At 44.4% G+C, this 288,358-nt stretch overlaps 2 protein-coding genes and 1 pseudogene across 3 annotated transcripts; 1 reads left to right on the top strand and 2 right to left on the bottom strand.

Annotated features, from left to right (window-relative positions):
* Positions 1-78,727: 78,727 nt before the first annotated feature.
* Positions 78,728-251,971, bottom strand: WDR93 (WD repeat domain 93). 2 transcript variants are annotated; one of them, XM_077473983.1, is made up of 16 exons: positions 251,735-251,971; positions 242,882-243,220; positions 235,096-235,297; positions 231,258-231,322; positions 227,592-227,670; positions 213,278-213,387; positions 189,589-189,670; positions 176,290-176,473; positions 151,164-151,231; positions 148,403-148,489; positions 115,582-115,716; positions 115,289-115,484; positions 105,243-105,303; positions 101,367-101,523; positions 92,758-92,920; positions 78,728-79,199 (listed from the first exon to the last, which is right to left on the bottom strand). In XM_077473983.1, the coding sequence occupies exons 2-16, from the start codon at positions 243,143-243,145 to the stop codon at positions 79,097-79,099; spliced, it is 1,956 nt and encodes a 651-aa protein (XP_077330109.1). In that variant the 5' UTR covers positions 243,146-243,220; positions 251,735-251,971; the 3' UTR covers positions 78,728-79,096. The 2 variants fall into 2 exon arrangements, with proteins under 2 accessions (XP_077330109.1, XP_077330110.1); XM_077473984.1 differs by having other exon boundaries at positions 242,882-243,161.
* LOC143964676 (U2 spliceosomal RNA) lies at positions 118,036-118,125 on the bottom strand (annotated as a pseudogene).
* A 38-nt stretch (positions 251,972-252,009) lies between the features above and the next one.
* PEX11A (peroxisomal biogenesis factor 11 alpha) lies at positions 252,010-277,569 on the top strand. Its single transcript, XM_077473985.1, has 4 exons — positions 252,010-252,281; positions 262,927-263,017; positions 263,220-263,335; positions 273,573-277,569. The coding sequence occupies exons 1-4, from the start codon at positions 252,158-252,160 to the stop codon at positions 274,139-274,141; spliced, it is 900 nt and encodes a 299-aa protein (XP_077330111.1). The 5' UTR covers positions 252,010-252,157; the 3' UTR covers positions 274,142-277,569.
* The last annotated feature ends 10,789 nt before the right edge of the window (positions 277,570-288,358 follow it).

Genomic DNA, 288,358 nt, shown 5'->3' with positions numbered 1-288,358 from the left:
TGCGTTCACAGGCAGATCAGTGGCTAACACTGCTCAATTTGACAGTTGGTAAAGTGGTGTGTGACAACGGTGCCAATCTGCTTAGCGCATTGAAACAGGGCAAAATCACGCACGTGCCATGCATGGCACACGTCTTAAACTTGGTCGTGCAGCGATTCCTTGTCAAATACCCTGGGGTCCAGGACATCTTGCGGCAGGCAAGGAAAATCTCGGCCCATTTCAGAAGATCTTACACGGCCATGGCTCGCCTTGCTGACATTCAGCGGCGACACAATCTGCCGGTCAGACGTCTTATTTGCGATTGCCCGACGCGATGGAACTCAACCTTCTATATGCTTGATAGGCTGCTCCAGCAGAAACGTGCAGTTAACGTCTACATGTATGAACTCTGCGTCAGAACCGGTTCTGGGGAGCTGGGTTTTTTTTCAACACGACAGTGGCTGCTCATGCGCGAAGCATGCAGACTTCTGCGCCCATTTGAGGATATCACCAAACTGGTCAGTCACAGCCATGGCGCCATCAGTGACATGGTACCTTATGCCTTCTTTATGGAGCGTGCATTGCGTCGTGTCATTGATCAAGCTGTGGAGGAGCAGGAGCGGGAAGATGAGGAAGTCGCAATGCTGGATGAATTCCCACGGGGGGCTACTCTATCTGAGACAAGTCAACAACAGGAGTCTGAAGAGGAGTCAGAGTAGGATGGTGCCAGGGCGGATGAGGAGGAGCAAGAAGAGCATGCTTTAAACCTTTCTGGGATCCCTGTTGTGCGTGGATGGGGAGAGGAGAATGAAGAGGACGACATTATTCTGGATGATGAGCAGGAGCCAGGCCACCACACCGCTTCCACTTTAGTGCAAATGGGGGCCTTCATACCCCAGTGTTTTAATAGGGACCCCCGTATAAAAAGCATAAGGGTCAAGGACCAGTACTGGGTGGCAACGTACTTAGACCCCCGGTACAAACACAAAATGGCAGAAATGTTACCGCCGTCACAGAGGGCTGGCAGAATGGAGCACTTCCAGGCCTTGCTTCGAGAAATGCTGCATTCTGCCTTTGCGTGCGCTGGCAGAGGAGCAATTCCCACTCCCAGAGAAGGAGTTGCGGGTACCAATCCAACAGCGCCTGCAAGAAGAGGCCGGTTTGAAGATGTGTTGGTGACTTCGGATATGAGGTCATTCTTTCAGCCGACCCATCGACAGGTGTCATCCGGATCCAGCATCAGGGAACGCCTAGACCGTCAGGTGTCCGACTACATCGGGTTAACGGCCGATGTGGATGCTCTGAGGAGTGATGAACCCCTGGACTATTGGGTGGGCAGGCTTGAGCTCTGGCCAGAGCTTGCCCAATTTGCAATCGAACTGTTGGCTTGCCCCTCATCCAGTGTCCTGTCCAAAAGGACGTTCAGCACAGCAGGGGGGATCGTGACCGATAAGCGTACTCGCCTAGCTCACGACAGTGTTAACTACCTCACATTTCTAAAAATGAATGAGGCATGGATCTCGGAGGAATTCAACACATGTGACCAGTAGACCATGTATATGTCTATAAACAATTTTTTTAATCGAGCACAGAGACCTTCTTTCTTCATTTGGCTCACTTCCTTGTCCAAAAAAAAACCTGTACTACTATATGCCCGTTAGGGATGAGCTTCGTGTTCGAGTCGAATGTACGTTCGACTCGAACATTGGCTGTTCGTCCGTTCGGCGAAATCCGAACACTTGGTCCGTTCGCGTCAAAATTCGCATGGCGCTCACGGCCCACAATGCACTGCAATGGCGCAGTGCATTGCTGGCTCATGATTGGCCAAGCATGCACTGTGACCCCGCATGCTTGGCCAATCGCAGCGCCAGCAGCGAGGAGAGCCATGATTGGCCACAGGCAGGATGCCTGTGGCCAATCGTAGCTCAGGCTGTGTAGTGCACGCCCCACACTATATAAGGCCGCCATTGAGGCGGCCTCGTGTAGTGTGTTAGCATCTGAAGCAGTGGGTGTTCTGTGTACCTTCAACACAGTACACACCGATTGTTTTTGGCTGATTTCCTATCTTGCTGTTGTGTAGTGGTTATTGTCTGTGCCCTGACCGCAGTATACACCACTATATTCACTATTCACTTCACTATATTTATATATCTTTAATAATAGAGCTTGCAGTCAGTAGTGTTAGGAGATAGTGCGTGCTGTCTGCGTGCTCTGTACCCAGTACATACCGCTATATCCACCTACATAGCTGTTCTCTATTTGAGCCCACTTGCCATCTGCAGGAGTTATTGGAAGTTGTGTGTGCCTCCAGCACAGCACAGTATACATCTGTATATACCCCTTTATCTCTGCTGTTTTCTGGTTATTGTCTGCGTGCCCTGACCGCAGTATACACCGCGATATTCACCTCACCTATATAGCTAGTGATCTATCTTTAATAATAGAGCTTGCAGTCAGTAGTGTTAGGAGCTTGTGCGTGCTGTCTGCGTGCTCTGTACCCAGTACATACCGCTATAATCCACCTACATAGCTGTTCTCTATTTGAGCCCACTTGCCATCTGCAGGAGTTATTGGAAGTTGTGTGTGCCTCCAGCACAGCACAGTATACATCTGTATATACCCCTTTATCTCTGCTGTTTTCTGGTTATTGTCTGCGTGCCCTGACCGCAGTATACACCGCGATATTCACCTAACCTATATAGCTAGTGATCTATCTTTAATAATAGAGCTTGCAGTCAGTAGTGTTAGGAGATAGTGCGTGCTGTCTGCGTGCTCTGTACCCAGTACATACCGCTATAATCCACCTACATAGCTGTTCTCTATTTGGGCCCAATTGCCATCTGCAGGAGTTATTGGAAGTTGTGTGTGCCTCCAGCACAGCACAGTATACATCTGTATATACCCCTTTATCTCTGGTGTTCTATAAAAAAGGCATCTGCAGGAGTTAGTGGGTGTTGTGTGCCTCCAGCACAATATAAACTACCCAACTGCTGTTTTACCCGACTCCCTTCAGGCCATTACCATGTCTGGAAGGCCAGCAAGGAGAGGCAGACAGGCACGAGCCGATAAAAGAGGGCAAGCAGGCTCTGTGTCTAGAGACAACAGTGCTGGTCGTGGACGCGGTGCATTGTCATCAGCACGTGGCCATGGGACATGCTTGTCCTTCTTTTCGGCAGCTGGACATGTTGAACCGCAACATGCCAACGACTTGGTAGAGTGGAGGACCAAGCCCTCTTCATCCTCCTCATCCTCTCTCACCCAGTCTCAGGGTAGTAGCAAAGCAGCTGCCAACGCATCATCTTCCCTCCTCTCAATGTGATCAACAGTGACTCCTTCCCTAGACCCACCACGTCCTCCTGAGGAGTCTCCTGAACTCTTTGAGCACAGTGTTGGGTACATGCTCCAGGAGGATGCCCAGTGTTTTGTGGGCTCTGATGATGACACTCAGCTAGAGGAAGGCAGTAGCGTGAGCGCAGAGAGAGGGGATGCTCAAGAAGGACAGCAATCTGGCAGTCATGTTCCACAAGCTGCAGCATACTGCCAGGTTTGCTACAGCGATGAAGAGGGAGGGGATGATGAGGGCACTGACTCCACGTGGGTGCCTGGAAGGAGGGAGGAGGAGGAGGAGGAGGAGGCACATGTCCAACGAGGCAGGATGCCCTCCGGGGGCCAGCTTAGGGGCAGCACACCGACTGAATCACACCGCAGAGCTCCGCCTGTGCAGAGCGCTGCCTCTGCGCTTTATTCTAAAAGTTCTTTGGTGTGGGCCTTTTTTGAGACGAGTGCATCAGATCGCACCGCTGCTATTTGCAACATATGTCTCAAGCGTATCTCACGTGGCCAAAACATCAGCCGCTTGGGCACCACATGCTTGACCAGACATATGTTGACCTGCCATGCAGCTCGTTGGCAAGCGTACCTCAAAGACCCACACCAAAGAACAAAGCGGACCTCTCCTTGCTCCTCATCAGCTGGCATCTCCAACCCCACTAGACCTTCAGTCCTCTCTGAAACCTGCTCTGAGAGGAATGAAGGTGTAGAATTAGGTGTGTCACAGCCAAGTGCTTCCGGGAACTCTGCTAGTGGTACACCCACGTCCGATTATAGCAGGCAAATGTCCCTGCCCCAGCTGCTGGACCGGCGGAAGAAGTTTACTCCCAGCCATCCACATGCCCAGCGGTTGAAAGCTAGCTTGGCTAAATTGCTAGCACTTCAACTGCTGCCTTTTCAGTTGGTAGACTCGGCCCCCTTCCGTGAGTTTGTACAATGTGCGGTTCCTCAGTGGCAAGTCCCCAAACGCCACTTTTTCTCACGGAAGGCGATTCCGGCTCTCTACCGGCATGTGGAAGGCAATGTCCTTGCCTCGCTGGACAGGGCGGTCAGCGGTAAGGTGCATATTACCGCTGACTCATGGTCCAGCAGGCATGGACAGGGACGTTACCTGTCTTTCACGGCCCATTGGGTCACTCTTCTGGTTGCTGGGAAGGATGCAGGACAAGATGCAGTAGTGTTGGAGGTTGTTCCGCTACCACGCCTCCAAAATGCTACTATTGGTTGTGACACACCTCTCTCCTCCACCCCCTCCTCTTCTTCTTCCTCCATGGCCTCTTCCAGTGCTCTGTCCTCAGAACCAGCGGTGCTCCGTAGGCGTTCCAGGGGCTACGCAAGTACGCAGGCAAAACGATGCCATGCCGTGCTTGCGCTGGTTTGTTTGGGGGACAGGAGCCACACTGGGGCGGATGTTTTGTCAGCTCTGCAGGGGCAGGCCGAGAGGTGGTTGATGCCACGCCAGCTTAAGCCAAGAATGGTGGTTTGCGACAATGGCACCAACCTCCTCTCCGCCCTCCGACAGGGACAACTGACCCATGTGCCCTGTGTAGCTCACGTCCTTAACCTGGTGGTGCAGCGGTTCTTGGGCAGGTACCCCGGCTTACAGGATGTCCTGAAGCAGGCCAGGAAAGTCTGTGTGCATTTCCGCCGATCATTTAATGCCTGTGCTTGGCTGGCTGAGCTCCAAAAGGAGTTGAACCTGCCCAAGAACCGCCTTATATGTGACATGCCCACCAGATGGAACTCAACATTGGCCATGCTGCAGCGGCTGCACACGCAGCAGAGGGCCATCAATGAGTACCTGTGCGACTACGGCACCAGGACAGGGTCAGGGGAGCTTGGTTTTTTCTCACCACGCCAGTGGGGCATGATCAGGGATGCATGCACTGTCCTGTCACCGTTTGAGGAGGCCACAAGGATGGTGAGCAGTGACAGTGCATGCATCAGTGACACTGTACCTCTTGTCCACCTCTTGGAGCATACGCTGCATGGAATAATGGACAGGGCACTTGAGGCAGAACAGAGGCAGGAAGAGGAGAACTTCCTTGCCTCTCAAGGCCCCCTTTATCCAGACAGTGTTCCTGCTGTGCCACCCATCACACAGGAAGAGGATGAGGAGGAGGAAGAGGAGGAGGAGGATGATTGTGTCAGAATGGAGGTGGAGGCTGGCACTCAGCATCAGCAGCAGCAGCAGCAGCAGCAGTCTTGTAGGGATGATTTACAGTCCCAAGAAACACGTGGACTTGTACGTGGCTGGGAGGAGGTAGCTGCGGATCATGTTGTCCTTAGTGACCCAGAGGACTCCGGACCGAATGCCTCAGCTAACCTACGCTGCATGGCCTCCCTGATCCTGCAAAGCCTGCGGAAGGATCCTCGTATTCTTCGGATCAAGGAGAGGGACCATTACTGGCTGACCACTCTCCTTGATCCACGGTACAAGGGTAAGGTTGCCGACCTTATCTTGAAATCGCAGAGGGAGCAGAGGATGAGACATCTCCGGGAGGCCTTGCAGAAAGGTCTGTGCAACGCGTTCCCAGAGACTGGGAGGTTACAAACTCCTGGTCCTGGACAACGTGTTGCTGAGGCATCGGTCAGAAGGAGCGGTGGAGAAGGTGGCCGTCTGACTGATGCTTTCAGACAATTTTTTAGTCCGCAGCCCCAAGGTATGATTGGTTCCAGCACCCATCGCCAGCGTCTGATTTACATGGTGCAGGAATACCTAGGGGCAAGGTCAGACTTGGACACCTTTCCCACCGAAATTCCTCTGGCTTACTGGGTCTTGAGGATGGATCACTGGCCAGAGCTTGCACAGTATGCAATTGAGCTACTGGCCTGTCCTGCATCCAGCGTTCTTTCAGAACGCACCTTCAGTGCTGCTGGTGGCTTTGTTACCGATCACAGGGTGATCAACTGACCTTCATCAAGATGAATCAGTCTTGGATCACCCACAGCTACCAAGCACCTGAAGCTGATGTAACCGAATAATTTTTTTGGAAATACCACATCCCTTCAAGACTGCCTATGCTGATGCTGAGTGACTGTCCTGTTATGTTGATTGTCTATCCTCTTCCTCCTCCGCTGATATGTTGGAAGAACATTTTTGGTTCTGGGTGATGCCAGCAGCCCAATTTTTCTGCCCCTGTTTAACAGGGGCGTTTAATTACAATTTTTGATGCAATGCTTTGCAGCAGGGTTAATTCCTGCAATAAAACTAGAGTATATGGCAGAGGTTGCAGTGTGGTGGCACCAGCACCAGTGCCTAAGGCCCAATTTTTCTGCCCCTGTTTAACAGGGGCGTTTAAGTACAATTTTTGATGCAATGCTTTGCAGCAGGGCTAATTCCTGCAATAAAACTAGAGTATATGGCAGAGGTTGCAGTGTGGTGGCACCAGCACCAGTGCCTAAGGCCCAATTTTTCTGCCCCTGTTTAACAGGGACATGTAATTACAATTCTTGATATAATATTTCACAGGAGGGCCCGTTCCTGTGCCCACCCAGAGTAACGGTGAGGACTTATAGTGTTGTGGCACCAGCACCACAACCACCAAAGGTCAATTTTTCTACCACTGTTCAACAATGGCATGTAATTACAATTCTTGATATAATCGTTCACAGCAGGGCGCTCCAGCGCCCACCAAGAGTCACTTTGAGGGCTTACAATGTTGTGGCAAAACCAATACCTTGTTCCGCCATTTCTGCAGAGCATATAGGGCAGGCCCCTACTTTCAAACATCCAACTTACAAACATCTCCTACTTGCAAACGCAAGGAGACAGCAGCAAGTGAGATGAAAAAAGATGGACGACAAAACAAATTATACAGGGGTGATAACCCTTCCCTATGTTTTCCAAAAAGCTTAAAAATAGTTTTTTTGACTGGAGCTACACTTTAAAATTGTACCAGTTGAAAATTACAAACAGATTCAACTTAACACAACAAACCTACACAGTCCCTGTCTTGTTTGCACCGCCTGTATACTGCTGTTCTGAGTATATAGGGCCTGGGGGCCACACGCATTTCCTTTTTTTAATATGGGTACAGGGTTCCCCTTAATATGCGTACAAGACCCAAATAGGCTGGTAATGGGCAGGGAGGGCTACCCATGCCATTTTTCTGAATGATTTTCAACCATATTGCAGAAACCAGATATAACATTAAAACCGCAAGCAGTTTTAAATGGTGTTATTTCCGTTTAATGTCATTTTGTGCAGGGACTGGTCTAAACACGGGAAACACGTGGCACTTCACAGGCATACTACAGACACCCCCCAGGCACCATATTTTTTTTTAAAAAACAAGTTTATTGGGCAATGGTACAGGTTACAGGGAAAGAAAAAGGAAAGAATAAACAATCAATCAATGGTACATTCAGCGGTCAACAGCAAAAAACATCTAAATGCCGTATTAGCACAACAAGATATCCAGAGCATAGCTATATAAACAAAGTCAGATATACAGACATCAATATTGGAGTTGCAAAGTTCATTGAACTAAATAGCAGAAGGTGAAACATGATAGCACATAAGATCTAATCAAACCCAACCCTGACATGGACTCAGCTCCCACAAGTATCCGGGTCATTAAGCCAGCGATCCCAAATCTTATTAAATTTGCCAGGGCACCCCCTGTGTGTGTAGATAACTTTTTTCAGCGGTAAATTAGAGTTAACCTCAGCCACCCATGCCCCGAATGTCGGAGTCTCAGGCCGCATCCACAACCTGGCAATCAGTTTCCTCGCACTGAACAATGTTTCTTGGGTAAAGGTCGCATCGGAGGGTGCCTCCGGGGCGCCCAGCTCCAGGCCTAACAAACAAGCCTTAGGATCCATCAGAAGGGGGGAGCCCATTTGATCGTGCAGAAACCGTACCACCTGTAACCAGAAGGCCTGAATATCGGGGCAGGACCACAGTAGATGGTAAAAGGAGCACGGGAGGCTCCCACATCGCGGACACCCCGGCCCCAGGGAGGGCCTGTATCTACAGATCCGGGCCGGCGTAAGATATGACTTATGGAGGATATATAATTGAGTTAACCTATCTGGCACCCTAGGGGACACTCTCTTAACTGTAGTCATGATCTCCTCCCACTCCTCCCCCGAGATCGGGCCCACATCCTCCTCCCATCGGTATCTCGTATTCTCCGTAATTGCAGCTACCGATCTTCTTCTAAGGGAGTTGTATAGGGTCGAAATTAATTTTGTGGGCTCCTCTCCCACTATAACACCCACTACCGATAATTCCTGTGGATCCGGGAATCCCTCCCCGAATTGAGCCCGAAGGGCATGGGATAATTGTGCATAACGAAATAGCATATAGGCGGGGAGCTCAAACTCTCTTTGCAGCGCCTGGAAACCACGCACCCCTCGTGGGGAGACGACCTGGTATAGGTACATCACTCCCCGGGAGGCCCAGAGGTCCGCTCCCGGCAGCCCCCTGAGCTCCTTCAATTGGGAGTTGTACCATAGGGGTGTATGTGAGTGTATCCAGTCCGCTCCCAGCATCTTTTGTGCGATACCCCAGATCCGCCTGTGCTGTAGCAGTAATGGAGCAGATTTCCTCCTCCTCTCATTAGACTCTCTCCCCCTAAACAAGACCTGCAGGGGGGAATGGGCGCTACCAGAAGACCCCCCACAGAGTAGCGACTGGTATCTGGAAGCGTCCATCTTGTGGAGGTGAAAAAAGTGGGAGAGCTGAGCAGCTACGTAGTAGGCACGAAAATCGGGGAGCGCAGCTCCTCCCATATCCGTAGGGTTTTTAAGAGTATTCCAGGCTAATTTATGTCTACCAGAGCCCCAGATAAAAGAATTTAGAATTGTGTCTATAGTTTTAAAATATTTAAGGGGGATAAGGGTAGGGGCCTGCCAGAGTTTGTAGAGGAATTTGGGGAGGAGGATCATCTTGATTAAATTTATTCGTCCCATGACACCTAGAGGGAGCCTAGCCCAAGATTGAGTTTTGGATTTTAAATATAAGATCAGTGGTTCTATATTAAGGGTTATATAATCGGAGGGATCCCTGGTGATCTGAACCCCCAGATACTGAATAGTGGCCACTCTACGCAGCGGAAGGGACGAAGTGTCCCTCTCCGGCGGAGAGAGGTCAATGGGAAGAATCAATGATTTTGCCCAATTTATAGTGAGGCCCGAGTGCCTACCGAACTCTTCAATAATACCCAGGGCCGCTCTCAGGGAGGGTCCCTCATCCGCAAGGTACAGAAGCATGTCGTCCGCGTACATGCTTACCGTTTCCGTTAGGGGCCCTGCTCTAAGACCCCCAACCTGGACGCTGGACCTAAGGGAGATAGCCAGTGGTTCTACTGCTAGGGCGTACAGGAGCGGCGACAAGGGACACCCCTGTCTGGTCCCGCGCCCCAGAGGAAAGGGCTCGGACAGGCAACCATTCACCGCCACGCGCGCCTCCGGGGAAAAATATAATATCTGGACCCATTGCAGAAACTTAGGCCCAAATCCAAAGCGCCGAAGGCACTCCCACAGATATCCCCACTCCACCGAATCAAACGCCTTGGCCGCGTCCAACGCCACCACGGCCCTGGTACCACCATTGTCGTGCGTGGCTTGTAAATTCATGTGGAGTCTACGAATATTCATGGCCGTATTTTTGCCAGGCATGAAACCGGTTTGATCCGGGTGGATAAGGGACAAAACGTGGGAGCACAATCGGGATGCCAGGATCTTGGCTAAGATCTTTATATCCACCTGTAACAGGGAAATCGGACGAAATGAATCTAGGCAATGTGGGTCTTTGCCCGGTTTTGGAATGACTATAATCGTCGCTTGGCGCAGCGTTTCCGGAAGGGAAGCGGACTCAAATAAGTAATTATATAAATTCAGCAGCTCAGGGGCCAGAACGTCGGAGTATGTCGCGTAAAAATCCAGCGGTAGACCGTCGTGTCCCGGAGCCTTGGCCGCTGCCAGGGAAGATAACGCCACCACTACCTCGTCTAGTGAGATCGGAGCCTCCAGATCAGCTATCTGAGCTACCGATAATTGAGGGAAAGGAACATCTCGTAGAAAAGTTTGGGTTTCCTGAGCCGTGACCCCCACACGAGAGGCGTAGAGGTCAGCAAAGTAAGACCGGAACATCTCGGTCACCGCTCCCGGTTCAGACACAAGAGCGCCGCTCCCATCCATCAGCGACACCACTACAGGTGGCCTCGCATCCTGATGGGCGAGGTAAGCCAAAAGCCTACCCGCTCTCTCGCCTTGTTCAAAAATCCGCTGCCGTGTAAAAAAATGCTTGCGTTTAGCCTGCTCAAAGTGTAGTTGGTCAAGAACACGGGTCTGAAGCCTAAGGGCCGAGGCATTCGCCTCAGTGGGATGTGACGTAAACTCCCGGGTGATAACCTCCAACTGCTCCTCCGCCTGACGGAGGATCAGTTTAGAGGAACATTTTAATCTATTTATCCGCCTGATCAACAAGGATCGTGCATGCAGTTTAAAAGCCTCCCAAACATGTCCACCCGTAGCCGTCCCCCTATTAGCTGCAAAAAAATTACTCCATTCCCCAGACAGGTCGTCTCTCTCCTCCAGCGCTTTCAGCCAGAAGGGATTCAGGCGCCAGCCCCTAGGCCCCAGTTGTTGCATCAGAGACAGGGTAGCCCAACAGGGGGCGTGATCTGAGAGGGACCGCGCATGAAACCCTGCATCCTCCAGCTGAGGGAGTAGGACATTTGACGTCAAAATATAGTCTATGCGGGACATAGTAGAGTGCGTAGCCGAAAAACAGGAGTATACCCGGGATGTGGGGTTTCTATAGCGCCACACATCTGTCAATGCAAATTCCCGAAGGGTGCGACTCAGCCTAGACCCCATATGGATCGCAGGGGCAGAGCCACCCCGAAGTCTATCCATGCTTGGGTCAAGGGCAAGGTTGAAGTCCCCTAGCCAGATGGCCGGGGTATCAGGGTATCGGGCCATATATGACATGCCCTCAGACACGACAGCAGCCGAGTATGGGGGCGGTATGTATACTGCCAGAATCAGAAACCTCCTGCCCTGAATAGTGCAATTAAGAAATATAAACCTGCCCTGGGGATCAGTCCGCAAATCAAGGAGGTGAAAGGGCACTGTCTTGGCTATTAATAAGGAAACTCCTCTGGAATATGGAGTGTGGGTAGCGTGGTAAGTCCAGCCAACCCACGGCCTCCGAAGCGCCAGCTGTAGCTGGCCCGTTACATGCGTTTCCACCAGCACTATAATGTCTGCTCTGTAGGATTTGAGGCATGCAAAGACAGCCGTACGCTTTAGCTTATCTCTAATCCCACGGACATTCCACGTCAAAAATTTAACTGGGGCCATTTACTAGTGGCGTTTAAATGATACAACTCGCTAGGCGGACTGACCCCCAGTGCAGAGCCCAGCATAACTCTCGACTTTCCCACCCACCATCTCATCATCAGACATTGAAGTATTTCCCTTTGTACCATAACCCCAAAAAACAACAACCAAGAAAATAACATGAACCCAAACCCCCAAACCACCCCCCCACCCCCCACCCAGCTCTCAGTCCTTCCAACTGAACTGGAGCACACGTCCCCAAACATCCAAACCTTCGCCCTCATCCCCCGTAGCGAATGCAGCCAGCAGAACCTCCCTCCACTGCTCGGACTGCACACAGCCACACGGGGATAGGTCGGGCGTTTAACTACACAGGGGGCGACTACTCGCTGCATAAGGCGCATAGAGTAGCCCATCGGGCTAAGCCGTAAAACAAGGGTCACAGCCTCCGCCCCCGGTGCCAACAAAAACAAAGGGGTGATCCCATCAGCGACACATGTGGAATAGGCAAATCAATATTGGGGTCAATAACAGAGAAGACAGAAGAACTGAGGTAAGGCGATCAGAAACAGAGCAAAAGAAGAGGAGGAAAAGAGAAGAGGAGAGGAAAAAGAAGGGAAGAAAGAGGGGGGCACACGTCCCAGCACGGAATACCCACGGTAAAGGGCAGCCCAAGGAAAACTCGGGGCCACGCTGTAAAAAGTTTCAAGTCCATTTCAGGTAGAATGAGGAGAAGCAAAAGCCGTAAGCAGTCCGGCAGGGCACTCCAGAATAGGTGCAGGTCATCTACTGCCCTCGCAACAGTCTAATGGGAACAAAACAGGCACGGGCCGCCTTGGGGAAGGCCCACAGTGGTAGCAGTCATCATCAGTATGATGTTCGGTAATAGGTAGGCCATTCCAAGATAAGTACCTCTTCACCGGTGATAGGTAAGTATATCGGGGAGGTGAGACTCTAGGACAACATCCCAAATTAGGGGGACCGGGCCAGTCACTGCACCCGGCGGTTCCTATCAGCCTCCCTCCTTTCCAACCAGTCCATCGCCTGCGCCGGGTCATCAAAGAAATGAGCTCGGTCTTCGCCCAGAACTCGCAGCCGCGCTGGGTACATCATAGCATATTTCAAATGTTGGATTCTCAGCCTCTTCTTAACTTCCATGAAGCGGGCACGCTGTTTTTGCACTTCTGCAGAGAAGTCTGGAAACGCCATAACATGGCCTGCTTGAAACGGAATGTTGCCCTTCTCCCTGCTAAGGCGCAGAATTGCATCTCTGTCCCGAAAGTTGAGCAGTTTGGCGATAAACGTACGTGGTGGTGCGCCTTCCGGCGGGCGCCTCGCTGGCATGCGATGCGCTCGTTCCACAACGAAGGTATTAGAAAATGCTTCCCGACCGTAGGTGTTGGTCAAAAGAGTCTCTAGAAAAGTAGACGGATCGTGGCCCTCTGCTCCCTCCGGCAGGCCGATAAACCGAACGTTCGACCTGCGCGCCCTGTTTTCTAGATCATCTTGCTTTTGAGCTAGAAGATGGAGTTGGCGCCTCACCTCCTCGTGGGATTGCTGGAGCGGATGTAGCTCGTCTTCCACCCGACCAAGCCTGTCCTCGGCCTCCTTTACACGATCCCTGATCTTGGACATGTCCTGCCGCATGAGAGAGATGTCGACTTTGATCTCCTCAATCTTGGTTGTAAGGGAAGATTGGCAGGCAGATATAGCTTCAAGCACCTTGTCCGTGTCATTTGCCGCCGGAGGGGTTGCGGAAGGCGAGGAAGCGCCATCTTGGGCCGGCTCTCTATCCTGCCTACGGAATTTCTCCAAGGAAGCCGCCGCCGAGCTGTGCTTCTTTGACGGAGACATGTCTGGAAGGATGACCGGACCCCTATCCGCCGATTCTCCGTGCTAAAAAGGCAGTCGCTGAGGGCAGGATAAGCGTACAGGATATACCGGGAGCGGAGCGCAACTCACTTGCGACCTACTCCATCGCCGTCCAGGCCACGCCCCATCCCCAGGCACCATATTTAAAGGATTATTTCACTTTTTTTTTTCACTTTAATCGTCAGTAAAATCAGTGCTCCCGCCAAAACGGCCATTTTTAAAAACATTTTAGGCATTGACCCATGTCCCCTGGGGCAGGAGCCAGGTCCCCAAACCCTTTTTAGGACAGTATCTTGCAAATTAGCCGTTAAAATTAGCACTTTCCATTTCGAACGTTAGAGTCCCATAGACTTCAATGGGGTTCTAACGTTCGTAACGAACGTGGGGTCCGTTCGAAAGTTCTGGTGCTAACCGAACCGGGGGGGTGTTCGGCTCATCCCTAATGCCCGTACCCTCCTCTTTGAAGAGGTTGAGCGGTGTCATATTTCTACTGGGGCTGCTTATTATGAGGGGCTCCCACCATCCCTGTGCTGTGCTGACTTCCTCCTGGGGCTGCTTATTATGAGGGGCTCCCACCATCCCTGTGCTGTGCTGACTTCCTCCTGGGGCTGTACCTCTGCTGTGCATATTTTGAGGTGCTCCCACCATCCCTGTGCTATGCTCATTATGAGGGGCTCCCACCATCCCTGTGCTGTGCTGACTTCCTCCTGGGGCTGCTTATTATGAGGGGCTCCCATCATCCCTGTGCTATGCGGACATCCTGCTGGGGCTGCTTATTATGAGGGGCTCTCACCATCCCTGTGCTATGCTCATTATGAGGAGCTCCCACCATACCCTGTGCTATGCTGACTTCCTCCTGGGGCTGCTTACGGTGCACGTGTCAGTGCTGTATATCACGGTGCTGATGTCAGTGCTCTCTGTCATGGTGCTGCTGTCAGTGCTGTATATCACGGTGCTGGTGTGAGTGCTTTATGTCACGCTGCTGATGTCAGTGCTCTCTATCACGGTGCTGCTGCCAGTGCTGTATATCACGGTGCTGGTGTGAGTGCTTTATGTCACGCTGCTGATGTCAGTGCTCTCTATCACGGTGCTGTTGTCAGATCACTCTATCACGGTGCAGGTGTCATTGCTGTATGTCACGCTGCTGATGTCAGTGCTCTCTATCACGGTGCTGCTGTCAGATGACTCTATCACGGTGCAGGTGTCATTGCTGTATGTCACGCTGCTGGTGATCATCTCCTGCACCCTCTTCTTTGCCTACCCTGGTCCCTGACCTTCCCTCTCCTCCATTGCCTTCATGCGCTCCACAGTCCTGAATTGTCACAACAATTTCCCATATAAAAAAAGAATGCTTGTAGTTGTCGATCCCAGATTCACCTCATACATGTGTTATGTCATTGGCCATGTGGTGGGACTATGTTTGCACAGCTATTAATTATTTTGTGGCTGCAAATTTGACCTGTACGTTTGCGAAGTTCGCCTCCCATTGAAGTCAATGGGGCCCGCCGCGAACGTTACGGTTCGCAAATTATCGGCCGCGTTCGCGGTCCGCGTTCGCGAAACGTCCCGTCGGAAGTTCGTCCATCACTAATTTTGAACTTGTGACCAGCAGAAGAGGACTAGAAGCTCTTCCTGCTTATGTTTCCCTGCAGACAGACTGGGAAAGAGCTGGGTCATGTGATAGATGTATATATCAATAAGAAAAAGGGTACTTAGATGTTTTGTTTTATTATTAAAATAGTTGCAGTGCCATCAACAATGTACATAAATACAAGGGACAATGTAAAATAAACAGCGTGTGTTTAATATCACTTTAAGGTCTTGATCTCCCCATTGTATTATATGTCATTATACTAGATTCTGGAATAATACCTTCTTTGCTGCAACAAGAGGAGTGAGACAAAAAGACAGTAGGAACTCCATTCACGGATCTCATGACGTCATGACCTCCAAAAAATGAAGAAGTGAGTGGGTATAGGTGGCAGCAGCTATCGAATGGAGGTAAGAAGAGATCTGCAGGGGAGGAGGGGTGGCGGGAGTAGTGTTCTCAGTTCTTTCTTAAAGGGCTACAATCTGTTCGTCACAAAGAATGTAGCCCATTAGGAAAGCCAAGTGCCTCTAGGGAAAGCCATTTAAAGGTCTATGAATTTGCTATATGAATGTGACAAACATTTTTTAAATGCCTCAATTAGGAAAACGTGCATTGTGGCCACTAGATGAGGCTTACAATCATAGGAGATAATTCAATTTCACAATACGGCAAGTTTTGAACATTTTTATACAGGAACCACTTAATCTCACTTTCTGCTTTAGGTAGGGTCAATTATTAACAGCATCATACCCCTATTTAATATAATAGTAGTATATTAGTCATTTAAATACCCTTCAAAAGTCTATCATTTGTTAGATAACCAAAAATATTCTTACTGACTCTACTAAAATAGTAAATGATATGATAAACTTACAATGAGAAAAATAAGTACTCCCTTGGCTATACATACCACTGGCTGAGGATCTGTATTTAAGGCATAACAGTATCCTAAATCTATGAATGTTATACACAGGTGCTTAAAGCAGAACTGTACATCCAGTGCTTTTTGGAAAATGTCTTCGTAAGCCTTTTGTTTCAGACACCCCTGAACAGGGGAGGAATACAAATGAATTCTGAGTCTGAACTCATTTTAACCTAATATATCACATATCACAGGTAATGCGTCTTAGTTATTGTTTTCAAACTTTACAGATTTCTGACGACTGGAGAGCCACCAGTCCCACTAGTCCCAACTATCTGAAATGAGAAAGAAGGACAGCTTATAGGCAAAGGACAACCCCAGCCACCCTCCCAGTGACACAAACTATGAGGAATTAATACACAAATAATGATCAGTTAAATGATCATGTTAAACCTGTAAAGGTAGGATTCATGTCTTGTGATGGACAGGTGACCTCTCCTCCATGTGTTCCCCATGAACTTGTTGGGCACCAAGTGTACAGGTCACACAGGAGACCTACCCCAGGGTGGGTTCTTCTGGGCTATGCCAGGGGAACAGAAGGGTCATGTGTTGTAACATCCGGTCTACACCCTGTCTGAAGTCATGCTCGTCATTGCTGGGACCTGATAAGGGCTGCGGTCATGTGAAGAATCAAACATTAAGGCAGTCCTCTCACTCAAAGATGAGCTAGATGCATGCAGTGTTATGTGAAGCCCCTTCAGGGGATGTGGTCTCATATACTACACACTTGTATAGGTGTATGGGGTGCATTAGGAGGGACATGCAGAGCCTATGCTCACTTCACCAGTCAGCGTACTCTGACACCTCACTCTCAGAAGCAGAATGGGGTCCCGCCAAGCACATAGGGTGGACCTCATGCGTGTGCGCTTAACTCTTTGTGTTCTGTGCCAATTTACCAGGCTATTTACCAGCTGACAAACAGCTAGGGAGGGAGCTGTAACACTGGACCCCCTTGCTACCAAAGAACCTGTCACCCTTCCATTACCAAGCCAAGGACTGGTTGCAGTTAACTGTTGCTAAAATCTCACTAGAACCTCTCATGTGCTGTTACAGGCTGTTGCAGACTCAGACCTTTGTGTGTGTGCGCGCGCCAAGACGCCATGTGCACCCCTTGAATTACTTCAAACCAAGCTCATTGCGGTTAATAACTTTTACTAAAAGTACAGCATGATAAGCATAACATGGCAGAATGTCCTTTCCCTAACGCCAATAGTGGCTGAGCACCTGTACGGGTAAAATGCTTATGGGAGAAGTCCATAGCTGGCATGTCTCGATGAGAGAAGTTCAAGCTTGGGCAAATTCTGAAAAACGGTGCTCCATAGAAAAACTGCAGCGTCTCAGGATCTCTTGTTGATGACCCAAACAGACCTGACCCCCAACCCTAACTTTGAGATCTGAACTTCTGCCTTTTATATTTTTACAGGACAGGTGGCATGATCCCAAAAGCCAGTGAAATGTTAACGGTAGAGTTAACCCTTCCTCTCCCCAACCTGGGCAGCCATGCTAATCTAACTAGTATTAACACCTCAGGCAACCTGCCTATGAACCCACAAGTGTTTTTTCACCACTTACGGATATAATAAATTAGGGTTTTCATAAAAGGTTTAGTGTAGTATAACACAATTGGCAGTTAAAGTGACTTTACCAAACTTAAACCAAAAAGATCAGCTGCCTGCAAAAGAAGCTTTTATTCGGTTGCCTCCTTTGGCTGCTGTGGTTCCTCCTGCCATCACGTACATCTTGTAATGACAGTGGCTGGTGGGGCCAATAACAGGGTCACCTTAAATATTGCATTCTCTATGTAGCACTAACCCCCGAAGGAGCTGATGGTTTGATTGAGCTTACCTTTACCTTCTTCACCTCGATTTGTGTCTAGGGGTGTCCCGTGGTAGATGGCCCAGAAACGTTAGAGACGACACATCCGCTTTGCAAAAAATGTCGTTAACGAACAGTCTCTTAAAATAGGATCAGAGGGTTAGGAGGAAAGTTCAAGTACTCTTAGTGTCAATGTCAATAATGAAAGACTTGCTTACTTTGACTAAATCCATAGAATAGCCATTCACAACGGGATGTTCACTCAAGTTGGATAGTCCCTCTCTCACAAGGCCTAGCATCTAACAAGGTGCTTAACTCAGGAACAAGTCTCTGCCACAGATGTTGTTGTAGAACATGTAGAAATAAGTCTCTGCTACAGACGTTGTTGTAGAACATGCAGAAAACTAAAACTTGTAGAACACTTGTGTGATACCTGGATCTTTCAGCCAGTTTGGAGATACCCACGAGACTGGATTCACTTAGGTACTTCAGCCTCACCAGGCTCTTGCTAAGAAGCCAACCCGTACATGGCCTTCTTCTGAAGAGTCCTCCCCTGGATAGCTACGAAGTTACTGGGCCTCTGCACGACCGGAGACAGCACCGAACCACCTCAGAATCCTTTCTTTCGTTTCCTTGCCTCGGGCTAGCCAAAGTCGGGGGGAGGGCAAAGTTTGGCCACCACTGTAGAAGAGGAACAGCCCTTCCAAGTGAGAAACTGTTGGGAGCTATGAATGCGTATTTACTGCACCAGGGCCCACAGTGAATGTTTCAAGACAGAAGATCCAAAAACCTACTTGCCATCCACTGGTCACACACAATCTCAGGTTCCATACTTCACTTAGCCCTAAGCCTAGTTAGGAATTAAAGTATATAAGGGGGTTACTAATGCGCAAACCAAACGGTGATAATAATCTAAAAACTAACCATGCCTCCTCAATGACATCCATAATATCCCTCGGGACATAAGGGAATTCCAGCCCGTATTCATTGGCTACTCTTTTGTTAAGGAGCCGCTGATACCTTGCAAGCCTTGGCAGTGCGTGTGCACTTCCCTCCCCAGGAGGTATGCAGGAGTTTGGGGACCTTTGCACCAGCGCGGCAGAATCCTTCTGAAGTGTGGGCAAATTCACAGGTTTGGGCAAAGTCACGTATCTGACAAGGACTCTAACTCTGAGTCCTGGTACTCTTCTGCCGGTAAATAATTCACTATTGTTTTGCTCACAGTCTGAGCTTTCCCCGAAGCAACCTTCTTCCACTGTTTGGGTCCAGCTGGACTCGGTAGCGTTCTTCTGTTGTGATTTCGGGAAGATTTTGTATGCCCCACTTTTTCCAAAAGAGGCATGGTGGCTTCAGTAACGGTAGTAGAAGCAGTGTCCATCTGTTCCAGAGTGGTCTCTCCGGCAGTGGCAGTTGTAGAAGTAGCAGCATCTCCCTCAGGGGTGTCAGTAGCAACAGGTATCACCGCTGTGGAAGGCCTCACTGAAGGAGCAAAGATGGCCGACTGCTCAGTTGTTACGCCCATGGCTCAGTCCACGCGGTAGGCCCTTGGTAGCGTGATTGACTGTTCCACTTTAAAGAAGTATTCCCCACAGGCAGGACAGCGGACAAATGGCCGGGGGTTCACGAACAGTCCTTCACACTTTTCACATAGCATCCCCAGGGCCTCAACATCTCCCAATGCGCATATATAACGAACCGCCCTTGAGAGGCCAGGCGAATCCCTGTATCGGTCAAAGTAGCTCCGGGGAGTCTCACACCCATCAGACCTTCTCCTGACAGCATACGGGGTCCCATGCTGGGTGGCATTCCCGGAGCTCGAAACATTTTCACGTTAAAAGTCTCTTTTCTCCGCATCCAAACAAGGCAACCTGCTTCTTCCTCTCCCACAACACACTTACGTGATGTCTTGTGCAGGGAAACTAAACAGGCTAAACTCCTCCCACTGGTTCCTTTGGCTGCGCAACTCGCAGGCTTTTTCCAGGCTCCTCCCATGCTCACGTGCCAACAGTGGATGTCCATCATTTCCCAAGATGGCATAGTCAAATAATCACAACCCTCTGTCCTGTATTCACCACGTGCACAGTTCTTTCTTTCGAGGGGTAACGGTAAATCCCGGACTGTAAGCCCCCACATGTAGCACTAACCCCCGAAGGAGCTGCTGGTTTGATTGGGCTTACCGTTAACTTCTTCACCTCGATTTGTGTCTGGGGGTTCCCAATCTCAGGTTCCATACTTCACTTGGCCCTAAGCCTAGTTAGGAATTAATGTATATAAGGGGGGTTACTAATGCGCAAACCAAACAGTGATAATAATCTAAAAACTAATTAAATATCTGCCAACAGAAAAAAGTGCTAAAACACTCATCATAAACAGTAGTATATAAAAACTGCGGCACTTGAATAGACTAAAATTAATAAGCAGAGAAAAAAGTAATTATACCACTAAAAAATATTGTGCAAAAAAATGCTGTGCAAAAAAACAATTAAAGAGCAAATATTGCAGATCTGTGCAGAAATATTGATCTCCAGCAAATAGAAACGTGCAAACAGCAACAGTGCATTATTAAAATACCATAATGCTGCAATGAAAATTAAGATATGATGAATATATCACTGAAAAGTGATTGTGGAAATTTTCTGTGCAAAAACGCAATTAGAAAAAAATAAACACCCCCCGGTTCGGTTCGCACCAGAACTTTCGAACGGACCCCAAATTCGTACGAACTTTAGAACCCCATTGAAGTCTATGGGACTCGAACGTTTGAAATTAAAAGTGCTAATTTTAACGGCTAATATGCAAGATACTGTCCTAAAAAAGGTTTGGGGACCTGGCTCCTGCCCCAGGGGACATTGGTCAATGCCTAAAATGTTTTTAAAAATGGCAGTTTTGGTGGGAGCACTGATTTTAATGACGATTAAAGTGAAAAAAAAAAGTGAAATATTCCTTTAAATATCGTGCCTGGGGGGTGTCTGTAGTATGCCTGTGAAGTGCCATGTGTTTCCCGTGTTTAGAACAGTCCCTGCACAAAATGACATTAAACGGAAATAACATCATTTAAAACTGCTTGCGGTTTTAATGTTATATCTGGTTCCTGCAATATGGTTGAAAATCATTGAGGAAAATGGCATGGGTAGCCCTCCCTGCCCATTACCAGCCCCTTTGGGACTTGTACGCATATTAAGGGGAACCCCGTACCCATATAAAAAAAGGAAATGCGTGTGGCCCCCAGGCCCTATATACTCAGAACAGCAGTATACAGTGTGCAAACAAGACAGGAACTGTGTAGGTTTGTTGTGTTAAGTTCAATCTCTTTGTAATTTTACACTGGTACATTTTTAAAGTGTAGCTCCAGTCAAAAAAACTATTTTTAAGCTTTTTGGAAAACATAGGGAAGGGTTATCACCCCTGTATAATTTGTTTTGTCGTCCATCTTTTTTCATCTCACTTGCTGTTGTCTCCTTCCGTTTGCAAGTAGGAGATGTTTGTAAGTTGGATGTTTGAAAGTAGGGGCCTGCCCTATATGCTCTGCAGAAATGGCGGAACAAGGTGTTGGTTTTGCCACAACATTGTAAGCCCTCAAAGTGACTCTTGGTGGGCGCTAGAGCGCCCTGCTGTGAACGATTATATCAAGAATTGTAATTACATGCCATTGTTGAACAGTGGTAGAAAAATTGACCTTTGGTGGTTGTGGTGCTGGTGCCACAACACTATAAGTCCTCACAGTTACTCTGGGTGGGCACAGGAACGGGCCCTCCTGTGAAATATTATATCAAGAATTGTAATTACATGTCCCTGTTAAACAGGGGCAGAAAAATTGGGCCTTAGGCACTGGTGCTGGTGTCACCACACTGCAACCTCTCCCATATACTCTAGTTTTATTGCAGGAATTGGCCCTGCTGCAAAGCATTGCATCAAAAATTGTACTTAAACGCCCCTGTTAAACAGGGGCAGAAAAATTGGGCCTTAGGCACTGGTGCTGGTGCCACCACACTGCAACCTCTCCCATATACTCTAGTTTTATTGCAGGAATTAGCCCTGCTGCAAAGAATTGCATCAAAAATTGTAATTAAACGCCCCTGTTAAACAGGGGCAGAAAAATTGGGCTGATGGCATCACCCAGAACCAGAAATGTTCTTCCAACATATCAGCGGAGGAGGAAGAGGATAGACAATCAACATAACAGGACAGTCACTCAGCATCAGCATAGGCAGTCTTGAAGGGATGTGATATTTCAAAAAAAATTATTCGGTTACATCAGCTTCAGGTGCTTGGTAGCTGTGGGTGATCCAAGACTGATTCATCTTGATGAAGGTCAGTCGATCAACTGATTCGGTGGACAGGCGCACCCTGTGATCGGTAACAAAGCCACCAGCAGCACTGAAGGTGCGTTCCGAAAGAACGCTGGATGCAGGACAGGCCAGTAGCTCAATTGCATACTGTGCAAGCTCTGGCCAGTGATCCATCCTCAAGACCCAGTAAGCCAGAGGATTTTCGGTGGGAAAGGTGTCCAAGTCTGACCTTGCCCCTAGGTATTCCTGCATCATGTAAATCAGATGCTGGCGATGGTTGCTGGAACCGATTATACCTTGGGGCTGTGGACTAAACAATTGTCTGAAAGCATCAGTCAGATGGCCACCTTCTCCACCGCTCCTTCTGACCGATGCCTCAGCAACGCGTTGTCCAGGACCAGGAGTTTGTAACCTCCCAGTCTCTGGGAACGCGTTGTACAGACCTTTCTGCAAGGCCTCCCGGAGATGTCTCATCCTCTGCTCCCTCTGCAAGATAAGGTCGGCAACCTTACCCTTGTACCGTGGATCAAGGAGAGTGGCCAGCCAGTAATGGTCCCTCTCCTTGATCCGAAGAATACGAGGATCCTTCCGCAGGCTTTGCAGGATCAGGGAGGCCATGCAGCATAGGTTAGCTGAGGCATTCGGTCCGGAGTCCTCTGGGTCGCTAAGGACAACATGATCCGCAGCTACCTCCTCCCAGCCTCGTACAAGTCCACAGGTTTCTTGGGACTGTAAATCATCCCTACAAGACTGCTGCTGCTGCTGATGCTGAGTGCCAGCCTCCACCTCCATGCTGACACAATCATCCTCTTCCTCCTCTTCCTCCTCCTCATCCTCTTCCTGTGTGATGGGTGGCACAGCAGGAACACTGTCTGGATAAAGGGGGCCTTGAGAGGCAAGGAATTCCACCTCTTCCTGCCTCTGTTCTGCCTCAAGTGCCCTGTCCGTTATTTCATGCAGCGTATGCTCCAAGAGGTGGACAAGAGGTACAGTGTCACTGATGCATGCACTGTCACTGCTCACCATCCTTGTGGCCTCCTCAAACAGTGACAGGACAGTGCATGCATCCCTGATCATGCCCCACTGGCGTGGTGAGAAAAATCCAAGCTCCCCTGACCCTGTCCTGGTGCCGTAGTCGCACAGGTACTCATTGACGGCCCTCTGCTGCTTGTGCAGCCGCTGCAGCATGGCCAACGTTGAGTTCCACCTGGTGGGCATGTCACATATAAGGCGGTTCTTGGGCAGGTTCAACTCCTTTTGGAGCTCAGCCAGCCAAACACAGGCATTAAATGATCGGCGGAAATGCACACAGACTTTCCTGGCCTGCTTCAGGACATCCTGTAAGCCGGGGTACCTGCCCAAGAACCGCTGCACCACCAGGTTAAGGACGTGAGCTACACAGGGCACATGGGTCAGTTGTCCCTGTCGGAGGGCGGAGAGGAGGTTGGTGCCATTGTCGCAAACCACCATTCCTGGCTTAAGCTGGCGTGGCGTCAACCACCTCTCGGCCTGCCCCTGCAGAGCTGACAAAACATCCGCCCCAGTGTGGCTCCTGTCCCCCAAACAAACCAGCGCAAGCACGGCATGGCATCGTTTTGCCTGCGTACTTGCGTAGCCCCTGGAACGCCTACGGAGCACCGCTGGTTCTGAGGACAGAGCACTGGAAGAGGCCATGGAGGAAGAAGAAATAATCGGTAATATGCACCTTACCGCTGACCGCCCTGTCCAGCGAGGCAAGGACATTGCCTTCCACATGCTGGTAGAGAGCCGGAATCGCCTTCCGTGAGAAAAAGTGGCGTTTGGGGACCTGCCACTGAGAAACCACACATTGTACAAACTCAGTCTACCAACTGAAAAGGCAGCAGTTGAAGTGCTAGCAATTTAGCCAAGCTAGCATTCAACCGCTGGGCATGTGGATGGCTGGGAGTGAACTTCTTTCGCCGGTCCAGCAGCTGGGGCAGGGACATTTGCCTGCTATAATCGGACGTGGGTGTACTGCTAGCAGAGTGCCCGGAAGCACTTGGCTGTGACACACCTAATTCTACACCTTCATTCCTCTCAGAGCAGGTTTCAGAGAGGACTGAAGGTCTAGTGGGGTTGGAGATGCCAGCTGATGAGGAGCAAGGAGAAGTCCGCTTTGTTCTTTGGTGTGGGTCTTTGAGGTACGCTTGCCAATGAGCTGCATGGCAGGTCAACATATGTCTGGTCAAGCATGTGGTGCCCAAGCGGCTGATGTTTTGGCCACGCGAGATACGCTTGAGACATATGTTGCAAATAGCAGCGGTGCGATCTGATGCACTCGTCTCAAAAAAGGCCCACACCAAAGAACTTTTAGAATAACGCGCAGAGGCAGCGCCCTGCACAGGCGGAGCTCTGCGGTGTGATTCAGTCGGTGTGCTGCCCCTAAGCTGGCCACCGGAGGGCATCCTGCCTCCTTGGACATGTGCCTCCTCCTCCTCCTCCTCTCTCCTACCAGGCACCCACGTGGAGTCAGTGCCCTCATCATCCCCTCCCTCTTCATCGCTGTAGCAAACCTGGCAATATGCTGCAGCTTGTGGAACATGACTGCCAGATTGCTGTCCTTCTTGAGCATCCCCTCTCTCTGCATTCAAGCTACTGCCTTCCTCTAGCTGAGTGTCATCATCAGAGCCTACAAAACACTGGGCATCCTCCTGGAGCATGTACCCAACACTGTGCTCAAAGAGTTCAGGAGACTCCTCAGGAGGACGTGGTGGGTCTAGGGAAGAAGTCACTGATGATGACATTGAGACGGGGGAAGACGATGCGTTGGCAGCTGCTTTGCTAGTACCCTGAGACTGGGTGAGAGAGGATGAGGAGGATGAAGAGGGCTTGGTCATCCACTCTACCAAGTCGTTGGCATGTTGCGGTTCAACCAGCTGCCGAAAAGAAGGACAAGCGTGTCCCATGGCCACGTGCTGATGACAATGCATCGCGTCCACGACCAGCACTGTTGTCTCTAGACACAGAGCCTGCTTGCCCTCTTTTATCGGCTCGCGCCTGTCTGCCTCTCCTTGCTGGCCTTCCAGACATGGTAATGGCCTGAAGGGAGTTGGGTAAAACAGCAGTTGGGTAGTGTATATTGTGCTGGAGGCACACAACACCCACTAACTCCTGCAGATGCCTTTATTATAGAACACCAGAGATAAAGGGGTATACTGTAATGGAGTCACACAATACCCACTAAGCCCTGCAGATGGCTCTATTAGAGAACAGCAATAAAGGGTAGATACAGGTGTATATTGTGCTGGAGGCACACAACACCCACTAACTCCTGCAGATGCCTTTATTATAGAACACCAGAGATAAAGGGGTATACTGTAATGGAGTCACTCAACACCCACTAAGCCCTGCAGATGGCTCTATTAGAGAACAGCAATAAAGGGTAGATACAGGTGTATATTGTGCTGGAGGCACAAAACACCCACTAACTCCTGCAGATGCCTTTATTATAGAACACCAGAGATAAAGGGGTATATACAGATGTATACTGTGCTGTGCTGGAGGCACACACAACTTCCAATAACTTCTGCAGATGGCAGATGGCTCAAATAGAGAAGAGCTATGTAGGTGGATATAGCGGTGTGTACTGGGTACAGAGCACGCAGACAGCACGCACAAGCTCCTAACACTACTGACTGCAAGTTCTATTATAAAAGATAGATCACTAGCTATATAGGTGTAGTGAATATAGCGGTGTATACTGCGGTCAGGGCACGCAGACAACAACCACTACAGAAAAGCAAGATCGAAAATCGGCCAATAACGATCGGTGTGTACTGTGTTGAAGGTACACAGAACACCCACTAACTGCTTCAGCTGCCAACACACTACACAAGGCCGCCGCGCTGGCGGCCTTATATAGTGTGGGGCGTGTACTACACAGCCTGAGCTATGATTGGCCGCAGGCATCCTGCCTGTGGCCAATCATGGCTCTCCTCGCTGCTGGCGCTGTGATTGGCCAAGCATGCGGGGTCACAGTGCATGCTTGGCCAATCATGAGCCAGCAATGCACTGCGATGACGCAGTGCATTGTGGGCCCTGAGCGCCACACGAATTTGGCGCGAACGGCCCATAACGTTCGGAATTCGCCGAACGGGCGAACAGCCGATACGTTCGACTCGAAAACGAAGCTCATCCCTACCCAACAGATAATGACATGCAAACAGCAATAATGCAATGATGAAATTAACATAAAAGTGCAATTATAAATCAAAACTGGGATAATGCAAAATGGCAATAAAATAATCAAGTCTAATAATGTTTTGTTGCCTCACAACCTGGAATTAACATGCATTGTTTGAGGATTTGCCTCATTTATTTACAGAACATGCCCACAACAAGCTCCAAGACACTTTGCATAAGTCTCCATGAGCTTGCCACATCTTGCCACTGGGATTTTTGCCCATTCCGCTTTACAAAACTGTTCCAGCTCCTTCAAGTTGGATGGTTTGTGCTTGTTAACAGCAATCTTTAAGTCTGACCACAGATTTTCTATTGGATTGAGGTCTGGGGTTTGACTAGGCCATTCCTTTCCAACACATTTACATGTTTCCCCTAAATCACTCAAGTGTTGCCTTCAGCAGTGTGTTTGGGGTCATTGTCCTGCTAGAAGGTGAACCTCCATTCTAGCCTCAAATCACACACAGAGTGCTACAGGTTTTGCTCAAGAATATCCCTGTATTTAGCACCATCCATCTTTTCCTCAACTCTGACCATTTTCCCAGTCCCGACTGCTGAAAAACATCCCCACAGCATGATGCTGCCACCACCATGTTTCACTGTGGGGATGGTGTTCTTTGTGTGATGTGTTGTGTTGTGTTTGTGCCAGACATAGCATTTTCTATGATGGCCAAAAAGTTAAATTTTAGTCTCATCAGACCAGAGCACCATCCTCCATACATTTTGTGAGTCTCCATTTCGGGAGTCAACGTGTCATTTTGTTTTTTGCTGAAAGTAATGGCTTTCTTCTGGCCACTCTGCCATAAAGCCCAACTCTATGGAGTGTATGGCTTATTGTCCCCCTATGTACAGATACTCCAGTCTCTGCTGCGGAACTCTGCAGCTCCTCCAGGGTTATCTTAGGTCTCTGTGCTGCCTCTCTGATTAATGCCCTCCTTGCACGGTCCATGAGTTTTGGTGTGCGGCCATCTATTGGCAGGTTTGCTGTTGTGTCATGTTCTTTCCATTTGGTCAAGATCGATTTGATGGTGCTCCTAGGGATCATCAAAGATTTGGATATTTTTTTATAACCTAATTCTGACTTGTACTTCTCAAAAACATTGTCCCTTTCTTGTTTGGAGAGTTCCTTGGTCTTCATGGCAGTGTTTGGTTAGTGGTGCCTCTTGTTTAGGTGTTGGAGCCTCTGGGGCCTTCCAAAAAGGTGTATATATGTAATGAAAGGTCATTTGACACTTAGATTGCACACAGGTGGACATCATTTCACTAATTATGTGACTTCTGAAGGTAATTGGTTGCACCAGAGCTTTTTATGGGCTTCATAACAAAGGGGGTGAATACATACACACATGCCAATTATCAGTTTTGTATTTCTGAAAAATAGTTTTATGTATATATTTTTCTAATTTTACTTCACCAATAAGACTGTTGTGTTCTGATCCATCACATATAATTCAGATTAAAAAAACATTGAACTAAAGGCTGTAATGTAACAAAATAGGTAAAAAGCTGGGGGGTGAATACTTTTGCAAGGCACTGTAAATGCTAGTCTTTAAAAAAACCTAATGGAAATTTATTGCTCATTTTTTATGCTATTGCTTGGATTCCTATTTCTTCTAAGTGGTGTACAATAAAGCCGGCCAACAACAGTACTAGCCTACATCCATGTGGGAGTATTCTATAACCTGCCATCCTTCCTGAGGGCCAATTACAAATATCATTTATGCCCTTGGTTGAATGTCAGTTTAACAGGAAGTCATTTACAAAGTGATTTGTGTTACAAAAATGAGTCAACATATCTTTTCCATGGGTGTCAGAGTATGTACGGTGAAGAAAGTAATCAAGATAATTGCGGACTGTTCTGATGAGTGTGTTCTATCAGTACATGACCTTGAGGTGTCCTTGCCAGCTTACAGATTGGATCACAAAGTTCAGCGCATGTGGTAATAAAGGCAGTCACAAACTGGGGGACACTTTGTACCTTTTAAAGGCCTCTTCCTTCCACTTCCAGAAAACATATTAAATCTACAAAAATAATAAACTTATATATAATTATATATTCTGCTTCTAACATTATTGTTTCGTTATAGCTAAATATTAGTATGTACTGATAAAAACAACGTAATTATAAAAACTGAACTAAACACTATTTGGTGTATCCAAAGAGGCTGTCCTTAGTAAACAGTGTATTCCGGTTATTTGAGTTTATGAGTCAACAGGCATATTCAATTGCAGAAGGTGGAGAGGTGGAGTGGTGATGTCACTCTCTCCACCTCGTCCAATCACAGAATGCTATGTATTAATTCTGAAAATGCAGAGCATACCTTTTTTTTCCAGTGGGGCCATGTGATCCAGCAGCTCCGTTTCCCCTGTGTAAGGGGGCGCTTGACAACAGGTTTGAATTCCCAAGACATCCCCCACAGGTTCCCATGGACCAGCCGTTTGTCAGCGCTCCCGCCCTCACCCTGCAGCAGCTGCTCTCTGACACAGGGAAGCTGGAGCTGCTGAATCACTTAATCAAACCAGAGTGGATTAAAAAAAATATGTACACAGATCTTTTTTTATATACAGGCAATCAGGATAGGTAGGACTAAGTGAGAGGGAACATTTGTAAAGCCTCATACACACGATCGGACGTTATACAAACTTTCACGTGGACTTTTGTACAAAGGGCGTTGGCCCTGAACTTGTATTGCATACACACGGCAGGACTTTTTCAGCCAATTTTCACAAAATCATGTGGTTTTTCTACTCTTTACCACCACCTTTGGTCAACTTCTGTATTGTTGTCTGATTTTTAGCATTGGTTCTGAGCATGTCTGATGGTTTTCTGTACACACTATCAGACTTTGCTCCATCGGACTTAGGTTCAAAAGTTTGTCCGTTCACACAGCCAACAAAAGTCTGATGAAAACCGAAAAAGTTTGTCCGATGGAGCGTACACAACGGTCGAATGTTGCCTTAAAACAGCTAATTTGCATGTTTGTTGTCAAAAAATCTGATCATGTGTACGGGCCTTAAGGATAGTTAAAGCTAGCCTTTTCTTCAACTTTAACCACTTCCCGACCAGTGCACGACGATGTACGTCGACAGAATGGCACGGGCAGGCATATTGGCGTACAGGTACGTCCAATATTCGATGCCGCCCTGCCATCGGGAGCGCGCCGCCGGCGGCGCGCTCCCGCGCTGGTCGGGACCCCCGTGAGTCCGGTCGCGGGACCCGCGGACTCGATCGCCGCGGGCATCCCCGCGATCGTCTCACGGAGCGGCCGAATGGAGGAAATGCTGTGTAAACAACATTTTTCCATTCTGCCTAGCAACTAGTGACGCTGATCTCTGCTCCATGTGATTGGAGCAGAGATCAGTGTACACTAAATGAAAGCCCAGCCCCCCCACAGTTAGTAACACACCCCTAGGAACACTTAACCCCTACACTGCCACCCACTGGTTAACCCTTTCACTGCCAGTGTCATTTACACAGGAATCACTGCATTTATATAGCAGTGATTACTGTATAAATGACAATGGTCCCAAAAATGTGTCAAAAATGTCCGATGGGTCCCCCACAATGTCGCAGTCACAATAAAAATCGCAGATCGCCGCCATTACTAGTAAAAAAAAAATAATAAAAAATTATTAATAAAAATGCTATAAAACTATCCCTATCTTGTAAACGCTATAACTTTTGCGCAAACCAATCAATAATCGCTTATTGCGATTTTTTTTACCAAAAATATGTAGAAGAATACGTATCGGTCTAAACTGAGGGAAAAAAATGTTTTTTTATATATTTTTGGGGGATATTTATTATAACAAAAAGTAAAAAATAATGAGTTTTTTTCAAAATTATCGCTCTATTTTTGTTTATAGCGCAAAAAATAAAAACCGCAGGGGTGATCAAATACCACCAAAAGAAAGCTCTATTTGTGGGGAAAAAAAGGACGTCAATTTTGTTTGGGAGCCACGTTGCACGACCGCGCAATTGTCAGTTAAAGCGACGCAGTGCCGAATCGCAAAAAGTGGTCTGGTCTTTGACCAGCAAATTGGTCCGGTCTGAAAGTGGTTAAAGCAGAATTCTAGGAATGGCAATTTTTACACAGTTGCATTGGTCCAGCTTAGACCAATGTACTGCATGTATATGCTATACCAGAGATAGAAGAACAAAAACAAAGTGTAAGACTTTAACAGTTGTCAGCTATAATCCCAAGTATGAAAAAAGGAGTTATAAAAAAAAACAAAATTTATTTAACAACATAGTTAGAACCTCATAAAAACATATCAAAAATACGTGCAAACAAATGAGTGTAACATTCTTCCATAGGTAGGAAAGCTAAGGTATGTACATATACAAAAAGACCTGTCTCAATGGCCCACTCCAATTCAGATTTTGGTAGTAAGAAAAAGGATGAGAATTATTCCTCCAGATGCAGGGCTAGATGTAGGGATCAATGTACCATCACCAATAGTGAGCATTACGCGTTTCGCCAGAGGCTTCTTTAGGGAATCTTATTGGTATTATATATCAAGCAAAGATGAGGACCATGAAGTATCTGGTCCACAACACCAGGGGAAAAGGGGCCCTGCACAACCAGCTCAGAATGGGGGAGAACATGCATCAGGGTCAATGCAGCTAGAGAAGGGTCTTGCTAAGGCAGAGCCTATACCAGGGATATGCAATTAGCGGACCTCCAACTGTTGCAAAACTACAAGTCCCATCATGCCTCTGCATCTGGGTGTCATGCTTGTGGCTGTCAAAGTCTTGCTATGTCTCATGGGACTTGTAGTTCTGCAACAGCTGGGGGTCCGCTAAATGCATATCCCTGGCCTATACTTTCGAAAAAGCAAACTAGGCTATCCTAAATGGACAAATTGTCCCATATACAGTTGTTCTCTCGTGTGCTTTAAAGAGAAGGAATTCTCTCATCCCAGTCCTGGCTGTACCCTCCGTAAATGAGACAAGGCACAGTATCAAAACTTTGAATCATGAACTGGAAGCTCTTGGAGATCACTGTGGTAGCAGTGCCTACTCTAGTGATTTCCAGCTTCTAGAGGGATCCCACAGCTATGGCAGATACATATTTACATTGGCCTAAGCAGGACCAATATAACTAAAAAAGCCATATCAGGAATTCAACTTTAAAAAAATAATTTTTAATCCTTCACATACCCACCTCTGGTGCATAGGAAGTGGGTCCCAGGGGCCTTTACCCAATCTCTGGGGAAGCTATGACAATCTGGGGCCTTCCCATGAAAGGGGGCAAGTAGTGTACACATGACTGATGCATGGCCACACATGGTCAAATAATTGTATATTGCATTTTCACAATCTGAAGTTCTTTTTTTATGGCGTCATTCTGACAAGTTCAGCTAAATGGATCGCAATGCACAGCCTTGTTAACATACAACACGTCCATAACAGCAGAAAATATTAATTCCTCTGAAAATAAATAAGCAGTCCCTCAGAGAAGTAGGTGACCTATTCATTCAAAGAACTGCAATCTGCCATTGGAACCCACAGAATGACCTCCGCTACAAGGCTGCAATAATTCCCCAACTATAAATGACTTGACAAGCAAATTGCTGAGATGAGATTAAATTGTTAATCATAGGGGCTTCTTTAGAGTAAAACTTAATTGTGTTAAATCATATTTGTCTAGGATCAATAATTTATTTCACGTACCCGTCCTCATGTCTTTGTGGAAATGTTGCTTATGTATGTTTGTTCTGTGACAGCTCTGATACATTTTTAATGAAACCTAAAGCTATATGCATTATTAAGATCTTATTCATAATCAAAACTATCTTTGTTGTACAGGTTAAAGCAATAAAAAAAAAAACACATACTAGTGAATATTCATGAGGATGCAGAAAAACTAAAGTAAACCCTAGCAGGGTCTGTGGCAGAGAAATGTTGGTTAGTAGTACCCTGAGAAGCTTAAAAGGGACAATTTGCTTCATATGGTCCCCATACTTTTTTTAAAACCATGTAACTGAATTTATTGTTAAGCCTCATACACACAAACAGACTTTGTACAAACTTTGCTGTGGATTTTGTACCAAGGGCGTTGGCTGTGAACTTGTATTGCATACACACGGCAGGAACTTTTTCAGCCAACTTTCACCAAATCACGTGGTTTTTCTGCTCTTTACGGCCACCTTTGGTCAACTTCTGTATCGTTGTCTGATCTTTTGCATTGGTTCTGAGCATGCGTGTTTGTACTTTGTACAAAAGTCCTATGGTTTTCTGTACACACAATCGGTCTTTGCTTCATCGAAAGTTTGTCCGTTCGCACAGCCAACAAAAGTCCAATGAAAACTGAAAAAAGTTTGTCTGATGGAGCGTACACACGTTGGATGTTGCCTTAAAACAGCTAATTTGCATGTTTGTTGTCAAAAAGTCTGATCGTGTGTACGGGCCTTTAGCATACTGTTTATATGGACAAAGGTGCAACAACGATTCTCATATATTATACTATGCTTAGTAGTTATGCCACTAGGTGGTAGTGTTGTGTTCAGGCCTGGACTGGGACAAAACATAGGCCCAGGCATTTTAGAGTAAGCAGCCCATTTTTTTTTCATAACCACTTCAGACCCACTCTATGGCCAAAAGAGCCACCCCCCCCCCCCCCCCCTGATCTCCCTGGGACGCATCTAGCGCACCTCTGTGATCGTCACTGTGTCCTTTTAACACAGCTGAGCACAGATTGCAGTAAAGGGCCAATCACGGCAACCCTCTACCATGTGATCAGCTGTATCCAATCAGCTGATCACATGTAAACAAACTTGAAACTTGCCGGTTATCAGCATTCCTTTTCTAACGGGCTGTCTGCTGTCACAGCATGAGAGAAGAGCCAGTAACCAGTAAGTGTGACAGGGTACATAAGTGCCCTGATTATCAGTGCAGCCCTATTAGTACCAATAAATGCTCATCAGTGCCGGTTATCAGTGTCTATCAGTGCTGCCTATCAGTGCCCATCAGTGTAGCTTATCAGAGCGGTGAGGGTCACTGCTCTCTGCACCGATGGGACCACTATGGTGCCTGTGCTGAGCAGGCCAATCATGTGAGGGCAGGAAGAAAGCCCCAAGCGTTGTGTAAGATCTGACACAAACCGACATAAAGCTTGCGAGGGGCGACTCAACTCACCCATAATATATTCCATTGGCTGCATGTTGTGTGATAGGGAGAAGGGAGTTAAACACATATTGTGGCTCATCACTTCTGATTGGGTTAAGCTGGCCATACACTAGTAGAATTTCTTTCTACGTTTTTCACTTTAAGAACATTTGTTCAATTTTCTGTTAGTGGAGGGGGGTCATATAGACATTTGTCTTTGACCATAGTAACCAGACAATTCTGAGGAGCAGAATGGGATATTTTTCTCAGATGAATTCTCGGAGGAATTTCTTTAACAGTGTATGTGGTTTTTGTTCTGAAACTGACAGTAATTCCAAAAACTGAATGTTAACCACTTGCTTATGGGACACTTACACCCCCTTCCTGCCCAGGCCAATTTTCAGCTTCCAGCGCTGTCGCATTTTCAATGACAATTGCGTGGTCATGCAACACTATACCCAAAAACATTTTTAGCATTTTTTTTCACACAGATAGAGTTTTCTTTTGATGATATTTAATCACCACTGTTTTTTTTTTGTTTTTTTTTTGTTTAACCACTACAATACAGGGCACTTTCACCCCCTTCCTTCCCAGCCCAATTTTCAGCTTTCAGCGCTCTAGCGCTTTCAGTGACAATTGCGCGGTCATGCTACACTGTACCCAAATGAAATTGTTATCATTTTGTTCGCACAAATAGAGCTTTATTTTGGTGTTATTTATTCACGACTCCGTTTTTTTTTTTTTTGCGATATAAGCGCAAAAATAGCGGAAATTTGGAAAAAAAACAATATTTTCTTTTTTCTATTTGAAAAGAAATCCAATAAAATCAAATTTTGTCATAAATTTAAGCCAAAATGTATTCTGCTACATGTTTTTGGTAAAAAAAATTCCGTTAAGTGTATAATAATTGGTTTGTGTGATCACGGACATATGTACGCAAATGATCATGTACATATGTGTGCAGGTGATCACGTACATATGTGTGCAGATAATCATTGGGACATGTGATTTTAGTGGGACATATGTGGGGGACATGTTTTTATTATTAGGGACATGTGTTTTTATTATTTGGGGACATGTGTGTTTTGGGGACATATGTGGGGACTGTGTTTGTACTGTGTGGTGTGTTGTGTGTTTACACTACACTGATGATCAGTGAGTAAAAAGCTGTAAAAAGCAGCCCATACTCACTGATCATCAGCCGGCTGCAGCGTTCTGCTCTCCTCTCCTCAGCGGTGACTTCCGTGTGAGGAGAGGAGAGCCGATTGCCTAGCAACCGGCTGTTTGTTTACATCACATGACGGCCGTGATTGGACACGGCCGTCATGTGATCAGGAGGGCCAATCACAGAGCCCTCCTGCCGATCTGAGATGTGCCGTGTCCGGGTGACACGAGCACATCGGGATCGCGCCGCTGCGCGGGCGCGCGCGCGCGCGATCCCGCTACTCCTGAAGGACGTTCCTGAACGTCCTATCAGGAGTAGACGGCTCCCACCCGGCCGTATATATGCATTGGCCGGGTGGGAAGTGGTTAAGAAACAAAAAAAGATGAAAAATTTTGAAACATTTATTTTTTCATAGTTTGTTATAAAATTTTGCAAACAGGTAATTTTTCTCCTTCACTGATGTGCACTGATGAGGCGAAACTGATGGGCACTGATGAGGTGGCACTGATGAGGCGAAACTGATGGGCACTGGTGGGTACTGATGAGGTGGCACTGGTGGGCACTGATGAGGAGGCACTTATAGGTGGCACTGATAGGCACTGATAGGTGGCACTGATGGGCTCTGATAGGTAGCACTTAAGGGCACTGAGAGGTGACACCGATGGGCACTGATAAGGAGCACTGATAGGTGGCACTGATGGGCACTGATAGGCAGCACCGATGGGCACTGGTAGGCAGCACTGATAAGTGGCACTGGTGGGCACTGATTGGCAGCACTGTTGGGCACTGATTGGCAGCACTGATGGGCACTGATTAGCAGCACTAGTAGGTACTGATAGGTGGCACTGGTTGGCACTGATTAGCAGCACTAGTGGGCACTGATAGGTGGCACTGGTTGGCACTGATTAGATGCACTGGTGGGCACAGATTGATGTCCCTGTAACAGAAGCCGGTTACTGGCTTTCTTCTTTTCTCCTCACACTGATCGGGAGGAGAAAAAAAGCCAAATAACCGGCTTCTGTTTGCTTCCGTGATCAGCTGTTATTGGCTGATAGCTGATCACGTGGTAAAGGGAAGGGGTAAAGTGATTGGCCCTTTACCCTACTCTGTGATCAGCTAAGTCCGAAGGAATCGACGATCACAGATTGAGCCGGTAGGGGGTGCACGAGCAGCACAATCACGGGAGGACGTCTATGGACGCCCTCCCAGCACTGGAAGCCTGCATTGTAGCCGTCTTTTGGCTATAGCGTGGGCAGAAAGTGGTTAAAAGCAAACAAAGTGCTTTCAAAGGACATTCATCAAGTCATCGAATAAACTGAACCTTTTCATTTGAAAATCTATTAGCGTATGACAAGATTGAAAATGATTTTATTTAAAGAGGTGCATAGAGGAAATACCTGGAGATGAGCCGATTTGAGGTTAAGAGAAGGACTGTCAAAAAGAAAGAGGCAACAAAAGACAAAGGTTGGGCCAATCAGCAATCATATTGATTTTTTTCTGATTCTTCTTGAAGACGTCTGTATGCAAGCATGAACAGCTCCTCTTGCTCATACCTCCCAGATTCTTTTTATGCTATTCTTGGCTTTTTGCTATCTCAGGAAAAGTAAAAAAATAAACTATTATGAACTGATGCCCATCTGCAGCCTGACCGCATAAAAATACAACATACATAACCGCCGTACAGGGTCTAATGTTATTACACCCATTCTTATATTTGGAAAATCAGATCAAATTAGAGGCTCTATTACATGACTGTACATATTGAAGTGTGACAAGTTAATTCAAAATCTTACTAGGTCAAGATGACAGCATATGTCAAGCACTTTGAAGAACAGCTTGTCTTGTCATATTAAGGATTCGAAGACTGAAGTCTCGTACACACGATCGGATTTACCAACGGGAAATGTTCGGTGTCAGCCTGTTAGTGGAAAATCTGACCGTGTGTACGCTCCATCTGACAATTGTTGTCGGGCTTTCCACCAACAAAAGTTGGCTAGCATGTTTTCAAATTTTCTGCAGACAAATGTGTGTTGTCGGTTTTCCGATCATGTGTACACAACTCCGTCGGACAAAAGTACAAAGTACAAACACGCATGCTTGGAAGCAAGGACTAGCCAGAAGCGGTCGGTCTTGTAAACTGGCATTCGTAATTGAGAATTAACATTCGTGACGTGACAAATTGTGATATCTCGAAATGCAGCGCACAATTCTCTTCTTCTTTAATGGGATAATAATGAAGCTGCTTTGCTGGTGATACTGATAGAGTTATTGCAAACATATTTTCAAAGGTCTTTTTTTCTTGTGATATCAAGAATAATATTATTATGTGTTTGATAAGAAATATGCAAAGAATTACAGGTGATATCGATATTTGCCTTGTTCCTTATATGTACTTTTTGTAGCTAAAAGGGCGCTGGCTTATTGTTTATGCAAGTTTCTTAGGTCCTGACCAAGGCCTGGGGCAATACTTAAGAAACTAGCAGATGTTACCATAATAGGAAAACTTGTAAAGACACTCTGGATTTGGCAATAAAGCTGACAATGCACCATGAGTCACCAGTGTGCCTTAGCCAATGGCAGGTTGCCAAATACTACTATAAAGTAACTGTGTACATATTTCCTGGTGTGATTTTGCTGTGAACTTTCTGCTGGAAGGGTCCCTCATCCCAAGCCCAATTGCCCCTAGCGGACAAAGAGGATGATCTCATTTGATACCCCGAGAGACCACCTCCTTATAATGGTCCTTCCCTTCAGGTGCAGGTGCAGGCCACTGCCCAGAGTACCATCCTCCCTGTGACATCCACCCCTTTCAGAGGCACCGCCTTTGAACAAAACCCCAAGCCCATTTCCCCAATCTCCACAGATGACAGTCAGCTCCATGCGATGAGCAGATCTATATTAGAAACGTTGACTGACGCATGGTCCGGGGATGGGGAGTTCCAGAGGGAACTAAGAGACCCAGAAAAACAGTAGATTATAGCGAGGAGGATGTGGAGGATGCTGAAGGGTATCCCCTAATAGAAGTTCCAAACCCTAGAGGTGAATAAAACAGTCAGGGTTTTTTTTTTTTTTTTTTTTTGGGCAAGTTACCACAACACCATTATCCCGTAGCTTTTAAGATAAAAGATACAACTATGTTGGTGTCCCTTGTCAATTTACATTGTATTTTTTTAAATGTAACTGCCTACTCCCAAATTTTCAAGTAAAACACATAGCCAAGTATTATTCTACACAATTTTTTTATTGTGCATTAAAAAAAGAAAACAAATAAAATTAGACATACTAGGTGCCAATAGAACTTAACCAAAAAGTACATTCTATGCATCCAAAAATAAAGAAAAAAAATATACCAAATCAAATCATTATTCAAGCAAAAAAATAATGTCAAAGCAATAACTCCAAGGCCAATAATAAATAACAGGTTATCTCCTCTAATTCCACAACACATCTGGTTGGCGAAGGGGCGTTCAGAAACAAACTGAAAAGTGTGAAATTAAACATACAAAATTGAAAAGAGCAAATCAACACCAAACTTCTACTAACACGAAATTAGCAGAAGGAGCCCAAAGGGTGGCGCTAATTAGCTAAAAAACAACACAGTACGTTACTACATTTGTAATTGTTGGCCAACAATTGTGTGGCCATGTGTATGCAAGACAAGTTTGGACCAACGCCTTTCAGACAAAACTCAACAGTTTTGTTGGCCAACAATCCTATCATGTGTATGAGGCTTTAAGCTTCACGGAAAAATGAAAGTTTGAAATCCTCGCTGTTACAGAGGATACTAAACATTTATTTTAGGTTAAAAGGTTGGCATGTGTCTGATAATGTAATTCTAGTAAAAAAATAATAATTTTGGAATGTTAAAAAAAAGACCAATTATACATAAAGGGGTCTATGTATAAAAAAAGGGCCGTGTGGATGTCCTAAATTGTTACTAAACCCATAATAGTAAAATAGTAAAAGTCTGTATATGCAGTAAAGCATGCTTGTTATACTCACTGTGGAACCTAAGGAGTTAATCTTCTGCATTGTGTAAAAAGGCTGTTTGATCCTGTCTTCTCTTAACCTCCCCTTTTTCTGCTGTCCCCAATCCATTTCTCGATAGAACAGAATATTTGGGGCAAGCTGCACATGCTCAGTTTGGTGTGTTTTGCTAGAAAGTTTATTTTTCCTTGGGAGAGTGCATGTGATCAGCACAGGGCCAATCAGCACTGTCCAGACAAAGGGTCAGGGGTCCTGCAGCCTCATAGGACAATCGGGGAAAAATGAAAACTCCTCCTACAAGCTTTAACAATACATTGATAGAAGTCACTGCAATATACTGCTGGTGAGAAAAAAAATATTTAGCAGTTTATATTTCCATGTTCTGTGGGAGACCAGATATAGTGAATGCAGAGTCCTGGGTTTAGTAACACTCAAAGTCGTTAAAGTGGTGTGAAACCCAAAGCCAAAAAGGTAATTTATGGCAATTTGCTAATCCTTAGATGTGGTGGCTACATTTGTTTGTTTTTTTGTTGGGGGGGGGGGGGGGGGGGGTTTATAACGCCCAACTGTCCCTGATTTGTAACATTGTCCCTCTGTCCCTCATTTTGATCTGATCTACATAGTTGTATATAAAATGCACTATTTATCTTTCAAAAAGTGTTTCCCAGTGCTAAACCTTTCATCCAGTTTCTAAATTGCTGCATTTGTACATTTCAAAAGCTAGATACAGGCATGCCCCACTTTCAAGAACACAATGGGGTTTATTTACTAAAGTTGGAAAGTGCAAGATCAGGCTCACTTCTGCATAGAAACCAATGAGCTTCCAGGTTTTATTACCAAAGCTTAATTGCACAAGCTGGGGTTAGAAGCTCATTGGTTTCTATGCAGAAGTGAGCCTGATTTTGCACTTTCCAGCACTAGTAAATAAACCCCATTGTGTACTTAAAAGTGGGGTATGCCTGTATAAAGGAATAGTAGTGGTTAAAAAAAACAGTTGTAGATTTAACTAATAATTTTTTTTTGCATATTTCTCCTTTAAGAGGGCGTGGCAGGGGGTGTGCCCTATGCTTACATACTTTTACTAATAGTTGTCCCTCGTTCCCATCTAAAAAAGTTGGCAGTATGGCTTTTTTTCCCCTCTGTTTTCACCTGCTGATCTGGCCAGTATCCTCACCTCTTGTATTAGAGTGCCACCACTCCAGATCAAGGAGCACAGGAGGCACGTTTGGATGGCAGACGGTTAATCTGGGGGGAGGGAATATACTAGCAAATTTAGTTATACTAAAAAATGAAGCCAATATTCAGCTAAAACGATATATGTTACAGCAAACAGTTTTTTTCCTTTTGGGGGTAAATGTTTATATAAATCAGGGATCTCCAAACTATGGCCCTCCAGTTGTTCAAGAACTACAATTCCCATCATGCCTAGTGTAGGGTGACCAGATGTCCCCGGTTTCAGGGGACAGTCCCCGGATTGAGGACACTGTCCCCGGTTTTATCCCCGGATTTGACTTCAACAGGAGCTGGGGCAATTTTCAAAGACAATCAGTGCAGAATAAAAAAAAATCTGAATTACAACCCCCCCCCCCCCCCCCCCGGCTCCTACTAGCTTGGGGGGGTTATTTTTTCCATTATCTGTGTCCCTTTCTAATGATGATGTGCTGGTCGGAGCGGATGGACTATTTCTTCAGTTTCCGGCACATACCCATTCAGTTCCGCTCACGTGTTCTTCTGCCTTGGCTCAAATCCCGGCCAGCCGCATGCCTGCTAATCTCTTTGTCTTCCCCGGCGGAGTCATTTTCCTCCAATCCCCACCCAGTAGTAGCCGGGACCCAGGGAGAGTGAGACCTGAGAGGCTGTGAGGCCGGCGGAGGCGACGGGCAGAGAGAGGCTGCTGAGCTCAGCTGAAGATGTCCAGCAGCAGGAATAGAGGAGAAGCAGATCCAATCGGGGGGCTGCCAGTGCCTTCAAGGCTTCAAAACAGATGTGCTTTGGGGGTGTCTGTGAATGGACTACATTGCACTGTGTCTGTCTCTCTGGCATAATGGATGGTATCAGAACTCACAGGCAGCAGCACTTATTGGTCAGAAGTTAACAAAATCAGCACCCAGCAGTCATGTCATGTGACACACTGTGACAGAGCCAGCCAGAGCCATAATAGAGTGCCCGCTGCCTGTGAGTTATCATAATGATGATGATCTTAACCAGCTGCCGATCGCCTGATAGCAGATTTACTGCTACAGGGAGGTTGCACTACACAGCAGTGGCGGAACTACCGCCATAGCAGCACATGCGGGCGCTATGGGGCCCGCAGTCAAATGGGGCCCGGTGAGGACAGGCGCTATGGCTCCGCGGGAGATAGCGGGCGGCTCCGCGGGTGGCCCGCGGGCAGTCCGCGGCTCCGCGGGCGGCTCCGCGGGTGAGAGCTGGCGGTCCGCGGGTGGCCCACGAGTAGTCCGCGGCTCCGTGGGTAGTCCGCGGCTCCGCGGGTGAGAGCGGGCAGTCCGCGGGTCCGCGGGGGGCTCCGCGGGTCCGCGGGGGGCTCCGCGGGTGATAGTGGGAGGCAAATGAGAGTGGCCGGTCCGCTGGTGAGAGAGTGGGCGTGAGCGGGCTGGCCAATCAGGGAGCTGACGGGCGAGGGAGCATAGAGATGACATCATCTCTCGCCGCCCTCTCATCCCTGCAGTGCAGTTCCCCCCTCACTGTGCAGGCAGCCAGGAAGCAGAGAGATGACATTATCTCTCTGCTGCCTGACTGATAATCTGCTGGCTGACTCTGTGACACAGCAGGAAAGTGGCAGAGCAAGTGACAATCCATAATGTGTGGCAGGCGACGTGGCAAGTGACAACCCAGGACGTGGCAAGTGACAATCCGTAACGTGTGGCAGGTGACGTGGCAAGTGAAAATCCATGACGTGGCAAATGACAATCCATAATGTGTGGCAGGCAACGTGGCAAGTGACAACCAGGGACGTGGCAAGTGACAATCCGTAACGTGTGGCAGGTGACATGGCAAGTGACAACCTGGATGTGGCAAGTGACAATCCGTAACATGTGGCAGGTGACGTGGCAAGTGACAATCCGTGACGTGACAAGTGACAATCCGTAATGTGTGGCAGGTGACGTGGCAAGTGACAACCCGGGACGTGCAAGTGACAATCCATAATGTGTGGCAAGTGACAATCTAGGATGTGGTAAGTGACAATCTGTAATGTGTGGCAATCTAGGACGTGGCAAGTGACAATCCGTAATGTGTGGCAGGTGACGTGGCAAGTGACAACCTGGATGTGGCAAGTGACAATCTGTAACATGTGGCAGGTGACGTGGCAAGTGAAAATCCGTGACGTGACAATCCGTAATGTGTGGCAGGTGACGTGGCAAGTGACAACCTGGGGCGTGCAAGTGACAATCCATAATGTGTGGCAAGTGACAATCTAGGATGTGGTAAGTGACAATCTGTAATGTGTGGCAATCTAGGACGTGGCAAGTGACAATCCGTAATGTGTGGCAGGTGACGTGGCAAGTGACAACCTGGATGTGGCAAGTGACAATCCGTAACATGTGGCAGGTGACATGGTAAGTGAAAATCCGTGATGTGACAAGTGACAATCCGTAATGTGTGGCAGGTGACGTGGCAAGTGACAATCCGTAATGTGTGGCAGGTGACGTGGCAAGTGACAACCCGAGACGTGGCAAGTGACAATCTAGGACATGGCAAGTGACAATCCGTAATGTGTGGCAGGTAATGTGGCAAGTGACAATCCGGGACTTGGCAAGTGGACAATCCGCAACATGTGGCAGGTGACATTCTGCAACGTGTGACAAGTGACAATCTGCATCTGGTGGCAGGCGACGTGGCAAGTGGACAATCTGCAATGTGTAGCAGGTGATGTGACAAGTGACAATCCTTAATGTGTGGCAAGTGACAATCCAGGACGTGGCAAGTTACAATCCATAATGTGTGGCAAGTGACGTGGCAAGTGACAATCCGTAATGTGTGGCAGGTGACGTGGCAAGTGACAACCCGAGACGTGGCAAGTGACAATCTAGGACATGGCAAGTGACAATCCGTAATGTTTGGCAGGTAATGTGGCAAGTGACAATCCAGGACTTGGCAAGTGGACAATCCGCAACATGTGGCAGGTGACATTCTGCAACGTGTGACAAGTGACAATCTGCATCTGGTGGCAGGCGACGTGGCAAGTGGACAATCTGCAATGTGTAGCAGGTGATGTGACAAGTGACAATCCTTAATGTGTGGCAAGTGACAATCCAGGACGTGGCAAGTTACAATCCATAATGTGTGGCAAGTGACGTGGCAAGTGACAATCCAGGACGTGGCATGTGACAATCCATAATGTGTGGCAAGTGACAATCCAGGACGTGGCAAGTGACAATCCATAATGTGTGGCGGGTGACTTGGCAAGTGACAATCCGCAACATGTGGTAGGTGACATTCCGCAACGTTTGACAAGTTACAATCTGCATCTGGTGGCAGGCGATGATGGCAAGTGACACGCTCAGGGATCCCACTGATTTTGCATTATGGTGAGTTGAACTATTTCATTTTATATAACAGAACAGAAATTGGTTAAAAGGCCTGGAGGTCAGCAATGTGTTCCCTTCAGGGGCTGCATACAGTATACTGCATACTTTGTTGTTCAAAATTAATATAAGCCGTTGCCTGGGTACTGTGCCACATGGGTGTGGTAGTCTGTTGTTTAATGGCATTAGTTAATTTTTTTTGGTGGGGGGGGCCCATACAACATTTTGCTATGGGGCCCTGTGATTTCTAGTTACGCCCCTGCTACACAGGATCACTTATATACGTGATCCTGCATTTCTGAGTATCAGAGCCAATCAGCAGATCCGGCGGACTCGCCTAGTGGTCTGCCTACGTAAACAAGGCAGTTCACCATTCTGTCAGTCTGGAAGACATTGATCCTGTTTTTATGCAAAGCAAGTACAGGGATCTACGTCTTCCCTTAGTAAAAGCACCTCCCCCACAGTGAGAAAACACTTGTTAGGCACACATTTAACCCATTGATTGTCCTAGATGTTATCCCCTTCCCAGACAGTTTCATTAGTACAGTGATAGTACATATTTTTAGCACTGAACACTGTATTAGTGTCACTGGTTCCCACAAAGTGTCAAAAGTGTCACTAATGCCGCGCACACACTAGCGGAATGTCCGACAGAAAAAGTCTACGATGAATCTTTTCATCGTATATTCTGATCATGTGTATGCCTCATCGGACTTTTTTCGAAAATTCTGATGGACCTAGAAATAGAACATGTTTTAAATATTTCAGAAGGAACCAATTCCTATTGTAAAAACCGCTCGTCTGTATGCTGTTCCGACGGACTAAAAACGAAGCATGCTCTGAAGCAAGTACGAGACGGCAGCTATTGGCTAACTTCCATTTTCTAGTCCCGTCATACGTGTTGTACATCACCGCGTTCTAGATGGTTGGACTTTGGTGTGATCGTGTGTAGACAAGACAGTTTCAGCGGAACTCCGTCGGAACTCCATCTGAAAAACCTTCGGAGTTTATTCCAGTTGTCCACCGCAATATTGCAGTCCCGCTATGAGTGCTGCCATTACTAGTAAAAAAATAAAAAAATAAAATATATGTCCCCGGATTAAATTTTTAAAATCTGTTCACCTTAGCCTAGTGATATCTGTGAATGTCAGAGTTTTACAATGCCTCATGGGACGTGTAGTTCCTCAACAGCTGGAGGGCCGTAGTTTGGAGATCCCTGATATAAATGAATAAAAGCTGACCATTGTAAGCACCCCTGTCAAAGTTAAGTCGTCTGTCTCAACCCCCTAACTCCTCCATCTTCAGGACAGCCTGTTCTGTTGAAAAAACAACAGACTTACAGGCCCGATCACCAAGTGAAAATAAAAGAAATAAAGCCTAAAAGAAAACAAATTACAAAACATCTAAGAATTGGTAAGATACAGTGTATATATATATTTGTTTGCTTTTGTGTTTAAATACCACTTTAGGCATTCGCACAGGAACGATGAATGATTTGCCGAATTGTTTTTAATATGATTATTGCCCATGATCTTCAGTGCCATGTAATGACCACTAAGCAGTCCTTTTCTGAAATGCTTTAATAGAAAAAAACACACCGCATTATGGCGACATTTTATAAACAAAGTGGTAATCATTCATTGTATCTATGAGAATACTTACATCCTCACTTTGAATTTTTTATACATAGACCCCAAAAGAGCATTCTCCAATAAAATTCCCAGGATGTATCATTCCACCTATATATTATTTAGGATGAATTTTGTCACCTTCTTGGAAGAGTAAAATGAATATGATAGGTTCAGTCCACAAAAAAGGTAGATGATAAGGGGAAATATAGGTATTAATGCATCTATATAATGTTTAACAGTTATTCTACAGCAGTGGCAGTTGGTGTTTTTTTTTGTTTGGGGGGGCGGTAAACAACCACCCCCCCCAGGCACTTTAACCCCCCCCCCCCACTGTCTGCCAGCCCACCGGCACTTACCCCAGGCGGCGGGCACATCAGGCAACAGCGGGGATCGGGCATCCGCAGGCACATCAGGCAGCGGCAGGGATCAGGCATCGGTGGGCATATCGGGGAGCCAATCAGACGGGTATTAGACCCGCTTCCTGATTGGCTGGGAAGAGGATCAGTGTTGCAACAGCGAATATTCATTCACTGTTGTAATACACCTGGGTGGGCTCCAGACACAATGCTCTGCCCCCCGAGCCTCTGGCTCTAAGTAGCTGCTTCAACATACACACCACTGCCCACCCCTGCTGTAGGAATTCATGCACCCAGCGTCCTGAAAGGGGCCAGGGTGCATGGATAGGGAGGTCAGGGGTGGTGGATAGAGGAGGTGGCGCCCATTCCATGTGCCCACAAGGGACGGGCCGCCCCTGTTCTACAGTACTGGCATTACTGTACATTGAGATTACTCACCAATGCTTTGACACTGCTTTTTCTCTTTTACACGTGAAATCGCGTTCAATTAGCATAATTATAACCCAACCAATTTGCTGCTAGAGCCATTTGTTTGCACACATCATAGGCCTGAAGATTAGTTAAAGCCCCCCAATTATTATATATCTTCTGAAAGCAGTGTCCCTGGAGAATAAAATAGCGGTAGTTCCAGGCTGCCTGCAGAAAATGACAGGAGGGGGCGGAGACAAGACCGGTCACCCTGCACAAGGAGGGAGAGCAGCAGTGGTTGGTCTTTATTACAGGAAGGGAAAGTCTCACACTGGATTTATTGCAAAGATCTGGAAGAAATACACAAAGCACACTGAGATTTAATACACATGACACTTATAATTAATTAATATTCCATTATCCTGACGTTGAGCTTTACCCACCTCATCACTGCGCACCACACTTAAACTGTGGCAGGTGGGCCCCTCTGTGCCAAATCACGTACATGTACGTCATTTGGTATTTCTGGGTAGGGGGTGCAAGAGCACACGCCCTCTGTCCTAGCTGTGCCGTCATTTGCTACAGCACAAGCCGATCAGCAGGTTCGGGCCAGTGATTTTTGGAGAGAACCTGCTGATCGAATAACAGAAGAGAGCCTTGTGTAGGTAAACAAAACCGGGCTCTCTACTGGCAGCAGAGATGTGCCATTTTATATCTTCCTGCAAAGGGAGTAAAAACCGGCACATTGCTTAGTAAAAGCAGCACACAGTTAACACTGGTTAGGCACATATTTAACCCATTAATCACCTTAAATGTTAACCTCTTTCCAGACAGTGTCTTTAGTACAGTGACAGTGTATATTATTAGTACTGATCACTGTATTAGTGTCACTGGTGATGTCAGTGGCAGTTAGTCAGTTCCCTTGAGCGTCAGTTAGTGTCAGATTTACCACTGCACTATCATAGTCCTTTTATAAGTCGTTGATCACCGCCATTAGTAGTATAATTTTTTTTTCCAGTATATATAGTATACCATATAGTTTTTAGACATTATAACTTTCACACAAACCAATCAATACACACTTATGCCCTGTACACACGATCGGACTTTCTGACGGAAAATGTGTGATCGGATCTTGTCGGAAAATCCGATCGTGTGTGGGCTCCATCTGACTTTTTCCGTCTGAATTTCCAACACACAAAGTTTGAGAGCAGGAACTAAAATTTTCCGACAACAAAATCCGATCATTTAAATTCCGATCGTGTGTAGACAATTCCGACAGACAAAGTGCCACGCATGCTCAGAATAAATTACGAGACCAAAGCTATTGGCTACTGGCCCGTTTATAGTCCCGTCATACGTGTTCTACGTCACTGTGTTCTGAACGATCAGATTTTCCGACAACTTTGTGCAATCATGTGTATGCAAGACAAGTTTGGGCCAAAATCCGTTGGAAAAAATCCAATGGATTTTGTCGTCGGAAAGTCCGACCGTGTGTACAGGGCATCTTTGGGATTTTTTTTTTTTTTTTACCAAAGATATGTAGCAGAATACATTTTGGCCTAAATGTATCGAGATATTTGATTTTGTTTATTGTTTTTTTTCAAAATTTTCATTTTTTTTTCCGTTTTTATAACTCAAAAAATAAATAACCCAGTGGTGATCAAATGGCACCAAAAGAAAGTTCTATTTGTGTGAAAATAAATTGACATTTGCAATTTTACATTTCGTTTTTGTGTACAGAGTTGCGTGACCACGCAATTACCAGTTAGTGGTGCAGTGCTAAATGGCAAAAAAATGGCCTTGCCATTAGGAGTAAACCTTCCGGAGCTGAAGTGGTTAATGCAAAGAAACAATAATATATCAGATCTAAGATTTCAATGCGTTTTTTTTTTTATTTTTTTTATTTTTTTGGGGCCATCCCACTTATTTGCTGTTATTGAAATTAAACAAATCCCTTTTTGCATGAATTTCCTAAACTGCAATATAGAGAATATGATTGGCTGCTGCAGGGGGACACATTGTTTGTGACATTTCTTCCATCAGGCACTTTAATAAATAAAGCCAATATGTTGAGTTTAGTTAGAACACTGACAAAGCCTACAGCTGTTTTCCTTTTTCTACAGAAGACTTTTGATGATCTATGCTCCGTGTCCTGTATAATGTGATGAATGACATGAAATCTTCACTACTACTGATGTGCTAATAGCAACACTGGCAGCTCTAGAAATCCGCTCTGACAAGCCCACCCAAATAGATCATCAAAGATAAAAAGGAAATCAATCGCTTTTCATCAGTGTAGAGAGCCAGATTCATGTGATAAAATCAGGACTACTGATATGCTGCAACACAGGGCCGCTGTTAGAAATCATGGGGCCCCCTACAGCCTACCTGACGGGGCCCCCTTGACCCCGCCCACAACCCCACACCTCGTTCCGCCCCTGCCTCCACGCTGTCAGGGTGGGGGGGGGGGGGTGTCTGGAGGCAGGAGCTGGAACATGTAACATTTATAGCGCCCCACCAATCATAACTGCATCTGAATGGGAGAGATGTCAGTGTTGTGACATCTGTGCCCTTTCAGTTTGTGTCTTCATACACCATCGACTTGTGTGCATTTACATCAGGCTACCTCTGATCTGTCACATTTAGGTCTGGAAAAATAGAAAAGGATATTCTTTTCCAATTTATTTTTTTTTCCTTACCTGAATGGACACGGAGGAAGGTGGATCTAAATGCACAAAAGTCAGTTCATACCTGTAAACCAACATGGAGCTTTCAATCAGGTCTGCATGAAAAAGGACCTAATTGCAAAGCTTGGGTGAAAAGTTATCAAAGGGGAGTGGTTTGGGGGTGGTAAAAATGCAGCTTGGCTGTGTGTTTTTACTGCCCCTTCCCCCCCATCACATGTGTAAAAGTAGCATCTCACTATGTGCTCATGATGTATGGCTCTGTCAGTGTAACATGACTGTGTGGTGCTGACTTTGTTATGGCTGTGCTGAGTTATAGTCTGTAACACGCAGTACAGCCATATATCAGGAAAGTCAGCACCACACAGCCATGTTACACTGACAGAGCCATACAGCACCTACTGTGCCCTGATCATCATAATGATAATAGCCATGAGCACACAGAGTCTGGGGACTGCACATTATACAATAGTGTGACCTGTCAGTGTGTGTGTCTGTCCACTGCCGTTGTCCACATTACTCCTGCTGCTCTGTCTGTCTCAGCCGCCTCAGTGATAAGTCCCTCAAGCTGCAGCACTTACTGAATGAAGGGAGCCGTATAACAGTAATATCCATCCACCGGAGAAGCATACAGTGAGCAGGAAGAACTTTAGTTTGTGCAGGTATACTGAGAACAGCATGCAATTGTATCCCTGCACCCGAAAATGGGAAAAAAAAAGTCCCTCTTCTGCTTTCACCTCCTGGGCCCCTCTGGTAACCTGATGGGGCCCAGGAAATGAATATATATTCCTTATATACCCTAGTAATCAAGTGGGTGCGGGTTAATATAGTTATTTAGCTTTTTTCTTTTTTTTTAGCTAGAGGTTAAAAGCTGCTCGGCCCCCCCTGCTGGCCAGGCCCGGTACAACAGGGCTGGTTGTACTGCCCTATCAGCGGCCCTGCTGCAACATAACCGCTGTCCAGCTCAGGGGTCACATGGAAATGCACAGAGCTTCCTGGGAATATTCTGCAGGTATGTGTATTCCCTCATCACACTACGTAAATTAAAGTGGAAGTCCAGCCTAAAGCCTCGTATACACGATCGGATTTTCCAACTGGAATTGCGCGTTGACAGACTGTTGTTGGAAAATCCTACCGTTTGTACGCTCCATTGGACAATTGTTGTCGGATTTTCCGTGGACAAATGTTGGATGGCAGGCTTTAAAATTTTCTGTGGACAAATGACTGTTGACTGATTTTCCAATCGTGTGTACACAAGTCTGTCAAACAAAAGTCCAAAGTACAAACACATGCTCGAAATCAATGCTCATCAAACACAACATTAGCAGAAGGAGCCCAAAGGGTGGCATTAAAGAGCTGAAAAGACACGTAGCACGTCACTACATTCGTGTTTGTTGGCTGACAACAGGGCCGTTTTTAAGGCAGGGAAAAAGGGGCAGCTGCCCCATACTTGCCAACTATCCTGCTTTAAATTCCCTCGTTCCTTGAGGTTTTAGTCCCGTGCTGTGTCCCAATATCTCAGTGTGAAGTGCTGCTACTAATGCTGCCATGCTCTACCCTATTATGTACAGATGACTCACCTGCAGACCCTGTTTTTACATGTAGATTACCTGCATTCATATGCAAATAGCGGTGGCATTCATATATAAAGTTGGCATTCATATGTATATCATGCCACCCCCCGAGGTCATATCCACAGTAATCCGTAGCAACCAATCAACAAGCAGAAATCATGTGCTGTGACCTCTAGCAACTAATCAGTGAGCCGTAATGTGTGCTGTAACCTTTAACAACCAGTCAGTGAGCAATAATGATACACCGTAATCTCTGGTAACCAATCGCAATAGCTGCCTGATCTGATTCAGTAAACTGATTTTGAGTCTAGCTGCTATTTATTGTATGTCTCAGAGCTGGTGGAGAGCAAAACTGCACGGGGGGGCCCCAAGAATGTTTTTCCCGGGGTCCAATCAATATTAAAGACGGCCCTGGCCGACAATTGTGTGCCGTTTGTATGCAAGAAAAGTTCCCAGCCAACGCCCTTCAGACAAAAGTCTGATGTTTTGTCTGTGGAAAACCCAATCTTGTGTACAAGGCTTAACACTAAAATCGCTACATCTACAGATATCTACGATCTAGCACTAACCTATCTAGCCCTGTAAAGAAGAAATAAGTATAAATTTTTTTTTTTTAAGCCAATCCTGTCCGGTCTCCCGTGGTGGAAGCTCTGCAGAGAACACGGCTGACCACGGCTTTGAAATTAATGGGAAGTGACGTCACCCATAGAGTTACTATGGGGCTTCCATTGTCGGCTGTGTGCTTTGCACCCGCCTACACAGAAAAGCCACCGCTGACAGCTCAATGTGGGATAGGACTGGAGAGGATTCAGAAAAGGTATGTATAGCGATTTCTTCTTTACAGGGTTAGATAAATTAGTGTTAGATTGTGGATGTCTGTAGATGAAGCGATTTTAGTGTTAGGTTGGACTTCTACTTTAAAGAGAGGCACGGAGCAGCAGCCGTAGGCTGCTAAGCGGAGGGACAGCATGACATTTCGTTTGCATGCACTGTCGCCGCTTTTAATAGATCGCACGGGCCGCTTTAAGAAGTCGGGAGGCGGGGCCAGCAGGGGGCGGAGCCTATGCGTCCAGCGGGAAGCCGAGCGGAAGCTAGGCCACTCGTGGAGCGGAGGAGGAAGCGATTGGACGTACCCTCGCCGCTCCTCAGTTAAGGCAAGATGGCGTCCGCGGAGTTGATGGCCCAGCTCAGGGCTGCTATAGCACAGGAGGGCGCCGCATGGCTACAGGGGCAGGTGGCGGCCTTGGCGGCAGAGCGGGAGTCGGCGACGGACGAGGGGACGCCGGTGACACCTCGGGCGCGGCGTTCCAGGCCGCCCGAGCGGTACAGTCCCGGAGCGGGCCGCGGGGGGTGCCCACGACTGCAGCGAACGAGGATGGCAGCGAGCGGGATCCACAGCGGAGGACTGGGCCAACGACCTCCACCCCATCGGGGGAAGGGAGTAGCAGGTACTCGGCCAGGAGCAGGGCCAGGAGGAGGGGTCTGGGGAGCGTGGCTGGGAGGCAAGGGGGATCGCCCCTGGATTCAGCGCCCCCTGCTCGACGTAGATGCATGGGCCAGGCCGGGGGGGAGAGAGAGGTCGGTCCACAGCGTTCGGCAGGACAGCGGGTGGGGGTACGGCCCGGCGTGGCGGCCCCCAGTCCCAGGGGAGAGGGCCGGCTTTCCGGTGGCAGCCTGGACGATGGACGCAGCCTGGCCGTGGGGCGGGGGACGAGGAGCCGGCGAGCTGTGCGGTGCAGGAGCCCTTCAACTAGCGCCGTGGGTGGAGCGGGCGGTCGGGCGGGCCGGGCCCCTAGAGAAGTGCATCGCAGAACCCCGGATGGCGGAGCGGGCCCATCTGGGTATCCTTCTTACAGACCGGAGACGGCGGTGGCCAGCGACCGATCGGAAGGAGAGCTGTCGGAGTCCGATGGCGGTGAGGTCCGTGACGCGGAGTCGGCGATGGGTCCCGGAGCGGCGGCTGCAGGGCCCAGTCCTGGGCAGCCCGGTGAGTGTGACTCTTCTTTTTCCATATCTACACTGTTGCTTGACTTGTTGGGGCAGGGTGGCGGACGGGGTGCGCCGGCGGCCGGTGGTGGGTCTGCGAGATTGGCGGGTGCGTCAAAACCCGGGGAGCCGGCAGCGGGACGGCAGCAGGAGGGCCTAGGGGGGTTGTTGGCGGGCCTGAAGGCACTGGTTCAGAAATTTGAGGGGGGATTGGAGGGTGGGCCGGCCCAGGCGGAGCGGTCTCTTCTGACGCGGAGTCCGCGGAGTCCGCGCCGGCGGTGGCTCTGGGGGTCCCAGCAGCGGGCGTGGCGGCCCCCACGGCTGACGGGGTTTCGCCGAAGGCGGGGGAACAGAGTGCGGACCGGGTCAGGTTGGCGGACGCGGCTAAGAGTGAGGTGTACGTTTGCTTCGAGGGACCCTTGGGGGCGCACTTGAAGCAGGAGGTGAAGGAGAAGATCTGGAAGGGTGAGTACATCGAGATCTTTACCCTGCTTCCTCTGGAAAAGTTCAACCTTGACCGGTTGAAGCCAGAGGAGCGGAAGAAGGAGGACGAGGAGAAGCGGAGGTATCGGTTGATTCCGCGGACATTTTCTAATTGGCTCCAGGCGTTTGCCATTCTGGCGAGCGTCGTGGGGGAGAAGGCACCGGTACATTGCTCTGCGTTGTTCGTGTATCTGGAGGCTATCAGTGAGGCGCATAGGACGTACGGTGGGGTAGCATGGCTCAGGTATGACGAACAGTTCCGACAACGGATGGCGGTCAGACCCTCGCTTCGCTGGGACCACAAGGACATCAGCCTGTGGATGAAGTTGATGACGGCGGCGAGGGCTCCCAACCCGTTTTTTCAGCACGGGGTCGGAGGTTCAGCTACCCCCGGACAGCCGACCGAGAAGCGCTGGGGTTACTGTTGGCAGTTCAACGAGGGCACCTGTAAATTCGGACCCACCTGCCGCTTCAAGCATTCGTGCTCGGGTTGCGGTGGGTCCCACCCCCTCACCAGATGTTTTAAAAAAGGGAAGGGACGCGCGGGAGATGCTGTCCCGAAGAGGGACGACGCCGGTGCGGGTGGAAAGGATGCGGCCTTTCCTCAATAGATATCCAGATCGGGAGGGGGCACGGGTGCTAGAGGAGGGTTTTACGGTCGGTTTTCGGATCCCCAGTTCGTTGGCTGCCCCTCCTCCAGTGGCCAATAATTTAAAGTCCGCGCTGGAGCACCCGGAGGTGGTGACGGACAAGTTGAGCAAAGAGGTGGCATTGGGCCGCATGGCCGGCCCGTTTACGGATTTGCCCCTCCCCCGGTTGGTGGTATCACCGCTGGGGGTAGTCCCCAAGAAGGAGCCCAACAAGTTTCGTTTGATTCATCACCTGTCCTTTCCGAAAGGAGACTCGGTTAACGACGCTATCTCGCCGGAGGACTGTGCAGTGACGTACACGTCCTTCGACGCGGCGGTGTCCTGGGTGCGGAGGTACGGACGGGGGGCCTTAATGGCTAAGGCGGATGTCGAATCGGCTTTCCGGCTCTTGCCAGTGCATCCTGATAGCTTTTGGCTTCTCGGGTGCTGTTGGAAGGGGGGGTTCTACGTCGACCGTTGCCTGCCCATGGGTTGCTCCATTTCCTGCGCCTTGTTTGAACAGTTCAGTTCTTTCTTAGAGTGGTCCGTGCGGGACGTGTCGGGGATCAACTCAGTCATTCATTATTTGGATGATTTCTTGTGTATAGGCCCGGCCGGCTCGAACGTTTGCGCCGTCCTCTTGGGGACGGTACAACACTTGGCAGGCCGCTTTGGGGTCCCGCTAGCGCCGGGGAAGACGGAAGGGCCCACGGCCTGCATTACGTTTTTAGGGATCGTGATCGACTCTGAAAGGATGGAATGCAGGTTGCCGCAGGACAAACTGGAGGCTTTGCAGGAGGAAGTGCGGGCGACAATTGGGGTTCGCAAGCTGCAATTACGGCAGTTGCAATCTTTATTGGGCAAGCTCAACTTCGCGTGTCGGATAATTCCGATGGGGCGGGTTTTCAGCCGCCGGTTGGCCTCGGCCACGGCGGGGGTCCGGTCACCGACTCATTTCGTGACTCTAAAACAGGAGCACAAGGACGATCTTGTGGTGTGGCAGACCTTTTTGGCCTCCTTCAACGGGCGTGCACTGTGGATGTCGGGTCCCATCAGCAATTGGGATCTGGAGTTGTTCACTGACGCGGCTGGGTCGTCGGGTTTCGGCGCTTACTTTAAGGGTCAGTGGTGCGCAGCACCGTGGCCTGCGGAGTGGGCTGATGCCGGGCTCCTGAAGAACCTGGTGTTGCTTGAACTGTTTCCCATTGTGGTGGCCTTGGAGATTTGGGGGGAGTCCTTTCGGAATTTGAAGGTACGCTTCAATTGCGACAACTTGGGGGTGGTGCATGTGGTTAATCGGCTGACGGCGGCCTCTGGGCCGGTGGTCAGGCTAGTACGCCACTTGGTTTTGCGTTGTTTGCAGGTTAATGCGTTCATCTATGCTGTGCATCTGCCGGGAGTGGAGAACAATTTGGCTGACGCTCTGTCTCGTTTTCAGTGGGACAGGTTTCGGGAGCTGGCACCGGAGGCAGAGCGTCACGGGGTCGCATGCCCGGCTTGGATGTGGAACATAGCGGTGGAATTGCAGCGCGGTTGATTGAGAGGTCGGTGTGTAAGGCAACATGGAGGGCATATTCAAAGGTTTGGCAGGAGTGGTCGGAATGTCTTGCGGCGATCGGCATGGCCCCGGGTGAGGCGGGCATGGCTCAAGCTGTATTTTACTTTCTTTGCAGGGATATGGACAGGGGGGTTTTCGGCGGCCTCCATAGACAGGAAGCTGGCTGGGTTGGCCTTCTTGTTTAAATGGGAAGGGAGGCCGGATTTTACCAAGGAGTTTTGGCTGCGACAGGCGGTAAAGGGGTATCGGAGGGAGCATAGACAGAGGGACGGGCGGTGCCCGGTTTCCTTTCAGATGCTTCGGGGTCTGTGCAAGGTGGTGGAGGCGGTGTGCGGGTCCCATTACGAACAGTGCCTCTTTAGGGTGGCTTTTTCTTTGATGTTTTTTGGGGCTTTCCGGATAGGGGAGCTGTTCTGCCCGGCCAAGTATCGGGTCGGGGGGTTGGAGGCGTGCGATGTGGAATGGGGTCAGGATGGGGTCAGAATGTGGTTGCGCAAGTCAAAGACGGATCAGGAGGGGAGTGGGGTACTGGTGGAAGTGGCCCCCATTGCGGAGAGGGACATATGTCCGGTGGGGACGGTGGCGGCTTTCCTGGGTGTCCGGCCACGGGTGGCGGGCCCCTTTTTTATACATGCGGATGGTACCTTTTTGTCTAAGTTTCAGTTTAATGCCATATTGCAGAAGTGCGTCACGGCAGCGGGGTTTGACCGGGGCCGTTTTTCGTCGCACTCTTTTCGAATAGGGGCGGCTACGGAGGCGTCCAGGGCCGGGCTAAGTGCGGAGGCGGTGAAGAGAATAGGACGGTGGGAATCGGGGAGGTTTAGACTGTATGTTCGGCCACATCTGTTGGGTTAGGCCGGATCAGGTGGGGGGGGGGGAAAGGGGGGGACATACATCGGCATAGGACATCTGTTGTTGGTTGTTATGTATTTACTGGGTTTTATTTACAGGTTCGGAGGTGGCTTTGGTCTGGATTCTGGGCCATTCATATGTGTTCTGGGGAGCGAAGAGAGCTGATGTGCGTCCTAACGGGAGACAGCTTGGGATTCCCAGACAAGAAGCCCAGGTTCGATGGATTGGGGTCCCTGGTATGTGATGGAACAGGGTGCTGGGGGAAGTCCACAGGTTTGCCCGCTTGGACCGGCCGCCTGACGTATTGATCCCACATGTGGGGGGCAATGACATGGGGGTCAGGTCCATGAGGGACCTCATACGGGATATTAAGTGCGACAGCCTTCGGTTGAAGGCTGCCTACCCGGGCATGGTCTTGATATGGTCGGATATGGTGGGCAGGATGGCATGGAGGTGGGCGCAGTCAGACAAGAAGGTGGACAGGGCCCGGGTCAAGGTCAACAAGGAGGTCAGCAGGTTTTTCGGCAGGACCGGGGGGTTGGCCATCAGGCATCGGGAGTTGGAGTGTGAGACCTGGCGATACTTGAGAAGTGACGGGGTTCATTTAAATGAGGTGGGGACGGACTTGTGGGCGTTAGGCCTGCAGGAGGGGATCCAGAGGGGACTGTGCGTGTGGCGGTGCTCGAAAGGGTAAGGCTTTACCACCTTTCGAGCTGTGGCTGGTTGTTTGGGGGGTCAGTTTAGTGGTAATTAGGTTGTACCCATCCAGGGGGATGGGGATGGTTGTTGATGTACTTCCTGGTTACAAGGGGGTAACCGGAGGAGAAAAGGGGTGGGTCACTGCTTGGTTTGGGTTTAGCCTCCGAGACAGGGGATACCGTCTGGAGGTCAAGAGGTAAAATAGATGGTGCAGTGACCAGTAGGGTCCTTGATATGCTAAGGACCCATGTTCCAGTGTTAAAGGGAAAGTTTACAAGGTGTTATTATTAAAAGTTATTTATAAAAGTTTATATTTGTTATTTATACATTTTGGTTAATAAATCAAGGCCGTTGGCCATTTACTCCAAACTCAGTCTGGTCTGGTTTAATGGGGGGGAAGGGTTTGGAGGTATAGAAGGGTAGAAGTGTCAGACAATACAAATGTCAAGAGAGGCACGGCGCAGCAGCCGTAGGCTGCTAAGCGGAGGGACAGCATGACATTTCGTTTGCATGCACTGTCGCCGCTTTTAATAGATCGCACGGGCCGCTTTAAGAAGTCGGGAGGCGGGGCCAGCAGGGGGCGGAGCCTATGAGTCCAGCGGGAAGCCGAGCGGAAGCTAGGCCACTCGTGGAGCAGAGGAGGAAGCGATTCCCACCCACCCTCCCCTGGGGTTTGGTAGGATGTTAGTGTAGGGGTGTGCTGGTTGTTTGGGGGGTCAGTTTAGTGGTAATTAGGTTGTACCCATCCAGGGGGATGGGGATGGTTGTTGATGTACTTCCTGGTTACAAGGGGGTAACCGGAGGAGAAAAGGGGTGGGTCACTGCTTGGTTTGGGTTTAGCCTCCGAGATAGGGGATACCGTCTGGAGGTCAAGAGGTAAAATAGATGGTGCAGTGACCAGTAGGGTCCTTGATATGCTAAGGACCCATGTTCCAGTGTTAAAGGGAAAGTTTACAAGGTGTTATTATTAAAAGTTATTTATAAAAGTTTATATTTGTCATTTATACATTTTGGTTAATAAATCAAGGCCGTTGGCCATTTACTCCAAACTCAGTCTGGTCTGGTTTAATGGGGGGGAAGGGTTTGGAGGTATAGAAGGGTAGAAGTGTCAGACAATACAAATGTCAAGGGGTTGTAAATCCTCGTTTTTTTTGCATTAAGGTAAAAAAACACCTGGCAGTCACCAGCCCCCCCCCCCCCCATTTTACTTACCTGAGTCCCTCTCTCCAAGGGGTCCCAGCTCTTGATTGTATAGATTGATAGCAGCGCAGCCATTGGCTCCAGCTGCTGTCAATCAAATCAATGGCACAGGTGCCGGGGGCAGGGCCGAGTCTGGCATTCGTGTCTGTGGACACAAATGCTGAACTCGGGAGCACACCCGCTGGTTAACCCCCTCGGGAGAACGCTTCTCCCAGGGGTTTATCTGATGCGGGGAGGAGCCGTGAGAGCCGCCGGGGACCCCAGAAGAGCAGGTTCGGGGCCACTCTGTGCAAAATGAGCTGAACAGTGGAGGTAAGTATGATATGTAAGTTATTTTTAAAAAATAAAAAAATATCCTTTACAATCACTTAAATATTAGACTGTTAGTTTTTAAAGTGTTACTAAACCCAGTAATATGAAAATAGTTCATCTGCACCCCCCCCCCCCCCCCCCCCCCCCCCTCACACACACACACAGTGCCCACAGCTTAGAAATCCTCTTTTTACATTAAAATACTGCCACTATATGCCATTTTGTATGATCTGTATACTACCACAGTTACAGGAAGGAGGAGATTTCCACCGCAGCCTGTATACACGCCCAGATGTGTGATGCCAATAGTATGTGACCTGGCTATCTCTGAGAACAAGTAACTGTTCTCTCCAGCATAAAAGACACAACTGAGCATGTGCAGGTATTTGTTGCTTAGCTGGCCTTCCCCAGATTGACAATAAAATGTATTGGATAAAACAGACTTTTTACACAATGCAGAGGATTAACCCCTTAAGTCCCACAGTGAGTATAACAAGCATGCTATGCTGCATATACAGACTGATTTTACTAGTAATACTTTAAGCATTTTCAGCAGCTGATTTAATCACTTACAGAGTATGCAGCTTCTTTATCTTGTAATCCTTGGTTATGTTCCAGGTTAAAAAAAAGCTTAAAGTGGAGCTTCCGCTCATTGGAACCCTCCCCCCCTCCGGCGCCACAATTGGCACCTTCAGGCGGGAGGGGGGTGTAGGTACCTGTACAGTACAGGTATCTGCACCCACTTCCGGCATAGATATCTGCAGAATCTACGCCCCTTTCTGCAAAATCTACGCCCCTTTCCGCAGGTTCCCCCGCTGTCTGCTGGGAAACACACGGATCCCAGAGACAGCGGGGACCATCCTTATTGCGCAGCGCGACTCGCGCATGCGCAGTAGGGAACCGGGAAATGAAGCCGCAAGGCTCCACTTCCTGATTCCCATACCCAAGATGGCGGCGGCAGCACCCGAGAGACGATCGAGAGATCGGCTTCGGGTGCCGACATCGCGGGAGCGCTGGGCGGGTAAGTGTCCTTATTTAAAAAGTCAGCAGCTGCAGTATTTGTAGCGGCTGGCTTTTAAAAAAAAAAACGGCGGAACTCCCGCTTTAATAAAAATAAAAAAAACATAAATAACAAACATACTTACCTGCTCTGTGCAATGGTTTTGCACAGAGCAGCCCCGATCCTCTTTTGGGGTCCCCCTCCAGTGCTCCAAACCCTTCCTCTTCAGCAAGTGCTCCCCCCTGACCCCGGGAAGCTGTTTTCCATGGTGGCACCCGTGCAGGCTCACTCCTGAGCCACACTGTCTGCATCTGTTGTCAGAGAGCAGGCAGCTCGGCCCCTGCTCCATTGGTACAGAATTTGATTGAAAGCAGTGGGAGGCAATGGCTCCCGCTGCTATTAATCTGCCCAGAGAGTGCACATCGCTGGATCAGATCAGGCTCAGGTAAGAATAAGGGAGAGCTGGGGGGGGGGGGGGGGATTCTGTAGCACAGAAGGTTTTTCATGTTAATTCATAGAATGCTAAACCCTCATTTTATTTAACATTAAAATAACAAACATGTCATACTTACCTGCTCCGTGCAGTGGTTTTTCCTCTTCTCGGGTCCTACACCGGCGCTCCTGGCCTCCTGCTCCTGCCAGGTGGCCCCGCGGCAAGCAGCTTTCTCTGGGAGCACCCAAAAAGGTGTGCTCCCAAGCCGCAGCTCTGTGTGTCCTTTCACACATGGAGCCATGGCTCGGCTCGGCTCCACCCCCTACGTCTCTTGGTTGGCTCACTAGCTGTGATTGACAGCAGCGGGAGCCAATGGCTCATGCTGCTACCAAAAGCCAATCAGGAGTGTGAGTCACCGGAGAGCCAAGGTTCTTGTGGACATCACTGGATCGAGAGGGGGCTCGGGTAAGTGTTAGGGGAAGCTGGGGTACCGCTTTAAGGCTTTACATCCACTTTAAGCTGGTGCCATGACCACTGTCCCAGGTTTCCTGTTTCCAGGGTGGCTCCTTTCTTTTGCAGCATCTTATGGAGCCACCCTTGCATGGAGGACCTAGAGTTGTATACATGAATAGAAAGATACAGCCCCACAGCAGTGTTGCCAGTCTACCCAATTGAAATTTACTGACATGACACCCAAAATGTACTGGCACAGCCAAGTTTTTACTGCCATTTCCAAACGTTACAAAATTACAATTTTAAGTGCAAGTTTCATATTTATGCTACAAACAAGTACAATATACAATTAGCAATGTGATTTAAGGTCAATATTAATGCAAAAAAACATATTTTATTTTTGATATAGTAAGTAGCTCAGGGACAGGAATCAGGAGGGCAAGAAATTAGAATGGATAGGCACACACATGAAATTGACAGAAGTGTGCAGCATAGTTGATGATGACACCTCACCGACACGTCCCCTCCTGAGTCACAGTGACACGTCCACGTCAGGTAGTCCATTCAGTCCACACCAGTCCAAACAGCTCTGACAGTCCCACTCCCAGCTTGCCTTGCTCTCATACCGCAGACATGTATACAAGGCTCCGGTCACCTTGGACTATGACATCACACAACGCGTTCAGGCACCACCTCACCCCCCAGGACGGAACTGCACATGCCCAGCTCCGAGCAGAGTGTCATATTTTTAATTGCCAACCTTTTTTTGCCACAGACATTTAATGGCAGGAGAAAAGTGCCCATTTTTTATATAAAATACTGATGGTTGGCAACACTGACCCATAGCTTGGTGATACTAAAGCCAATATAAAAAGAAATAAAATAAAAAAGAGGTCATACTTGCCTGTACTGCAGCGATACTGCACAGAAATTACACTTTCCTCCTCTTCTGGCAATCCCCAACAGTGCTGTCCACTCCTCCTTCCTTAAGATGCCTATTGAAGCAAGCTGAGTTCTTAGGAGACACCCATATGTGTGCGATCCAGTGGGTCTCAAGCCGGGCTGTGCGCATCCAAAGGCACACACAGGGCCAGTAAGCCACACCCCTTCTCCTTACTCACAGAAGTTTGATTGACAGAAGCAGGACTTTTTGGCTTTGCTACTCTCAATTTCTCCTGTAAAAAGCAGGAAGAAAGCGGTGCTGGAACCGGAGACATAGCTGGAGCAGTGACATGGAGCCAAGGAAGTGTTTAGGGACAGAGGGGGTAGGAAAGGTAATGGAACATTTTTTACCTTAATGCAGAGAACGCATTAAAGTAAATTTGTGCCTACAAACAAGCAATGCAGCTGCTCAGGGCTGTACCCATGCCATGGCCATTATTATTATTATACAAGATTTATATAGCGCCAACAGTTTATGCAACGCTTTACAATGTATAGGGGGGACAGTACAATTATAATACAGTAGGAATGGGAGGGCCCTGCCCATGAAGCTTACAATTTAAAGGGAGGGGGAGGTGGTACAAAAGGTAATAGCTGTAGATGATGATATGATGGAGATGATTCAGCCATGATCCTTTGCTCTGTGACTGTGACAAAAGTTAAATGGCATATGGCATTCAGCCGGCGGGCCTCTGATAAAAATATGACCAATTCAAGTGAATGGGGTCGAGTCTAAATTAACCTACGATCACATAAAATGCACACAGTTGCAGCGTGGTTGGGTGGCATTTTAAATGTTAAAGCAGGCAGGGGAAAAGTGACAAATCATCTCCTCACTGCCTGTCAAAAACCCGCTAAAAATGATCCACTGCGGATAGCATTTCAGATGGGGGTCAGTATAGCCACACATGTGAGTGAGCCCTTTAAATGGCAGAGGCAAAGTTTGTTTTATTAGACAGCCCCAATCACACTGTGTAGTAGTAGGTATTCCCACGCTACTATGATATAGGAAGAAATAAACAAGAAGTAAAAATTTGTTGCAGTAAACCACCGACAGGGGTGCAAACCCCACCCAAAGAAAAAATCAAGAAAAATCAATATATGGTGTTGCGCCCCAATTATATAAAGTGCTAAAATGGCAAATATGTGTAGCACTGACCACCGAAGGAGCTGCTGGTTTGATTGGGCTTACCGCTACCTTCTCCTCCTCGACCTGTGTCTAGTGGTTCCCGTGGTAGACGGCCCAGTAAACTCAGAGACTGACGACACATCCGCATAAAGGGATTTTTATTTGCAAAATGTAGACTAAACAAACAGTCTCTTAAAATAGGATCAGAGGGTTAGGAGGAAAGTTCAGGTACTCTTATGCCGTGTACACATGACCGGACTTTTTGACAGCAAAGGTCCGACGGAACGAGTCCGTCGGACAATTCAATCTTGTGTGGGCTCCATCGGACCTTTGCTTGCCAAAAATCCAGCGGACTTTAGAAATAGAGCATGTTTTAAATTTTTCCACCGGAACTCCGCCGGACCGAGAAATCCGTTCGTGTGTATGCTGGTCTGGCGGACAAAAATGGACGCTAGGGCAGCTATTGGCTACTGGCTATAAACTTCCTTATTCTAGTCCGGTCGTACGTCATCACGTTCGAATCCGTTGGACTTTGGTGTGATTGTGTGTGGCCAAGTCCGTTCATTCGAGAAGTCCGTCGGGCCCCCAGCCAAAAGTCCGTCGGAAAGACCGTTGGACCTAGTCCCTCGAAAAGTCCGGTCGTGTGTACGCGGCATTAGTGTCAAAGTCCATAATGAAGAACTTGCTTACTTTGACTAAATCCAGAGAATAACCATTCACAACTGGATGTTCACTCAAGTTGGATAGTCCCTCTTTCACAAGGCCTAGCAGCTAACAAGGTGTTTAAATCAGGAACAAGTCTCTGCCACAGACGTTGTTGTAGAACATACAGGAGTACATCTCTGCCACAGACAGTCTTGTAGACTTCAGGAAACTAACACTTATGGAACACTCTTGTGATACCTGGATCTTTCAGCCAGCTTGGCGATACCCACGAGACCGGATTCTCTCGGGTACCTCAGCCCCTCCAGGCTCTTGCTAAGAAACCAATCCGTACGTGGCCTTCTTCTGAAGAGTCCTCCCCTGGATAGCTATGAAGTTACTGGGCCTCTCCAACTACCGGAGACGGCACCGGACCACCTCGGAATCCTGCTTTAGTTTCCTTGCCTCAGACTAACCAGCCTGAGACAATAAGTCAGGTGGATCCGCACCCCAGGCCATAGCCTTCCTGGGGGCTGGTCAGGAGGACCAAGACCATGGAGTCAGAAAATCCTTCTGGACTGGAACCCCAAATCACGTGACATCCGCATCTTAAGTACCCTCTCCCAGAAAGCACAGCAAGAGTGACACTCCCACTGGGCAGGCTCTGAGAGAGAGTAAAGTACCCAACTAAACTGTGGTTCTATGCCTGCCAGAAGAGACGGTGCCCTCTATGGCCAGGCTGAACATCCTATAGTCCGGTCAGACTGATGCTGAGGTCCAAATTTAGAACAATTGTACCCAAACCAAACTGCGGTTCAAGTGTAACCTTAACTTTCAAAAAGCATAGCTCATGCTCTTCAGGAGCCGACGCTACATATGTAAACCATTGCACAATAAATGAATAGATGAGGTTAACAGTGCTAAAACAGCCAGATAAATTGTGTACATCAAACTATTAAATTCAACAAATGACGTGAATCCACTATGCTAGCATCAATTAAAGTGCATGAGTGCCATAAATAATATTATCAAATTTGCTGAAACTTAGACATAGAGTGCATACATAACAAAGTGCCACATTAAATACAATCCGTGAATAAATTAATAAAACCAGTGTGCAAAGTCTTTACAAAACTTAAGCCCCATACACACTATCAGATTGTCTGCTGAGTTTTTCCTTCAGATTTACCAAAACCATGTAGTAGAAGGGCCTGCCTGATTGCATACACATTGAAACTCCTAAGGTTTGACTTCATATTATATGGTTTTGGTAAATCTGAAGGAAAAACTCAGCAGACAAACTGATAGTGTGTATGGGGCTTAAGAAATATGCTGGTGCTGGTGGTAGCATCCAAACAACCGATTTTAAAGGGACTAGGTGATCTTGAGTCTTCAGTGTGCCCGCAACCAAGTGCAGTGGCTCCTTACCTCACTGCTGTAAGGTAGACAGCATGAAATAGTATTCAAAGCACTGTATCCTACAGATGGTGGTGCTAGGTCTGTAGCCTTACAGACCTAGGGCTGCAAATTTGGCTTCCAACTGTCCTGCCTCTTGAGGCAGTATATCACATGGGCAGGGAAAGGAGAAGAACAAGGGGTCCCAATAGTGAAGTATTCCAAACACAAATTTATTAAACGAATAGGCATATAGTGGTACTCACATAAAACATAAAGAACAAGATAAAACAAAACAAGCGCGACGCTCGTGCTCAGGATGTCACTTCCAGTGCCTGTGTATTCCTATGCGTATTGTCACCTATTACGTGACTTCATCAGGGACAAAATGATGAAGTCACGCAATAGGTGCAAGTCGCATGATAAGTCGCAGCAGTGTGAACAAGGGCTTATAAAGGGCCCTTAAACAGGAGTAAAGGATCAGTGGTAGGGGCCGTGGAAACAATGGAAAGGGTCAGTGGGCCCTTTACATTTTTTTGCACTGGGGCTCTGAAGGTTCTAGTTATGCCTTTGTTAGAGGACCTGCAACTGCCAGAGTGAAGGGGAGAAAAGGCAGCAGGGACCAGTCTAGCAGTGCTGAGGAAGTCTACAAGCGTGGAGGATCAGGTAAGTAAAAGTGCTTTTTTTTTCCGATACACTAGACCAGTGTTTCTCAACTCCAGTCCTCAAGGCGCCCCAACAGGTCATGTTTTCAGGATTTTCATTATTTTGCACAAGTGATTTTATCCGTTTCACTGCCTTAGTAAATACCGCAGCCGTTTCATCTGAGGGAAATCCTGAAAACCTGACCTGTTGGGGCGCCTTGAGGACTGGAGTTGAGAAACACTGCACTAGACCTCTACCAGGGTTCTTCCAGAGGTTGCTAGGGGTTCCTTGAGCAATTTTGGCCTTTTGTATATATAGTACGTGACCAGCGACCCTAATGATCTTTGTTAGTTATCTGTAAGGAGGAATTCTTCCCACTGATCATCATGCTAATGTTCAGAGAATTGTAGCTATAGTAATTATTATCCTGGTTCATCAAGAAGACTAGAAAGTTATTTCAAGCGTTCCCCAGTGTTAAAGGGTATGATAAAGACTGCCCTAAATCTATAAGAGCATTAAACCCTTGCAGTGTGGGGGCAGCCCCAGTGCAAGGGGCAATTTTGTATGGTCCATGGAGCTCATATTTAAAAGGTAACTTCACTTTTGTGGGGGAAAAAATAGCAAATAAAAAAAAATTATAATATAGTGTATACAAATGCGGCACAAGTCATATTATCATATTATTTTAGATATATAAATAAATAAATATATATATATATATATATATATATATATATATATCATATATTGAATGTTATGTAAAATTATCTTTACTAATCGGCAGCTCAGTAATTTTCTGTAAACTCCAATTAAAGATGGCAACTTGAAGGTGTTCTATACATAGATGGTATACAGAACGCCCCCCCCCCCCCCCCCCCCGAAACATAATTTCCTGCTTGTGTGATTGGCTGACTGATTTTCGCAGAAATCTGCACTAAAATACAAATCAGATGTAACAAAAATGTCATTTTTGGTGAGATACTCCCAGTAGGAAATCACATCTATAGAGATATAGACCCTGTAATTCTCCTCATTAGAGCCCTGCAGGTGCAGCAGTTGCTTGATAATTATGTAAACATTCGTGTTTGATTCAGTGTGTACATGGACACAGACAAACACACAGGGATTTCCTTAGAATAACAAAAGGTAGGAATCTGCAACAATCTGTTAAAATCCTTGCAATGTACAGAGCTCACCCAGAGGGGAATGTTTTTTTCTCAACAAAAGTGGGAGTTACTCTTTAAATAATAACAGCAATAACGTAAGTGATAAGAATGTCCATAAATTCAAGAATTCATGTGATATGACAATTTTCATGGATTGATTGTGCAAAGAACACCACCGAAAAAAAAGTTTAAAAAAAATGCCTACAGAATTCACAGAATGTTTCAGCAAATCACCAGGATTGATGGAGGAAGCAACATGAAAAATATCCTATATTTTGTAACGCTGAAACAAATAGAAAATCTGCTTCAAAAATCACTAAAAACCACTGCAGATATCATCACCACAAGCCTTACCAAAGAAATTAGAATACTTGGTCAGCGTACATCAGCACTGGAAATTAGATCAGACGATCTGGAAAATTATACATCTAACATTGCCTCAGAAATTTATTTTCTTAAAGAGGAAAATGACATATTACAATCCAAATTGGAGGATTTCGAAAATCGTGAAAGACGCTCCAATATACGTATTAGAGGAATACCCGAATCTGTGACTGATTTAAACGGTGCTATTACTGCACTTTTTCATGAATTACAACCAGCTATCCCACTAGAGCGTCTTGAAATGGACCGGGTTCATAGAGCCCTAGCACCAAAGAAAATAGATGGTCCTCCCCGTGACATTATCGCAAAATTGCATTTCTACCGCACTAAGGAACTACTGCTAAATACAGCTAGAAATAAAGATCCCCTAAATTTCCAGGGTCATAAATATCAATTATTCACAGACCTCTCACAGATTACAGTCAATAAAAGAAGAACCCTGAAACCACTACTGCAAATATTACAGCGAAATGACATAATCTACCAATGGGGCTTTCCTTTCTCAGTGCGTTTTACTTTCCAAAGTCGCAAGTATATGTGCCGAACAGCTAAGGACCTGCAAACTACTTTACAGAAACGGGATGATAAACACATCAAGAGATGCTGTGGACACTCGCCAAAAATCATTCTCATATGCTGATACTCCCTCCTCTGCTTCCAGAAGAGAATAAGACTACAATCCACAGAAAAGAAGTCACATACAATCTCCACCTCCAGATCTGGCTGACACTATGGACTGATAAACACTTGTACTGAGGCTACTATCTTGCCTTTTCAACAGAATGTCTACTGCCGAGTTTTTTCTCTGACTTCCAATCAATATTTTTATCATAATCTTATTTAAGAAATGTTCCTAATAATTTAGGCACCTTATTATAACTTTTTTTTCTCTTTCTTCTCTTCTTTGTCTCTGAGGTTGCCTTAATCTTACATTTTATTTTCTGCTTGAAAAATGAAATTATATGATTGGCTCTTGGTGTCCTGCAGGGAAGTTCCTTGCACCCTCTCTTGCTACCCTCAGCAGCTCGGTGTACACCGGGCAGTTGACAGTGGCTCATGTACCCTTGGAGGGAGAAATGTTCTCCTCCCAACGGACACATTAAGAACATAGATATGTTAAGATATATTTCAATATTGTATATTAATTGTATTTTCTTTTTCAGTAATTATCTCCTTTCCCTCCACCCCTATACTCTGGAGACAAACAATTTCTTATATGACACACGTTCTAACATAAACACCAACACATATTTACTTTTCCCAACTCCATGGCCCCATTAAACATCATATCATTAAATACTCAGGGACTAAACGTTCCACACAAACGCACTAAAGCCTTCTGCACATTTTCATCCAAGAAAGCACATATAGTTTGCCTCCAAGAGACTCATTTTGCGTCACAATCCACTCCCAAATTTTTCAGTAAAGACTACCCCCAAGTATACATAGCTTCGGCCTCCTCTAAAAAACGAGGCGTGCTTATAGCTTTCCATCGCAATACACCATTTTCACTAATGAAAGAAATCAAGGATCCAGAAGGTCGTTACTTGATTCTTAAAGGACACCTACTTGATACCGCTATCACCATTACATCATATTACGCTCCTAACAAAAATCCTATTTCTTTTCTTTCTCATTTATTTCAAACTATAGAACACCACAAAATAGGTACTACAATTCTATGTGGAGATTCTAATCAGACCATATTCCCATTTTTGGATAAATCACCAATCCCACAGTCACATACAGCAGACAAACAACTCTTATCAAAACTAATTACAAAACATAACCTAGTAGATACTTGGAGAGAATTGAATCCAACCAAGAGACAATACACACATTACTCATTCCCTCATCGCTCATTCTCTAGGATAGACCATATATTTATGTCCATAGGGCTAATTCCAGAAATAATATCTACAAAAATTATTCCCATCCCATGGTCCGATCATAGTGCAGGCTACATTACTGTTGCCTCTATAATTCCAAAAAAAAAAGATCCAACATGGATATTAAGAGATTTCCTACTCAAAAATCCAGCTCATAAAAATAATATTGAAATTGCGCTCAAAGATTATATAAAATATAACTCCACACCTGACGTCTCTCCGACTACATTATGGGAAGCACACAAACCTGTTCTCCGTGGCATATGCCTACAGCAAGCAAACATATTCAACAGAGAGCGGAAAATCTTTTGTCAGACTTTAGAAACAAATTTCAATAAATGTCACACAGCATTCCAAAATAACCCTTCTTCTTTATCTAAAATAAATCTTGACAAAGCTAAATTGGAATTTGATCTATTCCTTACTGAAGCAGCGGATAAAACCATCAAGAGATCACAACACAATTTCTATATCAATGCGAATAAACCTCACACACTATTAGCCAGGGCATTAAAATCCTGCCAGAACCCAACGAAACCGATACGTCTGAAAATCTCTAGGGGGGTATACACAAATAATCCTTTAAAAATATTACAAAAATTCAAAACACAATTAAAAAATGTATACTCTTCTAATAATGAGTTGGACCCTTCTAGAGCAAATGATTTTTTCTCTTATATATCTCTACCGACACTATCTAAAACACAAATGGAAATGATGGAGGAACCAGTGTCAATTAGAGAGGTATCTGAAGTTATCAAAAATCTGAAACTAAATAAAAGGCCAGGTCCTGATGGTTTTTCTGCGCTGTATTACAAAACGTTTGTAGACATCCTATCTCCAGTCTTGACAAACACTTTTAATTCCCTTTTGGAAGGTCATTCTTTTAGAAGAGAAACCCTAACTGCAATTATCTGTATGCTCCCTAAACCTCACACAGACGATTCAATATGGTCTAATTATCGCCCTATTTCGTTATTAAATTTGGACATAAAAATTTTAGCCAAAATTCTAGCTAACAGATTAAATACTATTATAGGCAATCTAATACATCGTGATCATATGGGCTTCATTCCATTACGTCAAGCAGGAGATAATATTAGACGTGCAACACTCCTGTCACATGCCGCTAAAAAAAGACGTATTCCCACTTGTTTTCTTTCTTTAGATATTATGAAAGCTTTTGACACAGTATCTTGGTCATATATGAACTATACCCTTTCCAAATGGGGATTCGGCCCTCATTTTTTACGATGGATCTCTAGTTTGTATCAAGATCCCAAAGCTTATATCAGATATGCAGGGTACAAATCGGACGAGTTTAATATACTGAGGGGGACTCGTCAAGGATGTCCACTTTCGCCATTATTATTTGCTTTACTCATTGAACCTTTAGCACAAAGAATTAGGATGGAACCCACTATAACAGGTATTGAAATGGGTGGCTTTCATCATAAGCTCTGTTTATTCGCAGACGATATTCTCCTTTTTCTCCACATGTTTCGGCCCCAAATCTTATGGTTGTACTACAAGAATTCTCATTTATTTCGGGCCTTAAGGTCAATATTCAAAAATCTTCAGCATTAAACATTTCACTTGTCGAAAAAGATAAACAATCTTTACAAAATTCAGTACCCTTTAAGTGGGTAGATCATAGCCTCTCATATCTGGGTGTGCAGTTTACTCCTAACCCCTCCAATTTATTTGCAGCTAATTACCCAGCTCTATTAAAAAATATTACAAGGTCGTTATCTAATTGGTTATCAATGCCGATATCATGGTTTGGGAAAATCAATATCATAAAAATGTCTGTTCTTCCGAAATTTTTATATTTATTCAGAACTCTCCCGATTCATATTCCTGCATATTTTCTTAGGCTGATTCAACAAAAAGTAACGAAATTTACTTGGGGGAAAATAAAACCCAGACTTCACAAAAAAACACTTGTTCTCCCCAAAGCTTTGGGTGGTTTGGGATTCCCAGACTTTAACATATATTATAAGGCAGCTCAATTATCTCAATTAACAAAATATCACTCTTCTACAGAGATTCCTTTATGGGTCCTCATTGAAGCTGTAGACTGTGATCCTCTTCCTATAAACAATATATTATGGTTACAACCTGCGGATCGTAAGTCTATAAATAAGCCCATTTCTAAGCACTCTCTATCTATATGGGATAGGTATAGAAATTCACATGGTCTGCAATCTCCACAAAATCCGCTATTATCTTTCCACAAGAATCCGACTTTTTACCCAGCCTGGAAATATCCCAAAACCTTTAAAGCTTGGTCTAAGGCTGGTATCACTTGTCTATATAATTTAACTTCAACTACATCAATAAAATCTTTTACAGATCTATGTGAATTATATAAGCTTCCACAATCAGAAATATTCAGATATCTCCAAATCAAAGATTTTTATACTCCTCTTCTCAATTTAAATGTAAACTTACACAATATTTCTCAATTTGAAAGATTTTGTCTCAAGGAACCACATGCTAAAGGTCGCATTACATCATTGTATACACAATTGATATCTAATTCTAATACTGTTATACCTAAATATGTGGCCAAGTGGGAAAAAGATTTGGATTGTACGATCGATTCTAGGTCTTGGTCCAACATATGGTCTTTCACAAAATCTTCCTCTATAAATATATTGGCGTCTGAATCATCATATAAAGTTCTCACACGCTGGTATTTGGTTCCTGCAAATTCTCAACAGACAACACTGGCCTCTGCTTTCGTGGCTGTCCAGAAAAAAGGTACCTATATACATACCTGGTGGCATTGCTCAATTGTACAATCATTTTGGAAAAAGATCTTTCTGATAATTACAAAATGTTTTGATCGTCCAATTTTTCCAGACCCAATTATAGCTCTCCTTAATTTAAAACCAGCCTTTCTGAATCAGAAACAATTCAAATGAGTTCTTACACTCCTGATAGCCGCAAAGCAGACTATAGCCAATGCGTGGAAAACAGATGTGGTGAATATTGCAGAAACCAAACGTAGAATGAATCAATCTTTCATCCATGCTAAAATGGACGCAATAGATAAAAACCAGATGACAAAGTTTGATATCATATGGAAACCCTGGATTAAATATTATACGTCAGATAATATTGACATCCGAGTCTTACTGTTATGGTGATTAAGATTTTTTATAGAATTACAACATTAGATGATATATAAAACCTCCTCCGGAGAATTATTCCCTCCCCTCCCCCTCCTATATACCTTTTATGTTCTTCCCTTACTATATAATACTTACTATAAATATACTTTAGAAGTTATGGTCAAAACTTTAAAATTATATATTTTCTTTTAGACATATTTATATTTTCTTGTGATTAAAATGTTTAAAACTCAGCTATAAGAATGTTTTCAAATTCTAAAATATATAAGGCCATTTATTGTCATTCTCACGAGAATATCTTGAAATTCTTCTTTGCTTTGTATCATCCGTACTTCAATATGTCTATTTTTTTTTCTGGTATCACATAATTTGTCTTATATTCTGTACATGTAATTTATTTTAACATAAAATAAAAAATTTTGAACGAGAAAAATATCCTATATTAAAGGAAATAGTTCCTCATACTACTAATTTTACAATCTTGCCTCATATGTGTAGTTGGTATATCAAAACTGTCTCATATTTCTCATATAATCGCTAACTTGCGAGGCTGACCTGTCACTTCCAGAGCAGCTTAAATATCTGTCATCACACATTAGAGAACTCAATATAATTTTATTTTTTCAGCTGTAGGAGAGATTACAGGTGAGGTGATGTTTGATCCCAATCCGTTTAGCAGAGTAACGAAAAAGGATAAAGATTAAGCATCACCTCACCTGTACGTCAGAAGAAGTCATCTACTTGCAGCTTTTTCCATGTAGGAAAGATCATCACCTCATTTAAAGAGAACCATACAACTGCCATTTGGAAGGAATTAGCCTCCAACTCTTCTAACCAATCAGACCACAACATTTTTGGATAAAAAATATCCACTTTTGTGCTGGAAGTGCATGCTCATGGACCATATCCCATCCCAGAGCTGACACTGACTAAAGTTTAAAAAAGAGTACAAGCAGATTTTCGAGACGTAAACCCTTGGCCTGTGTGGCTTAAATTAAACATTTAGTTTGGCCCATGTCCTTTACCAATTTTTGGCTTACATAAAAGTCAGCGGTTGTAGAATACCATTTTGTGCCATATATGGATATGATTATTTTTTCTATTGGCCGTGGTCCTATGTTGTTCCCTACTAAGACAATAGTTAGGATAGGTCCTATGTTGGTGATGCACTACTTATAGACAGGTAGTGGTTGACGTTGCCCCAGCCGGGAAGTTGGGCATTAGTTGTGTTTTTCTTGGTCTGACACCCCAGTCCTGTGTGCTATAAAAAGGATGGAGGTCCAGACCCAGGAGTTGCCTAGGGGGTTCTTGTTACGGTTTTGCTGGTTCAGTTCCAGATGGTTCGGTTTGGCTGGACTCGTTCCCACTGCCTAGGAGGATTTCTGGGGCTTGCAGTCCCTCCTGAATATGCCAAGGATAGACTCTGCCAAGGATGGAGTCTTTCAAATGCAGGTACGCTAGGGAAGCCAGAAGCCTGAGTTCCTATGCAGGGACGTTAGGGAAATGTTGTTTGTATACAGCAGTGATATGCAATTAGCGGACCTCCAGCTGTTGCAAAACTACAAGCCCCATCATGCTCTGCCTCTGGGTGTCATGTTTGTGGCTGTCAGAGTCTTGCTATGCCTCATGGGACTTGTAGTTCTGCAACAGCTGGAGGTCCGTTAATTGCATATCCCCGGTATACAGTATCTCACAAAAGTCAGTACACCCCTCACATATTTGTAAATATTTTACTATATCTTTTCATGTGACAACACTGAAGAAATTACACTTTGCTATCATGTAAAGTAGTGAGTGTACAGCTTGTATAACAGTGTAAATTTGCTGTCCCCTTAAAATAACTCAACACACAGCCATTAATGTGTAAACCGCTGGCAACAAAAGTGAGTACACCCCTAAGTGAAAATGTCCAAATTGCACCCAAAGTGTCAATATTTTGTGTGGCCACCATTATTTTCCAGCACTGCCTTAACCCTCTTGGGCATGGATTTCACCAGAGCTTCACAGGTTGTCCTCTTCCACTCCTCCATGACGACATTGTGGAGCTGGTGGATGTTAAAGACCTTGCGCTCCTCCACCTTCTGTTTGGGGATGCCGTGCAGATTCTCAATAGGGTTTAGGTCTGAAGACGTGCTTGGCCAGTCCATCACCTTTACCCTCAGCTTCTTTAGCAAGGCAGTGGTCGTCTTGGAGGTGTGTTTTGGGTGGGTATCATGTTGGAATACTGTCCTATGACCCACTCTTCGAAGGGAGGGGATCATGCTCTGTTTCAGTATGTCACAGTACATGTTGGCATTCATGGTTCCCTCAATGAACTGCACCTCCCCAATGCCAGCAGCACTCATGCAGCCCCAGACCATGACACTCCCACCACCATGCCTGACTGTAGGCAAGACACACTTGTCTTTGTACTCCTCAACTGGTTGCCACCACACACGCTTGACACCATCTGAACCAAATAAGTTTATCTTGGTCTCATCAGACCACAGGACATGGTTCCAGTAATCCACGTCTTAGTCTGTCTTCAGAAAACTCTTTGCAGACTTTCTCATGCATCATCTTTAGAAAAGGCTTCCTTCTGGGATGACAACCATGCAGACCAATTTGATGCACTATGCGGCGTATAGTCTGAGCACTGACAGGCTGACCCCCACCCCTTCAATCTCTGCAGCAATACTGGCAGCACTCATACGTATATTTCCCAAAGACAACCTCTGCATATGACATTGAGCACTGCACTCAAATTCTTTGGTCAACTAAAGTGAGGCCTGTTCTGAGTGGAACCTGTCCTGTTAAACAGCTGTATGGTCTTGGCCACTGTGCTGCAGCTCAGTTTCAGGGTCTTGGCAATCCTCTTTATGTAGAGCAACAATTCTTTTTTTCAGATCCTCAATTATTTGCCATGAGCTTCCAGTGACCAGTATGAGAGAGTGAGAGCAATAACACCAAATTTAACACACCTGCTCTCCATTCACACCTGAGAACTTGTAACACTAATGAGTTACATGACACTGGGGAGGGAAAATTACTAATTGGGCCCAGTTTGGACATACACACTTAGGGGTGTAATCCCTTTTTTTGCCAGCGGTTTAGAAATTAATGGCTGTGTGTTGAGTTATTTTGAGGGGACAGCAAATTTACACTGTTATACAAGCTGTACTCTCACTACTTTACATTGTAGCAAAGTGTAATTTCTTCAGTGTTGTCACATGAAAAGATATAATAAAATATTTACAAAAATGTGAGGTGTGTACTCACTTTTGTGAGATACTGTACGTCATCATGTTAACCAGTTGCCGCCATCCGCCGCAGTTGTACTGTGGCATAATGGCCCGGGCGGGGCGAAACGACATTATCTAATGTCGCTTCGCCCTGTGGCTACTAGGGGGCGCGCAAGCTAATACAAGTGCCGGCAGTCTCAATCACCGCCGGGCTCCTGCAATCGCCGCTGGGACACGGAGAACCCGGAACTGTGTATATAAACACACAGTTTCCGGTTCTCTGAGGGGAGAAGTGACAGATTGTCTGTTCATACAGAGTATGAACAGCGATCTGTTATCTTCCCTGCACAGTCCCCATCCCCCTTCAGTTAGAATACACAATAGGACACACTTAACTCCTTCACTGCCAGTGAAATTTATACAGTAATCGATGCATTTTTAATCGCACTGATTAATGGCAATGGTCCCAAAAATGTGTCAAAATTGTCCGTGTCCATCATAATGTCGCAGTCCAGATAAAAATCCCATGAGTAAGTTGGTGAGACAAAACTAGTCGGGGGCGTGGCTGTACTAGTCAGGGGGTGTGGCTGTATAGCAACTTTTGAAGTTAGCGTGTGACGTGCTGAGCCGAGTTAGGCAGCGGAGTTCCAATCTGAAGTAGTGAGGGGTGGTGAGACTACAATCGTATACCTTGGGTCCGCCATGACCATACTGCACTGATGTGGGTTTATGTTGGAAGTGTGCTGTGATACTGATTGCTTGATTTTAATGAGATTCATTTGAGTGTAAAATTTGAAGCTTACACAGTGGTTATTAAATTAGCTTTTTACACTATCAGTACATTGTATTTAGTAAATCATTTTTTCACTCTGTCACAAGGGTGATGTATGTGACATATTGTTTAGGAGGTCTGTGTTAACAGGCTTTCACGATATCACTGTAGCAGTGTTATTTAAGCCCCACTTATATTGATTTGTTACACTGTATTCCTTGAGGGTGTTAAAATGTATATATCAATGTCACAGTACATGATGGCATTCATGGTTCCCTTAATGAACTGTAGCTCCCCAGTGCCGGTGTTCTGACGAGAAAGGTCCCCCATCGAATAGTGTCCACCCTGTACTGTGCAGGCACAGCACCTGTGCAGTACGGAGGACAAAGGAGACGCCGAAAGTCTCCGAAGATGAACAGTTGTTCATCAGCTGTACATGGAGCATGCGCACTTAATACTACATTCTGTCACACGCTCCTGCGCGCTCCCGGTGCTTGTGGAGGTGGATGTCAAATGGGCGTATGATTGCGGGCGTGTTTACAGAACTGAAGGGTGGGTTTAGCAATGTTGATGGTCGGGTTTGGTGAACTGAACTACCCGCCCTTATCACCGCCCCATCTCTGGCCATTGTGTAGGCACACCACCCCTTGCAGAGTTGTACGAGCATCGGGAGTGTGCGTGAACGTGTGACAGAATGTAGCATTAAGTGCGCAGGCGCTGTTTAGATCTGATGAACAGCTGTTAAGCTTCAGAGACTTTTGGCATCTCCTTTGTCCTCTGTACTGCGCAAGGTTCTACAAAAAGTTGGACAATTTTGTGTCAAGGACAAGGGATACACTCGCTTGCGGAACAGATGCCTTAGTAACTCCTTGGGATCAAGTTTCACTGATCTATGCGTTTCCTCCAGTTCACTTGCTTCCACATCTTCTATGCAGATTAAAGGGGGAACGGAAGCTAGTAATCCTAGTTGCTCTGGCCTGGGCCAGGAGATTCAAGTATGCGGAAATCGTGAAAATGGCAGTAGGGGATCCTTGGACTCTTCTGTTCCACCCAGATTTGCTTTCGCAGGGCCCAGTGTTCCATCCTGCCTTACAAACGCTAAATTTGACGGTTTGGCTGTTGAGATACTCGTTATAGGTCATCAGGGGCTTCCAGGCCCAGGGGTAACTACCCTGATTAATGCAAGGAAACCGGCCTCTAGAGCTATTTACTATAGGGTCTGGAAGGCCTATGTCTCCTGGTGCCAGAACATAGGTTCTACTTATGACATACTTTCGCATCCTTGCAAGTATTTCATAAGTAGAATCCTCACTTTCTTACAATCAGGAGTAGAGATGAAACTAGCCGCAAGTACTATCAAAGGTCAAGTCTCTGCCTTATCACTTTTTTTCCAAAAACCTCCTACTTCACATTTCTTGGTTTGGGCCTTTATACAGGAAGTATCGCGTATAAATCCACCGATTAAGTCTCCTCTGTGCCCATGGGATTTGAATTTGGTCCTGTCGGTCCTTCAGCAGTCTCCATTTGAGCCAATATGTGATTCTCTGTTGGTCTTTTTGACAAGGATGTTGGTGTTGTTTGTTGCAGTAACCTCTGCAAGAAGGAAGTATAAGATTTACTACACTCCCTTGATGTAGTAAGAGCGGTTAATTTCTTTCTGGAAGTAATTGCTCAGATACAGAAAACTGACACCTTGTTTGCATTGCCAGAAGGTCCCAGAAAAGGGCAAGCAGCGTAAAAATCAACCATTTCTAGGTGGATTTGTCAGGTCATTATTCAGGCCTATGATCTAAAAGGAAAGATTCCGCCTTTTTGTCCTAGAGCACACTTTACCAGGGCAGTTACTGCTTCTTGGGAAGTTCATCATCAAGCCTTCATGGCTCAGGTTTGCAAGGCCACAACATGGTCATCAATATATACATTTACGAAGTTCTATCAAGTGGATGTAGGTCAGCAAGAGGATGCCGCCTTCGGGCGCAGCGTTCTGCAAGTAACAGTATAAGTGCTCACGTCTGACATCGGTCTGCATTTGTTTTTTTGTGTCTCCCTCCCCTCAGATAGCATTGCTTTGGGACGTCCCATTCAGTAATTAGTATGGTGCTCTGTGTCCCCTGATGTACAATAAAGAAAATAGGATTTTTATAACAGCTTAGCTGTAAAAACCCTTTTCTTGGAAGTACATTACGGGACACAGAGGTCCCTCCCCACTTTTTGGGATATATATATATATATATATATATATATATATATATATATATATATATATATATATATATATATATATATATATATATATATATATATATATATATATATATATATATATAAATATATAGCTTTGTTACAAAAACTGAGGAACTTTGTTCTTCCTGTGTGGGAGGGGTTATATAGGGAGTGGAACTTCCTGTATTTAATTATGCCAGTGTCCATCACCTGAGGGTGGCGTATAACCCGTTTAGTAATTAAAATCTGTTTCCCATGATGTACTTCCAAGAAAAGGATTTTACAGGTCAGCTGTTATAAAAATCCTATTTTTCAGATCCTCAGAGAGTTCTTTGCCATGAGGTGCCATGTTGAACTTTCAGTGACCAGTATGAGAAAGTGAGAAATTGAGTAGAGTGGCCAGGTCTGGCAAATCTTGTTGTACCACATCCAATAATGAAGGAAACTAGAAAAAAGGTGTTCCCCTAGTGGTGGACTTTTGAGGCACATACACAGAAAAATATATAACAGAATACAAAATGTATTTAACCACTTCAATACAGGGCACTTAAACACCTTCCTGCCTAGACCAATTTTGAGCTTTTAGCGCTGTCGCACTTTGAATGACAATTGCACGGTCATGCTACACTGTACCCAAATGACATTTTTATCATTTTTTTCCCACAAATAGAGCTTTCTTTTGGTGGTATTTGATCACCTCTACGGTTTTTATTTTTTGCGCTACAAATAAAAGAATACCGAAAATGTTGAAAAAAATTTTTTTTTTGTTTCAGTTTCAAAACTTTGTAAATAAGTACGTTTTCTCCTTCACTGATGGGCACTGATTGGGCTACACTGATGGGCACTGATAAGGCGGCACTGATGGGCACTAATGATGTGGCACCAATGAAGTGGCACTGATGAGGTGGCATAGATGGGCACTGATAAGCGGCACTGATAGGCGGCACTGATAGGCAGCACTGATAGGCGACACGGATGGACACTGATAGGTGGCACAAATTGGCACTGATAGCTGGCACGGATTGGCATGGATGGGCGGCACAGATTGGCATGGATAGGCGGCACAGATGGGCATGGATAGGCGGCACAGATGGGCATGGGTGGGCACTGATAGGCGGCACAGGTGGGCACTCATAGGCGGCACAGGTGGGCACTCATAGGCGGCACAGGTGGGCACTCATAGGCGGCATTGGTGTTATACTGTACTAATGGATGCCAATCAGTGCCAAACAATAATGCATGCCAATCAGTGATGCCCATTGTGGGCACTGATTGGCATCCATTATGGGCACTGATTGGCATCCATTGTGCTGACTGGCATCCCTGGTGGTCTAGGGAGGATTACCTTTTCCCTGGTGGTCTGGTGGCGTCCCTGGTGGTCCAGTGTAGGCATGCTCGGGGGGGGCTGTGCTGATAATCGATCAGCACAGTCCCCCCCTGTCAAAGGGGCAGCCGATCGGCTCTCCTCTACTCGCGTCTGACAGACGGGAGTGAGGAAAAGCCGATCACCCACTCTTCCCATTTACACTGTGATCAGCCGTGATTGGAGTTGAAGGGCACGTTTTAGGGTTGAAGGGCACCCAGGAACCAAAGATGGAGTGGAGTAAGGAGAGCACCGTCTGCCAGTAGGGGGCGATCAGAGGACAGGCCAAATAGGTACGATATAGCGTCCTCACATCTTTACAACAGCACCAACAGTGGGGATCAGCAGAGGGGTCTATGGAGTGGAGCAGGTCAGCGTTTAGTACTAGTGGAATAAAATCTTGTATTGGTTGAATAGTATAGGTCATTTTTAATAACATTCTATTACAATATGACTTGTGTAGCAATTGTATATGCTATTTATTTTGTATGTGCGTTACGTAAACCAACCCCAAAGTCACTATAAAGAATAAAGTAAAGCAGTTCTCAATTCTCATCTACAACATACTGTATACAGCACTTTGTCCTTTCTATTCTTCATAGGGGGTCATCAGCTTTGGAGGTGCTATGTCCCGGAACCCCACAGTTCTTTTGAGGAAATTTTCCATAAGTGGCAAAAGAAAGAACAAAGTTGTCTAAATTAAAGGTTTAGTATTCCAGTAGAAAAGCTATTTAGGGTGTTTATTTTCCAGCTATCAATCAATATTAGAAATGTAGATACAGTATTTCCATATGCACAGCACATTGAAAGCTTTTGTTCTCTCACTATCTGCTCAGGGTGTCTCTGTGCATTAAATCAGATGCTTGTTTCCTTAGAAGAGTCCAGGATTCTGCAATCTGCTTTCTCCTCTCTGGTAGCGTCTGTAGCCTAATAACAAGAAAATAAGAGATGCAATACATTAAAATCATAATATTAATACAGTTTCGTGGCAGATGAGGCCTTGCATGTGATATATACTATCAGGATGGAACATGGTCTCACATATCAGCGTGGTCATTGTATAACTTCTTCTATTGTCTCCTGTATGATAAAGAAATTCAGCTCAGGAGATAAACATCCAGCTGTATGCCATTCCAGCTAAACATGATATAGATTCCATACCTCCCAACATTTTGAGATGGGAATGAGGGACACCTACCATCAAAAGTATGTAGGCATAGGACACACACCCTGCTACACCCCCTTAACCACTTCAATACTGGGCTTATTCTGGCACTTCTCTCCTGCATGTAAAAATCATAATTTTTTGCTAGAAAATTACTCAGAACCCCCAAACATTATATATGTTTTTTTTAGCAGACACCCTGAGGAATAAAATGGCGGTCATTGCAACTTTTTATTTCGCACAGTATTTGCGCAATCATTTTTCAAACGCCTTTTTTTTGGAGAAAAAACGGTTTCACTAATTCAAAAATAACAAAACAGAAGATGATGTTATGCTGAGTAAATAGATACCCAACATGTCACACTTCAAAATTGCGCACACTCATGGAATGGTGCCAAATTTCGGTACTTGAAAATCTCCATAGGCAATGCTTTGAAAATTTTTACAGGTTACCAGTTTACAGTTAAAGAGGAGGTCTAGTGGTAGAATTGTTGCACATGCTCTAACGCACGAGGCGATACCTCACATGTGTGGTTTGAACGGCGTTTATATATGTGGCTGGACTTGCGCGTGCGTTCACTTCTGAGCGTGAGCTACCGGGGACAGGGGCGTTTTACAAAAAAAAAATATTATTTTTATTTTACTTTTATTTTTATTTTTTTTACATTTTTTTTCTGATCACTTTTATTCCTATTACAAGGAATGTAAACATCCTTTTTAATAGGAATCTATGTGACAGGTCCTCTTTGTAAGGAGATTCCATAATACATTGCATTATTGATTGTTGATTTTGATTATTGATTTCACCCTGAGGATATAAGTTCAGGATTGCTTATCTGCTTAGTGATTTAAAGAGACTTTCTTGGTACATTTTAGAGAATCTATCTCATGACAGTATTGCTTAATAACTGAATTATCTCATTGCCATGTCTATCTATTTCTGTTAAATGTCTTCATCTTAGGAAACATCTGTTTGTGGTTTTTATCTCTGTACACTGTTACTGGGTATGAAAAGGCTAGAATTGGTTTTGAGGAAGTTGTGGCTGGGCACATCATGGTCAGCAGACGTTAACAGAAAGTAAGGAATCATTGAACTGTAATAGCTTGAAATACAGAGGTTAAGATTAAGGTCACAAGACATTAACGAATAATATGCTAATGAACATTTATGTGTATCATTTTGATTGGCCCCCAAAATTGGGGCAGAGTTTTGCAAAGACAGTATAAAATAGCGAATCCTGTAATAAAGAGTTGTAACCATTTCAGCATACCTATTGTGTGTGTGTCATTGGTTAACCGCCGGCGTGGACCTCCACTGAGCCATCTCTAAGAGCCTAGGCCACAAGGAGAAGACGGGCAACCTAACAGTTTTGGTACCAGAAGTGGGGTGTGGCGTTTGTTTGAACAGGTAAGACACATTCTGCTCCTTTTTACCTATTTTTGGTAACTGGTGTTGGTGCTTGCCCTGTTCAAATAACCTTGTATATCCACCCACTTACATAACTGTGCCTTCGCAACGGGCTAGGCTGGCCCCTTGGAAGGTTAGAGGGGCTCGCAGGTATTTTGGTTTTTTTGAGTAGTCTGACTAGGCTGGTCTGACTGTATTGAGTAGAGGTATATATATATATGTGTGTTTAAAACTCGGGAAGTATAGGATACGCCCGTAGTATAAGGAGTGGCTGAGTGGACGCCCAATCTTTTTGGGGGAAATATTGGAAAGTGCACTTATAATAACATGTTGATATAATGTAACTTTATTTGGCCATTGTATATATATATATATAAGATTTTGCTTGTTTTTCTTTTAGGTACCACCGTAAGTATTTAGGGTGTATAGAGAATTAGAGATAAGTGTATGATATATATATGTATGACAACTGAATGTAAAGTACTGTATTGATTTGAAAGGTTTTATTAAGGCATTACACATATATGCACTAAATGAACAACATATATCAGGAACCCAATTGTAGTGAGATAGCGCCCGCCTGCCCACATTGCACCTTTGGTTTACTGTTCCTTAGTGTTGACAGGACGTGGATCCTGCTTACCACTAGACCAACTGGGTTCTCATACCGACTTGGTGCAAGGGGAGTATATCCAACCACGAGGAGGGGTTTCCTATACCGAGTACTGAGGGTTAACCTTCATAGCTATATCAGCCCCACAGCAATAACAGACGAGGGGACTTATTCCCAAGTCAGGGAACAGATTATAGCACAAACAGGTTGCTTTCATCTCTGTCCCTGTACTAGACACACCCTACCAAGGTTATTGGATGGGGAATTCTGCAGCAACCCAGACCACGGCCAACCCATCCCCCTATGAGTATGTTAAAAACACACTACCGGGGCCACAGGTAGAACCTTTTTGGACACAGGTCAGAGAACGGTGCCAACAGCTAGGAATACATGACCCAGGACCACTAGGTCCCTGTTCAGAGGATGATTGGAAAGAGGTGAGCAAGGTGTGTCAGGTGCACAAGCACTCTTATCCACCTGGGAAATGGGAAGACACCCAGTACATGAAAGATTGTTACAAAACATGGAATAAATGCTTAGCCAAGTATAAAACAAAGTATGTAACTAAAGTCCCCACAGTAAAGCCTGTAAACTCACCCGCCCTATCTCAGCAACCTGAGGCACCACCACCCCCCCCCTTATGTGATGGTTAAACAGGAAGATGGAACATTGGGTCCACGTCTTCAGCTGTATCCATCTTTGGACCCAGCAGTGTTGGCCACCATAGTGTATGGGGCAGCTGATCAGGCACAAGTTACACGATGGGAAAACGAAAGTAGAAGCAGGGAAGAGGAAGTCCGGGCAGAAGGTATACAAAGAAGGGAAGAAGAGAGGATTAGAAAAATGGAACCAAAGGAAAGGGAATTAGAAGAGAAGTTAAAAGAGCTTAGAGAAAGAAAGGAGGAATTAGAGGAGAAAATGTCTAGGAGGGAGGAAGAGCTAGAAGAGTACAAAAGAGAGCTGGATAAGAGGGAAGGTGAGATGAGAGAATATTCTGCGATAACTAAGGGAGAAAGGGATGGAAAGACCCTGAAAGAGGGGGAAGAGGAAGAAGTCAGGAAGTTAAGCCCCAGGGAAAAGGAATGGGAGGAGAAACAGAAAGAATTTAATAAGAGACAGCAGGAAGAGGAAGAAAGGATACAAAGGAAAAGGGAAGATTTAGAGGCATACGAGAGGAAACTAGAGAAAGAGGCAAGAAGGATTGAGGAGGCCAAGGAAAAGATAATTTCACAGCCATCCACCACACTCAGAAGCCAAAAAACGAAACCGGCCATAAGCCAGAAACCCCCACAAGAGGAAAGGGAGCAGGGTGAAAGAGAAATAGACATGGAACAGGAAAGTCTGGGTGCCACCTTTAAAGCACCACTTATGCATATAGGGGAGACGGAAGTCCATATTCCCCTACCTTTAGGCACACTGTCAAAAATAAAGGAATTATGCCCCAGCCCAAAGAAAAGCCCTAGGGAGGCTGGCGCTTTCCTTGCAAAATACAGTGCAGGGACAAGCTTGGATAAGGAAGATATAAAAGGGATCCTTAGTATAGTTGACCCTGACAGTCCAGAAGGGCATCCCGTAGAGGCCTTATGGACAGCCCACATAAAGGAAGATAAAGATTGGGTATCTTTTTGGAAAGGCATGGGGAATCACTGGTCTACTATATACAAGGGTTCATCCGCACTCCAGGAACTTATCCTAGCAAAACAGGGACCAAAGGAAAAATTCTATGAATTTTGTACCCGGGTATATGGCTTGTGGAAAGCAGTAGATAGCGCTACCCCCCAATTGTTCACCACCACCATTATGGCTGGTGGCGATACGAAGGTGACACAGCTGCTTAAATTCACTAATCCAAAGTGGGCAGAACAAGCCCCAGATGAATTTATGAAGGATACTAGGTCACGAGAAACATCAGGGGTATTTGAGCAGAAGGGTGGCATTTTTCCCTCCCTGACACCAACCCAGACTCCGCCCACCCACATAATGACAATGCAACCTTATCCACCAATGCAATCTTATCCCCCAGATCAGGCTTACCCACCAGACCAGGGATGCTTTAACTGTGGGGAATTGGGACACTGGAAGTCCCAATGTCCCTACAGAATTAGAACAAACGCTCAGAGAGGAAGAGGTAGGAATCTAAACACCACCCCACATCGCCTTCAGGATATCAGGTATCCTCACCCACCACAACCCCAATACCAGCCTCAGCCTCATAGACCACCCCCACGCATCCCGATGCAGTGGCCATCCGCTCGGCGGACACCACAATAGGGATGCCAAGAGTATGTCCCGTCCCTCAGCCTTGTGTGTTACAATCCATCGTGGAAAAGTCTTCCGCAGGTACTACTGCGGGTAGACAATCACCTGATATGTCTATTATTAGATTCAGGGGCTACATTCAGTAGTTTGAATGATGCCATATATGACACACCGCACTGTACTGAGGGAAACTCTATTGGTATAAATGGGACATCAATTACCCACCCCATCACTCCACCATTGCCCGTGGCTACTCCAGAAGGGCAGGAACTATGTACCCAGAGTTTTGCTGTCCTTGTGGATTGTCCAGTATCTTTAATGGGGAGGGACCTACTCTCAAAACTGAATATCACCATTAAATTTGACAGAGGGGGCTCCCTCACTGCCAGCTCACCATTCTGCGATTTACATGCTCCAAAAAGACACACTTACAGGGGACTCTTTGCATCATTACCACCCACTCTAGAAACACATGCCATATGGGCAGAAAACAAAGGGAGTGTGGGTTTTATTAACTGTACACCTTACACACCACAAATGCGTCCAGACGCCAAAGTACAATATCACAAGCAATACCCCCTGCCACTCGAAAAAATTGAAGGCATCACACCATTAATCGATGATTACATAGCAAAAGGGATTCTGAAACACATTATAAGCCCCTGGAATACACCAATCTACCCTGTGAAAAAGGCAAATGGGGAGTGGAGGCTTGTACAGGACCTAAGGGCCGTCAACAAGCAGGTTATACCTCTGCCACCTTTGGTGGCAGATATTTCTTTCATCTTTTTGAAAATACCTGCTGATTCCCTTTGCTACACAGTAGTGGACCTGGCAAATGCATTTTTTAGCATCCCGATCGATGAAAGGGTATTGCCCATGTTTTCATTTTCATGGGGATGGAGGGGAAAGCAGTTGACCTGGTCAAGATTACCGCAGGGGTATGTGGACCGTCCGGCAGCCTTCTCCATGGTCCTTAATGAGACAATTAAGTCATGGACTGCTGAGCGCGGGTCGGTACTAATACAGTATGTGGACGACTTGCTCCTGTGCAGTCGATCTGCTGAAGATTGTGCGGTCGATTCCACATCTCTGTTACATCACCTGGCCAGGTCTGGCCACCTAGCATCGCAGAAGAAGATACAATGGTGTCAAAGTCAGGTAGAATACCTGGGATGCATTCTGAAGGAGGGAACCAGGCTAGTATCCCCCAAACGTGCCGCAGCCCTGCAGGCTCTCAGTCCTCCGAGAGACAAAGCAACCTTGCTGTCATTCTTGGGCGCAATCGTATATTGCCGCCAATGGATCCCAGATTGTTCATATTATGATGGCATTCTGAGGGAGGCTACCTTGTCCACCGCCCCAAAGACAATAGATTGGACAACAGAAAGGCTCCATGCTTTTCAGGCCTTGTTAAAAAGTCTGACTCAGGCCCCCGCCCTGGGATTGGTAGAATATGGCAAACCCTTTCAATTATACTGTGTGGTGTCGGGAAATTCTTTTGCTGCGGTTTTAACACAGCAACATGGAACCGGGTACCGACCAGTCTCCTATCTCTCAAAAAAGTTGCCTACCCAAGTACAAGGGATGCCATCTTGTCTACAAAACCTTGCTGCTTGTGCAATGGCAGTTCAAGAAGCTAACAAATCAGTATTAGGCCATGAGCTGACTCTCTACACTACTCATTCAGTGACTCACCTCCTGCAAAACATGAACACGCAGCATATGACAGCACAAAGGCTTAGTGGGTATGAGATCACACTTCTGAATACTGATAACCTCACCCTCAAACACGCACCACCAAGTAATCCCACTGTCCGCCTTTTGCATTCTTTGCTCAGGCTGCCACGAGACCCTGATCAGAAACACAATTGTGTTGAACAGGTTGCAGCAATAACCAGCCCTCGCCCAGATCTCACTGATATTCCCCTACCAGGAGTACAGGACGTTTTCGTAGACGGCAGCTGCTCCCGCCCCTCTGATGCAACATTCCTGACAGGGTACGCCATTGTCCAACTCCCTGATATGGTGTTGGAAGCAAAAGCTTTACCACCCTCCTCGGCACAGGTAGCAGAATTGGAGGCGCTCACAAGAGCTTGCATACTTTTCTCAGATCAGGAGGTAAACATCTACACAGATAGTAGGTACGCTTTTGGGGTCACGCATGACTATGGCGTAATATGGGCAAATAGAGGATTTAAAACTGCTGACAACAAGCCAATTGCTAACTCTACGCAAATTAAAGCACTCTTGCAAGCGATTCTTCTCCCAAAGCGGATAGCGGTCATCAAGGTAAAGGCACATTCATCAAATAACAGCAGAATTTCCAAAGGAAACGCGCTGGCAGACAGAGAAGCAAAAAAGGCCGCTGCCCTATACATTGGTCAGCCGGCCCCCACAACAATGTTCTTCAAAGAACATTTTACATCACCCAACTTTAAAACCATTGTGGCACAAATACAGGGATTAGCTACAAAGGAGGATGTTTCTTTTTGGGTCAAGGATGGCTTGACCAAGGACCAAGAAGGTCTTTGGTCAAAAGAGGGGAAGATATTGGGCATACCAGAATCAAGCAGTGTTCTCATACTTTCCTATCTCCATGGTCCAGGACATATAGGTACCACCGCCCTAACGAACATATACACAAAGTCTTTCTGTACAAACAACTTAAATAAACAGGCAAAACTCCTCACCAGCAGTTGTATGACCTGTGCACAAAACAATGTCCAAGGGAAAAATCATGGATTACATGGCCACCTGCCCCCACCCCTAGGTCCCCTAACAGATTTACAAATAGACTTTACACACATGCCCAAACAAAAAGGCAATTTGAAATACCTTTGCGTGATCGTATGCAAATGGTCAGGCTGGGTTGAAGGTATTCCGTGTACAGGTGAGACTGCTAAAATTGCTGCCAAATGCATACTGAACCATTGGGTTTGTAGGTTTGGAATACCAACGGCCATATGGTCAGACAGAGGACCTGCCTTCAGCTCCTCTGTTACACAGACTTTAGCTAAGCTACTAGGCTTACAGTGGAAACTGCACATCCCTTACCACCCACAAAGTGCAGGGGTAGTGGAAAGAATGAACAGGAACATTAAAGACAAGTTAAAAAAGGCTACGGGGGGCACCATGAAAGGATGGTTGGATTACCTTCCTTCTGTCCTATTTCAGATCAGAACAACACCACATGCCAGAACAAAACTCTCGCCCTTTGAGATTTTGATTGGAGTTCCTGCAAACATAGAGCTGCCCCTCTTAGATCAAAACACTGACATTAACATCTATTCCCAACAGGAAATGTACGTGAAAAATCTGGTAAGTATGCTACAGGAAATGAACGAACAAGTCTCTGTCACCTTTTCTCCTATTTCCACAGAGCCGACACACCCCTTCATCCCAGGAGATCAAGTGCTAGTCAAGCAACTGGCCCACAAAAAGAGGATCGGACCAATCTACTCTGGACCTTGGAAGATAGAGAAGGTTTCCAGAACTGCTGCACTGACCGATCTAGGAAACACCTGGATCCACGCCAGCCGGTTAAAGAAGTGTCCACAGCAACCCCAGACCCCAGACCCACCTCCAGCACCCCAGGACTCCTCTGACCAGGAACAGCAACCAGATTTGAAGGACGTTCAAGAAGGCATAAAGCAAATCTCTCTGAACGACAAGACAAATCCCTCACCCACAGGAAGAAACGAGTAACAGAACTTTGTACACAGTACCTGACAAAAATGATTTCCACTTCTGTGTCAGGAAGAACATTATGCTTCTGGACATGTCTGATTCTGATAGTATTCATACCTGTTTGGTTAATAGCAAATTGTGTGTACCATCCAGAAGATTTAGGGCTACTAGAAGGCATATGTGGGAAAGCACAGACAGCCAATGCACCTAGTTTAAAATATAAAAGAAGTATACACCCCACTGAACCCCCTTCAGGTTTAACCGACAAAATGTTGTTGTTAAAGTTTAAGTACAGTTATGCACAAAAGTCTGGTTTTGAGAAATGTTGGATATGCAGCAAACTCCACCCTAGTACAGCCAGAATCCCATTAATGGCCATTCCCTTAAACATCACTCCTTTCCTGAATGGAATACCCCCTATTGTTCTTGCCAATGTCATAAGAAAAAGTCCCAACAAGCCCCTCAGTTTTCAAATCGTGGGTAGAAGCCATGCTCCAGATTGGTGTTTCATAATGGGAAGCATTTCCAGGGGAGCTGAGGTGTGCAAATGGTCGAAACTTAATGTCTCCATGGCTTCCCTTACCGATAACTCATTTTTTCGCACCACAGACCCTGTGATAAATGCTACCATCTATGACCTTTTTAATTCTAGCTCCCACTCCCCGGTCACACAGTTATTAGCTCTGCTGATGGCATCTGGACATTCAAAAGGCGCAAGGACCATTGTTAGTCAACGACCCTTAGCATTAGGCAACACAACCTACATCTGTTGTGGCAAGCTCTGTTACCCATGGATTCCTGAGGAACCCCAAGGGTGGTGTTATCTTGCTAAAATAGTCCCTATAATGGGAGTAGTGGGGGATAATGGACAAGGACACCTACTTAAAGCTAGTACCCACCCAAGATACCCTCTAAAACACCTTGTGAAAAGAGAAATGTTCCTAGAAAAAGATATGACCTGGGCCTGGTTTCCTTCCTGGACAGGATGGGGAATAGATTTAATGAAGAAACTAAACAACTACACTTCAATCATAGATGAGATCTTGGAAAAGGACTCTGATGACATCACAAAACTAAACCTAGAAACCAGAGCAATTAGAAAACAACTAGAGCTACATGACCTGGCTATAGAAAGCATGAGTGCGGCCCTCACTGGCCTCTGTGAAATTACTGAGGACTATGAATGCTGCACCTGGATACATAACACGAGTATCGAGATCCCTGATTACTATGACATAATTGCACAACACAGAAAAGAGGTAAACAAGCTACAACAGGATGCAAGGGATATTGGGAAAACATGGGACCCTTTCTCTACAGGGTTCAGTTTAGGAGGTCTCACTTCATGGTTGAAGAACACTGCAATGACTATTTTTCACCATACTGCTTTTCATATTGTTCTTGTATGCATGCTTCATGTTACTCAAATGCCTCTGCAGGAAGGGTAGCGAAGCACATTCCGAAACCATGAAGCTGACTTCCATTTCCAGAGATCCCACGGTATGGTACGAGAACCAGGAACATGAGGCCGGAGGATATGAATCCTTGAGGCGTGACGAAAAGGTAGAAAATGACCATTTCGATGATATCGAATGGTCAAAGGGAGGATTGTAAGGAGATTCCATAATACATTGCATTATTGATTGTTGATTTTGATTATTGATTTCACCCTGAGGATATAAGTTCAGGATTGCTTATCTGCTTAGTGATTTAAAGAGACTTTCTTGGTACATTTTAGAGAATCTATCTCATGACAGTATTGCTTAATAACTGAATTATCTCATTGCCATGTCTATCTATTTCTGTTAAATGTCTTCATCTTAGGAAACATCTGTTTGTGGTTTTTATCTCTGTACACTGTTACTGGGTATGAAAAGGCTAGAATTGGTTTTGAGGAAGTTGTGGCTGGGCACATCATGGTCAGCAGACGTTAACAGAAAGTAAGGAATCATTGAACTGTAATAGCGTGAAATACAGAGGTTAAGATTAAGGTCACAAGACATTAACGAATAATATGCTAATGAACATTTATGTGTATCATTTTGATTGGCCCCCAAAATTGGGGCAGAGTTTTGCAAAGACAGTATAAAATAGCGAATCCTGTAATAAAGAGTTGTAACCATTTCAGCATACCTATTGTGTGTGTGTCATTGGTTAACCGCCGGCGTGGACCTCCACTGAGCCATCTCTAAGAGCCTAGGCCACAAGGAGAAGACGGGCAACCTAACACTCTTTATGGAGAGATACGGGGTCAATAAGACCCCACATCTCTCCTCCAGGCTGGAAAGCATGAGATCAGTGAAATAAAATTCACAATCTTATGCTGCCAGCTGCGATTGTGGCTTTGTTTACATCCGGGAACCCTGGCGTGATGTCATAACGTTGCACCTGGGCCTCCGACGGTCATAGAGATGACTGGTGACCATTTGGTCACCGAAAATCTCTATCGTCATCATCAGTGCCGATTCTTTCTCCGGGCTCCCGATGGCATGGGAGAGCCCAGAGAAGCACCGGATGGAGGCAGGGGGGGGGAGGGATTTCCCCTCCTGTTGCCTACAAGATCGATCAAGGGTGGAACTGCCGCTATAATCATTCTTATGGTACACAGAGTAGCCGGCTGGAAAGAATGATATCTGAATGATGCCTCTAGCTGCAGGCATCATTCAGATATTCGCTCACAAAGTCAAGGACGTCATTTTACTATAGCCAGGTAGGGAAGTGGAGAATTAACAACAAAAAAAAAAAAATTCATTAAATCCACAAGGACTATATTCTTTTATATTGGCTTTTAAAATCTACAAATGCAGCAATTTAGAAATTGATGGAATGGAAGGTTTAGCACTGAGAAACACTTTTAGAAAGAAAAAAAGTCAATTTTATATACAACTATATAGATCAGACCAAAATGAGGGACAAATGAGGGGGAAGAGAGACAGAGGGACATTGCTCCAATTCAGGGACAGTTCCTCGAAATCAGGGACAGTTGGGAGCTCTGAGGTTCAGTCATCTAAAGCTTGGTACAAGCAAATAGATCTAAGGCCAGCCATAGATGAAGCGATTTTCTTTTGCTAGAAAATCGCTAGATTCCCCCATCCACACAGTCATCCACACCGTTGGAAGAACACAGTAATTATTGCTAGCGGCTATAACAGCTTCTAGCAATAACTGCATGTAAAATCTGACAGGCTGGTTGATCATTCAACCTGCCAATACATGGTTTGAATCTCACACAGTTCCTGCTGAACCAGCCGAAATTCGAGTCATCTATGGCCGGCTTAAACGCGTATGGCCCCTGAATGGCATAACGCTGGGCACCACCAAAAATAGCTTTCCGTTTTGGGAGAAGTGGAACAGCCTTCTATCCTCAGTCATGTCTTTTCAACTTTCTGGGACAATGAGGAGGATATCATCCCTGCTCAGCTGTGGCAGCCAATCTAATATTGACATTGACAAAAGTAAATTTTCCATTTTCCATCCAAGTAGAGAGTGGTTGACAATAGACTGCTATCTGGCAGTGGATTGAACCTTTATTCATTACACCTAATACCGAAAACATACAGTTTAGATTAAGTTGTGTTTTGATATTGATTTGGGTTTCCCATTTTTGGCTTCTATACCATCGATCTCCCCTTCTGTACAGAGATAAGAATATTAATGTAATCTGTCAGTCACATACACTATATTACCAAAAGTATTAGGACACCTGCCTTTACAAGCACATGAACTTTAATGGCATCCCAGTCTTATTCCGTAGGGTTCAATATTGCGTTGGCCCACCCTTTGCAGCTTTAACAGCTTCAACTCTTCTGGGAAGGCTGTTCACAAGGTTTAGGAGTGTGTCTATGGGAATGTTTGACCATTTTTCCAGAAGCACATTTGTGAGGTCAGGCACTGATGTGGATAAGAAGGCCTGGCTCGCAGTCTTCGTTCAAATTCATCCTAAAGGTGTTCAGGTTGAGGTCAGGACTCTGTGTGGCCAGTCAAGTTCCTACACCCCAAACTCGCTCATCCATGTCTTTATGGACCTTGCTTTGTGCACTGGTGCTCAGTCATGTTGGAACTGTTCCCACAAAGTTGGGAGCATGAAATTGTCCAAAATGTCTTGGTATGCTGATACTTTAAGAGTTCCCTTCACTGGAACCAAGGGGCCAAGCCCAACCCCTGAAAAACCACCCCCCACCCAAATCCCCCTCCACCAAATGATTTGGATCAGTGCACAAAGCAAGGCCCATAAAGACAAGATTGAGCGAGTTAGGGGAGGAGGAATTTCCTGCACAGAGTCCTGACTTCAACCCAATAGAACACCTTTGGGATGAATTAGAGTGGCAGACTGTGAACCGGGCCTGGAAGAATGGTCAAACATTCCCATAGACACACTCCAAAACCTTGTGGACGACCTTCCTAGAAGAGCTGAAGCTGTTATAGCTGCAAAGGGTGAGCCAACTCAATATTGAACCCTACAGACTAAGACTGGAATGCCATTAAATTTCATGTGCGTGTAAAGTCAGTGTACAATATATGTAGAGAGAAATAGTTCTAAATCACAGAATCAGTGTCTCTTTAAGATAGACCTTGACTAGTAGAAGAAGCTTAGTTGCTTCTTATGCAAGTTGAAAAGAAGTGATGAGAGCTGGAAATAGTTCACTATACACTTGCAGCATAATAAATCCTCTATTCCTCTAGTTCAGTGTCTCTCAACCAGGGTACCATTTGGGTTCTTCTGGGGTTCCGCAAGCACCAGACCCAGTTTGCCCTGGTTCAGAGCACTCTGTAATGGGAGGGACTTTGTGCTGATGGGGGATTTTGATGTGACGGGGAGACTCTGTGATTGGGGGTACTCTGATGGGGCCTCTCATGTGTAGGAGAGATTCTGATGTGATTGGGGGGGGGCTTTGACTCTGTGGTGATGGGGGGCCGCTGATATATAGGGGGGGCTTTGATGTGATGGGGGACTCTGATGTTAAAGATGATCTCTGATGTAAAGGGAGGTTTCTGATGTGATTGAGGGGGCTCTGATTTATAGGGGGGGGGGGATTTGATGTAATGGGGACCTCTGATCTTAAAGATGGTCTCTGATGTAAAGGGGGGTTTCTGATGTGAGCTCAATTCAATCAAGGGGGTTGTGTGCATCTCAGGTTTTCTATCGGAGTGCCTAAGGATTCTGCATACTTGTAATGGGTGCTATGAGTGAAAATAGGTTGAGAAATGCTGGTCTAGTTTGTACGAATGAATGTATGAATATGTATGTATGAATAGTTCAGATATATTATCAGTATTGGGTTCTTCTGCCAGAATGTCATTCTGCTTTAATGTTAACAAGAACTTTCATGTTTTTATTTTATATCCTTACCTTGACTGTAACAGTAATTTGCACTTTTGCTCCCATGGTAAATTGTGGGACAAAACCCCAACAGGTTTTTGTGTTTTTATTAACTTGTTTAAACTGAAGACAAAGACTGAGCAACCGCCATTTTCTGCCGACAAAGTCTCTCCAGGTGTCGCTTTCTCATTACCTGTAAAATAAAGAAAACGTCACATCTAACAGCATGAAACCCCCTCTGGAATATGGCATCTCTGTCCAGCTGTTTGTTAACGATAGATAGAGAGGAAAAAACACCACCCCAAAGTAACCCTCCAGGGCTAAAGCTCTACCTCCCGTTGATGAGCCCCAGGTGCTGGCTGTTACACACACTGTGGGCAAGTAAGCAGAACAAGACTCTGGATTGCCGCACACTGGAGAAAGACTTGAAATCTCGTCTTTTATTGAAACAACCTAGGTCACATCAAATCAAATAATCCACAGCAAAAAGATGACAGGGTACAAAAATGCTGACACGTTTCGCACCGTGATTAGTGCTTACTCATAGCTGATTTGATTTGATGTGACCTACGTTGTTTCAATAAAAGACGAGATTTCAAGTCTTTCTCCAGTGTGCGGCAATCCAGAGTCTTGTTCTGCTTACTTGCCCACTGTTTGTTAACGATAAAATATAGTGCACTGTCAGTGAACACCTATTAATGTTATTAATGTATTGTTTAATTAAAAATGATTTATTATGTGACTTTCATATTTTAACTTGCTAGCTCTTACAAGGAGTTTGTTTTATTTATAGACTTGCATTGAGAGAAGCAGAATAAGAGCGCCACCACTGTGCAGCAGGAAGCTCTGCAGTGAAGAAATATAGGTGCAATGCATCTGCCTGTACTCCATTTGCAAGAGCACTGTAGGCAGGAACTATTTTTTACTTCAACTCAGACGTTCCGAAATCTTCACTTTTCTGGGGAGCAAAGAAAATAGTGATTGAATGATTACAGAGTACATTGTGTGAAATGGGGACTTCTAGTGCTTGCATATGGTTATCGCTCCACATAGGTCAGTATCTGCTTCCTAGCCTGAGATGATGGCTTAGCGATGACGGTCATGTCAGTCCTGATGGCTGTAAAGTTCTGGCTGTCTTAACATATGTGGACTTCTTAGATCATTTCTCTGCTGCTGCCTCTCACCTACTAACTTGTTACAAAATTACATTCTTTGAGTGATTATTAGGTGCAAGGAGAAATTACATCGGTCTTCTAAAAGCTCCTTTCGCATGGTCACAGCAATTAAAAAGACAGATTTATAATGATAAAGGGTGCAGCTTAAAAAAAAAAAGAAAATAAATATTATATATATATATATATATATATATATATATATATATATATACATACATACATACACACACACACACACACACACACACACACACACACACATTATGAAAGGCAAGGAGATTGATGGACGTTGTTTCACCTCACATGCATTCATCTGCCAAGAACTAGAGTGGCACAGTGGTGTAGTGGTTAGCACTCTCACCTAGCAGTAAGAAGGGTCGCTGGTTGGAATCCAAACCACGACACTACCTGCCTGGACTTTGCATGTTCTCCCTGTGCCTGCGTGTGGCTTCCTCCCACAATCCAAAGACATGCAGGTAGGTTAATTGGCTTCTGTCCAAAATTGGCCCTAGTATATGAACGGGGACCTTGGATTGTGGACTCCTTGAGGGTAGGGACTGATGCGAGTGTGCGATGTACAGGGATAGGGACAATTGTAGACACTCACTCAGGTTGAACTGGATGGACTGGTGTCTTTATTCAACCTTACTATGAAACTATGAAACTAAGGTGGAATCTGCTCCAAGTTTTACCAACCACCTTGGTATGGTTGGTTCAGGACCAGGTTTTGCTAAGGTGGTATAAGCTAAGCAGGACCAGAGCATAGGATTGCTCTTGGCCTGGGACTCAGGAAGCCAAAACCCTGAGAGAGCTGCTTATGTGAAGTTTGCTTTGTAAAAAGAAAAGGTTTGCATTATCTTTGTCTTGTTGGTGACTGGGAGAAACCCTTCACCTGTGAGTCAGGAACCTGCAATGTTCAGTTAGTGCCTGGATGGCAAGGATTTATTTTCTGTTTTTGTTTGTGTTATTTTCATGCAACCTTAAAGCGGGACTCCGCGTTTTTTTTTTTTTTTTAAAAGCCAGCAGCTACAAATACTGCAGCTGCTGACTTTTAAAATAGTGACACTTACCTGTCCAGCGCTCCCGCGATGTCGGCACCCGAAGCCGATCTCTCGATCGTCTCTCGGGTGCTGCCGCCGCCATCCTGGGTATGGGAATCAGGAAGTGGAGCCTTTCGGCTTCATTTCCCGGTTCCCTACTGTGCATGTGCGAGTCGCGCTGTGCAATAAGAATGGACCCGCTGCCTCTGCGATCTGTGTGTTTCCCAGCAGGCAGCGGGGCACTTGCGGAAAGGGGCGTACAGAGAGCTATCCCGGAAGTGGGTGCAGATACCTGTACTGTACAGGTACCTGCACCCCCCTCCCCCCTGAAAGGTGCCAATTGTGGCGCCGGAGGGGGGGAGGGTTCCGATGAGCGGAAGGTCCACTTTAGGGTGGACCTCCGCTTTAAGGCCACTTACACACTGAGGCACTGGCTGAATTGACAGTAAAGCGCCGCTAGTTTTAGCGGCGCTTTACTGTCATTTTAGTTGAACTTTTCGATCGCTAGCGGAGCGCTTTTAACCCCTGCTAATGGGTGAAAAAGGTTTAAAAATGCCTGGAAAGTGCTGCCTCCCGCACCGTCCCAAAGATGCTACTTGCAGGACTTTTTTCCCTGTCCTGCAAGCACACCACCTCGGTGTGAAAGCACTTTGGCTTTCACACTGAGGCTGCTGAAGAGGCAGTTTACAGGTGTTTTTCAGGCGCTATTTTTAGCACAAAATGCCTGTAAAATGCCTCAGTGTGAAAATGGCCTTTAAAATTAAACTGGCTACAGATTTTAAGAAAACTGTCGTTTGGACTACCGTTTTTCCCAGGGAAGGTGATCCCCTTTGAGCTAACCCCTGACATATGGTGGATTTGGGGGGGCATCTTCCTGAACAAGTGGAAAGATGGAGGACGTGTTGAAGTCCAACTGCAACCCAGTAGGAAACCAATCGCTGGTAGCAGGAAGCCAACCGCCAACCGCAAGAGATGAATCGCCAGGCCACTGCAACCCAGCAGGAAGCCAATTGCCAGCAGCAAGAAGCCATTGCAGCCCAGCAAGAAATCAACTGCCAGTTTGCAGAGGCCCTGGTGCAATTAAAGTAGGGGTCCACAGGTCCTTTGCTAGTGCAACCGAAAATGGTGCATGCCAGCTATTTCCTGCAAAAGATGACACTTGCAGATGATGTGAAGGCTTATCTGGCACTATTGAAAGAGTCGCTGTTTGGGAAGGATGGCAAAAAGAGCAGTGGGCAGGACTGCTAGCACCCTTTCTGACTGGAGAACCCCAAAAGGCCTATTTTGACCTGGAACCAGATGCCGCCCAGGACTATGAGACACTGAAAGCTGAGACATGCCTGGGTGTCACCATTGCAGTCCGGGCTCAGCGGGTGCATAGGTGGGCATACAGTAATGATAAGCAACCCCGCTCCCAGATGTATGAATTGGTATACCTCACCAAAATGGTTGCAGCCAGAGACTTTGTCAGGCCCCAAGATTGTGGAGCGTGTGGTCATGGACCGTTACTTGCGTGTGCTCCCTGCCGCTTTGAGGAAGTGGGTCAATCTTGGGGAACCTAAGTCTGCAAACCAGCTGGTGGACCTGGTGGAGAGATATATGGCTGCTGAGGACTTGTTGACCTCATCCGTGACCCAGCCCAATGTCTCTAGGGGTGAAAAATTGCCCGGATGATCCGTCTCGAGGGTTCAAGAGCTTAGGGAAAAATTACAAGACTGTGGCTACAGATAATGAGACTGTGGGCTCAGGACCTGGGGACTGGCCGAATAGGTCAGGAAGGTCCCTGAGGCCATTTAGAGGACTGTGTACAGAACACATAAAAGGTTATCGCTGCCAGTTAGCAGGTGATATTGCTGCTAACTGTTCCCTAAATGATGAACCAATGCAATGTTATAATGCTTATTTGACATGTTTCTTTTTGCACAGGCGGCATGTGCTGCATTATGTCAGGGACGCGTGGAAAAACAAATGTGTGTGATTTCAGTTGATGGAAAGCCAGTCACTGCTCTGATACATTCTGGTAGTGTTGTGACATTAGTTAAAGGTGATTATGTAAATCCTGCCAAGTTACACCCTAGAACTATTGGGGTTATTTGCATACACGGTGACATAACTCACTACCAGACTGCTGTGGTCGAGGTTGATACCCCTTGGGGCACGGTGACAAATTCAGTGGGATACCCTTACTGCTTCATGAGGAAACATCGGAACTCACTCCAGACCAGTGGCAGCCGGTGGTAATTTTTTTTTGGGGGGGCTGCAAACAGTAACACCCATCCCCCCCCCCCGGTCATTTGGGTCCTGGAGCACTTACTCCATCTATGGTGGGCAGCGCTTCACTGGCAGCTTCCCCTGCTCGGCGGCAGCGGTTTGCCCTTCCTCTGCTCTCCACAGGCATCACAGCTTCCGTTTCCTTGCTCCTCCTCGGCAGAAAATCGTAAAACGGGTCTCAGACCCGCTTCTGATTGGCCGGATTGAGGATCAGTGTTTCAATCTGCTGTTCTAACACCTGGGTCGGCTCATAGTGCAATGCTCTGCGCCCAGAGCCCACCCTATTTGGAAGCCTAGTAGAGCCTTTGGCTCTAATCATGTGCTTAAAAAAAACCCAGCCACTGTAATTCATCCGCCTAAAGTCCTGAAAGAGGCCAGACACATGAATAAGGGGTGGCGGCCATGGATAGAAGGGGGTGTGACAGCCGTGGATAGAGGGGGCGGCACCCGGCACCCCTAATGGATGGGCCACCACTGCCCCAGACCCTTTTGATTGAAAGGGAAACTGTTGGTGTGTCCAAGGAAGGGGTAGATTCTTTTCCTTTTTCTGTAATGGCTGGGGAGTAGGAGGAGCTGGAAGCTAGCCTCCGGCTTGAGGATAATGAAGAAATTATCTCTGACTTGTGAGTGGGCAGAAACAGATTTTTGTACCGAACAATTACGAGACACCACACTCACTAGAGGCAGAAAAAACATTAAGATGATGGATGGGGAACCTGTTGAACCTAATGTCTTTCCCCTACATGGCTCTTAAAAATAACTTGCTGTATCAGGTAATAAAGCAAGGGGAGGAGGAGGTAGAGCAGCTAGTGGTTCCCAAACCCTATTGCCGGATGGTATTAGATTTAGCCCATGGTCATGTAATGGGTGGACATCTGAGTATAGAGAAAACCAAGGAGAGAACAACCCAGAGATTCTTTTGGCCTGGGTTACATGCAGATGTCAAAGAATATTGTGAATCGTGCCCAGTGTCAATATTCTGCTCTCGCCCCATTTTCGCAGTCTGCTGGTACCTTTACGAATAACTGAAGTACCTTTTGAAAGAATTGGCATGGATCTGGTGGGACCAGTAGTAAAGTCTGTCTGGGGCCACCAGCACATACTGGTAATACTGGACTATGCCACACGATATCCTGAAGCCATTCCCTCAAGTAATACCTCAGCTAAGACTATTGCCACAGAGCTTGTCCAGGTATTTAGTTGTGTGGGTATTCCAAAATAAATATATTTACAGATCAAGGCACACAATGTATGTCCAGAGTCTCTTAAGAATTGTGCAAGTTGTTCAAAATCTCCCATCTCCGTACCTCTGTCTACCACCCCCAAACTGATGGTCTTGTAGAGAGATATAACAAAATGCTCAAAAACATGTTAAAAAAGATGGTGGACAAAAATGAGAGAAATGTGGATTTTCTGCTGCCATACCTTCATGTTTGTCATTCGAGAGGTACCTCAGGCATCTACGAGGTATTCCCCTTTTGAACTACTGTATGTTAGACATCCCGGGGATCCCGGGGATGGCTAGATGTTGCAAAAGAAACGTGGAAGGGACAGACCACGCCTTAGAGAAGAGTCCTTGAGCATATCTCACTGATGCAAGATAGAATCGCGGCTGTCATGCCGCTTGTGCAGGAACATATGTAGAAAGCCCAGGAGGCCCAGAGAAGGGTTTATAATTGGGGTGGCAAGACCCATACTTTTCACCCTAGTGATAGAGTGTTGGTACTAGTCCTCATGGTTGAGAGTAAATTCCTAGTAAAATGGCTGGGTCCCTTTGAAATTATGGAAAGAGTAGAGGAAGTAAACTACAAAGTTTACCAGCCAGGAATAAGGAAACCAGAGCAAATATATCACATTAATCTCTTGAAACCTTGGAAGGAAGGAGAAACGTTACTGGCAGTCCCAACACCCCAAAAGGACATGTGCCCTGGGACACCTGAAGTACCTATAACTGAAACCTTGTCAGTGGCCCAAGAGAAGGACGTTAAAGAGTTTGTTAGTAAAAACAGAGACTTTTTCTCTCACTTGCCTGGATTGACCACAGTTATACAGCATGACATAAAAACAAAGGGGATAAGATGGCGCAAAGGACCAATCACAGCAAAGTCTCTTAAAAGTAATAAAAGGGAGGGGAATTAAAAGAAATTGTCCAAAGTTTTGATAAAAGTATAGTAGTAGTCAATATAAAATGTATAATATATTTGCACTGTCAGCAGGAGTCTTGAGAGGAGAAGCACAACTCTCTAAAAAATGCAATGGGAGGAAAGGAGAAGTGCGCCAGACTAAGTGCAATATATAAGGAAGCATTTAATGTAATATAACAAATGGCCAAATGGCTACTCACAAGGAATTGCATTAATCAGGCATATAGTTAAAAAAAAAAAGGAGGGGGGTCCGGAGTCACTAGAAAGTCAGTGAAGGAGCGAGGATGGTACACTGCTGGCAAGCAGTAGAGGAAAGATGCAACAGTAGAGCCTCCGTGGGTAGTTCTCTAATTAGCAGCCTTGCCGATACTGTGGTGACACTAACATATGGTATTCTCAGCGTCCGGAAAGGCCGAACGGACAGAACCGGAAGTGCGCCTCAGCGTGGAACGCAAGCTCCGTAGACCGGACGTGACGTGGCAACCAATCGGAAGACGCGTTTCACAACATCCGTTGTTTCCTCAGTTCTATCAGTCTATATAGGAGTTTATTAGGTTTCTATAAGAAAACAGGACAGATACAGCAAGTAAACCTAATGGGAGTGCAGTCCCTGGTCCAAGCATAGGACAAGGCAGCAAGTCAGTATGAGAAAGGGTCATATAAGGAGATCAGAAATGTTAGGTCCCAACAGGATGGGATAATGCAATGCAAGGAATAATGACCTTTACTAAGATTATTATAGCAAAAAGTAAAAAATATTGCATTTTTTTCAAAATTGTCGCTCTATTTTTGTTTATAGCGCAAAAAAGAAAAAACGCAGAGGTGATCAAATACCACCAAAAGAAAGCTCTATTTGTGGGAAAAAAAGGACGCCAATTTTGTTTGGGAGCCACATCGCGCGACCGTGCAATTGTCAGTTAAAGTGACGCAGTGGCGAATCGCAAAAAGGGGCCTGGTCCTTTAGCTGCAAAATGGTCCGGGGCTTAAGTGGTTAACAAGTGTCTATATGGCAGGATCACTAGGTATTATTTAAAATGGTTCAAAAGATAAACGTTGTTTTACCTTAAAGTGATATTAAAGCCTTGTTATTTGTTATTTTTAAACAAACAAAAAAAATGTCATACTTACCAGCCCAGATTCTACTCTTCTCGGGTCCCTCTTTGGTGCACCAGGCCCCTCCCTCCTGACGAGTGCCCCCACAGCAAGCAATTTGCTATGGGGGCACCTGAGCCACTGCTCTGTGTGTCCATTCAGACATGTCCTCGTGGCTCGGCCCCGCCCCCTCTCTCTCTCCTCATTGGCTCACTGACTTCGATTGACAGCAGTGGGAGCCAATGGCGCCTGCTGCATGTCTCAGCCAATCAGGAGGAAGAGTCCCGGACAGCCGAGTCTCTCATGCAACATAAATGGATCGAGATGGGGCTCAGATAAGTATCTGGTGTGCTGAGGGGGGAGATGCACACAAAAGGTTTTTTTATCTTAATGCATAGAATGCATTAAGATAAAAAAACTTTCTGCCTTTAGAACCACTAATGCATTCTCTGTATTAAGGTAAAAAACCCTTTTAATAGTGCCCCCCCCCCCCCCCAAATACTAATCTGAACCAAGTCTCAGTCCAGCGCTGTGCACATCTGGCACATCTGCAGAAACTCTTCTGCCATCTTCTGGCTCTCACAGGCTTGGCTGAGAGTTGCTGTCAATAAAAACCTGTGAAGGAGCCAGAAGCGCCAGCAGGAGACCCGGGAAGAAGAACATCCGGGCAGAAAAACCATTACACAGAGCAGGTAAGTATGATGTTTGCGGTTTAAAAAAAAAAGAAAAAAAAAGAAAAATCAATCTTTACAATCACTAAGTGAAATCTGCAGATTTACAAATGCTTTTTGAAATTACATTGACACGCTAAAGAATATATGAGATTTAATCGACTAGATTTACATATACTTTAAAACGGCACAAGATGAATCAACATCAATATGTATGACATATGCATGTGAACTATATAAATTTACCTTTAAGAAATAGGCTGAGATTATCTGTATCAAGAGCATAAACTGGCTGCCATGGACTTGCCAGCATATGAGTTGATGGCAGGCCAAATTGGCAAACTGGTTCACATTTGGCAACATCGAAAAGCTCCACTGTACTGTTCCAATAATGTAAGAGCACCTATAATACAGTAATGTTATTACTTGTCAGCAAGGTCGGCCAAATATTATTTATTCACTGCTACTCACATTATATACAGACATTCAGAATTCACACACACATAACCTAGGTAGAATTTTTCTTTGAATTTTGCTTGTAGATTTATTAATCCTAGGGAAATGTATATCTAGTATAGAAAAATAATGACACTATTGCTTAAAAAGGTATTAGCTATTCACAGCTATCAAAATGTTTGCTTTAAAGTGGCTATAAACCCTTTACAACCACTTTAACCTACAGGTAACCCTAGACTAAGGCTTACCTGTAGGTGCATGAAATATCTCCCAGACCTGCACGGTCTAGGAGATATTTGCAAATCGCCATACGGCGTTTTCTTCTGCGTATGCGCCGGAGTTAGAAAGGTCACGCTGTGCCGTTTCTAGCTTGGGTCATGCCGTTAAAGGCGGCTCCCATGCGCATGCTCGGGAGTGACATCACACGACTCCAGCCAGTCACAAAGCCGGAGTTCACGGCCCCGGAAGGAAGAGGGGTGAAGAATGGGCTTCTCCTGCAGGTAAGTGACACATAATGGGCTACGATGTGATGCATAGTAGTCCATTATGCTTTACCTTTGCAGAGAAACAAAGAGGAAGTAACACCCATCAGGGGTTACTTCCTTTTAAAAGTACAGTGTATCTAAATTCAAAAAAAAAATTAAATTTAGAGAGAGTTTTCTTTGTCATCTATTATGTCCCATTAGGGAGGTCTTCATTTGTTTCTTGTCTTGAACACACAAGAGGAAGTAAGAGAGAAGTTTTCCAAAGTGAAGGGAATCCGCCTCCTAAAGTGGTTCTAAAGGCAAAAGTTTTTTGTTACCTTAATGCATTCTCTCCATTAAGGTAACCTAAGCTTGATCTCAATACAGTGATGTACACGAGGGCAGTGGCTCTCTCTGCCTCCTCATTGGCTCAGAGACAGCAGTGGGAGCCATTGGCTCCTGTTGCTGTCAATCACAGCCAGAGACGAGGGCGCAGTGGGCAGGGCCAAGTCCCGCTGTCTGTGTCACTAGACACAGACAGTGAGGCTTGGTAATGAGCCTGCATTAGTGTCCCCATAGGAAGCGACTTGCTATGGGGACACTTAGCAGGGGGAGGAGCCAGAAGTGCCAGCAGGGGACCCAAGAGGAGGATCTGGGCTGCTGATTAGACAGCTGTCACCTGAACAGATATCCCTATTAGAAGGGTTTCCCTTCCCTCTAAAGTGGTCCTTAAATTGTACACATTTTGTCCAGTTCCTGAAGAACTGGGTGAAATTCGCTCTGTGGGTGGTCCTGTGGGCAATCTACCGCATCACATCACTTTTGTCAGCAAAAACATGGTTGCATTTAAAGCAGATGCTGTTCAGGTACTTTGACAGCCAACAGTGCTGCCTATAAAAATACAATAGCCATAGCGAGAAATTCATCCACCTGTACAGCGTGGATAGAGGGATTTTTATTTTTTTATTTAGCCTGAACGAGAAAAAAAAAAAAAAAAAACCCTAATCGGTGTATGGGCAGTTGAATAAAAAATAAAGTTTGGCTTTAGATACACTTTAAAGCAGAACAAACAGGCAGGTTCTTTATTGCATGCAATGTCTCTTCTGCAATAAAATATAACTCCCTGCCTATTTTCAATGCTCTGCAAAATGTAAACAGAGCTGCGAATGCATCGGGCACACTGTACTCCTGCGCATGGCCACTGCACTATTGCAGAATAGGCAAGTATCCCTGAATTTAGCTCCGCTTTAACCACTTCAGCCCCGGAAGGATTTACCCCTTAATGACCAGGCCATTTTTTTGCGATACGGCACTGTCGCTTTAACTGACAATTTTACGGTCATGCGATGTTCTACACAAACAAAATGTATGTCCTTTTTTTTTATCCCACCAATAGAGCTTACTTTTGGTGGTATTTGATCACCTCCTACAGTTTTTATTTTTATATTTTATATATAAACAACAAAAAAAAAAAAGCAGACAATTTTGAAAAAAACTATATTTTTTACTTTTTGCTATAATAAATATAAAAAAGTCTTCATCCAGTTTAGGCCAATATGTATTCTTCTACATATTTGTAGTAAAAAAAAAAAAAATCGCAATAAGCGTATATTGGCATGGGATAGATTTTATGGCATTTTTATTATAGTTTTTTTTTTTTACTAGTAATAGGGGTGATCAGCAATTTTAAGCAGGACTGCAGCATTACGGCGGAGAGATCGGACACTTTTGACACTTTTGTGGGACCAGTGACATTTATACGCCTAAAAATAGCTACTGATTACTGGGAAGGGATTAACACTAGGGGGCGATCAAGGGGTTAAGTGTTCCCTAGGGAGGTGTTTCTAACTGTGGGGGGAGGGGACTGATTGGGAGTAGAGAGAGATCCTGTTCCTAATCACTAGGAATACACGATCTCTCTCTATTCCCTTGTCAGAATGGGGATCTGTTTTTTACATTGACAGATCCCCCCCCCCCCCATTCTGGCTCTCTGTGGAGCGATTGCGGAAAATCGTCTCCAGTGACGCGCCGCGGGTGTGCACACCTGCTATTTCTCTTAAAGCGGATGGCGTAGAACTACGGCGATTTCGTGCAGCCAAGCCAAGCTGCCATATTATAATGAGGGTGGCAGGTCAGCAAGCGGTTAAAGGATAAATTCACCTTTTAACATAAAACAATAAAAGCTAATGTTTTTTGCAGGTAAAAAAATGTGCATGTACTATTTTTGTTTTAGGAGCCTGGAAAACAATGCACCAGCGATCAACAGATCGTACATACAGTAGTATGGATAGTATGGATAGGCAGTTTTAAACTGACAGGAAGAATCAATGAACTACCACAGCACTCAATAAGCCCTGGTAGTTCATTGAGAACTACAAGCCGACATCTGCAAAGGTTGTTGGTACTTGTAGTTTGATTTACAAGAATATGTAAATCAATGACGCGGCTGTGTGTGAGCCCCACACTCTTTGAATTGTGGCAGCGAATGCTGGGAGAAAATCCCTTGCTCGCTGTCACGGGGGGATAGGGAGGAGAAATCTGATGCTGAACATGTTACATGCTGCACCCTAAATAAGGGTGTAACATATTCAGAAAGGTAAACCTAATCCAATGTGCACTAGAAACAACAGATGGAATAACTGGTTACCATGGCCAATGCATATGTATTTATAATGAAAGGTTAATGTCATAGAAGCTCACACTAACACCCCTTTCACACTGGGGCGCTTTTCAAAAAATAGCGCCTGAAAAGTTCCTCTCAAGCCACCCCAGTGTGAAAGCCCAAGTGCTTTCACACTGGGGCGGTACGCTTGCAGGATGGGAAAAAAAGTCCTGCAAGCAGCATCTTTTGGGCAAACGGTGTATACACCGCTTGCAAAACACCCTGCTCAATGAAATGAATGGGCAGCGCTGCCAAAGTGCCGCAACACAGTTGCTATTAACCCTTGCATTGGCCACTAGCGAGGGTCAAAACCGCCCCGCTAGTGGCTGAAAAGTGCAGCTATAACAGCGGTAAAGCCGCGCTTTACCGCTAACATTGTGACCCCAGTGTGAAAGGGGTCTTAAAGATTAAAAATGTTAGGACAAGCAGGGAAAGCACAGAAATATTGAAATAGATACTATATATATATATATATATATATATATATATATATATATATAAAGAGAAAACTAACATAATTGAAAGTATATAAAATCTTACCATACTTGGAAGGGAGTGGATTGGAGATACTGCACTGATCTGGTTATCGGAGGTGCCAGTACTTTGGAAAAACAACATTAGAGATAAAAGATGTGTTAATCTGCCAGTAGATGGAAAGCAATCCTGTCACCTGCAAATCTGTGTTTTTAGAATAGCTTGAAATGGGCCTAAAATACATTGGAGATTTTGTGTGATTATCAATTAAACAAGCCATACAACTAAAAATCTTATTTAATTGGTGGCTGAAACCTGCAATCAATGACATCTACCTCCTCCTCGTCGTTTTATATTGAGCCAGTCAATGATTGTGTGTTTGTGGGAAAAAATCTACAGAAAATTGTATAGTGTGTATCCAGCTTTACACTGGGAACAGGAAAAGATCTATCTCAGTCCCTTAAGGTGGGAAACAAGCGAATTGTGGCCCTACTTAGGTGTAAGATCATAACCCTAAGGGCCGGTTCACACAGCGAGGCGAGGCGAGGCGACACGGCTCGCCTCGCCTCGCTCCCGCAAGTCGCCCCCGTTCTGTACAATGGAACCGTTCTGAGAGGAGCGACTCGAGTCGCTCCGACTCAGAAAAAAGGTTCCTGTACTACTTCGGGGCGACTTGCATTGACTTCTATACAGAAGTCCTCTGCAAGTCGCCGCTGAGCTCCCCGCAGGTCGCGGCGAGGTAAGTCGGAGACGCCTCGCCACGCCTCGCTGTGTGAACCGGCCCTTAGGTGCAAATCCATCCGAAGGAGGGTGCACATATTGCATGCACTTTTTTTTCGCATGAAGTGGTGAATAAATACTGCAAGTTGAACACTGGAGACTGAAACATTTTCGCATATAGTATTTGATGGCACAGGCGTTTATTGGATCGATGGGACTATTTATGGACTATTGAGCGTATGTTGGCACTACTTGGGTTCTGTTTTTATTTGGTTCCTTTATCATACTTTTTCCTGGATTTTGTTTTTCATTTATTTTCATTGTTATAAAATGATTACAAACACATTTATGAAAGGCAAATCCACTTTGCACTGCAAGTGCACTTGGAAGTGCAAACCCAAGGGGAACATGCAAGAAAAATTAAAAACAGCATTTTAGCTTGCGCATGATTGGATGATAAAATCAGCAGAGCTTCCCCTCATTTCAGATCTATCGCTCAGATTTACAGCGACTGGACTTCCAGGTGCACTTGCAGTGCAAAGTGGATTTACCTTTCGCAAATAACCCCCATAGTGTAGTGCAAGAATAATAGAGAATAGCTGTTGATATGAATATATGCATGATATCACAAATTAATCAGCTGTGGAAAATCAATATTTTCTAAAAAATCAGCCTTATTTAAAGAGGAAGTAAACCCTGATGAGTTTACTTCCTCTTTCATTCCCTGCAAAGGTAAAGCATAATGGACTACTATGCATCGCATAGTAGTCCATTATGTGTCACTTACCTGACACAGGAGCCAGCGAAGTCACTGCTGTCCCCTGTAGTCTGCCGCATCCATCTTCTCGGTGGGTCTCGCTGCTCCGCCGCTGTCATTCGGCGACGCCGCGATGATGTCACTCACGCACATGCGCACAGGAGCCGCCACTCGCGGCATTTCGCAGTTGACTGTGGCGCGCTCAGTGCGCCTGCGCACCGCTGTCTACGGCGCATGATGGGTTTACTTCCTCTTTGATTTCCTGAAAAGGTAAAGCATAATGGACTACTATGCATCGCATAGTAGTCCATTATGTGCCACTTACCTGACACAGGAGCCAGCAAAGTCACCGCTGTCCCCTGTAGTCCGGAGCCTCCATCTTCTTGGTGGGTCTCGCTGCTCTGGCGCTGTCATTCGTCGGAGCCGCGATGACATCACTCCCGCGCATGCGCACGGGAGCCACCACTCGCGGCATATCGCCGTTAACTGCAGCGCGCTCAGTGTGCCTGCGCGCCACTGTCTTAATCTTAGGCTTACCTGTAGGTCAAAGTGATTTGTAAGGGTTTACAACCACTTTAATATACTTTCATTTTGACTTCCCCGGTTCCTCTCTCTTCCCTCATCAACATGCTAATTAAATGTTTAAATAAAACCTTACCATTTCATTGCATACCTTTATTTTAGACCCAATAACATCATCGCTGGGTGTCAGTACTTCTCTATGCCATGCAAGCAGATCATGCCTGGTAGGAGGGACCAGTAGGGTGCTGTACATAGCTCCCTAAATACATCACAGCACACTGCCTTGTATTCTTCTCAAGAGCCCAAAGCCTTGATGCAAGCAATGGGCTTTGACTTGGGAAGAGCCAAATATCAAAATGCCTTGATGGGTGGATTTTATGCTGGTGAAGTGGGCGCTTTAAGGCACAGTGCATATGCAAGCCTGCATGATTGAAAAAGACTGAAATCTAGTGAATGAGAGAGATGGGCCAGGGACAGTCAGGATGGGAGGGAAAGAGCTGGATGATGTGGTGTCTATGCTGAGAAATAAAAAATGTTTACAGTTGAAACTTGAACAGAAGAGAAGTTTTGCCTTTAGATATATTTTAAAGTATTGGTTATGTACCACTTGGTGAGAATTATTCACACTGCCTTAGGCCTCTTGCACATGATACTCCTGTTTGAACATATACTTTTTCAGATTTTTTTTTGTATGTATTTTCGAGCATATGCGTTTGCGCACATTTGCCCACATGCGCAAAAAAGTATTGTCGCTTTTTTTTTTGTTCTGCACAATATGTAAAATTGGCCCTTGCACACATTTTGCGTGCAGTCACGCACACTTTTGCATAATTGCGCGTATTTGCATGCATGAGACGTAAATTACTGACCAAAAATGCTGATTTTCTATCATTTTATTTTTATTTTTTTTGAAGAATGCGCGGCGCTTGTTTACACGCTGTACTGAGCTTTTTCAAGCTGCAGTGTGCAAGAGGCCTTAGAAAGTAAAGCAGGACCTGACAAAGCCTATGGACTTCCTGTCCACTCATTAAATAAGCAAACACTCTATAATATACCATGGCACCAGCATATAAAGACACTTGGCATACTAAGGTCTCATTGCGGGTATACAGGGCAATATTCTGTCTTTCTCCTGTGCCAAGGAAACCCAGGTGTGAGAGCTGCCTGTTGAATAGACTTGTAGGCAGGTGGCCAACTATATTGAATGTTTAGTTAGATACTTGGCTGCCCAGGTCAGCGGGAAGGGGTAATGTTTCTTGCTGCCTTCCCTGATCACGTTTGTGGGCTTTTTCCATCCTGTGGTAATCTAAAAGCAAAGAGGTTCAGGTCCTGGGGGGTTAAGTGTGAGAGGGCTAAAAGGCTAGAAAAAGCAGAAACCTTGCAGAAGCTTGCTGGGACTTATGGTCCACCTTCAGAGTGCCGACCCATTGGGATCCCTACCACCATGGACACTTCTATGCAAGTTCTTCCTTTTCCCCTAGGACTTCTCCTTCGCAGGTATGCTGGGACATCCACACTGAGGCTGGGTTCATACTTATGTCAATTGAATGAGGGTTCCCCGCATCCAATAAGCGTGACAGAAGGGTGTGACCGACTCTCAATGGAGCTGGGCGGCCGTGGAGGGCACAGCAGAAAGGGTCCTGTGTGTCTTTGGCTTTGTTTCAGGTCTGAATTCAGACAAAAATTCAGACCTAATTTGGATGCGAAACAGTGAATGGGGACGCGGCGGACCCCCTGCTGCAAGGCGCGCCACACATAGTGTAAACCCAGGTGTAGTCTTAGGTGTAGTTAAGAAAAGGACATTTATTCATGTGATACATGTTCTGCTAAATACTCAGTAAAAGTTTTTCAACTGCTTTGAGCCTGGTCTTAAGCTATTCAAGGGGTTCATGTCAAGTCTTGGCGTAGTCTTAAAGAACACAGGTCTGTAAAAGCACTATGTGGTATGTGTAACACCATTACAAAAAGGGGTTAACTTGCAAGACAAGGAAGAGGAGTAACTGAGGAGAAGAACAGCAACCAGTCCTTTGGCCTGGTACCTGGTTAGGTGACAGGTCCTCCAATAGTGAGGGGGGGGGTTGGTTCTCTGACTCCCTCCCTAGCAAACCATCTCCTCCGGTCACTGGGAGTAGACTAGTGTTATGGAGATACAAGTCCTGATCACTAGATACAGGAAGGATTTAACTTAGGATAGGTATGAGACCAGCGCTATGGGTGTCATTATGTTACTGGGAATGAGGTATCGGAGGAACACTGGACTGATGGCGTGGGCAATGGCTCTGCATGTGCTCTGATTCCCTCCATAGCATCCATCTCCACCGGTCACTGGAAGTAGATTAGTGTTATGGAGATACAAGGCCTGATCACTAGGTACAGGAAGGATTTAACTTAGGATAGGTATGAGACCAGCGCTATGGGTGTCATTATGTTACTGGGAGTGAGGTATCGGAGGTACACTGGACTGATGGAGTGGGCAATGGCTCAGTAGCATGTCCCTCCGAATGCAACACATATATCAGTACAAGTGTGTAGTTATCTGGAACATCTTATGGAAGAACACTGTATATTACTGCTACACACAAGTGGCCAATCTCTGAGTCGGGGACTGCCTTAATGTTTGATTGTTCACATGACCGCAGTCTCCACCTAGTCCCAGGCATTGGTGAGCACACCTTTGGGTGAGGTGTTACCCCCATGAGTATTGGTGCAGTAAAGCTGGATACACATTATATAATTTTGTTGTTAAATTTCCTTTACATTTACTTTCAACTATGTAGTGTAAGGGCCTGCCTGACAAACAATGTAAAAATGTTTATGTTTCATCTCATATTACAGTGGAACCTCGAATTGCAAGTAACGCGGTTTCTGAGCGTTTCGCAATACAAGCTTTTCTTTTAAAAACCCTGTGAGCGTTGTCTCGCAAAACGAGCAGGATTCAAGCCTCTGGGGTGTGCAGTACCTCATGTGGCCAGAGGTGCGGACATGCCAGTGATGCTCGGAGACACTCAAACACTCCATTCTCAAGTATCTCCGAGCATTTCCGTTGCCCCCCCCCCCCCCACCTCTGGCCACATGAGGTACTGCATACACTAGCAGTGACACTGGAATGAATTATTTGAGTTTCCATTGATTCCTATGGGGAAATTCGCTTTGATATACGAGTGCTTTGGATTACAGGCATTCTTCTGGAATGGATTATGCTCATAAACCACTGTATTACTGTATATGGTTTTGGTAAAGAGAAGTTGTACAAGAAAATTGTATAGAGTGTAGCAAGCTTAAGACCTGGCCCACAGACCGGCAGTACCTGTGGCTGTAAGAAGGTATATGGCAGTACTCACAAAGCTGTGTAGTGTATGAAGGTATTCTCCAAATGCAGAAACTCTGTGTTTGAAGAATACATCCATACTCTATACCCTGGTTTACTGGAGTACCGGTGTTTACCCGCAAACAGCCATTCATGTCTATAGACACCTGGGTTCTGGGGCACAGTAAACAGATAGAATTTTATAATGCATGTCCCTAATGTGCCTGTTTGCACGAGGCCTTAAAGACCATTTTTTAGTGAACACAGTCAATGAAACTTACTGTATACTGAGAAATAAGTGGGCTGATCTTCCTCTTCAATATTGTGTTACTGTCTAGGAACAAGCATGCAGGAAAAACAGGATTTTTAAAACAGCTTACCTGTAAAATCCTTTTCTTTCAAGTACATCAGGGGACACAGAGCCATAGTAGTTACTATGTGGGTTATAGGCCACCTTCAGTTGATGGACACTGGGACGCCCTAAGACAAGAAGTGCACTCCCTATATAGCCCCTCCTACTACTGGGGGTATCTCAGTTTTGTAGCCAAGCAATATATGTGTATACCAAAGAAGGGAGGGACCTCTGTCCCCTGATGTACTTCAAAGAAAAGGATTTTACAGGTAAGCTGTTTTAAAAATTCTGTTTTCTTTTCATACATCAGGAGACACAGAGCCATAGTAGTTACTATGTGAGATGTCCCATAGCCATCGCAACTGAAGGGAGGGAGACACAACAAAAAAGGTAGGGCGTTAAGAGGCTAGAGGACTTATACTACAGCCTGCAGTACACTACGCCCAAAGGCAATATCCTCATGACCTTTTACATCGATTTGATAGAATCTGGTAAACGTATGGACTGAAGACCAAGTTTCGGCCTTGCAGATCTGAGCCATAGAGGCCTGGTGATGCACTGCCCAAAACCAAGAGGCACTAACAGCCCTGGTGGAGTGTGCTTTAACATGAAAAGGAGGAATTTTCTTCTTTAGACCATAAGCTTGACGAATCCATTTGGAAATAGTAGATTTTGATGCTGCCTGGTCTCTTTTAGGACCTTCTGAAAGTACAAACAAAATATCTGTTTTGCAAATCTGAGCAGTTTCCTTTAAATAGACCTTGACCGCTCTCACTACATCAAGGGAACGTAGTGCCTTCTCTTCCCTAGATCGAGGCTCTGGGAAAAAAGAAGGCAGAATAATATCCTGGTTCAAATGAAAACCTGTTACCACCTTCAGTAGGAGGCCACAATACCACCTTTTCCTTATGCATGATCAAATATGGCTCTTTACAAGACAGAGCTGCCAATTCCGATACCTTTCTGGCAGAGGATATGGCAACCAAAAAATATTTTTTCTCATCAAAAGAACCAAGGCAATTTCCTGTATAGGCTCAAAAGGCTGTTTCTGTAAGACTAAATTCAAATCCCAAGGATTTAGAGGTGCCCTGATGGGGGATTAATCCATGTTACCCCCTGAATAAAACTACGTACCAGAGAGTGAGCAGCAAGAGGCCGCTGAAAGAATACTGATAAGGCCGAGACCTGGCCCTTGATAGTACTCAAGGCCAGCTTCATTTCCAATTCCATTTGCAGGAATTCAAGGATCCTACCTATGACATACTTCCTGGGGTGCCAACCCCTGAATCCACACCAGGAGACATATGCCTTCCAGACTCTATAGTAAATTACTCTGGAGGCCGGCTTTCTAGCATTATCCAAAGTACACACTACTGAAGGAGATAACCCACGGTCCTTTAGAATGTGGGTTTCACTAGCCAAACCGTTAAATTTAGTGTTTGTAAAGTAGGATAGAATACCAGACCTTATGCGAGAAGGTCTGGCCACAGCGACAAGGTCCAAGGGTCCCCTACCGCCATCTTTATGATCTCAGCAAACCAAGGCCTTCTGGGCCATGCTGGGGCCACCAGAATCACCTCTTTCCATTCCTGCTTGACCCTGCGGAGAAGGCACGGAAGCAGCGGAACGGGAGGAAACACATAGATCAGTGAAAACTGATCCCATGGAAAGACCAAGGCGTCTGTTCCGCACACTAGCAGATCCCTTGTCCTTGACACAAAGTTGCTGACTTTGTTGTTGAATCTGTACGCGAACAGATCCACGTCCGGAACACCCCATCTTTGACATATTGCCAGAAAGATGTCGGGGTGAACAGACCATTCTCCCGGAAACAATTGTTGGCGACTCAAATAGTCCACCCTGACATTTTTCTATCCAAGGAATGAAAATCGCTGATAGGCAAAGAATGTTTCTTTCTGACAAAGCTAGAACATGATTCGCCTCTTTTAGGGCTGCGCGACTTCTTGTATCCCCTTGGTGATTGATGTAGGCCACAGCTGTGGCATTGTCGGATTGAATCCTGAGAGGACAATTCCGTAGTCTGAGCGTCCAGGACTCTAGGGCCCGAATTTCTAGAATGTTGATGGACAAGGTCCTTTCTGACTTGGACCACTTCACCTTGACAGGTGCTTCTTGCAGGACTGCTCCCCAGCCTAGAAGGCTGGCATCCATTGTTACCACTTTCCAGGATACTGGTAGAAAGGATTTCCCCTTTTGGAGGTTGCTGGATGTCAACCACCACTTGAGGCTGTGACGCACCTCGGGGGATAAGTGCATTGGAAAGTCCAAAGCCTGGACCTTCTTGTTCCAGGCCGACAGAATGGTGTTTTGGAGCAGCCTTGAATGAAACTGCGCATAAGGGCCGGCCTCGAAAGAGGCCACCATCTTTCCTAACAATTTCATGCACAGCCAGGCCTGCTGATCAGGAATAATCTTAAGTATCTCTACAAACTGGTCCTTTATGGAGTGAGACACTCCAATTGCCGCAAGAACCGGCTGCACTACTGAACTTGCCAGATAAATGTTGTTCTTAAAAATAAATTCTAACTTTTTATCTGTTGGATCCTTTAACATTGGTGCATTGTCTACTGGACAAGTGAGATTTTTTATTTACCGAGGAGATTGCAGCATCGATTGCTGGAGCCCCCCCATTTCTAATAGAATTCCTCCTCCATAGGATAAAGTGTAGAAAACTATTTTGGAGGAAAAAATTGCTTATCCAGGTGTTCCCATTCAGAATACATCCGCTTTTTTAGCAATGAATGGATAGGAAAAGCATCCCCAGATGGGGGAGGCTTTAGTGATCCCAAACCAGAGGTGGGCTCATCAATAGACTGTGCTAAAGGCAGCAAAAAGGTTGAGCGAACTAATTTAGTAAGGTAGTGTACCAACAAACTGTCTTGTGAGACTACACCTTCTATATTAGGATCCTCGGAAGAGGAGATATCAGTGTCTTCCTGATCTTTGGGAAGAACTTCCTGATCCTCCAGCCCTTGTACCTCAGGATGAGGGTCCTGAGCACTGGATGGGGATCTTCTACGCTTGGATCCACTATGGAAAGTGATCATAGCATCAATCTTCTGTTCCAAACTAGAAATGGTAGAAGAAAAAAACCTCCTGTGTGATATATATAGGGATTGAAGTGTCCAGCGCTGCTGTAACACCAGTCTCCCCTGACAGCTCACTCTGACCGGCCACATCACTCTCAGAGGATGACATTTTCTTGCACATGGATTTAGGTTGCTGTAAAACAATCAATCCCTTAGAACCCTTTGCGGAGTCCCTTGTCCCCCTTCCACTACAAGAAGGAATGCATACACTGCTATGCTATAGTCCAGCAAAATATTGCTGCTATTAATGCCCAGCCTGAAGCAGTAACAATGTGTCAAAAGGAAATGCCTGTGTCACCAAACCTGAAAAAATGCAATTTTTATTTTTATCCTTACAAAATGGATCGGCCACTTCCCCCCCCCCCTGACGGGGGGAATCCCAACATAGGGGGGGGGGGCAACAGGCGGGGAGACAAATTCCCCCTTTTTCTTACCGGAGGATCTTCTGCTTTGACCAGAGGAGCTATTTGGCTCCTGACACAGCGCTGTTTCCAGCATGAGGCGGCGAGGGCTCAATACAGCCCCCAGTGGTGACACATAGGCATGAAAAGATTATTTTTCTTAAAGGAGATATTCATGAGAAAATTCACAAAATTTCTTAGAAAACTCCACTTACCTTTCCGCCGCAGGGTTTTCTGTAGTAAACCAACAGTCCCAATCTTCACCCTTCACGGCGGGCTCCATTAAACTTTCAGGAGCAGGGGATCCTAGAGGAAACCCACAATCCTGGACCTGCAACAGCACCCTTCCAGTGAAACTTTATGGTCTCACTACCAAAAAGTACTGGATTCCGGGGTGCAGCTCTCTAAAAAGAGAAGCATTCACAGGCAAAACCTTGTTTCTTCAGATACGAGGCCTGGGTACCATTCAATTTGGCCCAAAAAAGGACACTTTGAATGGATCCGGTCAGCATGGCTAGCCCCAGCAAGGATTGCTCCAGTGGAGCTCAGCACAGCACATCTTTACTCGTGACCAACACCTTAGACACTAGCGGAAAAACTGAGGTACTCCCAGTAGTGGGAGGGGCTATATAGGGAGTGCATTTCTTGTCTTAGGGCGTGGCAGTGTCTATCACCTGAAGGTGGCCTATAACCCACATAGTAACTACTATGGCTCTGTGTCCCCTGATGTATGAAAAGAAAAAGACAAAATCATCTATACTTGTTTTAGATCAGTGACTAAAGAGAACTAAAGACAGGAGGTCAGCATGAAAAGGGTCAATTGTATGTGGATCCTGCAAAAGACCCCAACCTGGATTGCAAGTGATGGCAGTTCATATGTGGCAAAGGCTGTGAAGATCTGATGGACAACTGGAAAAAGATGTAGATCATGCAGAGGGCTCACCTTTCTCGAAGAAGAACCATACCATGTTCCCTACCCCCTGCTGCAGTGACGAGGTATAGAGATTTATCAGTACACCACACCAAGATCTGGGCTCTAGTGGCAGCTGGAGGTTCTTTACTGCAAGCATCGTGTTCTAAGTAATAAAGACTACCTATATGCCGTCCCTCTGGGAGGGCAACAACAGCCAAAGGAAAACCTGGGAAACAAGAATTTTCCATATTAGTCTACAAGTAAATCGGTTAAAGCAACCACGTTGCTGCAAATTACTTTAAAATCATAAGCATAAGTCTTACCAGAGTACTTCATGTCCCATACTGCAAGTGTTTCATCTTCAAGTGCAAGGGCTAGGTATGAGGTACAAGAACTGACTGCTGAGAATTTAATGGGAGCAGAACACGGCCACACGATATCAGCTTTTGGGTCAACATCTAAAAGGTGAAAGGTAATTGTTAGTAAATATGACTATTAACTATGTAGAACTATAGGCAAAACATTTTATTCTATTGTGCAAATGGTAAGGGAAGGTTATAACACCTGTAAGGTTTATTTCTGTCATCTGTGTCCGATTGCGGAGATTTCCCTTCACTTCCTGTCCCATAGCCAAAGCAGGAATTGAGAGGAAAATCCCTACAAATAAAAGGAATCCCTTGGGGCTTTCCAGCTTGTGGATAATGGCTCTCAATGTGGTTCGCTGGAGCCCCTTTTTTGAGACTGTTCTAATCTGTACTTGAATTGTCTGTGGGGATACCCGCAATCGTCTTGCGGAGAGGAAGAACGGTGAAATGCTGATGTAAACAAGCATTTTCTCATTCTTCCTAGTGACAAGACACTGATCACAGCTCCCTATGATCGGGAGCGGTGATCAGTGTCGTGACACATATAGCCCATCCCCCCTATAGTTAGAACACATCCATAGGACACACTTAACCCCTGCAGCGCCCCCTCCTGGTTAACCCCTTCTCTGACAGTCACATTTACACAGTAATCAATGCATTTTTAATTGCTCCGATCGCTGTATAAATGTGGATGGTCCCAAAATAGCGCCAAAAGTGTCCGATCTATCCGCCATAATGTCAGTCATGATAAAAATTGCTGATCGCTGCCATTACTAGTAAAAAAAAAAAATATTAATAAAAATCCATAAAACTATTCCCTATTTTGTAGACGCTATGCCTTTTGGGCAAACCAATCAACGCTTATTGCAATTTTTTTTTTTTTAACCAAAAATATGTAGAACACATATCGGCATAAACTGAAGCAAAAAAAATTTTTTTTTTTTTAATATATTTTTTGGGGATATTTATAGCAAAAAGTAAAAAATAATGCGTTTCATTTTTTCAAAATTTACGCTCTTTTTTTGTTTATAGCGCAAAAAATAAAGACAGAGGTGATCAAATACCACCAAAATAATTTTTTTTATGGGGAAAAAAAGGATGTAAATTTTGTTTGGGAAACACGTCGCAGGACCGCGCAATTGTCAGTTAAAGTGACGCAGTGCAGAATTGCAAAAAGTGCTCTCGTCTTTGGTCAGCCAAATGGTCTGGGGCTTAAGTGGTTAAAATGTATTTGATGATCTGAATCGCTTACAGTGCATCCGGAAAGTAAACCAAAAAAGTGCACGTGAACACACAAAAAACAAAAGTGCACTAGAATGTGTCACATGGTCCCCTTCTGAAGAGGAAGGATCCTTAATTGCCCCACCCCACAGGGCACAAGACTCCTGTGTCAGGCTGGCTTAGCCCTTCCTTCTCTGGGCTGGCTGCTCAGCTGTCAGCTAATTGCCAGCTCTCATCTCTCGCCACAGTTACCAGCTGCTCCTGATCATGCTCATCTGACCTGCCTACTTAAAGCTGTCCAGCTCACTTCACCTCTGCCTTCGCCTTGGTCACATCACAAGAAACCATCTCTTGCGGTTCTGTTTAAAGACTGGATTGCTGACATCCCTTCTGTCTCCTTATCCAGCTTGCTGTTCCTCTATTTGGATCCCTGACTTCTGGCCTGGCTGATTACCCGATCTGGTTATTGAACTCTGGCCTGGCTGACTACTCTCTCCGGTTACTGGACTCTGGCTATGCTTTGACTACGTTTTTTCTATTTACCTTTTTATTTTTATTTAATAAACAAGTCTGATTTAATTGTACTTCTGTCTCAGTCTGATTCATGGTTTCTGACATCCTGAGGGAGGCAAGGCACACTTCGGTCCACCTAGTCAAAAGGCATGGTGGAGCCCGCTCTTTGTGATCAGCGGAAGCCAACCATTGAGTACTGGTAGGGAAGGAAGGAACCTGATGTCCACACATACTCCCTTTAGACCTCAGGGTAGGCCTGAAGACCCACAGCCTACAGTCCTGAGTGAAAAGGTCACACACAAAAAAATTAAGTGACAAACTTGTGGAGACAAATAACAAAAATTGCCCCAGTTTTAACAAAAAGGCCTAGACCATGAGGCATAAAAAAAGCATTGGTGTTGTGTCAAGTGCCCTTTCTCATCATGGGGTCTCATACCCAAGATGCCACTCCCAGGAAGCCCTTAACATTGCAGGCTCTCTGCCTTTCCAGTCCCTGGCCAGACCAAGTAACACTGCTCAAATCAAGAGGCATTGGGCCCCTTGGAATCCCCCAGACTAGAGAAGTACTGCCAACCCACACCCTTCTTGGTGCACGCCAAGTCTGGGTTTCTTCCAACAAAGATTCTCCGGGATCCCAAACATACCAGCATGGATACCATACAGCCAGTCATCCCAGCCAAAAGGCCAGAATGATGGCAAACCACCTCTACTGGACACCAATAAGAACAGATACTACATTTGAGCTTAGCCAGAAAGCAGAGAAGTGATGATGTTGTTCATCAACATGCTAATGCCATTCCTATATAAAACCTTACAAACCTTTTTTCAAACCCAGTGATGTCAACACTGGGTCTTTGTATTTCTTTATGCAATGCAGGCAGATCATAGCTGGTGGGAGGGAGCGTCAGTTCCAGTACATAGATTCCAGAAAACATCACAGCACCCTGCCTCAGTATTGCTCTCAAAAGCTGCCAGCCCTTAAGAAAGCAGTGGGCCATCTCTTCAGAGGAATTAATAAAATGCTATGATGGGTAGATGTCATTCTGGAAGAGTTGTCACTCCTAGGTAGGCTACATTTGAACCAAGACCACCCTGGGTACTGCCCATGTTTAATGCTGAGCCTCCATGTTGAAAAAAAACTGAAATCTAATGAATGAAAAGTGTGGGTCAGGGACAAGAAGGCTAGGGTGGAAAGGTCTAGCTGATACTGGACATCCTACAGGCAGGCTCTGTCTGACTTGCTGCAGCTTCTAATGCACACTGTGAGAAGCTTACAGTGGACTTTGAAATCTGAGTTAGCAATTTTAGTACAGAAGAAGAGCCTTCATAACTGTGCAAGACTGAAGTTTAGTTTTTCCAAAGGCAGAGGGCGCTGTAGCCCACTGTTACACAGAAGGGCTTTAAACTGGTGGAACAAGGGGACAAAGATGAGTGGCATTGGATGACCAAACCCCAACCCCTTCCACTAAACTGATTTTGGTGGTGTTGGTCTTGAAAAGCAGCGATCCCAACATGCTAGGAGACCATTTTATCTACAGCCTGTCTTCTTTGATGGAAACTGTCCCAAAATAAAGTGTGCCATGGGCAGGCAAATGGCCTAAGAAAAGAGTGCTGCTGAAAGAAGCACATTTTTAACTGTATCTTCCTACAGAAAATTTACAAAAAAAAGAGGGAAAAGAAATCGTGAGATTAGATCCAGAGTAATAAATCCCATCCTGTCTTGGAGATGTTGTTGTAGAATAAAGACCAGGACCTTAGGGAGTAGAAATCAATGCAAGAAAGGCTGAAATATCCAAGTGACACATGAAAGATAGGATCATTGCTAACAGACAGCTATTTTATTTATAAGTGAATTACGCTCACATGGTAACAGCCGATGACTTCTCTCCAATGTATTTTTTTTTTTAGAGCACACTAACTAGTCCTTCACCCTCCAAGCTTTGCATCACACACAATTTATTTTCTACAGTGTAGAAACACAAAAAGCTGTTTATATGCCAGCTTTGACCATTTTTTTTTTCAATCCGTTGTTATCCTACAATGTTTTATCATTGCTGAAGTGACGTCTGACCTTCAAGCTCCCTGGGTTACCACTGTCGAAATCAACAGAAGAGAACAATACCAAGCAGATTACATCTGGAATATGCTATATACACTTGTGGGTCTATTTATAAAACATTTGATGAATGAATGTTTCAAATATTTGTGCAGGTTGGACAGATTGTCCCCATATTTTCTGTAATAGATTAATTGCTATGTTCGTCAGCGCCATCTTGTTGCCAAAACGCTATATATTTTCTCATTGAAGTACTTCGGAAAACTATACTGCATTTTGGCCACTAGATGGCGCAAACGATCACAGGAAATAAATAGATTATAGAAAATATGGGGAGAATGTGTCCAGCCTGCACAAAGAGTAGAAGAGTGAGTATATCATGAGCCTGCACAAATGTGTGACATTCATCCCTTCATTTCTACAACTCTATGGAGTTTATAAAAAATTGATTTGCTAATAATCAGCCATTCTAGTTACAGGACATAATGCTTTAAATTTTCTGATTATGGCCATTAAATGGAGATGGCAATCATAGAAAATAAAAATATTACACGCATTACAAGAAATATAAGCATTGGCTGTGGAAATGCAAATTCCAGTGTTATCTTAAACAAATGTACACTACTACATTTTTCTTTATCACAAACAGCCTCCAGCAAACAAGAACCTAGACTGTTGAGGCAACGCTAAAATGATTACTCCCAGCTTGCTATTGCAGGATGCTCTATAAACCAATCATCAAAGGATAAATGGAGACTTGATCATAAAATAAATAAATAGTATTCCTCCCGATTCACTTCATCTATTTAAAAAAAAAAAAAATGATTATTTATTTATAGCATCAATATGAAGAAGTTTAACAAAATTCAATCATTCTACCATCAATGTTGACCCTGATGCATCAATATTAAAAAGCATTGCAGGGAAAGACTAACAATGTAAGGAGTAGAGCTAAATAGTCAAAGTATCACAATCTAGTTTGGTAAAAATTTATCTAGAGCAGGGCCTCAATTAAAAGGACTACCGAAACAACTTTGAGGGGTTGAAATTCGCTAGTCAAAGGAGAACTCATGCATCTTCCCAAAAAAAAATATTGTTTTCCTGAAGAAGTAGAAAAAAGTAATAAGGAAGAAAGGAAAAAAAAAAAAAAAAATGAGAAAAAGGGTGTGAGAGAGAGAGAGGGAGAGAGAGAGAGAGCGAGAGATAAAAAGAAGGGGGTGGGAGGAGAATTGAGAGGAGGAGACCCTTCTCTGATCTAGTACATCTCTGCCTATGCTGGGGTAGACTCATTGAGTCGTTTGTACTTATCGGAAAAGGTGACTTAGTTTCAGTAACACCACATCTTGTATAAGCAGGTTTCTTGTTTCTTCAGAGAAGTGAGCTCTTCAATGTGAATATTGTTTACAGACAAAATCCACTGACTGGGACGTGGGATGTGAGGTTGATATCTATTGAGCCAGGATACAAGCCCTAGCCACATTATGGATATGTCTCACCAAAGAATGGCGATATTTATACTTGGATAGCGAGCTAAGATGCAATAAGCTGGCAGCTGGGTCTTGACCAAGAAAAAGACCCCCATGAGATCTTGGATCAGGGTACAAACACATGTTTTTGGGGATTTCCAGCTACCATTAGCTCAAAGTAGTTGTAGCCTGGATTTGTCTGCAAGCAAAAGGGATGGAACTTGACATCATGGAACTCCAGATGAAAATATGCATTTCCTATCACATAGAGGAGGGGATATAGAGGAGTTTAGTGCTGAGTCAACTGTTTTGGGGCCATCCTTGAGGATGATTTTGTGTGTAGTACCCAGACTAGGGTGGTCTCTCACAGATGCTGGAGAAGAACCCCTTAACCAAGAGGGCGCTCTCAGAGGAATGGGGGACATGACCTGTTCTAGAGTCACCCAACCAAAGATTTTTACATTGTTCAGCCAGTCCAGCAATCTGGCCAAAACTGTAGCTTGGTAGTGCCATAGCGGATCAAGGAAATCCAGCCCCCAGATTGTCTGGACAAACAACGGTATCCATTTTTATTCTGGGGGGCAGTCTGCCCAGAGAAACTACATGAATTCTCTTTTGGCGTAAAAGGTTGGGAGGATGACTACTAGGAGGGTCTACAAAAGGTTGCACAATAATTTTTAAAATGCTGTTCTTGCTGAACCAAGTGTGAGAGGACAATTCAGAGCACCAATTCAGATGATCTTTACTGCTTTACTGAAAGCAGCTGGGGAAAATTTTCCTGAAATGTAGTTGTTAGGGTCTGAGTGAGAAAAATTCCAAGGTACTTGAGTTTCCTGGCTGCCAATTTAAACGGAAAGTTTGATTTTAAATTTATGAGCCAGCCCGGAGGGGACCATTAGACTTAACGCTTGCAATTTCAAGAAATTTATTTTTTAGTTAGAGAGTTAAGAGTAATGTCGTGTACACACGAGTGGAATGTCCAACAGAAAAAGTCAGACGGGAGCTTTTCATCGTATATTCCGATATGTGTATGCCCCATCGGCAAATTAGGCTCAAATCCAGAACCCTTTTCTGGATGTTCGTCAGGAGCAAAGGCAACTTTCGTAGGTCCCAAACAGGGGTCCCTTCTCATATAATCAAGTACATGGGGCGCTGGAGATCCTCCTGTTTTAGCAGCTAATTACGTAGACCCCTTTTCTGTAGTCATCCGGGCATTCACTATTTTCTGGACTGATGGTTGTTGCCAGCCCTTCATTAAAGCTTTTACATCACACCTACTTTGTGTCTCTTTTTTCCCTCTTTTAGGCATACTGACCAACTAAGCCAGGGGTGGCCAACCAGACGAAGACCAAGAGCCACATTTTTTACCAAGTTACCGCAAAGAGCCACATCATACGCATGGGCACACATGAACATCACCCCATCCCTTCCTCATACACACATACTTTTGCTCAGCTGGATTTATTGTAAATGTCACACACTGTTTTAACACTACAAAGACCACAGGCCAGTCATTTTCATCAAGTCAGTAATCTTCGTTTGAAAGTACATCCATGTGACAGAAGACAGCAGCTCATCTAATTTCCAAAATACAAATTGTCTTACAAACAGTGAACTGGTCAGGATAACAATAAACAGTTAATGGGTCTTCTAGCCTGAACTAGCAGTAAATTCTTCCAAAAAACATCACAGAAAGCATGCAGCACACACAGAGCTCTGGATAAATAAGTGAAAAGAAGCTGAAATGGTTAACAGCCAGCCGTGTGTCACACTATCAACAGACAGAGAATGTGCTGAGCAGATCTTATCAGTGTGCAGGTAAAACAGTTATTTAAAAAAAAAAAAAAAAAAAAAGTACAGAGCAAGACAGAGGGAGAAGGGAGGACAGATCAGTAACCTGCACACTTGTGGTCCTACCTTCTTGTATCTCATCGGCTTCAGATACAGCGTGTTTCTCCTTCCTCTGCCCCCCTTCAGCCTCACTCCAGCACTTATGTATTCAAATGTGGCGGGCTGGGGACACTACCTGATGATTGGCTGTTGATGTGTGGGAGGAGCGGAGCAGGTCCTCGCTTATACTCTCATAAGCACAGGAGTGCCTAGACTCGGGCTGCCTGTCACTGTAAACCAGCCCACTGAACCATCGGCCCAGTACGAACGCAAGAGCCGCATTGAAACAGTCCGACCGCAAGAGCCGAATGAAACAGTCCGAACGCAAGAGCCGCATGAAACCGGGCAAAGAGCCGCATGCGGCTCGGGAGCCGCGGGTTGGCCACCCCTGAACTAAGCCAAGGCACACCTCAGGTCTTGAATGTTAGGGTTATCGCATTTCCAGGTGAAGACTCTGACTACAAATACAGTAGATCAGTAAACTGGCAACATAATTAGGGGGGACAGCAAACAGCCACAGAGGATCCTGCTTAAAGTGTGTCTATATGTTCTGCACCTCTAAGTTAGCCTTTGCGCTTCAGCAAAAATTACACTGTGCCAAATCTAAGGAGAGGCAGGTTTGAGACAAGGCTCGTGTCAATGCAGATGAGAAAAACACAGGTGCTACGAGTTAAAGTTCATATCTAGGAGGTTAAATCTTATAGTGAACATTTCAATCAGAGCTACTGCTCTCTGGAACAACCATGACAGGCACCTGAGATCTATATAATGTAACCTTACTAGAGAGACCTAGAACAGTAAAACTTGGTGCAGCTTACATGGCATATAAATAAAATAAAAAGCCATAAATCACAAATCGAAAGAATTCAAGCCATATCTAGTCACACTAGGCAAGCTAAATAGGAAGGCTAGGGACATACTGCATGAAGAGTGCTCGGTCCATTAAAGAGCACAGGAGGACAAAGGAAAGCGCCAGTGGGGATGAGGATACTCAGTCCAATGTCCGGTCTAAGCAATGTTTAGGTGCAAAGAGGGCAATGTGAGTAAAGAGACAACCCTGCCACAGGGAGCTCCTTCGCACAGCATGAAACCAGTCCAGTCAAAACAGTCAGAAGCAATATAGAACGCATCCCCCTGGGATAGGGGTGCAAGGAGGGTACAATTGACTACATTTTTTACAATTTTCTTGTTCAATTTTCTTTAGATTTACCTTCAACTAGTAGTGCCTGCCTGATTGCATGCAAATTGATAGTGTTTAAGTTTTACATCATACAGTATTATATGATTTTGGTAAATCTAAAAGGAAAAGTGTAGAATAAAATTGTATAATGTATGGCCAGCCTTAGGAAAGTAGTCTCCACTGAAAATAGAAAGCAAACAGCATGCATTTACATTTTACTGTCCAGCTGTGCATGACTAATACACTAGGCCTCAGTTTGTGCAGTGGGAATCAGAGTTTACACTCTGCAGAAAAATGAGAGCGAAGTGATTCTCGGAGGTGTCAAGATCTGGATCTCCTCCGCCACTGCGGAAGAGCAGCTGTTGACACATGAGGCCTGTCTTTTTTCAGGGAGATCTTCCAGTTTGGTACATCAAAGGGCTTTACAACTAGGAGACCAAAAAGGGCAGGAAGCTGATTCAGAGAGAGCAGAGGAGAAGTTTCTACATTCTTAGATTCTACCTTAATAGGGACACACCAAATAAATATAAAAAATTATTGGAACCATGGCTGGCGGTGCCTGGTCTGGCCCCATTTTCATTGGCGTCCCTCAGAATACTGCAAAGTAGCTAACATTGTTGCCGAGCCTGCACATATGTGGATACATATTAATGCATAAAGACGTGTGTGTAATCTTTTAGCCTGGTAGATAGGTAAACTCATGGTGATTATATACATTACAAGGAGTTTGCTCACAACTAAGAGCTGAGGCGAAATTCTTTAGAATTTTTAGGTAGCAGAGCCGCTGCTTCTCAAGGCATTGTGTTTCTAGTATGTCTGATGTGTAGATGCCTAAACAAGTAGTATAGTGAGCACCTACTTATATCTCTTCAGATTAATGCATATTCGATGGAACATGCTTCAGTAAGGTTAGAATATATATATATATATATATATATATATATATATATATATATATATATATATATATATATATATATATATATATATATATATATATATATATGTACATTATAAGTAGCATGTGAATTGTTTACTGGTGTACTATGCACCACATTTCATTTTACCTTTTTTTTCTTGTTGTTCTAAGTATGGTTGTATGTAAACCCCTAAATAAAAACTGTTGTTTAAAAAATATACATATATGAGAGGGGTGACCTCATTTGTAAAGCACCTTGTGATCTCAGGTGAGGTTGAGAAGGGGTTTCACTACTCTACGCATAGAAAGGGTGGCTCTGGAGCTGTCAGGTAGGAGAGCAACTCATGCCCCATTAGACTTCAGGGGACTCAGGTGCCAGGCGTTCTGCATAATGTTCACTTTAATAGTAAAGAAATGTATTCTGCATAGCACTTCCAATGGGCTGGATGGACAGCCGATTCTGGGGCGTCGGTCAGTGAACTCCCTAGCACTTTGTTCAGAATAGCCATCACTGTCACCTAAAAATCGGAGCTGGAGGTTGTTTCAGAGAGGCCTCATAGGTGGATATTGTTTCTATGGGAACGATTTTCTCCATCTTCCACTCTTAGTCACAGGGAGATAGGAGCAAATTGATACTTTGTAAGGAAACATTCTTCCTTGTCGAGTCAGGAGCCAATAAATCCTTTACCTTGGTCACTGTACAAGAAACCTGCTGCCTAATGGCATCCACCTTTCAATTCAAGGCTTCCTTGAACTCCATCGCCCACGAATGCAGATCATCCTTAGTGGGAAGGGACTGAAGCAGGGATCACAATTCTGGGACTGCCAAATTGGAGACTACTACTTGTGATAGCTCTGTGTTCTCCTCTCATCGTGGAGGTGATTGAGTTGGGCAAGCTAGGATGGATATTGGTGAGGAAGAGCAGTCCTTGTTGCAGTGGGGCAGTGAACTTTTGGGTAATCACAGCAGGGTCTTTATGCTGAGTCCACTTGGGAGCCATCTTAGTCGCGCCATGATGGGAGAAGGCACAGGTGAGTCTAGAGAAGCAGAGATTATGAAGTACTCACGCAGGTCTTGTTGTAAAAGGGGTCCGGCGTAAATTCTCTATTTGTCCAACACTGACATAGAGAAAAGACCAAAAAAAGCTGGCTAAAAATATGTGAAAAGCCCAGGTAGCACAGAGCTCAGCTGCGTTTGCTGTTCTCCATAGTCAGGACACGTCCCCTGCACGTCATCTATTTTGAGTAACAACAATATTTTCAGATTCAAAAGCCATTGCACACCACGCATCATATCAGCAATTACGTTTCCACAGATACCTGAATGCGAAGATGTCCTGTTCAGATTGGCATGAGCACCCAGCAGACCCATAGACAGTATCTTATTTATTATTTATGCCCCTCCCTTAAATTTTTAGTCTGTGGGGCTACAGAGTGCATATAACATATTGAAAAGGATATCCCAGTGCTCATGTTTCTATGGAAACTCAATTGCTGACTTGCTGCCTGACTTCTGCGCTAAGGATTTTATAAAGGTTTTTTAAAGATAAAGCATAGTGCTAGAAACAAGGTTTGTTTTCTTTTTTACAAACTTTCACTTATCCTTTGACCTCATTTAGAGACATTTAAGGGCCCATTCACACTCGCCCACACATTAAAGTGGAGCGGTTTAAAGTACAGGCAGCTGTCCATTTTGGGCTGCAGTGATGTGTAGAAGGTGCATTTTACTGCATCATACAGCTCCCTATTATTTTCAAATGGAAAGGGAGGTAGGGACAGTTGCTGGAGCTGTCTTCTGACACCCACAAGGAAAATGAACTATCTCTATATATATATTATATATAGATCAAAAACAAGAAAACAAAAAAAGGGGAGGAAGGTCGATACAGTATATAAGTACTTGTGGACTTCCTATTGCCCTGTACACACGAGCGAACTCTCCGGCAGAAAAGGTCAGACGGAATCATTCTGTCGGACATTCCAATCCTTTGTGGGCTTCCTCTGACTTTTTGTTTCTAAAATTCTGATGGACCTAGAAATAGAACATGTTTCAAATCTTTCCACCAGAACCAGTTCCTATTGAGAAAGCTGCTCGTCTGTATACTGTTCCGACGGACCAAATACGATGCAAGGGCAGCTATTAGCTACTGGCTATTGAACTTCCTTTTTCTAGTCCCGTCATACGTCATCACATTCTAAATGATCGGACTTTGGTGTGATCATGTGTAGGCAAGTCCGTTTTGGCGGAACTCCCTTGAAAAGTCCTTCGGAGTTCAGTCCGACGAGAAGTCCATATATAAAAATTCATTCTGGATGATGGTACCTTTTTTAATTTAAATTTTATTTATTTACGGTAGTTCCTAAACCCAAGGTGAACTCACTAAATTGTCAGCTACCTATTTTTTTTATTTTGGTGAACTCCATTTGAAGTGTACAACGTCCCACTTAATTTATGTCACTGCAAAGCAGTGCATTGCGTGCAATGCAACATTATGCAGCATGTCTGCATTTTATCCTTCCTCTCTGCACCGCACATCTGGGCTGTGTTGTAGTGAGAATGGGGTACATAGAAGAATGTCAGTCACTGCTCTTGAGTGAACATGCCCTTAATAATTGCTCAATAAGTTTTAAAATGACAAACCCTTCATTATATTGTGTGTTTTACTTGGCTTGCAAATAACCAAACTCGTTAAAACATTTTTTAAAGTTGTGGGGAGTTAGGAATGGTGCAACTTGTCACATTAATGTATATGTGCAGAACTGTTTCCCAGTACAAAAGATTTGAACCATATTTCTGATGGCTGGATTACATCTCCAACGATTGGGAGGTGTCTGCAGATCATATTATCTGATGAGCATCTGTACCATCAAGTCTATATATTGCAATTCTTGGGAACTGTACCACACAGATGGTGTATGTGTCAGTGTAAAATTACTTTTGCAAATTTGATCCCTGCAGGGGGATTTAAGGTGGATATCACAGGGTTTCGTTTTTTTGAGCGAGTATTATTTCATAGGCTGTTAATGACCTATTTAAGATATGAAAATGGTCCAAGAAGTGGATGAAATGTGTTATGTACATCCATGGTAATTTTTTTCCCCATGGGAGTAAATAAATCTGTAGGTGTTGGGGTCTTATGGTTTTCGAGTTCTATTTTGGAAGGCTCATGACAGAAAATATGTGGTGTCGAGTCTAGGTTGAAAATCTAGGTTTTCAAGTTCTTAGGACCCAGTGCGCCAGTAAAGAAAGACATGTTTCCTCAATGCGAAGTCCAGAAATGTCAGGTTTGGTGGAAATGAACGTTTGCATCTGTCCTGGCCATGGGATCATAATAATGATTTTGTCAAGAAATGTAGGACCTATTCTGTTGGAAGGCAACATAATTTAATATCATATTTATGATAATATTGTATCCGGGAGAAGGGGAGAAAGAGAAGAGGGAGAGATGCAGCAGGGGATTTTTGTACGGTACAGTTTATAGAAAAACAAAAATTTCTTTTTTAAAAATTCATAGATTTTTATTTGAAATATATTAAAAATATTTTATGAAAACATTAATAACAAATACACTAATTGTACAAGAAATACATAGCTATGGGGTATGGGGGATCCTGAGAGAGTGTTAGTTGGTAAAATGATCGCACTTCTTCCCGACATGTTTCGCAATGTGCTTCTTCAGGGGAATGTGCAACTAACAACAACACAAAGAAAAAGTTTATAAAAATATACATATGAAATGTACATTTATACAATACAATCTGATGCATAAACAGGTGCAATATAGAAAATTTATAGTACATGATAGTCTCAATGTGCTTGGTCCAAAAAGGAGCAATGCTTACCCAAGTTGTAAAATCTGGGCAACGCACTACAGGAGCCGATAAAGGATGGAATGAATGGTGGAATTTAATCATAAAGATAATTAATCGTCTTATTTCATAAACAATTAGTTTTTCCTGTCTTTGATATGGAGGCTTTTTGCCCCAATTCCCTCATATAATTGAGGGAACTATATTGCTTATTCTTTCATTATAATTGAATATCACTCATTATTTCAAAAAAACTTTTTTATTTTGCATTCCAAAATTTATTATTTTCAATTTTGTTTTTTATTTTTGTAGCGCCTGCTTACCTCCATCTGTGCCCTGCATTGGGCTTGGGGGGTTTCCTATCTGATCCTATCCCATAGTCTCCACCATTCATTCCATCCTTTATCGGCTCCTGTAGTGCGTTGCCCAGATTTTACAACTTGGGTAAGCATTGCTCCTTTTTGGACCAAGCACATTGAGACTATCATGTACTATAAATTTTCTATATTGCACCTGTTTATGCATCAGATTGTATTGTATAAATGTACATTTCATATGTATATTTTTATAAACTTTTTCTTTGTGTTGTTGTTAGTTGCACATTCCCCTGAAGAAGCACATTGCGAAACATGTCGGGAAGAAGTGCGATCATTTTACCAACTAACACTCTCAGGATCCCCCATACCCCATAGCTATGTATTTCTTGTACAATTAGTGTATTTGTTATTAATGTTTTCATAAAATATTTTTAATATATTTCAAATAAAAATCTATGAATTTTTTAAAAAGAAATTTTTGTTTTTCTATAAACTGTACCGTACAAAAATCCCCTGCTGCATCTCTCCCTCTTCTCTTTCTCCCCTTCTCCTGGATACAATATTTTCAGAATTATTAGGGGATGAGGTACCTATAACATGAATGTGTCTCTGGGATAGTGTGGACCAACCAATTTCTATCATATTTATGATATTTCATTCCCTGGCTGATACAGGCAGATGGCCCAAAGTTTGAATGTAACCAGTTACACGTCAGAGCTTATAGCATATCAGAATCTGCATCTGAAAGCTAGCAAGCCTAGTAACAAGTTGGCTTCGGGCCGTCTGCTATGCAAGCAATCTTCAAAGAAAGCCATTGCTACCAGGATGATTGACGATGGTGGGTAAGATCAAAGGATTACCAGGCAACTAGGGATTGTACATGGACAATGCTGCCCCTAGAGGCCAATAAAGCAGGATGGGCAGTAATATAAGATGTTAAAAGGACTACCTCTTGGCAATATTTAATTGGCCAGGAGGATGGGGGGGTGGTTACCGATGGCTCTGGATGAATGTGTAAAAAGGGCACACATGAGGTAATTTGTCCCTTTTCATTTTTTTTTGTATTATGTGTTCTATTGGTATAAGTTTGTAATATCTTTCTTTAGTATTTTTTATGTTAGCCCTTTCCTATGTTCTTGGGAAATAAATAAAATAAGACTTTGTTTTATTAAGCCGTGTGCTTGGTTTCATAACTAACCTTGTATTATTGTCAGCCCTCAAAATTTTCACTCGCCTGCTCATATCTTGCCAGTGAAAAAATTAGGATGTTGCGGGCGCAGGGGGGGGGGGGGGGGGGTTATGCTGTCCCTGGAATTTATAGCCAGTGCCCTTCGCTGCGCAAAAGCTCGCAGCGCGGCCATTTCAAAAGTCAAACAGCCGCCTGGGACCGCTCCCCTCGACCTCCCTCCTGCAGCACATCTAAGGATTGGGGCGGTGGATGTCTCTGCAGGGCAGTCCTAAGTGGGCGGGCTTGAACACTCAGTCTTCCCTCAGTATGCACCGATGCTTGTCCCCTGTGGCTGCAGCAGAAGGGTAAATAATTAATATGACAGTGTACTGTGATTGGAAGCAGCAATGTGCTGGAGGTATTGGTATAATTGGGCACTGAACAAGATGTGTTGGGAGGAAGGGGGGATTAATAGGAGGCATAGGTATAAGGGTTATGGGGGGGGTTATTGTGGAATTGAAGGTATAGGTCTGAATCAGACCTAAGCCTCCAATTCCACCCCCCCCCCCCCACTCTATCGTACATGTGCCTCCAATTCCACACGCTCCCCAATCTATCATACCATATGATAGATTGGGAGGAGGGGGGTGAAATTGGATTCATAGGTTTGATAGATTAGGGGGGAGGGGGTGGATTTAGGTGCATAGGTATGATGGGGAGGGAGATGGATCTGGAGGCATAGGTATGGTGAAGTGGGGGGGGGGGGTGGAATTTAAGACATAGGTATGATTGATTAGGGGGAAATTTAAAGCATAAATGCGCTGGATTGGGGGGGGGGATTTGGAGGCATAGGTGTGCTGGAGAGGGGAGGTTGGAAGACAAGGTATGCTGGAGGGTTGTGAAAAAGCACAGGTGTGCTGGGGGTGGGGGTAAGGTGTTAGAGATATGCTGGGAAGAGGAATTAGAGGTAGAGGTGTGCTGGGGGGGGGGCATTGGTGTACTGGGGGGAGGCATTGGAGGTAGAGGTGTACTGGGGGGGGGGGGGCATTGGAGGTAGAGGTGTACTGGGGAAGGTGTTGGAGTTAGAGGTGTACTGGGGGAAGAGAAACAAAACCAGAAATTTGTTTTTCAACTTACTAACCAGCCTGCTAACCAACCAGATTTTTCTGTCTGATGAGGCTGAGCTGATGGGCACCGATCAGGCTGCATTGAGAGGCACTGATCAGGCTGCATCGATGGGCACTGGTGAGGAGGCACTGATGGGCACTGATAAGCTGCACTGATAGACTGCATTCCTGGGCACTGATGAGCACTGATAAGCTGCACTGATAAAGTTGTTGTTAATATTTATTTTTGTAACTTAATTCTGCATAAAATACTTAACAGTGTAATTTCATGAGATATTTATGAGGACATGTTTAGGGGTGGGATTACGGGCAGGACAGGGTAGGGGTTGGGTGGAGCAACTGGTGGCGAGTAACCCCCAAGGCATGGCTAGTAGCTTAGGACTTGAAATTTTGAGCCCTGTTATTGTGATATCAACAGTAATATGTGATCAGAGTTTTAATAGACTAGCTAACTAGGGGAATGGGCAAGTTAATACATAGGTGAAATAGAGGAAATTCCATAATCACCCTTGAATAATATTTATTGTACCAATTACTTCATATTCTATTTTGGGATAAGGTTTCTTCTAGGAATGCTTTTTTAAATGCAGATAAAAAGACAGATCAATATGGATCTGATTTGTGCATATTTGATTATGATTTTTTTTTTGGTATTATCCCTGACCTCTCCTCCAGGGGTAAATGCCACTTGATCTAAATGACCACATGGGGTTGAAGTCCTTTAGTAACAATTTAAAGAGGAAGTAAACCCTTCCAAACAACTTGGACCTATAGGTAAGCCTAGATTAAGGCTTACCTGTAGGTCCAAGCAATATCTCCTAAACCTATATGGTTTAGGAGATATTTGCCCGAAAATGGGCACCGCTGTCTACGGCGCATGCGCCGTAGACAGCGGCGCGCAGGCGCACTAAATGCGGCAAATCCAAGAATGGATTTGCCTAATTTGTCGACTCCCGTGCGCATGCGTGGGAGTGACGTCATTGCGGCTTCGCCGTATGGCAGCGGCGGAGCTGCGAGACGCGACTCCCGTGCGCATGCACGGGAGTGACGTCATCGCGGCTGCGCCGCTGTGATTCGTCGGAGCTGCGAGACGCCACCAGCAACATGGATGCGGCGGACTACAGGGGACAGCGGCGACTTCGCTGGCTCCTGTGTCAGGTAAGTGACACATAATGAGCTACTATGCGATGCATAGTAGTCCATTATGCTTTACCTTTGCAGGGAAAAAAAGAGGAAGTAAACCCATCAGGGTTTACTTCCTCTTTAAGGCAAGAATTACTGTTGCCACATAAAGCTGAATCTTTCCCTGGTTTTAGGAGTACTGCAATGTGTGCTTCCAAAGACTGCGATTATAATAGATCTGTTTTTGAGATTGCATTAAATGTTATTGTTAGTACAGCGATTTTAGTGCCTGAAGGTTTTATAAAATTTTGAGGTTTGTTTGCCTGGGCCAGGGCTTTTATTTGTTTGCCTTTTATTAAGGAGGCAATGATTGTATCGTCCTTGTCCCCAAAAATGAGTTCTTCCAACACATTTACTGTGTGCTTCAGTAAGGTGATCAATGCTGTTTCAATGATATATGCCCATTTTTTGTGTTAAGGGAACTATGTTAAAGGTTTCATAAAGTGAATAGTGTTTGCAAAATCTATCGGGTTATAGAGAGTTCGGTTCCTTGTAAGTTTTTAATCATAGGAATAATTGCCTGTGGAAAATGATAAATGGTTTTCAAAAGTTTTACAAATAAATATGTGAAAAGCGTGGCGTGCATTTGTATGCAGCCTCCCTGAGTCAATACTTTGTAGAACAACATTGTGCTGCAATTACAGCTGCAAGTCTTTTTGGGGATATCTCTACCAGCTTTGCAAATCTAGAGAGTGACATTTTTGCCCATGCTTCTTTGTAAAATAGCTCAGATTGGATGGAGAGCATCCGTGAACAGCAATTTCCAAGTCTTGCCACAGATTCTCAATTGGATTCAGGTCTGGATTTTGACTGGGCCATTCTAACACACGAATATGCTTTGATCTACACCATTCCATTGTAGCTCTGGCTGTATGTTTAGGGTCGTTGTCTTGCAGGAAGGTGAACCTCAGCCCCATTCTCAAGTCTTTTGCAGACTCTAACGGGTTTTCTTTTAAGATTGCCCTGTATTTGGCTTCATCCATCTTTCCATCAACTCTGACCAGCTTCCCTGTCTCTGCTAAAAAAAAAGCATCCCCACAACATGATGCTGCCACCACCATGTTTCACAGTGAGGATGGTGTGTTCAGAATGATGTGCAGTGTTGGTTTTCTGCCACACATAGCATTTTGCTTTTAGGCCAAAAAGTTCAATTTTGGTCTCATCTGACCAGAGCACCTTCTTCCACATGTTTGCTGTGTCCCCCACATGGCTTCTTGCTAACTGCTAACTGCAAACGGAACTTCTAATTTATTTCAATAATGGCACCCTTCTAGCCACTCTTCCATAAAGGCCAGATTTGTGGAGCACACGACTAATAGTTGTCCTGTGGAAAGATTTTCCAACCTGAGCTGTGGATCTCTGCTGTTCCTCCAGAGTTACCATGGGCCTCTTGGCTGCTTCTCTGACTAATGCTCCCTTTGTCCGGCCTCTCAGTTTAGGTGGACGGCCATGTCTTGGTAGGTTTTCAGTTGTGCCAGACTCTTTCCATTTTTGGATGATGGATTGAACAGTGCTCCATGAGATGTTCAAAGCTTGGGATATTTTTCATAACCTAACCCTGCTCTGAACTTCTCTACAACTTTATCCCTGTTTGGTGTGTTCCTTGGCCTTGATGCTGTTTGTTCACTAAGATTCTCTAACAAACCTCTGAGGGCTTCACAGAACAACTGTATTTATACTGAGATTACATTACACACAGGTAGAGTCTGTGACCTAGGTGACTTCTGAAGGCAATTGGTTCCACTAGATTTTAGTTAGGGGTATCAGAGTAAAGGGGGCAGAATACAAATGCACTCCACACTTTTTAGTTATTTATTTGTGAAAAACATTGAAAACCATTTATAATTTTCCTTCCACTTACAATTATGTGCAACTTTGTGTTGGTCTAGGACAGTGATGGCGAACCTTGGCACCCCAGATGTTTTGGAACTACATTTCCCATGATGCTCATGCACTCTGCAGTGTAGATGAGCATCATAGGAAATATAGTTCCAAAACATGTGTCGTGCCAAGGTTTGCCATCACTGGTCTATGACATAAAATCTCAATAAATATATTTAGATTTTTGGTTGCAACATGACAAAATGTGGGAAATTTCAAGGGGTATGAATACTTTTTCAAGGCACTGTATGGGAGTACTGTCTTGTTTATGACTCTTGATCAAGTTTACAATAGCTGCCTCAGTCTCAGGAGTTTGCCTCCACGCCTCTGAATAGGTACATAGCTGGTAAGGTTGAAAAAAAGACACAAGTCATAAAGTCCAACCTGTGTGTGTGTGTGCGCTTTTATGTCAATATTGCATTGTATATCACTGTATGTTGTGGTCATTTAGGTGTTTATATAATAGTTTTTTGAAATTATCTATGCTCCCTCCTATTTGTGCAATTTATACTGAAACAAATTGACCTGTGGTTGCTGTTATCTAGGTTGCCCCGTATTTCCACACCTGTGATCAGGTCTGTATTGTTGGTGATCAGTAGGTCTAGTAACGCATTGTTTCTTGTTGGTGCATCTACCATCTGACCCATGAAATTGTCCGACATTTAGGAAATGGCGAGCCTTAGACTAATGCGCTGTTCCTTCGGCCCAGTCTATGTCTGGATAACTAAAATCCCCCATTATAATGACACTTCCTATCCTTGCCGCCATTCCAAACTGTGATAGGAGGTCTGCCTCCCACTGTCCCCTTTGGTTAGGGGGCCTATAGCATACTTCCAGTATTATTTTACCCTTGGTTTCCTCCCCTTGTAATTCAGTGTGAGACTTTCCCTCTGTGCAGGAGCTTCCTTTGATAAAGACCGGTGACTGCTGCTCTCCCTCCTTGTGCAGGGTGATTGGTCTTGTTTTCTGCAAACAGGCTATAGTGCGTAGATCTGTTTGGTCCCTCTCACAGCTCTGTTATACAGACTATTAGTAGCATATATTTGTATTATAGATGTCACCAATATTTTACAAGGAAATACGTATGCAGAGGTTTTTGGTGTACATAAAGTCAATTTTATATCCTTAGTGGTTATTAACGAATTCATTTAAATTAAAGTGTTTGTGCTTGAGGTTAAGCTTCATATCTCCCTCCATCAAAATGATCCCCATACCAGGTCTGAGAGGGCCACAGCCTTCTTGGGCAAGCTCAATAGACTATCATACTGGGGCCAATTTTAGATGGGAACCAATTAACCTGTCAGCATTCCTTTGGAGTGTACCAGAGTACCTGGAGAAAATCCACACATGCAAAGAGAAAACACGCAAACTCCATGCAGATATTGTCCTGGCCAAGATTCAAACCAAGGACCTCAGTGCTGCATAACAGAAGTTTTAAACACTAAACCACTGTGTTGCTTATAGTAATACCTCTAATTTGAGTAGACTGAGTATTTCAAGGAACTGTGAAGGCCCCCTATGTTCTAAAAGCACTTCAATAAACAGTTAAATATAGTGTAGTGTAGGCGTAAGGTCCCAAGGGCCTGTTGCTTCAGGCAAGCTAAAAGCTGTAATATTATTTCATAAATTATGTTTTTCTAGGTCATCTATATCTAGGATTGCATAATCCATTCTAAATTCCTGTTCCCAGTTAATGTGCTCATCCTAGTCTAGGTATGTGTAACCTCTTCTTTAATATGACAAAGCTCTGCCTTCTTTGTATGTTCCAACTTCTGAATATACCTTTCTAAGTGGCACTTTCCTTGTGCTGCCAAAGTTAGTACTTGGACCTCTGGATGTTGCAGTTTGCTATGTCAGTGATGGAATCCTGGGACTGTTCCCACTGAAGGTCATGGAGTAAGTTTTAGATCAGTGGCAGCTGTTGCTCCCTTTTTTTTTGTTGGGGGGGGTGCATGAATTAGGGAGGTGGTGCCCTTGTGCCCCTAAAGGAGCGGCTGCCACTGTTTTAATTGCAGTATCATTCACCGCTATCTTGCCCAGTGTAAATGGTGGCAGTTACTGTCAAAAGAACTCTGCGAGTCTGCCCTGTGGACCACCAGACAGCTAATGGGGTGCAATTGTAGGTGGAATAATGATTCCTGGGTATAAAAAAGCCGGCCATAGACAGTTAGAATCTCAGCCCGTTCAGCAGGGACCAGCCGAGATTCGAACCATGTATGGGCTTTCTGAATGTACCCAAGTTACATGTAATTATTGTTAGCAGCTATTATAGCTAGCAATAATCACTGTGTTCTCCCATCCTTACCTTTTGTAAGTATCACATGCACAGAAGATCAATCAGGTCAGTGTTTGTCAGCGTTATTACCGCACAGTAGAGCTGCACGATTCTGGCCAAAATGAGAATCACAATTTTTTTGCTTAGAATAAAAAGATCACGATTCTCTCACCATTCTTGTGATGTAAAATCTTTCACATTATACAAAAAAAAGGCTAACTTTACTGGTTATTTATTTTTTTTCCCCAAAAAATTGCATTTGAAAGACTGCTGCGTAAATACAGTGTGACATAAAAAATATTGCAACAACCGCCATTTTATTCTCTAGAGTGTCTACTAAAATATTTTTTTTTTAAATAATATATATATTGTGAAGTGGAACGAAATCTATTGGATATTTTAAACTTTTTTAGCAAATAAAAAACTGAAAAGTGGTGCGTGCAAAATTATTCGGCCCCTTTACTTTCAGTGCAGCAAACTCACTCCAAAAGTTCAGCGAGGATCTCTGAATGATCCAATGTTGTCCTAAATGACTGATGGTGATAAATAGAATCCACCTGTATGTAATCAGGTCTCTGTATAAATGCACCTGCTCTGTGATAGTCTCAGGCCGCGTACACACGCGGGGACTGTTCGCCCAACTTTGTCCGTCAAACAGTTTCGGCAAACAGTCCGCTCAAAATTAGCATGGACGGACATGGCCACACACGACGGACGAACAGTTTGCTGAAACCGTGCGCGATGACGTGAACGGCACGTACGACGGGACGAAAAATACGACGTCCTATACACTGCATTATAACTTTCGGCGTGAAAATCCTTTCTGAGCATGCGCGCAACTTTGTTTGACGAACAAGCCTACACACGAGCGGACTGTTCGCTGAAACAAGGTTTCAGCGGACAGTTTTTCGGAAATTCCGAAAAACCTTGTCCGTCAAACTGTCCGCTGAAACTGTCCGCTGAAAGCCCACACACGAGCGGACTGTCCGCCCAAACACTGTTCAGCAGACAAAGTTGGGCGAACAGTCCGCCCGTGTGTACGCGGCCTCAGAGTCCATTCACACAGGGGCAACTCCTGATCCGACTTCAGGTCGCCCCTATTCGCCTCAGGTCGGACAACATTTAAAAAGCAATGTAAGTGAATGAGAGCCGTCTTAATGCACACTACTGAAGTCGCTCCGACTTCAGAAAAGGTTCCTGTACTACTTCTATCCGACTTGTAGGCGACCGGTACCCATTGATTTCAATGGAGATCGCCTCCAAGTCGGATCTCCGTCTATACGGAGGCGACTCTGACAGAATTATCAGCTCCCAAGAGGGAACTCCACGCCAAATTTCTGAAAAAAATTTGGCGTGGGTTCCCCTTCCGAGAGCATACCAGGCACTTAGGTCTGGTATGGATTCCAAGGGGAACCCCCTACGCCGAAAAAACGGCGTGGGGGTACCCCCCAGATCCACACCAGACCCTTATCCGAGCACGCTACCCGGCCGGCCAGGAAAGGGGGTGGGGACGAGCGGGCGGCCCCCCCCCCTCCTGAGCCGTACCAGGCCGCGTGCCCTCAACATGGGGGGGTGCCTTGGGGGAGGGAGGGCGTGCGCCCCCCACCCCAAAGCACCTTGTCCCCATGTCGATGAGGACAAGGGCCTCTTCCCGACAACCCTGGCCGTTGGTTGTCGGGGTCTGCGGGCGGGGGGCTTATCGGAATCCGGGAGCCCCCTTTAATAAGGGGGCCCCCGGATACCGGCCCCCCACCCTATGTGAATGAGTATGGGGTACAATGTACCCCTACCCATTAACCTGTGAAATAAAGTACAAAAAAAAACACAACACAGGGAAAAAATATTTTATTGCACAGCTCCGGGGGTCTTCCGTCTTCGGGGGTCTTCTCGTCGGACTCCTCCGCTATCTTCTTGTAGCTCTTTTGCTAGCGGAGGAGTCCGGCTTTCTTCCTCCCCGCCGCCGGCCTCTTCTCCTGACTTCGGGGGTCTTGTCCCCCTCTTCGGTTCTTCTGCCGGGCCACCGCGCCTTCTTATAGCTCTTTTAGAGGCGGTGGCCCGGTCTTCTGTCGCCGCCGTCGCCGCCGCCGCCGCCGCCTTCCGTTCTTCTCCTTCTTCTTCTCCTGGAGATGTTGACTCGACGAGCTCTCCGGCCACAATGCCAGGGACCCGCTCCGCTGCCACTTATATAGGGACAATGGGGCGGTGTCACATGGGTTGATGTCACATGGGTTGGTCACATGGGTTGATGTCACATGGTGACCCCACCCCCTTACCATGTGACATCAACCCATGTGACCAACCCATGTGACACCGCCCCATTGTCCCTATATAAGTGGCAGCGGAGCGCGTCCCTGGCATTGTGGCCGGAGAGCTCGTCGAGTCAACATCTCCAGGAGAAGAAGAAGGAGAAGAACGGAAGGCGGCGGCGGCGACAGAAGACCGGGCCACCGCCTCTAAAAGAGCTATAAGAAGGCGCGGTGGCCCGGCAGAAGAACCGAAGAGGGGGACAAGACCCCCGAAGTCGGGAGAAGAGGCCGGCGGCGGCGAGGAAGAAAGCCGGACTCCTCCGCTAGCAAAAGAGCTACAAGAAGATAGCGGAGGAGTCCGGCGAGAAGACCCCCGAAGACGGAAGACCCCCGGAGCTGTGCAATAAAATATTTTTTCCCTGTGTTGTGTTTTTTTTGTACTTTATTTCACAGGTGAATGGGTAGGGGTACATTGTACCCCATACTCATTCACATAGGGTGGGGGGCCGGTATCCGGGGGCCCCCTTATTAAAGGGGGCTCCCGGATTCCGATAAGCCCCCCGCCCGCAGACCCTGACAACCAACGGCCAGGGTTGTCGGGAAGAGGCCCTTGTCCTCATCAACATGGGGACAAGGTGCTTTGGGGTGGGGGGGCGCACGCCCTCCCTCCCCCAAGGCACCCCCCCATGTTGAGGGCACGCGGCCTGGTACGGCTCAGGAGGGGGGGGGCCGCCCGCTCGTCCCCACCCCCTTTCCTGGCCGGCCGGGTAGCATGCTCGGATAAGGGTCTGGTGTGGATCTGGGGGGAACCCCCACGCCGTTTTTTCGGCGTAGGGGGTTCCCCTTGGAATCCATACCGGGCCTGGTATGCTCTCGGAGGGGGAACCCACGCCAAATTTTTTTCAGAAATTTGGCGTGGAGTTCCCCCTTGAGCTCATTCTCTGCTTGGCCACGGCAAAAGTCGCCTGGCCTGGGGCGACTTGTAAGTCGTCCCAAGTCGCGCTTGAAGTCATCACAAGTCGTTTTGAAGTCGTCCCAAGTCGCGCTGTGATCTTAACTCAAGTCGTGTCCAAGTTGCCTGACTCAAGTCGCCTACAAGTCGTGTTGCCCCTGTGTGAATGGACCCTCAGGGTTCTGTTGAAAGCGCAGAGAGCACCATGAAGACCAAGGAACACACCAGGCAGGTCCGTAATACTGTTGTGGAGAAGTTTAAAGCCGGATTTGGATACAAAAAGATTTCCCAAGCTTTAAACATCCCAAGGAGCACTGTGCAAGCAATCATTTTGAAATGGAAGGAGTATCAGACCACTGCAAATCTACCAAGATCTGGCCGTCCCTCTAAACTTTCAGCTCAGACAAGGACGAGACTGATGAGAGATGCAGCCAAGAGGCCCATGATCACTCTGGATGAACTGCAGAGAACTACAGCTGAGGTGGGAGAGTCTGTCCATAGGACAACAATCAGTCGTACACTGCACAAATCTTGCCTTTATGGAAGAGTGGCAAGAAGAAAGCCATTTCTCAAAGATATCCATAAAAAGTCTTGTCCAAAGTTTGCCACAAGCCACCTGGGAGACACACCAAACATGTGGAAGAAGGTGCTCTGGGCAGATGAAACCAAAATCGAACTTTTTGCCCACAATGCAAAACGATATGTTTGGCGTAAAAGCAACACAGCTCATCACCCTCAACACACCATCCCCACTGTCAAACATGGTGGTGGCAGCATCATGGTTTGGGCCTGCTTTTCTTCAGCAGGGACAGGGAAGATGGTTAAAATTGAGGGGAAGATGGATGCAGCCAAATAAAGGACCATTCTGGATGAAAACCTGTTGGAGTCTGCAAAAGACCTGAAACTGGGACGGAGATTTATCTTCCAACAAGACAATGATCCCAAACATACAGCAAAATCTACAAAGGAATGGTTCACAAATAAACGTATCCAGGTGTTAGAATGGCCAAGTCAAAGTCCAGACCTGAATCCAATCGAGAATCTGTGGAAAGAGCTGAAAACTGCTGTTCACAAACGCTCTCCATCCAACCTCACTGAGCTCAAGCTGTTTTGCAAGGAAGAATGGGCAAGAATTTCAGTCTCTCGATGTGCAAAACTGATAGAGACATACCCCAAGCGACTTGCAGCTGTAATCGCAGCAAAAGGTGGCTCTACAAAGTATTAACGCAAGGGGGCCGAATAATTTTGCACGCCCCACTTTTTATTTTTTTATTAGTTAAAAAAGTTTCAAAAATCCAATAGATTTCGTTCCACTTCACAATTGTGTCCCACTTGTTGGTGATTCTTCACAAAAAATTAAAATTTTATATCTTTATGTTTGAAGCCTGAAATGTGGCAAAAGGTTGAAAAGTTCAAGGGGGCCGAATACTTTTGCAAGGCACTGTATGTATATATATATATATATATATATATATATATATATATATATATATATATATATATATATATATATATATATATATATATAGTGTTTGGGGGTTCCAAGTAATTTTCTAGAAATAAAAATTATTTTAACGTGAAACCAAAAAATGGCACAAAAAGGTTTAGTGTTTAAGTGATTAAACTTTTTTCCACTTACACACAGTCTATTCAATTGACAGATTGTTACAATGTTTATACTTAAGTTCAACTGATAAAGAATGTTTTGATTCTTGGCAGACTGCCCAGTTTTTCAAGTTTTTCTCTTCCTTTCTTTTGAAGGCTGTGGCTTCAGAAGAGCAGAGAGAATTCTTTGCATAGTAAGTATTGTGAAACACTTTAGTCAAGATTGCAAAAACGATTCTTGACGATTAATTGTGCAGCTCTACTGCACAAGCTACATGGTTTGTGGCCATGTCTGTGATGTATGCCCTAATATATACAGGAGAATATATTTGATATTACACTTGGTACACTTGCAATTAGCATCCACCAAGGCCTCCTTTGAACGTCAAACACCTTTGTATGCTTAGTGCTGGGACTTCAGTGCCACAACTTTACTTTCGACTTCCACACCGAATATACATTGTAGGCACCCAACCATTAAAGAGCAACTGTACTTTTATGGTAAGTCCTCCTACTCCTGAACTAACCTATGCAGGAAGAGGAAGAGTAAACAGCGCAGATATACACAACTCCATAGGTAATATGGAGTTGTGTCTATCTGCGCTGTTTACTCTTCCTCAGGCATGAATTATTTTCCGATACCTGCTGCATCTGCAAAGGGAAACCACATAGACTTGTATAGGGCAATCCTAGGATACAGCTCCAGTGTCCAGAAAGGCCTCATACAAGCCTATGATGTCTCAGGCTCATTTCTATGATGTATATAATAATGTTGACTTCCTGATGACGCCTTCTGGTGAAATGCATTGAGGCTTGACTAGTGGCGGAAATACTGGGACCTTTATTGACCTCAAGTACAGCTCAGGTAGAGCGCACTCCCGGCTCAGAGAGAGCCAAGACGCTGTACATAGTGGGTGCCGCTTCATGGCACATGGAAATGTGAGGGTAACGGCGTATTTTTTTATATTTACTTTTAATAAACGTATTGCACGATTATCGTGTCATTGTTCTCTGAATCTGGGTTAATCCTGCTGGTGGCTTTGGATATAATCACAAAGGAAGCGGATGTCAAGTACACAACAAATATAGAATTAAAGTGGTTATAAACCCTTACAAACCACTTTGACCTACAGGTAGGCCTAGATTAAGGCTTACCTGTAGATCCAAGAAACATCTCCTAAACCTACACGGTTTAGGAGATATTTACAAAAAGACAGGCACAGCTGTCTACGGCGCATGCACACTGAGCACGCCGCAGGTCACGGCGATATGCCGCTCGTGTCGGCTCCCGTGCGCATGCGTGGGAGTGACGTCATCGCGGCTCCGGCGAATCACAGCGCCGGAGCAGTGAGACCCGGAAGTCACTCCGGGATACATGGCAGCGGTGAAGATAAAGGAGGAGGACCGATTTGGGGGCTTCGTTCTCAGGTAAGTTATTCATAATGAGCTAGTATGCCATGCATACTAGCTCATTATGCCTTTGCCTTGCAGGTTGCATTTTATTTTTTTTAAAGTGCCTTTACTTCTTCTTTAAGCATTTAAGTGATGAGGGTCCTGGTGGTCCAAAGCTTTCTGGTGAGTGGCTCACCTTATACCATTTAAGTGAAGCACTGTAAAAATAAGAGATGCATGTATCACTAAAGCACATGTGGTGGAAAAAATAAGTGAAATAGAAGATTTTTGTTATTATTCTCAGGACTTTTTTTTATCACTCTCAGGTCTTTCCATTGTATACTTTCATTATTTTTGCAAATTGATATTGGTTGCACGGATTTGTTTATTTTTACACATATTGATTGAGATCATTTGCGTGTACACATTTGTATTAGAGCTAGCACCTCAACACATAATCAAACATGTTATACTTACCTGCTCTGTGCAATAGTTTTGCACAGAGAGGCCTCAATCTTCCTCTTCGGTCCCTCGCTGGTGCTCACTGCTCCTTCTCTTCTTAGTGGGCCACCATAGGAAGCTTCCTATGGGAGCCCACCTGCAGGCTTGTTCCTGAGTTGCACTGCTTGTGTCCACAGACACAGACAATGCGGCTCAGCCCTGCACCCTGCTCTCTGCTCACAGTATTTGATTGACAGCAGCAGGAGGTAATGGCTTCTACTGCTGCCTCTATGAGCAGAGAGAGGGGACAGCTGCTGCAGATGGGTAAGTGCTGGATCGAAATTGGGCTTAAGAAAGGATACTGGAGGTGAGGGGGCGATACAAAAACAGGGACATATTTCCTATAAAGTGTTACTAAACCCAGGACCCTGCATTCACTATATCTGGTCTCCCACAGTACACAGAACATGCAAATGCAATAATTTTAGTAAATATAAACTGCTAAATATCTTTTCTCATCAGCAGTATATAGCAGTCTTGTGACTTCTATAAGTGTTTGGTTTAAGCTTGTAGGAGGAGTTTCCATTCTGCACTGACTGTCCTATGAGACTGCAGGATCCCTGACCCTCTGTCTGACAGTGCAGATTGGCCATGTGCTGATCACAGACACTCTTCCAAAAAATAAAAAAAACACTCTCTAGCAATATACACCAAACTGAGCAAGTGCAGCCTGTCCCCTGGCTCTGTATTATCATGACATATATTGGGGACAGTGGAAGGAAGGGAGGATCAGATGAGGCAGGATTAAACAGTCTTTTTACACAATGCAAAGAATTAACCCCTTAGGTTCCACAGTGAGTATAACAAGCATGCTTTACTGCATATACAGACCGATGGGTTTAGTAACACTTTAATGCAGAGCATGCATTAAGGTTAAAAAAAAAAAGTCCAGCTTTTACGTCCACTTTAATACTAGTTTTCCTTTATACTCTAACAGTTTCACTGATATATGCCAGCTTCTTCATGACATGGGCAGGGGCCAATGTCTACAGAGTACACATGTAATCGTATATCTTTAATCCCTATGTTAGGACACTTTAGCAAAAAAAAGAGACGCATTCATCCAATACCATGATGTTATTATTTGTCACAAAACAGTAAACTAGTTTCATGTTTTTTAACTTGGCTGTGCTCTCTGAATGAGCCGTCTAAAGTAGGGTACACACTGGAAGAAAAATCGGGCGAACATTTTCATACGAGGAACAATGGTTTTGGTAAAGTGTGTACACAATGTTCGACAGCCGAGGCAAACCACCCAAATGAAAATTTTCGAGCCGACAAATTTTTCTCACATGTGAACATAATGAATGATTTTCGTTTAATGTGTACTGTTTTTGCACAAGAAAAATCAAATACGAAAGACTGCACATTATTATTAATAAACAATATAATCCAGGTAAAACGTTTCTACATTAAAACAAAAAATGCCTTTGTCGTATGAGATTTTTCATACAATGAATAGCACCCTCGGGTTTGACCAACTGTGAAAAAATCAAGGAAAACTGGACGATCATCCAATTTTCCTATATTGTGTACCTTACTTAAATAATTATATTGTTGTGCCTCAGATACTTTAAGGAAAATATAATAAAGTATATGGTATCCTCATCCTTGTATATTTGATAGCTAGCAGTGAGTCACGTGGTGGTTTCCACTGTGACTCGAAGCTTGGGCGCGTTGCCACGTCGTGGCGCATGCGCACATGGAGCGGCGGACCCGGCGACGTCATAACTTGGCGCCAGCGCCGATATTCTGACGCCGCCGGGTTGGAGGTTAGAAGGGCGCCATTACGGCGTCCTTCTAGAGCGGCGCAATGGATGGCTAGCAAATCCCCTGCTAGAACGGTCTTTTGATTGAACCAGATGACTGGGAATGAGGCGAAATCCTATACCCTGGTAACTATACCTCCTGGCTACCTGTACATAATTTGTTCTGCCTCACTTTTTGCCTTTACCTGGCAGTGTGTGATATGGCTTATGTTTTTGCCAGGATCAACTTTCTGGTGTTTAAAACAAAACCTATCCTGAATTAGATGGTGACAGGATTTCTCTCTGCATATAACCACTTACACTCCGTCTCTACCCCTATGGATTTTGTGCATGGCCATCCTTACTGTATTGCCTAAAAATTGCTAAATATACTGGTACGTACATGTTGCGATTAAATGTTGGGGACATTAATGTCACTGCTGTGTATTTATATATCAGCAACAATGGACTTATGTCCAGTGAAAAAATGGGCTATCCATCTATTTATCTATCTATTTACTTGGCAAAACACCCTTTTTTCTATCTTTCAGCTGGCTCTCATCATCTCCCGTGTCCGCCCCAAGGGTGGCCAAAGCCTGGTAGGCAGGGACCGCCCTGGCTCTAAGGTCTTTCTACAATACGGTTTTTCCACAGTGGTGAGCTACTCACTCTCCAATCTTCTCTGAACAGTAATTCACTATAAATATTGACATGGTATGTTTAATTTTAGATAATATCAAGGTCTCCTGAAGAAGCGACAGAAAAGTTGCAAAACTAGTAGAATAAAGACCGAATCGGATACTAAATACTGCCGTAATATACATGTATACGTTATAATCATACTGTGTATCAATCAAAACTTTTAACGTTGTTCATATATACTCTCTTTAAATTGTATTTAATAAAAAAAAATTTAATTATTTTTTGTTATAATCTCTGGGTATCAAGACAGTCCTTCACTTTACTGGGGGATGTATGGTTGGTTCGTGGTTATAGTGTTCCACGTATAGACCCCCCTCCCCTATAACTCTTTTACCTTACTTAAATCTCATGACTGGATGGATAGGTAAATAGCTTTCATATTTGCATTTCAATGGTGTATTAAGCAGGTCGTCTTAAATTCAGATTTAAAGTATAACTAAACGCAAAACCTTTTTTTTTTTTTTTTTTGGCTTTGGTTAGAGTGAAGGTAGATTAGAACACTTGGCAGGTTTTATTGCTGTCTGTGTACCCATTAGGGAGATTCACCCTCTCAGACTGGGTTGACACATATGCGAATTGGATGTGGGTTTCTCTGCATCTAATTTGCATAGCAGGAGATTGTGACCGGCTCTCTATGAAGCCAGTTCACACATCTCCAGAGTGAATTTGCACAGGGGTCCTGTGTATCTTTTGGTCCATTTCAGGTCCAAATTCAGCCAATATTTTGTGCTGAAATCGGATCTAAAATGGTGAAAAGAAACGCACCGGACTTCTGCTGTGAGCCGTTGCGATCTTTAGTGTGAACCCAGCCTCAATCTGTTCTGTTTACCTTTATTATTGAAAGTAAAAGAAAATGCCAAATTTTGGGTTGTCCCCAGAAAAGTAGTGTAGAGGAAAACTTACAATGGGGACACTAGTTCTGGTGACCTGGGGGCCCTCAAGAGTTTCACTTAATTTGCAGGAATTTCCTCTCACTTCTCGTTTTGGCTATAGAACAGGAAGTGAAGGCAAATTTCCCTAATGGGACAAAGGGTGCAAAAATAAACCTTACAGGGGTTATATCCCTCCCTTTCTCTACCCAAAATGGGAAAAAAAAAGTTTTATCTATAATTCTACTTAAAGTTCATTCACTGTTAGAATATCGCATGATTGTTGCGGAATCTATGAAAACCTATACTAGTGTCAGACTGACATTTATTAACATATTACTATGTTACAGTTATATAATTACAGTAATTTTATCTGATATTTTATTGGCATATCATTGTGTTATTATATTTTTATCATTATCTAATAATGTAACATATTATTATGTCATTAGTATATTAGTAGCTTTAGTGAACAAGTAATCTATATAAATGCCTATACTGTCAGAAGTCATATATAGAGGCAAAACACAATATACATATGAAAAATTCTTTGCCATTAGGAGCCAAAATTTGTCCAGATTTAATTCATGTTGGGAAACATGGACAGCGCAATATCCTACCAATTATGCCCCGTACATACGATCAGATTACCCCGCGGACTTGGTCTGCAGGCCCCCCCTTCCCCAAAGCAACCCCCCATGTTGAGGGCACGTGGCCTGGTACGGCTCAGGGGGGGGGGGGGGGGGCGCTCGCTCGTCCCCACCCCCTGTCCTGACCGGCTGGGCTGCGTGCTTGGATAAAGGTCTGATATGGACTTTGGGGGGGACCCCCACGCCGTTTTTTCGGCTTAGGGCTTCCCCTTTAAGTCCATACCAGGTGACGGGGCTAGCGAGGTGTCAATCTTGCCGCCGAAGGAGGCGAAATTGACCTCCTGCGCTAGTCCCTTCTACCTGGAGCCGCGTTCAAAATAAACTGACTTTCCTCCGTGTGTGGGCAAGTCCGTTCATTTCAAAAGTCCGGCAGACTCCCGCCATACCGGACTCCCGGAAAAAAGTCTGGTCGTGCGTGGGCAGGTCGGCTCGTTCGGAAAGTCCGGCGGACCTCCGCTTCAAAGTCCGACGGTTTGTCCGCCGGGCTAAGTCCGCCGGATAGTCCGATCGTGTGTACGCGGCATTAGAGAGGGGGAGTTCACCTACATTACTTGGTGGTACATGTAACCCGTTAAAGTTGTTTATGTTAACGCTGTTATACTTTTCTTATCTTTTTTTTTTTTTTTATGTTTTGGGAGCTACACCTAATGGAATATATTACATACGGTTACGTGAAAGATACTATCTGCTGGTGCAGCACTGTGGTATGTGGCACAGTTAGATCCCATTAGGGGTGCCAGGACAGCAGCGGTAACTCCATTACTCAAGAATGGTCAAGGCTAATCATGATCAATTGATCCATAAAATGAAGAAACCCCATGTCTTTTAAGTTTACTAGATATACTATTGTATTCTCTACCGATTGAGCAAAGGATATAGAGTAATATTGTATAACTCTCAATTTTTTGTATTATGTCATTGTTTTATTGTTGAATATATAAAAAAAAACAAATTGAAAAGAAAAACTTGGTTTTTAAATACATAAGACAAAAGAAATTCACAAAGCCCTTATAGTTTTGGAAGTTTAGCAGTAAAGCACAATACAAATTTTAATAACATATTATTTTTCTAACCCAGCAAACAGTTATAGTTATTCAAAAAGTATTTACCTGCCTTATCCTTATTAGATTTGGCCAGTAGGTAGATGAAGAAATTGTGGCATCCACTCCAGTGCACACTTATGGCATTAGGTACAGCTACAGAAGGATAAATAAATGCGTTTTTAAACTGACTGTTATTATCAGAATGTTTTATACTGTATATACAATGCTGTGAAAAAGTATTTGCACAAATATAACCAGAGTAAATACAAAATGAAGTTTTTAAATGATGGTTACATTTATGAAGGGAAAAAAGCTGTCCAAACATGCCTGGAATTATGTGAAAAAGTAATTGCCCCCTAAACCTAATAACTGGCTGTGCCACCCTTGGTGGCAACAACTGCAATCAAGCGTCTGCAATAACTGGTAATGAGTCTTTCACATTGCTGTTGAGAAATGTTGGCCCACTCTTTGCAGAATTGTTTTAATTCAGCCACATTGTCTGAATTTTTCCTTACCTGAACCCGATCGTTCCAGCGACGAGAACTAGCCCAGCAGCTCCAGCCGCTGTCTCGGGTACTCATTGGATAGATTGATGGCAGCAGCAGCCATTGGCTCCCGCTGCTCTCACTCAAATCCAGTGACACGGGAGCCAAGGGGGCAGGGCCGAGTCCTGCTGTCTGTGTCAATGAACGTAGCAGCAGGACTCGGGAGCATGCCCACACGATGCCCCCATGGAATGTGGCTCTCCGTGGGGGCACTAGAAGAGGAGCAGCTAGGAGCGCTGCCTGGGGACCCCAGAACAGGAGGATTGGGGCCGTTCTGTGCAAAACCCTTGCATAGAGCAGGTAAGTATGGCATGTTCGTTATAAAAAAAAAAGAGCCTTTACAATCACTTTAAACTTTGAATATAAAACATACAACAATATCAAAGCTGATTGGTTACTATGCACAGCTGCATCGGATTCTGTATGCACCGGTTTTAGTAAATCTCCCCCAATGTGTACTGTATTGTTGTACATGTCACTGTCAAAACTACCACATAGGCACTAACTGTGAGGTCTGTGTATACTTACAGCATTATTTATGGTAACACATAGATCTAATCAATGATTCATCATTTCAGAGTCATGAAAACCTGCACCATTATGGTAATGCATATGGTAATATGTATAGTAATATATATCTCTTCGATGTGAGAACATTACGCTCTTTATAACAGCAAAAATCGTTTTAAAAAGTAGGAAACGTCACAATAATTCTAAGACAAATGTGCCAACTTTAGGAACATACAGTATAAATTTTTTTTTTAATCATAATCTACAAATATAAAAATCTAAAATGTTTTATTATTTTACATGACACAGCATTTAATCATTTTTTTTACTTCTCAAGGTCTTGTACCATGACAGTTACAGCCTGTGCCATTCTGTGGCAGATTAACTGGCCAGGTTTGTAAACAAACCCATGTAATCCTCACTATCAGCTGTCATAGTGATCACATAACCGGGAACCAGGCTGATTGGTTCCTGGTTATTGGTGCAGACCAGTGGATGTCAGTGACAGCATGGTCTTAGACTCTGGTGCATTCTGTTTATAGTTCTATGACTGCACTGTCATTATTTTTATTCTAAATTGTTAACCACTTCCCGCCGTAGGACATCATATGACGTCCTTGGGTTGAAGTGGTAATATCTGAATGCCTGTAGCTACAGGCATCATTCAGATATCGCTTTCAGCCAGCGATTGTCCCTGTAATGTAAAAGCCACCCTAGTAGCCGCCTCCGGTGCCTTCCTGGGCTCTCTTGTTCAATCGAAAAGGCGGATTAACAATGTCACCCTGTCACGGTATAAAAAGGCAGTCTAGAACAGGTTTGTAGAACACCGGCATACAGATGGTGCAGGTATGTGCTGGGTACTTAGGATAATCAGGACTATAGATCAGGGCTCCACCCTTCAGAGGAGTCCATGTGTGTGGGTGCAAGGGAGCAGAGAGGTGTGCATGTCTGCACCATGCCATATGGGACAGGACAGACAGAGGCCTGAGCCAAGAGACAGACCAGCAGGAAGCTTGAGGAAAGAGGCAGAGTTGACAGAGGTACAGAGGTTGTGCGCACAAACACTGTGATGTTGCTTGGATGGGCAGGAGGAAGGCACAAGGCCTTAGCAACAGAGATTACAAAGGAAGGCAGAAGGCTGAATACTGCTTGTTTCGTATTGATGATGGAAAACCCTCTGAGGGAAGCAGCTGTTTGCTGTGAACGTTTTATTTTCTGTTTTGAATAAAAAAGTTTGCAGGCAAGGCCCTGAAAAGGCATATCTGGCATGGACTGAACTCACTGGCAAGTGCTACATTTGAGTTACACAACCCCCTAAGTTGTCACAATTGGTGAAGAATGCGGGCAACGATCTCGCTACCTCTTGCAGGGGTTTCCACCATCAAAGCACTGCCTGTTGGCTGGTGTGACACCCTGTAAGAAGGCAATCTGGGACAGGTTTTGTATCAGATGGTGTTGGTGCAGGTGTTTGAGGGTCACATTTTTACAGAGTTTTTATCAGTCTTGCCCAACACAGTCCCAACGCAAGACAAGGCAAAAAGCCTAATTTCCTGTCATGCCAGTTCACACCGCCATACATCATATTTGGCCAATAGAAGTTGTGACATTTCAATACATTTGCACACAAAAATAAAAACAAACAATGAGATGCTCCAGGACTCGCACGGCACTGTTCCTCCCAGTGCATGCCAGCGGCTGTGCATTCAATGTTGCGGCTGGTGTGAATGAGCCCTTGGTGATTACACTCTTTTAAAGTACAAATACACACTTACCTGACTGTATTGTTTCTGTATCATTGTGCAGTATTTTATTAGGTTGAAGAATATGAAACATGGTGTGCCTGAACAAAACAGAAAGATTATTTCACATGTGTATCAACGTGGAATGAACACAAGAAATGAATTTACTTTTAAGCAATACATGTAAAAGAGGAACACTTGATGTAAGTAATCCTTCCCCTGTGTGTTAAAGTATAGGTACAGGCAAAACTTTTATTCTAGTTTTGGATAGAGCAGGAAGAGTTGCTGTCTATGTCTCCGTTGTAGAATTTTACACTATTTATTTGTCGCGGTGACCATTGTCACAAAGACGGGAAGGAATGGGAACTCCAGAATTTTAAGAGATGTGACCAGAACAGAAAGTGAAGGGATACAGTGCCTTGAAAAAATATTTATACAATTTTCCAAATTTTGTCATGTTACAACCAAAAACGTAAATGTATTTTATTGGGAATTTATGTGAAAGACCAACACAAAGTGGCACATAATTGTGAAGTGGAAGGAAAATGATAAATGGCTTTCAAATTTTTTTTACAAATAAATACTGTATTTATCGGCGTATAACACATACCCTAAGCTTAGGAGGTAATTTTAAGGAAAAAAACTTTTAGGAGGGAAGTTTAAGGAAAAAAACTTACATTTAAATGCCCATCAATGCAGCCTTATCAGTGTCCATCTGCAGCCTTGTCCATCAGTGCACCCTTGCCCAGTGTCCATCTGCAGCCTTGCCCAGTACCTTTGCAGCTTTGCCCAGTCTCTTTTCAGGATTGCCCCGATTTAAATTTGGCGCCGATCCCCCGCTGACTGAGCGGAGAGGAGCGAGAGGAGCCGAGATACACAAAGCCGAAGTATACTCGGCTTTACTCGGCTCCTCTCGCAGTCTCGCCCACGTCCACTGGGAGCGAGTGCCGCTGACATACAGAAAGCCAAATGTACTTTGGCTAGATTTGGCTCTGCTCAGTCAGGGGTGGGACTGTGAGAGGAGCCGAGACTAGCCGAAGTACACTCGGCTTTCTGTATGTCAGCGGCTCTCGCTCTTCTCACAATCAGTGGAGGTAGACGGGACTGCGAGAGGAGCAGGAGTAAAGCCGAGTATACTTCGGGTTGGTGCATCTCGGCTCCGCTCGCTCCTTTCCCCACAATCAGCGGGAGATCGGCGTGGATCTGCATTTTAACACGCACCCAAGATTTTCCCCTGATTTTTAGGGGAAAAAAGTGTGTGTTATACGCCGATAAATACGGTATCTAAAAAGTGTGGCGTGAATTTGTATTCGGCTTCCCTGAGTCAATACTTTGTATAACAACCTTTTGCTGCAATTACAGATGCAAGTCTTTTTGGGGATGTCTCTACCAGCTTTGCACATCTAGGAGTAACTTTTTTACCCATTCTTCTTTGCAAAGCTCAGTCAGATTGGATGGAGAGAGTCTGTGAACAGCAGTTTTCATGTCTTGCCACAGATTCTTAATTGGATTTAGGTCTGAACTTTGACTGGTCCATTCTAACACATGAATATGCTTTACTCTAAACCATTCTGCTCTGGCTGTATGTTTAGGGTCGTTATCCTGCTGGAAGGTGAACCTCCGCCCCAGTCTCAAGGCTTTTGTAGACTAACAGGTTTACTTTTGAGATTTCCCTTTATTTGGCTACATCCATCTTTCCATTAACTCTGACCAGCTTCCCTGTCCCTGCTGAAGAAAAGCATCCCCACAACATGATGCTGCCACCATGTTTCACGGTGGGAATGGTGTGTTCAGGGTGATGTGCAGTGTTAGTTTCCCGCCACACATAGCGTTTTGCTTTTAGGCCAAAAAGTAAAATTTTGGTCTCACCTGACCAGAGCACCTTCTTGTACATGTTTACTCTGTCCTCCACGTGGCATCTCACAAATTGTAAACAAGACTTCTTATTGCTTTCTTTCAACAATGGCTTTCTTCTTGCCATTCTTCCCTAAAGGCCAGATTTGTGGAGTGCACGCGCAGGGCCGGATTTCCCACAAAGCCTGAGGCCAGGCCTCGGGGCAGCAGTGGTGCAGGCGACTTCACATGGACGCCCCCCCCCCCCCACACTGAAAATCCCCACTGTCTGTCACAGACAGTCATCAACCAGCCAGCATAAGCAGCACGCACACGCAGTGCCAGTGCTGCTTTTTATTTGATCAAGCAGCGGGCCGAGGGTAGGAGGAGCCTTGAGCTCCACTAATGCTCTGGCCCCGCCCCTTGCTATGCTGTTTGCAAGCAAGTGTGATCGGACTTGGAGGAACAGAGGCCTCGGTAGGAGGAGTCTAACCGGGGCGTGGAGTGGAGTGGGGTCAAGTGAAACTAGCAGCAGCAGTGTGGAGGAATTGATCCGATTCGGAGCTGAGCTGGCCAGGAGGACAAGGTAGGTCTTCTTTCTCCTCCCCTGGCTCCTGCACCCCATGTGTAGAAAAGTAGAAAGTTTTAAAATTTATTGGGCACACTGTCTGCATTTGATGGGCACACTGGCAGCATATGATGGGCACACTGACAGCGTTTGATGGGCACATTGGCAGCGTTTGATGATTTACGATCATCTTTGAGTCAAGAAAGACTGAACAGTTTAGCTTTACTTGCAATTGAGTCAGAACTTTCAAATACTTTATCCTACAAAGATATCATCGATGAGTTTGCCAAAAGAAAAGTTAGAACTAAAAAACTGTAGGGAGTTTCTTACTGCTACCGTATAATCTTTAAAAGGCATTTTCTGCGTTACAGAGTATTTTCAGTCTGTACAATTAAAGCCAGTTACTTTCAGTGTTCTCGTGTGTGGAGATATGCTTTTAATTGATTGTAGCAGTCATTGATAAAAGACGAGAATGTGTGGTGTGTGTGTGTGTGGTGGTGTGTGTGTGTGGGGGGGCGGCATTGAAGGACCCGGCCTTAGGGCGGCAAAGGGAGTAAATCCGGGCCTGAGTGCAGGACTAATAGTTGTCCTGTGGACACATATAACTGATAATGGTGTGCTATAATCAATTTCCTATTTTAAAGTGCACCAATGTACTAAAGTGAATACAGTGCATAAAAAGAGGTATGTATTAATACGTGCTGTGTGTATATAACACCACAGATAAAGTGCTAAGTGTAATAAATAACCACAAGCAAATAAACATAGAAATAAAAAGCGCTATGTGCTGTGCAAAAAATATAATATATGTGCACCTCCACCGGCTGAAGATATATAATCAAAAAAAAATAATTGGCAATCCTAATAAACAATGTGAATGAAAACGCAGTCCATTGCCCCAAATATAGCTCTTGTCTGTGGCAATGGACTGAGTTTTCATTCACATTGTTTATTTTATCACTGGGACTGAGGTGAACTTTATTTCAACTCATATCCGTTAATTTCTTTTGGAGATTTTAAAAGTTTATATACTTTATGTATAGTATCCCGCACATTTGTTTATTAGGATTGTCAAAAAAATTTTTGATTATATATCTTCAGCCTGTGGAGGTGCACATATATTATATTTTTTGCACAGCAAATAGCACTTTATTTCTATGTTTATTTGCTTGTGGTTATTTATTACACTTAGCACTTTATCTGTGGTGTTATATACACACAGCACGTATTAATACATACCTCTTTTTATGCACTGTATTCACTTTAGTACATTGGTGCACTTTAAAATAGGAAATTTATTATAGCGCACCATTATCAGTTATATCATATTTATTCAGGATGTCAGAACACTATGCACATGGTTGCAGCTTCATCATTGGGGTTTTTTCTATTTTAGTTCTCACTACATATATTGTCATATCAGCGCTTGGGTACACACATTTTCTTTGTCCTGTGGACAGATTCTCCGACCTGAGCTGTGGATTTCTGCAGCTCCTCCAGAGTTACCATGGGTCTCTTGACTCCTTCTCTGATTAATACTCTCCTTACCCGGCCTGTCACTTTAGGTGGACGGCCATGTCTTGGTAGGTTTGCAGTTGTGCCAGAATCTTTCCATTTTCGGGTTGATGGATTTAACAGTGCTCTGTGAGATGTTCAAAGCTTGGGATATTTTATAACCTGACCCTGCTTTAAACTTCTCCATAACTTTATCCCTGACCTGCCTGGTGTGTTCCTTGGCCTTCATGATGTGCTTTGTTCACTAAGACTCTCTAACAAACCTCTGAGGGCTTCACAGAGCAGCTGTATTTATACTGAGATTAAATTACACACAGGTGGACTCTATTTACTAATTAGGTGACTTCTGAAGGCAATTGGTTCTACTAGATTTTAATTAGGGGTATCAGAGTAAAGGGGGCTGAATACAAATGCATGCCACACTTTTCAGATATTTATTTGTAAAAAAAATAAAAATAAAAACCATTTATCATTTTAGTTCCACTTCACAATTATGTGCCACTTTGTTACATAGTTAGTAAGGTTGAATAAAGACACCAGTCCATCCAGTTCAACCTGAGTGTCTACTATTGTCCCTATCCCTGTACATTGCACACTCACATTGGTCCCTACACCCTCAAGGGGCCCCTTTGTGTTGGCCTATCACATAAAATCCCAATAAAATACCAATTTACGTTTTTGGTTGTAACATGAAAAAATTTGGAAAATGTCAAGGGGTATGAATACTTTTTCAAGGTACTGTATATGCTAATGGGGATGCTTGTCCTGGCGACAACAGTCTAAAGGCCCATACACACGACTTTTCGACAACAACGGTCTGACGGACCTGTTTTATTGGAAAATCCGTGTATCTGACAATTGTTGTTGCTTTTTCAACGGACAAATGTTCAAATGTTCAACGGACAAATGCTCTCAAACTTTGACAACAAATGTCTGATGTAGGATAATCCGATTGTGTGTACACAAGTCCATCGGACTAAAGTCCAAAGTACAAACAAGCATGCTCAGAACCTATGCTAAACATCAGCCAACAATAGCAGAAGTTGCCCAAAGGGTGGCAGTAAATAGCTGAAAAACTACATGATTTGGTGAAAGTTGGCTGAAAATTTTCTCCCGTGTGTATGCAGAACAAGTTCACAGCCAACGCCCATTCGGACAAAAATCCACGGAAAAGTCAGATGGAAGTCTAATCTGGTGTATGAGGCTTAAAACAGGAATTGCCTTCACTGCGGATCAGCCATGGTTCCCCATGCAATGGTGCCTGCATAGTTCTGGGGCATACACCATTTGAATAAGCCAGCTGCATAATAGCAATTAACTTTTATAACTAAGTAAGGGCAGTATTCTGACCACCACTGTAAAGGGGCATTCTTCCCACTGACCACCTATGCAAGAGGCAATTTTCCTACAAAAATGAATTGGTTTGAGTAGGGATTTTTCAAGACCTAAAAAAATATTTCATGGGTTCCTATGCGGTAAAAAGATTGAGAAAGGCTGCTCAGAAGTGATTTTCTTTTTATTTCTTGTTTTGTCTCAGACACAGGTAGTAAAATGCAAAATTTCACAGTGGGACACATACAGCAAATAATAAATTGACAGAGGTTTACTTCTCTCTACCCTATCCAAAACTAAAATGTAAAGTTTTGGCTATACATACCGATTCTTTATACAATCCATTTCCTGTATGATTGCTGGCCTATCTTAGCAGATGTTAAAGTGGAATTTCAAGAGAACCCTAACTATTTACAACTGTCTCCTCCACCTCCTAACATCTATGCTTACTAACCTGTGTAAGAAAGATGTATATACTTACCTATTTTCAGGCCGCTCCAGTCCAGTCATGTGATCCAGCTCCCCTGTGTCAGCCAATGCTGCTGCAGGAGAGAAGAGGGGGCACCAACAACTGATGAGCCATAGTAAGCTTATGGCTGATGTAAGACTTTACTAGCCGTTGTCGATCAGTCTTTATTCTCACCTGTAGCCGGCACTGGCTGACGCAGAGGAGATCATGTGATTGAACTGGAGTGGCCTAAAAATAGGTAAGTATACACATCTTTCTTACGCAGGTTAGTAAGCATAAGGAGGAGGGACGAGACAGTTTTAACATTAGTTAGGGCTATCCCAGAATTGAACTTTAAGCATAAGTTAAAATGCTTTTTCGCATTGCTAAATATGCACATTTCTATGTTCATTATAATTGCAAAAATATGGACTAGCAAGCATGTAAAAATGGGAGTCAAAAACGAATTCAATTTAAACCCTGGAATAATACCTAAAATACATTGCTGAAAATATATTATACTTCCCTTTTAACCATTTATCACTACATGAGATAGCCAACATAAAGAAAAATAAATGGTGAGCCAGGCCTTAGTAATGCTGCCTTTTCATCTAAAGAAACTTGCAGAGGTTGGAAAAAATATGTGATTTCTGAAAGTCAGAGCGATGCAAAACACGGTGTTTCATCTTCCAGATGTGGCTTAAAGGATGAAAGTCAAAACGGTCTGTACAAGGCTGTAATGATAAGATGCATTTCTCCTTTGATATAGGTTTTACAACCAGCCCTATGAACACTTCCTCCAACAGGCTCGGGTCAGAGGGGCATTTTTGCACTCTGCAGTGACGTGAATTGAGAGTCACAGCACGCGCTCTCCTGTCTGCACCGGAAACTATGACCAGATCAGGAGTTCAGCATTAAAAGGAGAAGTATGGGAATCCTGATTTTTGCAGATTAATACTTATCTAGGTGGAGGCAGCATTGGTCCCCCAGCGCCTCTAACATGGAAAACCGAGCGATTGAACACAGCCCATGGCTCGGTTCTCACAGATCTCCAAGTGGAGAGCTGCTGACTGTCAATCAGAAGCTCTCCTGCTCTGCTCCTCCATGATCACTGGAGCGCTGAGCTGCGGAGGGGCGGAGAGCGGCCATCTCTGCGGCTCGCTGAGAGGCTGAGACTAGACATGTGCAAAAGGAAAAAATTTGTTTAATTTAGTTTCGTTTTAATTTGTTAATTAATTAATTTCGTTTAGTTATATTCGTTAGATTCGTTTTCGGATTTCGTTTAGTTTTCTAACGAATTTGAAAAATCGGTCACATTCGAAAATATTTCTACCGGATTCGAAAATATTTCTACCGGATTCGAAATGATTTCAACAAGATTCGAAACTATTTCAACCGGATTCGAAAATATTTTGCGACCCGACTTTAGGGCCATGTATCTCAGGGTCACTTGGTGCTAGAAACCCCAAATTTGGAGATGTTGTAGTGCTAGTTCTATTGTGTTTGCATACCAAATATGGTGTTTCTAGCTATAAGTGACCCCGAGATATGTGGCCCCAAATTCGGGTTGCAAAATGTAATTCTCTGCTGCAGAAAAGTGCTTGACATTTTGTGACCCAACTTTGGGGATATGTTTCTCGGGGTGCTAGAAACCCCAACAAAGATGTTGTAGTGCTAGGTCTACTCTGTTTGCATACCTAATTTGGGGTTTCTAACTACTAGTGGCCCCGAGATATGTGGCCCCAAATTCGGATCGCAAAATGTCATTTTTTTAATTTGATTAGAATTTCGTCCGAATTCGGTTGAATTCGTTAGCATTGTAATTCGGTAATTCGGATGCATCCGAATGTCCGAATAATGAAAATTCAACCGAATTTCGATTCGGAACGAAACGAAATGCACATGTCTAGCTGAGACTGCCATCAGTCCAGGCACCTGGTGGATTCAGACTTCCAGAGTTGAAATGACACGGTGCCTGGACTGATCTTGGAGATGTCAGCAGAGAGCAGACTTCAGTCCGTTCTCTGCTGAAACCAGGACACAGGAGAGCAAAACGAATTGCATTCCTGTGACCCATAGGACAAGCCGTCAAATGAGCTAGCTCAGGCTGGATTTCACCTTTAACCACTTGCCGACCGCCGCACGACGATGTACGTCGACAGAATGGCACGGGCAGGCATATGGGCGTACCTGTACGTCCCTGCCTTCCCGCGGGTGGGGGGCCCGATCGGGCCCCCCCCCTGGTGCCAGCGGCGGTCGGTATCCGTGCAGGAGCGATCCGGGATGAGGGGGCGGCCATTCATTCATGGGCACCCCCTCGCGATCGCTCCTGACGAATGGGAGTGAAGCATTGCATCACTTCCTCTCCTGTAATGTAAACACAGGAGAGGAAGTGATGTAATCTCTCCTCCGTGTCGGTATTTTTTGTTCCGGCACCGAGGAGAGAGGATCGGTGAGTTGCACCAACACGACACTTCACAGTAGAACATGCCAGGCACACTCACACCCCCCATTTACCCCCCGATCACCCCCCAATTACCCCTGCCCCCCCAGTCACAGTGACACCAATTGCATTTTTTTTTTTTTTGCATTGGTGTCATTTGTAACTGTAATAACTGTTAGGGCAGTTAGGGTTAGCCCCCTTTAGTTCTAATGTACCCCCCTAACCCCCCCAATAAAGGTTTAACCCCGTGATCACCCCCCGTCGCCAGTGTCACTAAGGCTGGGTTCACATTGCAGCGGTTTATGAGAACGGATGTGATTCGCACCGCACTGCAGTGCAAATCACATCCGATCTCTGTGCGATTCGAGTTCAGCCATTCGCCGCACCCGCCGCAAATTCGCACGGGACCCTTTTTTTGGTCCGCAGCAGAATCGGATCGCATGGGTGTTCACACCATGCGATCCAAGTTTGCAGATCGCACTGCGATATGCGAACTGATCTGGGGGTGTCATTAACATTTCACTGACACTCCCAGCAGTTCGCATAGGGCAGTGTGAACTGCCGCCGGGAGGCATGCGATGCGGGAACCCGCCGCGGATTCGTGGCGTTCCCGCATCGCTCCAGTGTGAACCCAGCCTAATAAGCGATCGTTTTTCTGATCGCTGTATTAGTGTCACAGGTGACGCTAGTTAGGCAGGTAGGTATTTAGGTTCGCCGCAGCTTTTTATAGCGCCAGGGACCCCCATATACTACCGCATAAAGCCCCCTGATTGCCCCCTAGTTAACCCTTTCACCAGTGATCACCATATAACTGTTACAGGAAGAGACGAAAGCAGCAGGCGGGACTTTGTATGAGGCACACGGGAGCAGAAGCATAAAATTTGGTAAAAAGCAAGTTTTTAATAAATACAAGTGATCATATATTTACATGTTATTGCACAGTTATACATTAATGTTTTCTATTTCATCAATGTTTACACATTCCAACATGGACTTGATTGCAAACATGCGAAGAACTGAGTATTCAATAAGCATAGATTATATATAAATACATGACTCATTAGAGGCGTCATTTTACAAAAAACCATAAAAGGAACGTTCATGCTTTGTTGACAATTATATACACAAAACGGCAGTTGAAAGCTCTACGCGTTTCGTGACCTTGTAGCCACTCGTCAGGAGCAACACCGTAGTGGTAGCCTAGGAATAAAGTAAAATAAAATAAAATAAAATAAAATAAACAGCCAATTTTTTGGAGAAAAAAAAATAAATAAAAAAATAAAAAATAAATAAAATAAAATATGAAATAAAAAAATAAATAAATAAAAAAATAATAAAAATAAAAATAAAAAAAATGAGAAATGTAAAGAAAGATAAACAGATGTACAGACATGGAGAACCCCCCACATATGCACATTCGACCCACAGACTTACATATATATCTGCGTAGAGGCGGCACAGTGCACCGAGAGTCGAGCCGACCCAAAAACTGCCCAGGTCCGGGGCTGAGGGAGCAGGCCAAGGGCGACAACCAGAACGCACAAACCACCCCCATAGCAGGTTGGGATAAGGGATGTGGCAAAAGATGAGTGTGGGAAGTGAGGTGACCTCATATGGGAACCTATAAAAAGTAAGCAAGTAAAATAAGTGTATGTTGAAATATGTGTGAAAGGTATGTGTAAGGGTGTAAACTGGAAAAGAAAGGGTGGCAAATTGAAGTGAAAAAGGAAAAAGGTGTTGTGAGAAAGAATTGTAATAGAAAAATGGATAGAATTAGATGGATAATTACCTTGTGCTATCTAGATAAGGGCAAAGAAGCCATGGATAAAGTTGTGGCTGATGGGGAGTGAGGGAGGGAAATCCAAAGAGTGAGACCCTGCACAGGGGGAAGCCCATGGCATAGCGCCGCCATAGATCTACCCCCAACGTCATGCAACTGAAATCCAAGGGGGCCGGGAAGGCATCACACAGCTGCTAGCCGTAAAGACCAGACTAGACAGCCGCACGTTCCAAATCCAGCCCCCGAATGGTCAGAGATGGTTGACACGGCAGCCAGAACAAGCACGCCAAAAAGACGTCGCTTATCTGGCGCCGGAAGCATGACGTCGACGAGCAGTGGAGAAGACCCCACCCACCTCACGTCAGAACGGGGCGGGGGGAGAAGTCCCCAGTGCACCTCGCAACCCCGGGTCATGACAGGGACGGGTACAGCTACAGCACCCACAGCGCCCGACACCGCCAGTACGCACATACGGTGAAGTCAGCGGGCTAAAAAAATTATATAATAAAAAAAATTAATAAGTAGATAAATAAATAATGTAAATAAAAATAAAAAATAAATAATGAAAAAAGGTTTAGTCTCCAATTAATAGTTTCTATACACTAGCAATCAGAATTCATACAAAAGAGAATCACAAAAGAAAAATTGTGGAAAAAGGGGTAAATTAAATCAAATGTTAGTGCTACCGCGTACCTCCATCCCTAATTTGTTTGTTAAAAGGAAGAGAAGAAATTATTTGGGACTTTAAATGAGGTAATAGGGGCCGTTCACATCCCCTCCTCCATCCCGATTTAATATTTAAAAAAAGAGACGAAAGCAGCAGGCGGGACTTTGTATGAGGCACACGGGAGCAGAAGCATAAAATTTGGTAAAAAGCAAGTTTTTAATAAATACAAGTGATCATATATTTACATGTTATTGCACAGTTATACATTAATGTTTTCTATTTCATCAATGTTTACACATTCCAACATGGACTTGATTGCAAACATGCGAAGAACTGAGTATTCAATAAGCATAGATTATATATAAATACATGACTCATTAGAGGCGTCATTTTACAAAAAACCATAAAAGGAACGTTCATGCTTTGTTGACAATTATATACACAAAACGGCAGTTGAAAGCTCTACGCGTTTCGTGACCTTGTAGCCACTCGTCAGGAGCAACACCGTAGTGGTAGCCTAGGAATAAAGTAAAATAAAATAAAATAAAATAAAATAAACAGCCAATTTTTTGGAGAAAAAAAAATAAATAAAAAAATAAAAAATAAATAAAATAAAATATGAAATAAAAAAATAAATAAATAAAAAAATAATAAAAATAAAAATAAAAAAAATGAGAAATGTAAAGAAAGATAAACAGATGTACAGACATGGAGAACCCCCCACATATGCACATTCGACCCACAGACTTACATATATATCTGCGTAGAGGCGGCACAGTGCACCGAGAGTCGAGCCGACCCAAAAACTGCCCAGGTCCGGGGCTGAGGGAGCAGGCCAAGGGCGACAACCAGAACGCACAAACCACCCCCATAGCAGGTTGGGATAAGGGATGTGGCAAAAGATGAGTGTGGGAAGTGAGGTGACCTCATATGGGAACCTATAAAAAGTAAGCAAGTAAAATAAGTGTATGTTGAAATATGTGTGAAAGGTATGTGTAAGGGTGTAAACTGGAAAAGAAAGGGTGGCAAATTGAAGTGAAAAAGGAAAAAGGTGTTGTGAGAAAGAATTGTAATAGAAAAATGGATAGAATTAGATGGATAATTACCTTGTGCTATCTAGATAAGGGCAAAGAAGCCATGGATAAAGTTGTGGCTGATGGGGAGTGAGGGAGGGAAATCCAAAGAGTGAGACCCTGCACAGGGGGAAGCCCATGGCATAGCGCCGCCATAGATCTACCCCCAACGTCATGCAACTGAAATCCAAGGGGGCCGGGAAGGCATCACACAGCTGCTAGCCGTAAAGACCAGACTAGACAGCCGCACGTTCCAAATCCAGCCCCCGAATGGTCAGAGATGGTTGACACGGCAGCCAGAACAAGCACGCCAAAAAGACGTCGCTTATCTGGCGCCGGAAGCATGACGTCGACGAGCAGTGGAGAAGACCCCACCCACCTCACGTCAGAACGGGGCGGGGGGAGAAGTCCCCAGTGCACCTCGCAACCCCGGGTCATGACAGGGACGGGTACAGCTACAGCACCCACAGCGCCCGACACCGCCAGTACGCACATACGGTGAAGTCAGCGGGCTAAAAAAATTATATAATAAAAAAAATTAATAAGTAGATAAATAAATAATGTAAATAAAAATAAAAAATAAATAATGAAAAAAGGTTTAGTCTCCAATTAATAGTTTCTATACACTAGCAATCAGAATTCATACAAAAGAGAATCACAAAAGAAAAATTGTGGAAAAAGGGGTAAATTAAATCAAATGTTAGTGCTACCGCGTACCTCCATCCCTAATTTGTTTGTTAAAAGGAAGAGAAGAAATTATTTGGGACTTTAAATGAGGTAATAGGGGCCGTTCACATCCCCTCCTCCATCCCGATTTAATATTTAAAAAAAGAGACGAAAGCAGCAGGCGGGACTTTGTATGAGGCACACGGGAGCAGAAGCATAAAATTTGGTAAAAAGCAAGTTTTTAATAAATACAAGTGATCATATATTTACATGTTATTGCACAGTTATACATTAATGTTTTCTATTTCATCAATGTTTACACATTCCAACATGGACTTGATTGCAAACATGCGAAGAACTGAGTATTCAATAAGCATAGATTATATATAAATACATGACTCATTAGAGGCGTCATTTTACAAAAAACCATAAAAGGAACGTTCATGCTTTGTTGACAATTATATACACAAAACGGCAGTTGAAAGCTCTACGCGTTTCGTGACCTTGTAGCCACTCGTCAGGAGCAACACCGTAGTGGTAGCCTAGGAATAAAGTAAAATAAAATAAAATAAAATAAAATAAACAGCCAATTTTTTGGAGAAAAAAAAATAAATAAAAAAATAAAAAATAAATAAAATAAAATATGAAATAAAAAAATAAATAAATAAAAAAATAATAAAAATAAAAATAAAAAAAATGAGAAATGTAAAGAAAGATAAACAGATGTACAGACATGGAGAACCCCCCACATATGCACATTCGACCCACAGACTTACATATATATCTGCGTAGAGGCGGCACAGTGCACCGAGAGTCGAGCCGACCCAAAAACTGCCCAGGTCCGGGGCTGAGGGAGCAGGCCAAGGGCGACAACCAGAACGCACAAACCACCCCCATAGCAGGTTGGGATAAGGGATGTGGCAAAAGATGAGTGTGGGAAGTGAGGTGACCTCATATGGGAACCTATAAAAAGTAAGCAAGTAAAATAAGTGTATGTTGAAATATGTGTGAAAGGTATGTGTAAGGGTGTAAACTGGAAAAGAAAGGGTGGCAAATTGAAGTGAAAAAGGAAAAAGGTGTTGTGAGAAAGAATTGTAATAGAAAAATGGATAGAATTAGATGGATAATTACCTTGTGCTATCTAGATAAGGGCAAAGAAGCCATGGATAAAGTTGTGGCTGATGGGGAGTGAGGGAGGGAAATCCAAAGAGTGAGACCCTGCACAGGGGGAAGCCCATGGCATAGCGCCGCCATAGATCTACCCCCAACGTCATGCAACTGAAATCCAAGGGGGCCGGGAAGGCATCACACAGCTGCTAGCCGTAAAGACCAGACTAGACAGCCGCACGTTCCAAATCCAGCCCCCGAATGGTCAGAGATGGTTGACACGGCAGCCAGAACAAGCACGCCAAAAAGACGTCGCTTATCTGGCGCCGGAAGCATGACGTCGACGAGCAGTGGAGAAGACCCCACCCACCTCACGTCAGAACGGGGCGGGGGGAGAAGTCCCCAGTGCACCTCGCAACCCCGGGTCATGACAGGGACGGGTACAGCTACAGCACCCACAGCGCCCGACACCGCCAGTACGCACATACGGTGAAGTCAGCGGGCTAAAAAAATTATATAATAAAAAAAATTAATAAGTAGATAAATAAATAATGTAAATAAAAATAAAAAATAAATAATGAAAAAAGGTTTAGTCTCCAATTAATAGTTTCTATACACTAGCAATCAGAATTCATACAAAAGAGAATCACAAAAGAAAAATTGTGGAAAAAGGGGTAAATTAAATCAAATGTTAGTGCTACCGCGTACCTCCATCCCTAATTTGTTTGTTAAAAGGAAGAGAAGAAATTATTTGGGACTTTAAATGAGGTAATAGGGGCCGTTCACATCCCCTCCTCCATCCCGATTTAATATTTAAAAAAAGAGACGAAAGCAGCAGGCGGGACTTTGTATGAGGCACACGGGAGCAGAAGCATAAAATTTGGTAAAAAGCAAGTTTTTAATAAATACAAGTGATCATATATTTACATGTTATTGCACAGTTATACATTAATGTTTTCTATTTCATCAATGTTTACACATTCCAACATGGACTTGATTGCAAACATGCGAAGAACTGAGTATTCAATAAGCATAGATTATATATAAATACATGACTCATTAGAGGCGTCATTTTACAAAAAACCCTTGGCCTGCTCCCTCAGCCCCGGACCTGGGCAGTTTTTGGGTCGGCTCGACTCTCGGTGCACTGTGCCGCCTCTACGCAGATATATATGTAAGTCTGTGGGTCGAATGTGCATATGTGGGGGGTTCTCCATGTCTGTACATCTGTTTATCTTTCTTTACATTTCTCATTTTTTTTATTTTTATTTTTATTATTTTTTTATTTATTTATTTTTTTATTTCATATTTTATTTTATTTATTTTTTATTTTTTTATTTATTTTTTTTTCTCCAAAAAATTGGCTGTTTATTTTATTTTATTTTATTTTATTTTACTTTATTCCTAGGCTACCACTACGGTGTTGCTCCTGACGAGTGGCTACAAGGTCACGAAACGCGTAGAGCTTTCAACTGCCGTTTTGTGTATATAATTGTCAACAAAGCATGAACGTTCCTTTTATGGTTTTTTGTAAAATGACGCCTCTAATGAGTCATGTATTTATATATAATCTATGCTTATTGAATACTCAGTTCTTCGCATGTTTGCAATCAAGTCCATGTTGGAATGTGTAAACATTGATGAAATAGAAAACATTAATGTATAACTGTGCAATAACATGTAAATATATGATCACTTGTATTTATTAAAAACTTGCTTTTTACCAAATTTTATGCTTCTGCTCCCGTGTGCCTCATACAAAGTCCCGCCTGCTGCTTTCGTCTCTTTTTTTAAATATTAAATCGGGATGGAGGAGGGGATGTGAACGGCCCCTATTACCTCATTTAAAGTCCCAAATAATTTCTTCTCTTCCTTTTAACAAACAAATTAGGGATGGAGGTACGCGGTAGCACTAACATTTGATTTAATTTACCCCTTTTTCCACAATTTTTCTTTTGTGATTCTCTTTTGTATGAATTCTGATTGCTAGTGTATAGAAACTATTAATTGGAGACTAAACCTTTTTTCATTATTTATTTTTTATTTTTATTTACATTATTTATTTATCTACTTATTAATTTTTTTTATTATATAATTTTTTTAGCCCGCTGACTTCACCGTATGTGCGTACTGGCGGTGTCGGGCGCTGTGGGTGCTGTAGCTGTACCCGTCCCTGTCATGACCCGGGGTTGCGAGGTGCACTGGGGACTTCTCCCCCCGCCCCGTTCTGACGTGAGGTGGGTGGGGTCTTCTCCACTGCTCGTCGACGTCATGCTTCCGGCGCCAGATAAGCGACGTCTTTTTGGCGTGCTTGTTCTGGCTGCCGTGTCAACCATCTCTGACCATTCGGGGGCTGGATTTGGAACGTGCGGCTGTCTAGTCTGGTCTTTACGGCTAGCAGCTGTGTGATGCCTTCCCGGCCCCCTTGGATTTCAGTTGCATGACGTTGGGGGTAGATCTATGGCGGCGCTATGCCATGGGCTTCCCCCTGTGCAGGGTCTCACTCTTTGGATTTCCCTCCCTCACTCCCCATCAGCCACAACTTTATCCATGGCTTCTTTGCCCTTATCTAGATAGCACAAGGTAATTATCCATCTAATTCTATCCATTTTTCTATTACAATTCTTTCTCACAACACCTTTTTCCTTTTTCACTTCAATTTGCCACCCTTTCTTTTCCAGTTTACACCCTTACACATACCTTTCACACATATTTCAACATACACTTATTTTACTTGCTTACTTTTTATAGGTTCCCATATGAGGTCACCTCACTTCCCACACTCATCTTTTGCCACATCCCTTATCCCAACCTGCTATGGGGGTGGTTTGTGCGTTCTGGTTGTCGCCCTTGGCCTGCTCCCTCAGCCCCGGACCTGGGCAGTTTTTGGGTCGGCTCGACTCTCGGTGCACTGTGCCGCCTCTACGCAGATATATATGTAAGTCTGTGGGTCGAATGTGCATATGTGGGGGGTTCTCCATGTCTGTACATCTGTTTATCTTTCTTTACATTTCTCATTTTTTTTATTTTTATTTTTATTATTTTTTTATTTATTTATTTTTTTATTTCATATTTTATTTTATTTATTTTTTATTTTTTTATTTATTTTTTTTTCTCCAAAAAATTGGCTGTTTATTTTATTTTATTTTATTTTATTTTACTTTATTCCTAGGCTACCACTACGGTGTTGCTCCTGACGAGTGGCTACAAGGTCACGAAACGCGTAGAGCTTTCAACTGCCGTTTTGTGTATATAATTGTCAACAAAGCATGAACGTTCCTTTTATGGTTTTTTGTAAAATGACGCCTCTAATGAGTCATGTATTTATATATAATCTATGCTTATTGAATACTCAGTTCTTCGCATGTTTGCAATCAAGTCCATGTTGGAATGTGTAAACATTGATGAAATAGAAAACATTAATGTATAACTGTGCAATAACATGTAAATATATGATCACTTGTATTTATTAAAAACTTGCTTTTTACCAAATTTTATGCTTCTGCTCCCGTGTGCCTCATACAAAGTCCCGCCTGCTGCTTTCGTCTCTTTTTTTAAATATTAAATCGGGATGGAGGAGGGGATGTGAACGGCCCCTATTACCTCATTTAAAGTCCCAAATAATTTCTTCTCTTCCTTTTAACAAACAAATTAGGGATGGAGGTACGCGGTAGCACTAACATTTGATTTAATTTACCCCTTTTTCCACAATTTTTCTTTTGTGATTCTCTTTTGTATGAATTCTGATTGCTAGTGTATAGAAACTATTAATTGGAGACTAAACCTTTTTTCATTATTTATTTTTTATTTTTATTTACATTATTTATTTATCTACTTATTAATTTTTTTTATTATATAATTTTTTTAGCCCGCTGACTTCACCGTATGTGCGTACTGGCGGTGTCGGGCGCTGTGGGTGCTGTAGCTGTACCCGTCCCTGTCATGACCCGGGGTTGCGAGGTGCACTGGGGACTTCTCCCCCCGCCCCGTTCTGACGTGAGGTGGGTGGGGTCTTCTCCACTGCTCGTCGACGTCATGCTTCCGGCGCCAGATAAGCGACGTCTTTTTGGCGTGCTTGTTCTGGCTGCCGTGTCAACCATCTCTGACCATTCGGGGGCTGGATTTGGAACGTGCGGCTGTCTAGTCTGGTCTTTACGGCTAGCAGCTGTGTGATGCCTTCCCGGCCCCCTTGGATTTCAGTTGCATGACGTTGGGGGTAGATCTATGGCGGCGCTATGCCATGGGCTTCCCCCTGTGCAGGGTCTCACTCTTTGGATTTCCCTCCCTCACTCCCCATCAGCCACAACTTTATCCATGGCTTCTTTGCCCTTATCTAGATAGCACAAGGTAATTATCCATCTAATTCTATCCATTTTTCTATTACAATTCTTTCTCACAACACCTTTTTCCTTTTTCACTTCAATTTGCCACCCTTTCTTTTCCAGTTTACACCCTTACACATACCTTTCACACATATTTCAACATACACTTATTTTACTTGCTTACTTTTTATAGGTTCCCATATGAGGTCACCTCACTTCCCACACTCATCTTTTGCCACATCCCTTATCCCAACCTGCTATGGGGGTGGTTTGTGCGTTCTGGTTGTCGCCCTTGGCCTGCTCCCTCAGCCCCGGACCTGGGCAGTTTTTGGGTCGGCTCGACTCTCGGTGCACTGTGCCGCCTCTACGCAGATATATATGTAAGTCTGTGGGTCGAATGTGCATATGTGGGGGGTTCTCCATGTCTGTACATCTGTTTATCTTTCTTTACATTTCTCATTTTTTTTATTTTTATTTTTATTATTTTTTTATTTATTTATTTTTTTATTTCATATTTTATTTTATTTATTTTTTATTTTTTTATTTATTTTTTTTTCTCCAAAAAATTGGCTGTTTATTTTATTTTATTTTATTTTATTTTACTTTATTCCTAGGCTACCACTACGGTGTTGCTCCTGACGAGTGGCTACAAGGTCACGAAACGCGTAGAGCTTTCAACTGCCGTTTTGTGTATATAATTGTCAACAAAGCATGAACGTTCCTTTTATGGTTTTTTGTAAAATGACGCCTCTAATGAGTCATGTATTTATATATAATCTATGCTTATTGAATACTCAGTTCTTCGCATGTTTGCAATCAAGTCCATGTTGGAATGTGTAAACATTGATGAAATAGAAAACATTAATGTATAACTGTGCAATAACATGTAAATATATGATCACTTGTATTTATTAAAAACTTGCTTTTTACCAAATTTTATGCTTCTGCTCCCGTGTGCCTCATACAAAGTCCCGCCTGCTGCTTTCGTCTCTTTTTTTAAATATTAAATCGGGATGGAGGAGGGGATGTGAACGGCCCCTATTACCTCATTTAAAGTCCCAAATAATTTCTTCTCTTCCTTTTAACAAACAAATTAGGGATGGAGGTACGCGGTAGCACTAACATTTGATTTAATTTACCCCTTTTTCCACAATTTTTCTTTTGTGATTCTCTTTTGTATGAATTCTGATTGCTAGTGTATAGAAACTATTAATTGGAGACTAAACCTTTTTTCATTATTTATTTTTTATTTTTATTTACATTATTTATTTATCTACTTATTAATTTTTTTTATTATATAATTTTTTTAGCCCGCTGACTTCACCGTATGTGCGTACTGGCGGTGTCGGGCGCTGTGGGTGCTGTAGCTGTACCCGTCCCTGTCATGACCCGGGGTTGCGAGGTGCACTGGGGACTTCTCCCCCCGCCCCGTTCTGACGTGAGGTGGGTGGGGTCTTCTCCACTGCTCGTCGACGTCATGCTTCCGGCGCCAGATAAGCGACGTCTTTTTGGCGTGCTTGTTCTGGCTGCCGTGTCAACCATCTCTGACCATTCGGGGGCTGGATTTGGAACGTGCGGCTGTCTAGTCTGGTCTTTACGGCTAGCAGCTGTGTGATGCCTTCCCGGCCCCCTTGGATTTCAGTTGCATGACGTTGGGGGTAGATCTATGGCGGCGCTATGCCATGGGCTTCCCCCTGTGCAGGGTCTCACTCTTTGGATTTCCCTCCCTCACTCCCCATCAGCCACAACTTTATCCATGGCTTCTTTGCCCTTATCTAGATAGCACAAGGTAATTATCCATCTAATTCTATCCATTTTTCTATTACAATTCTTTCTCACAACACCTTTTTCCTTTTTCACTTCAATTTGCCACCCTTTCTTTTCCAGTTTACACCCTTACACATACCTTTCACACATATTTCAACATACACTTATTTTACTTGCTTACTTTTTATAGGTTCCCATATGAGGTCACCTCACTTCCCACACTCATCTTTTGCCACATCCCTTATCCCAACCTGCTATGGGGGTGGTTTGTGCGTTCTGGTTGTCGCCCTTGGCCTGCTCCCTCAGCCCCGGACCTGGGCAGTTTTTGGGTCGGCTCGACTCTCGGTGCACTGTGCCGCCTCTACGCAGATATATATGTAAGTCTGTGGGTCGAATGTGCATATGTGGGGGGTTCTCCATGTCTGTACATCTGTTTATCTTTCTTTACATTTCTCATTTTTTTTATTTTTATTTTTATTATTTTTTTATTTATTTATTTTTTTATTTCATATTTTATTTTATTTATTTTTTATTTTTTTATTTATTTTTTTTTCTCCAAAAAATTGGCTGTTTATTTTATTTTATTTTATTTTACTTTATTCCTAGGCTACCACTACGGTGTTGCTCCTGACGAGTGGCTACAAGGTCACGAAACGCGTAGAGCTTTCAACTGCCGTTTTGTGTATATAATTGTCAACAAAGCATGAACGTTCCTTTTATGGTTTTTTGTAAAATGACGCCTCTAATGAGTCATGTATTTATATATAATCTATGCTTATTGAATACTCAGTTCTTCGCATGTTTGCAATCAAGTCCATGTTGGAATGTGTAAACATTGATGAAATAGAAAACATTAATGTATAACTGTGCAATAACATGTAAATATATGATCACTTGTATTTATTAAAAACTTGCTTTTTACCAAATTTTATGCTTCTGCTCCCGTGTGCCTCATACAAAGTCCCGCCTGCTGCTTTCGTCTCTTTTTTTAAATATTAAATCGGGATGGAGGAGGGGATGTGAACGGCCCCTATTACCTCATTTAAAGTCCCAAATAATTTCTTCTCTTCCTTTTAATATATAAATGTTACAGGTGACGCTGGTTGGTTAGTTATTTTTTTATAGTTTCAGGGCACCCGCCATTTATTACCTAGTTTTACTAGTGTACCCCTAAATTTAGGGGTGTCTACTTTCCAAAATGGGGTCATTTGGGGGGGGTTTGTGCCATCTTGGCATTGTATGGCCTTCAAAACTGTAACGCCCTTAGAAAGCCTGAAGGCGGTGCCTGGTTTTCGGGGCCCCGTACGCGGCTAGGCTCCCAAAAAGTACCACATATCTGGTATCCCCGTACTCAGGAGAAGCAGTAGAATTTATTTTGGGGTGTCATTTCACATATGCCCATAGCATGTGTGAGCAATATATAATTTAGTGACAACTTTGTGTAAAAAAAAAAAAAAAATTATTCAATCGCTTGAGGCAAAAAAATAAAATATTCAATGGGCTCAACATGCCACTTATCAATTTCCTTAGGGGGTCTACTTTCCAAAATGGGGTAATTTGGGGGGGTTTTGTACTGCCCTGCCATTTTAGCACCTCAAAAAATGAGATAGGCAGTCGTAAACTAAAAGCTGCGTAAATTCCAGAAAACGTACCTTAGTTTGTAGATGTGACAACTTTTGCGCAAACCAATAAATATACAGTTATTGACTTTTTTTTTACCAAAGACATGTGGCTGAATACATTTTGGCCTAAATGTATGACTAAAATTGAGTTTATTGGATTTTTCTAATAACAAAAAGTAGAAAATATCATTTTTTTTCAAAATTTGCGGTCTTTTTACGTTTATATCGCAAAAAATAAAAATCGCAGAGGCAATCAAATACCATCAAAAGAAAGCTCTATTTGTGGGAAGAAAAGGACGCAAATTTTGTTTGGGTACAACATTGCATGACCGCGCAATTACCAGTTAAAGCAGCGCAGTGCCAAATTGTAAAAAGACCTCTGGTCATTGACCAGCAAAATGGTCCGGTCTGAAAGTGGTTAAACCTAGACCCAAAAATGTAATACATTGCAGCTTACTAATCCTTAGACGAGTTAGCTGCATTCATTTTCTTAGGGTTTTTTCCCCCTCTATTTTCACCTGGTAATCTGGCCAGTAACACATCTCCTGTATAAAGGCCCGTACACACGGTCGGACTTTTTGACAACAAACATGCAAATTAGCTGTTTTGGAGCAACATCCGACTGTGTGTACGCTCCATCGGACAAACTTTTTCTGTTTTCATCGGACTTTTGTTGGCTCTGCGAACGGACAAACTTTTTGACAACAGAAGTCCGATGGAGCAAAGTCCGACCGTGTGTATGCAAAAGCATCGGACTTTTGTACAAGGTACAAACACGCATGCTCAGAACCATTGCAAACGATCAGACTACAATACAGAAGTTGACCAAAGGTGGCGCTGGAGTCATTGAACGTCCTCTTTTGAAGCGGCGTCAGTACGTTGTGACGTCATTACGTTCGTGTTTGTTGTCAAAAAGTCCGACCGTGTGTATGCAATACAAACTTGTGGACAACACACTTTGTACAAAAGTCCACGGAAAAGTTTGTACAAGTCCGACCGTGTGTATGGGGCTTTAGAGTGACCCCACTCTGGATGAAGGAGAAACAGAGACACCTTTGGACAACAGCAGCGTCTATTTTGGGGGGGGGGGGGGGGGAGTTGAAGTTAAAGCCAAACTCAAGCTTATGCTTTTTAAGCATTTATAATAAACAAGGATAACACAATCAACCAAATCCTGGGGGAAAAAAAGAAAACATTAAAACATATGGTACCACATCCCAATACAACTATCCAAAGCGTATTCAGGAACCAACTTATTCTATTATAAAAAGGACTAACAAGGCTCTGTACTAGAGGCAACATTAACAACAATCAATGCAACACTCTCAACTCAACCTACACATACCACAACCATACAAATACCTACCAAATACCCCTAAACACTACCTAACCAAGATTCACACAACCCACTAGCATACAAAACACACCCAAACATTAAAAACTGAATCACTCAAACCAGAGGTTCGGTTTGAGTGTTTAGGGGGATTAGGTGGGTTTTTGTATGGTCGTAGTATGTGTAGTTTAGGTTCGGAGTATTGCATACATGTGATTGTTAGTTGCGGTTTGGTTTGTCGTGTGATGTGAATGTGTTATAAGGAGTCTTGAGATGGCTTTTCATTATTTGTATATATGAATAGCTTGCTATACCATTTAACTTGCAGTTATGTTGTTGGCTGGTGTTCATCCTGTTGTGGCCCCTGTCTCCTCAATGTCTGTTTCAGTGCCTTGATGCCACCCTTCCCCATATTGGCTTAAGGTTAGCGTGGCTGATTCTCACTGTTGGTGGCCATCTGGTGATGTGGGGTATCGACTACATCAAATAAACATTTATATGTTGTTGGAGGTTGTGGTAAGCCAGTTGGCCGAATAAATCGTTTTCTGGTAATTCATGTGAAATAAGTGTTTATTTATTTATTATAATTTATTATTTTTTATATTTATTATTATTGTTTTATTATCCTAGATATTTTTACATATGGTCCCTGAAGAAGCAGCGGCCAAAGCTGCGAAACATGTTGCACTTGAATTTGAAAAAGGCTTATTAAAATCACTAAATGGACTATGCATATCTCTTTTTGGCGTGGAAAAGTGTACTATTTTATGATATGAGCTAAAATTGCAGAAGCATATAAATTCAACTAGTTGTCATTTTATCTACAAATTGTGACTAATAACATTTGTATATTATTACTTCTTAACTGTGTTAATGTTGCATTCAGTACAGGGCCTTTAAAAGTCGCAGCTTAAAAAAAAGAGGATGAAGTCATGGCATTCCATGTGACAGTGTTTTGGTGTCATGATCAGCTGCCTAGGTCCAAGCGTTGTCACATCATGTGCTACCCCATAGCTGGAGGCCCCACTCTAATAGCAAGGGATCTTTCAGTGCAGGGAGGGAGGTAGGGAGTGTGGCTGGGTAAGTATACATTCACTGAAGTGCCATATAAGCAACAAACGTTTCTTTGCTGATATGGGACTTGCTGTAACTTATTTTTTTGCTGACATGGGACTTCAGTAAATCCTGCTTCAGAATATACTTGTTGTGTTGGTTTTCTCTTCATCACTGGGTTCTGTATGGTACTAACGTAAAGCCCTGCACCCACCTTACACAGGGGTTACCTATAGAAGTCTGTGTAGTATGGTTTGATGAATTGCATTGGTTAAACACACATGCATGGGGGTGGGCTATGTGCATACAATGGGGCTTTTCCCAGAATGAGCAGAAAATGTCTCTAACATTGATATCTGTTTTGAAAATTTTTGATTGGCAAACTAAACTGTCAAATGTGTATAGATTTGACAGCATCCTGCTTCTAATGCCATATTCTGGTTGGAATTTCCTAGATAAACAAAATAAAAATACATAGTGTGTATGATTGGTGACAATACAGATTTTAAGTGTAAATGCAGATATTATCTAGAGAAAGAGTCCTCATTATTCCTCACAATATTTCAAATACTATTTTTTTTCTCTCTCTCCTTTATTTGATATAACACATTAGATATAGAACATTGTATATATACAAGTGTTTTTTTTTTTTTTTTGTATATGCTTTATTGTCTGTACAAGGAAGGAAAGGGAGAAAACTCTTGTGAACTGCATGTAATTAACACACTGTTCTGTAATGTTTATTGGATATTAAAACTACCAATACCGTAAAATGTATCCTGAGGAAGCGCTCTATTTGGGCAAAACGTGTCAATCAACTGTGCTATATACTGGTGCACAGAACGGTTATGTCTTGAATGTTATTACAACATGTTTTTGTATATAGATGTACTTTTAAACTTGTATTAATAAAGAATCTGGGTGAATTTTAAATGGTACCATATTTACATTAACTCCAGGCACCTTCAAAATCCCTTTTTTCCATAGTTTCTCCTTGTGAGGAATAATGGGGACTATCTCTATAAAATGTACTTCATAGAAGGGATGGTGCCAGGTGTTTTTTTATTTAATTTAAGGTCCCCCCTACCCTATTACGCAGATATTATCTATTTCATAGGGTAGTCTGAGATGGATTTACTAAAGGCAAATAGACTGTCTGCTTTGCAAGCTGTTCCAGAGCTTAGTGAATGAGGTGAAGCTCTGCTGACTTTCATGATCCAATCTTGTCCAAGCAAAAATTCATTTTTTTTTCATTTTCCTTGCATGAAGTTGAATATTCTTTGCAAAGAGAAGCTTCATCTCATTTGCTAAGCTCTAGAGCAACTGCACTTGCAAAGTGCACAGTCTATTTGCCTTTAGTATTTCCAGCATTATGATCTCTAAATATTGATCCATTCCAAAAAAAAAACCTTTATGCTGCTCTTTTGAACATGGCAGCATAAAGTTTTTTTTTGGAACAGATCAATACCTAGAGCTCATATTGCCCTATAAAACAGATTCTGCATTCTCACCTAAAAGTAGAAACCTTCAATAATGGTTTAATGGTTTGGCCTGTATTTATTTGGGTTGTAAGCCATCATATAAAGCCATAATAATAATATTTTTTGTACACTGTCCTGACCTCCTTTACCTTGATATCTCTCCTTCTGGAATCGTTGGCACATCCATGCTAAGATATTTTTCATATATGCCCATAAATATCGCTTCTTGCTGCTCCCATTGATGAGAACTGATGACGTGATTCTGTCCAGTACCAAACACACTGCTGTCATCACTCTTCTGCACAGCCTCTTGAACAGATTTAAATGTGCTTCCTAAGTGACAAACACAAGGGGGATGTTTGTAAGCAGTCATGCAACATTGTTTTTTTAGCTTTAGTGAATTAGCGGTAGTAAACCCGCAATTTTTTTTTTTTTTTTTTAAAACCTGCAAAGCAAAAGGCATAATGAGCTAGTATGCACCGCATACTAGCTCATTATGAAATACTTACCTTAGAACGAGGCCCCGACAACTCGCCCGATCCACGCCGAGGGAGCCGACATGCTCCCTCGGCGTCTCTTCCGGGTATCGCGGCTCCGGCGCTGTGAGTGGCCAGAGCCGCGATATCGTCACTCCCGCGCATGCGCGCGGGAGATTTAAATCCGGCCGGACGAGCGCTGCCGGATTTTCACGGAGAGAACCCCCTTGTGCGCATGCGCCGCTGCAGTCAGCGGCGCATACCGAGGGGAATATCTCCTAAACCGTACAGGTTTAGGAGATATTTTTTTTACCTACAGGTAAGCCTTATTATAGGCTTTCCTGTAGGTAAAAGTTAAAAAAGTGGGTATACAACCACTTTAACTTCAAGGGCTTGTTCACACCAGACCAAATGCTAAAACGCCTGTAAGCTGGTGTACGTTGTATAAGGGTGGAAGGGGGTGGTGCTAGACATTGTTACAACGCATATGAGAAATGTGTTGACCACATGTTGTAATGGAAAAAGTGGTATCTCATTGAAGAATTGTGACGTGATTATATATATTGAACTGTTGATATACACCATACTTACCTTATTTGTAAAAAATGTTTTCTTATGTGCAAAATGATCTACCGTATTTATCGGCATATAACACACACAGGCGTATAACTCGCACATTCATTTTAAGAGGGACGTTTCAGCAAAAAAACGTACATTGTAAATAGGGAACTTTGAAGCAAAATAAAGGTCAGTGCCCATTTGCAGCCTAACAAGTGCCATCAATGCAGCCAGATCAATGCCCATCTGCAGCCTCACAAGTGCCATCAATGCAGCCTCATCATTGCCATCAATACAGTCCGATCGATATCCATCTGCAGCCTAGAGGGGACAGGGAGGGGGGTGGGACAAGCGCTGACAGATTGTATACAATGATAATCTCCTATGATAGACAGAACAGTGGTCCAATGGCGGCCCAGAAGACGGGACTTACTATTACAGAGGCCGCCAAGTAAACCGGAGATTCTCACTGTATGTACTCTGCTGATGCTCATCCCGCCCCCCTCCCTGTCCCCTCCGAGGCAGCTAAAATTGTAGTATTGGCGTATAACACGCACATGTTATTTGCACCCAATTTTCATGGTGAAAAAGTGAGTGTTATAAATGTATTTTTGTAAATTTAGTTTGTTATTACTAATATGTTCCGAGGTGCTGGATCTAAAACTTCTATATACCGGTAGTAAATACAAGGATGTCAGTACCTCCAAATAGGATATAAGTGTTAATACCGCTTTCGTTTAGAGGTGCACCAAATAAACATTTTGGTGGCGAAACCAAAAATTCAGAATGCACTTGGCCGAAACCAAAAATGAGAGTTTAAAAAAAAAAAATAATGTTTTACATATAATTGTAGGGAGTATCGGTGCCGATACCAGGCACTTGAGCAAGTATTGGTACTCGCACAAATGCTCCCGATACCGAAACCAACAATTAAATTTGCGTCAATACGAAATGAATGGGTGAAAATCGCACTGCAAAGAATTGCATGTGATTTAAACAGGAACGTGGTGCCATTTCTGTCCGAAAAATCAGAATCACGGAGGCCAAGGGAGTGGAGTTTGTTGAGTGGGTTGGTAACTGGGTCAAAAGCAACAGAAAGCAGGGGCGTACCTAGAGCATTCGGCACCCGGGGCGACTCCTATATCTGGCACCCCCCCTCACTTTCAAATGTAAAAACACTGCACTGTGTCCCCTGCATACCTCTGCATCCCCCAATATCTCTTTGTCACTACTTTGTACCCCCTCTCCACAACTGGACTCCTTTACATTGCACAGCCCCCCGCAGCTCTGGATCCCTTTACATTACACACCTCTGGACCCCTTTACATTACAAAACTGGTGAACCTCTAGACCCCTTTACATTACACAACCCCCTGTACCTCTAGATCTCTTTACATTGCATAACCCCCTGAACCTCAGGGCCCCTTTACTTTACACAGCATCCTGCACCTCTATACCCCTTTACATTACATAACACCCTGCACCTCAGGACACCTTTACATTACAAAACAGTCTGCACCTCTGGACCCCTTTACATTACAAAACCCTCTGCACCTTTGGACCCCTTTCAATTACACAGCACCCTGCACCTCTGGACCCATTTACATTACACAACCCCCGGGCCCCTTTACATTACAAAACCCTCTGCACCTCTGGACCCCTTTACATTACACAACCCCCTGCACCTCTGGACCCCTTTACATTACACAACCCCCTGCACCTGTGGACCCCTTTACATTACACAGCCCCCTGCACCTCTGGACCCCTTTACATTACACAACACCCTGCACCTCAGGACACCTTTACATTACAAAACCCTCTGCACCTTTGGACCCCTTTACATTACACAGCACTGTGCACCTCAGGACACCTTTACATTACAAAACACCCTGCACCTCTGGACCCCTTTACATTACACAACCCCCTGCAGCTGTGGACCCCTTTACATTACACATCCCCCTGCACCTCTGGACCCCTTTACATTGCACAGCACTGTGCACCTCAGGACACCTTTACATTACAAAACCCTATGCACCTTTGGACTCCTTTACATCACACAGCACCCTGCACCCATTTACATTACACAACCCCCTGAACCTCAGGGCCCCTTTACATTACACAGCACCCTGCACCTCTAGACCCCTTTACATTACACAACACCCTGCACCTCAGGACACCTTTACATTACAAAACCCTCTGCACCTCCTGGACTCCTTTACATTACACAGCACCCTGCACCTCTGGACCCATTTACATTACACAACCCCCTGAACCTCAGGGCCCCTTTACATTGCACAGCACCCTGCACCTCTAGACCCCTTTACATTACACAACACCCTGCACCTCAGGACACCTTTACATTACAAAACCCTCTGCACCTCTGGTCCCCTTTGCATTACACAACCCCCTGCACCTGTGGACCCCTTTACATTACACAGCCCCCTGCACCTCCGGACCCCTTTACATTACACAGCACTGTGCACCTCAGGACACCTTTACATTAAAAAACCCTATGTACCTTTGGACCCCTTTACATTACACAGCACCCTGCACCTCTGGACCCATTTACATTACACAACCCCCTGAACCTCAGGGCCCCTTTACATTACACAGCACCCTGCACCTCTAGACCCCTTTACATTACACAGCACCCTGCACCTCTAGACCCCTTTACATTACACAGCACCCTACACCTCTAGACCCCTTTACATTACACAGCACTGTGCACCTCAGGACACCTTTACATTACAAAACCCTCTGCACCTCCTGGACCCCTTTACATTACACAGCACTGTGCACCTCAGGACCCCTTTACATTACACAACCCCCTGCACCTCAGGACCCCTTTACATTACACAACCCCCTGCACTTCAGGACCCCTTTACATTACACAACCCCCTGTACCTCAGGACCCCTTTACATTACACAACCCCCTGCACTTTAGGACCCCTTTACATTACACAACCCCCTGAAGCCTTTGGGTTCACACTGGTGTCTTGGAGTTTGTCGCAGTGTTGGGGTATATGCAGTTTTTCTGCATATAATCCTCATTTTTAGCTGCAGTCCCACAGACGTCTATTAGCTTGTGTAATTTTACTGTGTTTTCTGAAAGATTCAGTATAGAGGACATTTGGTGCGCTTTCAGAAAATGGTGCAAAAATGTGTAACCTAATAGAAGTCTGTGGGACTGTAGTGAAAATTGAGGCAACTGAACCACAGCGCATCAGTGTGAACCCACCGGAGTCCTGGTTCACATATATGCGATGCGATGCAGGAATCGGTGAGATTCCAGTGCGGATTCCTGCATTGCATGTTGCTTGTTGGCTGTTCACACTGCCCTTTGCAAGCTGCTACGGGTGTCAATGTAAAATTAATGACATCCCCAGATCGGTTTGCAAATCGCAGTGAGAACTGTGAAATGGTGCAAGAATTGGATTGCATAGGTGTGAACACCCATCCAATCCAATTCCAGTGCAGACCAAAAAAAGGGTCCCTCACCATCAGGGCCGGCGCTACCACTAGGCGAAGTAGGCAGCCGCCTAGGGCGCACTACCACCTAGGGCGCAACCATGGCCTCTGTCCAGTGTGGGCTCCTCTTCTGATCTCTCGCCCCCCCCCCTGTAGTGGGCCGCCGGCGCCACCAATCCCCCATGTTTCCCGCTGAGCGCCCCACCGTGCTCACATATGTTTATCTCACAGCGCCGCTCCGGGACTCCTTTGCTCCAGCCTCTCCCTCTGGAGCGGCGCTGTGTGTCTGTGTGAGTGCAGCGGAGGGGCAGGGCTCGGCGGAGATGGGAGCATTGAGAGGTTGGTCAGCTGACCTCCTGCCCGGCGGGGACATCGTGGAGCGGGGTGGACGGCGCTGGCCTGGTCCCGGCGGGGATATGATGGAGGCGGAGCGGGTGCACGGCGCTGGCGTGGCCCCGGCGGAGTGGGTGTTCTGTGTTCCCCGGCGGAGTGGGTGTGGAATTCTGCACACCCAGTGCGGAGTAGTCGGAGAGGCCCGGATGATGGTCGCTGAAGGCAGCATCAAAGAGCAGAGGTAAGGAGGAGGATGGATCCATTGAGCTGTATGGAGGGGGTTTGTGTGTGAGTAATGCAGGAAGTAGGAGTCAGGTAGGTCAGTGTGATGTGTGTCAGTGTGATGTGTGTCAGTGTATGTGTCAGTGCCATTGTATGTGTCAGTGTATGTGTCAGTGTATGTGTCAGTGTATGTGTCAGTGCCAGTGTATGTGTCAGTGTGATGCGTCAGTGTATGTGTCAGTGTATGTGTCAGTGTATGCGTCAGTGTATGCGTCAGTGTAGGTGTCAGTGTATGTGTCAGTGTATGTGTCAGTGCCAGTGTATGTGTCAGTGTGATGTGTCATGGTATGTGTATGTGTCAGTGTCACGGTATGTGTCAGTGTATGCGTCAGTGCGATGCGTCAGTGCGATGGTCAGTGCGATGGTCAGTGCGATGGTCAGTGCGATGGTCAGTGCGATGTGTCAGTGTGATGGGTCAGTGTATGCGTCAGTGTGAGGGTCAGTGCGATGTGTCAGTGTGATGGGTCAGTGTATGCGTCAGTGTGAGGGTCAGTACGATGTGTCAGTGCGATGTGTCAGTGTGATGGGTCAGTGTATGTGTCATTGTATGCATCATTGTATGTGTCAGTGTATGTGTCAGTGTATGTGTCATGCCAGTGTATGTGTCATGCCAGCGTATGTGTCATGCCAGTGTATGTGTCAGTGTATGTGTCAGTGCCAGTGTATGTGTCAGGGTATGTGTATGTGTCAGTGTGATGCGTCAGTGTATGTGTCAGTGCATGTGTCAGTGTATGTGTCAGTGCCAGTGTATGTGTCAGTGTGATGTGTCATGGTATGTGTATGTGTCAGTGTCACGGTATGTGTCAGTGTGATGTGTCAATGTCACGGTATGTGTCAGTGTGATGTGTCAGTGTCACGGTATGTGTCAGTGTGATGTGTCAGTGTCACGGTATGTGTCAGTGTGATGTGTCAGTGTCACGGTATGTGTCAGTGTGATGGGTCAGTGTGTGGGTCAGTGTATGCGTCAGTGTGATGTGTCAGTGTCACGGTATGTGTCAGTGTGATGGGTCAGTGTATGCGTCAGTGTATGCGTCAGTGTGATGGGTCAGTGTGTGCGTCAGTGTGATGGGTCAGTGTATGCGTCAGTGTGATGGGTCAGTGTATGCGTCAGTGTGATGGGTCAGTGTATGCGTCAGTGTATGCGTCAGTGTGATGGGTCAGTGTGATGGGTCAGTGTATGCGTCAGTGCGATGCGTCAGTGCGATGCGTCAGTGCGATGGGTCAGTGCGATGGGTCAGTGCGATGGGTCAGTGTGAGGGTCAAAGTGAGGGTCAGTGCGATGTGTCAGTGCGATGGGTCAGTGTATGCGTCATTGTATGCGTCAGTGTGAGGGTCAGTGCGATGGGTCAGTGCGATGGGTCAGTGTGATGATCAGTGTATGCGTCAGTGTGATGATCAGTGTATGCGTCAGTGTGATGGTCAGTGTATGTGTCAGTGTCGGTGCATGTGTCGGTGCATGTGTCGGTGCATGTGTCAGTGCCATTGTATGTGTCAGTGTCAGTGTATGTGTCAGTGTATGTGTCAGTGTCAGTGTATGTGTCAGTGTATGTGTATGTGTCAGTGTATGTGTCAGTGTATGTGTCAGTGTATGTGTCAGTGTATGTGTCAGTGTATGTGTATGTGTCAGTGTATGTGTCAGTGTACGTGTCAGTGTACGTGTCAGTGTACGTGTCAGTGTACGTGTCAGTGTACGTGTCAGGGTATGTGTCAGGGTATGTGTTTTCAGGGTATGTGTTTTCAAGGTATGTGTCAGGGTGATGTGTCAGGGTGATGTGTCAGGGTGATGTGTCAGGGTGATGTGTCAGGGTGATGTGTCAGGGTGATGTGTCAGGGTGATGTGTCAGGGTGATGTGTCAGGGTGATGTGTCAGAGTCAGGGTATGTGTCAGTGTAATGTGTTTTCAGTGTAATGTGTTTTCAGTGTATGTGTTTTCAGGGTGATGTGTCAGAGTCAGTGTAATGTGTTGTCAGTGTATGTGTTGTCAGTGTATGTGTTGTCAGGGTATGTGTTGTCAGGGTATGTGTTGTCAGGGTATGTGTTGTCAGGGTATGTGTTGTCAGGGTATGTGTTGTCAGGGTATGTGTTGTCAGGGTATGTGTCAGTGTCAGTGTATGTGTCAGTGTATGTGTATGTGTCAGTGTATGTGTCAGTGTATGTGTCAGTGTATGTGTCAGTGTATGTGTCAGTGTATGTGTCAGTGTATGTGTCAGTGTATGTGTCAGTGTATGTGTCAGTGTACGTGTCAGTGTATGTGTCAGTGTATGTGTCAGTGTATGTGTCAGTGTATGTGTCAGTGTGATGTGTCAGAGTCAGGGTATGTGTCAGGGTATGTGTTTTCAGGGTATGTGTTTTCAAGGTATGTGTCAGGGTGATGTGTCAGGGTGATGTGTCAGGGTGATGTGTCAGGGTGATGTGTCAGGGTGATGTGTCAGGGTGATGTGTCAGGGTGATGTGTCAGGGTGATGTGTCAGGGTGATGTGTCAGGGTGATGTGTCAGGGTGATGTGTCAGAGTCAGGGTATGTGTCAGTGTAATGTGTTTTCAGTGTAATGTGTTTTCAGTGTATGTGTTTTCAGGGTGATGTGTCAGAGTCAGTGTAATGTGTTGTCAGTGTAATGTGTTGTCAGTGTATGTGTTGTCAGTGTATGTGTTGTCAGGGTATGTGTTGTCAGGGTATGTGTTGTCAGGGTATGTGTTGTCAGGGTATGTGTTGTCAGGGTATGTGTTGTCAGGGTATGTGTTGTCAGGGTATGTGTTGTCAGGGTATGTGTTGTCAGGGTATGTGTTGTCAGGGTATGTGTCAGGGTATGTGTCAGGGTATGTGTTGTCAGGGTATGTGTTGTCAGGGTATGTGTTGTCAGGGTATGTGTCAGGGTATGTGTTGTCAGGGTATGTGTTGTCAGGGTATGTGTTGTCAGGGTATGTGTTGTCAGGGTATGTGTCAGTGTATGTGTTGTCAGGGTATGCGACAGTGTATGTGTTGTCAGGGTATGTGTCAGTGTATGTGTTGTCAGGGTATGTGTCAGTGTATGTGTTGTCAGGGTATGCGACAGTGTATGTGTTGTCAGGGTATGTGTCAGTGTATGTGTTGTCAGGGTATGTGTCAGTGTATGTGTTGTCAGGGTATGTGTCAGTGTATGTGTTGTCAGGGTACGTGACAGTGTATGTGTTGTCAGGGTACGTGACAGTGTATGTGTTGTCAGGGTATGTGTCAGTGTATGTGTTGTCAGGGTATGTGTCAGTGTATGTGTTGTCAGGGTATGTGTCAGTGTATGTGTTGTCAGGGTATGTGTCAGTGTATGTGTTGTCAGGGTATGTGACAGTGTATGTGTTGTCAGGGTATGTGTTGTCAGGGTATGTGTCAGGGTAGGTGTCAGGGTAGGTGTCAGGGTAGGTGTCAGGGTAGGTGTCAGGGTAGGTGTCAGGGTAGGTGTCAGTGTATGTGATTGTCAGGGTATGTGTCAGTGTATGTGTCAGGGTAGGTGTCAGGGTAGGTGTCAGGGTAGGTGTCAGGGTAGGTGTCAGGGTAGGTGTCAGGGTAGGTGTCAGGGTAGGTGTCAGTGTGATTGTCAGGGTAGGTGTCAGTGTGATTGTCAGGGTAGGTGTCAGTGTGATTGTCAGGGTAGGTGTCAGTGTGATTGTCAGGGTAGGTGTCAGCGTGATGGTCAGTGTAGGTGTCAGCGTGATGGTCAGTGTAGGTGTCAGCGTGATGGTCAGTGTAGGTGTCAGCGTGATGGTCAGTGTCAGTGTAATTGGCAGTGTAGGTGTCAGGTGGGTTAGTGTAGGTGCCAGGTAGGTCGGTGTAATTATCAGGTAGGTCAGTGTAGGGGTCAGTGAGATGTGAGTAGTGCAGGAAGTAGGAGTCAGGTGGATTAGTTTATGTGTCAAGGGGTCAGTGTAGGGGTCAGATAGGTCATGTGTAGCAAGGGCAGGGTAAGGTGGAGTCATGGGCGCAGCCGGGGGGGGGGCAAAATTAGGTTTTGCCTAGGGTGTTAACGATCCTTGCACCAGCCCTGCTCACCATTTTGGTGCAAATGTAATTTCAGCCATACAGTTTGTATGGCTGAATTTGCATCGCACAGACATTGCATGTGATTTGCACAGCAATTCAGTGCGAATCACATGCAATGTCTATGAACACACTAGTGTAAACCCTGGTAAAGGAACATGATGGGGACATGATGGAAAGATACTGGAGGACAACAGAGGAAAGAGGGGGAGTGAATGAGATTTGGGAGAGAGAGGGCAGAGTCTGGGCACAGGGACAGTGCTGATAACTTACTTGGATGTTCTTGCTCACACTGTTTAAATGTTCCCTCCCCCACATTCCTTTCAGAGCAGCTCAGCACACGGGCTGCACGGAGCATGGATGGGACACGCAGGGGAGAGAGGGGGCAGAGCTAAGGCAGACTCTTCCATCTCTGTGGAGGGGAGGGGGGGGGAAATTGTACTCACTCACTGGGCTGTTATAATTAAACAGAGAGTGAGAGCCTTGTGACAATGGGTCAGTCTGCCTGAGGTCTCCCTGCTCAGCATGTCACATCGGCTGCACTACCAAGCCTGTCCCACTCTCACTGTTTCATACAGGGGAGCTGCCTGACACCCCCCTAATGTGTGGCACCTGGGGCGGTCCGCACCCCCCGCCCCCTAGTTAGTACGCCACTGACAGAAAGGTCCAGGTTTTAGCAATCAGTGCATGTTTGTGTGGGGAGGGATAGGTGCCGGAGGAGAGCAAGAGGCTGAAGATGTGGGTTAGAGAGTTTGGGATTGAGCAGGAAGGTGGTCACAGTAATTGTGAGGGGACAGGGTTCAGGGGACAGGTGGTAAGGTGGACCATAGAAAAGAGTTTGGCAACTTCCTCAGTAGTAACAGGGCTGAAGTGGGAAAGTATTGTGGTGTTGGACCTGGTGTGCTGGTTTGGGGTAAAAGCTGGGCGCTGGATATCTCCTCACCAATTGTGTTGATTTTATTTTCGAAATGATTGGCAATCTCCTGGGTAGTAAGCAAGTTGGTAGACGGGGTGAATTAAGGGTAGAAAAGAGTTGACGGGGGTTTGGATGAGATTAGTGTAGTAGGTTTCTTCTCATTTTAATGAGTGGCCACGTGTCTTGTTAAACTGTCTTACGTAAAAAAGTTGTATTCCTATTGTGGGGTCACCAGTCACGGTATTTGTAAATTGAAATCATATCCCCTCCCAAGCGTCTCTTCTCCACAGAAAATAAGTTCAGTGCTCGCAACCTTTCCTCATAACTAATATCCTCCAGACCCTTTATTAGCTTTGTTGCCCTTCTCTGTACTCGCTCCATTTCCAATACATCCATCCTGAGGACTGGTGCCCAGAACTGGACAGAATACTCCAGGTGCGGCCGGACCAGAGTCTTGTAGAGTGGGAGAAATATCTTTTTATCTCTGGAGTTGATCCCCTTTTTAATGCATGCCAATATTCTGTTTGCTTTGTTAGCAGCAGCTTGGTATTGCATGCCATTGCTGAGCCTATCATCTAATAGGACCCCCAGGTCCTTTTCCATCCTAAATTCCCCCAGAAGTTCTCCCCCCAGTGTATAGATTGCATTCATATTTATGCCACCTAAATGCATTATTTAACATTTTTCTATATTAAACTTCATTTGCCATGTAGTTGCCCACCCCATTCATTTGTTCAGATCTTTTTGCAAGGCTTCCACATCCTGCAAAGAAGTTATTGCCCTGTTTAGCTTAGTGTCATCTGCAAATACAGAGATTGAACTGTTTACCGCATCCTCCAGGTCGTTTGTGAACAAATTAAATAGGATTGGTCCCAGCACAGAACCATGGGGGACCCCACTACCCACCCCTGACCATTTTGAGTACTCCCCATTTATCACCACCCTCTGAACTTGCCCTTGTAGCCAGTTTTCAATCCATAATTTCCTAAAATCTTGTATATAGTCCCTAATCATCCCCTCCAAGAGCTTGCATACTATTGATGTTAGGCTAACTGGTCTGTAATTCCCAGGGGTGTATTTTGAGACCTTTTTAAATATTGGTTCTACATTGGCTTTTCTCCAATCAGCTGGTGCCATTCCAGTCAGTAAACTGCCAGTAACAATTAGGAACAATGGTCTGGTAACTATTTGATGGAGTACCCTAAGTACCCTCGTGTGCAAGCCATCTGGTTCCAGTGATTTATTAAAAGGTGTTGCAAACCCTCATGTTTTTTCACCTTAATGCACTAAGGTGAAAAACTTCTGGAAGTCACCAATCCACCCAGCCCCCCCCCCCCCTGTTTTACTTACCTGAGCCCCGTAATTCCCACACCTGTCATGGAGACACGCTGTCCCTCTCTGCACGGGGTTCTGGCTCTTGATTGGATAGATTGATAGCAGCACAGCCATTGGCTTCCGCTGCTTTCAATCAAATCCAATGCCAACGGTTTAGACATTAATGGATGTGTGTTGAGTTATTTTAACCACTTGGGATCCGCGCTATTGCCAAATGACAGCATTAGCGCGGATCTACTTTTTCGGGCCTACGTCTATTGACGTCGTCCCGTGTACGAGCGGCCTGCGCGCCCCCTGAGGGGCGCGCGCGGCGCGCTCTGTGATCGGCGAGTCCATGAGACTCGCCTGATCACCGATCCGTGCAAGGGGTCGATCCCGACCCCTTATCACGTGATCAGCTGTCAGCCAATGACAGCTGATCATGTGATAGAACGGAGCCGGTAATCGGCTATTATTCCTAGTCACGCTGACAGCGCGAGGAGAAAAAAAAAATGCCGATCACCGGCGGCCGTGATCGGGACATCAGTCCCGATCACGGCCAGCAATACAAGCGACCACCTGCCCCCTGCCAGTGCCCACCTGCCCACCGCAGTGCCATCCTGAATAAAAGTAAGTGCCCCCCATCAGTGCCACCCAGCAGTGCCCATAGTGCCACCCACAGTGCCACCCACAATGCCTCCAGCAGTGCCACCAACAGTGCCACCCACAGTGCCACCCACAGTGCCCACAATCTGCCTCAAAGGTGCTGCACCCCAGTGCCGCCCATCAGTGCCCAGCAGTGCCGCCCATCAGTGCCCAGCAGTGCCGCCCATCAGTGCCCAGCAGTGCCACCTATCAGAGCCACCTATCAGTGCCACCTATCAGTGCCCATCAGTCCCATCTATCAGTGGTACCTATCAGTGCCCACCCGTGCCACCCATCCGTGCCACTTATCCGTGCCACCCATCCGTGCCACCCATCCGTGCCACCCATCCGTGCCATCTTATCTGTGCCCATCTTTGCCCATCAGTGCCGCCTTATCTGTGCCCATCGGTGCCGCCTTATCTGTGCCTATTAGTGCCGCCTTAACTATGCCTATCAGTGCCCACCAGTGCAGCCTATCAGTGCCCACCAATGCAGCCTATCAGTGCCCACCAATGCAGCCCATCAGTGCCCACCAATGCAGCCTATCAGTGCCGCCTAATCAGCGCACTTCAATGAAGGAGAAAAATGACCCGTTTGCAAAATTTTATAACAAACTATTAAAACATGATTTTTTTTTTTTTTTTTTGCATCTTTTTTTTGTTTGTTTAGCAAAAAATAAAACTCCGAGCTGTAACTAAATACCACCAAAAGAAAGCTCTATTTGTGGGAAAAAAATGATAAAAATTTCATTTGGGTACAGTGTTGTATGCCCGCGCAATTGTCATTCAAAGTGCATCAGCCCTGAAAGCTGAAAATTGGTCTGGGACTGAGGGGGGTTTAAGTGCCCAGTAAGCAAGTGGTTAAGGGGACAGCAAATATACAAGCTGTACACTCACTATTTTACATTGTAGCAAAGTGTAATTTCTTCCTTGTTGTCACATGAAAAGATATAATGAAATATTTACAAAAATGTGAGGGGTGTACTCACTTTTGTGAGATACTGTATTTATTTGAAGAAAGTAAAATATAATTTTTGAAACCAAGGAGAGGGGAGAGTTTCCAATAAGAAAGTGACTACCCTGGGTTTCAACAAAATGGCAGCCTACAGCAGGAAGATGCAGGAGCAATGCTGGAGGCCTTTTTCAGTACGCACTAGTTTTGGTAGAATAATTATTATTGTAGAATGTTTGACAACATTAATTGTTATCAAACGGTTATGGGAAAAGTTCCACTTTAAAAGCAATATAAACATAGATTTAGATTTTAACTGTTGTATTGTGGACTGGCGATCTATGTCTCATATGTTCATCTTTACAACTGTATACAGGGGAAGAACATATAAACTCCATGCATGCAATATCCTGACGGGAAGGTGAAAGGTGCAAGGTGAAATTGTCAACTACAGTAATGTGACATGTTAAAACACATCATTAATGAAATCATGTTACCTGTAATTGGTTTTGGTGGCTTAATCTTCATTAAAAGCACTGGTTGTGTTATCTTTGGCTCTGATAGATGCATACCAGTAGACTAAAATGAAAAAACAGCCACAAATAATTGTTACTTTTCATTACAAATAAAATCCACAAAACAAAATGATCAAGTAACCTTAGATGATCTATTGAAAAATAGCTCCTGGGTTTCTTACGGTAGGCGGCGGTCAATTTATCATTTTAGAAAGCTTGCTTGCCAGGGACAGAAATCCAATAGTGATTTATCCTTTACACATTTAAAGCCTTATTTAAGGCACTGTAATAGCGGGGATGATTTGCAAAGTGCATTAATCCATAGCAACCAATCAAATTTAAGCAGCTGACACAATGAACAATGATTGCTCAAGTGATTGCTCATTGGCTGCTCATTGGTTGCTGTAGGGTACTGCACTTTGCCCTTTGTCTACTTACACAAGTACACTAACCATGTAATTTGAAACAAAGGAGTCAATAGATTTAGGTATCAAAAAAATGCTTATACCTACAGAATGATCAAAGAGCAAGAAAAATCCTGGACGGACGCACACGGATACAACACCTTTATTATGCAATATAAAACCCAAAACAGTCAGTCCATGCTATACAGAGGTAGAGGCAATAACTAATGCGTTTCACACCGTAGGTCGGTGCTTAATCATAGCTAGTGTAACACTGTTTGTGCATATAAATAGGGTTAAATGGCCAATCAAAAGGCTTTTCATCAAGACGACCCCCCTTGCACAATCAAGTCAAAACAAGAAACATGGAGGAGAACTCCGAAACAGGCGCAGGCATGTAAGGCACCTTATCAAGGAAACCATCCACAATCTGCATCCCCTTCAGAGAACATCCCATATGAAACAAGACCATAAGTAAAATAATGCTTTCATAATGAAATAAGTGAAGATTTAAACCAATATTATACCAAATCACATTAAATAAAATTAAATGAAAGATTTTGTATGTTTCAATGTAACAATATATAAAACAATACCCAGATCATAAATTAATTGATGTACAGAATATAAATCACAGATAAAACAAAAATGTATAAATGTTCCAATGACATGTTCACAAGAAAAACAACGGAGAATTGCTATGAACATACTGTATTTAACGCATGAACCCCCTCGCTTGTGGGGGGCCTCCGATAGACTTGTGAATTAAAATGAGAAAGACCCTTTGTTAGTTCAGAAAGAAAAAAACAGTAACCTCATGGAAAGTATAAATGTATAATTTTACATGTAATTATTGATATATACACTAATCTATATGAGACACAAGAGGAAGAATCAAATAAATAGATCAATCAGTAGAAAAAATCCATAGTATTGTTAGCCATATCAATCATATCAATTAATAATTAATAATTTGTGACATGAATTTCAAGAGGAAAAGAAGGAAAAAAAAGAAGACAAAAGGGTGAGGTCAATTTAAATGAGTGGTCATCATGCTACATGACATGTTTTCCATCACCGTGAATTAGATGTATAAATAACAATATAAAAAAGGGACCTATAGCCATACTAAGTTACCCTAAAAACGTGTCTCACTCAAAATTAAGGCCTGCTGCTTTTCTAGTATTTAAATTGAAGATCCAGTAAACTTCTTGTTTAAACAATATTCTGAATTTATCGCCACCTCTGGGTGGCTTAACTATTTTTTCCATACCCTGGATGACCAAACTGGACACATCTTTGTGGTGATGGTCATTCCAATGACAGGCCACATTGGTGGAAAGATTTTTCTCAATATCATGGAGGTGGTCGTAGAGACGATCCCTCAACCTACGTGTCATCCTTCCCACATATTGAATGGGGCGTAATGTGCATGTAATAATGTACACTAAGAAGCGCGTGTTGCAATTAATGAAGGACGAGATTTTGTATGATTTCCCTGTTGTAACTGAAAGGACTGTGTCACCCCCTTTAATAAAAGAACAATATGCACAACTGTTAATACCGCATTTAAATGTACCCTTAAAGTGTAGCCAATGTGTAAGTCCTGTTGTGCTTGTGTAAAGATTGGGTGATAGCCATCTGCCAAGTGAGGGTGCCCTCCTAGAGACAGTCTGAATCCCATTGGAAAATATCTGAGCATAAACGGGATCACTTGACAGTATTGATGTAATGATAACCTTCTTTATTTTGTTAAATTCTGCACTGTATGGTGTAGAAAAACGGGATGCAAGTAGACTGATCAAAATCCCCATTTTTAGGTTTACCCTTCAAAGAGGGTTTATCTGTTAATAATTTACATCAAGGAATTTTATTAGCGATATTGAATGCCCTATTGATGACGGACTTGGGATACCCTCTTGCCTCAAACCTGGAGGCCATATGAATGGCTTCCTGTTTGAAGTCCACATCTTTGCTGCACACATGTTTCAGCCTGAGAAATTGGCCTACTGGAATACTTTTTATAGTGTGTCCTGGATGACTAGAATCAGCCCTTAACAGGGTATTCCCTGCAGTATGTTTCCTGTATAAATTGGAAGTGATTCTATCACCGTCCTCACCACACCACATCTAAAAACTCAATGGACACCATATCGTGGTGTCCAGTAAATCTTAGATTTAATTGGTTGTCATTCATGTAATGCAACCATACATCAAGACTGATGTGCTGTCCAGAAACAACAAAGAGGAGGTCATCAATATATCTGCAGTAAAATACAGTGTCTCTTTGGCAGGGACTATCAGGTCCATAAATGCGGAACTTTTCCCACCATCCCATGTATAGATTGGCCAGGGACGGTGAGAACTTGGCCCCCATGGAGGTCCTGCACTTCTGGAGGTAATGGTTCCCCGAACACAAAGAAATTATGTGTAAATAAATACTTCAGACTCATCAAAATAAACTCCTGTTGCAAGTGAAAACCATCCTATCTACCTAAAAAATATGAAACTGCCTGCAAGCCTAAAAGGTATGTGGGATGGAGGAATAGAGATTAGGAACATCACATGTGATCCAACTGTAATCACTTTTCCACTCTAAATCTCCCAATTTTAACAAAAGTTGTTTTGTATCCCAGAGGAAGCCCGGTTAATCCATCACTAATGGCTACAATTGTTGGTCTATTGTTGGTTTTACACCCAAGGAGAGAGAAATATTCATCCCCGAGTTCCCAGTAATGCCAGTATGCCATCACCTTCCGAAAGTACATAATGGGTTAAATACCCTCACAGGCAGACCCATTGTGGCCGTAAGAGGCTCATTAAATGAGCGTTTAGGTTAATGGATAGACTAAGAATTGCAGCCATTAGTGATGGATTTACCGGGCTTCTTCCAGGACACCAAACAATTTTTGTTAAAATTGGGAGATTTAGAGTGGATCACATGTGATGTTTCTAATCTATATTCCCTGATGAAGTCACCTGACTATGATGATACGCGTTGGAACAGATAGGCACTGGAAGTGACGTCACGTTGCAAGCTCGCCGCTCATAGTGTGTTGTGTTTTTTACTCTAGTTTTTATATTTTCATTAATCACTGGTGACTTGCACAGAGGAGAAGCCCTTAGTGGGACCTATTACAGGATCTTGGATTTCCATGTACATGCTGTTACCTTACAGCGGTAAGGTAAGGGGCCATTGCACATAGAGGTGTATTTGTACTGAAGAAAAAGTCACCAAACTGCTGTCACATTACTGTATTTGCACAGAGTGCTAGTTGGAGTAGCCCCCTAAGTTTTTTCACTTTGCTCATTACTACACACCTGAGGACTTTGTGTATCTGAATTTCACTTTTGGCACCAGCACTTTATTTCTATGTATCCTATATAGGATATTATTCACTCGTTTATTTTTTCTTACATTATTTGTTTATTGGAGTTTACATTTATTTTGTCAGCACCTAGCACTTTATATTGTTTATAATAACTATGTGTTTGCATTGTCACTTTTGTAAATTGCATTGGAGTTACATATTTAATCTTTTAGCACTTTTACTGTAGATTTACCACTATTGATTCTACTTGCATTTCTATTTTTGGTTATGGTTTGACCAACCCGGTGTTTGCTGCAACTAGTTTTTTCCTATCGTTTTTTGTGGTCTGGGTAGCGCAGGATATTCTTTCTATTATTCCTTGATAAGGTGCCTTACATGCCTGCACCTGCTTCAGAGTTCCCCTTCATGTGTTCCTTGTTTTGATTTGACTGTGCAGGAGGGGTGGTCTTGATGAAAATTCTTTTGATTGCCCACTTAACCGTATTTATATGCACAGTCAAACAATGTTACACTAGCTATGATTAAGCACCGACCTACAGTGTGAAACGTATGAGTGCCTCTACCTCTGCATAGCATGGACTGTTTTGGATTTTATATTTCACAATAAAGGTGTTGCATCAGTGTGCGGCCATCCAGGATTTTTCTTGCTCATTCATCCATTTCAGAGCCTGCACCTGTTTGCCCTAACAGGGCGCGTGTTTCATAGAACTTCTGTCTAGAGTGGCATCTTTCTCCCTTTAAGTCTGGACTATACCTACAGAATGATACCTGCAGGTCATCACAATTTATAGTTCTAAAATTATGGTACAAGGAATATAATTATATACAAGCCTGCCACCTGGTGGATACAGAACGCAGATGAAAAAAACTGAACACACTTGGCATATTAGACTAGGATGTTGGAATCACAAAATAACATGGCAGCTGCAGAAATCCAGTCCCAAAGGTTCAGAAGGAGAACATTTCGCATAAAACATGTGAATTTAAATCTATGGACATTTACATTTTTGATTAATACGAAGATGAGCTATGACATCTGCTGTACTTGAGGAAATCAGCATTAATATGAATAAAACTAAAATAGAAAACATGACATATAGCAGCCTTCAGTATTAAATAAGTAGGGAACTACCAGGGGCGTTGCTAGGTGGGAAAAAGACCAGGGGCTTCAGCCCGAAGTCTGAGCCCCATGCTTTCTGCCTGGATTACCAGTGCCCATCAATGAACTGACCTACCTGACCCACACTGATTATTACACTGACCTACCTGACGCAGACTGAACTACCTGACGTACACTGACCTACCAGATGCACACTGACCATTACACTGACCTACCTGACACACACTGACCTGCCTGAAGCAAACTGACCTACCTGACCCACACTGACATGCACTGACCTACCTAACCACATGTCAGACTTCAGGTGACCATGACCTCCTCCTGCAGCTCAGCCGTAGTGTGCAGCGTGCCCATCCCAGTAGACAGCAAGCAGGCAGAGACAGGGAGGACAGGAGAGGAGAGCTGCCCGCCCGAGCACCTATCTCATAGTGCTCGGCACGGCCGCATTGCAATTCTCGCCTCCTGGAGCCTGCAGCGACTATGATGGACATTACATGTGCCGTGGTCCCGGCATTGGACCAGTGGGACGTCCATCATAGGCGCTGCAGGCTCCAGAAGGCGGGACCTGCTATGTCACTCGGCCTCACTCCGAGTCAGATCGGTCCCCACTCGGCCTAATAATAATAGGTTTGTGAATGCCCGAGACCCCAGGCTTTTTGGGCGCCCACTCGGGGCTCCAGCCCCCTTTAGCGCCCCCCCCCTCCCGACGCAGCAGCAGGAGCCATTGGCTGCAGCTACTGTCAGTGAGGAGGGAGAGGGGGGTGGGGCGAAGCCATGCTCTCTGTGTCATATGGATACAGAGAGATATGTCGGGAGCGAGCACGCACGATTGCCCCCATAGCAAGCGGCCTGCTATGAGGGTATTCGGCAAGGTGAAAGAGGTGGGGGACCTGAGAGAAGGAGGATTGGAGCTGCAACACCATGAAAAGAATAACATGTTTTTTTTTGGGGGGGAGGTGGGGGGGGGGGGTTTGTTTCCTTTTACAAACACTTTATAGTCTAAGTTCAGCTTTACAGAAAATCTGTAAGGTGAACTTACACTGGACCTCCTCCCCAGTCCCGCTGTACCAATGTCCCGTAATGCCAATGCCAAAGCTGTCAGACACCGGGATGCCGCGTCACCAGTCCAGGGCTTGTTATCCCAGCGGCTTAATCTCCTATCTGTACCTCTTAGTGTGTATGGATAGGAGGCGTTCTAATTGGTCAACACCGTCACATGGACGGCACTGACCAATCAGAGTTTGCCTAGCCAATCCTGTCAGTGCTCGAGGAGAGGAGAAAGCCTGGAGGATTTCAAATCAGGGGACTGGTAAAGTGACGTCCGTGTGCCTGACAGCGGGGGATCGCAGGGCTCCGGTACAGCGGGACTGGTGGGCTGGGGGGAGGGGGGGGTTGGGTTAGGGGATCCAGTGTAAGTTCACCTTACATATTTTCTGTGTAGGTAAACTTACCCTTTAACCACTTGCCGACCGCCGCACGCCGATGTACGTCGGCAGAATGGCACGGGCAGGCATAAGCACATACATGTACGTCCTTTGCCTCCCGCGGGTCGGGGGCCCGATCGGGCCCCCGCCCGGTGCCTGCGGCGGTCGGTTTTCGTTCGGGAGCGATCCCGGACGAGGGGACGGCCATTCATTCATGGCCACCCCCTCGCGATCGCTCCCGACGAATGGAAATCCCCGGTGACATCACTTCCTCTCCTGTAATGTAAACACAGGAGAGGAAGTGATGTATTCTCTCCTCCGTGTCGGTATTTTTCGTTCCGACACAGAGGAGAGCGGATCAGTGAGTTGCACCAACACATCCCACACACAGTAGAACATGCCAGGCACACTCACACCCCCCCTTTACCCCCCGATCACCCCCCCAATTACCCCTGCCCCCCAGTCACAGTGACACCAATGTCATTTTTTTTTTTTTATTTTTTTTTTTTTGCATTGGTGTCATTTGTGACTGTAATAACTGTTAGGGCAGTTAGGGTTAGCCCCCTTTAGTTCTAATGTACCCCCCTAACCCCCCCAATAAAGGTTTAACCCCGTGATCACCCCCCGTCGCCAGTGTCACTAAGGCTGGGTTCACATTGCAGCGGTTTATGAGAACGAATGTGATTCGCACCGCACTGCAGTGCAAATCACATCCGATCTCTGTGCGATTCGAGTTCAGCCATTCGCCGCACCCGCCGCACCCGCCACACCCGCCGCACCCGCCGCAAATTCGCACGGGACCCTTTTTTTGGCCCGCAGCAGAATCGGATCGCATGGGTGTTCACACCATGCGATCCGAGTTTGCAGATCGCACTGCGATATGCGAACTGATCTGGGGGTGTCAGTAACATTTCACTGACACTCCCAGCAGTTCGCATAGGGCAGTGTGAACTGCCGCCGGGAGGCATGCGATGCGGGAACCCGCCGCGGATTCGCGGCGTTTCCGCATCGCTCCAGTGTGAACCCAGCCTAATAAGCGATCATTTTTCTGATCGCCGTATTAGTGTCACAGGTGACGCTAGTTAGGCAGGTAGGTATTTAGGTTCGCCGCAGCTTTTTATAGCGCTAGGGACCCCCATATACTACCGCATAAAGCCCCCTGATTGCCCCCTAGTTAACCCTTTCACCAGTGATCACCATATAACTGTTACAGGTGACGCTGGTTGGTTAGTTATTTTTTTATAGTTTCAGGGCACCCGCCATTTATTACCTAATAAAGGTTTAACCCCCTGATCACCCGGCAGGTGTCATTTGTGACTAATAACTGTTAGGGCAGTTAGGGTTAGCCCCCTTTAGTTCTAAGGTACCCCCCTAACCCCCCCAATAAAGGTTTAACCCCGTGATCACCCCCCGTCGCCAGTGTCACTAAGGCTGGGTTCACATTGCAGCGGTTTATGAGAACGGATGTGATTCGCACCGCACTGCAGTGCAAATCACATCCGATCTCTGTGCGATTCGAGTTCAGCTATACAGATAGTATGGCTGAATTCGTGTCGCACCCGCCGCACCCGCCGCAAACTCGCACGGGACCCTTTTTTTGGTCCGCAGCAGAATCGGATCGCATGGGTGTTCACACCATGCGATCCAAGTTTGCAGATCGCACTGCGATATGCGAACTGATCTGGGGGTGTCATTAACATTTCACTGACACTCCCAGCAGTTCGCATAGGGCAGTGTGAACTGCCGCCGGGAGGCATGCGATGCGGGAACCCGCCGCGCATTCGTGGCGTTCCCGCATCGCTCCAGTGTGAACCCAGCCTAATAAGCGATCGTTTTTCTGATCGCTGTATTAGTGTCACAGGTGACGCTAGTTAGGCAGGTAGGTATTTAGGTTCGCCGCAGCTTTTTATAGCGCCAGGGACCCCCATATACTACCGCATAAAGCCCCCTGATTGCCCCCTAGTTAACCCTTTCACCAGTGATCACCATATAACTGTTACAGGTGACGCTGGTTGGTTAGTTATTTTTTTATAGTTTCAGGGCACCCGCCATTTATTACCTAGTCTCACTAGTGTACCCCTAAATTTAGGGGTGTCTACTTTCTAAAATGGGGTCATTTGGGGGGGGGGGGGTTTGTGCCATCTTGGCATTTTATGGCCTTCAAAACTGTAACGCCCTTAGAAAGCCTGAAGGCGGTGCTTGGTTTTTGGGGCCCCGTACGCGGCTAGGCTCCCAAAAAGTCCCACATATGTGGTATCCCCGTACTCAGGAGAAGCAGCAGAATTTATTTTGGGGTGTCATTTCACATATGCCCATGGCATGCGTGAGCAATATATCATTTAGTGACAACTTTGTGAAAAAAAAAAAAAGTTTGTAATTTTCCCGCAACTTGTGGCAAAATATAAAATATTCCATGGACTCAACATGCCTCTCAGCAAATAGCTTGGGGTGTCTACTTTCTAAAATGGGGTCATTTGTGGGGGTTTTGTGCCATCTTGGCATTTTATGGCCTTCAAAACTGTAATAGGTAGTGAGAAGTGAACTCAAAAAATTACGCCCTTAGAAAGCCTGAAGGCGGTGCTTGGTTTTCGGGGCCCCGTACGCGGCTAGGCTCCCAAAAAGTCCCACATATGTGGTATCCCCGTACTCAGGAGAAGCAGCAGAATTTATTTTGGGGTGTCATTTCACATATGCCCATGGCATGCATGAGCAATATATCATTTAGTGACAACTTTGTGAAAAAAAAAAAAAAAAAAAAAAAGTTTGTAATTTTCCCGCAACTTGTGGCAAAATATAAAATATTCCATGGACTCAACATGCCTCTCAGCAAATAGCTTGGGGTGTCTACTTTCTAAAATGGGGTCATTTGTGGGGGTTTTGTGCCATCTTGGCATTTTATGGCCTTCAAAACTGTAATAGGTAGTGAGGCGTGAAATCAAAAATTTACGCCCTTAGAAAGCCTGAAGGCGGTGCTTGGTTTTCGGGGCCCTGTACGCGGCTAGGCTCCCAAAAAGTCCCACATATGTGGTATCCCCGTACTCAGGAGAAGCAGCAGAATTTATTTTGGGGTGTCATTTCACATACGCCCATAGCATGTGTGAGCAATATATCATTTAGTGACAACTTTGTGTAAAAAAAAAAAAAAAATTTTTTTTTTGTCATTATTCAATCGCTTGAGGCAAAAAAATAAAATATTCAATGGGCTCAACATGCCTCTTATCAATTTCCTTAGGGGGTCTACTTTCCAAAATGGGGTCATTTGGGGGGGTTTTGTACTGCCCTGTCATTTTAGCACCTCAAGAAATGAGATAGGCAGTCGTAAACTAAAAGCTGCGTAAATTCCAGAAAACGTACCTTAGTTTGTAGATGTGACAACTTTTGCGCAAACCAATAAATATACAATTATTGACTTTTTTTTTACCAAAGACATGTGGCTGAATACATTTTGGCCTAAATGTATGACTAAAATTGAGTTTATTGGATTTTTCTAATAACAAAAAGTAGAAAATATCATTTTTTTTCAAAATTTGCGGTCTTTTTACGTTTATATCGCAAAAAATAAAATACGCAGAGGCAATCAAATACCATCAAAAGAAAGCTCTATTTGTGGGAAGAAAAGGACGCAAATTTTGTTTGGGTACAACATTGCATGACCGCGCAATTACCAGTTAAAGCAGCGCAGTGCCAAAGTGTAAAAAGACCTCTGGTCATTTACCAGCAAAATGGTCCGGTCTGAAAGTGGTTAAAGTTGATCTCCAACTTTACTGTCCCTTTAAATAAATTTGTTTGGGCCAAGCTTCACATGCCAATAGGTGCACTCACAGTAAAGTTGGAGATCAGCTTTAAATCATTACATCTGGGTTATTTGCAACTACCTTCAAGATATTGGACACTCAAAAAAAGTTGCTGTGTGCTCATCGTACATTACAGGACACAGGCTTCTTCAAATCATTAAGAGTATAACATCCAAAAGCAGTCCAACTGAGTGGTGGGCAAAACAGCAAACAATGCTAACAGGTCCACACAAAATACACGAATCAAGAAAGCTCGAAAGACTCAGAGCAGCTTGTAGAACCTTGTACCTTACACCCATAACTGGCATCTAAAGAGCCCTGAACATCCACCTGGTAGAACTTAATAAACCTGTGAACAGAAGCCCAGGGAGAAGCTTTGCAAATCTGAGCCCATGAAGTGCTAACAGCTCTAGTACAGATTGCGCCTCAACAGGAAAGGGGGGGCCCTATCTTTCAGACTACATGCTCTTATGATAACTTGTCTGACCCACCCAATAATGGTGGAGTGAGATGCAGAGAGACCCTTGCAAAAGCCCTCAGGGAGCAAAAGCAGAGAAACCAATTTACAAAAAGGGAGCAGTAGCTGAGAGGTAAACGCTCACAGCATGCACTCCAGACAGTGCAGGGAAATTTCCTTAGAATGCTTTTGGGTAGGTCATAAGGTAAGAAGGTCCTGAAAAATGTTGAATACAGAGGCAACCTTGAAGTTCCGACCAAAAAATCCAATCAGACTTTTTCCAATCATTTGTAGAGAATTCCGATCGGACAAAGTGCCATGCATACTCAGCTCAAATTATGAGACCAAAGCTATTGCCTCAACGTAGTCCCGTCGTAACGAACAAATGTCATAACGTTCTGAACGATCAGATTTTCCGACAACTTTGTCCGACCGTGTGTATGCAACACAAGTTTCGGACAAAATACGTCAGAAAAAATCCGGATTTTGTGGTCGGAATGTCCGACCGTTTGTACAGGGCATAAGAAGGGCTCCTTACAGCATAAGACCACTAATTCATAGACTCATCTCACAGATGTGATAGCAACAAGAAAAGCCACCTTACATGTAAGGTTGGACAGGGGAATATACTTAATAGGTTAGAAAGGCAGCTTTTGTAGAACAGAGAATACCAGATTGATGTCTAATGGGGGCACAGGAGATTAAACTAAAGGAGAGAGCTGAGCTACATCCTGAACAAAGGTCTTAACTAGAGAACGAAAGGCCAGAGGTTTTTTTTTTTTTAAACAGAAAAGTCAAGACTTGCCCAGTGATGGTACTCAAGGCCAGATGTTGATCCAGATCAGACTGGAGGAAAGACAGAATATATCCAACAAAGTCCTTCTAGAATGAAAGTTTCTTGCTTCACACCAAGCAAAATAAAACTTCAAGGTGTGATGGTAGACTTTACAAGAAGTAGACTTCCTAGCCTTTATTAGGGAAGGGATGACAGAATCCCAAAGACGACCTGTCCCTCAGGACCATGGCTTCAACAGCAAAGCCATTCAAGTGAGTGACAGAGAATCTGGGTAGAACACTGGCACTTGGAACAGAAGGTCTGGATCATCCAGTAGGTCTACAAATAGTCCAACAGAGTCATCAGAGCATCCACTGTGAAGGCCCAAGGGTCCTTGAACCTGGTGTATAAACTTGTCTAGTTTGATGTTGAACCTGGACACCAGTAGATCAACATTCCCTGTCCCTAAACTGTGGTAAAAGCCTTGAAATACCTCAAGATAGTGGGGCCCATTCCCCTGGATCCAGACTCTGACAAGGTTTTTCCATGCCTGAGCTGTAAATGGTGGACAGGGCTGGAACATGAAGTTCTGCCTACAAGACAATCAAATCTCCTTCATTTAGAGTGCCACAACTCCTGCTGCCTCCTTGATGATTTATAAAAGCCACAGCCATGGCATTGTCCAACTAGATTCTCATCAATTGTCCTAGCAGAAGAGGAGTGCAGTATTGAGGAATCAACTGAATCACCCTGAATCCCAGAATGTTGATTGGAAGGCAAGCTTCTTTCAATAATCACATCCCAAGCACTTACAGAGTGTACTAGGACTGCACATCAGCCTCACAGGCTGGCATTTGTTGTGAGAACATTTCACAATTGAGAAGAAAGGTTTTTTTTCATGATTGAGGAGTACAGAAATCCACAATAAGAAGAGTATAGCCTGGGGGACAGATGCATGGGGCAGTCAAATGACTGAGTCTTATTGTCTTACACTGTCAGATTACTGATCTGCAATGGTCTGAAGTAAAAGAGTGTATAGCAAAGCCTCGAAGGAGGTAACTATGAGACCCAATACCTGCCTATGCAGGCACAAATCAAGGGATTCTTCTGGCTTATGGATGAAGGGACAAGGCCGTGTTTAGGGTCAGGCCTAGATACTCTAATCTATGAGATGGGACCAGCAATTACTTCCTCAGACTGAAAGTCCACCCAAAGCTCTGCAGAATTTGTACCATCAGGCATATGTTGGCCGTCAGGGACAGGGAAGAGTAGTTCTTCAGCAGAGGATTGTCCAGGTACCCCACAATATGATTTCCCTGAGCGCGAAGCAAAGTCAAAACTGAAGCAAATACTTTGGTAAAATCCCAAGGTGTCGCAGGCAGGTGAAACGGAAGGGGGACAAATTGATTATGCTGGTTGCCAACCACAAACCTAATCTCTTGCCTCTTCAAATGAATATTTGCCAGATATTAATAAAAACCTGGAAATAATATGCCTGACTCCATGTAAGAATGAGAAGTACTGTAATAAAAAGCAGAGGTCTACTTTTATCTACAATGGAAAAGCTTTGATTGACCTATCGTAGACAATAGTATGAAAATAATAGATTAACGCCGATAAAAAAAAAAAAGTCTAAAGGCCATCAAATTCAACCTGTTCAAATACTGTTCTGGCACTGTAAACTCCAATAGCCATAACAAAGCCCCACTGGGGTATCTTCCTATTTATACAAAAATGGCAATAAAGTATTCTTGACTTTATCAGAGGCAAGTGGATTAATTACCTGGATCAATAACTCAACTAATACATTTGACTGGATTAGTGCTTGAGATGTAATTTGTAGTGCTAAAGGGCATCCAATCAACAGTTACATTCCCTATTGACCATCAGCACTTATGGCAGAGAATTTCAAGTCCGATGACACTGCAAACCTGTCATAAATAAATATTACCCTCTCAACAAACAAAAAAAACTTTTTTTAAAACACCAAAGACCCACAATAACTCCCATGCAGTGTTACGTGTCCTTACAGATTTTAGTAAGTGTTCATAAATTGCTTTGTCTTGACTTAAAATGGCGGTGCAGAAAGATTTTCCTTGATCAGATAAAAGCTCCCTAGATATGTGTGTGGTTTTTCTTTTTTTTTTTTCCCTTCTTTTCTAGACTATTTTCTCTTTTTTCAAGTTTTTTTGGGCAGTTCTTATGTCCATGGGAAACATTGGCTAGCACAGTATAGATGATTAGGATTAACAGGTGGTAATGCATATTCATATTTATTTTATTGTTAGCTTGTAAGAACTGTTGTAAAGGATTGCCATATTTCTGTTCTATTAATGCAATAATATATGGGATCATGTTGTCCCAGGCTATGTGCTTTCTGAGCATAACCTTTGAAAAATATTTAATAAGATCGAATATAAAAAAAAAAGTGTTCTTAAATAGAGATGAATATCCAAACATGTGCAGTGCTGTTCATCCCTCATTATAAAGTAGGTTATTAACGCCAGAGGTAGAGAGTGACGTTCCTTCACTTAATGAACACCGCCCTCAATAGAGAAGATATTAAGCACTATCCAACGGCCACCCAAATAATTCTCTCTGTCTGGAACTGAACCGATAGAACCTTATGTGGCCTTAGGACCATGGCATGCTAGTGAGCCTGTTGCTAGCTACAACTCACCATTGTTAATTTAGTCGACTAAAATGACTAAAACATTTTAGTCGACTAAAATGACTAAAACATTTTAGTAGACTAAATTAAATCTGAAAAGAAAAACAAATAAAACAACAAATACAGTGGAACGTTCTCAGCGTAACACATATGCAGTATATATTTATTATCTTAGACATCTTATCCTTGTATTCTAGAGTGACATTTCAGTACACAAGGGCCCACCAAGGTGTGCCTAGCAGTACCATGGTTATTGATCGGTGATCACCTTATTTAAGCATTAATCCCATTCATTTAACAGAAAAAGAGAATTTTAGTAGAGATTAGTTGGGGGGGAGGTGGTCGTAATTTCAGTATTTCGCTGGATTATGATTGTTCGATGCCTGACCGCAGACCTAGTCCAGACTCAGGCTCCATTTTGCTACCCATGCCGCCCATATTTATCACATTTTTTGGGACAGTTGCATCCTGCGTATGTTATTTTATATAGAGGAAGAGCTGTGTCTACTAGGGATCACCATTGCTGCACTGTTGGGGGAGTAGGATCCTTCCACTTCATAAGTATCGCCTTTCTGGCATAGAAGGCTGTGTAAAACACAAACAGTTTCTTGGATTGTGTGGTTTCAAGTGTGTCAACTATACCTAGGAGTAGAGGGATTGGGTCTCGTGGGACATGTAGCTTGCTTATTGAGTTGATGTTCTTGAGTACTCCATCCTAAAAAGTCTGAATGTGCTGGCAGGACCACGTGACATGTATATATGAACCTATTGCTGTATTGCACTTAGGGCAGAGTGGGCTGCATGTGGGGTAGATTCTGGCCAGACGTTCTGGAGTATAATATACTCTGTGGATAAATTTGAGTTGGGTGAACCTATCCCTCGCTGAGACCATGAGAGGAAGGTATTGCTGGATCCCCTCCTCCCAATCATCCCCAGCAAGGGCTGGTATATCTGTCTGCCATCTGGAAAACAGCTGGGTCACCTCTAGCCCAGCCAACTCACAATAAAGAGTCAATAATGTTTTCCCGTCCCCTTCCCTACACAACACCTGTTCGATCTTATTAGTCGCTAGAATAGCAGGGAGGGGAAATTGAGCACGGTAAGCGTGAAGGAGCTGTAGGTAGCGGAAAAACATGTGATTGGGTACTCCCTTGTTGCTTTTCAAATCATCAAACATATAAACACCTGATGTCGAGGCAATGTCGGCTAGTGTCTTGATTTCATACCGTGCCCACAGCTGTGGAACCGGGATGGATCTAAAATGTGGTAGCCTAGAATTTCCCCAAAGAGGAGTCTGCGGGGACCAGCTATTGGGTTGTTCAATCTTAGCCCGGACCGTCTCCCAGACCCGAAGTGTGGTGCGCATCGATGAGGTGATATGAGGGTTAGACGTAGGGCCTCTGTGAATCAGATACTTAAGCTCGGAGTAAGATTCTAGTAGTGCCGCCTCCAGTGTAGCTGCAGGATTCGCCGGTTCCTGTGCCAGCCACCATTTGACTGTCACCAACACCGCCGCCCAATATTACTTAATAAAGCATGGCATTGCCAGTCCCCCTAGGGTGATTGGTAGTTGTAGGGTAGTCTTAGCTATTCTTGGGGTGCCACCATTCCAGATAAATGAGAGAAGCACACTATCTAGTTTAGCAAAGAATGAATGGGGGATTGGGATCAGTGTTTGCCTGAAAAGATAGACAAATTTGGGGAGCACTGACATTTTTTTCAAGTTAACCCTTCCTACCGGTGTAAGGGGTAGCGTTTTCCACGCAGCACATCTCCGAGCCAGGAGGGACAGCGCCGGGGCAAAGTTAAGGCAGGTAAATTGAGAAATATCGTTTTGTATAACTACCCCTAGATATTTAAATTGTGAGACCCTCTGAAGGGGAGTATCTGTTGGTAAGTTATCATCTTTGGAATTTAGAGCAAACAGAACCGACTTTCCCCAATTAATGCGAATGACCGAATATGTACCAAAGATATCTATGAGCAGGAGGGCCTCATGAAGTGAGGTTGTGGTGTTGCTAAGATACAACAGGGTGTCATCAGCATATAATGAGATTTTTTCCATAATCGGGCCAATGGAGATGCCCTTTACCAATGGTGACGAGCGTAGCAAGATTGCCATAGTTTCTATCGCCAACGCAAAAAGGGCCGGTGAAAGCGGGCACCCCTGCCTGGTGCCCCTGTGTAGGTTAAATGCTGACGACAGGACCATCTCGGTGCGTACCCATGCCCGCGGAGACATGTATAAGGCCTGTACCCAGGAAATAAACCTGGGGCCAATGCCAAATCAATGCAGGACCTCCCAAAGATAGCCCCACTCTACTGAGTCAAATGCCTTTTCAGCATTGAGGGAGGCCACTGCGTCAGTCGGGCAAGACACTACTCCGACCCCAGAACTGTGTACAACCTTCTTAGGTTAATATCCGTGCCTTTACCTGGCATAAACCCTGTCTGGTCCTCGTGTACCACGGTCTGTATAACCAGATTCAATCACTTTGCCAAGATCTTAGTAAGGATCTTAGCATCCGCGTTGAGCAGGGAGATAGGCCGGTAGGAAGCACACAGTTCGGGGTCCTTGCCAGGCTTCAGCAAGACCACGATGACCGCATCTGCCATTGAGGCTGGCAGTGCCCGGTCCTTGAGGGATTTAGCTATAATTTCTGGCAGTTTGGGCGTCAGTTACTTTCCATACTGTTTATAAAAACTCCAGAGGAATTCCATCCACACCGGAGTCTTTCCGACCTGCATCTCACCCACTGCCCACTGTACTTCCTCTAATGTTATAGTACTGTCAAGTTGTTCGCGAGCATTATCCGTGAGGGCAGGGAAATTGATTCGGTCAAGAAAGGAATTTAGCTCCTCCAGTGAGCATCTGACTCTGGAGGAGTACAGCTCTGCATAGTAAGACGCAAATCGGGCATTAATGGCCATGGGGTCTGAGAGAACGGTTCCGTCGGCACTCCTTATGCGAGCAATAGAGGTAGCCGGTTGCTGCTCTTTGGCCAGCCAGGCCAAGAGCCTACCATTTTTTTACCCCTGCTGGGTCTGTGCCAAATGTTGTTTTTTCACCTTTGTTACCCTGAGGAGCATTACCTCACGGTTGCAGATTGCATGTCTAGATATGTGATAAGGTTACGGGTAATAACATACTGTGATTCTAGAGTGTGTGCTTTAGTCTCTGTCTCTTCCATGGTGATAGCAGTATTTCTCCTAGCTCGGGAAATAGACTCCTGATAGCACCCTCTAATGTAGGCCTTAAATGCGTCCCAGGTGCTACCCAAGGAGGCAGAGCCCACGTTTGTTAGCCAAAATTCAGCCATGTGTTTGGGGATCTCTAGTTCAATTGTGGGATCAGCGATCCAGTAGTAGCGGCTCCACAGTCTGTCAGACGGGGGTGTTTGGGTTTTGAAACTGCACAGCACAGGGGCATGATCCGAGATACCTCTAGGCAGCACTTCAATCGAATGCACCCTCGACAATAGGCTTCCACTGACGTATATCAGATCAATTCCTGACATAGCCCTATATGATGTGGAATGGCAGGTGTAGACCCTATGCGTCGGGTGTCTCCACCGCCAGACGTCCATCAAGCCATAGAGAGATGCCCATTGTGATAAAGGGGAGTCCATGCCTGACCCGTGTGACATTCTGTCCATAGACGGGTCTGGGACCATGTTAAAGTGCCCTGCGATAACAATATTATCAGTGGGGTATGCTGACAGGAGAGGGGTCGGGTATTTCAGGAGGGCTACTGTAGCCGGTGGCGGTATATATATTCCAGCAATTACCATTTCAACGGTGTCAATAACCACATGTAGTATCACGTATCTTCCCTCCGGGTCTAGCTTGACCTCCAACAGCTCATATGTAAGAGACTTGCATATGAAAACACTCACCCCTCTGGCATAGCAGGAGTGCATTGCATGATAGTAATGCCCCACCCATGTTTTTTTTAGGCCCAATACTTTGCTACCCACCAAGTGAGTCTCCTGTAATATGCATATGTGGGGCGAGTATTTTTTAACGTATGTGTGTACTAACGAGCGTTTTATCTTATCGTTGAGTCCCTGGACGTTCCAGGAAAATAGTTTTACTTGTGCCATAGGGGATACTCATACTCAGGAACGCCAGAGGAAATCAAGTACAAGAAGTCTATTTAACCCGGAGGCAAGCACATTCCATCCGTTAAATACAATATCAATCTATTATATTGAGAAATCCACAAATCAGAGATATCCACATATGGATTGAGCCACCAAAGAAAGCCACTGTATAAAACAAAGAACAAAGAACAAAGATGCAAAGCCTAGGAACTTTAGCTGTGTAGAACCCCCACCCTGCACAGCCGTTTGGGGAACTCGGTGTGCTTATTCCCATAAACAAAGAACTTAGGAGATTCTCCTATGGTGACAAGGAGAAGACACTAGCGACCATGGGACGCTGCTGCTGGGTAGTACAGTATATTCAAACCCTGCGCAGCCACCCCTAACCTGAATGTTTGAGAAAAACAGAATTGGGAAGTTAAGACGGTTACCTATACAGTTCTCTTAGCAAAAAGCCAAGGGCGCATACTTTTGAGGCATAGCGTTACAGACGTGGTGTTAGGTTAGCTTGGGTCAGCACCAGCACAGATCCTTCCAGGGAGATGTCTCTCAGGCACAGTCAGTGCCTCCCCCCCTGCTCTCGCAAGGTGAGGGGGGCATGTCTGGATAGTCCCATCCCCAAGCAGGGTTGAGTCTCAGGTCCAAGGGGGCAGTTAGTGTAACAGGAATATATGTTCCAGATCAGGTGAAAGGCTGAATCCCCTCACCAGCCATGAGTAAATTGGTACAGCAGCAGAGCAGACATCCAAATGAAAAACTGCCGCGTATAGAGGTTCTCACCTTTAGTCCCGCATGGTAGCAGGCAGCCATGGTGTCAGGGCAGGATCGCATCTCCCCCCTCATTCCCAGCGGGTTCCAGAAGGGCGGGAAGGTGCTTGATATACCAGTGTCACAGCCCAGCCCTCCCTCCGCATGGAGACACATTTGTAGAATTGACCTTATACTAAGCGTCATATCCAATTAAGCAGAGGGGGGAGGGGGGAGGATTCACAGTCCCAAGTCCTAGGTGCATGTCAATGGAAGTCTCAGGTGTCTGGACAAGGACAGGGAGCTCACACTGTACACCGGAGAGGAAAGGAGCAGGGTGCTGGTGAATAAAGAAACACATAACATGTAGAGATCAAGTATATCACTGCGGTATGGCTCTATCAGTCTCTGGGCAGGGTGTCAAGCCATTGCGAAGCATCATCCGGGGATGTAAAATAGCGGGTAGTTTCCCCATCCACCACCCGAAGGCGGGTGGGGAACAGCATACTGTACTTTAATCCTTTGGTGCGGAGTTGGGCTTTGACACCATCAAAGGTCCTGCGGAGTCTCTGTGTGTCGAGCGAATAGTCAGGGAACAGCATGATCTTTGCATTTTCAAACCTCAGCTTGGCCACTATCCTCGCCTCACAGAGCACCAGATCTCGGTCTCTAAAGTTGAGCAGGCAGAAGATAAAAGTGCGGGGGGGGGGGGGCTCCAGGCTGCCCCCGCATGGGAGGCATTCTATGCACTCACTCAACAGCAAAATGGAGGGTGCTCCATGAATGCCACTGTATCTTGTTCCTCGACCCCCTCCTGCTTCTATTCTCACTGTCGTCTGCCTGTGACTCAAGTGATTTCAAGCGTACCTGCAGGGTGTGTATTGCAGCGCGGTGGTCCCTTATGGATCTTCCCCCACGCGCCATTCTGACTCACCGAGTCTGTCCCATGCCTTATCCACGTCTCTCCGCATCAGGCCAACATCTGTTTGCAGCAGGTCTATTTTTGCCCTCAGTGCCGTTTTACAGCCCGCTATTGCCTGCATCAGGGGTCCTCCTCCACCATAGCTGGGTCTGGCGGCGGGGTCTGGGTCGCCATGTGCACGCCGGCGGGAGGGCCTTTCTTCTGTTGTGCCGGGGAGGCCTTGGTGGCGGCGTTACTCTTCTGTCCGGAGCTGGATTTCCCCCTTCTCATGCCCGGTGGTCTCCCGGGGTCTGTAGCCTCAAATGGTAGGTTTTTGTTGCTGGTAATTCACCTCAGTTTGCAGATAGTTGGCTCAGGCAGGAGCTCTGCTCACACACGTCCGCTCAGGTCGCCAGCTTGACCACATCCCCAAATGAATACTATTTTAGTCGACTAAAACTAAAACAATTGAGATGACTAAAATACTACTAAAACTAAAAGCCATTTTAGTCAAAAGACTAAAATGAGACTAAAACTAAAATGCCATTTTAGTCAAAAGATTATGACTACAACTGAATTGCAATTACTGAAATTTACTGGAGATTTTAGTCGACTAAAATGTACTGGAGATTTAGTTGACTAAATACGACTAAAACTAAAACAATTGCAGAAGACTAAAATGGCATTTTAGTATTAGTCCCATTTTAGTCCTAAGACTAAAATTAACACTTACAACAACAGATCGCTAGAAACTTCAGAGAAAATACTCATCTGCTTACATGTATTGCTACCTGAATAGCTGTATGAACAATGCATCACTCCCATGCTGAAGGAAAATCCGGTAGGGAGGGTGTGACATCTTGCTCATACAGCCAGTCAGGAAGGGACACATGGAAACTGGTAAGTATTTCTCTACACTGTTCTAGAATTGTTGTTGTGAGTTGTGCTAGCGACAGGACCACTAGCGTAACATAGTCCTTATGGTGGACCGACCCCTCCTTTTGGAGAAGGATACTTCTATTTATAAAAGGTATCAAAATACATCACAAATGGTGAAAAAAAAATGCTGGCAACATTGGGTAGTTTTCTTCCTCAACTGTATTCTTTAAGCATTATAGACAAAGGAGATGATTTAAATACTGAGGAGAATAGGACTATTATTAGGTTCCTAATATCCACAGTAGGGCTGCAACTAATTATTATTTTCATAATCGATTAGTTGGCCGATTATTGTTTCGCTTAATCGATTAATCAGTTAATAACCTTAAAAAAAAAAAGTGGGTCAAATTGATGTTCATTTTCAACCACAGTGATGGGAAAATTTGGAAATAATAGAAAACTTCTTGATCAAAGGAATTTTCAGACAGTATATGTGGTTTTTGTTCAGAAATTAAGTGAAAATTTCAAACAAAATTCTTTCATTCAGAGAATGTACATAGATTTTTGATCTGAATATTCTCACCTGAAAATTGATCCGTGAGGCCAACATAAGGCTTGGTACATACCTATGCAGTTTTTGCTTTTGATCTGTTTCTGCAGTGCTTTTTGTTGTGCATTTTGATTTTTGTGCACTTGATTTTACTACAATTTGCGTTTTTTGCATTTATTTTGGCCAGATTAAAAAACACAAATTGCTGCAAAAACACATTACATTCTTTTCTGCAGCTTCTCCGTTTTGCGCTAAAAGTCCCTGACCCTTTCCAAATATGCAGTGGCTGAAAAAAGCATAGATATGAACGTGTCCAGTAGGAAACCATGTAAATGAACTGTAGTGCGTTTCTGCAAAAATCACCAATAAATATATAGATGTGAACCAGGCCTAAGACATGTAGTAACATAATGGGGTTAAAAAGACTAAAATTAGCCCTTTATAGTACAAAAAAGCAGATAATCACTACTGGAAGGGGTTCATTTTTTTACCATAGAACAGTGAAAGTAATACTTATAGTAGTGATTATGTTTTTGTACTATAAAGGGCTCATTTTAGTTTTGTTTTTTTAACCCCATTATGTTACTGGCCGATTAATCGATTATGAAAATAGTAATCGATTAATTTTATAATCGATTAGTTGTCGATTAATCGATTAGTTGTTTCAGCTCTAATCCACAGTGAACAATGCTACTACAAAAATAAAAAATAAAGTAATAAAAATAAAAAAAAGCAAGTAATACAACATGTTGTAGTAGTGATTTACATGATAAAAAGGTTAACGAGATGAAGAAAAGGATATGTACTACTTTTATCATCTAATTCACCGTTCTCAACCAGGGTTGGGTGGAATCCTTGGGTTTCTCCAGAGATTGCTAGAGGTTCCTTGTGCAACGATCAATTTCTGACCCCCAGATTAGTAACCAATGACAACAATTTTATATATCTAGAAGGGGCATCTTTGCAATAACCATAAATGTAAGGAGCATCCTTCCCAATGACCATCACACTAATATACTGCAAGTTGTAGATACAGTAATTTTTAGCAGGGGGTTCCCTGAGACCGAAGAATAATTTCAAGGGTTCCACTGTATTAAAATGGTTGAGGAAGGCTCATCTAATTACTGGAAAAATTAAAATATACAGATTTTGTGGTTAATTAGTCAATAACTGATCTGCATTTCGTATGATTAGTCAATTTGAAACTGACGAATGAAATCCACTGAATGCGGTATGGGGTATTGGAAGACTGCCTTATCTGCAGCAAAACTATATATTTGTGCTAAATATACCCGCACCAAGGATAACATACATTTTGTATGTTCATATAAGAGAAGTTGTGTCGCCATTAAAAAGATTTTCACTTTCATTTCAGGGACAGAGGTTAGAAGGACAGAACATGAGGAGGAATCTCTCCAAAGGTAATACAGTAAAAAAAAAAACTTTTAATTAGTAGGCTAAGGAAAAGTATAGCTGGGAAAACACTAGCGTGCGTCCCTGTACTACGTTTCAGATACGAATCAGTTCCTGAATTTGGACCAGAAATTGGGTAAAAGACACACAGGACCCTTTTCCAATGCGCTCCGTGACCGCCCCAGAGCTGTGTGAATCGGCTCCATTAAGATCCGGTCACGCTCTCCTGTCATACAAATTGGATGTGGAGAAACCCACATCCAATTTGAATAAGTATGAACCCAGCCTAAGAGCTGTCATTGCCTTCTCGTAGCAGTGATACCTGTTCCCTCTTATTTCCAGATGTCATAGGGACAAAAAGCAAGGACGTATCTTCCCAATGTGGTCACAGATTGCAATGATGACCTGGCAGAAGGTCTTAGCCCTTGTACACACGGTCGGAGAATCCGTCGGAATGTGTCCTATTGGACCGTGTCGTCGGATAATCCGACTGTGTGTGGTATGCATCGGACTGATTCCGTCGGAATATCTGTCGGACCCAATTTTCCAACATGTTGGAAATATTTCCCGACCAACTGGTTCGATCGGACATACTCCGATCATGTGTAGAGAATTTTCATCGGACCAAGTGCCACGCATGCTCAGATCAAATTCCTACATCAAAGCTATTGGCTACTAGCCTGAATGTAGTCCCATCGTAACGAAATTACGTCATCACGTTCTGAATGATCGGAACCTAGTCCGACCGTGTGTATGCAACAGTTTCGGACAAGATCCGACGGACAAAATCCGACGGATTTGGTTGTCGAAATCTCCGACCGTGTGTACAGGGGCTTACTCTTCTATAATCTATCCAAAATTATTTTTAGATTTTTTTGTTGGGTCTTCAGATTATGGATATTGCAGCAGGTCAAGGTTGCCTACATGGCAAGGGACTGCAAAACCATAACTCTGATGGGGCAATGTCACTTCCAGAGTCCAGGAAAAGTATGAACAAAGGTAAATTCAGCTTAGCACTGTCCCCCCATAAGAAAAATATCAGTTTTGGTAATTATTGCTAGTTAGAAAAAGAATTTCAATTATGCGTGTTAGAGGGCCCACCTCAGTGCTTATTATAGGTGTGCTCGGCAAAGTGGCATGGGCATGATCCAGTTCCTTTAGCCAGGAATCCTTGGGGAGCTTGTACACTTCCAACCAACATTCCCCAGAACCTGGAATATAGATTTGTTTTGAGAGAAAACAGTTCAAACCAACATTACATAAAAGTCAGCCAATGATCACAAATCAAAGTTATGCTAGACAGAGGGGGTTGCTTCATTTATAAATTGCAGACATTACTATAGTTCCCACAATTAATTATGCTTACTGTAAAACAAAAAAACTCTGCATAAAATAATAACATTACTTTGATTAACTACTTTGGCTCCTGACCTGAAGGTTTACCCCCCCCCCCCCCCCACGACCAGGCCATTTTTTGCATTACGGTACTGTGTTACTTTAACTGACAATTGCGCAGTTGTGCGACGCTGTACCCTAATAAAATGTGTGTCCTTTTTCCCCACAAATAGGAGCTTTCTTTTGGTTGTATTTGATCTTCTCTGTGGTTTTTAATTGTTTGCGCTATATACAAAAAAAGACAATTTAAAAAAAAATATATATATTTTTTACTTTCTGCTATAAAACATTCCCAATAAAGAAAATGTAAAAATTTAGGCCAATATGTATTCTGAAACATATTTTTGGTAAAAAAAAATCCCAATACATGTATATTTATTGGTTTGCGCAAAAGTTACAGTGTCTACAAACTATGGCTTATATTTTTTCTTTTTTTACTAGTAATGGCGGCAAACAGTGCCTTATAGCGGGACTGTTATATTGCAGCAGACAAATCTGACACTTAACTGACACTTTTTGGGGACCAGTGACAGGAATACAGTTATTAGTGCTAAAAATATGCACTGTTACTGTACTAATGACACTGGCAGGAAAGAGGTTAACATCAGGGGTGATCAAAGGGTTAAATGTGTTACCTAGGAGTGATTACTAACTGTGGGGGAGGTGCTTTGACTGGGGAAATGTAAAGATCCATGTTCCTGCTTAGCAGGAACACAAGATTAGCACATTCCCCACTCACAGAACGGTGATCTGTCTTGTTTACATTGCTCTGCCTTTCTCCTAAACATTCGGGGGGTCCAGGCAAACATCCTATCATGTGCACCCCAGACCCAGAACTGCAAGATCACGTACCAGGCACATGGTCTGGTGCAGAGCAGCCGCGGTAAATTTACGGTGGGCAGTCGCTACGTGGTTATGGAAACAAACAGAACTGCCAGGATTTACAACCCAGAAAAATCTACTGTAGACAAGAAAGTGCACCTCAGATATGTACAACAAAGCAATGTGACCACGCTGGTTGCTATGGTTGCAAATGTATAAGTTAATGTACCTATTTATAAAAGACTGCAACTGAAAGTGGGAACAAAAGTGAGGTTGTATCTTATGTCCTTTGGGAAAATAAAACAAGGTTTTCTGATGAAGCTGACCATACATGGTACAAATTTTGTCCACTGCCTGATTAGGTGGCTGAAATACAGCCAATCAGTGGTTTGGCCTTGTTGGCTCCCCTCCACCAAACATCCTTCGACTGAAAAAATCAAAAGGAACCAGTCAGCTGCAGCCGCTCTTTGGCTACTCTGACAGCCAGCAGTAGATTTCAGCAATTCGTTTAGTTCCAAATTCGTTTTTTAATGAATTTAGACAAATTCGTTAATTCTGAATTTCCGAATTTTTCAATTTCCAAAATTTCCGAATTTTGGAATTTCCGAATTTTCGGAATTCCACATTTTCAGATTTCCGAATTTCCGAATTTTGGATTTTCGGAATTCCGTGTTTTCGGAAATTCGAAAATCAGAAAAAAAGAAAGAAAATCTGTTTAATTTTAAATAATAACTAACTATTAAATTATAGGTATTGGAATTTCCTTTCAAATTTGTCTGTTAGTGAATGTAACGAGTACGAATTTATCTGAAGTTACGAATTATCTGAAATAACGAATGCCACATCTAAACAAATGGAACGTAAAAATCGAAAAAATAATAAACCTTTTTATTATTAATTATTTATTATTAATTTGTTCCCTTTCATTTGTTTAGATGCGGCATTTGTTATTTCAGATATTTCGTAACTTCGGTTAAATTCGTACTCATTAATTTAATAGTTATTAATTAAACTGATTTTCTTTCTTTTTTTTTAATCTTTGAATTCCTGAATTCCAAAAATCCGAAAATTCGGAAATTCGGAGTTCCGAAAAAACCAAAATTCAGACATTCGAAAATTCGGAAATTCAGAAAATTTGGAAATCCAAAAAATTGAAATGTGAAAATTCCCGAATTCTTTGAATTTCCAAAAAAATCAAACTAATAAAACGAAAATGAAAATGAACTAATTTTTTGTCAGTGCACAGGTCTAGCCAGCAGTGACAGCTGTCAGGAAACAATAGCTGCAGCGGGAGATTCATCTATCCAATCTGTTTAGCATAGATTAAAGAATTGTTTAGATTTCTTTTGTTTAGCCCACAGGCTGAAGATATTTATGGGTGTTCAGTCAGCTTTAATCACCATTGTCAACAACTCACATTTGTTTGCTGTCCTGGCCTCATGCACACAGGGGCATTAAAAAAAAAACGGGCTGCATAGCCAGTACTAACAACAGGAAAAAGCGGCTGTAAAAACGCATTTTTAGAAGCGATTTGCATTGGCGTTAATGCACGTTTAGCCGTGTTAGCATTTGCAACGTTTCTCTGCCCTCTTCTATTTTCCACTCCCAAATGCAATTACTACAGCTTAAAAACACTTGACGCGGCTTAACGCTATATACAGCGTTAACACGTGTTTAGCGGCGTTTAGACGCGTCAGTTGTTTTACTGCTGTAGCCCTGCTGCTCCAGAATATGCTGGCCCTGGGTTTTTTTGTTTTTTTTTGTAGCTTGAAAAGCCTATGCCACTTACAGCTCCTAAAGACCTATGTGAGCATGGACACATAGGGGTTGATTGCCTAAAGCAGGGATATGCAATTAGCGGACCTCCAGCTGTTGCAGAACTACAAATCCCATGAGGCATAGCAACACACTGACAGCCACAAACATGACACCCAGAGGCAGAGGCATGATGGGACTTGTAGTTTGGCAACAGCTGGAGGTCCGCTAATTGCATATTCCTGGCCTAAAGGCAAATCCACTTTGCACTACAAGCGCACTTGGAAATGCAGCCACTGTAGATCCGAGGGGGACATGCAAAGAAAATAAAAAACAGCATTTTTGCTTGTACATGACTGGATGATAGAAATCAGTAGAGCTTCTCCTTACATCAGATCTACCCCTCAGATTTACAGCGACTGCACTTCCAAGTGAACTTGCAGTGCACTTATTGTGCACAGTGGATTTGGCTTTAGTACATCAACCCAATAGAATAACCATTTGCCGACCGCTGCACGCCGATATTCGTCCCTACTTTGGGGATGGATATCTTTGTTATGGCAGCAGTAATTGCCATAACTCTGGTATCCCCGTGTTTGGCCGGCAGTCAGCTACAACATAAAAGTGGTCTCTGCGGCGGATTTGCCACAAGATTACTTTTATCAGTGGTGGGAGAGGGGCGATCGTCTCTGTCCCCTGGGCTGACATGGAGATGAGTGAGGGGAAGATGGCCCCCACCTGTCTCCATGACACTGCAGGGCGGAAGCGATGTCAAAATGTCACTTCTGCCCATAAGCTCTTAAAGGGCCAATTTATTAATTTTATTTTTTTAAAAGACATTTTTTTTTCTATTACAATGGATGTTTACATTCCTTGTAATAGGAATAAAAGTGACACATTTTTTATTTTATTTTTTTAAAACAGTGTAAAAATAAAAAGTACGTGAGTAGCGCCCGCATATGAAAACAGTGTTCAAACCACATGTGAGGTATCGCCGCGATCGGTAGTGCGAGAGCAATAATTCTAGCCCTAGACCAATCATATCCTGGGACGGGTGATCTGTCTATCAAAGTGCCCGGACAAGGGGGAGGGGCTGTATATGACTGCGCGCATCGAGGAACACACCGCTATTGAAATTAAAGCTGTTACGTTCACCTCTCCTCTCTCTTCACCTATGATGGCTCCGGCAAACACAGGCTGCCGGCGGTGCTCGGCCCCCCCGCCCCCAGGCAACCCACACTCGCCAGCCCTCAAAATTAACTCGCAAAATGCGAGCAGGCGAGTGGATTTTTTTGAGGGCTGCTCTAGGATGTTAGAAAAAAAAATGTATAATGTTTGGGGGTTCTAAGTAATTTTCTAGAAAAAAAAACAGTTTTTAACTTGTAAACAACACATCTAAAAAAGAGGCCTGGTCTTAAAGAGGATCACATGGAGATGCGTTTTTAAGCTGTAAAAAATAAAACAAAAAGAAAAACCTCAGACGCTCCTTAAAGCGGTAGGAAAAATACCCTGTGTGCATGAGGCCAAATAGCGGAATTACCTTAACCGCTTGCCGACCACTTCACGCACAAATACTGTGGCAGAAAGGCACGTACAGGCAGAATCACGTACCTGTACGTTGCCCTTTAAGAAGTGGCTTGCAGGCACGTGTGTGCGCCGTGAGCTCCGTCAGTGTGATCGGAGTCGATGTCCGCAGGGATACCCGCGATCATCTCACAGAGAGGAAGAACGGGGGAAATGCTAATGTAAACAAAAATGTAATGTGAATGAGCAGAACTTAATTTTATTTAACCCCTTCTCGACCAGCCACCGCAGTTGTACTGCGGTAGGTTGGCTCCCATGTGCGAAACTACGTAACTGTACGTCGGTTCAACTTTTGACCACTGGAGGTGCGTGCCCCCCGTCGGTGCCACGCCAGAGCCGATGAGAGTGCCTGGGGGGTGCGATGACTGCAGGCACCAGCGATCGCTCATGACAGAGCGAGAACTGGGTTCTGTGTGTGTAAACACACAGATCCCGGTTCCCTCGGGAGAGGAGACAGATTGTGTGTTCATACCAAGTATGAACACTGATCTCAATCTTCCCCTAGTCAGTCCCATCCCCCTACAGTTAGAACACACACTAGGGAACACAGTTAACCCCTTGATCACCCCCTCGTATTAACCCCTTCCCTGCAAGTGACTTTATACATTAATCGTTGCATTTTTATAGCACGGATCACTGTATAAAATTGTCAATGGTTCCAAAAATATGTCAAAAGTGTCTAATTTGTTCCCTGCAATATCACAGTCCAGATAAAAATCACAGATCACCACCATTACTAGTAAAAAAAGGATTTTTCCTACAGCTTACTTGTAAAATCCTTTTCTTGGAGTAGATCACGGGACACAAAGCAGCTATAGTAATTACTATCTGGGTTATACGCCACCTATAGATGAATGGACACTGGCACACCCAAAAAACAGGAAGTCCCTCCTCTATATAACCCCTCCTATACAGGAAGTAACTCAGTTTTGTAGCAAACAATTCCCAAAAGAGGGGAGGGGCCTATGTGTCCCGTGATGTACTCCAAGAAAAGGATTTTACAGGTAAGCTGTAGGAAAAATCCTATTTTCCTTATTGTACATCACGGGACACAGAGCAGCTACAGTAATTACTATCTGGGATGTCCCAAAGCAATGCCGGGGGGGGGGGGGCACAATCAGTGTAATATGCTGAACTTCTTGTGTAAACAAATAATCTGGGCAGTCTGCCAAGCTGTAAATGCAGGAAGTTTAACCACTTAACCACTTGAGATCCGCGCTATAGTAAAAAGACGTGTATAGCGCGGATCTCAATTTCCGGGACTACGTCTATTGACGTAGTCCCCTTTAAGAGTTCCCCGCGCGCTCCCGGGAGCGCGCATCGGGGAAAATCTGTGTTGGCCGTGTCCGCTGGACACAGCCAATCACAGATCGCTGTAAACGGCCAATCACAGCGGCCGTTTACAGCGCGATCGCCTCCTCCAATGGGTGATGATCTCAAATGTAAACAAATGAGATCATCACCCATTGCCGAACGTGTCTCCTCACACAGCGATAGCGTGTGAGGAGACCGAAGGTGTTTGTGAGTTGAAAAGTGACAGTAAAGTGATAAAAAACCCACCTGTGCCCAGATCTACCCTGCCAGTGCCCAGATCTACCCTGCCAGTGCCCTGCCAGTGCCCAGATCTACCCTGCCAGTGCCCACCTGTGCCCACCTGTGCACCGCCAGTGCCCACCTGTGCACCGCCAGTACTCCATCTGTGCACCACCAGTGCCCGCCAGTGCCCCGCCAGTGCCAACCAGTGCCCGCCAGTGCCCGCCAGTGCCAGCCAGTGCCAATCGGTGCCCATCTGTACCAATCGGTGCCCATCTGTGCCTCAGCAGTGCCCATCTGTGCCGCCTAAGCAGTGCCCATCTGTGCCGCCTCAGCAGTGCCCATCTGTGCCGCCTAAGCAGTGCCCATCTGTGCCGCCTAAGCAGTGCCCATCTGTGCCCATCTGCTGCCTTATCAGTGCACATCCGTGCAATAAATCAGTGCGCATCTGTGCCGACCTATCAGTGCCCATCTGCCGACTCAGCAGTGCCCATCTGTGCCGATTCAGCAGTGCCCATCTCTGCCGCCTCAGCAGTGCCCATCTGCCGCCTCAGCAGTGCCCATCTGCCGCCTCAGCAGTGCCCATCTGCCACCTCAGCAGTGCACATCCGTGCAATAAATCAGTGCACATCCGTGCAATAAATCAGTGCACATCTGTGCCGACCCATCAGTGCCCATCTGCCGCCTCAGCAGTGCCCATCTGTGCCGCCTCAGCAGTGCCCATCTGTGCCGCCTCAGCAGTGCCCATCTGTGCCGCCTCAGCAGTGCCCATCTGCCGCCTCAGCAGTGCCCATCTGCCGCCTCAGCAGTGCACATCCGTGCAACAAATCTGCACATCTGTGCAATAAATCAGTGCACATCTGTGCCGACCCATCAGTGTCCATTTGTGCCACCTCAAAAGCGCCCATCTGTGCCACCTCAAAAACGCCCATCTGTGCCACCTCATCAGTGCCCATCAGTGCTACAATGGCTAAACGCGTCTTTTCCGCTGAGGAGGCGTACCAAATTATTTCCGCGGCCGACGAGAGCAACGGGGAGCTCTCCTCTTCCGATTCCTTTTCGGATTCGGATTCTGAAGCCGACGTAACTTATGAGCCAGTCCTCAGCAGTGAAACACTGACTGATGAATCCGAGGAGGAAGATATCCGGCCCATCAAGCGAAGGCGTTCTAGTGAGGCAGTGCCGTCCACCAGCACCGCAGTGCCGTCCACCAGCACCGCAATGCCGTCCACCAGCACCGCAATGCCGTCCACCAGCACCGCAGTGCCCCAGCAAGAAAGGCCAAGTACCAGTGGGGTGTCATCTCAGCCCCAAAGGGTTAGGAGCCATGCTGGCCTTCCCTATGCCCTTCAGAACCCCTTGTGGCTTCCTCCTAATTCAGGAGAGGCCAATGTTCCCCCTTTCACCGCCCAGCCAGGAGTCCAGGTGGACACGGAGAATTTTAGCCCCATCGTTTTTTTTAATTTAATTTTTACGGAGGACATGTTGGCGTCAATTGTGGCCCAGTGCAACCTGTATGCACAACAATTTATTTTTCAAAATCCGACCTCCTATTATGCCCGTCCCTACGAATGGAGAGACCTAACGGTGGAGGAGTTCAAGCTTTTTTTAGGCCTCACATTTAATATGGGACTCAACAAAAAAAACCAATTACGTACCTACTGGTCAACCCACCCCCTCCACCACTCACCGCTCTTCTCCGCGGTAATGTCCAGAACCAGGTATCAGATGATCCTGAGGTTCTTACATTTCAGTGACAATTCCCAATGCCTTCCACGAAATGATCCAAATTATGACCGCCTTTACAAAATTCGACCAATACTAAATTATTTTTCTGAAATATTCCCCAAATTGTTTACCCCGGACCAACACATATGTGTGGATGAGTCCCTTATTAAATTTAGTGGCAGGCTTAGGATGAAGCAATTTATGCCCAGCAAAAGGGCCCGCTATGGGGTGAAGGTCTACAAATTATGTGACCGAGCCACAGGGTACACATATTCCTTCAAGGTGTACGAAGGGAAGGACACCCAGCTACAGCCCCCTAATTGTCCGGATTATTTGGGATCCAGCGGAAAAATTGTTTGGGACCTCATATACCCCCTACTGGATAAAGGCTACCACCTCTATGTAGACAACTTCTACACATCTCTGCCCCTGTTCCACAACCTTCACCGGAAGAAGACGCCAGCATGTGGCACTGTAAAAAAGAACCGGAAGGGCTTTCCTCAAAGTCTGGTGAACAAGAAGCTGCGGAAAGGAGAAACCGCAAGTCTAAGAAACAAGGAGGTTCTGGCAGTGAAGTGGAGGGACAGAAGAGATGTGTACATGTTATCTTCTATCCACAACGATACCTTCGTAGAAATCCCCAGAAGGAATGGCCCCGTAAAGAAACCCAAATGTATTTCAGAGTATAATTTGTTCATGGGAGGAGTCGACTTCAACGACCAAATGATGGAACCATATCTGGTCTCAAGACGGACATATCATTGGTACAAAAAAGTAGTAATTTATTTTTTTCAATTGGCCATTTACAATTCATATGTAATTTACAGCAACGCCACCCAAAACCCCAAACGTTTCTTTGGCTACCAGGAGGAAGTTTTCACAGCCCTTTTATTCCCAAACGGCCCACCAGAAAATATCCGATCAGACGTTGTAAGTCGACTCTCCGAGCGCCACTTTCCGGATAAAATTCCCCCCACACCAGCAGGCAAAAGACGCCAAAAAAGATGTAAGGCGTGTACCAAAGCAGGAGTCAGAAAAGACACATCTTATTATTGTGCACAATGTCCTTCCCAACCAGGCCTCTGTATAGGCGACTGTTTTCGGCGTTACCATACTTCAATAAATTTTTAGTGAAGTATGGTAAACATAATCCTCAGTTCCTGCCTTCATACACCTTCACACCCCTTATGCCACTGCCTGCTCTGTAACGGACCCTGGCTTGTTATTTGACCACTCTTATGCCTGCCGATTCTGTACATACCGCTGCCTGATCTGGAACTGACCCTGGACTGTTATTCGACCACGCTTCTGCCTAACGATTCTGTACATACCTCTGCCTCATCTGGAACTGACCCTGGACTGTTATTCGACCATGCTTCTGTCTAACGATTCTGTACATATCTCTGCCTGATCTGGAACTGACCTTGGACTGTTTGACCACGATATTTGCCTGCCTCTTGGACTGATCTTGTATTCTGCAACTGGACTAGTGGGATTCAACACGGGGTCTCACATATGTGAGGGGCTCCAGTATAGTTTTTCTGGAAGAAGAAAACAATTTTCTTTGTTTTCTTATTCCTAGATTAGGGTCTGGAGACTCGGAGGCTTCAAAGAGATTTGGGAGGGAGAAGCCTCTACCCCTATCCCCATTCTGTCCTGAACGAGGCTCTACTTTTGTCTGCTGCCTGTAGGACTTACTGCCATCATGCCGCACTGACCACACCACAAGGACCTGCCTACTACCAGGACCAATATTTTTGGCACTGCTGACATCTCTGCACTAACCCTGGACTGTAATATGGACAGTATCCCTGCCTGCTGCCTGAAAAACTGTGTTCGCTGTTCCTGACCAAGTCCCTGCCTGCTGCCTGGACCAGTGATATCCTCCTGTGGACAACTGCGCTTCTAAAACCACAGGTAATCTTTTCTTTACCCTTTGCTCAGCATAATGTATTTGGGGGTGTAATTCTTGGTATGTGCAGGCTATGTGTCCCTGGAACGCCGACGGTGTTTCTTGCATGTTGCGCCTCTGTATTTGGTCAGGCTGTGTAAAAGTCTCACACATGTGGTATCGTTATACTCAGGAGGAGTAGTAGAACGTATTTTGGGGTGTTATTTTTGCTATGTAAATGCTATGCGTTGGAAATATCTTATAAACGGACAACTTTGTGTAAAAAAAAATGCGTTTTCATTTTTTTCCACATTTTCCGAAAACTTCTGGAAAAAAATGAACCATTGAAAAGACTCATTATGCCTCATAGATTATACGTTGGGGTGTTAGCTTTCCAAAATGGGGTCATTTTCTGGACGTTTCCATTGCCCTGGTGTTCCAGGGCCTTCAAAACTGTAATAGGTGGTTGAGAAATGAAATGTGTAATTTATGCTCCTAGAATGCCTGAAGGTGCTACTTCAAAATTAGGCCTCTGTATGTGGTCAGGCTGTGTAAAAGTCTCACACATTTGGTATCGTTATACTCAGGAGGAGTAGTAGAACGTATTTTGGGGTGTTATTTTTGCTATGTAAATGCTATGCGTTGGAAATATCTTATAAACGGACAACTTTGTGTAAAAAAAAATGCGTTTTCATTTTTTTCCACATTTTCCGAAAACTTCTGGAAAAAAATGAACCATTGAAAAGACTCATTATGCCTCATAGATTATACGTTGGGGTGTTAGCTTTCCAAAATGGGGTCATTTTCTGGACGTTTCCATTGCCCTGGTGTTCCAGGGCCTTCAAAACTGTAATAGGTGATTGAGAAATGAAATGTGTAATTTATGCTCTTAGAATGCCTGAAGGTGCTACTTCAAAATTAGGCCTCTGTATGTGGTCAGGCTGTGTAAAAGTCTCACACATTTGGTATCGTTATACTCAGGAGGAGTAGTAGAACGTATTTTGGGGTGTTATTTTTGCTATGTAAATGCTATGCGTTGGAAATATCTTATAAACGGACAACTTTGTGTAAAAAAAAATGCGTTTTCATTTTTTTCCACATTTTCCGAAAACTTCTGGAAAAAAATGAACCATTGAAAAGACTCATTATGCCTCATAGATTATACGTTGGGGTGTTAGCTTTCCAAAATGGGGTCATTTTCTGGACGTTTCCATTGCCCTGGTGTTCCAGGGCCTTCAAAACTGTAATAGGTGATTGAGAAATGAAATGTGTAATTTATGCTCTTAGAATGCCTGAAGGTGCTACTTCAAAATTAGGCCTCTGTATGTGGTCAGGCTGTGTAAAAGTCTCACACATTTGGTATCGTTATACTCAGGAGGAGTAGTAGAACGTATTTTGGGGTGTTATTTTTGCTATGTAAATGCTATGCGTTGGAAATATCTTATAAACGGACAACTTTGTGTAAAAAAAAATGCGTTTTCATTTTTTTCCACATTTTCCGAAAACATCTGGAAAAAAATGAACCATTGAAAAGACTCATTATGCCTCATAGATTATACGTTGGGGTGTTAGCTTTCCAAAATGGGGTCATTTTCTGGACGTTTCCATTGCCCTGGTGTTCCAGGGCCTTCAAAACTGTAATAGGTGATTGAGAAATGAAATGTGTAATTTATGCTCTTAGAATGCCTGAAGGTGCTACTTCAAAATTAGGCCTCTGTATGTGGTCAGGCTGTGTAAAAGTCTCACACATTTGGTATCGTTATACTCAGGAGGAGTAGTAGAACGTATTTTGGGGTGTTATTTGTGGTATGCACATTCCGTGTGGGAGAAATAAGCTATTACATTGAAAATTTTGTGAAAAAAAAAAAAAAATCGTAATTTTGCAAAGAATTATGGGAAAAAATGACAACTTAAAATAACTAACCATGCCTCTTACTAAATACATTGGAATGTCTACTTTCCAAAAAGGGGTCATTTGGGGGGCATTTGTACTTTCCTGGCTTGTTAGGGTCTCAAGAATGGAGATAGGCCTTAGTACATCAGATGTGATCTTTTTTTGCAAATCTTTATGATTTGCACCATAGCTTGTAGACTCTATAAATTTCACACAGATCATATAATTTGGGTTATTTTTACCAAAGATGTGTAGTAGTATAAATTGTGGCCAAAATTTATGAAGAAAAATTGCTAATTTGCTAAATTTTGTCACAGAAACGAAGAAAAATTCATTTTTTTTCAAAATTTTCGGTCTTTTTTCATTTATAGCGCAGAAAATAAAAAACCGAGAGGTGATCAAATACCACCAAAAGAAAGCTCTATTGGTATGAAGAAAAGGACAAAAAAATCATTTGGTTACAGTGTTGCATGACTGAGTAATTGTCATTCAAAATGTGAGAGCACTGAAAGCTGAAAATTGGTCTGGGACTGAGGGGGGTTTAAGTGCCCAGTAAGCAAGTGGTTAAAGTCTAAATCTTTTTCTGACACTTCTTTCTTAAGTTAAAATCAATATTTTTTGCTAGAAAATTACTTGGAACCCCCAAACATTTTATAATATATATACATACACACACACACACACACACACACACACACACATATATATATATTCAGAGACCCTAGGGAATAAAATGGCAATTGCGGCAATATTTTATGTCACACTGTATTTGCCCAGCAGTCTTTCAAATGCAATTTTTTGGGAAAAAAATACACTTCAATAAATAAAAAAAAAACTAAACAGTAAAGTTAGCACAATTTTTTTTGTTTTAATGTGAAAGATGATACGCCGCGAGAATCGTGATCTATTTTCTTAGCAAAAAAATCGTGATTTAGCCGTTTTAGCCAGAATCGTGCAGCTCTACTGATCGCTGTTAAAAAAAAGCAATGGTCCCAAAATAGTGTTTTGTTTGGGTACAGCGTTGCACAACCACGCAATTGTCAGTTAAAGCGACATGGTGCTGTATTGCAAAAAAATTACCTGGTCATTAAGCAGCCAAATCTTTCGGGGCTTAAAGTGGTAGTAAAGGCTTTTTCTTTTAATTTGTACCTACAGGTAAGCCTAAGGTAATAAAGCTTACCTGTAGGTACAGTAAATATCTCCTAAACATGCATATTTCCTTTAGCGGCGCCGGTGATGTCACCAGCGCATGCGCACTGAGCTCTTAATGCACGGCGTGCCGTCCATAGAGAGAGCCATGCCACGATTGTGACTCCCGCCAGTCAAACAACGGCTGCCCAGAAACCCCGGAAGGAAGACAGAGTGAAGATGGAAGCCCTGTCAGCAGTGTCCGCACACCGCTGGAGGGCTTAGTTTTCAGGTAAGTCTTTGAAAATGTGCTAGTATGCAATGCCTAGTAGCACATTATGAAATTCATTTGCAAGGAGAGGATTGTGTTGTTTTTTTTTTTTTTTTTTCTTTCTTTCAGTTTAAGTCTCTTTTATAGAGATTAGCCACCAGTGGTTGAAGCTGAATTCCAGGTATTGATTTTATAGCACAGTCACATTGGTCCAGCAGACCAATGTAGGTATACATGTTCATACCTGTGTGATATCTGTGGAAACTGTAAATCACTGTGGTGGTCTCCACTACAACAGTGAACCATGCTGTCTTACGGTCCTGTGCCGAGCAGCTGCAGGAACCATACACAGAATACATTTTTCTCAATGAATATAAGGCATTCTCCAACAGAAGTAGGTGAAGATTGTAGCATTACTGCCCTGAGTCTTCACTTGGTCCAATCAGAGAATACCTTATATTCATTGAGAAAAATGTAAGGTGTTCAGCACAAGACCCGGAGGATTGCGACACTCACTGTAGTAGCAGAGACTGCTACAGTGATTTCCAGCTTCTACAGGAGTCCCACAGGTAAGGCATATGCATACTTACAGTACATTGGTCCAATGTAGCTATGCTATAAAATCAATACCTGGAATTCAGCTTTTGGTGCAAATACTCTGTCTCTCGTCTAACAGTTGCTAAGATAATATATCAGATACGCAGGAAATAAATTGTGACTCAAAGACCTGCATTGTGAGAAGTAAAGCACAATCAATGTGTAGCATTGCAATGTGGAGCCTGTATTTGTAATAAGCAAATATGGCCGCCTACATATTTTAATGTATAAATACAAACAGAAAAACAGACAGATGGTTTATATCATGCTGATTTACATCAAGCTTTTTTTTTACGAGCCGAATGTCAGCTGGTTTCTATTGAACCGGCCAATATTCGGCTATTCGGACCCTGTGTACTAGGCTTAACTGGTAAGCCAGCCATAGACAGTTGGAATCTTGGCAGTTCCCTCTAACAACCTATAGGCATGGTTAAATTTACCCAAATTGATCCATCAATCGACTTGGGTACAACCAGCATCTTGGATTTTTCATGCGACTCTTGCCAGCAGCTATAGTCGCTAGTAATAATCACTGTGTGTTCTCCCGGCAGGGATGGCTGCCTGACCTCCCGTGCTTGCAGAACACAATAGCTCCATGGGAGGAATTACAGGGGAATCAAGTGATTTTCTTTACTGTATCCGTGCTTGCAGGAAAGAAAATCCCACCATCTATCACCAGCTTTAGTAATTGAATGAAGGTATGTAATTAGTGCAGAGAAGGTGAACTTTACTTGTAATTTAATGTAAATAACGAATGTAGTTGGTATTATTATAATGTTACATACAATTTATTAATTCATTATTAGAAAGTACACACCTTCCAAAAGAACTCCAGCATAGTCGCCTCCATGGGACAGCTTAAATGTAATACAAACTGTGCGCTTGCTTATATCTTCCTGTTAAAAACATTAATCAAACCATTAGTAATATCATTTGTACAGGACTAAAACCCTTTACATTTTGAAGAAAAAAGGAGAATTCAGTAACAAATAAAACTCCACCTATAACTAGACATGTGCAGAGTAAAATATTTCATTTCGGAATTTCGTTTTCGTCCGAAAAATTAATTAAATTAGTTACTCCCAAAATTAGTTTTTATTCTTTTCGTTTTTCGTTCAAAAATTGCATTTGTCCGAAAATCCACATGAATTACGGTTGCATCTGTCGAGTGTATAAAGAAGATTCGACGGAGCTAGCAGAACTTTAGAACCCTATTAAAGTCTATGGGACTCCAACGTTCAAAATCGAAAGTGCTAATTTTAAAGGCTAATATGCAAGTTACTGTCCTAAAAAGTGTTTGGGGACCCGGGTCCTGCCCCAGGGGACATGGATCAATGCAAAAAAAAAGTTCTAAAAACAGCAGTTTTTTCAGGAGCAGTGATTTTAATAATGATTAAAGTGAAACAATAAAAGTGTAATATTCCTTTAAATTTCGTACCTGGGGGGTGTCTATAGTATGCCTGTGAAGGGGCGCATGTTTCTGGTGCTTAGAACTGTCCCTGCATAAAGTGTAATTTATGCAGGAAAAAAATTCCTTTAAAATCACTCGCAGCTATTATGAATTGTCGGCTCCGTAATACAGAGAACACTCATTGAAAGTCATTGATAAAATAAATAAATAAATAAAAAAGCGTGGGGGTCCCCCAAATTCAATTACCAGGCCCTTCAGGTCTGGTATGGATATTAAGGGGAACCCCGTGTCAAATAAAAAAAAAATTGACGTGGGGTCCCCCTAAAGATCCATACCAGACCCTTTATCCAAGCACGCAACCTGGCAGGCCGCAGGAAAAGAGGGGGGGACGAGAGAGCGCCCCCCTCCTGAACCGTACCAGGCTACATGCCCTCAACATTGGAAGGATGCTTTGGGGGTCTGTGACCCCTCAAAGCACCATGTCCCCATGTTGATGGGGACAAGGGCCTCATCCCCACAACCCTGGCCGGTGGTTGTGGGGGTCTGCGGGCAGGGGGCTTATCAGAATCTGGAATCCCCCTTTAACAAGGGGACCCCCAGATCCCGCCCCCCCTGTTTGAAATGGTAAAGGGGTACAAAAGTACCCCTACCATTTTACAAAGAAAGTGTAAAAAATAGTTGAATAAGACAAACACACTTTTGAAAAATTCCTTTATGAAAAAAAAAAAAAAAAAAAATAAAGATTCCAGCGGTGGTAATCCACTGTTGCTATCCAGCGACGGATGATCATCTCTCCAGCGATGGCTGATCTGATCCAGCGCAGCGAATCCATCCATCTTCTGTCTCCACGGAGGAGACACTGCGGGGATCCCGGCGGCCTGACGTTTGTTATATGCAGAGGGCGGGGCCACCCGTCACCTGACCCCGCCCCCCTCTGACGCAAGGGGAAACCCGGGCTTCCCCAGTGGCGTATGGGTGACCCCGCCCCCTCTGATGTAACACAGGCAGGTTTCCGTTACATCAGAGGGGGGCGGGATCACCCATACGTCCCTGGGGAAGCCCGGATTTCCCCTTTTGTCAGAGGGGGGCGGGGTCAGGTGACGGGTGGCCCCGCCCTCCGCATATAACAAACGTCAGGCCACCGGGATCCCCGCAGTGTCTCCTCCGTGGAGACAGAAGATGGATGGATTCGCTGCGCTGGATCAGATCAGCCATCGCTGGATCCCGGAGAGATTATCATTCGTCGCTGGATAGCAAGAGTGGATTACCACCGCTGGAATCTTTTTTTTATTTTTTTTATTTTTAATAAAGGAATTTTTCAAAAGTGTGTTTGTCTTATTTAACAATTTTTTACACTTTCTTTGTGAAATGGTAGGGGTACTTTTGTACCCCCTTACCATTTCAAACAGGGGGAAGCTGAGATCTGGGGGTCCCCTTGTTAAAGGGGGCTTCCAGATTCTGATAAGCCCCCCGCCCGCAGACCCCCCCCAACCACCGGCCAGGGTTGTGGGGATGAGGCCCTTGTCCCCATCAACATGGGGACATGGTGCTTTGAGGGGTCACAGACCCCCAAAGCATCCTCTCAATGTTGAGGGCATGTGGCCTGGTACGGTTCAGGAGGGGGGGCGCTCTCCCCCCCCCTCTTTTCCTGCGGCCTGCCAGGTTGCGTGCTCGGATAAAGGGTCTGGTATGGATTTTTAGGGGGACACCCACGGCAATATTTTTTTAAATTTGACCCGGGGTTCCCCTTAATATCCATACCAGACCTGAAGGGCCTGGTAATTGAATTTGGGGGACCCCAACGCTTTTTTTTTTTATTTATTTATTTTTATTTTTTTTATCAATGACTTTTAATGAGTGTTTTCTGTATTATGGGAGCCGGCAATTCATAATAGCTGCGAGTGATTTTAAAGGACTTTTTTTCCTGCATAAATGACACTTTGTGCAGGGACAGTTCTAAGCACCAGAAACATGAGCCCCTTCACAGGCAAACTATAGACACCCCCCAGGTATGAAATTTAAAGGAATATTACACTTTTATTGTTTCACTTTAATCATTATTAAAATCACTGCTCCCAAAAAAACGGCAGTTTTTAAAACTTTATTTCTTGCATTGATACATGTCCCCTGGGGCAGGACCCGGGTCCCCAAACACTTTTTAGGACAGTAACTTGCATATTAGCCTTTAAAATTAGCACTTTAGAATCTTTTCTCTCTGTCAAATCTTTTTTCTCTGTTGAATATTTTCTCTATATAATCTTGGACTAATAGAGGTAAGGTTAGGCACATTCGACCACAGGTTCAATGGACACAGATTGTTATTGTCAGAGTCACGTCAAATCTCCTATTCTATATCGAACTGTTGTAACAACGAAAACGAAAATAAAGCATTTATTGATGTCGGATCTTTCGTTTTTCGGATTCTGTGCTTTCGTTATCGTTTGTCAAAACGAAAACAAAAATACCCGAAATTCGGACGAAAATGCATTCGGACGAAAACGAATGCACATGTCTACCCATAACAGCTGTGCAAAATACTGGAGGACATAGGGCACATAAAGAACATATTCTCGCCCTTTGGTGGACTCTCTCTACATGGAATATAGGCAGCTTTGCTCTCAGCTTGAGTATGTTACAATACTGAGATCTTCTGTCTAGGTTTTCGAATCTCCCTGATGTAGAGCTGAATCCCACCCACTCCACACACAACGAACAAACCTCTTTGCTGGTGAACTGTCTAAAACAGCTTCTCTCAACCAAGGTTCCTCCAGAGGTTGTTAAGAGTTCCTTGAGCTTTGAGCAACTTTTTTTTATTATCTCAGATAAGTAACCAATGATCTTTTCAGGTATTTGTAAATGGGATTCTTCCTATTGACTACAAACATTAGGAACGTTTCTTCCTATGATCAAGTGTTCCTCCAAGTTTACCAGGTTGAGAAAGCCTGGTCCAAAAGCTAGCCAGATGTTTTAACAAGGACAAAAGGGTAACTGAACATTAATTTACAACAATGTAGTTTCTAAAAAAATATCAGTAGTGGGTTACATCTCATTTTAAAACAAAACATTTCTTACGGTTTCATTTATAGCTTTCACAAAATGGAGGTTCTCTTCGGAAAAGTAAAAGAGACGAGCAATGCCTGATAATAGAAGAAAAGTATACCAATTACATGTTAGTTATTGCAGTTGTGTTACAATGGTGTATAGAAAGATCTAATATGCAGGCCATGCAAAAAGGGAGAAAGGCTGGTGCCATGGAAGTTGGCTAAAACATTGTTTTATTAATGCAGGTGAACAACAGTCAAAAATCCAATGCATTTCGGCCATCAGGCCTTAAGCATGGTATATGCAGACCAGTCTTTAAAAAAAAAAATAGTTTTAAATTGGGTGTCCTCAATTGTATCCATCCTCTCTCCATCAAAGCCTCCTGCACAAACAGGTCTGGAAATCTGCTGTTAGAATGGCTACAGGATACACTGTTCGAAATCTCAGCCCTGTCCTGCCCCAACCTAGCCACTTCTGTCAACGATAGCTCACTGTCATCCTTCCTAGACAAGCTCGCCCCCCCCTTACTACACACAGAATCAGGTCCCAACCCCTATAACCTTGGCAAACAGATGATACCAAAAGTCTCAAAAACATAGCCATGCTCTTGAATGCCTGTAGCATAAGACTTAGCCCTTGTACACACGGTCGGAGATTCCGACGGAATGTCTCCGATCGGACCGTTTTGCTGGATATTCCAACTGTGTGTGGTCTCCATCGGACTGTTTCCATCGGAGTATCCGACGGACCATGTTTTCCAACTTGTTGGTAAAATTTTCCGACAAAATGCTCCGATCGGACATACTCCAATCATGTGTAGAGAATTCCGATTGGACAAAGTGCCACGCATGCTCAGATCAAATTCCTACATCAAAGCTATTGGCTACTAGCCTGAACGTAGTCCCGTCGTAACGAAATAACGTCATCACGTTCTGAACGTTCGTATTTTCCGACAACTTTGTCCGACCGTGTGTATGCAACAGTTTCGGACAAAATTTGGTTGTCGGAATCTCTGACCGTGTGTACAAGGGCTAAGTCTCACAAAGTCTTCAACCAATACAAATCTGCACTTCAAAAATACTATTTTTGTCTCAATCACTTCAAAGATAAGATTGATAAAATTTGTGAGGAGATCTCCAATGTGCAGATACCTCCCCCATTTAATACTCCATGTCCACAGGTACAATAATTACTTCCCTCATTCAACCCTGCTACTATAGACGAGGTTGTTAAACTTTTTTTGAGCACCCACTTAACCACTCCTGAACCCTATCACCTCGCAAATGCTACAGTCACCCTCTGGCTCTTTCCTACACTCTCAAACTCACTTCTTTAATCTCTCCCTCTCTTCTGGCATCTTTTCCAACTCTCTAAAACATACACTAGTCACCCCCATACTTAAAAAGCCTTCACTGGAAGCCACCAATCTTAACAACCTACGCCCCATCTCCTTAATCTCCTTCCTTGTCAAAATCAATGGCTCAACTATCAACCCGTCCCTGCAGGCCAAGGTTCTAGGTGTAATCCTGGATTCTGAACTCTCCTTTCGACCCCACATCCAATCACTCTCCAAAGCTTGCCGCCTCAATCTCCACAAACATCTCCAAGATATGCCCCTTCCTAACCAATGACACCACAAAGCTTCTAATCCACGCCCTGGTTAACTCTCTCCTTGACTAGTGCAACTCCCTCCTCATTGGCTTATCTTTACATAGGCTATGCCCCCTTCAGTCCATCATGAATGCTGCTGCAAGACTCATCCACCTTACAAACCGTTCAGTGTCTGCTTCTCCTCTCTGCCAATCCCTCCATTGGCTGTCACTCGCCCAACAAATTAAATTTAAGATCCTAACAATAACTTACAAAGCCATCCACAACTCTGCCCCCAGCTACATCACTAACCTATTCTCAAAATAAAAACCAAAACGTTCTCTTTATTTCTCCCAAGACCTCCTGCTCTCTAGCTCCCTTGTTTCTTCTTCCCATGCTTGCCTCCATGGCTTCTCCAGAGTCTCTCCCATCCTCTGGAACTCCCTACACCAATCTGTCCGGCTATCTCCCACTCTGTCCACTTTTAGACGATCCATGAAACTCCTCCTTTTCAGAGAGGCCTATCCTGCCCCACCTAACAACTGGATATTTATTTTATCAGCACATCCCCCACAGTTATTACTTTCTGTATCTCTTGACCCTCCCTCTTAGATTGTAAGCTCTAATGATTCCTACCGTATTAAACTGTATTGAAATTGTACGGTCTGCTCTCATGTTGCAAAGCACTGCGTAAACAGTTGGTGGTATATAAATCCTGTATAATAATAGCTGCAAATTCAATGTTGCTGCCAGCTGGCTTGTACAGTATTGCAAACTATTAGCTTATCCATGATACACTAAAGTCAGCCATAGAAGGATCAAAATGCAGCTATGGGAAAGCCTGTGTTTTTTTTTTCTTTTTTGTATGATCATGGCAGGAAAAAAAAAAAAACATACATGGAAGCAACATGGATAAAATACATATTATCCATGATTGTTAGGCACATGACTTATCAGTCACATTTATATTTACATTATATTATGTTTTTTTGTAGCCTTGGAGGCCCCCCCCCCCCATGAAGGGAAAGTTCCTTTGACCTCGAAACACTTTGGATGTATTTTAACACAATACCAATAAATTAAATTGGACTTTTTTTTTGGCCTGGTGCTCCTTCCATGTATGCACATTATTTTTGTGGCAACCTGTTGAGGTACCCACTAGAGGGTAGCCTTGTCTTGTCTGTCCTGAGCAGCCTAACCTTAGTAAGTGGGCTCTTAATATGTTTTTTGCCCTCTCACTTCTTCCTATAAACTTATATCAAAAGTCCCAGTACCTCTTGGATGTCTTTTTTTCCCCCTCTGGCTATAGCCAGAATACAATAGTGCAGAGGGAGGGATTACCTGACTGTCTTGATGGGGTAATCGAGCTTGAAAGAAAAAAATTGCATAACGTATGTCCAGCCTATGACCCAACTCACACCTGAGCATTTACTAGCTCTAAGCTTCAATTGAAAACATTACAAAACATTAAAAACCTAGTTTTTAAAATCATGCCTGTTTACACGTGAGTGCTCAGGCACCTGTCGCTCAAAATAGTACAGGAGCTTCTTTTTGGGTAGATTTGCGCATCTTCGGCCCCATAGACTTCAAAAGGAGCGCCTGAATAAAAATGCATGTTGTCCAGACATTGCCATAATAAAAGTCCATGGGTCCAACCACACGTGATCCTGCCCCAAAGAAGTGAGAAGTGAAACGGAAACTGTGGTTTGGTTTTGGTTTGGCTGTGGTCTGTGTTAGGACATAGATGGTTTTGATAAAGGGTGCAGGGTGGGCTAGTTGGAAACATTAATTTAAAAAAAAAAAAAACTTTTTGAAGTATTCATGTGTAAGCCCTTGTACACACGGACGGAGATTCCGACGGAATGTGTCCTATCGGACCGTTTTGTCGGATAATCTGACTGTGTGTGGTATGCATCGGACTGATTCCGTTGGAGTATCCGATGGACCAAGTTTTCCAACTTGTCTGTAACATTTTCCCACAAAATGCTCTGATCGGACATACTCCGATCATGTGTAGCCTACTCCGACGGACAAAGTGCCACGCATGCTCAGATCAAATTTCCTAGACCAAAGCTATTGGCTACTAGCCTGAACGTAGTCCCGTCCTAACGAAATAACGTCATCACGTTATGTACAATCGGATTTTCCGACAACTTTGTCCGACCGTGTGTATGCAACAGTTTCGGACAAAATCCGTCGGACAAAATCCAACGGATTTGGTTGTCAGAATGTCCGACCGTGTGTACAAGGGCTCACAGTATGTAGGACAAATGTTTACCCATGTCATCCACTGTGCCAAGTAGGTAGGTCTGATTCTTCACATGACATATACTCAGGCTGCACACTTCTAATTTATCTGCTTCCCAGCCACAGATCCAGTCACCACCCGATAAGCTGTAAACCATCAAACCCTCAGAAAGGCCAACAAATAAAAACGATCCGTTTGCTCCTGCAGCAACACAATTAACTCTTCTGGATACCTAAAAGTAATAAAAGAAACATATCAACAAGTGGAAGAATACATGAAAAAATATTAAAAAGGATCACAATGGTGTATTTTTCTGAAAAAAAGCTGAATGGAATATTCACACTTTAAAAATAATATATCAGGCCATATAATTATTATTCCCATAAATCAAGCCATTTGGCATGTTTAAGCTGTGCGATCAGTGATATGATACACAGGAAATGATTCTGTGGAGCAGCACGGTGTGGCCAGGAACAGCTCCCATGACTATGTATCTGAGAACTCATAGGAGTCACCTGAATCTTGTAGTTCCAAGTACTTTCTGGGAGGAACATTCGCCACAGTATTACTCTATAGCAGCGTTTCTGAGCCAGGGCTCTGTGTAACCAGTGGCGGCTGGTGATAACAATTTGTGGGGGGCGCAAACCCCTCCAGGTTCTTAACTTCAAACTGAGCCTCCATCCTGGGTTGTCACGGGTCCCGATAACCCGGCAGCTTCCGTATTCCGTCTTCAGCCTCTGATTGGCTGGGACACAAAAACCGGAAGTGACGCAATGGCATATTTTGATTTGCTAAAGTCAAAAGTGGGAGGGTTTGGGGCGCAGTGCTCTGCAAAATAAGCTTGTTAAACATTGACGGACCTTAGGCTCCTGGTGGTTGCAATATTTTATGTTTGTGAAATGTGTAACAATTCTTTGGGGATTTAATACAGAGCTTCTCTTGATGCAGGTTGGGTATTTGGCCAATAAAACACATTTTAAGAATTTATATCCGAGTTATTGTACAGTGAAATATTGAAGTTATAGCTGTGTATTAGAAAAAGTTCACAGGAGATGGTGTGAGAAGGAAGAAAGATCCTCACAGCAGCTTCAGTGCATGTACACCACCGTGCTCACTTATAATCTTCTTACCAGAAAGCCAAATGTTACAGGCAATGGGTTATTAGACACATTGGGGTTTATTTATTGAAGAAGGAGAGTGCAAAATCAGGCTCACTTCTGCATAGAAACCAATCAGCTTCCAGGTTTTATTGCCAAAGCTTAAAGTGGCTGTAAACCCTTACAAACCACTTTGACCTACAGGTAAGCCTAGATTAAGGCTTACCTGTAGGTCCAAGCAATATCTCCTAAACCTATATGGTTTAGGAGATATTTGCCCGAAAACGGGCACCGCTGTCTACGGCGCATGCGCCGTAGACAGCGGCGCACAGGCGCACTGAGCGCGGCATTTCCAAGAATGGAGCTGCCGCGGGTGTCGGCTGCCGCGGAAGTCCATTATGCTTTGCCTTTGCAGGGAATGAAAGAGGAAGTAAACCCATCAGGGTTTACTTCCTCTTTAATTGAACAAGCTGGAGTTAGAAGCTGATTGGCTACCATGCACAGAGTGCACCAGCTTTAGTAAATCTACCCCATTGAGTGTCTCCACATCGCAGCGTCATCCACTCGCACACAGTGTAATCAGCAGTGGTGATTTCTAGTTATAGGATCCACAAAAGCCTCAACTAACCGATCATGCAAAACAGCTCCAATCAATATTAGTTGAAGGAATATGCCTCCCAAAAAATTTCTACCTTTAGCACTGCCTATGGACTTTTATTTAGATTTATATCACAATCAAACAATATTTATGCTAGCTGCTGCTATATGATCAGATATTTTATATGTGTGGTTTACATCTAAGCGCAGATATTACCCATTTATATTTTTTTATAGCTGTGTATTAGCCTTGGAGCTATACTGTTGGCCTAGTGCTATGGTTTTGTTTGTTAAAGTGAAGTTCCACCCCAAAAAAAAAAATTATTAATGTGCTTTAAAAAAAAAAAAAGTGTCCGATTAATATTTTTTTTTTTGTGGAAACTCTGCTTTAAATGTACAATGTGCTGTCTGGTTGTCAGGCTGTTCTTCAATGTTTTATGTGTTCTCTTTTTGTATTGCTATGAAAACTCTAATGAAAATAATTTTCCAAAAAACAATGATGGACCTAATAGACTATTAGTCCGGCGCCCCGCAGTGCACACACATAAAACAAATTATTTTTAAATAAATCATAATATGACTAACATTTTTTAACTTTAAGATATTAAAAAAAACATTAGTCATATTATCATTTATTTAAAAAAATAAATTGTACTATTAAGCGCTTTCTTATTGGTCCAAAAAAAAACGGGTGGATGGGTTTCACCCCTGAGCCCCTTATGGACCGGCCACCACTGTGTGTAACCATAGGATTCCTCCAGAGGTTGCTCGGGGTTCCTTGAGCAATGACCAATTTCTGCCTCTCAGATAAGTTCCCACTGACACCATTGGACATTTTAGCTATCTGTAAGGAGTGGGTTCTTCCCAATGACCACAAATATGAGGAGCATTCTTCCCTGTGATCATCACACCAATGTACCATGAGCTGTAGATATAGCAATTAATAGCAGGGTTTTCCCTGAAACTCTAAAGATATTTCAAGTGTTCCTTTGGTTAAAAAGGATTAGAATGGTTGTTTTATAGTGTGAATTTGAATTGCAAAACATTTCAATACAAATTTTGATTTATGACCTACCAGATTTCAACAATACTCTGCTGGTTTTAAGTCTTACTGTTTGACCCTTATATACAAGGGTCATAGTTATATAGTTACATAGTAGGTGAGGTTGAAAAAAAACAGGAGTCCATCAAGTCCAACCTATGTGTGTTATATGACAGTATTACATTGTATATCCCTGTATGTTGTAGTTGTTGAGGTGCTTAGCTAATAGTTTCTTGAAACTATCGATGCCCCCCGCTGAGACCACCGCTTGTGGAAGGGAATTCCACAACCTTGCCGCCCTTACAGTAAAGAACCCTCTATGTAGTTTAAGGTTAAACCTCTTTTCTTCTAATTCTAATGAGTGGCCACGAGTCTTGTTAAACTGCCTTGTCATAGAACCTAGGGAGACTGGACAGCCACTGAGTACAAGTTAGTTGAACGTGGCCTAAGTAACATTAAGGCTAAAGACAGAAAGGGGAACTGTTGAATTTGTAACTCAATGGTTTAATTTGGGATCTGAAGTACACGACTATAAAAATGTCCCAACCAGACGACAATGAAAGACAGACGGGACACTTTAACCACTTGCCGACCGCCGCACGACGATGTACGTCGACAGAATGGCACGGGCAGGCATATGGACGTACCTGTACGTCCCTGCCTTCCCGCGGGGGGGGGCCCGATCGCCCCCCCCCCCCCCCCCCCCGGTGCCAGCGGCGGTCGGTATCCGTGCAGGAGCGATCCGGGATGAGGGGGCGGCCATTCATTCATGGCCACCCCCTCGCGATCGCTCCTGACGAATGGGAGTGAAGCATTGCATCACTTCCTCTCCTGTAATGTAAACACAGGAGAGGAAGTGATGTAATCTCTCCTCCGTGTCGGTATTTTTCGTTCCGGCACCGAGGAGAGAGGATCGGTGAGTTGCACCAACACGATACTTCACAGTAGAACATGCCAGGCACACTCACACCCCCCGATCACCCCTGCCCCCCCCCAGTCACAGTGACAACAATTGCATTTTTTTTTTTTTTGCATTGGTGTCATTTGTGACTGTAATAACTGTTAGGGCAGTTAGGGTTAGCCCCCTTTAGTTCTAATGTACCCCCCTAACCCCCCAATAAAGGTTTAACCCCGTGATCACCCCCCGTCGCCAGTGTCACTAAGGCTGGGTTCACATTGCAGCGGTTTATAAGAACGGATGTGATTCGCACCGCACTGCAGTGCAAATCACATCCGATCTCTGTGCGATTCGAGTTCAACCATTCGCCGCACCCGCCGCAAACTCGCACGGGACCCTTTTTTTGGTCCGCAGCAGAATCGGATTGCATGGGTATTCACACCATGCGATCCGAGTTTGCAGATCGCACTGCGATATGCGAACTGATCTGGGGGTGTCATTAACATTTCACTGACACTCCCAGCAGTTCGCATAGGGCAGTGTGAACTGCCCCGGGAGGCATGTGATGCGGGAACCCGCCACGCATTCGTGGCGTTCCCACATCGCTCCAGTGTGAACCCAGCCTAATAAGCGATCGTTTTTCTGATCGCTGTATTAGTGTCACAGGTGACGCTAGTTAGGCAGGTAGGTATTTAGGTTCGCCGCAGCTTTTTATAGCGCCAGGGACCCCCCTATACTACCGCATAAAGCCCCCTGATTGCCCCCTAGTTAACCCTTTCACCAGTGATCACCATATAACTGTTACAGGTGACGCTGGTTGGTTAGTTATTTTTTTATAGTTTCAGGGCACCCGCCATTTATTACCTAATAAAGGTTTAACCCCCTGATCACCCGGCGGGTGTCATTTGTGACTGTAATAACTGTTAGGGCAGTTAGGGTTAGCCCCCTTTAGTTCTAAGGTACCCCCCTAACCCCCCAATAAAGGTTTAACCCCGTGATCACCCCCCGTCGCCAGTGTCACTAAGGCTGGGTTCACATTGCAGCGGTTTATGAGAACGGATGTGATTCGCACCGCACTGCAGTGCAAATCACATCCGATCTCTGTGCGATTCGAGTTCAGCCATACAGATAGTATGGCTGAATTTGCGTTGCACCCGCCGCAAATTCGCACGGGACCCTTTTTTTGGTCCGCAGCAGAATCGGATCGCATGGGTGTTCACACCATGCGATCCGAGTTTGCAGATCGCACTGCGATATGCGAACTGATCTGGGGGTGTCATTAACATTTCACTGACACTCCCAGCAGTTCGCATAGGGCAGTGTGAACTGCCGCCGGAAGGCATGCGATGCGGGAACCCGCCGCTGATTCGTGGCGTTCCCGCATCGCTCCAGTGTGAACCCAGCCTAATAAGCGATCGTTTTTCTGATCGCTGTATTAGTGTCACAGGTGACGCTAGTTAGGCAGGTAGGTATTTAGGTTCGCCGCAGCTTTTTATAGCGCCAGGGACCCCCATATACTACCGCATAAAGCCCCCTGATTGCCCCCTAGTTAACCCTTTCACCAGTGATCACCATATAACTGTTACAGGTGACGCTGGTTGGTTAGTTATTGTTTTATAGTTTCAGGGCACCCGCCATTTATTACCTAGTCTCACTAGTGTACCCCTAAATTTAGGGGTGTCTACTTTCCAAAATGGGGTCATTTGGGGGGGGTTTGTGCCATCTTGGCATTTTATGGCCTTCAAAACTGTAACGCCCTTAGAAAGCCTGAAGGCGGTGCTTGGTTTTCGGGGCCCCGTACGCGGCTAGGCTCCCAAAAAGTCCCACATATGTGGTATCCCCGTACTCAGGAGAAGCAGCAGAATTTATTTTGGGGTGTCATTTCACATATGCCCATGGCATGCGTGAGCAATATATCATTTAGTGACAACTTTGTGAAAACATAAAATAAAAAAAAAAAGTTTGTAATTTTCCCGCAACTTGTGGCAAAATATAAAATATTCCATGGACTCAACATGCCTCTCGGCAAATAGCTTGGGGTGTCTACTTTCTAAAATGGGGTCATTTGTGGGGGTTTTGTGCCATCTTGGCATTTTATGGCCTTCAAAACTGTAATAGGTAGTGAGAAGTGAAATCAAAAATTTACGCCCTTAGAAAGCCTGAAGGCGGTGCTTGGTTTTCGGGGCCCCGTATGCGGCTAGGCTCCCAAAAAGTACCACATATGTGGTATCCCCGTACTCAGGAGAAGCAGCAGAATTTATTTTGGGGTGTCATTTCACATATGCCCATAGCATGTGTGAGCAATATATCATTTGTCATTATTCAATCGCTTGAGGCAAAAAAATAAAATATTCAATGGGCTCAATATGCCACTTATCAATTTCCTTAGGGGGTCTACTTTCCAAAATGGGGTCATTTGGGGGGGTTTTGTACTGCCCTGCCATTTTAGCACCTCAAGAAATGAGATAGGCAGTCGTAAACTAAAAGCTACGTAAATTCCAGAAAACGTACCTTAGTTTGTAGATGTGACAACTTTTGCGCAAACCAATAAATATACAATTATTGACTTTTTTTTTACCAAAGATATGTGGCTGAATACATTTTGGCCTAAATGTATGACTAAAATTGAGTTTATTGGATTTTTCTAATAACAAAAAGTAGAAAATATCATTTTTTTTTCAAAATTTGCGGTCTTTTTACGTTTATATCGCAAAAAATAAAAATCGCAGAGGCAATCAAATACCATCAAAAGAAAGCTCTATTTGTGGGAAGAAAAGGACGCAAATTTTGTTTGGGTACAACATTGCATGACCGCGCAATTACCAGTTAAAGCAGCGCAGTGCCAAATTGTAAAAAGACCTCTGGTCATTGACCAGCAAAATGGTCCGGTCTGCAAGTGGTTAAAGTAGACTTTTTCAGCCTTTCTACCCTAGAGCAGTGATGGCCTAGAACCCTAGAACCTGAGATGTTTTGGAACTACTTTTCCCATGATCCTCATGCACTCTGCACTGTAGTTGAGCATCATGGAAAATGTAGTTCCAAAACATCTGGGGTGCTTAGGTTTGCTATCACTGCCCTAGAGGAACCCTTAAAGTATTTTTCATGTCTCAGGTAAACACTGCTAATTTTAGTCCATCAGGGGTCATTGGGAAAATGCCCCTCATATTGGTGGGGATCAGACGTGGCCAGAATGTTGTCCTTGTTGGTTTAGCCAAGAGGTGTTGAACCTGGAACTATGCAGGCATCATCAGATGGAAGGTCAGTAAGCCACAACTCAAGGATCTCCAAGCCACCTCTGCAGGAAACCTAGGATTCCACAGAACCCTGGTTTAGAATAGCTGCTCTAAATCAAACATGAAACGCATGCCATCTCAGACAGATAAAGAAGCAGCAACAAAGAGTAAGCCCAAGACATTAAAAATATCCAAAAATACAACTTAAAAAAGGAGCAGGTGCTCAAGGATGGTATTTCCAGACAAAAAAGGTTGCCAAAAGGTGATTACCGGCTGTACCAAAATAGCAGCAGATGCTCAAGGGTGATACCTCCAGGCAAAAAGGTTGCCAGAGGTGATCATACAAAGATTGGTGGGAGGTAGCAGGACACAGACTGATAGACTGCAGACAGACAGCCAACAAAGGGAAGTAAGAGATGGCATAACGAACAGAAAAAACACGTAAGAAGACATAGAAAGCAGGATCAACCTAAAGTTGGTGTTACAGGAAGCAAATTTTGGATAGTTCTTCGTGAACAAGTTGCAATTCAAGTCATAGGTGGCCTTGTCAGGACACCCAACAGCCAATGATCTGAAAATAAAAGGCGTTGGACGGAAAATGTTGACTGGATGTTTGAAATCTGTTGATTCCCCCCTTCCACACTAAACAGCATTTATGGAGGAATCTTCTGCTGCCGACTATTGTATGCAGCCACTGTTTGGATATTCTAACAGCTGTTGGTGGCAGCTGTCATAGTCGACAGCAGAAGATTTATCCATTCACACAGTTTAGGGTGGATGGGGGGATAGCAGATTTCTAACATTCAGGCTGAGGGGTTGAATGAAAGAAATCTCGCGGTGTATGTCCAGCTTAAGGCAGCTTATTATTACCTTCACTTGGTTTAAAAGCAGTATGACACAGGGGATTCATATTGAAATTCATAATAAAAATGCAGCGCAGTATAATTACATGGATTTCAGCAGTTGGCTGTAAGATGTCAGTTTTCTTTTTGAGTTTCTCCTCTTCGTGGCTCTGTTCCCGTATATTGATGAGCTCAATGGCCTGGTCAATCAAGCGTTCTACCACCTTTGCGATCATGCGATACGGCTGTGGGAGAGAGTCTCGTGCTTGGTCTGGATCCCTCAAGAAATAATCCTCATGTTCTTCACTGGCCCAGTCCTTCTCAGAGCCCGGAGGGACTTCTAAGGGCCCTTTTCTAATGTATATCGGCATCCTGTAGGCTGGAGATCTAGAAGTCTGCAAACTGACTTAAATAAGTGACCCCTTCAGAAATTCATGTGATGTTATCTAAAAAAAAAAATAAGTAAAGAATCAGAAAAAGTTCTACATGAAAAAACAATGAATGTTAACCACTTAAGCCCCGGACCATTTGGCTGGCCAAAGACCAGACCACTTTTTGAGATTCAGCACTGCGTCGCTTTAACTGACAATTGCGCGGTCGTGCGACGTGGCTGATAAACAAAATTGACGTCCTTTTTTTCCCACAAATAGAGCTTTCTTTTGGTAGTATTTGATCACCCCTGCGGTTTTTATTTTTTGCACTATAAACAAACAAAAAAAAGAGTGTAAATTTTGAAAAAAAATACGCATTATTTTTAACTTTTTATCCCCCAAAAAATATATAAAAAAACATTTTTTTTCCCTCAGTTTAGGCCGATACGTATTCTTCTACATATTTTTGGTAAAAAAATTTAATAATAAAATAAAAATAAAAATCGCAATAAACCTATATCGATTGGTTTGCGCTAAAAGTTATAGTGTCTACAAAATAGGGGGTAGTTTTATGGCATTTTTATAAAAAACATTTTTTTTACTAGTAATAGTGGCGATCAGCGATTTTTATCGTGACTATGACATTATGGTGGACACGTCGGACAATTTTGACACATTTTTGGGACCATTGGCATTAATACAGCGATCAGTGAGATTAAAATTGCATTGATTACTTTAAAAATGTCACTGGCAGTGAATGGGGTTAACACTAGGGGGCAGTGAAGGCATTAATATGTATCCTAGGGAGTGTTCTAACTGAAGGGGGGGGGGGGACTGTGCAGGGAAATTAACAGATCGCTGTTCACACTCTGTATGGACAGACGATCTGTCAGTTCATTGCTCAGAGAACTGGGCATTGCTCAGAGAACGGTTCTCCCTGTGCCCCGAGTGATCGTGGGAGCCGTAATCGAGACCGGGCACTCGCATCGGCTTGGGGGGCGAGTGGGGGGCACGCGCCCCCTAGTGGCCTTTTATTCTATCGACGTAGCATAACAGCGATTTGCGGCGACTGGTCGGTATGCGGTTAAAGAATAATTACAGGTATGGGAACTTTATACAAAGTACATTAGTACTGTGTAACTATGTATATTCCATACCTGTGGGCAGTGCCAGTACTAGACTTTTCTGTGTCCTAGGTAAGACCAGCAACTTGCACCCCCACCCCAAAAATAAAAAAATATACAACATTTTTAAAAACAGTAGAAAATATTAAAACAACAAATCATGAACCTGCTACATTCCTCCAGCTAACATCATCCAATCCTGCTTGTGGAATGTTGGCGCAGTGAGAAGTAGGCCCAGACTAAGACTTTTAGAGCAGCCCATTTTCTTTTTTTTCTTTTTTTTTTTCTTTTAACTTTAAATCAAATTACAAATAATGGCAACTACTGGTTTCTCTGTATCTTTTAGTTATATTTCGCCTTCTTCACTCCACTCACTCTTCACTGGTGTCAGTAGTTGTTTATTTTTGTTACTTTATTATTTTATTTTTTACCATTTTATTTTTTGTTTGTTTTTAGGATCCCCATGGGGGGGGGCTTTGGTGAAATATCAGGGGTCTAAACAGACCTCTGATGTTTCATCTTTGAGACAGAGAAGGAGATTGAGGACACAGCCCTCAGCAGCAATGAATGAATGAACAGGAACAACTCTATACAGAGGCTTCCTGCTCATTCATAAACTGAGCCATAGTAAACAGTTTACTATACCTCAGTTATAAAAAAAAAAACAGAGTCAGTGATCGGTACCGAACACTGACTCTGTCATTTCAGACAAGGGGAAGGGGCCAGTAATTGGCACAGAGGAAACAGCGGGTCGGGAGAGAGGAAACAGCGGAGCACCAGGACCTGGATAGGAGGGGCTGGATATAGAGAAACCGATCCTCTCTATCTCCCTCCTGCAGCCACTAAATGCCTGCGGGAGGGAGAGGAGGAGAAGTCGGCATTAAGCAGCTGCAGGGGATCGGTTTCTGTACATGCTGCTGTCTTCTTAGGACATGCCATGGCTGCACCCTAAGCAGCAGTGCACCCTAGTTTGTCTAGTGGTAGCATGGGGCCCTGTCCTCTAGAAGCTGAAAATCAAGTAGTCACAGCTACTCTAGTGATCTTGCACTTGCTTCCGGGTCCTGCAACGAGCGGCTGTCCTGCTGCATTCTAAAAACAGGAGGTCAGCTGCAAAAGACAAGTGCCATTAAGAGAATGCTTTCCATATTCTGAATAAATGCAATGTGTTCTCTGTTTGGATGAGGTAGGGAGTTTCACGCCACTGCCTAGTCTCTTCCCCTAATCCAGCCAGAGAATGTTTTGCATTTATTTAATTCATTTTCAGTAAATGAATACATTTAAAATAAAATAGCTAGATCCGGGTTTATCCAAGGTCAGTTTCAGGTCCAGGGTCAAAGGCCATGGTGAATGTGTTTTAGGTAATATAAAAAAGCAGTTTTTCATTAATAATATAAAAAAACGTGGATATGTGTTACCATTTGGGTAATGACTAAGGCCTTATAGGCTGAAACGCGTCAACTGACTTAACCACTTGGCGCCCAAGCTATGTCATATGACGTTGTGGGATTTGTGGGGGTATATCTGAATGATGCCTGAGGCTACAGACATCATTCAGATATCGGCATTTTCAGCCGGCGATTCTCTGCACCATAAGAACGATCATAGCGGCTGTTCCACCGCTTGATCTTTCTTACGGGCGGCAGGAGGGGACACCCCTCCCTCCCGCCGCCCTCCAGTGCTTCTACCGACTCAACGCTTCCATCGGTGAGTCGGTCACAGGATCCGCCGATGGTCACCGGAGTCTCTATGATCGTTCAGAGGCCGGGCGCGATGTTATTACGTCACGCCCGGCCTCTGCATTCAAATTAACGGCGCCGCCTTGCCTGGGAAGCCAGGATCGTTTTTTTTTTTTTTATTATTTTAGGCTTCCCAGCCTAGAGGTCAGATGTGGGGTCTTATTGACCCCATATCTTACTGTAAATAGGTCCAATCATGCCATATTCCTATTACAAGGGATGTTTACATTCCTTGTAATAGGAATAAAAGGAATCAATTTTCTAAAGTGTCAAACTAAAAAAATAAAAGTAAAATTAACAATAAAAAAAAAAAAGTAAAGCGCCCCTGTCCCCGTGAGCTCGTACGCAGAAGGGAACGCATCTGTAAGTCCTGCCCACATATGAAAACTGTGTTCAAACCACACATGTGAGATATCACCGTGAATGTTAGAGCGAGAGCAATAATTCTAGCCCTAGACCTCCTCTGTAACCCAAAACATGTAACCAGTAAAAAAATGTAAAGCGTCGCCTATGGGGATTTTTCAATACCAATGTTTGGCGCCATTCCACGAGCGTGTGCAATTTTGAAGCGTGACATGTTGGGTATCTATTTACTGGACGTATCCTCCTCTTTCACATTATGCAAAAAAATTGGGCTAACTTTACTGCTTTTTTTTTTTTAAGCATGAAACTGTTTTTTTTTCTGAAAAAGTTGCAACGACCGCCATTGTATTCTCTAGAGTCTTTGCTAAAAAAAAACATATATAATGTTTGGGGGTTCTATGTAATTTTCTATCAAAAAAAATTATGAATTTTACATGTAGGAGAGAAATGTCAGAATTGGCCTGGATGCAAAGTGGTTAATCTGTGTTTTTTCACTGTGGCTATTCAATAAAATGAAGAAATTTTAAGAGCAACAACCGCGGATCATTTTTTTTCTACATTGTTTTTCTACGTTCTATGTTGGCATTTACCAGCAAATAAAAACCCAATTTGTGCAAAAAAGAAAGAAAAACTACAAGGTATAAGTCACTTGGGTACACTAATTCCCTGTACACACGGTTGGAAATTCCGACGGAAAAGGTCCGATCAGATTATATTGTCGGAAAATCCGATCGTGTGTGGGCTCTATCAGACTTTTTCTGTCGGATATGCCGACGGAAAAAATTCGAGAGCAGGATCTCAAATTTTCAGACAAAAAATCTGATCAGACTTTTTCCGATCGTTTGTAGAGAATTCCAATCGGACAAAGTGCCACGCGTGCTCAGATCAAATTCGAGACCAAATCTATTGGGTACTAGCCTCAATGTAGTCCCGTTGTAACGAACGAACGTCATCACGTTCCGAACGATCGGATTTTCCAACAACTTTGTCCGACCGTTTGTACGCAACACCAGTTTAGGAAAAAAATCTGATGGATTTTGTGGTCGGAATGTCCGATCATGTGTACAAGGCATAAGAGTATCTGATTTTTTTCAAAAGCGTGTGTGCAGGATTTTGTCTAGCATACTAACTATCCGCAAATTGTCGTTTAACAAACACGAACGTAGTGACGTACTATGAGAGTATAAAGAGGACGTTAATTTCTCAAGCGCCACCCTTTGGGCCCCTTCTGATAATTTCATGTTAGCAGAAGTTTGCTGAGCGTTGATTCACAATTTTCAGATGGTACAACAAATGCCTTTTAAAATACATTTGGCATAACTCCATGCAAAGCAACTTCATTATTATCCCATTTAAAGAAAATGAGAATTTTGACATTTCATCAATTGCCGCGTCACGAATGTTAATTCTAGATTCCAATCGGTAGTTTACAAGACTGAACTCTTCCGGCTCGATCCTTGATTCTGTTCATGCGTGTTCGTACTTTCAACTTTTGTGTGACGATTTCTGTGCTGAACAACCGACAAAACTTTTACAGCCTGAACATTCAGCTTTTGTCTGACGAAAAAGTCAAATCATCTGTCAAAAGCACCGTGCTAACGATCCGAAAATCCGCAGACAGCTCATCTTACGAATCTTCCCTCCTGATTTTCGTATCCTGTGTACGAGGCCTAAGGAATCTTTTTAGAAATCATTTGCTGGACCAATGTCACACACATTGGTGCAGAATGCATGCATTTTGGCCACAAGTTCTGTAATAGATTCATTTATATGATCAGCAGCACCATCTAGTGGCCAAAATGTGGTATGGTTTTCTGAACTCCCTCAATATACCACATTACAGCCACTATGAAGCCTGACAATCATAAGAATTAATCTATTACAGAGGTTTTGGCCAAAATTCATCCAGGCTGCATAAATGTTGGTGATATTCGTCCAACAAATGATCTATAAAGAGACCCTTAAAGTGATTCTAAAGGCTCAAGGTTTGTTTTTGTTTTTTTTACCTTCATGCATATTATCTGTGCAACAGCCATCCCCTCCTCCTCCAGCTTCCTCTAATACTTACCTGAGCCCCATCGCGATCCATCAATGTAAGTAACAGCCTTGGTTCACTGGGGACTCTCCCTCCTCATTGGCTGAGACAGCAGTGGGAGCCAGTGGCTCCCGTTGCTGTCAAGCACAGCCAGTGAGCCAATGAGAAGAGAGAGGGGGCAGAGCCAAGCTGTGGTTCTGTGTGTGAATGGACATACAGAGTAGTGGCTCGGGAGCGAGCCTGCTCTGGGGGAACTTGGCAGCTGGGACTTATAGGCTCCTATAGGAGCGGTGGGCTCCCCTTCAGTCCACCTGCTCTCATCTATCCATCAGAATGCATGTGCCTCCACTGTGGGAACACTCATGTTTTAGACCCCTTTCACACCAGGGCGTTTTACAGGCACTATAGCTTTAGAAATAGCGCCTGCAATCCGCCCTAAAATCCGCCCTGAAATCAATGGGGCAGCGCTGTAATACCGCGCCCCGCTAGCGGCCGAAATGCGCCGCAAATCTGGCGGTAAAACACCACTAAAAATAGCGGTGGTTTGCCGCCAACGCAATGGGCGGTGTGGTGTGAAAGGGGTCTTAGTGTTAGGACCACAGACACCAGGGTGCCATGACGAGGCTCTGTGGCTCATGCAAGCATTTGCAAATGTGTGCGGACTAAACCTGATACTGTTAGACAGGTCAATTTGGTTGTCTGCTAGCTGGTGGTAAGTAGGCTTTGGGTGTGCCTGGGCATTCCCCAGACTTTGTTGTTTCCTATAGTACAAAGCTGTGTGATGTAAAGCAGATTGTACAATGTATGGTCAGCATTCCATATCATTGCATTACCCATTGCTATTGCATTAGACAGGCTCTTGTACCACATAGCTGTTAGTAGATCTGCAGGACGTTGTACAATCAGATTGTATAGTGTATGTCCAGCTGTGACTTGGCTCATGCAATGATTGTGCATACTTCCCAAAATTTTGTGATAGGAATGAGGGGCGTCTACAAGCAAATGTATGTGTAGGCATAGGACACGCCCCCTGCCACACCCTCTTAAAGAATAATTAACCAAGAAAAAAGGTTAATTAAAGCCACAAGGGCTTTTTTTTTTTACTGTTACTATTCCTTTATATTGGCTTTTAAAATGTACAAATGCAGCAATTTAGAAATCAGATGAAAGGTTTTAAAATTTTTAGTGCATTTTATATACAACTATATGGATCAGACCAAAATGAGGGACAAATGAGGAGGAAAGAGGAACAGAGGGGCATTACTCCAAATCAGGGACAGTCCCTCGAAATCAGGGACAATTGGGAGCTATGATTGTGTAGCACAGTAATCAGGGCCGCTGTTAGAAATCATGGGGCCCCATATAGCGTACCTGACAGGGACCCTGTCCCCAGGCTCCGCCCCTGACCCCATGCTGCCACGAAATCTGGGGGAATGGTGGCAGGAGCTGAAATGTGTAAAATGTTTCAAAAGGTGAACCTTTAAAGCGGTGTGTCGCCCAAAAAAAATAAACATTAAAACCAGCATCTACACATACTGCGGCTGCTGGCTTTTAATAAATGGATACTTATCTGTCCTGAAATCCAGCGATGTCGGCACCCGAAGCTCATGTTCCCATCAGCTGTCGGGTGCTCCTCCACCATTGTGGGTATGGGAACTCAGCACTGTAGCCTTTCAGCTTCATGCCGGGAACCCTACTGCGCATGCACAAGGCCCGCTCCTCTCTCCTACTGGCCCGGCGGCCGGGGAAGGAGGAGGGAGCCCCGTAGTCATGTCACAGCTCTGCAGCAAGGACTCCCGGAAGTGGAAAAGGATACCTTGTCCCCCCCAAAAGGTGCCAATTGTGACACCGGAGGGGGGGGGGAATGAGATGAACAGAAGTTCCACTTTTGGGTGGAATTTCGGACCATAGTCTGAACCCACCACCTCAGCTTTACCACCAGGAAGCTTTACAGCGCCCCACCAATCGGAACTGGATCTGAATGAGGGAGATGTTAGTGTTTTGACACCCATACACCACAGACTTGTGTCCATTTACATCAGGCTACCTCTGATCTCTCACATTTAGATCTGGAAAAATAGAAAAGGACGTTCTTTTCCTTTTCTTTTTTTTTTGACCTGAATGGACACAAGTCAATTTATATCAGGACTCCTGCAGACCTACATGGATCTTTCAATCGGGTCCACATCAGTGGCAACTGGTGCCCAAAATTGATGGGGGGCGCAAACAAACATGAAGATGAAGAAACTCTGGACAGCCTCACTCCAAAGAAAATTTGCTGTGCCGTTTATTGAAAACTTGGGATCACACCGTACAAGCCACAGCAAAGCGATACAGGAATACTGACATGTTTCACACTACTTAAGTGCGCAAACAAACTAAAAAATTCAGAAAAAACAAACAAAAAATTGCTGCCACTGTGCCCATCAAATGCTGCCACTGTGCCATCATACACAGCTACTGTGCCCATCAATTGCCGCCACTGTGCCATCAATTGCCGCCACTGTGCCATCAATTGCCGCCACTGTGCCATCATATGCAGCTACTGTACCCATTAATTGCTGCCACTGTGCCATCAAATACAGCTACTGTGCCATCAATTGCTGCTACTGTGCCATCATACGCAGCTACTGTACCCACTGGTCCACAGGAAAAACTGACAGGCAGACCTGATTGCAAAGTTTGGATGAAAAATTCTTAAAGGGGAGTGATTCGGGGGGATGGTAAAAATGCATCTTGGCTGCGTGTTTTTACTGTCCCTTCTCCCCCATCACATGTGTAAAGTAGTATCTCACTATGTGCTCATGGCCATTATGATGATCAGAGCAGAGCAGGTGCTGGTATGGCTCTGTTAGGGATGAGCTGAGGCGTGTTCGCATGGAACACGTGCAGAGCCCGCCAGGAAGTCGGCAGGGCGCTGCGCTAATCACAGGCAGTGAGACATTGCCCCCATGTGTGGCTGCAGAGATCGGGAAATATCTCATTGCCTGTGATTAGCGCAGCACCCTGCCGACTTCCTGGCGGGCTCTGCACGTGTTCCATGCGAACACGCCTCAGCTCATCCCTAGGCTCTGTCAGTGTAACACGCTGTGTGTTGGTGACTTTCTTATGGCTGTGCTCTGTTATATAGAGTGTAACACACAGTGCAGACATATATTAGGAAAGTCACCACCAAACAGCGTGTTACACTGACAGAGCCATAGAGAACCCACTGTGCTCTGATCATCATAATGACCATGAGCACACAATGGTGTGATGTGTGTGTGTCGGTGTGTGATGTGTCGGGGGACACATCGGTGTGTGAATGGTATATGAGGAGGATGGATCTCACCTGTCATCCACACTCAGCCTTTCCTTCAAACATCATCCCCCATGCTGGTGTCCCAGCTTGTTGCTGGCTGTCACCATGGTAACCATGAAGCCAGGAAGCAGCTTGCACATACTTCCGGTGTTGTGCAGAGAATGGTTTCCCCGTCGAAATCTGTTCCCCAACACCGGTATACAGTGACAGGCAGTAAGAGTAAAGCCGTTCCCTTATCAAACATGGCGTCCTTCTAGTTCCGCCCTTTCAGATACGAGGGCGGAAGCTTCAGTTTCCAATATGGCGGTGCTATTCTGACAGACCGCCTGCATGATAAAAAAGAATCATGCTCCTGGAATCGGTAGCGACCCGCGTGTTATTCTACCCGACTTTGCTGTACAATGTGTTGATGGAGAAAGGCTCCAGCCGGTGTAGCAGTAATATCGGTATCCAATGACATGGGGTATCCTCTGCTACTACTGCGCATGTGCCGATTTCAGACAAGAGAAACCGAGCACAGAGCTACTGCCGACAGATACAGCTTCACACAGGCAACATCATGAAGACCGGACTATAGGCAAGCAATCCCCCCACACAACACACTCACACCACACTCACCTGTCAGTGTAACACACTGTTCGGTGGTGACTTTCCTAATCTATGTCTGCACTGTGTGTTACACACTACATAACAGGGCACAGCCATAGAAAGTCACCACTACACTGACAGAGGCATACCAGCACCTGCTCTGACCATCATAATCACAATGAGCACAACGTGAGATACTACTTTACACATGTGATTGGGGGGGGGGGGGGGCAGTAAAAACACACAGACAAGATGGATTTTTACCACCCCCCAAATCACTCCCCTTTAAGAATTGTTCACCCAAGCTTTGCAATCAGGTTTGCCTGTCAGTTTTTGCTGTGGACCAGTGGGTTCAATAGCTGCGTATGGTGGCACAGTGGCAGCAATTGATGGGCACCTTAGTTTCATATGATGGCACAGTGGTGGCAATCAATTGGTACAGTATCTGCATATGATGGCACAGTGGCTGCGTTTGATGGGCACAGTGGCTTTGTTTGATGGAAACAGTAGTTGCATGTGATGGAACAGTGGCTGCATTTGATGGGTACAGTATCTGCGTTTGGCTACAGTGGTGGCAATTGATGGCACAGTGGCTGCATATGATGTGCATGGTGGTGGCAATTATTGGGTACAGTATCTGCATATGATGGCACAGTGGCAGCAATTGATGGGTACAGTATCTGCGTTTGGGTACAGTGGCTGCTTTTGATGGGTACAGTGGCTGCTTTTTTTTGGGTACAGTAGCTGCATATGCTGGCACAGTATCTTCTTATGGGTACAGTATCTGCGTTTGGTACAGTAGCTGCATATGATGGCACGGTGGCGGCATTTGGGTACAGTATCTGCATTTGATGGCACAGTGGCGGCAATTGATGGCACGGTGGCGGAATTTGATGGGTACAGTATCTGCATTTGGGTACAGTATCGGCAATTGATGGCACAGTGGCTGTGTTTGGTTACAGTGGTGGCAATTGATGGGCACAGTATCTGCATTTGGGTACAGTGGCTGTATGTGATGGCACAGTGGTGGCAATTGATGGGTACAGTAGCTGCATATGATGGGCACAGTGGCGGCATATGATGGGTACAGTATCTGCGTTTGGGTACAGTAGCTGCATGTGATGGCACAGTGGTGGCAATTGATGGCACAGTAGCTGCATATGATGGGTACAGTATCTATGTATGGGTACAGTGGCGGCATATGATGGGCACAGTGGTGGAAATTGATGGGTACAGTAGCTGCATATAATGAGACAGTGGTGGCAATTGATGGCACAGTGGTTGCAAATGATGTTGTGTGTGTTTTTTATATATATATTTTTTATTTATTTTTTTGCACCAGCTGCCACTGATGTGGACCTGATTGAAAGCTCCATGTAGGTCTACAGGAGTCCAGCTATGTCCAGATATGAATTGACTTGTGTCCATTCAGGTCAAATAAAGAAAAGGAAAAGAAGGTCCTTTTCTATTTTTCCAGTCCTAAATGTGAGAGATTGGAGATAGTCTGATGTAAATGGGCACAAGTCTGTGGTGTTTGGGGACACAAAGTGAAAAGTGAATGGGCACAGATGTCATAACGCTGACACATCTCTCCCATTCATATCCAGTTCTGATTGGTGGGGTGCTGTAAATCTTCCTGGGGGTAAAGCTGAGGTGGGTTCAGACTACGGTCCGAACACGCCTGAGCTCATCCCTGCTAATTAGTTGTCAAAAAAGTTCCTAAATAAGAGATCTCTGCTGCTTTATAACCGTGTAAAAAGTTTAAAATAATAATAGTTATTAAAGCCGAGTTTCACCCAAAAGTGGAACTTCTGCTCATTTTATCTCCCCCCCCCCCCTCTGGTGTCACAATTGGCACCTTATAGGGGGGGGGGGGGGCAATGTATCAAGTATCCTTTTCCACTTCTGGGAGTCCCTACAGCGGAGCTGTGACATCACTTCACTGCGCGGCTCCCTCCTCCTCCGCGGGGCCAATAGGAGAGGAGCGGATGCGCAGTAGGGTTCCCGGTGTGAACTCGAAAGGCTAAACTGCCGGGTTCCTGTACCCACAGTGGTGGCGGAGCACCTGACAGCTGGTGGAAACATTAGCTGCGGGTGCCGCCATCGCTGGACTCCAGGACAGGTGAGTGTCCATTTATTAAAAGCCAGAAGCTGCAGTATTTGTAGCTGCTGGCTTTTAATGTGGTGGGGTTTTTTTTTTTTTTTGGGGGGGGGGGGGGGGGGAGACATACCACTTTAAAGGTTCATCTTTTGGAACAGGTTACATGTTTCAGCTCCTGCCACCATTTCCCCCCCCCCCCCAGGTTTAGGACAGGGCCAAGGGGCCCTGACAGGTGCGCTGTGGGGGGAGGGGGTAACTCCGATACATCAGAAGGTCTCTCATATGAAAGGGGGGCTCTGATGTAATAGGGGGTTAACTGATACGTCAGAGGGACACTCGTATGAAAGTGGGGGCTGTGATCTAATGGGGGGGGGTAACTCTGGTATGTCAGAGGGACTCTCATATGAAAGGGAGGGCTCTGATGTAATGGGGGGGGAACTCTGATATGCAAGAGGGACTCTCATATGAAAGGGGAGCTCTGATATTGTAAGAGGGACTCATATGTTAGTGCTTCCAATTTCAAAGCCGGTGTAATTTGGAACAGCGATTTCATTGCGGTTTACAACTTAATTTAACAGAAGTCTATGCAAGTTGCAATTAAATTGCTGAAAAGTAGTGCAAGTCGCAACTATTTGAACGGTTCCATTGCCAAAAATAGGGTGCGACTTGTCATGCAGTTTTGTCAAATCACATGATAAATCGCATTGGTATGACCAAGGGCTTGTGGGGGAGGGGGGCTCTGATGTGATGGGGGGTAATTCCGATTCCTAAGAGGGACTCTCATGTAAAAAGGAGGACTTCTAATTGATGGGGTGGGGGGCACTCTGATATACAGAGCCTTGCAAAAGTATTCATACCCCTTGAAATTTTCCACATTTTGTTATGTTCCAACCAAAAATGTAAATATTTTTTATTGGGATTTTATGTGATAGACCAACACAAAGCGGCACATAATTGTAAAGTGGAAGGAAAATGATAAATGTTTTTTTTTATTTATTTTTACAAATAAATACCTGAAAACTGTGGTGTGCATTTGTATTCAGCCCCCTTTACTCTGATACCCCCAACTAACATCTAGTGAAACCAATTGCCTTCAGAAGTCACCTAATTAGTAAATAGAGTTCACCTGTGTTTAACCTCTCCGTGACCGGCGCACGCGGATGTATGTTGGCAGAATGGCACGGACGGGCAAATGGGCGTACAGGTACGTCCCTTTAAATTTGCCGCCGTGTCATCGCGTGCGCACCAGTCAGGACCTCTGTGAGTCGGATCGCTGGTCCAGCGGACTCGATTGCCACAGGGATACCCACGATCGTCTCACGGGGAGGAAGAACGGGGAGATGCTAATGTAAACGAGCATCTCCCTGTTCCGCCTAGCAACAGTGTAACTGATCTCACAGTGTGGCTGTGTTTTACACTGATGTGTAAAACACAGCCACGCCTCCCACAGCAACACGCCCCTAGGACACACTTAACCCCTACACTGCCACCTAGTGGATAACCCAGTCACTGCCAGTGTAATTTACACAGGAATCAATGTATTTGTATAGCACGGATTGCTGTATAAATGCCAATGGTCCCAAAAATGTCCGATGTGTTCGCAATAATGTCACAGTCACTATAAAAATCACTGATCGCCGCCATTACTAGTAAAAAAAAAAAAAAAAAATTATTAATAAAAATGGCATAAAACTATCCCCTATTTTGTAAATGCTATAACTTGCGCAAACCAATCAATAATCTCTTATTGCGATATATATATATATATATATATATATATATATATATATATTTATTATTATTATTATTATTATTATTATTATTATTATTATTATTATTATTTTTTTACCAAAAATATGTAGAAGAATACATATTGGCCTAAACTGAGGGAAAAAAATGTTTTTTATACATTTTTGGGGGTTATTTATTATAGCAAAAAGTAAAAAAGAATGAATTTATTTTTTTCAAAATTGTCGCTTTTTTTGTTTAGTGCAAAAAATAAAAACCGCAGCTGTGATCAAATAAAAGGATGTGGGGAAAAAAAGGACATAAATTTTGTTTGGGAGCCACGTCGCTCGACTGCTCAATTGTCAGTTAACTACTTAACGACCGCTGCACGCCGATGTGTGTCCTATTTTTGAAGAGGGATATCTCGGTAACGGCAGCAGCTGCTGCCACAACCGAGATATCCATCTCTTCAGGCGCCGATCCTGTGTGCGATAACGGTGGTCTCTGCGGTGGCGGGAGAGGTGCTACCCCCTCTCCCGCGCCCTCTACCGGATCCGTCTGTAGCAGCGGAGGCGATCGGGTCCCATCGATGGCTGGGTATAGAGACGAGTGAGGCCTCTATACCATAGGAGGGCAGAAGCAATGTCAAAACGTTGCTTCCGCCCATACCTCTTAAAGGTGTGTGTGTGTGTATATATATATATATATATATATATATATATATATATATATATATATATATATATATATATATATATATATATATATATATATATATATATATATATAAATAAATTTTTTTCAATTTATTTATTATTATTTTTTTTTTTGCATTTAAGTCCAAATGAGGACGACTTGACCCCCGGATCTCATATTTAAAGAGGAAGTAAACCCTGATGGGTTTACTTTCTCTTTTTTTCCCTGCAAAGGTAAAGCATAATGGACTACTATGCATCGCATAGTAGCTCATTATGTGTCACTTACCTGACACAGGAGCCAGCGAAGTCGCCGCTGTCCCATGTAGTCCGCCGCATCCATCTTGCTGGTGGCGTCTCGCAGCTCCGCCGAATGACAGCGGCGAAGCCGCGATGACGTCACTCCCGCGCATGCGCACGGGAGTCGCGTCTCGCAGCTCCGCCGCTGCCATTTGGCAAAGCCGCGATGACGTCACTCCCGCGCATGCGCACGGGAGTCGACAAATTAGGCAGCTCCATTCTTGGACTTGCCGCGTTTAGTGCGCCTGCGCGCCGCAGTCTACGGCGCATGCGCCGTAGACAGCGGTGCCCATTTTCGGGCAAATATCTCCTAAACCATATAGGTTTAGGAGATATTGCTTGGACCTACAGGTAAGCCTTAATCTAGGCTTACCTGTAGGTCAAAGTGGTTTGAAAGGGTTTACTTCCTCTTTAAGAGGACCTGTCATGCTTTTTTTTTTTCTATTACAAGGGATGTTTACATTCCTTGTAATAGGAATAAAAGTGATCCGTTTTATTTTTTTTTTTTATTTTTTTAAACAGCGTAAAAATAAATAAAATCAATTAAAATAAGAAAAATAAAAAAAAAGTTTTTAAAAACACCCCGTCATGACGAGCTTGCGCGCAGAAGCGAGCGCATACGTGAGTAGTGCCCGCATATGAAAAGGGTAGTCAAACCACACATATGAGGTATCGCCGCGATCAGTAGAGCGAGAGCAATAATTCTAGCCCTAGACCTCCTCTATAACACAAAAAATGCAACCTGTAGAATTTTTTAAATGTCGTTTATGGAGATTTTTGAGGCTAAAAGTTTGACGCCATTCCACGAGCGGGCGCAATTTTGAAGTGGGACATGTTGGGTATCAATTTACTCGGCGTAACATTATCTTTCACCATATAAAAAAAAAATAAAAATGGGCTAATTTTACTGTTGTCTTATTTTTTTTATTCAAAAAAGTGAATTTTTTTCCCAAAAAAGTGCACTTGTAAGACCGCTGTGCAAATACGATGTGAAAAAAAGTATTGCAATGACCGCCATTTTATTCTCTAGGGTGTTAGAAAAAAAAAACAATATAAAATGTTTGGTGGTTCTAAGTAATTTTCTAGCAAAAAAAACTGTTTTAACCACTTTGCATCCAGGCCAATTCTGACATTTCTCTCCTACATGTAAAATTCTTTTTTTTTTTTTGCTAGAAAATTACATAGAACTACCAAACATTATATTTTTTTTTTTAGCAAAGACCCTAGATAACACAATGGCGGTCGTTGCAACTTTTTATCTTGCACGATATTTGCGCAGCAATTTTTTGAACACGTTTTTTTCAGAAAAAAAGTTTTTCATGCTTTACAAAAAAAAAAACAGTTAAGTTAGCCCAATTTTTTTTTGCATAATGTGAAAGTTGAAGATTCGCAGAGTAAATAGATACCCAACATGTCACGCTTCAAAATTGCACACGCTCGTGGAATGGCGCCAAAGTTTGGTATTTAAAAATCCCCATAGGTGACACTTTAATTTTTATTTTTTTTACTGGTTACATGTTTTGAGTTACAGAGGAGGTCTAGGGCTAGAATTATTGCTCTCGCTCTAACGTTCGCGGCGATACCTCACATGTGTGGTTTGAACACCGTTTTCATATGTGGGCGGGACTTACGTATGCATTCGCTTCTGCTTACGAGCACATATGGACAGGGGCGCTTTAAATAATTTTTTTTTTATTATTGTTAACCACTTGCCGCCCGCCCTATAGGCAATTGACGGTGGCAAAGTGGTTGCATAATCCTGATCGGACGTCATATGACGTGATCGGGATTATGAGCCGCTGCGTGCCCCTTGGGGCGCGCATCGTGGCGATCGTTGTTGCGGGGTGTCAGTCTGACACCTGGCAACTACGATTTCGGTAAAGAGTCTCCGACGGAGGCTCTTTACCACGTGATCAGCCGTGTCCAATCACGGCTGATCACAGTGTAAATAGGAAGAGCCGGTGATCGGCTTTTCCTCACTCGCGTCTGTCAGACGCGAGTAGAGGAGAGCCGATCGGCCTCTCCTCTGACAGGGGGGGTCTGTGCTGATCGTTTATCAGCACAGCCCCCCCGAGGATGCCCACACTGGACCGACAGGGATGCCACCAGACCACCAGGGATGCCCAGCAAAAGGTAATCCTCCCTAGACCACCAGGGATGCCAGTCAGTGCCCATAATGGATGCCAATCAGTACCCACAATGGGCATCACTGATTGGCATGCATTATTTGGCACTGATTGGCATCCATTAGTACAGTATAACATAATACAATGCCGCCTATCAGTGCCCACCTGTGCCGCCTATCAGTGCCCACCTGTGCCGCCTATCAGTGCCCATCCATGCCCATCTGTACCGTGCATCCATGCCAGCTATCAGTGCCAATTTGTGCCACCTATCAGTGCCCATCCGTGCCGCCTATCAGTGCCACTTCATTGGTGCCACATCATTGGTGCCCATCAGTGCCGCCTTATCAGTGCCCATCAGTGTAGACCCATCAGTGCCCATCAGTGAAGGAGAAAACTTACTTATTTACAAAGTTTTGAAACTGAAACAAAAAAAAACTTTTTTTTTCAAAATTTTCGTCTTTTTTTTTATTTGTTTAGCAAAGAATAAAAACTGTAGAGGTGATCAAATACCACCAAAAGAAAACTCTATTTGTGGATAAAAATGTCATTTGGGTACAGTGTAGCATGACCGCGCAATTGTCATTCAAAGTGCAACATCGCTGAAAGCTGAAAATTGGTCTGGGCAGGAAGGTGTTTAAGTGCCCTGTATTGAAGTGGTTAATTTTACTTTTTATTTAGACACTTTAAAAAAATAATTGATTACTTTTATTCCTATTGCAAGAAATGTAAACATCCCTTGTAATAGGAATATGGCATGATCGGACCTATTTACAGTGAGATATGGGGTCAATAAGACCCCACATCTCACCTCTAGGCTGGGAAATAAAAAACGATCCTGGCTTCCCAGCCAAGGCAGCACCATTATTTTGAATGCAGAGGCTGGGCGTGACGTCATACCATCGCACATCGGATCCTGTGACCGACTCGCCGATGGAAGCGGTAGAAGCACCGGAGGGCGGCGGGGGGGACGTACCCTCCCGCCGCCTGTAAGAACGATCAAGTGGCTGGACAGTTGCTATGATTGTTCTTATGGTGCAGGGAATCACCGGCCTGAAAATGCCGATATCTGATGTCTGTAGCCTTAGGCATCATTCAGATATAACACCACAAAGCCCACAACATCATATGACGTACCTTGGGCGCCAAGTGGTTAAACATGTAAACACCGAGTCTGAAAAAGAGGCCTGGTCCTTTAAGTGGTTAAAGCGACGCAGTGCCCAATGGAAAAAAGTGGTCTGGTCTTTGGCCAGCAAAATGGTCCGGTCTGGAAGTGGTTAACCATTTGCCGTGCTTGCTATAGCCAAAAGACGGCTACAGTGTGGACTTCATGTGCTGGGAGGGTGTCCCTGGACGTCCTCCTGTGCTCGAGTGGCCTGAGACTTGGCTGATCACAGATCGGAGTAAAGGGTCGATCCCGACCCCCTTACCACGTGATCAGCTGTCAGACAATGAAAGCTGATCATGTGATGTAAGCAGAGCCGTTAGTCTGCACCGGTGGGTGCGAGAGGGACATGGGTACCTTCACGATCGGGACCTAACAGCTCCACCTACCAGCGCCCACAGTGCCGCCTATAAATTAATCAGTTCGTCATTACCAGTGCTGCCTATCGATACCACCTACCAGTGCCACCGGTCATTGCCCATCAGTGCAGCCTTACCAGCAAATATCAGTGAAGGAGAAAAATTACCCGTTTACAAAATTTTATAACAAACAATGAAACGTTTTTTTTTTTTTGTTTTGTTTTTTGTTTCTTTAGCAAAAAATAAAAACCCAAATGGTGATAAATACCACCAAAGAAACCTATTTGTGTGAAAAAAATGCTAAAAGTTTCATTTGAGTTCAGTGTTGTATGACCGCGCAATTGTCATTCAAAGTGCATCAGGAAGCAAGTGGTTAGTTTAATCTCAGTATAAATACAGCTGTTCTGTGAAGCCTTCAGAGGTTTCTTAGGGAACAAACAGCAGGCCAAGGAACACACCCGACAGGTCAGGGTTAGATTATAAAAAAAATATATCCCAAGCTTTGAATATCTCACGTAGCACTGTTCAATCCATCATCTGAAAATGTAAAGAGTATGGCACAACTGCAAACCTACCTGGACATGGCCGTCCACCTAAACTGACAGGCCGGGCAAGGAGAGCATTAATCAGAGAAGCCACCAAGATGCCCATGGTAACTCTGGAGGAGCTGCAGAGATCCACAGCTCAGGTGGGAGAATCTGTCCACAGGACAACTATTAGTCCTGGTTCACACCTATGGAGTTTACATATTCAGGGTGCATTTTGCGTTTTTTCAATACACATTTGATCCATTAAGGTCTATGAAACCAAAAATCAGAACAAATTCTCTGGCCCTTTTCATGCACAGATGTGAACATGACCCATCGGAAACCATGTTAAACGGTGTGTTTTGACAAAACTGAAATATGCACTAAAAATGCATAGGTGTGAACCAGGCCTTGCACTCCACAAATCTGGCCTTTATAGAAGAGTGGTAACAAGAAAGCCATTGTTGAAAGAAAGCCATAAGAAGTCCCATTTGTCGTTTGATAGAAGCCATGTGGGGGACACAGCAAACATGCGGAAGAAGGTGCTCTGGTCAGATGAGACCAAAATGTAACTTTTTTTTACAGGTTAACAGTTTAGAGTTACAGGTCTTGGGCTATAATTGTTGCTCTTGTGCCAAAGTTCACGGCAGTACCTCACGTGTAATTTGAACGCTGTGGGCGCAATGTCCTCTTTATGAAGAGATGTGGGGTCTACAAGAAACCACATCTCTCCTCTAGGCTGTAAAGACTGAGATCAATAACTTCCCGCTCAGGCTTCCGAAGGTCATAGAGACTACCGGAGACCATCTGGTCACCAGAAATCTCCATGCTAAACCACTGGCAGATTCCTTCTCTGGCTCGCTGATTGCACAGGTGAGCCAGTGGAAGCATGGGGGGGGGGGGAGCGTCCCGTCCCACCGCCAGTAAAAATGATCAAGCGGCTCAACAGCCGATATGATTGTTCTTACGGAGCAGGGAATCGCTGACTGAAAATAATGATATCTGGATGATGCCTGCGGCTGCAGCCATCATCCAGATATCACCACTCAAAGTCCAGGATGTCATATGACGGCCTTGGGCAGGAAGTGGTTAAATGCACCTTGAAGATTCCGAGGCCACATGGAAAAATGTGTTATGGTCAGATAAAATTGAATTATTTGGCCTCAACACCAAACAATATGTCTGGAGGAAATACAATACAGCACACCATACCTACAGTAAAGCACAGAGGTGATGATATCCTGTTATAAAAGGTGTTTCTCTGCAGCAAGAACTGGAGCACTTGTCAGGATAGAAGGAAAAATGGAGGGGGCAAAATACCATCAAATTCTTTAGGCTAATCTGCTACCCTCTGCCAAAAAGTTGTCAATGAGAAGGAGGTTTACCTTCCAACATGACAATGACCCAAAGCACACAGCAAAAATGACCACACATTGAGGCAGATTAAGTGATTCTTTTCTATACCCACTGTATGTTTGATATCCATACCTACAGGTAAAAATCTGCAATCGATTTTCAAAAAAAATATATAATAAACTGTACTACATACATCATGGGTGGGATTTTGTTTCCTAATAATAAAACAGCAGTTTCAGTATAAAGCCTTTCTAAATGTTTTCCTTCTCATTTCTTACAGTTGTAGTCAGAATGCGTCTGACACAAGCGTTTACTATGGATGGATTTGTAAAGTTTACGAACCAAAGCCAAGGAAGAGATCGACTTTTCAGGTACAACTGTGCAGGCGCTGTCGCTTTCTCTGTGTCTGATCTGTCATTTATCAGTAGGTAACGTCATCAGTGGCTGCTTAGGCCTTTTTTTTTTTTTTTTTTTTTTATAGTAGATATAATTTTGATCTAAAAGAGATAAAACGTAAATAATTTTCTTGCTTTTTTCCATGAAAACCATCATACTCATTTTTTTCCATTTCAGAGCTACTCAGTATGCATGCATGTTGCTTAGTTATATGTTAGAGAATAAAGCTGGCAGAGAGAAAGTGGTAATGAAGCTCAAACGGGTGGAATCTAACATGAGCTCTGGCCGTAAATGTAAGTACTAGAATTGGCTGTGGAAACTTCTTCCCTTAGTTGCCATAGTTATAAATACCTAATCCCCTGTTCTCTAATCACTGTATTAGCAAACGTGATTTTTATTTTCCATTGTATTTTTCTGTTGTGCTGTTAAATATGGAAATGTACAAGATGATTAGACACAGGCATGCATTTTAAGGCCCCATTCATATGCAGGGTCTGATCAGGTCCGCCCGTCAGACCATTCACCCCATATAGACTTGTGTCCATTTACATCTGCCTACCTCCAGTCTACTTTAAAATGAAAAAACTTAAAGCGGAGTTCCACCCAAAAATGAAACTTCTGTTGTAAGGAAAGGTGACCCCCTGACATGCCACATTTGGCATGTCTTTTTTGAGGGGGGAGCGGATACCCTCTTTTTAGAGGCATCCAGCTCCCACTTCCTCCCGGGGCTCCATGGCGCAGGAAGGAAGTTCACCTCTACATCTAAAGCCAGTCACTACACTGTGAAAACAAGTCCTGTGGCCCCTATCACATGGGGCGGACTTCTCCAGCTCTGTGGGGGAATCTGCCTGCTGATCCCTACTGAGCAGGTAGATGGCCGGTCCGTGTCCACTCTGCTGCTGTAGACACAGACACAGCCTGCTCTCCTCTATGGGCGGTTAGATGCAAACAGACCTCCTAACCATTTACATCTGACTGCCATCTGATCTGCTAGATGGATGGGGAACTTTTAGCAGAGCAGATTGCATGTCAGCGAGTGTTTACATCTGCCGCTCCATAGAGGATAATGGAGGGTCCGCCTGAAAAACTGACAGCGGACCTGATCAGTTCACCTGTGTGAAAGGAGTCTTAGTGCCCGTTCACACTACTTAGCCGCCTGACAAGTCGCGCTCCGTTCTGTACTATGGACCCGTTCTAATAGGAGCGACTCAAGTCGCTCCGACTTAGAAAAAGGTTCCTGTACTATTTTTGGGGAGACTTCAGGCCACTTGCATTGACTTCTATACAGTAGTCGTTTTGCAAGTCGCTGCTGAAGTCGTGTGCAGGTCGCGTCTGTGAGTCGCACTGCAAGTCGTGTCGCCCCTGTGTGAACGGGCACTTAGAGCAGCAGTCAACTTGCTTGAATATGGGGGCTTCAAATGTGACCCCTGACATCACCAAAGGGCCACACATAAATTTCAGTGAATACTCAGAGACTGCAGACACACAGTAGGATATAGTCCAAGACTGCGGATATGATACAAGGGATGGTCAGAGACTGTGGATATAATACTGATGATGATCATATAATCTAAGAGATGGTCAGAGACTGCAGGGATGTCAGACTGGAGACATGCATCAAGAGACAGTCATAGAATGGAGACCTATTACATTAAGCTGCTACAAATCACTACTGCACCAAGACAATGGGGAAACACAAATCTGCAGGGACCCCAAGGGCTGCACAAATAGCCCAGGGCCTTAAAGTATAGTAGAAAAACACTGAGCAAGGTATAATAGAAACCATACAAGAGTGTTCTTAATTCATGTTAGGATTTTGTTCTGCAGACAAGTGTACACAATATAGCTGTCACCTGGAATTCATCTCTCATCCCAGAAGATAATTATGTCAACTCCTGGCTTTCTTGCTGCAGAGAGCTGTAAAATATCATCCTTTAGTCCACTGTAACCACAATCCTTCTGCGTTTCCCTTGTGTTGGGAAGTTCAGGTGACGACATGTGAGGTCCCCTCAGGATTCCTGTGAGCTGCAGCAGCCCATCAGCAGGGCCAATGCATGTAATTGTGATCTACTGCTTGCTTGATAAACGCATCTGCTCTGATCTTCTGCAACTCCGTCATCCCCATTTCCCCTTGCACACCCAGGCTGTAGTTACATTAGGCATTAGCGGTTATTTAAGAAAGGCAAATCCACTTTTCACTACAAGTGCAAAGTGCACTTGGAAGTGCAGTCGCTGTAAATCTGAGGGGTAGATCTAAAATGAGGGGAAGCTCTGCTCCTTGCCTGTCCCCCTCGGATCTACAGCAACTGAACTTCCAAGTGCAATTTCAAGTGCACTTTGCACTTGTAGTGCAAAGTGGATTTGCCTTTCGTAAATAACCCCCATTGTGTCTTATTTCACAGGGGAAGCGGCTGCAGAAAGAATGTCTAGTTACATTACTCTTATCTGCACACCATTTGCTGGGCTGTATCAGTCAGTTATATGAAGTGCATAGGTTAACTTTAGTAAGTGAAAGGTCAGCTAGTACTGTAAAGAAGAGGGGAATGCACTATTCTCAGATCCTGTGCTGCCTAATGTAAGGATCTATACTCCATAAACAAAGCACAACACACACGTCTTTAAAAAAAACGTCTCTTGTACATTCTCGTCTCATTCCTGGGTTTATACTGACACTTTGGGGTTAATTTACTAAAACTGGAGAGTGCAAAATCTGGTGCAGGTGTGCAATAGTAGCCAATCGGCTTGTAATTCCTGTACACACGATCTGAAAATCAGATCGTATGATAATCTGATAATCTGATTGTTGGTATAGAGCTTTCGGTAGCCAATCGGACAAGTTTGAAAATTTTCTTTGTACGATACTAGATTGTACGATTTTCATTTAGTCAGTAGTTATCATCCGAAAATACACGACAACACATGACATCACTTCCAAATATTTTTTTTCTGTCGTGCGAGAATTTTTGTGATCTTTAATAATCTATTCAATTTCTACTTACGACTAGTAAGCGATAAAAGTCGGACGAACTGTCATCCGATTTTCGGATGGTGTGTATGGGGCATAGTTTCAGCTTGTTCAATCAAAGTGATTGTAAAGGATCCTTTTTTTTTTTTTTTTTTTTTTTATAACAAACATATCATACTTGCCTCCACTGTGCAGCTTGTTTTGCACAGAGTGGCCCTGAACATCGTCTTCTGGGGTCCCCCGGCGGCTCCTCCCCGCATCAGATAACCCCCTAGGAAAAGTGCTCTCCTGGGGGGATTATCTTGTGGGAGCGCTCCAGAGTCCAGCATAAACATGGAACCAAACCTTCCTATACTTTTTACAGGAAGCTGACATTTTAGCTCTTGTTTGATCTGCAATTGCCATGGTGCTACACATGTGAACCAACCATTTGATGGCTTTAGAGATGGTTCACACTATAATGGAGTGCGGGAAAGACTTGTTCTGTGCGCTTTACCACATTGTGTTTTTATGCACTGCCCTTGCAATCTGCAGGTAGATGCAAGTGTAATAACGGGACCTCAAATGCAGATTGCAAGCAGGCCTCTCTTTCTTTATCTCACCTGGTGATCCAGCCAGTAAGTCTAATATTTTTCAAATTCCTTTAAAGGAAAAGTATAGCCAAAGCTATTTTAGCCATACTTTTCCTACAGATCACAGGAGTGCAGTTGAGGTCACAGAGCCGGCCCAGGCTCTGAAAGGATCCAGACCATATGGCCGGGATTGTTATAATACAGGATTTATAGAGCACTGGCAGTTTATGCAGAGCTTTACAACATAAGGGCAGGCAGTACAAATACAATACAATTGAATACAGTAGGAATCAGCAAGCCCTGCTCATTAGAGCTTACAATCTAAGAGGGAGGGTCAAGAGATGCAAAGGGTGATAACTGTGGGGGATCCACCCAGAAGCCTAGACCGTCAGCTGGCTCAGCCTCTCCGTGACCTGTTGAGTGCCTAAGCCAGTCTCTCTGCAGTCCAGTGTTCCTGTGAGCTCTGGAGGGGTTGAGTCCCTTACAGTCCCCAGCTCTCTGCTCACAGAATGCTGAGAACTAAGCAATCAGCAGTCTTTGACCACTTGGTTCGCTGTCCAAAGCTGGTGGGGAACGATGCTGCATCCACCTAGGTGAGCATAAATATGTTATCAGATATCATGGGACACAAAGCCATAGTCGTTACTATGTGGGTTATAGGCCACCTTCAGGTGATGGACACTGGCACCCCCTAAGATAAAAAGTGCACTCCCTATATAACCCCTCACACTACTGGGAGTACCTCAGTTTTTTTGCCAGTGTTGGTCACAAGTAAAGATGTGCTGTGCTGAGCTCCTCTGGGGCTAACCATGCTGACCGGATCCATTCATAGTGTCTTTTAGGCCAAATTGACTGGTACCTGGGCCTCCTATCCGAAGAAACAAGGTTTTGCCTGTAAACGCTTCTCTTTTTAGAGAGCTGGACCCTGGGATCCAGTACTTTTGGTAGTAAGGCCATAAAGTTTTACTGGCGGTGGTGCTATTACAGGTCCAGGATTGTGGGTTTCCTCGGGGATCCCCAGCTCCTGAAGGTTTAACGGAACCCACCGTGAAGGGTGAAGATAGGGTCTGTTGGTTTTACCACAGAAAACCCTGTGACGGGAAAGGTAAGTGGAGTTTTTCTAAGAAATTTTTGAATTTTCTTATGAATGTCTCCTTTAAGTTGGTAAATTTTGTCATGCTTGTATGTCACCACTGGGGGCTGTATGGAGCGCATACCTGCTCACGTTGTGTCTGGAACAAGCAGTTTCCTTTCCTCCAGCGAACAGCAGATCTCCGGTAAAGTCTGGGGGGGGCTACTTCCCCACCAGATGCCCCTCACCTGTGCTATTTGCTACCCCTCTTCAGAGAGGAAGATGCACTAAAAAAACATCAGTTTCTCCTTGCCATTTTCTCCCTTCTCTGTAAGATCCCATAGGATCAGAGGCCCGTGCTTGCACAAGAAAAACTCTTGTTTGAAAGGAGGAGTGGCATTAGCGCGGTGTTGGCGTCCTTCAACGTCCAGTGCAGGAAAGAGTGTTTTTAAAAAGCATTAGTGCTATTTCTGCGGAGGGACACGAGCGTAGAGGAGCATGTAAGAGGTTGATGACACAAGCATTCTCTTTGAACACATTTACTATTGCATCAGGCTGAGCGTTAATAGCAGCGACAGTGGCTGACTATTGCTCAAGCAATGGATGCAATTTCTTCTGGTAGTACCTTTGCTTTGTGCTTCGGGCTATATTCAGAAAGGGGGGGTTGAAACACCCCCAAAAAAGGAGCTAAAGGGTTCTCCCTCAAGCTCTGGAAAGCCTTCTCTAGAAATGGCTTCCTCCCCTGAGAGGGGGTGGCTGGTCAGAGTGAGCATCGGGGCCATGAAATGTTTGCAACTGTTTTCAACACTGCAGCCCCTGTTCTCTTTACTCTTTTTTTCCTCATCCATGGTAGGTTTTTAAAAAGACATTAATCAAATACTTAGGGATCCAATGGACGTAATTCCTATTAAAAACCAAAAAAAAAAACACTTTTTTTCTCTGGCAGGTTGAGTGTCTCAGCCTGCGCTGACAGTAATTGGTTAGTAATTGAGAAACCAGGTTTAACAGGTGTTTAAGGTATCCTGCTCAGCAGGTCCAGGAGGCAGCTTTATGTTTGCAATAGTTCCTATGACAGGTTGCGCCTTCGCTAAGCATCATGCAAAAAGCGGTAAGACAGCTATCTGGGAATATTTTAGATACATCCAAAGAATTTCTAGCAAAATAAAGATACCCTTTTGCCTTTTAAATGAAGGACTAATTGTGTTTTTTTATTTTTTTTATTTCAAAGTTCCTTCTTCTGTGCCAGAGGCACCAGCCTCCAGGCAGTCACAATGGCCTCCGTCGTCAGGTTCAAAGGGTAATCCTCAGGGTTAACCCCAGGAACAAAAGAGGTAGGAAGCTTACAAGATACTGTAGCCTCCTTATGAGGAGGTGCCCCCGCTTGCTCAATTCTACAGTTCTCAGGGATCTGGCAGAAGGAAGGTCAAGATGAATGGGGGACTTCCTCAATAGCTCCAACGTACAAACTGGAGATCCAAGAGTTTCTCCTCGTTTTCTCAGATCAAACGTTCCTAAGGATCCAGAGAAAGAATAAATCTTTCTCTCTAGCATTGGACCATGTTTTTTCAAAAAGTGTTCATGGTGGCCCCATGTAAAAGCATTGGGATTTGGTTAAATACAAATGGACATTCTAGATCTCAAAAATGTAAAATTCAATTGCTAAATATAATCTCTCCCTTTTTGCATGAAGATGCATATGTCCCTATGTCTATTTCCTCGCTCACTAGTAATATTTTCTTTCAAAGTGGAAAATCTTCTTTTTCAGTGTGTAGCTCTGATTTCCGATCTAGCTGCTACTCCTCGAGTACAAGGTTCTGGCTCCTTTTCTAGCCAGATTGAGGGCTCAAAGTATCATTATGGTTTACCTAGTCGATCTGTTCTTGTTAGACCAGTCGGTAACCCACTTAGACCAAAAGTATGGTCACCGCATTCGACTACCTGGAATATCTAGGTCGGATTCTCAACCTAGGAGGAATCTTCTTTAAAATATGAAGAAAATACTTTGGTCTGATCATGGATACACCCAGAAAAGGGTATTCGTACCCCAGGCTAAGATTGGCACCATAAAGGTCTGATCTAAGTAGTCGAAGCGAGATGTTTTTTCTCCTATTCAACTTTGCGTGAGGTTGACGGGAAAGATGGGGGCTTCATTCGAGGCCGTTCTTGATGCTCAGTCTCATTCTAGACTGCTGCAAAGCAGTAGCCTATCGGCTTGAAACCGAGAATACAAGCTTTATATTCCCAATGTGTCTGACTCCAAAGCCTACGGCCACATCACCCTGAAAGCGCCTGATCTGAGGCTAAGCAGGGTCTGACCTGGTTAGTACCTGGATGGGAGACCATCTGGGAATACCAAGTGCCATAGACTAGGGTCAGGCCTGGTTAGCACCCGGATGAAAGGCCACTTGGAAATACCAGGTGCTGCAGGTTGAGTGCGCCGGAGCCTCAGTTTATGGTTAACATGCAAAAATCTGGAAAGGGGAAAATCCTTCTTTCCTGGGAAATAGTATTAGCATATGCCAACCTTTTTTTGTTTAGGTTGGAGACAGTCCTGAAAGAGGCAGCTGTCCAAGGGAAATGGCCTAGATCAGAAATGGCCTTGCCATTAACATTTTAAAAATTCAGGCAGAACACTTGGTTCTGAGTCCTGAATGTTCAGTTTAAGGTATTGTCCTGCTAGGAGTCAATCCGTTTATGCCACAGCAATGGCCTATATTAATCACCAAGGGGGCTCAAGAAGTTGTGCGGCCCAGAGAAAGGTGAAGCTTATCCTATCGCCAGTTTTCATTCTAGGAATAGAAAATTGGCAGGAAGACTACTTGAGTCACCAGCAGTCGCATGTCAAGGATGGGGAATTTCAGACATAGATCTGTTTGCATCCAGGATCAACAAATAAGTTTGACAACTTTTGTGTCAAGAACAAAGGATCCGCTAGCATGTGGAACTGATTTGGGCTTTCCCTCCTATTCAGCCTGCATCCACAACTTCTTGGTATGCATTGATTGTAAAGATGACAGTAAGGGACTCATGGACCCTACCGCCCTACCAGACCTTCTTTCTTCAGGTCCGGTATTCCATCCTACTTTACAAACGCTAAATTTAACGGTATGGCTATTGAGGCCCACACTCTGAAGAAGCATGGGCTGTCAGGCTCGGTAGTTTTCTACCTGGGTTTATGCAGAGCCAGCCTCCATGGTTATCTATTATGGAGTCTGGGAAACATATGTCTCCTGGTGTGAAACCAGGAGCTGCACCCCAGGAAATAAGTCTAGGCAGAGTCCTGGATTTTTTCTGCACATGGGGTGAGAAACAGAGCTGGCCTTGAGTGCTTTCTAAGGACAGGTCTCTGCCTTATCGGTATTATTTCAACGACCACTTGCTTCGCATTCTTTGGTCCATAATTTTATCCAGGGGGTAACTCGGCTTAATCTCTGGTTAAGTATCCCCTGAACCCTTGGGACTAGAATTTAGTTTTGTCAGCATTACAAAACAACCTTTTTTTGGAGTGATACGACATATTCCCTTGGTCCTTTTTTGACAAGGAAACCATATCTGCTGCAAGAAGGGTATCGGTATTGGCTGATCTTTCTTGTAAAGAGCCGTATTTTTGTTGTTCACAAGGATGAGGTAGTATTACGTCCTCAGCCTAACATTTTACCAAAGGTAGTATCAGGTTTTTCTCTAAACCAGGATGTTGTTCTACCGTCCTTTTTTCCAGAACCCTGTTCTTTGGAAGGAAAATCACTACATTTGTTTGTTTTTATTGTGGTGAGAACAGTCAATGTCTACTTAAAGGCATTTGTTCAGATTTGAAAAAACAATATTATGAAAAAAAAATTTATTTTTTTTTGTGTTGCCTGAAAGTCCTAAAGGAGGACAGGCAGCATCAAAATCGACTATTCTTAATAGATTAGACAAGTAATCGTTCAAGCTCATGGTTAAAGAGGTGTATTCCACCCTCTCAAATCAAAACGCACTTCTCCAGGGCCTTTAGTGCTTCCTGGGCAGTGCATCATCAGGCCTTCATGGCACAAATCTGTAAGGCCTCAACTTGGTCTTCAGTCTATACATTTACCAGATCCTATCAAATAGATGTAAAAGGTTGTGAGGATATCTCCTTTTGGGTGCAGTGTACTGCAGGCTGTAGTGCTAGATCTCTAGTCTTTTATTGCCCTACTTTTGTGGTGTCTCCCTCCCTTCAGTTGGCATTGCTATGGGACACCCCACATAGTAACTACTATGGCTGTATGTCCCGTGATGTTCGATAAGAATATAAACGGCATACCTGTAAAATCCTTTTCTTTGAAGTACATCACGGAACACAGAGGTCACTCCCTTCCTTTGTATACACGTGTATTGCTTTGCTACAAAACTGAGATACTCCCAGTAGTGGGAGGGGTTATATAGGGAGTGCACTTTTTATCTTAGGGCGTGCCAGTGTCCATCACCTGAAGGTGGCCTATAACCCACATGGTAACTACTATGGCTCTGTGTCCTGTGATGTACTACAATGAAAAGGATTTTACAGGGAAGCTGTTTTTTTAAAAATCCAAATTTTTGTGTGTGTTTTTTTTTTTTTTCTTTTTTTTTTTCTTTATCTAAATCCCATACTTCTTTTACAGACTGAGCTGTCCAGCAAAAGTGGCAGTTAGAGGGTTGAGACAAGCCATTTACCAGGCACAGGGGTACTTGCAATAATTAGCTTTTATTTATGTAAAACCTTTATCCCAAAAGTAAAAGTTGTTCTAAGGACTGACTTCTCTTGAACCAGCCTGTTACATATTGCATAGTAGGTGAGGTTGAAAAAAGACACAAGTTCGAGTCCAACCTATGTGTGTGATAATATGTTAGTATTACATTGTATATCCCTGTATGTTGTGGTTGTTCAGGTGCTTATCTAATAGTTTTTTGAAACTATCGTTGCTCCCCGTTGAAACCACCACCTTTGGAAGAGAATTCCACATCCTTGCCGCTCTTAGGCCGCGTACACACGGGCGGACTGTATGGCCTACTTAGTCCGTCGAAACACATTTCAGCGGACAGTCCGCTCGTGTATGGGCTTCAGCTGACTTTTGCAGCGTGCAGTCTGGCGTACTAAGTATTTCGGATTTTTCGAAATACTGTCCGTCATACTTTGGTTTCAGTGGACAATCCGCTCGTCAGTAGGCTAGTTCGACGGACTAAGAATGGCGCATGCTCAGAAAGGATTTACACGGCGAAAGGTTGCATTGCTGTGTATTGGACTTCCTATTTCTAGTCCCGTCGTACGTGCTGTACACGTCATCGCGCAAGCTTTCGACGGACTGTTTGTGCATCCGTGTGTGGTCAAGTCCGTTCATTCGAAAGTAGGACGGACTGTACGTCGGATTGTATGACGGACTAAGTAGGCCATACAGTCCGCCCGTGTGTACGCGGCTTTACAGTAAAGAACCCTCTACATAGTTTAAGGTTAAACCTCTTTTCCTCTAATTTTAATGAGTAGTCATGTATCTTGTTAAACTCCCTTCCCTTGTTGGAAAACTTTCCTATGATCAGCGTATTCTGACAGCGGAGGGCTCCCCACTGTCAAAATAATATAATACAGCGGGGAGAATTCCTCCATTCCCCTATAGCCAACGGCACTGATTGAGCAAAATTTTTACAACAGGCTGGTTGCATGATCAAAATGTGTCTGGTCCCTGCAGAACCAGCTGAAATTCAATCTTATCTATGGCTGGCTTTAAGCGTTAAGGTTTCCTGACTTCTTCCTCTTCATTCTGGATGGTGTTTTGCATCTGGTAAGGTCATCAACCCACTTTTATAGTGTGAGAAGGCACTTCGTAGTATTTGAACTTGGCCAAAGAACTTGGTTGCACTGTGCTGAACATCGTCACATTGCAGATCAAAGAGATAAATAATTAACTGTGTTTATTGTCTTTCAGTGTTCCGACTGGGCAACTTTATACATGCCATTGAAGCTTCAAAATCTGCTATCGAGCTCTCAGATCCTTCCTTGTGCTACTGCTTGACAGCTGCCAACTTAAACCGTGTTCTTTACTTCGTCTGTGACAGCGTGCTATGGGCAGTCAGCGTGGGGCTGGTGTCTGACATCAACAAGGCCAAGTGGAGGCTTCGAGCAACCCGCTGCTATTTCTACTCTCTCCTGTTTCACCTGGCCAGGGATATATATGTAATTAAAAGGCGCATGGAGGAAGAAGGAAAAGGGAGGAAGCAATACGAAAATGGCAGTGTCTGTGGGAAAGGACCTGACCTCAACCACAGCAATTCCATCTTAAAAGTCCTTGAGAATTTTTTAACCATCTTCTACCTGAGCCTCAGACACAACCCACCTGTATTGCTGGACACAATCAAAAATATCTGTGACCTTCTTAGTCCTCTTGACCGGCTAGGAGTCTACCAAACCAATCCGGGTGTTATTGGTATAAGTGGCCTGGTGTCTTCCATTATAGGCATTATTACAGTAGCACAACCTGTATTAAAACTAAAATAACCAGGAAAATAGAAAATGATCAGTGCACAGTGAGATTCCCCATGCTGCTAATTACTCCCATATTCACATTGGGCCGATTTGGCATGTGATTTGACATGTCAAATCGCATGCCAAATCGGTGGCTATTGCCGGCAATAGTACCGTCTGAAAAGGTGTGGCGCTGCACAGATTCCCAAAAAGTTGTTCCTGTACTACTTTTGGTGACTTCAGGGGTGGTTTGAATAGACATTTGTGCATGAATCCGCACAGACGTCTGTCAAATCGCCCCTGAATTCGGACTGCATTGCCAGTTTGAAACTGCAAGTTCAGCTGAACCTGCACAATTTCTAACCCTCATCAGTGTGAACCTGGGCTCAAGGTAATAATGAGATTTAGAAAAATGCGTAATAAAGAGTTAATGAATATTGGACTATAGAGGACAGCATACCAGTGCCAGAGACCATAATCTTTTCTATAAAGATTTTATTGCTATATGTAAACAAGGCACATTAAAGCGGAGCTCCAGCCAAAAGGGGAAGCTTTACTTGTTTGCCTCCTTCCCCCCCCCCCCCCACATTTGGCACCTTTGGGAGGGGGGGAGCGGGTACATGTTGTTTTTTTGACAGGTACTCACTCCCAGTTCCGGCTGACTTCAACGTGGCCAACTCAACCACAAGTTTCGCCCCCCCTCCTCCTTCTTCCGCTGCTGGGCCATTCACAAAGCAACAGCACGCTTCGCGCATGTGAAGTAGGAAACCGGCTGTGAAGTTTCCCTTTGCCGAGATGACGGCGCCGGCAGCACCCGAGAGCCGATTGGAAAATCAGCTCGGGTGAAGACACCGCTGGATTTGTGGACAGGTAAGTGTCCTTTTATATTAACAGTTAACATTAACAAATTCTGTAGCTGCTGACTAAGGATGAGCTCTGGCGTGTTCGCACACCCCACGTGCAAAGAGCCCGCCAGGAAGTCGGCACTGCGCTAATCACAGGCAGTGAGACATCTCCTGATCTCTGCAGCCGCGCATCAGGACAATGTCTCACTGCCTGTGATTAGCGCAGTGCCGACTTCCTGGCGGGCTCTGCATGTGGGCTGTGCGAACACGCCAGAGCTCATACTTACTGCTGACTTTTAATATTTTCTGAAGGAGCCTGGAGCTCCGCTTTAAACAATATGCATATTATTATTATTTAAGGTACTTGTTTAGCGCTGTCAATTTACGCAGCGCTTTACATATACATTGTACATTCACATCAGTCCCTACCCTCAAGGAGCTGCATATACCATTGACCAGTCTTAGTTTGCCCACGAGCCACATTTAGTCTACATTCAAGTATATGCAGAGGTGAGCTAGATCAGTGGTTCACAACCTCAGTCCTCAAGTACCCCCAACGGGCCATGTTTTCAGGTTTTCCTTTACTTTTGCACGGCTGCTTTAAATCAATATCAATGACACTGTATTGTAAGAGCTATTTTATCTAAGGGAAGTTCCCAAAACATGCCCGGTGGGGCTACTTGAGGACTGAGCTAGAGCTGAGCTAGATCATGCATAGAAATAGCTTGAAAATCTCCACTGATAATGGAACGAGAGAAAAAAAAATTGGATCTGGCTAAGAACATTGTAATAGCAGATTTTACCAGATTCAACTAGAACGGCTCCTCAACCTGAAATCTGCAATGGGTGGAATTTAAAACAAATACAATTTATTATTTGCGCCATTACATTACTATTAAAGAGGAAGTAAACCCTGATGAGTTTACTTCCTCTTTTTTTCCCTGCAAAGGTAAAGCATAATGGACTACTATGCATCGCATAGTAGCCCATTATGTGTCACTTACCTGACACAGGAGCCAGCGAAGTCGCCGCTGTCCCCTGTAGTCCGCCGCATCCATCTTGCTGGTGGCGTCTCGCAGCTCCGCCGCTGTCATTCGGCGAAGCCGCGATGACGTCACTCCCGCGCATGCGCACGGGAGTCGACAAATGCGGCAGCTCCATTCTTGGAACTGCCGCGCTCAGTGCGCCTGCGCGCCGCTGTCTACGGCGCATGCGCCGTAGACAGCGGTGCCCGTTTTCGGGCAAATATCTCCTAAACCATATAGGTTTAGGAGATATTGCTTGGACCTACAGGTAAGCCTTAATCTAGGCTTACCTGTAGGTCAAAGTGGTTTGTAAGGGTTTACAACCACTTTAATGTAGGAACAAGAGAATAAACTTTCATTTATTTGACTTGCCTTTGGGAACTGATCATGTTGCAGGTATTTTAACACCATACAGACGGAAAAACCAGGCAGTTTGGTCAAATTTTTGCTGCTCTCCAACACTCTTTATTGATTTTGATCTTTATTTGGAGGTGGATAGAGCTGTACGCATGCATACGTTTGAGTTGCCTCCCAGCAAGGCAAAAGACAGCCTGCAGAATTTGGCAGGTGTTGAAGACTTGAAACTGCCTCTTGGCTTTTATTGCAGTATGTCTTAAATGCTTAGTGACTGCGCATGTAGCATTTCTGGCATGTGTGACATTTAGACTAATGCCCTGTACACACGACCAGTTTTCCCATTGGAATAAACTCTGAAGGTTTTTCCAAAGGAATTCTGCTGAAACTGTCTTGCGTACACACGATCTCACCAAAGTCCGACTGTCAAGAACGCGGTGACGTACAACACGCACGACCAGACTAGAAAAAAGAAGTTCGATAGCTTCCGTCTCGTACTTGCTTCAGCGCACGCATCGTTTTTAGTCTGTTGGAACAGCATACAGACGAGCGGTTTTCCCGATAGGAATTGGTTCAGTCGGAAATATTTAGAACATGTTCTATTTCTAGGTCCATCAGAATTTTCGACATAAAAAATCTGATGGGGCCCACACACGATTGGAATATACGATGAAATGCTTTTTCTATCGGACATTCCGCTCGTGTGTATGTAGCATTAGTCTTATTATAATAGTAATAACAAAATTAATTATTTCTTGTGTATCACAGGGCTAGATGACTCTAGCAGATGGGTGGTGGTAAAACGTTGCAGTTGAGCGACACTTTTTTTTACCACCAACCCAATTACTACCCCCATCAGCTGCAGAGACAGCGACTGGGGGTAAACACATGCTGTGGCAGAAATTATACCCCCTGTTGCTTTTGGCAGACCTAGTGCCTGTACAGCTCAAACCATTCAAGTGAATATGGGGTCACTGCAAGCTCCCTGCAACCACATGCAATGCACGCAATTGTGACATTCTAGTGCAGGGTTTAAGAGGTTTAACCACCTCAATACTGGGCACTTACACCCCCTTCCTGCCCAGGGCATTTTTCAGCTTTCAGCGCTGTGACACTTTGAATGACAATTGCGCAGTCATGCTACACTGTAACCATGTGACATTTTTATAATTTCCTTCACACAAATAGAACTTTCTTTTGGTGCTATTTAATCACTTCTGTGTTTTTTTTTTTTTTTTTTTTTTTTTCTAAGAAAAAAAAAACAAAGCCTTTGAAAAAAAAAGTTTTTCTTCGTTTGTCAGTAAATTTTGTGCATAAGTAATTTTTCTCCTTCACTGATGGGCACTAATGAGGCCGCACGAAAATGCCGCACTTATGGGCACTGATAGGTGGCATTGATGGGTAGCACCACTGATGTGTGGCACTGGTGGGCACAGATAAGTAGCACTGATGGGCAGCAGTGATAGCCAGCATCACTAATGGCCACTGTTGCCAATTGTGAGCACTGATTGCTGGCAATTGTGGGCACTAGTTGTTACTGATTGGTGGCACATAATGTTCAGTGCCCTGATTACATACCTAGATGTCACCCTGTAAGGAGATGCCGCTGATCGGCTCTCCTCTCCTCTCCTCACACTCTGTCAGTGTGCGACGAGAAACGCCAATTACCGGCATCTCCGTATTTACATTTGACCGGCTGTAATTGGACACAGATGATCACATGGTTAAAGAGCCACGGCTCTTTACAGAGATTGGGGTCGCGCCGTGTCCTAGTAACAAGACGCAGCCACGATTGATGAGCACCCAAGCAGTCGTTCTGGGAGGCCTTCATATGACGTCCACCCAGAACGAGAGCTGCACCGCCCAGCCGTCCTTTGACAGTGGGCGGGCTGGAAGTGGTTAAACGGGCAGTTAGGAGACATTGCCTCTTCACTGCTTTCTTAAATGCTCTTTCAAAAGAGATCTCAATATGGATAGTTCTTCAGAGAGAAAAGCAAGTGTGAACGAGCCATAAGTCCCAATTCACATTGGTGCGATGCGGGAAACCCTGCAATTTAGTGCCAGTTCCCACATCGCACCTAAATCGCACACTGGTTCACACTGAGATCTGCAAACTGCTGGGGGTGTCAATGTAAATTTAATGACGCCCCCAGATTGGTTTACAGTGCAAACTGTCAAATGATGCCGGGATCTGATCGCATAGATGTGAACACCCATGTGATCCGGTTCCAGATGGGGGAAAAAAGGGTCTTGCACCATTTCTGTCGGAATGCAATGCGATTTCGGCCATACAGTTTGTATGGCTAAATTTGCATCACACAGGCATCGCATGTGATCTGCGCAGCAATGCAGTGCAAATTACATGTGATATCTGTCATCGCACAAGTGTGAATCCAGCCTAAAATAGAGCCAGGCAGAAATAAACATTTACAAGAATCTGATTATTCACCCTTATGTTGTTTATAATAGGGCAGCTTTATCTCTGGTATGTGTGCTTTTATTTAGTTATAAGATCTCCATGACAGCTTGGGCTGACCGATTTTCCTGCTTGGTAGCTGACATGCTCTCCAAGCTGCCTGTTGAGTAAAGCTAGGAATTGAAGAAGTATGTCCAAAGCTTTTTTTGTGAGCTGTTTTCAGCTGACAGTGGGCTAAAGGCCATTGCTGGCTAACGTCACTCAGCTGGATCGTTCCCGACTTTACATTCGGGATCCAGCCATATACCTGGCCTGGCAGCTAGCTCAGTCTCTCAGTACACCGCTGAGAGCCTGACCCATCCACTCCCATTCCCTCCACAGCCCAACGCTCCAGTGAGCCCTGCAGAGGCAGAGCAGAGAGTCGGTGACTGATAGTCACCACTCTCTGCTTAACTCAGAAGGAAGAACTGAGAGATCAGCAGTGTTTGATCGGTCAGTTCTCTGTGCAGAGACGGTGGGGGGACAGATGCAGCATAGGATCATTGTTGCTTCCACATAGATGAGTATAAATTAGAATTTTTGAAGAAACCCCATACTTATCTTTTCACACTGTTATGACCGATAATACAGCCTGACATTTAGCTTGTACTTCTGCTCTGACAGGAAGAATATACAAGTAAATAAGGAAAAAACAAGTTATTCCTGCCTGTTAAAGTGATTGTAAACGGAAATTCTTTATTTCACCACTTTAAGGACGGGAAGAATTTCCTCCTTAATGGCCAGGCCATTTTTTGTGATATGGCACTGCGTTGCTTTAATTGACAATTGCACGGTCATGCGATGCTGTACCCAAACAAAATTTGCATCCTTTTCCCCCCCCCACACACATAGAGCTTTCTTTTTGTGGTATTTGGTCACCTCTGCAGTTTTTTATCTTTTGCGCTAAAAACAAAAGCGACAATTTTGAAAAATAATATATATATTTTATACTAATTGCTATTGCAGTTTTGGCTGATATGTATTCTTATACATATTTTTGGTAAAAAAAATTCACAATAAGCGTTTGGTTTGCGCAAAAGTTATAGCATTTACAAAATAGGGAATAGATTTACGGCATTTCAATTTTTTTTTTCACTAGTAAAGGCAGCGATCAGCGTTTTTTTTTTTTCCCAGGGGATAGAGCGGACACTTTTGACACATTTTTGGGACCATTGACTTTCGTACAGCGATCAGTGTTCTAAAAATGCACCGATTACTGTGTAAATGTCACTGGTAAGGAAGGAGTTGACGCTAGGAAGCGATCAAGGGGTTAAATGTATTCCCTGCTAGGTGTTTCTAACTGTATAGGGATGGGACGTATTGTTCCTACTTAATAGGAACAGATGATCTGTCTATTCTCTCCTGATAGAATGGGGATGTGTGTGTTTTATACACACACACACACACACACACACACACACACACACACACACACACACACACACACACACACACACACTCTCGTTCTGACGCTCGTGCCCGCAATCGCGCGTGGCCGGCGGACATCCCGGCCACGCGCATCATGTTCCCTTCCGTGCTGTGCAGCGCGCGTACCTGCTAGCGCTGTTTAAATGGCCAACATACAGCTACGGTGATTCGCGGGAAAGTGCCGACCTGCCACAGTATAATGACGGCGGCTGATCGGCAAGTGGTTAAAAAAAAATAACAAACATATACTTACCTGCTCTGTGTAATGGTTATGCACAGAGCAGCCCCAATCCTCTTCTTGGTCCCCTGCCAGTGCCCCCATAGCAAGCTGCTTGCTGTGGGGGCTCTCGTGTGTGCTCGCTCCCAAGCTGGCTGTCTGCATCCATAAGATGCAGGGAGCACGGCTCAGACTCACCCCCCACTCTCGCCTGACAGGCTGTGATTGACAGCAACGAGAGCCCATGGCTGCATCTCAGACAGTCAGGAGGGATAAACCTAGGAGAGCCTCGGTCTCATGCACATTGCTGGATTGAGATTGGGCTTAGGTAAGTATTGGGGGAGCTGCATGCTGAAGATTATTTTTTTTTACTTTCATGCATAGAATGCATGAAGGTAAAAAAAAAACCTTTAGCCTTTACAACCACTTTATGGTTGAACTATTACAGAGAGAAGACATTGCAAATATTTCTGATGACTGCTTTCTTTCAGGGTCTGTTCACACTAGGAATTTCCTGTGCGATTCACATGTGGTTCAGCGTGGTGCGATTTGTGCCCATTCATTTTGAATGGACTCGGGTTGCACTGTACCACACTAAAAATAGTGTAAGCACTACTTTTGGAACCTCGCTGCAATCGGATCGCATGGTACTTGTGTTTAGGGTGTCGGTAACCAAACATTAACACCAGCTGCATTTTGAACTCAGTGCGGGGAAACGCGCGTTGTGGTGTGAACTAACTACTACTAACTAAGGTTACATATTTTAGTTTGGGACCAGCTATTAAAATTTTGGTCCAATTTAGTAAGTCAATGCAAAAAGCAGTAAACATGAACCAAATTAGAGTTTACCAAGGTGAAGCGGGTACTCCTCGCCATCAGAAAATTTTCAGACGACAGAATTCAACGTCAAAAGTGATGTAATGAGTTGAATTGTTTTGTATGTGTTCTTTCATTTCCGAGCATGCCTAGTCTTGCCCTTCAGATTTTTTTTTATTTTTATTTGGCATAAAACCTTACTAACGAAAAGAAAATCAGATGTTGTGGTCACATCAGACAAACATTTTGGAGCCTGCACATCCAGTTTTTGTCTGCCGAAAATTAGTAATTGGCTGTCAAAAGCAGCAGACTAACGATCAGAAAAATCGACAGATCGTTCATCGGACGAAATTTAACTTCAGATTTTCTGACTGTGTGTATTGGCCTTTAGAGCTCTCGGGATGTTCACATTATTCATGACCTGTTTTGGGTTTTGAATGTTGCATACTTGTCTTAGTCCCCATACACACTATTAGATTTTCTGCAGATTTTTTTCTTCAGATTTACCAAAATAATGTAGTGTAAGGGCCTGTCTGATTGCATACAAATTGAAACTCTTATGCCCTGTACACGCGGACGGGAAAGGTGAGCTTGTTGGAAAGTCCGACCATGTGTATGCTCCATCGAATGTTTGCTGTCGGAATTCCCGCCCACAAATTTGAGTTTGAGAGCAGGTTCTCAAATTTTCTGCCAACGAAACTTGTCGGAAAGTCCGATCACACAAGTCCGTCGCACAAAAGTTCACGCATGCTCGGAATCGAGCAGAAGGAGCCGCACTGGCTATTGAACTTCATTTTTCTCTGCTCATCGTACGTGTTGGTTGATAAAGGAACCATATAGTTTCAAAACGCGTCCCTTATGACCACACCCAGTTTGCGGTCCAGGCTGGCTGCTGTCCCTCATTGCTGACCTCACTTCCGGGACTTTTTTTCCTTTGGCCTCGGATTACGTCATTTCCGCCGGTGTCCTACATACACGGCTGTTGAATTGACTGGTTTCTGTGGGACAACATACGAACTGCCCTGGGAGTTTTTTCTACTGTGAACCCTCCTGATGCTGAATAACCTGCAATTAACCATGATATGCCTTCTGTATCTCCGGATTTTGTAAGTGTTTTTTTAATCCCGCTGGACATATTAAACTGTTTTAACTTCTACACTTAGAGGCGCCTTTTCTTTTTGCTTGTGTTTTGGACAGGCACATCCTGATGTCCAGTGATTAGGACTTGCCTCTTTGACCTTGGACACTGTTGTCCACATTAAGGCTGGATTCACACCTATGTAGTTTTAGTGCTTTTTGCATTTTGCAGATTTGCACTACAGTCCATTTAACATGGTTTCCTATGGAACACGTTCTGTAGTGCAAATCTGCAAAATGCAAAAAGCACTAAAAATGCCATAGGTGTGAATCCAGCCTAATAGAAGCCAGATCTGCTATACAGGAGCACACATATGAGCACACCTATGTGCGCACTCTTCAGTGTGATCTCAGATCTGACTTCTTTGGAAGCCAAATTACACTTTTTGTAAGTAGACCTCTGTATAGGCTGATGAGGGTGCTGCTGTTTACAAGGATGTTGCGGGAAATGGAATAAACTCTTTGAATTGAGAAGTCCCACTTCCAACAAACTCCAGTAATAATAAAATCTCAACAAAATTTAAAAAAAAATCAACAAAAAACCTATTCAATAGCAGTAGGTTTGTGCAATGAAATTCAGGAATAAACATGCCTTGTTTAAACTATGCCGAACACTACTTGGTTGCAGATTTCTGCCTTAGGCAGGCCATACATGGGTTGAATTTCAAATTTTCTTTTGAAAATCTTATCTAAGAATTTTCATTCGTATTTTGCACCGTTAGTGGGCTGCAGCAACAGTCGATTTTGGTGCGACGATCAAATTTGAGTAATCGGACATGTTGGAATTTTTTTGGAAAAATTAACAATTTTCTAATCAATGATGGGAGAATCGTGCGAGAAATCTAATCAGAAAAGAAATGCGCATGTGCAAGAAAAGAAAATTCCTGGAAAGAAAAGATTCCCAGCCACAAAAATTCTTTTCTGTAGCAATAGGAGGTGAAACTGAAGGCTTGGTTGGTCGACTTTTGAAATTAATGGTGGCACCATCGGATCACAAATTGCACAAATTTTCAGATTTTTCAAAAGAAAATTCTTTCGAACTTCAACCATGTATGGCCAGTCTTATTGAGAGATTGGTGTGAGTATTTTTCTGTATGAATGCTGTATTTTTAACATAGGTATGATTTTTGTTAATTATTTGTATTATTTATAGAACCTAGTGAGCTGCTTTGTACCAGTATAGACTCTTTATCTGGTTTCTGAACAAGTTTTTAATGTGTTTTAATTTTTTTGTATTGTTGATCTTTTTAAAATGCATATGGGAATTGGATAGAAACTAATAAACTTCTGTGACAATTACCGATTTTTGTTTTGTTTTTTTCTTTAATATACTGTAGATCAGCCATTAATACCTAACCAGATATCCAGTATTCATTTCGTATATATTGCCATTCTATTGTTCAGGAGAAAGCTGGCCATAGACGCAGCGTTTTTTCATTCCTGCAGCCACGGGTTTGAAAAAAAGGGTAAATCCTAGCAATTTTCTTATCAACAGTCGGTAGTTCTCCCTCAGAGCCATTGTGTTCTCCTGGCAGGAGTTTGGGGTTAGCCGCCCCCACCAGGAGAACAGCGATTATTGCTAGTGGCTGTAACAGCTGCAAGCAATAGGCGCATGTAGAATCTGGCAGGATGGTTGTACCCAAGTTAATCAATGGATCAACGTGGGTACAGTTAGCCTGCCTGTATGTGGCTGGAATCTCAGCCGATTCAGCAGGGAGATTTGAACCATCTATTGCCGGCTTTAGACCTGGTTGTCCATTTCAAGATACATTTTATTTTCCTTGAACAAAACCTTGTTCTAGCCTGGTCTCTGGGAATAGGATTATTTGACACAATTGATTGTGGCGGGACCTGGCAACACCCATCTCTTGTTTGGGGTGATTTTTGCAGGATCTGATGACAATTTTTCAATATCTTGAGGAGCACAGAGGATGGGAAAGGTGATTTTCAAACCACCACCATTTTTCATGGGAATTCTGAAAACACCAAAACTTTATTAACTTGGATGGCTGTCCACATACTTTTGAGCATATAGTATAGGTCTGATACCCAATGGTTTCATTTGCACATGTTGGTAATTAAGACCAAATTAATGAAGGCTTGTTGATTTTCTAATTGGGTGTGGAAGCTTGGGCTCAGTTTAGTTATACTGTTCTAGCATTGGCAGCATGGTTGAAGCTATAGTATTTACAACCTCCCCAATCTATAACTAGCCTTTAGAGTAAGGTGCACATAGAAGGGGCTTGGCACATTACAACAACAAAATATTTCCAAGCACACTTACAAGCTGGCCAGCAAAAAAACACACATGAGTCAAGTCTAAAGCTTCGTACACACGATTGGATTGTTGGCCAACACAGCGTCAGACTTTTGTCTGAAGGGCGTGTGCCAGGAACTTGTCTTGCATACTAACGGTACACAATTGTCAGCCAACAAACACGAACGCAGTACGTACTATGTGGAATTCCAGCTCTTGAGCGCAACCCTTTGGGCACCTTTTGCTAATGTCGTGTTTGGTGAACATTGATTCCGAGCATGCGTGGTGTACTTTGGACTTATGTCTGACAGACTTGTGTACACACAATATGAAAATCTGACAACAGACCATTGTCCGCCGAAAATTTACTAGCCTGCCATCTAACAATTGTTGGCGGAAAATTGGACAACAGTTGTCTGAAAGAGCGTACTAACAGTCGGATTTTAGGCAAACAGTCTGTCATCACACAATTTCCCAGCCGAAAAAACAATCCTGTATATGAGACTAAAGCCCAAGAGCTGAAATTCCACGTAGTGTGTCACTATGTTCGTGTTTTTTGTCTGACAATTGTGTGCCGTTTAGTATGCGAGACATGTTCCTGCCACACGCCCTTCGGACAAAAGTCTGACTCTGTTGTCCAACTGTCCGATCGTGTGTTAGAGGCTTTACAGTTCATGTTAAAGACAGAGGGTTTAGTTGTTTTTATAATTATTATTATACAGGATTTATATTGTGCCAACACTTTGTGCAGTACTTTACAACATGAGGGCAGACAGAGGTGCGCATATTCGTTTACAAAATAGGGGATAGTTTTATAGCATTTTTATTAATATTTTTTTTTTTTTTACTAGTAATGGTGGCGATCAGCAATTTTTATTGTGACTGCAACATTATGGCGGACACATCAGACATTTTTGACATTTTTGGGACCATTGTCATTTATACAGCAATCAGTGCTATTTAAATGCACGGATTCCTGTGTAAATGACACTGGCAGTGAAAGAGTTGACCACAAGGAGGCAGTGTAGGGGTTATGTATGACGTGATGTGTGTTGTTTTTTTTTTTTTTTTATTATTATTGTAGGGGGGCGTGGCCTGGCTTGTGACGTCACTGATCGTCCTTCCCTATAAAAGAGAACAGACGATCGGTGACAGCCACACAGGGAAGCATGGGGAGAGGTTTACACAGACCTCTCCTCGTTCTTCAACTCTGTGACCTGATCGCGGGACACCAGTGGCGATCAGGTCCACTGGTCCCACGGTCACGGAGCTCAGGACCGGGTCGCGAGCGCGCCGCCGGCGGCACACTCCCAAGCCACGGCTGGGCACTTAAAGAATCACGTACCGGTACGTGATTTTGCCCAGCCGTGCCATTCTGCCGACGTATATTGGCGTGAGGCAGTCCTTAAGTGGTTAAAGAGGAGTGAGCTCTCTCCAGGCAAACCTGCCTTTAACCACTTCAGCCCCGGAAGATTTGGCTGTTGAATGAGCAGGCAATTTTTTGCGCTTCGGCACTGCGTCGCTTTAACTGACAATTGCGTGGCGCTGCACCCAAACAAAAAAAAAGTCCTTTTCCTCCACAAATAGAGCTTTCTTTTGATGGTATTTGATCATCTCTGCGGTTTTTATTTTTTGCTCTATAAACAAAAAAAAATCACCAATTTTGAAAAAAAAAAAAACCACAATAGTACCTTTGCTATAATAAATATCCCCATATCTTTTTAAAAAAAAGCTTTTTTTTTTTTTCTCAGTTTAGGCCGATATATAGTCTTCTACATAGTTTTGGTAATTAAAATCGCAATAAGCGTATATTGATTGGTTTGCGCAAAATTTATAGCGTCTACAAAATAGGGGATATATTTATAGAATTTTTATTATTTTCTTTTTACTTATCAGGACTGCGACATTATGGCGGACACTTTTGACACATTTTTGGGACCATTGGCATTTATACAGTTATCGGTTATAAAAATGCACTGATTACTGTAAAAATATCACTGGCAGGGAAGGGGTTCACACTAGAGGGTGATCCAGGGGTTAACTGTGTTTCCCTGTGTGTGTTTCTAACTGTAGGGGGAGGGGACTGACCTAGAGGAAATGACAGATTGTGGTTGCCAGCTAATTGGCACTCACAATCTCTCTCTCCTCACAGAACAGGGATTTGTGTGTTTACACACACACACACACACACACACACACACACACCCCCGTCCCTGTTCTGCCTCTCGTGCCCGCGAGATCGCTCATTGCCGGCGGTCATCGCGATCGTCGGTCACGAGCATCGGCACCCCCTGCAGTGCAGCGGGCGTGTGCGCACTCGCCTGCTAACCCGCTTAAAGGGGCCTGTGTATAGCTATGACGGCTCGCGGGATCGTGCTGACCTGCCACAGTATAATGACGGTGGCTGATCAGCAAGCGGTTAATTTATCCACTGCTATATGTGCTCCAATCTGCTAGACTCCAAAAACTATAGAGTTCGGACTGCAGTATACAGGGGAGCCTTGACCAGGCACTGGCTTTGAGGCTGGGTTCACATTATCTTCGCATGTGGTTCACAGCAGGGGTCCGGTGCGTCCCCATTCACCGTCTCGGGTCCGATTTCTGCCTGCGTTTTTTGGCTGAATTGGGACCTGAAACTGACCAAAAGACGCACAGGACCCCTGTGCAAATTCGTAGCGGAGATATGTGAACCGTCTCCATAGAGAGCTGGTCAATATCTCCTGCTATTGCGAATTTGTGTGAACCCAGCCTCAAGTATATTTGCAACTTATGGCTAACTGTTTGTTTTTTTCAGGCTAGCTGGTACGTTTTCTGGGAAATCTTTTGTTTGTAATGTGCTATAGTAGTTACACAATGCAGGTCTTGGCATACAGTACCAAAGTCCACCTCTCAAAGAGAGATTTATTATTGAGAAGATTGGGGAGATCACAAAAACTTACATAAATGCCATTTCTTTATATGATTGGTTGATAGACATGTGCAGAGTAAAATATTTTGTTTTGGAATTTCGTTTTCGCCCGAAAAATTAATTTATTTAGTTACTCCCGAAATTCGTTTTTATTTATTTCGTTTTTCGTTTAAAAATTGCATTCGTCTGAAAATCGACATGAATTACGGTCGAATCTGTCTTTGAAGGCTTATGGTGTCTGTCGAATGTATAAAGAATATTCGACGGAGCTAGTATATAGCATACTTCATGTGAATTTTAGAACCCTATTAAAGTCTAGGGGACTCCAACGTTCAAAATCTAAAGTGCTAATTTTAAAGGCTAATATGCAAGTTACTGTCCTAAAAAGTGTTTGGGGACCTGGGTCCTGCCCCAGGGGACATGTATCCATGCAACAAAAAGTTTTAAGTTTTTTTGGGAGCAGTGATTTTAATAATTAAAGTGAAACAATAAAAGTGTAATATTCCTTTAAATTTCGTAGGGGGGGGGGGGGTGTCTATAGTATGCCTGTGAAGGGGCGCATGTTTCTGGTGCTTAGAACTGTCCCTGCACAAAGTGTCATTTATGCAGGAAAAAAAGTCCTTTAAAATCACTCGCAGCTATTATGAATTGTCGGCTCCGTAATACAGAGAACACTCATTGAAAGTCATTGATAAAAAAATAAAATTAAATTAAAAAAAAGCGTGGGGGTCCCCCAAATTCAATTACCAGGCCCTTCAGGTCTGGTATGGATATTAAGGGGAACCCTGCGTCAAATTAAAAAAAAAAT

Source organism: Lithobates pipiens, unplaced genomic scaffold (genome assembly GCF_037356315.1).
Source record: "Lithobates pipiens isolate NorthernLeopardFrog02 unplaced genomic scaffold, aLitPip1_a1.2 Scaffold_8, whole genome shotgun sequence".
NCBI lineage: Eukaryota > Metazoa > Chordata > Amphibia > Anura > Ranidae > Lithobates > Lithobates pipiens.
This window is presented reverse-complemented; position numbering and strand designations above follow the sequence as displayed.

Bases quoted from the DNA above. Each gene is read 5' to 3' on its own strand.
- PEX11A (XM_077473985.1), top strand. From the start codon at position 252,158: ATGACATGGGGTATCCTCTGCTACTACTGCGCATGTGCCGATTTCAGA. The intron at 263,018-263,219 runs GTACAACTGTGC...TTTCCATTTCAG, and splicing joins GGAAGAGATCGACTTTTCAG to AGCTACTCAGTATGCATGCA. The intron at 263,336-273,572 runs GTAAGTACTAGA...ATTGTCTTTCAG, and splicing joins CATGAGCTCTGGCCGTAAAT to TGTTCCGACTGGGCAACTTT.
- WDR93 (XM_077473983.1), bottom strand. From the start codon at position 243,145: ATGCCGATATACATTAGAAAAGGGCCCTTAGAAGTCCCTCCGGGCTCT. The intron at 151,232-176,289 runs GTAAAGGAGGTC...TGTTTTGTTCAG, and splicing joins CCAGAAGGAGAGATATCAAG to GCACACCATGTTTCATATTC. The intron at 92,921-101,366 runs GTAAATTTATAT...TTTATTTTACAG, and splicing joins TCTCAGCCTATTTCTTAAAG to GTAATGAGAAAGCGACACCT.